This window comes from Grus americana, chromosome 12 (assembly GCF_028858705.1).
Source record: "Grus americana isolate bGruAme1 chromosome 12, bGruAme1.mat, whole genome shotgun sequence".
In the NCBI taxonomy this organism is placed as follows: domain Eukaryota; kingdom Metazoa; phylum Chordata; class Aves; order Gruiformes; family Gruidae; genus Grus; species Grus americana.
Window position 1 is genome coordinate 20,073,756 of NC_072863.1, and position 238,390 is coordinate 20,312,145.

Here is a 238,390-nt window from a genome sequence, read left to right on the forward strand (position 1 = left end):
CTTTCTTCAAATGCCTATTTTCTTCTGCTTCCCCCTCCCCAACTGGCTGCAGCAAAGAAAATCTCTCAGGTTTTTCTGGAGTTTTTCCCCGTTAATATTCAGTCTGCACAGTCTCCACATAAAAGATTACCAACCTTGGCTTTCGCTTATACAGTTAATACCGGCTTTATGTTGTAATCCCACTTCAGTTTGCTGATCAGCCTTGCACCATCCCCAGCTGTTATGATATGTAAACCAAAATATCACGATGTCATTGTTAAGATCAGTGGCCTAGCTTTAGCTATTCAAATGCATATTTAGTCCCTTGTAAGAGGCTGTATTTCCATATAGCAGTTTCCACAGAAACTGCTGGAGACTCAATGGTTCTGGAAATAAGGCCTCTCATTAGTGTGCGTACATATGGATAAAGGCACTTTATTAGAACTGAAAAATGAAAAAAGATAACATTAGAGTTATTACTAGTTATTTTTCTTCTTGCCCCTCTGGTTCATATCCCATGTTGTTGCATCCCTGTTACCCAGCCAGCTTGAGTGCCTGAGTGGCTTCCCCACTGAGCCAGGCCAGAAGTGATCTGTCCTGTGGCAGTGAATCACTGGTGGCATTTAGACAGAATTCAAGACTCTGGACTGCTCTCATCTCTGAGCTGAAAGTCATTCTGTCTCTGTGTTACTGAAGTGATGGACTCCAATACGGATTTGGAAATAGGGCAGTTTTACCTAGACATTGTGTAGATTCCATACAAGATTTCCCCCTGCATCTTTTTTTTTTTTTTTTTTTGACTGATTGTCCTTGCGCACATTCACCCTGTTGCACATTCATACATTCAACCATGGAAATGTATGGAAGACCAAAGATCTTTCAGCTCTGCTAGCATCTTGTCCTTTCAGTGTTGAATTCCCACCATGATTTTTCAATGGGGAAAAAGTGATGAGCTTTGTCACAGCTGAGTGCCTATTCCTGTGGGGCATTCCTGTTTGGCTCTACTGCTGTATTGGGTTTGTGTGGCAAGACTTTGGTAGCCGGGGGGGCTGCAGGGCCCGGAGGACCTTCAGTGGGCTGGGGTGCAGGCTTCAAATCTGTAGCTGCCTAGTGGCAGAGTGGTTCATTTCCACCTTTCGGGTGCCAAAAAGGACTGTGGTGGGCTGACCTTGGCTGGACACCAGGTGACCACCAACTGCTTGATCACTCCCTCAGCTGGACAGAGGAGAAAAATATGATGAAAGGCTTGTGGGTCAAGATAAGGGCAGGGAGAGATCACTCGCCAGTTACCGTCATGGGCAAAACAGACTCAACTTGAGGAAATTAATTTAATTTATTGCCAGTCAAATCAGAGTAGAATTATAGAATCACAGAATGGTTTACGTTGGAAGGGACCTCAAAGATCATCTACTTCCAACCCCCCTGCCATGGACAGGGACACCCTCCACTAGACCAGGTTGCTCAAAGCCCCATCCAACCTGGCCTTGAACACTTCCAGGGATGGAGCTTCTCTTCCAAGTAATCTACATTGGTGGAATGGGAAAGTTAGTGGACAGTAAGCATCCTAAGAGTTTAGGACTGCATATGGACAATCACTCAAGACAGAAAGGGAGATGGTTTACTAGAGTATATGTTGAGATATATAAATTCCCTACTTGCCCTCTTCTCTACATTCTAATCCCATTAAAGATTTAGAGTCTTAGAGCTGAGTGGAGCTGACAACACAAAGTGCGTTGCACCCATTTATACTGCATATGCAGCCCATATGACGAGGCAGGACATGAACGGTCCTCTGTGGATATTGAGAAGTGCCAAAAAATTGATCTCTCTGGAGTATTCAGGCATATACTTATACACAGGATGAACAAGCCTGTGGGCTTCTGTCTTAACACACTTCCTGGGCCTAAGTAAATAACCTCCATTTTATAGTGTTGTCAGGGAGCGGCTTGTAGGGTTTGGCTGCTGCCTGCAGATGTGAAGGGAGTCTGTAGCTCCTGGCTCGTCTGGCAGCACTGCTTCCTGTGCACTCCTCTGCTTCTGGACAAGGGAACCTCCACTTTCTACCTAGTGGACCATGGTAAAAATTAACAGACTAAATTGATGTTCATGATTTCCTCCTCTGCAGTATTTCTAGCAAACTGGGTACCTGAATTCCTAAAGGGCTGGGATATTCTAGATATAATTGTCAGTTTTGGGGAGGCTCACAGGATGTCCAGCATAATCAATGCCCAAGGGAAAGCCAGGAGAACAGCTGGAGTCTTGCTCATAGTGGGAGAGCTCTATTCTGTGAAAGGTAATGGAAAACTTTACTGTTCTGTTTTGGTGCTGAGTAACTTGATCTATGTGGTTATTTTTATTCTTTTCTGTTTACATTCTTAGTGCCCTTTTCTGATTTTTAGACATATATGTACTTTTTTCCTTCTATCTCCTATGAGCTCCTGGATATAATTCTGCTGAAACCCTTTCCCACTAAAAGCACAGACAAATGCAGATTAAAGGTATATGCTTTTGCAAGAGGTCTGTATTCACACTGTCACTCTCTGGATTAAGATTGCTGTGGTTTATGTATGTGCAGCTGTTTTCTAATTAAAGCCCACATCTGCCCTGGCTTTAACACCAGTCAACTGTAGTGAAGCCATTAGCCCTCTCTGTTTCTTCCGCCGTTTGTCCTATGGGCACATGGAAGGATAAGTGGATCAAGACATGAAAAACCAAAAGCACAGTTCTTGATCTTGCTAGGTTTATGCTCAGTAAATCTGAAGAGGGAAGAACATGGAAGCCAGGCCTCTTTCTGCTCCCTCAGTCTTAATAAGATTCTGGTTTTTAGTCTAATCTAGCACACATTCAAGACCAGGCTGCAGTCCTTCATTCTGCTGCTCAAAGACTTTTTACATTATCATAGAATCATATCATAGAATCGTATAATGGTTTGGGTTGGAAGGGACCTTAAAGATCATCTAGTTCCACCTCCCTGCCATGGGCAGGGACACCCTCCACTAGACCAGGTTGCCCAAAGCCCCATCCAATTTGGCCTTGCACGCCTCCAGGCATGGGGAGCATGTCTGCTCCAAATCATTTAGTTGCTTACAACTGCTGGCAGGCCCCTTCTGGGAAGGACATGCATTTGTTGTGTAAAGCGGGTTACCCTGTCATCCATCCACCCAAAGGATCCCCTGTGTCAAGGGAAGGAATCCTTAATAATTTCTCACTTGCTTTGTGTTGCTTCAGCTGTACGAAAGAAGGAGGAGAGCCCTGCGGTCTGGCTCTGGAAACTGTGCTCTTTGCTCATGTAAGACAGAGCCTCATGTCCAGCTTGTAGAATTCAGGAGGCCATGTCATCCAGAAGGGATTTTTTGTATGATTCCTCTAAATGATAGATGAGATAAATGAGTACAGGTGAAAGTTTTCTCTCATTTCCTTGGGACTGAGCAATAAAATAGGGAATCTGTAGTATGAATTAAAAAACCACCAAAAACAAAAACTAAGGAAAATTTAGCCTCTTTGACTCTTTGAGCACTGTTTAGACTTTCAAAACTGAATCAGCGCAAGTTTGTGGCTTATTATGCAGGCTGCTCTTGATAACTTCTGAAACTTCATCCAAATGAACTATTCAGATCCTGGGTGGAGTAACACTAATGGTGATGTAACAGACCTGAGGTCAATGCATCTCCTCCCAGTGTGTGGTCTGTGAATAATATGTGGGCCTGTGGGTCCCAGAAGCAGTGATCTCTTTGTGAAAGAATTTGAAAAAAAAGGGTAGCTGTATCACAGTTAATACTCCCATTTCCTCAAAGAATCCATTCACTGCAAAGGAGGAAGGAACATGCTCTTTTAAAGAGCACTCAAAAGTGAAGACACTCTGGCTGACTGAAGTTGGGCACACCTGAAGAAAGTATTTAAAATGAGTGCCTGCAAAATAAACTGAAGTCAATGTATGATGCAGTTTCTAAAGTCTGAACATTTTTGTTCTGATGCCTACAAATGGATTTAATTGTAATGTGTGAGCTGTGATAATCGCAGAGTCCAAGAGAGTGTATTGAACAATCTCTTCTCTCTAAACATGGCTTTGAGAGCATTGCTTTAAATGTTGGAAATTTTAAAACATTAGCTCTGGTCTTTTCTTCCCTCACTTTGCAAACATACAGTGTAGAAATGAATGGCTACATGGTAGTTTTAAGGGGAAACTAGTGGGATATTTTTTAACCAAATGAAAGTTTAACCTTCCTGTGTATGTTCTGTTCCCCCAAGTGCTGTTTAGATTTGAAATGTTAAGTACCAAAGTTTAATGGAGAAGTTCTAAATCTCTCTCTGTAATACTGTCTTTTCCTATGTATAGCAGAATGATTGGTATAATTATTTTATCCTGAACTTTCATTTATAGCCTGTAGTTTCAGGTTGTGAACTTAATACTGTAAAAATTATTCTTGATTCATGTGGTTGAGGTAAAGCTTGTGGATTGATTGAAAATAACAGTGGGCCTGATGGATGTATGTGTGTCTTTGTGGATTTTCAGATGGACGTTTTTCAAATGTCTTAAATGAAGAAGTTTTTTATTTGCATCAGCATGATCTCCCTTGCTTGTGCCATGGCCCATGGAGAAGTTCAGATGGGAACCAGGGCACCACTTTGACAAAACTTAATGAAAGACAGAAGCAGTGAAGCTAGTCTGCAGCACACCTCAAAGCCTCAGAGTAGCCACTTCCCATATACCTGGTATTATGTTGCAGTTTTGTTAGCAGAAAGATACCTTTACTAGAGGCTATTTCCATATGCTTTTACCTCAAGTATATCTCTGTGCATCTGTGTATGTGTTTGCTTGTCCTAGAATCCACTATATTTATTCAAGTTCTATCCAGTTCTTCAAATATGTATAGGAATTGAACATTAACTTATGTTGCTGCTTAGAAAATGAGACTTGTGTCTGTTTGCTGGGTTAGAATTTGTAAAAAGAGGGATTAAGCTCACTAAAAGTGTCTTTAGGGACAGTGTTTCTAGGCTATTGTCTCTAAGAAGAGATTGATAGAGGTGATATAGTCAAGAAAGAAAAGTAAGCTCTTCTGGGAAATGGTTCAGAAGAGGATCCTTGTGTGCTTTTTAATTATAATTTGTATGCTCAGTCCTGAAAATTCCTGTTTTTTCACCAGTTGCTATTGGACTATTAAATATCACAAGCAGGGTGGATTTCAATTAGAAATCCAGAGAAAATAAATAGCCTTTCAACTACCCCCTGAGGCTTGGGCAAGAAAACTCATGATTTTGAAAGCAAAACAGAAATTCTTGCCGTGGATGAAAACTGACAACCTTGTGGCTGATAGTTCTCAGGAGCAGTCTGTTTTCCTCACATTAGCTAATCATTTTTTGATCTATTCAATTGACATTTTCTGTTATCTGTTTTGGTTTGGAACCGAATTGGATAAGCATGTTTTCGGAGATGAAGAGCATACATTTTCGTATGATGCACATTAGACTACAATAATGAAAAACTAATAATCAAATGCAGGTTTTTTATCTTAGTTCTAATAATTCATAATATGGCCTCTGACTTAGGAATTTATACACGTAAGATGGCCTTGGCAAGCTACATCTCTGAGGAGATAATATGTCTGAATAAGCATGGCTTACATATCATAAAAATTTAAGGGTCTGTTCTATACATTGATATTTGACAGGGAATGAACTGAAAGCAAGAGTGCACATAATTTTTTACAGGTATGGATGGATTAGTCTGACTTGTTATTTTTTATTAAAATTATACAGTAATGCTTAGCCATACCTTTGATGCAGTTACTGGAACAAAGGTAGATTATGCCCTAGAGGTAAGAATCACCTTTATTCCATTGGTGCCTGTGAAATTAAAACCACATTGAAGGGATCATATCGCTTTAATTCATTGGTATAATCTTTGGACAAGGCCTTTCTCTTAAGTTAATGAACAAGCAGGCCTTACCTCCTGATGGCCAAGATTGTGTACCATTTTACTGTGGTAACTAAAACATACCTCTTTCAATTATATCCATTTTCTGAGTTTTACTCTGTTCAGTAACTACATTTCCAGCCACTGTTCCTTGTGAAACTGAAAAAGAGAAAACAATCTTCCTTTTCTCTAAGTAAAATGCAACTCCAAACCAGCAATTTTTACTGGTGCACATTTGAATTACAGAGTAAAAACAAAGTTTTGAGGAAGAGCCCCCAAAACACACCTGCCACCTCAGTGAAGGATCCCAGACTGGAACGAAATTATTTGTGGATAAATCCACAGGTCTTAGGAGAACAGTCACTTCTCTCCCATGGATAGGCAATCCTGCATGACCAGGTTTTATGAAAGTTTGATTGTATACTGGGAGAGTTTGCTAGTATTAGAGTGAAAACATGGAGCTGCCTCTTCCCTTAGTCCAAGCACTTAGAGGAATGTCAGTCAGTGATGAATAAGGAGATGAATAAAAAATATAGCAGCAAGCTGTTTCCTTTTCTTATTTTAGATAACAACCAGATCAGCACCTATACCATATAGTTACTCTATATCTGCACAAAGCTCTTTTTCATATTACAATAATTAAAACTGACCTTAAACAAGGAGTAAGTATAACTGGCAGTTTGGAAGACTTCTGACCTGCTACAGCGATAGCAACAGTCCGTGTGAAAGTGAGAATCTATCCCTTACCTCTTCCCTGTGAATTTTTTAATATTGAATACATACTTGTTTTTGAGACCCCATATCATTTTGGGTTGGTATTTGTTTTGGGGAAGAAAAGTTCCTAGAAATTTCTGATGCTTTAACTAACTAAATTCAGTGTTAGTGTAGCTAGTTTTGATTTTTTTGACAATTGAAAGTAATTTTGAAGACTTTCTCCAAGTCATGTTTTCAACTTTCAAAAGCTTATTGTTGCTCTTGCTTCAAGTCTTGCCTCTTTATTGCAGATTATCAAATTGTATATGAAATCTCCTGTCAAACGTTTATTCACAGACTGGCTTTGGACCAAAAATGACCCCTTTATTTGCTCGTGACACACCTTACTTATGCAAGAATAGTGTATTATTTTCCTAATGAACAGCTGCATTTTAATTGCACATTCTGGGAATAACCATCAACTGATGAAATACAGTGTGCTCAGCCTTCAGTGAATGAATGCAATCACCTCTTTTGTCATAGAAAACCAAATTTTCTTATATCTCTTTTGTCTGGAATGGTTGCAGCAGCATTCCTCAAAAGAACATTTCTGGAGGGAGTTAGGTCTCTAAACCAGCTAACCCAACAGCAGTCACCTTCTTATTCTCATTCATTATGAAAATAACCTGAGCAAAGCTGAATTAATATGGCCCTGTAGTCAAGGCATTTGTAAATACGAAATGAAACCTGAAGTATGAAATGCACACAACTGAATGATAAGCATTAAAAAAGAAGTTCCATGTTTCAGAAAACAGATTTTTCTTTTCTCTGGCCTTGAACTGACATGGAAGGTAATTCTAGATCTGTAGGACATACAGAAATAGCATGGTGAGGGCTTATAATTTTTTTATGAGTTTTAGTATTTTTTTCCTAAAGCCTCAGCTGCTAGAATAATTCGATTTTGCAAACATCTTAGATTTCAAAATAAGTTCTTCAGCCCCTTGTTGTGAAAAAAGCTCGGAAACACAAACCTTGAAGACATACATTCTAGTAAAAAAAGCCCAAGGTCGATTAAAAAGGGTATTTTGATTTAGGTTATTCTTTAGGGAAGGAGAAGTTGATTTATTTTTTATATGCTTGAGACTGGCAGTCCTTGATATCTCCCACACATTATTACTGCTTAATTATATCCCTTCTGAAATGGTAAGAGACACTCAAAGTGTAGCAGAATGTAACCAGTTCCTACTAATACTTGTTTTTGTTGGCTCCACAAAAAAATCTCTTTATAAATTGCCACCAGTAGTTGCTTTACCGAAACAGGGCTGACTCACAGAGCTGAGACACCTTCTTGCAGCTGCTGAATACAAAGGCCTATATTCCCATAACACAATGCTACTTCTTATGGGATTCTTCCAGTGCACTTAGTGCCAAGAGCAAAATAAGAGCTCTTTCCTCGTAGCCTTTAATTGAGCTAAGCTCTCTTTGATTCAAGAGTTAGTTTTGCCTGAGCAATGAGTGCAGAACTAGGCCATACAAATAGTTTCAGTACAGATCAAAAGATTATTGTATGTAGATATTAACAACTAACATTATTGATATTAATGAAGAGACGTACTGTGCTTACCATCTGCAGATGTTGGAGTGGGTGGATAAGATTTGGGTTTTAGGGAATTGGAAACAACCTGATTTTTTTTTTCCATTTGGTTAATTATGAAATGATTCTTAAAACAGATAACAGTGACTAATTTGGCCAATGAATTTAATGGGATGAAAGGCAAGTACAGAAACAAGGCAAACAAAGAAAGGAGAAAAAAACCCAAACAAAACAACACAGGAGCTTTAGCTTATATTTAATGATGCGTAATTGCTGTTGGTACCAGAAGGAAAATTTTTGCCATAACTAGTAAGGTAATTTTTCAGTTTTAGATGTTCGAATTTCAATCAGCATTTGAACACCTGATAAATATCAATGGCAGTTATTGTTGTTTCTGACTTGTACAAGGTTTAGAATACTTATGTATCCTGCGTCAGCCAATAAATCTATGGTTCAAAGGAGGAAATGTATGTATGGGTGTTGTTACCTATATTATTATATAACTAATTATTTAATATTTTCTGTTCATAGACTGTTATGTTTTAAATTTTTAATACAGAAAACAACTCTTCATATTATATTTTGTTTGGGGAGTTGCATAGTTTTTGCCAGTGTTTCTTTCTGCCTGCTGCTGCGACAAAAATCTTCAATATATTTTTCCCATGCTAACTGTGGCAGGGTTGCTTTCCTGACATTTTGCTTGCTTTAAAGAGCGAAACAGTCCCCAACCCAAGGAGCACGCCTGTCAGCCTTGACTGCTGCTAGACCAAAGGGCTGCTCCTAAAGGGAAAGCTGACTGAATTTTCTTGGCATTAGAGATCATGTACCATCAAACTTAAATGACAGCAGATTTGTTTAAACACAGATTAAAGAAGAATCATAGCTAATTAGTGGCAGTTTCTGGCCCACAGGGCAAATTTATCATTATGGTCCTTTAAGAGAGAATTTTTGTGAACACAGTCCTCTTGTCTTCTCTATGATTCCTCTTCTGCCATCAATCCCTCATCTTTTCTGGACAACTTCTTTTCAGCTCCTTTGTCTTTTCTTAGGTTAGTTATCTGTTGTTTTCTTTTTCCTCCTTCCTAGATCTCATTGTGACCATGTATCCTTGGGTAGGAAGGACACCACTTGTTGAATCCAAGTATTGCCATGCTGTGTTCCTCAGAGAACCTCTAAGCTGTAGGAAAGAACCAATGCTGTGGTAACAGGGTAGCATGTTGTGTCATGGTTCTGCAAGGAACCCTTCCTCTTCCAGAAATTCCAGTAGAACATAGTTTAGTTCAACTTTAGCTGGGTTTTTCATGTTCAATGAAACATGTGGGAGACTTGGGTGTAGGTGAGACACCTGTTTTCACCTCTTAAGCCTCACGTTGTATCCAGGGCTTTTCTCTCCTCATGTTCAAAGGTGAATTGCCACAGTACTTGCCATTGTCCAAGTAAACAGCTTGGTTTATTCAGGAGTGGAGATTAACAGACTCTGAAGAGGAACAGGCCTAGGCAGAAGAGCAAACATGGCACAGCTAATGCTGTAACTGCTGGTAGCAGTGTGACTCCATGGAAAAAGCTGCTCTGTTCATGTTTGGAGACAGCTGAGAGACCGAGGCTAAGAGCAAGGGCCAAACAAGCCTCAAACCAGTGGGACTATAACAAAGTTCTTTCCTTCTCAGCCTGCACAGCACAAAGGAGATGTCACAAAGATAAAGTGACTTGCTTGAGGCTCCACAGAAAATCAGTGGCAGCACTCAGCACTGAATGAGTGCTTATGCTTCGAACCACAGTGCTGCTCCGTAGGCCATCTATCAGCGCATTGCATAATGTTAGTCTTATTAATGATGACCGTTTTTATCTAACCAGAGCCAATGAACCTTAGACTGCTTCGGGGAGGAGGGATGCATTACATGATAATTACAGGATGCTAGAGCTGTCCAAGAACATTTTAAGTTGAATGTATTTGATATTATGCAGATATAAAAAGACTGCAGGTGGGTGCTCTCTTAACTTCACCTCTTGACTTTTGGACTGTGCCTCTACAGAGGATTTTCAAATACTTCTATGCCGGGACAACAGACAATGGAAGGCTGCCCAGATACAACTTGTGTCCTACTGGGAGGAGAAGAAATGACCATCTTCATGCTCAGCTTCTCTTTGCATGAGTATTTCATTCTGGCCAACAGACGTAGAAAAGAAATAAACAGAAGAACTGCACTTTCAGTAAAAGCTCCTACTTAAATAGCTTGTTAGAACAAAAGACTTCAAGCAATCTCAGTAATAAGCAATAAGCTACTTATTGACTGTAGAAAAAATTTAAAATTGTGAAAATATCTTACTGTATATAGAAGGATTTTTAGTTGACCTACCTAAAAAGGATGTATTATCCATTAGGTTTTATTTTCTGTTAGTACTGCTAGAAGGGTGGGACTGAGAAAAACTGGTTCGCATTGCCTTTTATTAAGTGCTGAATCTCATCAATTGTGTATGCTTTTATTGTACTTTATTGTAGGGATAATTTTAAGGTTTATAAGAAAACTTCTCACATTAGACTAATCCAGTCTAGACATTGATTTCAGTGGGCATTAGAACTTTCTTAAATATTTTCCAGAAAGGTTTCTTATATCACTAGTAAACTTGGACAGCAGACAAATGAAATGGATGAAAAATATAAATTAGGATCTTGGCATGTAAGAAAGGGATCTCAGTGCAATAGCCTGTCACCAAGATATTTTTCTTTTGAAGTAGCTATTTTTTTAGAAAATCCTTAACTTGCTGTAAAATGTATTATTAGTGAGAAGCTTCAAAGCAAAACATTCTTCCCTCCCACTTTTGATTATTTGATAAAGAAAGGATTCTTAACATAATCATATGGTTAAACTGATCATGTAAAATAGCTTTTTAGCAATTAATATTTGAGTGAAAGCCTGGTCTAAAGTGAAACCATAATGGATCTTTGTGACACAATCAGATTTCATAAAGAGGCTGTTTAACTAACTAAGCTTTTTCTGTACAAACAAAACAATAAAAAGCAAGTATGAAAAAAATCATCATTTTAGGACTTTTCTGCTATAGAGTATCAGTCTCTTTGCTGATACTGGGGCAGATTTCTCTATAATTCCAAATCTTTTATCTTGGAATATTTTAACATAATCAGTGCTTTTTCACTGTGATCATAAGGTTTCATTAATTTTTTTAAAGCTGTTAAAAGAGAGAGTGGTGCTTTGGCATGGATTTGCAACAAGCTTTGATGAGTTCCAGAAAAGTGACTGTTATACAAATACAAGGAATGAAAAGAACTTGTTATCTTTAACAAGAGCTTGATTGGATGTAATAAAAGTTCCTTGTTAATTTACTGAAGTTAGCAGCTATGCTGGTAATGAATTTATAATCAACAACATTTGATCTTCTGCGGAAGCTTTTGCCCCTTTCTTCCCCCAAAAATGTTTCTGGAGAGAGTCCAGATAATTTCCTTTAATAGGGATTAAAACTTTAAAGGAGTGTTGCTTTATAGTGACCCTTTTTGGCAGTTTATCAGAACACTTATGCAGCTGGTAAATGTAACTACAAAATTCTGTGGAGGGATGACTATTTTTCCTTAAACAATCTCTCCTTTCCCCTCCCTGCCACGGGCAGCACATTGTTTACAGCAACACTGACAAAATAAAGAATCACAAAAATGAGTTACGTGAACAGGAAAGCTTTGATTCTATGGGAACAGCTCCAAAAATGTCTTTTGTGTAATGCATGTTAAATGAAGTCATTATCCTAGAACTTTGAAATAATTCTACCCAAATAGACATAACTTGTTTATTTAAAGTAATCATGCTACATTTAGTTCTGAGAAATTGTCTGTGTTTTTAACTTGAATTAGGACCGACATTCACATGCGCACTCACACAAAGGCTGTTAAGTGTTGTGCTGCATTTGTGGAGAAGTTTTCCTATTGACTCATTTTGATTTTACAGTCCTTTTTACAAACTGGTATTGTTGGAATTCAGTGTTTTAGTGGGGAGGAGGCTGTACGTCGGTTGTTGTTTTGTTAATTTTTGAAAAGTCTCTCAATCACCTCTATATTCCCTTAAATTCCAACCCCTGCCAAGTACTATCCTGGTCTATGGGGGTAAACACCAATAGCATAGTGACAGATGGACAGGGTAGACAGACGGCCCATATAATCCATCCTATGCTGGTTTTATAAGTCTATAAAAATGCAATAAAGAACAGGGTCTCATTAGGTAGAGGCAGGGGGCTGATTGATTTGCAGGCCACACTCAGTTTATAGCTGCCTTCTGTGTGAAAGTCCACCTTACAGTGTGAGTTTACCCTGTTTTCCGTGGCTTGTTTAGTTAAATTTAATTTACTTCTGGTAACGTTGAGCATTATTCATGTTTTTGTGGTGACTTTTACCCCAATCTGGCACCTAAGTATGGACTCACTCTCATTTTACTCTGTAGAAACAAACCCCTTAAGCCAGAGGTCAGGAGAAAAGCTGAGTGAAAAGCTCCTACCAAGTGTGGGTTGTCTGAGAAGGCAGGAGCTGTTTAATTGAAAGGAAAACTTAATACTGTCAAAGCTCTCATTTCACTCACGTGTATTTTTCTGCTTTGCAACAATCACTACCTCCAAATATTGAAAGAGGCTAAAGGAAAAATACTTTGTACATAATCAGTCTCACTGATTCTCAAAACAATTCATTTTATCTTTTGTTGTGGGAGTCTTTCTAGGGAAGAGGGTTTTTTCTGTAAAAGAAATAAGACCATGTGATTTTAAAATTATAAAAAAGGCAGCAGGACTGAGCAACCTGCTGCATCAGTGATGTGGCTTTCTTCAAATTAGGCCCATCGTTCTCAATGTTGCCAAACAGCGCTGCAGGTGGATTCAGGGAGAGAGGTGAGTGTGCCTGGCCCCTGCGCCGCAGAGCACGAGAGAGGAGTGTTAGCACCCAGCAATGGGTCATCTGTTCTAGTACCTAGTCATGGACCTGGAGCTGGTAGTTCCCAACACATGGGGAGCAAGGACCAGTTCTTGACTCTGCTGCTGACCTTGGGCAAACTGCTTCATCTCCTTGAGCCTCAGTTTCCCAATCTGCAAAATGAGACCAAGGGCAATTGTCATCAGGAGGTTAAAAGTATCTCTGTTTCAGATAAGTGTGAAAGAAGTTTTTATCTTAGATAAGACTGGGAAAACAGAATGTATTGCCCATACACAATGTATTTTTTGGGGAATCCTACCTTAATAAATGATGACAAATTCCAAAAGATGAACTGTTCATCCAGTCTTAGGGAATTGTGGATATTTTTATTCACGTAAACATTTAGTATTTCAGTGAACCCAATTAAACTTTTCCTCAACTATCTCCTGTGGCTATGAGTTCTAGCAATTCTTGTTCTGCATTAAATATTTTCCTTTTATCAATTTTTAAGCTATTGCCTCTAAGTTTTATTAGATATTACCAATACTTAATAAGAACAGCAGTTCATAAACATTTGCAATAATTTAAGGAAAGGGCTAGTCTTAAATTAACAAAGCTTTTGAAGTCCAGTTGGTGGAAATTGTTTCAAAGTGTTCAGGATTGTTAATGTTCCAAAAAAAGGTCAACCTGAAGAAGGCTGTCATTTGGATAGTTGAATGTCCTCACCATTTACATTCATGACATTTTAATTCATTTTTTTCTTTTGTACTGGATATCTAAAAGCTTCTCTTTAACCTTAAGAGAATAAAATGAGAAAATTGGCAAACTTAAAAAAAATAACTGCGTTCCAGCCAATAATGATTTGCTAGATTGTATCATCATGCCAGAAAAGATCTGAGTCTTGAATTCAGTCAGAGAATTCCAGTTACCGTTATAAAACCTTCCACAGTGTTTAAAGTGTTTAAAGCCCATTGGGAAAATCTGTCTGGATATTTAGCTCAATCTCTGTTGTTGTTGTTGTTGTCGTTGTCGTCGTCGTTGTTGTTGTTGTTGTTACTACTACTGCTACTACTACTATCAATCTCTATTATTGTTGTTGTTGTTTCCCCCCCACACACACACTTCCTTTTTATTCAAAGAAAGAAACAAACACCCAAGTAACTCCCATGCGATGCAGTTAACCATACAACTCATCTCTACCCTTTGATACTACATATTACCCCCACGGAGTTGATTCTTCAAAGCCGTTGACTGGGTTTGAGGAGCCAGTTTCTGTTAATTTTAATGGGGATTAGACATCCATCCCCTAAGGCAGCTTTGAAAAATCTCCACCAGATTCTTTATGGCTCTTCTTGGAGGCAACAAAATGTTTACCCAGTTACGTAGTTGCGTTTCCCAAACCACTGCTGACATAGAGATCGTCTTACTTCAAGTTTAAAAAGAGCCCCATTTTTCTGTTCAGCCAAATTTTCTATTTCATTTCTATTGAGGCCTCTGTATGACAGTTTCAAAGAGGAATGACAGTTTTGGAAAGGAACTAGTAGATCATCCTTTTTGCATGCAAGGAAAATGATACCTTGTTTTTTGACACACACCCTGTAACAAAGCGTTATATCGTTCTCCTTTTCTGGATGTTACATTGACAGCCTTCTTCACAGAACTGTTTTCTTTCCATCCTGCTCTGAATGATGTACTTAAAACATGCTTCACCTTAAATATGCAGGCTTTCAAAACAAAATTACTGAACCAGACAAGGGGGAGGGAAGAGGAGAATTGCCTATTCCAACAGAACTAAAAAGCAGCAACCCAAGTACATTTTCCATTCATTGACACACGTACCCCAGCAGTAGTCTGGATTCCCTTTCTCATGCATTGCTGCCCTTCCATCTGAATAGACTCTGGGAAATAATAAGAGCAAACCTCAACTCTTACGTTAGGCCAACTTCCTTAGAGGTATCTGCTCTGCAAACATTTCCTTTGAAAAAAGTAAGAAGTTTGCCATGTATATAAACAGAAGTATCCCTAGTTATAGCAACATGGACAGCTGCTAAATTGCGTTTAAATTGTCCTTGTTTAATTTATGTTCTGTGCTGTCTTCCTTGTATATATCCCTTAGTTATGTTTTTGTCAGTTGTGTTTCTTTAAATGTATTATAAATCTGTATTTCCCTCATAAACCAGTCTGGAAAAGGGCATCTGTACTGGAAACTGGTTTTAGTGACTTGACACTTTGGCTCTTTTATGTTGTGAAACGAGTTTTAATTTTCTTAACATAGGCCAGGCATGGTACATAAACCTCTTCCCCCCCAGGGAGGCTTTTATGTTTGATTCCTTTAGTGGCAAAGCTTTGAATTTTTCCCCTTGATTGACTTGATTATGATCTTCCCAGTATATATCCTTCATGTTGATGAATTCCTGGTAGGGATCCTCAAAGGAGTTTACAAGCCTCAATGCTAGATGAAACAGAAGAATTAAATTATCCCTGCAAAAGCTGCTACTAGAGAAAATAGGAAGTCAAATATTAGTGCTGCAGATGTATTTATTCTTTGGGTGTCTAATTTGAGATACGGGGGAAAGATTCATTTTTAGAGAAGAGGTGCTCTGAGGTTTCTGCGGGGTGACTCTGAACCTGCACAAACTCAGAACCCAGTTTGGAAATGTAGGTCAAACCCCCTGTAAACATTGTCCTGGCTTACTCTGCTCTTGTCCTTTGTTAATGCTGGGATGGAGTGGATCTAACCATCCTTCATGAAGGTCTTCTACTCAGGAGAAAATGGTTGGTAGAATCTCACTGCTGCAGGGAGTAGCTAATCCAACAGTCCACAGGATAACTAAGCAGCGTGTAGCCACCATGGGGACATCTCACAGCCCTGAACACCCTTTTTGCTAGAAAGGATGCTGCTTGGAGTATATACATGGTAGGCAATGCTTCTGTTAGTTCTGTCTTCTGTTACTCAACATGTTGCATCAGAAAAGGATAGATTTTGCATTAGGAAATGTGTTCAAATCTTTGGAATATGGTTGGCTTCCTTAATAATTGGCTCTTGCAGGTCATTACTGTCCAGCTTCCATTCAGCTGTAAGCACTACATGCGAGAAGGCAGCTCAAGCCATCTTGAACCTCACTTTGTTCACTGGTGTGGATTCAGCCACACAGTATCAACACAGCTGTCCTACTCAGAGTCATTTTTAGGTGAAAGGCAGATTACCTGGGGATGGAAAATGCTGTTAGAACTGAGCACACTGACATAAGGGCGATAAATAACATACAGTGAATATGTACCATATCTATCCATTTACTTATACATTTGCTGATGATAGGTGTGCCCAGGGGTTCTCTGAGATGCTGTTCCTGGAGCTGAGACAACCATGGTGAACTCAGCAACTCTGGAATATACCTCAGCAACTCTGGAATATACATGCCAAGAAACAAAACCAGGGCAAGGTATTTTGATCCTCATATAGTTTTCATTGTTGGATTTCTAGTGTAAAGATTCATAATTTTTTATATTCAGGGAAGAGAATCTTTATTGACTCTGTCTAACAGTTAGTAAGCCATCCTGATCAAAGGATGAGTAATTCTTGGTACTCAGCTTTAGAGTCTTTATGGATGTATAACCTTTTGAAAATTAGCACTTTTGTAATTAAGTCAAGTTGAATGCCACATATAATCTAGCAGTGACTTAAGAAAATTTGGCAGATAGGTAGTGATGAGTCTGGGTGCTGCACCTTTAGCTGTAAGATGCCAGTTTTGCACAGGAAAGGGCTGAGAAGCATTTCCAGTAGGAGACTGGAGACAGATAGACCTGCTTCTTCGCCTTTTGTGCTTTCTCACCCATTCTTAGTTTTTTCTTTATGTAAAATAAATAGAGAACCGATGGAATGGAGGAGAGAATTGGAAGTGTAAAAGTGAGAAAACTTGTTTGTTGCGGTTAAAACAGTTGAATAAATAACAACAACAACAGTAAATAATTGTAGGGAAAAGGAAAAAAATAACAAGAGGGAAAAATAAAACCCCAGAAAGACAAGTGTTACAAATGAAAACAATTGCTCATCACCAGCCAAGTGATGCCCAGCCAGTCCCCGAGCAGCAGCCCCGCCACGAACGTCCCCCCCAGTTTTATTGCGGAGTGTGGTGTTGTATGGTATGCAATACCCCTTTGGTCAGCTGAGGTCAGCTGTCCCAGCTGTGTCCCCTCCCAACTCCTTGTGCACCCCCAAGCTACTCGCTGGTGGGGTGGTGTGAGCAGCAGCAAAGTCTTTAAATCTGTGTAAGCACTGGTCAGCAGTAATGAAAACATCCCTGTGTTATCAACATTGTTCCCAGCACAAATCCAAAACACAGCCCCATACCAGCTACTATGGAGAAAATTAACTCTATCTCAGCCAAAACCAGTACTTTTGGAAAAGGAAACTAAGTGGAGAAAGGCAGGACAAATGTAATATTTTTCACCATTTTTTTTTTACCTTATCAGAAAACTGTAGTTGGTGCTTTTTCACAAACTAACTCAGATAGACTGGAGTTAATAAGGAAGAACTGGAAGGGCAGGCAGGAGAGGCAGAGGTCTAACTTGCCTGAAAACAGGCATAAATTTAGGCCTGGACATCTATGTGTATAAATTCTTTTCTAAACACATAAAATAGAAATAATACAGAAATGAAATACAGGAAAGCACGAATCCCTCACAGTACGGAGCTCTCCCTCCCTCCTACATTGGCTTTAAGTCTCTCAGCTGTCATTTGTCATTGTTGTTAGTGCTGGCTGAAAATCATCCAAATTTTATGAAAACTGTCATGACCTTTTTTCTTGACTTGACAAATAAAAGGATGTTTTTTCAGGGTGGGGAGAAGTGTTATTATCTCTAGTGAAAGCAAGTTTATTTTTTTAAAACTGTTTTAATGGTTGTTGTTTCTATTTTGGTAGATCTGTGTGTATGGAAAATGATGCCAGAATGCTAACACTGCATGCTGCCAGAAATCAGTTCTGATTTGCTTCTTTCTTGCTGTCCCATTATAAAAATGAAATGATTACATTTTTAATTATTGATTATCTTATTCACATAAGTTTCTAATCTATTTTTAACACTCTGGACTCCTGTGTGTGGTCTCCTGCAGCAGTGTTTTCAAAGACTGCTGGCAGAAGAGGGGTTTTTTTACCAATTTTGAATCTTCTGCTATTCACTAGATCAGAGAAGTAGAAAAGCAAGGATTTATTAAGATCTTGGGGAGTAACTAGTTCCTGATGGGAATTTTTTGACCTTAACATGCTTATATCACATCCATACCTGTTTTTCTGGGGAACCTCTTGCTGACTTTTGCTGCATATTGAGGCAAATCCATGCTACAGAGAATTGGGGTTGTTTTTCCTCCAAATCAAAGGTTATTAATTCTATAAATGGTTCCAAATGAAGTTAAGAACGTATCTAATACAGAGCTATATTTTCAGATGGCAGGATTAAGAAACGAATGTGAATTGCATAAAAATAACTTCAGCAAGAAAACTCTTGAGTTAGCCACAGTTTTGGAATTTGCAGGCCAGAGAAATGTACAGTATGAGAAAATATTTCTCCATGCAGTTTCTGGTGAGGTTCTGATCTTTTCAGAGCTTTGTAGATATTTTCAGACCCCAAAAGATGATGATCCAGATAAAATTTGGGGTTTGCATTTTTGGAGTGAAACCACTATGAGGTTTGAGATGTCTGGTTTGTTGGTTTCAGCATCTGCTGGGGATGATCTGCTTCATGACACTGAAACTTGAGCTGTAAAAGCCGGGGTTTGGCCCAGTTTAGCTCTTACAGGTAGGACTGGTAGGTACCTGCTATGTCCCCTTTTCCCCAAGGGCATCATGCCATATATATTGACATTTGTGAACAATTTAAGGGAACAATTTTTGTGCTGTGACCAGGCGTGTGGCTGTACATATTTCCTAGTCCACTCTAATGGTTGTGGTGGAGGAAGTATGTCTGGAAATAAGGTTCACCCTACAGAGGAAGTATGCCAAACATGGGAGCCAAGACCACAGCAGAAAGGCTTGCATGCGAACAAACAATGAAGTGCTGCACAGGAAACTGCTCAAGCATTTGCAAAGTGAATCGACCATAGTGGTTCAGCAAGACACAAGACAAGGCTGGTGTGGTGGTTTCTTCACCCTTTCTTTTCCATTCTAGATCCATTCCTCATGTTTGCCATCTGCACAACTGTAAAAGTTCTGTTTCCCTCCTCCTTTGCTTCCTTCCTTTTTACCATTTTCTATCAGGAGTGAATGTCTATGTCTCAGAAAGGTAGATTTGAGGAAAACAGAATAACCACTGACAAATGTCCAGCTCTCTAAAACCACAGGTGCATTGTAGGATTTTCAGTCATTGTTTTGCCTCATTTTATTTCTTATTTTATTTTCTTTTTATTCTTCAGGCTAAGTTTTTAACAGCAGCTCTTGCCAATACGATGACAGAAAAACCTCACTGTTCTCCAGTACTCTTTAGCGTTTTCGAGTTGGTGGCCAAAACTAATTGAATTTGTGGGGAAAAAAAAAATAATGAGGAAAAATGCAGATGAGGTAAGGGAAAAGCTTCAGGGACTGGAGTAGAATGTAGAAGAGGGAAGTAAGATCCTGGGAATAGTCAGTTCTAGAATGGCTTTGACTTTATTAACGAGTGTGAATTGAAAATACATATTTATTATTGCCTTGTTTAATGATGTAGTGTGGTAACAATTTAATGTCACCTAAAGGCACTTTCCTGAGCAGCAGGATAGGCTAATGGGACTAGTGCTTCCCCACTGCACAGTGGGACGCTGCACTTTCTCCCTTTAGCTATGCTCTTTCTTTTTGGCAGAAGTTTAGTCAAAATGATCATCTGTCACCACTGCCTTTTCACTGATATGATCAACTGTATAAATAAGATGTTTGAAAAGGAATGTGCTTTGCAGGCTGAGGGGCAGAGGAACTGAAAGGCAAGGAGGACTGACAAGCCTAAGGAAAATGATACGGCCTGATAGCAGGAGTGATAGAGGCAGGGGAGAGAATTAGGGTGAATGGTACAGGACTGAGACAGCTGGGCAGAGCAAGAAGCAGAAAGCTGAGTGCAAAACAAGAGCACAGCTTCAGGAGTGAAGGCTGTACTGAACAGGAGGAATATCACATTGATATACGCTGGATGTGAGATTGAATTGGCTGTAGTGGTGATATGTGGATTATATGGTGCTACAGCTTCTGCTCAGTCACATAGATGAAACATATATTCCACTGGGCTGCCTGCAAGTACAGTAGACCTCTCTATTCCCCCTGCCCCAGTAATTCTGCCTCTTGTATAATAAATTAACAGGTTTTTAGAACTTCCTGAATTCTTTCTTGTTGGGTTTATCACCAACATTTTGGCATATTTTGTTAAGGAAGAAGTTAGTAAGGTTCCTTTTGCATTGAGAAAATGAATATTTGAGAAACAACTCAACATAGAAATTACGTAGATGCCCACCATGGTACTGGATGACTCCTGTAGTTCTCTTCCCCCCATCCGGGTTCTCCCTGGTGGGGCAGGTGAGCCATGTCTCTCAAGATGCAGCACGGGCAGGTGCTCCTGCAGTGTGTCATCTCTGTGAGAGTAGGTTGTGCATGATGGGAAATGTGATCTGATGAGGGAGACTTACAAAGGAAACCGGGATCATAAAGTACTTGGACTTTCCCAGAGTACCAGAGAGATCTTCCCTTGTTGTAATACGTTGGCTGTTGGGTTTCTTCCCAAGCTTGCAGATTTTACATGGCAAGCTTTTACGGTGACAGAATGTTTAGCTTTTTAATAAAGATACACACTCTGCACAACTTTCTAGAATTCTTGGACTCTCTTCTACGATATACATGGGTAGGTTTGGAGTGTTCACGTGGCTACTACTGATCTGATTCCCAGGGCCCACTAAAATGGAGTGTATTTCAAAACACTTGGCTTCTGTTGGGCAAAGGAGAGATTAATGGTAAATGCCTCCAAAATGTGAAAGCTTTAACCCTTTGGTCCTTTAAAACCCAGTTCCCATTGGTGCTAACTTCCCTTTCATTGCAAAATAATGAACCTTCACTTCTGTTATGTGTCCTCACCTTCAGCGTGGGTTCTCTGCATAGCTCCCGTCGTGGTCAATTATCTGGCAGGAGAGGCCCCCAACAGCAGAGACTATCGCTTAATTGTTATTGTGGGATCCTTGTGCAATGTGCAGTTGCTGGGGCTCATTTACAATTCTAACACGTCCAGTGCGCCCTGCATCAAGAGTCCTGTGAACTGGACAAAAGTTAGAAAGTGGCAGCGCTGTTCCTGGCCAAAAGCTCATTAAGATAGACATCTCCTGCTAGTGAACATCACACAGATGACACAGACAGCTCACTCCAAACGAGAAATGTTCTTTTGTTCTGCCTTACTAGGGCTTTCAGATAAAAGGAATTTGAGGCTACTCAAAGGGCCAGCTGTGATATGAAGGGAACAGGTTTAAAACAGCTCTCAGGGGCAGTAAATGCTTAATGATCAGATCTTTCATTGCTCTTGGAACATTTGGGGAAACTCAGCCAGCTAAAATTTTTGTTGATTACTTTAACAGAGGCCCTTTGTTCATATTATCATGCAGAATAATTAAGCCAATGCAAGCAAGTCTGCTTAGCTATATACATAATTAAACTGTTAGGCTGTGATTAAGCAGACTGTATTGGCACAGGGAGCACCTATTCAAAAGAGTTCCATCACTGCCTTAAGTTTGTTTTCACCCTATTTTATTTGTTATTATTTTGGAAAACTGAGTTTTATACAAGATAGGTAGTGGAAGATGATGTGTTTCCAGTGAGGAGTTAATGAGATTTTATAATGGAGAAAAGAGATACCAGCATATCCAACGTAGTTAGCTTATAGGGCAAAATTTAAGATGTAAAAAAGAGCACATAAGTCTATTTTAACTTACTTAAAAACTAATTTTGAAGGGGTTATGTCAAATTTTCTCATTTCCTCCTTGATTTTGGCATCTCCTATGCAGTAGTCAAACCTTCAAATTGAAAAGTTTATGATTATGTGGCACCTGAAGCTTTGTCAGAAAGGAAAACCATTTGATCTAGAAAATATTTTAATTAAATGCACTTTCAACTTGTTGGACTACTTGTTTTAAGTCAAAAACTTATTGCCAAACATTAGATCATTCAGAGGTCTCCCAAGCCTAATCGCCAACTTTCTTTTGGGATTCTCTCTCAGTTGGAAATTAGTGAAAATAACAGTTATGCTGTTGGCAGGGACAGACTGGCTTTTCACAAGTTTTTGCAGAAATAGGCCAGGATCTTTTTTGATTTCCAGAGCAGCAGAGCGGGAATTTTACAGAGTTTCTCCCAGCTTGGGCACCAAGAGTTCTTAGGAAGCAGGTATTTGTTCTCATGGGTTTTTTTGGTCACAAAATCTTGTTTTACCGGAATTTTTTCAGAGCAGAATAGGTACAAGAAAAAGGTCTCCTTAGCTCTAGTACTGGAAGGATGCTGACAGAGAGGAGATGCTTGATAAAAATCAAGTTATTTTTATTTTGATACAAGACAGAAGTATATACTTTTTGACTATTTTTTGTTAATATATGTTAGGTGACATAATATAGACCAGTAGCAGTGGCTTTAAGATACATTGGCTGATTGAGGCAGTCCCAGAAGAGATCCTGGTGTTCACCTTGACTACCTTTCATGTATTAGACCAGAGCAATCTTTATTTACAAGCAAGGTCTTTGGATATGCTTTCTGAGATGGAAATAAAAGCTAGTCTGCTGGGTTCATCCCATTGCCCTGAAGTAGAATTCAAAGTGACAACTACTCTACTCTCTTTACTAATCCTCAGGGCTAAGCAGTCCCCTGGGAACCTCTGTTTGGAAATCTATTAAGATTTCACAGGTTGTTCAGCAGGAGTAGCAATGAATGATTTGCAATGGCTCTGAAAACTGCAATTAAAAAAGAAAATGTGAAGAAGAGAAAAATCTTTCTCCTTACACTTATAACAGACAATGTCATATTTTTCCTAATTTTTTTCTTGTCCCTTCTGTCCAGATTGAAGTGCTCATTCCTCTATCGGGTCAGATGTCCCTCTAATGTGCAAATAGACTGATTTACACAGAATTTGATCTGATAATTGCCTTTGAAATCCTACTTGATGTATCTTTTTCCACTGAGCTTCACAAAAACCTTCAGAGTTTATCATGACTATTAGGTAGATTTACGGGGAAATGTATTTTAAGGGAACAGTGCCAGGCAGTGAATTTCTGGTATGTTTGAGCTGTGTAATCCAAGATCTGGAGAAGCCAATTTGCCTGTTACTGGATTCTTGGTTTCAAGAATCTTCCAGCAGATTGATTTTGCTGGAGCTTCATTCTAGAGGTACTGTTATAGCAAATACTCCTTTCGATATTTTAATCATAGACAAAAAGAGATAACGTCTCTTAAGAAATATACTACTTGGTGGATAGGCCAGGAAAAAGACCTCCAGTTTTCAACATTTAGTATTCAAATAGAGTGTTGCAGTTGTCAAGAGTTTCTCTGCTCCTCAATTTCTCTAGGGTTTGCTTAACTTCTTGCTTGAAAAGTAAATTAGTGACTACATTTTCTTAGGCACTCTATGTATTAATATGAGCCGTGATCATCACAAGCATGGTAATTATGATAGCTTTGTCTTAATAAGAGTGATCTCATCGTGGACATCATTTAGATGGGGTAAATAATTCCCAACACATGCTGACTATAAAGAAATTGGGAGCTTGTTATAAGCTGATGTCATGGGAAGAGCCCAGTCTCTTCAGCAGGGACTCATCAGTGCAAAGGTCTCTAAAAAACATCTGACTTTGAATTAAGAAGAAAAATCAGGGTGGGAAAAGCTGTTGTAAGTTCCTAAGTCTCTGTAGGCTTTGACCATAATTATCAATTTAATCTTTCAGTTATTTATGATTGCAAAATAAAAGAGACTCTAGGCTGAATGTTCTTTGAATTCTTAAAAAAATCTGCAGTTTTTTCCTCTCATTTGTGAAAACAATCCATAATTTATAAACCAAGTCTTTCAAACAAAATAGCAGCAGGGTTTTTATTTCCAGAAATTTAGCACATTTGCTGAAGCTCAAAATAACTTTTTTTTTTCTTATTTAGACTTGGTTATAGTAATTTACATAGTGTGAAGTGAGCATGAATGGCTACTGGTAGGATTTGGTTGCATGATTTTACAACTGGTTTGCATTAATATAAATGGCAAAGTTAAACTTAGTGGATGATCAGTTCTGATTGTAAACATCCTCAAATGTTTTTTAGTGCTGTCATTGGACCATTTTTGAAAGTATGCCACTGTCTGGCTAGATCTAAACCCAAAGATTTTGTGAGACTTAGCTTATATAAATATATGATGTGGCATTCAAAGCAAGGAAATATTTTCTAATAGCACAGAATTGAAAACATGATCTCCGATACCAAAATACAGTTTTCTGGAACATATCATCACTTGGAGCTGGACATGTGTCTCTAAGAATAATTTTTTGTTAACGAAATAACCATATTTACAATCAAATCTTCCTTTTTCTAGGAAGAACTTTGTGAAGATTGATTAGTTGGTGACTGCTGTCTATTAGTTTATGAGATCATCATGCAGCTGTAACTATAAATACTTCTACATAATGTCTTTTCATTTCACTAATGAAAAAACTGGCTCAAGAGCTCACTTTTCTTGTTTGATGCTTCTACAGCATTTCCCATTGCACCCTGAGTACACTATGAAAAGTTTATATAGGAACTGTTTCAGTCTCTATTGAACTGCAGCTACCTCAAACTGCATATTTAACAGCATACAACCTGGCCATGCTGCACAACACTTTAGTACAGGAAATGGAGATAAATACCATATTACTTTCAAGCTGATGTGTTAGCGGGAAAATCTGAATCTTCTCATTCAGAGATGTGGAACAAAAATACCCTGGTACATAAACCTTAAGAATCACTTGACTCCTATTTATGCCTCTAAAATTAGGGCTCAAATTCATTTGAGCCATCCTAGCTGTTGGCAGAGGGGAGAAGTGAGCGGGGGAAGAAGAGTCTAGAGCAAGAGCTGACTAAAGAACATTACATGGCTGGGAATCTGTTTGTGAAAAGTATAAAACATACCTTTGGCACACACTAAATACTAGAGCACACTAAAATGTGTTTAATGCCAGTACAGTATGTATCAGTATGAGTTCTTCAGGGACCCCTTCCAAACAGATAAGGCAGAAACAAAGTCAATCTATGGGAGATAGAATTGACCTTGGTGGAGAGATCAGCTAACTATGGGTGCTGTTTGAGCAGCAGTTAGCTATGCTTAAAGCTTAGCATGATGTACTATCTCTGTCTCTTGAGCTGAGGTCATTTGAGGACAGATTGGGAGATTTTACTTTGACTGATAGTGAAATCAGGCTCACTGCCTTTTCTGAACATGCTGAACTGTCATCTGGTGTGTCTACATGAAAAACTGTTTTACCGGGTTAAAATCAATTATTTGTTTTTGCTCTGGATGTTTTGCATTCTTGCTCACAGTTGGGTTGGTGTTATGTGAGAAGGGCAGGGTTGTGGGTTCACACTCATATATTCATGTAGCTGCAGACATACTTTACCCAAGAAGTAAAACAGTCCAAAACCTCAGATCAGAAGATGAAGACATTTTTCAAACCCCAAACAAAAGCAATAAATGGAAATAAGGATTAACTTTGTCAATTTTCACCCCTCCCACAATAAATCTCTGAAATCTTGGCTTTTATCTTAGATGGATAACACAATAGGCACCAGAGCACACCAATATTACGCAAATACTTCATGTGCTATCAATTATTTTGGAAGTATTCATCATCTGAATTGTGAAATGGTTTGACCTTTTTTTTAATGAAGAGTGTATGAAGATGAGAGTGTTAGGCTGACACATTCTTTCTCTTGTACTTATGTAGGTATATTTAAACATAATTTCAGGAGAACACAGCAGTGAATAGGGCTCTCCTCTTGCTACCCAGCCCCTCCTGGATGGAGGGAGTGGAGTCAGAAATGATGCGTTACATGACAGGGGAATAGGAGTGAAGTGAGAAAGAAGATTTAGTGTGCTGCTAAAAAGCATTTGGATGTTATGAAATCAAGAGAAGACAATCAATGGGGATGCAGCTGTTCAACCCTGACTATTAGAGACTTCTAGTCTGCAACTCGTAGGAAGGCTAACGGCCCTGAGATGGTGAGGTGGGAGAAGGGGGCTGGTGCAGGAGGAGATCAGGGCAGAGTAGGTATGTATGCCTGCAGTGTGTCCTCATGGAAAGGATTCTTGTAACAGGTGCCTTGCTAAAATAAAAGTTGGCTAAGATCAATATTCAGGTTGTGATGAAATAACTGAAATTAATTTCATGAAGAATTTCCAGAGACATCTTGAATTTCAGATCTGAGGTACTTATTGATTCAAAGTGATTTACTGTGGAACCACGGTGAACAATCACCTCTCCCAAGGCTGACACTCTCCATTTTACTTACACTGCTAGCCACGTGTGAGTTAATGTTGTACACTTTTTTTTGTGTTTCTTAAGATCATCTCTCTCTCATCTACCTTCCATAGCTCAGCACCTGATTCCACAGCAGGCAGCCATGCACTGCACCCAGCCGGGCTTTCTCTGAGGTGGCCACAGAAGGACTGCAAACAGGGAACTGACACCAACATCTTGACCAAACAGCATCATACACAAAGCGTCTTCTTTTATTATCAACTTCAGAGTTTATTAATTTATCAAACCAGGTCAAAGTGATACAACAAGCACATAAATAAGTACCGTAACAGACATACATCCCATGAAGAGAATGAAAAGCATGACACTGTGTATTTTGTTCTCTTTAAGTGACCAGAAACTGGAAAAAATGCAACACCGCATTTTACTAAATGATGCTTAGGACTTTTTTTTGCTTTTCTTAAAAAGTGTTTATTATAAAATAAATACACCATCTGGATTCCACCTGTCCTGTCACAAATACAAAAAGCAGGTTGCCTTCTTCTTAAAAAAAAAAATTACAAACACCGTACACTTTCCACTCAGTCTTTTTTCACCAGCTACTGCTACAAACAGAGGATGCCCATGAGGTGAGAAATCAACTGCTGGTCTTCCTACCAGATCACCACAGTTCCTCAGAACCTCTTCTTTACAATGTCTTCACCAAAGGAACAATAAGGTTAATTCATAACTTATTCGAAGATTTATAATAAAATTTTGCACTTCTGCAGCATATTTCAACCCAGTAGATGCCACGTGGGTGTTGCTGATGCCAAACTGCCTCTTCTACAGTTACACTGCAGTAATCTCTGGTGCGGCTAGTCTTAGGACCTCAGTTAGGATATGCTACACGCCTTTCAAACACCAGGACAGGGTTTATGGAGGCAGAGGCTACAGTCCCGTGGAAAGGTGGTGGGACAGTTCACTTAGCTCTCCTTCTAACGAACAGTGATCCAGGACTTCTAATGGCCAGGCGCTAGTTAAGACTGCGTGCTATAGCATGGTATCAGTGCTACCAGGTGCCTGTGGCCAGGCATTGGCCGCGGGGCTGCAGGGTCCCCTCTGAGGAGAGCTGAGGGGCTGCCCCGTGTTCCAGACAGTTCCAGCAGCCCCTCAGCCAGGCTGGCGGTGCCTCGGGGAAAAGGTATTTCAGGATGGGCAAAACGCTGCTGGTCAGTGAGGGGAAAAGTGTGAGAAACAGCCCCACCACAGCGAGGGCCAGGCAGGAGGAGGGAGGAGGCGCTCCTGGCCCCGAGCAGAGACTGCCCTGCACCTGTGGAGGGACCACGGAGGATTTCCCTGTAGCCTATGGAGGCCTGGAAAGAGACCCCTCATGGTTCTTACTGATACCAGGAGAGTATTTTGTTCTTGGAAATTCACACGGTTGCCGGAGGAGCTCCCTTTTAGTGTGTTTTCCGGTTACACAGTGGACCGTGTTGAGTGCTTGGTAGGGAGGGAAGTATTCCTAAATATTATCTGCTGTCTGTCCAGGCCTAGGGACAACAGGGTGGTTATATACAGGCAAGATCGCTAAGGACCTGAGCTCACCCTATATGTATTCTCCTAATTCCCTTCAGCCTTTCCTTCACCTTCCCGAATGTTCTCCTCACTTGCTCCTCTGTTAGAAACCCGGCATTACACTCCTCCCGTTGCTGCAGGCAGCAGAGGCAGGACTGGGCGGCAGGAAGAAGCCTGGCCCCAAGGCCCGCGCTGCAGAGGGAGCCTGCCAGGGTTTGCAGCTCAAGACAAGAGTCCCCTCAGGATGGTGAAGCTCTGCCTGAAACAGGCTTTTGGCATTCAGCACCGAGCTCTCCCACACCTTCATCCCTCTAGAAATGGGTACACCCTGGAGTGCTGTCACTGGCAGAATGACAAACCTCAAAATCCTTGCTGTCACTGTTGATTTCACTCCTTGTGAAGCCCCAGCCCTTGGCTCAGACCATTTCCATAAAGCTCTGTTTGAACAGCAGTATTCCGGTCTGCTTGTGGAATAGAAAATGGGAGCAAAAGCAGGCAGAGTCACTTGCTTCTTGGGATTTAATCCAACATCGCAGCCACGAGGCAGTACAGTATTTTGGTGTCTCTTCAGAGAAAACATTTTTTCAATTATATTTTTTCTGCAGATAAGAGCCACCATTCTTAAACACACTGTAGACATGCTATAGTAAATTCAACACAGTCTCTCAGATTTGGTTTTCACAAAGATAACAGTTTTCCCCGAGCTGCTGTGTTCTAAAGGCCTGCTGTAGCTGTTTGGTGTTTATAATGGGAGAGAGCTGTCCTTGAAGCATGAGAATTGAGAGGTCACCCTCAGAAAAATGCAGAAGATTAGGTTTGTAACAAATCACAACAAATAAATTAAGCACTGTCACAACTCTTCAGGAGTTATTAATCGGGAGGTTTAACCCTCTAGGTGTTTTGAAAGTACTGCGCGTACTTCAGCACCTTCTGCCACGTCACTTTAGAAGGCAGTTTATCAGCCAAGACCATGTGTTAATAGGGCCCAGAAGAATGAAGTTATTAGGGCTGTGATAGGGAGCTAACACTTCACGTTTTTTGAGAGAAGTGGGTGGAGGAAACAGTGAAAACCACTTAAAAGTGAACATTTGCTCAAATTGCTACAAAAATATAGTGATTGCCACTAACACCTGCTGTTCAGTTTATGGACTCAGTTTGCTCAACTACAAGACATCATCCCAAAGGCAGGCTGCTTAGGAGTTTGTTAGTTTAATCTATTTTTTATGTCTCCAACACAAGTATTGTATCGCTTGTATTTTTCCTCCACTAGTAAAAAAAAATCCACGAGTTATTTCAACACCAGAAATGGTATAAATTCAGCACAGGAAATAATGCTCTCCATAGGTCCTGCACATTTATTAGGTGTCCTTCTTTTCATTAGTTTGAATAACTTGCCAAATAATAATAATAAAAATGTTCTGTTTTCTCTTTTTAACTTGTAAAGAAATGCAACTCTGGGAAAGTACAGTCTCTCTTTCTCCTTCTCCCACCAGTAATACAGAGCCTCCTAGTCTTTTGGAGGAGATATTTGAATGGTTGACACAGACCACTACACATAAAGCAGCAAATTTGCTGTGCATAATGTGAATAATTACTGCATTATAGTTTTCGGTTTTAGGGCAACTGTTGACTTAAGCAAAATAAGCCTGCAGTCCAGCTGCAGATCCAAGTTTTCATAAGTTTTCTTCTATTTCTCCCTCCAGTGCTGTCTCCCTTAACAGTGACCCTTTTCAGACTTTTCAAGGTACAAAACCTTTACCAAATCCTCGAGCTCAGTCCTGCACACTCTGCTTTCACACATTTGGCTGATCTGAGCTTCTCCCTCGCTAAATATTTTCCACTGGCCTGAAAACAAAAATACAAAGGAGACAGATACTGACTTAGAAAAGGGCATAGGGAACTTCAAAGACATTTGCAAACACTCTCCAGACCAACTGATTCACAATGGTCAAAGAGAGAATGTCCAATCCTCCCGTGGAAAATATTCAAAAAGTATCTTACAATCGCATAACATATTCCATGCAAAATAACTTTGCTAAAAATAATAAACAAGGAGCAGAACATTATTCCTTTCTTTAAGTAGTAGTGTAAGTTGACCCTATTCAACCATTTATGACATTGAATACTCTGCTTTATGAGAGAGCGATGAGTAAATTTAACTCTGATGGTAAATGGAAGTATTTAAAAGTTGGGAAGCAACAAGTCTAAGTGTTTCATGCACTGTGAACTCAGACTACCTGTGTGTAATACAAACTGTGTTTGCTGGCTAATAAAATTTCTGTATATTTTTTATGATGTTAATAGAAATGCCCACTGTACTGGTAACTAGAATACTATATTACAGATGACAAGCTTATCAAAGGCTGAAAGCAAAAAATTAGGAAACTTTTTATATGAAAAGGTGTCTGCTTCTCACTAAGCCTGTATTATCAAGAACATGTTATTCCTGGGAAAAACACTTCCTTGCCTAATTAGAGACCTCAGAAAAAATGACAACTTGTAATGCAAAAGAACTGGGAACTAAAAATGTCTATACCTTAATTCAGCTATCAAATTAAGTGTGATATCCCAAGCTGGATGAAATAGAAAAAAGAAATTGAGTCAAGAGTGATAAAAGAATTACATGTCTTTTCAAAAGACAGATCAAAATAATATTGTTAGGAACATAGGAAAGGGTTCTTTCAAATGTAACATATATGTATGTGGGAGAACTCCTTGAATCATCTCTGAATTTTTCCCCTTCTAAATGACTTTCTAAAAAATGGGAGTAACTTGACATGTTATTTAAATAAATCCAAATTGTGCTGCTCTGCTGGCATCAGTCATATTTTAGACTTGGGGCAGTAGGGGCAGAAAACAGCCTATCTTGTATTTTATCAAAATACAGGAGACTAAGACAGCATGGACATGAACTACTGTTATATGTATCTATATTTTAAATTGCTGTATTTTGATTATTTAAAGCTAAACTTATAATATATTGGAGCCATGTACTAGAAGAAAAATTAGTACATCTGTTTGACTGTGTTGAGTAAAACAGAATGTTTTTCAAGGCTATGATTATATGGAGAATAGAAACCTGAAGAGGTCAGAATTTTACTTACTAAGGGTTGTCCTTGTTATCTGCTTGAAGTAAGGAAGTTCTTCAAATTCTCTCTTGGACATTTTTTCAATGTAGAAGTGACGCAGAATCCCTTCAGCAAAGAAATGAGAAGTGCGTGTTACTGGAAACGTGCCTGTTCTAAACCTCAGTCACTGTCCTGCCTTTATGTAGAATTACTGCCATGTCGAGTCACCTTGTGAAATAATCTTTACCAATTACATGGACTTTCAGCCTATTCTTTTTTATTCTGTTTGCCACCCCCTTGTTTTGTTGCTACTCCCCTGTAAATCCTTCTGTGGATTTATGACTGCGGAGAGTTTGAGGGGTGTGAGAATTAGCTCATTCTTTTCCAACATAGCTGAACCCTTCCTTAGCACGAGTAAATGTAAGATTACAACAGAAGCCAAAATCCCAGTGTCTTGGAGAAAACTAGTATAATTTTGCAGGCAGATCCCATTTTGCCTGTCATGAGCAAGCAGGCAACATCACTGTCAAATCACCACAAGGCTTTGTGGCTTCTTGAACACACAGTAGTTATTAACCATCCGACCCTCTGTGACTTCTTTTCTGCTCACACTTTGGGCTTTGGCTTTGGGCTTTAAAGTGCATTGTAGAGATGTATCGTTTCCGTGTAAAGGGCTGCACTATATGAGGGTTTCCTATGAGGATCACATGCTTTTTGCTTAAAGTAGATTAAGTAGATAGGATTTTTAGGAAGCTGGAGATAATTTTTATTATACTGAAAGTCTGGGATTTGCAGAAGAGCTTGGGTTTCTGAATGCTTTTCTGTTTTTTTTCTAATTTTACCAGTTACCGTAGTAAAAGATATTTTTTCCATTCTTAACAGCCTTTTGGCCCATAGTCTAGACCATCATGGGTGTAGCATCTCTAAGGCAGATAGGGCAGACTAATTTCAATGCAAATGTTTTTGGTCCGTCCTAAATAAGAACCCCCAGGCACTTGGTACAAACTCTACTACCCATTTCTCTGCAATAAATTAATTCCACAGGGTATTACTGACAACCTGTTTGTCATTGTGCTTTTGCTCACAACGAAGGGCAGGAGTTTGCAGAACTAGAGCTTTGTGTGTTATTAATGGGTTTTGTACAGCAAAACTTCAGTATGCTGGAAGTGGCTGTAACAGTGATATCCTAAATAGCCAGAAGAGCAGCAGGCTCAGGCTGCTTGGATTTGTAAATTGTCCTGGGATTTTAATGGAAGATGATACACTGTTTAAAGAAAGAACTTGCTCAACTCACCTTTTCTAATTGTCCACACATGTATTTCTATTTGAGGTGGCTTTTCAGTCTCTACTGCAATTTTTCTGATGGTTTCTCCTTCCTCTGTGAAAATGGATTCATAGACGGGAAATGTCTCTTTCCCACAGAAGTATTCTTTGTTGTCAAAGGTTTGACTTGGCACTTCTTCTGTTTAAAAAAAGCCCAAAACACATACTACAGCTGTAATCAAGTCCTCCAGAACTTACTTGGCACTGATAGCCAAGCAGGTTTAGTTTAAAAGCAGAATTTTCACTTGTATGGCCACTCAAATCCATCTCCAGCTAAGCCCCAGATATTTGATAGTGTTCTATTCTGCTATGTTCTGATGGCCAGTCTATGGTGGCAAGACAGTATTCATATTTATAACCCAGTTTCACAAGGAAATAAACTGTGCAAAACCATGTGGTCTGGGAGACTCCTCACAATTTTCAAACCTGTTGTCCACTTTTCAAGCATATTTGAAATAATGGTAGAAGTCTCAGAGGTAATGAAATAACTAAATAAAAATTGGTGGTTGGACAGAGTGAACAGACACAAATTAATGCTTTGCTGAGGAAAAGGGCAGGTAGAACCTACAAGGTTTGCATTTTGCTCGGCAGCAGCCAGCTGGCCAGTGCAAGCCTGGCCTAGCCACAGTGCACATTATCTCTTGCCCACCTGGTAAAGTCATAAAGCATACAAGTAGAAATTGTAATTATTCTGTTGGTAATTGGAAGTTGGACAAGAATGTAAAAGAGATGATGCAACTCAGAAACTCGGACTGCTGTTTGTGGAAAAACCTAATAATTAACACGTCTCCACACACACAAGACAGACTGCAGGAAGAGGTTCAGCTTTCTTAAAAATTGGCACATAGAATCTCAAAGAAAAAGACAGTGACTTTCTTTTTGCTATTACATTTTCTATTGAAGCCTGTTAACCAGGTTTTGCTCACTGTTCTCATCTCAAATGAGCCCAATAAAAGCTGTGGATCTCTGATTCACAAGCATCCAAAGGGATCTGGCTACACACCTCCTGCCTGCCTACTGCCACTGCATTGTGCTTTTTCCCAGCAAGCCAGGCTAGCAAGAGAAAATGGGAAGTGTGCATTCTATGAAGGATTTCAGTACATGACCAAACAACTCATTTCCTCAGAGCATTTCCACCCAATGCATCACCAAACAAACATAGAAATGGGCCATACAGATTAGAAAAGAAGTTTAAAGGCATGGAAGGGAAATGGACACTCCTTTACCCTTTATATCATATGCAACATGGCTGGTTGTTTGGCAGACCATCATCAGACTCATATTAGCCCATTTTTCACTAGTTGTAGGCATTGATTTTAGTAAGTAATGTCTACATAAGTTTAATCATTAGTGCAGCATAGAAACAATGCTAAATTTGTGATAAGTTAATATTTATTTTAAGGATTAAGTTACATAACTGACACCAATCAATTTATAATCAGGGGTTTTGAATCCTTCTGGTACATTTTAAGAAGCAGAAATGATATTATCCCCATGCAAATTTCACAAGCTAGAACATGATTTCGAGGTTCTGTGGGCAGTGCAGTGGGGGAAGGATGGGAGAGTCTTTTGACATTAATGAACTTTCTGTGTACATCTCTGTAATATTCTCTTTGGAAATGAGAGTCAGGAAGTCATGCTAACAGCAGAGAGAAAGGCAGTGACTGATCAGAACATGTATGCCCCCGCCAACAAGCCCCCCCCATTTGAGGAACAGCAGTGAACAGCAGGGCTGGCCAGGCAGCTCTGCCTGTCTCACACCGACACCTCCGCACACACATTGCGACAGTGGGCACAGCTATTGCTATTTTCATCAGATCTTATTGTGACTGGAAGGCTTGAGCCAAGCCCCTTAACATGCACGGCAAAAAGGTGGTCTGTGATCAACTCTGTTTTACCTGGACAGACTTTACAGCATTTTCCTTCTACTTTCTGAGGGTATTTGCAGGGATATTGTTCTGGACAATGAATTTTCTTACATTCTTGTTTGGTGATGTTGCAGGTGCACAACACACACTCTACGATTCCAAAGGCCCGGAGATTAGGATGCCAAGATTCACCATGTGAGTATGTTTTGCCATTTGAAACACAAACTACGAAAGAAGAGAAAAGGAAGAAAAAGTACAACTGGAAAAGGTATGTTCACTGAATGCCTCTCTATGAATATTCATTTGACTCATGCACATTTGCTTAAAGCAGTATCTCTGTACATAATTTGTTAGTGTCTCTGGCCCATTTCTCTGCTTGTTAACTTGGAGTTTTGCTACTTAAAATGAGTCTGAGCCTATGATCACCCTTTCCTGAGCAGTTTTGCCTTGATTCCAACTCTGCTGTCACTGGTGTCCATCACTATTTTGAGAAGAACAGTGAAGGTGGCCAAGTCAAGTATTTGACTAGCTCCTCTACAGTGCACACATTTCAGTTGTGCATCATTAACCAGCTTATAAAACTCACTCTTCCTTCCCCTCCTAGTCTCAGTCCACACACAGGACACAGAACTGAATCTGCAGATGACAGGATTGTGACATTTGCTGCTGAGTCATCTGCACAACTTTCCTTACCCATTAGCTAAGCGTGGCTTTTGCAGTGAGAGCCACGCTATCAGCAGGATGGGTTAGTGCCACCTGGGCCTTTTATTGCTTCTGCATGAAAGTTCCTGCTACACAACACACAGAATGAAGCAAGAGAAAGTTGCAAAATAAAGTTTAATGTCCTTTGTGGAAATATATATGTCTATAGGTATATAGAGACATTGGGCTTTTGGAATCACAAGAAAATATTAACATGAAAGGACACATATGGGACTGAAATTTCATTCCAATAACACCTCAGAATATTTATTCATCGGTGCCCTTGGGAGACAGAGGAATACAGCTGACACAAGGAGAGTGGAAAAATCCATGCCTAGTGGAAGCCAGTTTGGGTCACCCAGCAGTTAATGGGAATTATATCACTTTACACCATGTTTGCATTTGTCCTATAAACCTTACTCCTTTCTTTTTTAAATATTTTATAAACACAAAGAAAAATGCAAACTAATCCTAACAAGGTGAAAGAAAGGGCACCGCCTGATTTCTAAAAGCAACTAAAATGAAGCTGGGATATGTTGTAAATATTTCCAATTCTTCTAATATGCCATCATTTTTATTAATGCTTTTATTTGTAAAACATGTTCCTATTTCGCCTGTAACTTTCAAAAGCAATTTAATTTTTATCTGTAATCTGAAATTTACATCTAACTGGTAACAGATGTTGCCAACTGGCTTATACTTTACTGAGTTACTGAGATTTATGGGGAGTGTTCTTTGCAATGTATTGTCTTTCATGGGGTTATGCTATCATTTGGTTTATAATTTGCTACTTTTTAACTCTTTCTTAAGACACGTTTTTATTTTAGAGGTAGGAAACAGTTTTGTTTCTCAATAAAAGCAAATAAATTATTATCTGTATACTAAGAACATGCGAGAAAAAACTATAAATGAGAAAACTGGTAAGTACTCAGCTGCTCAGCAGGCTTCTTACATGCTTAAAATACTATATTATTAGTTATATTTATGCTTATATGGATTTTTTTTCCCACCTAGAGTTCTCCACATCCTTTATGGACATAAATATTTCATAATTTCTCCCTGACATTGTGTGGATACATATTCTCTCTGTTTTAAGGGTTTGTTTAGCACAGAACAGTTAAACAATTACTCTGAGGTAGCAGATGAAGCCTCCAGTAGAAGCCAAAATATGGCAAACAACTTCCAGTTCCCTCATGCCCTATTTTTAGTGCTTTTCATGTTTAGAATGATAAATCTGGATCCATGCAACTGCACAGTATTTGCGTGTCAGGAGAATTGTTATGTGTTTATTTTTTAACTTGTTGAAATGTGTCTCAAGGGGCATGTGCATTAATTAATAAAACACTTGTTAACTGCACAAGAACAAGAGAAAATACATGGTCAGCGTTCCTCTTTCCATCGTGGGGATCTCTCAGACACTCTCCAGGCAGTGAGTGTCTGAAGTTGTGGCAGTTACTATATACTGCATCCAGAAATATGCTATTCATCTGTATGCTCTTTATTTGCTGAAACAAATCAGTTAGAAATTGCTTTGATGATGTCTCCATGTGTGAATTACATGTCAAAGATATTGCACTGCATGGAGATTCCTGCTCCTAGATTCAGCATAAAACACTGGCATGATCTGAATGTTTTTTCATGCTTGTTCAGGTGGATAATAAAGATCCTATGGCCAACATTCCTTCTGTTAGTTAATACCTTAAAAGATTAGTTGGCCCTAATACAAGGACTTTTAACTCTTTGTGGGTAGTTTCTAAGTGCATACTGACTGGTATTTGTGTATAGATGCTGTTCTGAACATGCATTTTTACAGCTATTTCTTTTATGGCTTTTCAGGCCTGTTCCTGCAGACCTCTCTTCACTGAGGTACACCCACTGTGGGAACTGAGCATCTCACCATTTTTATTGTGCAAAACCTGCTGTCCCACTAACTGGAGAATTGATGTTTTTCCTCTATTTTTGTCCTTCCTGTAATGAAGCAGGAATATGGCTTAGTCATGTTTGGAAAAGGTTTGCCTTGGTTTGGATCAAAGTTCTGCTGTCCCCATAATGTAATATGCCCTATATTACATTATCAGAAGGCACTGAAAGATTCTTAGAGTAAGATTTATTACCTTGGTTAACTTTGCCTCTTTATAGCTCAGGCATCCAGTACAGCCTAATTGCCTACTCTGCCTCTAGTATTAGTCATGGAGGAGGAAAAGCACCCCTTGCATCCCACTGTCTACCGTAAGGTGGGGGATATGATATTGTCTTTCTTGAGAATAATTTGCTATGCCTCGGAGGCAGAAAACCTCTTGATACTATGGCAACGCTTCATGGTCTGAGATTTGTGAGGCAGTTTAAACATATGCTGCTTACAGCTAGTAAAGTTACAAAATAGGAGACAGTGTAAAGAAAATAACCACGAACGATTTCCTACTGGACAAGTCACTGTGTGAACAAGTTAGCAATCTAAAGGCATCATGGTGTCCTGTATGGCACAAAGCACTCACTTCCCTGGTAACTGCTCCATGTGTTCTCAGAATTGTGTAGCACAATCCCACAAAGTAATTCAGAAAGCAACCCGATAGTGTGGTGCCTTTGCAGAATGAAATGCACTGCTGTATGTGTAGGCACAACTGATCTTAGTCAAGAGCTAATTTCATATCCTTAACAGTTTATTGCTTTTTGCCTCCCTGATTTGCACTGGATCTCTTGATACCAGCGTGTATTTCCAAGATTCTGCTGTATATTTTGAGGTGATTGATTCCTGACCCAGAGTAATAGTATAAGAAGTACTTGTCTTTACCTCGTCCGTGCTTATGCTTATTGTTGATGACGATTTGTACTATTGTTCCTGAAGCTTGCTGGGGATCTGGTAGGACTCCACGGTTACTCCTGGCATTGGGAAATCGTGGTATGTTGACTACCTGCCTCGCAGAGCTGGGTGACAGGTCATAGTGGGAGCGATGGTATGAGTGTCTCTGTGTGGAGACAGGAAGAGAGCAGGAAAGTAAATGTCTCATTCCAATGAACATGGGGAAAGAGGTTGTACTAGAAGCTTAACAAAGGTAACAAGAGTGTTGCCACTATCATCAAACATCATTAAATGTAATGAATGGCACCATACCAAATAAAGGCCATTCAGGTTTTGCAGACAGTTAACATGGTAATGAAGTCATCTACACATACACAATTGTAACTCATCTCACCAGACTGTATATGTCAGTGTAGGTGTCTTTATCTGAGTTGGTCATCTGAAGTCCCTTATCAAGTCAATGGACAGAGAGACAATTTCAGAACCTGACCTGTTGTGGATCTCTATATGAGATGAATCACACCCAGAAGTGCCTGTTTCGCTCCAGGTATGAAAAATGGTATTCAGAGCTAGATATCTACTTTACTGATGTCTACTCTACTTTAAGATTAGATGAGAAGAACTATAAGCCTATCTAGTTTTCCTCAACAAAATTGCTTTCTCCTAGGGCTCCAGTGGCAGAGCATGTTCAGAATGACTGTCCGGCTTCTTGTCTGCAGCTTTAAACTCTCATGCACAGCCAGGGTTAGCCTTGCACAGACTGAGCAGAACCTTACTAGAATCTGTCTTACAGACTGGGAAGTCTCATCTTATTTGCAAAGGAAAGTAGTAGTAGTAGTAGTAGTAGTAGTAGTAGTAGTAGTTTGCAGTGTGTTTTCTAGAGCAAAAACACTGGTTGTTTTCAGAGAATTATTTTCCAAAATATGAAGGAATAGTGTATATTACAGCAGTTATTTTATAAGGCATGATTCTTCTCACTAATCCAAAGACCTGTTGGTTCATGTATTTAGGTAGCGCTCCTAATCCTTAAAAGCTTTTCATATTCTCTCCAAATGCTGTTATAAAAATCATCTCTGGAGTTGTCAATGGATACTCTTACCCCTAGGGGTAGTGAAGCCCCTAAAGTAATACGTGTCTATATGTCAACTGGGAAGTGTTTGCAATTATGATTTAAAATTGAAGCTTGCATAGCAAACAAAACACTGTAGAATTTTGTTCTTATAGAGCATATACAACAAAGACCAAATCCAGAACCTGCAGGAGCTCATGGGAGTTTATAATTCAGTGTTATTCATGAATTTGGGTTGAGTTTATTAAGAGGTTTGCAGAAGTGGAAGATACCTATTTTGGGCTAGATTCACAGAACCCAGGATGAAGCAGTATTCAGACCTATTATCAATGTACTGGCATGGACAGTACAGCAGGAAAATATATCTTTAAATTGTAGGTCACACTTACGGCTTCCCTGTTGGCTGGCTGCCGGAAGATATCTCCGTCGGAATGTTCCCATGATAATTCTCCATCTCCTGGACGTGAAGCAGAGCAGTATCAGTTAGGGGAGTAAGTGGGCAACACCTTGGGAGATACTTAGGGGAAAGGTCTCATCCAGCTTTATAGCTAAATTTAGGGTGGAGGTTGCATCAGTATGTAGAAGTGTCAGTCTGTAGTCTGACTTTATTGTACTAGATTCTGTAGAGACCAAAAGGTAGATCTCTTCCCAAATGTTATGCAAACCCAGGATGAAGATTTACTATCAGATTTATGTGGCTTAACAAGATGCTATGGGCAAGGTAATTTCCACCATTTGCTATGTGATCTCAGGCAAAGGTGGGAAGACATGACTTCGCTTAGCTCACAAAGGCTAAATTGTGTGACCTTCCATCTACTGTGGGCTGAGGGAGCCCACAGGCACAGTTTCTGTTGCTCAACTGACATGTAACCTGACTGAGAATTGAATCCTCAATTACATTTTTGTAGTCAGCTCTGAAGTGTAGCCATTAATAAATAACACTGTATTATACATATCAAGAGACAGTAAGCCATATTTTGTCCTGCAAACTTCCTGTCCTCATATCTAAATGGTTGTTTTTCCTCTCATATTTATGCTTCATTTAATAAAAATTGATAAGTCACGATTCACCCCCAGGTATGATTATGAACCAGGGAGGTGCTCTCATCTGTTTGTCAAAGAGAGACTGTGCGTGACTCATCAGACACAAACCAAAAACTCTTCCAGGAAGCCAGGCACGTGCAATGAGTTACAGCAGGATGTATGAGAAGCTGGCCCACTAACACCAGATCCCATCTAAGCTCACAGGATCCTATATTTGCACGTAGAGAATAGGAAATGTTCAGCACTGCTTTTTTGAATCAGGCCAATGACAATACTACAGAATAAGGCTTATAGCACTATGGACACTCATAACAAAGTAAGGACATTCTAACTTGTCTTGTAAAAAAGAAAAAGTTTTGCTAGAGCACTTGCAGTTTGTGCATGTGATGCAGAAGTAATGAATGCTTTTGAGAATCGACGCAAGGGACTTGCGGAGCCAGGCTCTGGTTCCTCACAGCCAAACATGTGATTCATGGAAAGGAAAGTTGGAAAGAAGAAGAAACCCTCAGTTTCTACTCAGGAGTAGTGTCCAGCTGTTTTCTTTGTAAAGGCAACTTCATAAATACAAACATAACTAAGCGTAAGCTATGGCAGTAATTATAGCAGGGAAAAATCAGTGCAGGCTAGAGAGAGAATGTGGCTTTAAGAAGTTTTTAGAGATCTATTTAGAGGTGTTCCTTGATAAGACAAGCCATGGAACTTGAACTGATATCTGATTCTTGGAAAACTTGTACAAGAACAAGAGAAATCATTTAGTGTGGAGCTGAGCTTGGAATTTATCCCAGCCTTGGCATTCAGATACAAGTACAGATAAGACTGCTTTGCTAGTGGGTCAAAGCCTAGCTCTAGATGTGCCGAGCACTGCACTGAATGCAGAGCAGGACCACCACGTCAGGTGCCTTACATTAATGGCTTGGGTCCTCGAAGCAGGGTAGCTGCTGCAGCAGCAGTAGTGTGTGATACTGGCTTGGGAGAGCCATGGTGTTGATGTGGGTACGCCTCCAGTTCTGGAGTTAACTCGTCCAGATTTAACTTGATCAGATTCATCACGGATCCACAATCCTAGTGCATACTATGTGTTAGCATTTTACTCACTATGCAGTTTATGAGAACTTTCCCCTGAACCTAAGGGGAAGTTGGATCCTGACATAAATCAGCATCTGAACCATAGTTCTTGGAACCTTCTCTAGTCAGCAGCAGAGGAATGAACAGGGAAATCAGCAAATTTTAATATATTATGTTAATATATTTGGCCATGCAGGGAGCAGAAACTGACTCACAGTTTCCTCCCCATGAGCTGTGCTACATCTTGATGCAAACATTTTGTTTAGGTTTGCATTTCATAAGAATCACAGAGGGCAGATAAAACAGCTTATGCCATATTGAAAAGGACAAAGCTGATTACGAGATAAATGATCATTTCAACATTTTAAAATAAGAGTAACAGACAGTGGAATACATTAAAAAAACCCTGCATCAGTGGAGACACTGGGTCGTCTCTACTGCGTAATCCAATTTAATCTCACCTCTCATATGGAAATTCTAATGAATTTGTTTCTCATTAGTGACTCTCTCTTTGCCTGAAGTGACTGATTTCTCCAGCATGAGGCTAGTTTACAGCATAGCTATGTCTGATAGCTCGTACTTTGAAAGTCAGTTTGATTTTTGTAACTGAAAGAGGCGGGTTTCAAATATAGCTCAAATAACTACCAGGAAACAGATATGAGGAATCAGATGATTAGCAAGGATTTACTTTAATTAGCTGCCAATATATTACATTTAAAACAGTATATTACTAAATTTCATCCTGGGAAGCCAGGACTACCACCTTGCCTGCTTCAGATCACAAAGCTTTATAAGCAGTTTGCCTGGCAAAACGCTTTAAGATTTGTAAAGATACTGTGGAGTAACATGATAAAGGAGCAAAGAACAAGGAACAATCTCCATGCAAAGGAGTACTGCATAGAGATCCTCATCCCTGCTCTGACTGAGCTGATGTATTTATGCAGCACGCAGCATTGCCCTGCTGAGAGATTAGTTCAGGTCCTACGTGGTGCGACACTGAAGTTAATTACCACTGCATCTCCGTGGGTTAAGTAGCTTAAGACAGCTTGCTGCGCTGACATGACTGCACAGCTTCTATCCAGGAACTTGTTCCTTCAAAGCGTGCTGTACTATCTCTGCATCATGCTGCATTATTAAGCACTGATGCACACTGAAGTACCCTCTTTTTGGCTCAGCCCCTTCACTGCTCAGAGCTTTTGGTCCAGCGTGCATACTCAGGACTCCTCAGGACAGGGACTGTGGGACTACGCTAGTTTGTGTTTCACAACTCTAGCACCATCGGCAAAAATACACAACTGACAATACTCATTTTTACCATGGAATAGTACTGAGTTCAAACAAGCAGAATCTCAGAAGGATATAGCTGCACAAAGGTGCAAGCAGGACAGTTTTTCAAAGCAGCCTGGCATCACTGATATCAATAGAGTGGCACTTCTGAAAACCATAGGTACCTTTAGGTGCTTATCTGCATCTTTGAGAACTGGCCATAGGTGCTTAGATACCTTAGAAGTGGTGATTCAAATGCCACAATACTAATAGTGAGATAAAAAACATTTAGAAATTCTCAGACTTTTAGACGGGCTTTTAGACAGACATTTAGGTTTAGACATTCAGAAAGGCTGGGAAGGCCCCTAGAATCAAGTTCCCTGTGTGTACAAGACCTAAAATGCAATTGCTAGTAAAATACTGAAGTCACCTGTATATAGATTGACACCTAATTTAAACTGGAGTACTTGGCTTTACCCTCTGAATTGAAATTCTTGTGTCTTGCATAACTTGAGCAGGTCTGGTAACCTGTCAGATGATAGAAGCTCGTCTTCCATTGCAAAGCTTTCCTACCCAGAGCAATGGCAGCTATTTCAATACATCATTTGAAGCCTTGATTTACTTTGTTACGGGGATGCAACCTTATCATCACTGCATTCTCTCCTTGTTTCAATTTAGGAAAACAAAGGTAGCAATGTTACCCTGCTGGAATTCAAGGTTTAATTTCCCAACATGCATTGGATTCTAAGTACGTGGGAAACTTGCAGAGAGTGTCCTGGGTGACAGTGCTGGTGCAAAGACAGGGCTTTCACAGGGGAAGGAGTAAATTCAGAGCCTGTCCTTCTGTGGTTGTACTTGAACTTACCTCTGCAAACTGGACAGCAGGACTCCGGAACAGAAACTGGGAAAGAGCAAGTTAATTTGGGACAAGTCTTCAACCCACAGTACACATTTCCTTCCTGCCAGTAAAACACACGGAGAATTTAGGAGGAGTCATCGATTCGTCTGGTACTGTATATGCATTTTTTATGAACGTGTTTAAATCTAATACGTGTGTTACATAAATGCCACTTTAGCATGCGAAAGTAGAATATTAGACCAATGAAAAGTCTGAACAGCTTTTAAAAAATTTGTTGTTGCACAGAGGAAGGTCCCTTTCTTTAAAAAAACAGGGGGAAAAGGGAAGAGGTGAAAGTGTGTAGGGAAAAGAACTGCAGGCTGAAAATGTACCTGACATTGTTGGTACTAAAATCACCCAGCGTAAATTCTCCCCCCTGCTCTCCCTCTGTTGTGTCTTACCATTGAACTGGAGGAATAGCTTAGCAGTTACAAAAAGTCATTAAGTTTGTTCAGTACTTGGCCTGTTAAATGTGTAGTTAATGTAGAATATGATGCTGATTTGATCAGAGGAGGTGCAGAGTTGCCAGTGCTTGATACTGAAGAGCTGGCTGGATTGAGAATGATGTTTTGTTTCAGATACTGGCTCTGAAGAGTCACTGGGTGACTGCTCAGATGAACTGGATTTGAATTGGTGACATCTGAGGAATGGCTCTGTGGCCCAGTGCCAGTTTACAGAGCTGTCCGCTCCCTGTGGGAGTCTGTGGGGCTCTTTACTTATCGGCTCCGTCCAAATGAATTCAGTTTCAGCCAGTGGCTTAGTGCTGTATTTTCCAGTCAGGTCGAAGTGAAATATTCTACATATGCCAAGTAGCAATATTTTACCTGATGCCTCTGCACTGTAAGGTCACTTACAGCAGATGTTTGACAGGGTAAGCTTTGTCCACTGTGTTTGAGTAAGAGGTAGCCTGGCATTTACCAGGTGCTGCAGATGGGCTCTGAGCACTCTCATGAGTTTCAGCCTTAATTCTTAATTCACAGCCTTTGCTTTGTATTGCTTATATTTCAGTGTGAGGTCTTCTAGAAAGGTGAAACAAAGTATAGACAGAGGAGGGCTCCATCAAATCATGTTACTTACTGAGCAGCTGCACTGGGCACACTGGTTTGCTTGCCTGTTTTGGAAAAGCCCCTCTGCCACAAACATTTCACCATGATGGTAGGTGGTGCCATTGTATTCACAGGATTTTCCGGTGATTTTGCTGCTTACTGAGAACAGGGAGTCTTCTGGAAGCAAGGGGAAAAGAACACTTCATGCAAACGTTCTTGACAACTCGCAATATCACAAATACAGAGGAGAAAAGCTTCCCTTCTCCCTTATTTCTCTTTATTATAAAAAAGTCAAGTTTTGGCATGCTACAAACTATAAGTGATATTCTCATGCTGCTATTTTGCTGAACTTTAATAATTCACGCTTTGAGTTGACTGTCCCAGTTAATCTTAGGACGCTGATGATCTACTGCAATGCCAGCACTGATGGCTGTCTCATGCCACTGTATTTTCTTTTGCTGTGTCTGCTGTAGCATTTGGTATTAGAACAGTCAGGTGCAGTTATGAGCCCACTAGTTATATTTACATGACTTTTTCATGCTTTAATGTAGAAGGCATTAGGTCCTGTAAACACACAGAATCCCACTATCAATAGCACTGTTCTACCATGGTTTCCCTGTTCTTAGTCCTGGTATCATTTCATTAATGGTTTGTAGTGTTGTAGCCCATAGAAGACTTACTTGCAGGTTAGCATTGTGCCACAGGGCATGCATGATTCCATGCCACCCACAGGCACAAACCTTCTGGTAGAGGAGCAGCGATGCTGACGATGGAACTGTGTCAGCAGAAAACTATGTACTATGCAAGTGTTTGTTCCTAGTGGCCTTCACAATTCGTTGCTGCTGTTGTTTTCAAAATAGGCAAAACTTGTCAAAGGCAGACTTCAAAAGCCACCTAAAAGCTGATTTTTCTCTGAACATGCATTTTAATACCAGATGTGCAAATGAGTGCATTTTCTTTGCACAACTCAGTGCATATGACAAAGTGCACAAGATGGCAGTGTCAATTCAAACATAAAACCTCCTGTTTCAACTCAAGATCGTATCGAGTTTTGCACCACATGGCTAAATTTTCTTCTAAGACATACAGCTATCCATACCTTATGTTAAAACATCCCCTAGACTGTTTAACTATTAGCAGTTGACAAACTGTGCAAAGGGATTATACTTTACCTAAGAAATGTAAGTCACTTGATACCTATTGGGCAGCGAATGTGGCACTATACATTTACATTCACATGAATTTAGCATCTCAGCATGGGAAAAGACATTTCAAACAAGAGCTCTATGGAAGTAACAGTGGAGTGTTTGTTCTCTGGAGCCTGAATCACTGCAAATTTCTAGGAATGCAGCTGAAATTTCATTCAGTGGGTTTGGGCTTTAATGTAAAAGAAACCTGACCTGAAAATTCAGGTTTTGCTGTAGCCCCTTTCATTATCTATCAGATAAACCTGAGGAGATTTTCTTATGAAGCTGTGCCACCACAGAACACCCATTTTTCAGCTGGGAGCTCAAGTGAAAGAGCAGTTTTCTGCTGGCATGCACTGGCATTAAACACTGACATTTAGAGTTTTCCATAAAAGCATGTATTTATATTGGTCCATCAAATATGAATAATATTTTGAATAGTAAATGTCAAATCTGGCTGTGGAACATACATGTCCTGTTGTACTACAGTAGTTGAGAGTCTAGTGGGTCAGCAGAGAACATTCTGCAGGAGAATGGCAGGAGAAGTTAGCCGTTTAGGGTTCCTTGCCTGACATTTCATTTCTCTTCAAGAGACAGACATGGTATTTGCACTTCTTCCTTTGAAGCACCAAATATATCATTATTTCAGTGCAATCAAGGGTATATAATGATACCTTTCCAAAATCTTATAAATAGTACAGAGCTTTGACAACACCTGGGCTCAGCATAGAAATGCAATGCTTTCGGCACTTTCTGTATGGTTTGCTAGTACTACACATTCTGGAAAGGCAAGATGTATATTCTAATTAGGACACATTAAAGTCATCAACAAAAGATTCAAGTGACAAATTCAGCTACAGTCCCATTAGGCACAAATACTGGACAACATGAAGAGGCACTTCTCAGGTCTGTGCTACCTCTCAAAACTTATGTCACCATAGTTTCTTGGGCTTTCAGAGTCATCTCATGGAAAGCAGAAGGAGAGATTGCCAAACCTTTAGTTATCCCCTTGCCCCTTGGGCAACTGGAAGAGCAGTAGAACTGGAAAGAAATGAAAATGAAAGGAGAATACAGATGGTTCTTGTCTGGCTATGAGGCCCTGTTCACACAGGCTCTGCAGGACATCGCTGTGCCCATGTGGGATGCCTGTCCCAAAGTAGGGTTTGGCTTGCGGTCTGACATTTGCAAAGACCAATACTTGAGTGACTCATCGTGACTCCTCAGAGTATTGGATGAAGAGAGGAAGTTTTACTGCAGATTTACCTTGGTATATGCCACATCGCTTAGATCACTATGAAATCACCAAATGCCTTTAAACTGTGGCTTCTAAGTAAGGGAAGGAAGATGGTGACATTTTTATTGCTTGGAAAATGACAGTGGAGAGTTGCAGTAGGTAATTGTTTTCATCTGTATTTCTTTTAAGTTGATCACAGAAGTTAGGCCTATAACAGCTGAATCATCACATGCAGCCCCAAACACATGTACATCTGCCTATCTTTGGAATATGGGATGAAATTCTATTGCTATTTTGAAGTCTTATTTGATGAAATAATTGTAAGAAAAGCCGGTTTTAATTACAGGGAATAAGACCATGGTTTAGGTCCTACGCTGCACATACCTGTGCATATGATTGTCTTTTAGCACATTAAGTGAATGGGGCTATTTCATTGCATAAAATAAGGCTTACAAGAAGTTTTCAGGTGAAGACTACATTACTGTTATTGCAAAAAAATATATACAGTCATATATCGGAGACAGCATATTGGAGAGCACGACTGATCCTCTCTAAACACAGCATCTGTCTAAAACTGCAAGGAAGCTTTGTTTATATTGCATGTCTAAATATAACTTCTGTCTGGTGCAGCTTCTCTCTCTCTGTCTTTGCTAGTGTGCGACTGACTTTATACAACTAGGACTTTCCTTGGTTTCTTTTCTAGTGCTCTTTAAATCATGGCTAATTAGAGGAGTTCAGACTCCCTCATGGTATCATATTCTCCTGTAGAATGTGAAATTAGAGTCATTGTGGATTGTTTTAATAAATGCCAGGTTTGAATTTCGAAAAATCTTGGCATTAACATTGATATCAGCATGCATTATTCTGTGCCTTAGTTAAGATATGCTAGAATTAGATTAATTAACTGCAAATATACTGCATTGCTCAAAGCTCTATTTGTAAACCTCGCTTCCTAATCAGGATTGTTCCTAAAGCATTATCTGGCATTTTAATGGTGCTGACTAACATCGCTTTAATTAGCTGCCTCTGTAAAGTACCAGGCAAACCATCTGTGTGAATCCTTTTAATTAACTGGGTTTAATCTGAGCTTTTCTTTCTGGCATTCATAGCATGTCAGTGGAAGCAATATAAAATGTATAGGGTAAAGATGTTATAGCATCAATCGAAATGGAAGTATCTTCATTTCTGTGGTTGGCATTTATTCTCTAAGGGCTCAGAATTCAATACAGAAGTTGACAGGCCATGCATACATTTGCCTGCAATTTTGGTGGGATCAAGGTAAGACCATAAGATAGCAATATGGATCACTGATTTATCACCAACATCAGCATTAGGTAATTGCAGGAGACTAAGATGTGCAACGTGGGCTTCATGTGACTTGCTATGGATTTGAACTTATCCTCTAAGGACCTTTAAAGGTTGAACCTGGCTGAAGAAATCTGTCAGGTTTTACAAGCAGGCAGCAGAATACAACTGTATCAAAAATGGATTAGCTTCAAAACAATTATTTTTTTAAAAGCAATTGGAGACTATGGTGGCTATGCTTGAATTCTTATATCCAAGCATTCCTCTCTTCCCAGCATGGGATTCTGTCCAGCTTCTGTTGTCAACCTGGCTGTTTTTCACTGGCGTACCATACACACAAGGTAAATACTGGCCTCAATGAAGCCAACAGAAAGGTTTCCTTCAGGATTCAGCCTAGGCGCTTGCTTGAACGCTGCTTTCTAAGATTATGTTTGAGATGGGTGTTTGTACTAGGAGGAGTTGTTGTTCTATACAAACAAGATTTATATCAATTCAGATCTGTAGTACAGCCTGATAGAAAAGTTCACTATGAACTAGAACTGGGTGTAGGTATAGTTTGCGTATTCCATGAGCTATAGTCCATTTGACAGGGCGTGTGAAGAAACAGTATGGCAAAAAGTTTACCATGAAGGGATGCTAACTTAGTGCGAAGTACAGCATTAATGCTTTCCTGACAGTCTGACAAAGCAGAGTCAGATATGAATTTGATAAACCACAGACATTTTATGGAAATTTTCTGGTTCAGTGGAATGTACTGCAATCACAGATTTCTCATGGAAACCTGCCTGATGATCTGCCCATGACTTGAGGTTTCCAAGGGCCCAGGTTTGAGGGCGGTCAGACTACGCACACAGACCAGGGCTTCCTGGCTTCCGGAGCTTTCCAGTCTCCTGGGAGAAACAGATGCTGTATCACATGGATCACAGTCAGTTTTGGAAACACCATCTTTTAGCTTTTTCTGTTTATAACTCTATTCCTTCCTGGATTGTTATAAAAGTTGGTCCTGAGATGCTTTACCCTTGCTTGGATATGGAGCAGAAGAGCATCGGTTATCTGCAACTAATCCCTTGGATAGCTTAGACAAATTCCATGAGCAGTTCCTGGTGTTTGAAACAGTGGTAACTTCTGTAAAAGTATTTATGTGCAAAGAGTGAAAAGCAGTAACTGGCTATGAGCAAACTACCCTTTTGGGAAATGTGGGGTGACTTACTGGAGGAAGGGCTTTAGGATCCAGGCCTTACTACAATCAATTTTTAAACTGGGAACCTTCTGGATGAAATCAGGAGGTACAGGTACAATTGCTAACAAACAATTTTAGGATACTAACTAGCAAACTAGCAAAACCAGAATCAGGACAGTCATGGCATGATAATGAGTAAAGTATTTATGATGCGACATCTGACCTTCAGGACAAGAAAATCAGTTGCTCTCGGGTGGTCTTTGCCATTGTGGACGATCAGACCAAGCATCTTGGCTCTCTGAAAGTCATTGTATTGAGTTTTACCGACCTGCAACCAGAAACAGGCTGAGGTGGTAACCAAGATTGTACAGATTAGACAAGGAAGGTGTGTAGGCAAAGTTCATACTGCTGCATACCTCTCAGCGGGGTCTGTTAGGACCCTGCACAGCACTTCAGGAAGGGTCTCTGAGTTTTTATTGCATCTCTATGAGGTACTTCCTTGTACAATATTCTGGCCATTCTTGTTAGTACTTAACTTAGCACTCTCACTATTGCTTATTTTAGTATCAGAACATCTGGCAAAGATAATTTTTTAAAAGTCCTACAGACTCTTGGCTTGCTGACTTGAAACTATTTTTAAACTGCAACATTCAGAATCACCTAGTGTCATTTACTGAAAAAGATGGGCTTTTAACATCAAGCAGAAACGCTAGGCGCTCAGCCTGGCTTGGTTTTTGCAGTTTGTCTGTTTTATTAACCACCCTTATAAAAACAATCAAGTGCTAAACAATATGAAATTAATCATGAGGTCTAATGCCTTAAGAAACATACCATACTGGGAACTGTTCTGCAGATAGTCTCTCTGGTCTTTTGTAAGTAGACAGATGATAGATTATAAATTTGAATCCAGAGAGGGTTTTATGAAACATGTTTTCTGAATCAACACGGAGCATAAACATGTACAGATGAAGAGACCAAGGATTTGTTTTGGAACCCTATTCACTAGACAAGCAATTGAATTCTACTGTAATTCTGGGACAACTGTTTGCACTGACATCTCTCCTGCATGTTCACTTGTATTCCCAGTGAGGTTTGCTATTCACTGACTGGGCACCTCAGATGCTGCTTCTGTACAGAAATCAGGTCACCCCAAGTTGTAAGATAACATCATGTGAGGCCATATTACTTGCCTTGACATTTAAAATTGGCATAAGAATTGCAGGTTAACTATTCGGAAGCAACACATAAAGAGCAATTATGAAGGTCAAAATAAAACACAATTCTTGGAAATGTGCAGACCACGAGCATTTCTAACCCCGAAGGGGAACATGACTAGAGTATGAGAGTACTTCTTCCTGTTTTGCTTATTGAAAATTTTATGAAACCTGAATCAGCATAGGTACACACACTGCCCAACACAAGTGGGCAGCACTTTGATGACCTGACATCTGTTTTTGGAAAACTGTTTGCCTGGGTAGGACTTGCACATGCCCCTAGGTCTCCTTGTTAAAAAAATATTGTTAATTCTCCTCCTTCATGGAGTCCAGGTCTTTTCCCTACAAGGAAAATCATTCTCTAGGGTAACTTACACATAAGTCAGTAGAGAGATATAGGGATGATTCGTGCTTATTGAGTCTTTTTACTGGTGTTTTTCATAGCAGTGTTAAAGGCCAACAGAATGGGCTTCAGGTTCCACTGTGAAGGATTAATTCTAGGAGGCCCCAAAATACTAACTGAAGAAGTCTGGAATAACAGTAATGGGATAACTTACTTATGTGCAGAAAATTACATTTCTGGATAAAAACCTGCAGGTGGAGTTGCAATTTACAAAGTGGGTTGAAAAAAATCCAGGCAGCAATGTAGAATAAAATGCTAACTTGCACTGACTGCAATTCATGCTAGAAGCTGGAAGCATAAAATGCAGGGAGGAGAGATGCAGGTAAGGTGTTGGAAGCTTCCTTTATGTTATGCACCTTGTTACCGCTCTAGCTTTCTTCAACTGCTCCCAGAATGCAGGTTGCAGCTGCCAAAGGCCAACCACAACGTAAAAAACGCTGCATTTTCCTCTGCCACTGAACTATGGTTTTAACATGAAAAAGGCTGTCACCCAGAGGAGCTGCGCATCTGTCTTAGAGTGGAATTCACTTTGTGTATGGGACAAGACTTCCCCAAATTAGCTAGTCTGAGTACTATCACTCATAGCAAAAGCTCGATCATGAGCCAGACACATGCAGAGTAGGAACTGTGTTTCCCACTCCAACTTTCAGCTTTTATCTGAAAGTGGAGCTGGGACTAGCAGCAGCAAAAACAGTTCTTGTCTTTTTTTGCCAAACACCCATGACAATGGGCTGACTCATGGATCTTTTTTTTTTTTTTAATTCTTGGTGCAGAATCTTTAAAACTTTAAGGGTAACAATATATTCTAAGGTCCCGCCTTGCATGTGGTGAACGGTGTCCTTTACACCACAGTATAGATTAGCCCCTTTCAGATGGATCCCAGTGAAGCCAGGGAATTACTTCTGGAAGGAAGTATTCCTCAGTGAATAACTCTGGAGACTAGGAAACGTATGTAAACAAGGTGTAACATTTTAATTTCAGTTTCGGGGCAGCAATATTGAAAATTAATGCAAAGCACATGAGCTGCGCTTTGGTTCAAAACATTTCCCTTTGGCAGGTAATGCTTATGCACCTCATGCAGGGGAAACTAAGCTAAAAGGAAGGTCCTGAGAAATAGTGTACTTCATTCTCGATGGTGTGTGCTAGTAACACCCTGTGTCATTGGTGCAGGGGAAAGCAACAGCAAGTGATGCATTAATATCACATTGGATGGCAGCAGGTTTGGACTCTCCTTTGTGGTTGTGCATGTTTGCTGCCTACTAACTCACATTACTTATCTGTCTGTGCACCAAGGACATGTGTACAATACTTGAGAATCTGAAGCTCCTTTGCAACTCCTACTGACTGCAAGATACAGACTTCAATCTGGCTTCTTACCGAAGCAGGCCCAGAGTGAGTGACTGCAATTTACTCTTATAGTTACTAGTGACTGCACAGCCAGTTGGAACGTGTTTGAATCCTCGGTCATCCTGATGTACAGGAGAGAAACACAAAGCAAGTAAATCTAATCACTTTAAATTTGCTTTGTGAGAGGACCGGGGCTAAACTCCTCTCTCCAGCTTTAAAATGCTATGTGCTTCTTCCTGTTGCTGGAACAGGCATTTTGACAGCTAGATAAGCATGTATAGAAGTCAGCAGTCATGGAGCTGCCCTGGTTAACAATATCTGAACTAGCCTCCTTTCACCTAAGGAATCAGAGCTCTGAAAAAGTAGTAATGAGTTCTTTGACCCCTGCTGCCTTGGTGTCTATGTTCCAAGGGTTCAGCCAAAGCTCTTCCCAGTCCTGGAAAAATCTAACTGCTAGTAACATTCCAAGTGAAAGATAAAGAAGCCTGCCTCCAGGCAGAAATCCTCTACGTTAGGCTCTTCCTTCTACTACATATAAGCCGATGGAATATGGTTATTATATATAAGAAACAGCTATTCAGTATGAGACACATGTTTGGAATGGAGGAATAAATATGTGTTGATAATCTGATCCTTACAAATTCAAAACAGAGCAGCCTAAGACGTAAAGAGGTGAGGGAAGCATCCTGCAGAAAGAGATTATGCAGCCTGCTAGGAGAGTGACAGTCAGCAAGATTTTGATCATAGTTATGCTGAATAAATCTGGAATAACTCTGTTGATTGAACTAACCCTGATGCTATGTGTTCAAACCAAACTGTATTTTTTAAAATATTCTTTAAAAAAAGATCCTCATGTTTATATGGGAAAAAGATCACATAAATAATATTCTGCTGTGTTTATGCAGTGCATTTCATGCACAAATAGCAGTGCTTTTATATAACACAGAGCACTTGCCTATTTTCCAGCAGTTCCAGTGAAGCTAAGGTACAGTGATAGCAGTAGGTTTGCTTTGTACCCAGAGATCCAATTAATGCTTGTCCTCTAATCCTTTTGTAACAGAAGGGCTGGTGCAAAGAAGTATATAGCTGGGAATCTGGATTTCCTCCTTCTGCCACCGTGGTTCACTTCCCCACAAAGGCCTTCAGTGCAGGAGACATTCTGTGATCATTTTTTGGCCACCTTAGTATGAGTGTGCTATGCTGGGGCTAAGAGATGAGAGAGTCCAAATGCAGAGAGGATAAAGAAAACAGAGAAGACAGGGAATCTATATTATAGGCAGCAAAGGACATTGTGGCACACAAGTGTCATGGTGACCTGAGATAACATGTGGTCTGTTTTTTCCAAAAATCTGCCAAAATTTCCTCAGTATCTATGGGGGCCTCTTGCATACATTTGCCTCAGAAAGGCAAGAAACCGGTCAGCACCATCGACTCAGTTACTACATATTCCTGACTCGCTCCTAGTGCAGCTTCAGGGCTGGACAACTAAACTGAGCCCAGAGTGCCATCAGCACGTGGTGGGACGAACTGCTATTGCAAACTGGCTGTTGCAAGGTCAAAGCCACTAGCTGCTGAAAAGATAAATGTTTTTACCACTATCATGTCAAGAAGGGTAAACCACAAATATTCCAGAGCTACTTCACCACCAGAACTAAATCCTGATTCATCATCTCATGAGAATACAGGAACCTCAGACAGAGAAAACCTATTACACTATTTCAGTGCAAGGTTATCTTCAAGGGATCACTGAGTATTATTTTAAATAACCTTTGGTGCTGGAGGTCCTTGGGGGATTATAGCGCAGCATAAGAGAGCAAATGGATTTCTTTCCTATTAAAAATTCCTTTGCTTAATTTCTTCCCTTTACTTTTGTTTCCACTCTATATGAATGTGTCACCTTAAGGTCTGATCTGAAGTCCATTGAGCTAAATAGATTTGGAACCTGGCCCAAACACCTACTCTGTGTGGTATAGCATAGAGGCAGTTTCCTCTTTCATCTTCTGTCTCATATTTCTGCCATACTCCTTAGCATTTCTAGAGAGGGGACTGTATCACAGTCAATAACTGCATCTGTTTTCATAGAAGGCTTAGTCCAAAAACTATCAAAGCTAATAGAAATCTGTTGATTGACTACAGTAGACTGTGGATCAACCCTCAGTCCATCTGCATTTAGCCTTTTCCCTCAGTCATGCATCACAATCCAACTTATTATAAATCTATGATTTAAAAGACATAGATGATGTGTGATGGTCCCTTTAAAAAACAACAAAAACAGCGCAACAATGTTGTTTTTAAAGCAGTGGCTGAGGCTGACAATAAATTTGGATTGAAAAGTTGTGCACTATCCAAAAACTGCAAACACAAGCTCTAAACAAAATCCATATGTGCCTCTCAGAGGTGCAGGTGTCAAAGATATTAAGCCACAAAATGCTTTACATTAAAATAACTTCAAGGACCAGGTTAAGCTCTAAAAACTCCAAGGTAATTCAGAGTTAATCACAACAGCTAGTCTTTAATATGGTCAGACGATAGAAAGTGTATGAAACTCATTGCTTGAAGGAACTAGTAGCACCTTATCTAGACAGAATGAACTTTCATACAGATTCAAGGCAAAGATGTAGTTTCAGTTTAAACATTCAAAAGGCCGTTGGTTGTTTTTTAGCTTTCTAGCTAAAGTCAAGCTCTTTACATTATTTTAATATATTTTCTGCAGCTTAATTTCCTGTGTTTTCTTTTATAGTGGCATAAAAAATTGCCCAGCAAAACTCTGAAGGAGTCATAAAACACTTTCTAGGTTGCTCCATTTTAATTCCTGCTCTAAGGTTGAACTATTATATGAATCTACCAATCACTCTGCCAGTCGAGGAAACAAATTGAGTGAAGCTTTGCTGCATTTTGAATCCTCTCGGAAGCATCTTTGAAGCTCTTGGAAGTTATCTTGGAAAAATTCTGAGAAGCCTATCCTATCCTATCATGTCAGTCCAAGGAATGGGAGTTCTAATTCTGTCATCCATGTGGGAAGTTATTTTTTCAGTGTGTTCTGGATGCTGATTTACAGATACATTGTTTGAATTTTTATAGTCAAAAAAGCAGAATGGAAACAAGTGATAACCTCAATCTGGCTGTGATAGCAAACATTCCTTATGAAGCTAGTAACAAAGGCAGATCACAAAACAAACTGAATTATCTGAGCGCACGTCAATAGGAAAAAATTAGACATCTCCCAACAATGCCTGTGTAGTTATATTTCCAAATCAAATCTACTTCCAAATAAACAATTTATTTGAACTGACAGCTACCCGTTGTTGGGACTATACAAAAACCAGAGCATCTCACTAATCTCTGGTGCTGTATAACATTCTGTGAGTCTTTCATATTCCAGGTATGAATATCCACCTTGTATGTATATATAAACAAGCACAGCTCTGTAATTCTATGGTACCTCCACAGGAACCAAATGTGGACTGGAAAAATATGAAATTTGCTTTTATCAATAGGTAATAGTAAACAGTTCTCCAGTTATTACTATCAGTTGCTATGTATGTTGGCATACCTATTCCACAGTCTCCTGTACCATGACTGCCAAGAGCTTGGGTCACAAGTTATTTTTAATTTCTTTTTCATTACCTGAAAAGTGCAGAGGTGGGCAGTGAAGGCATAGCTACTGGGCCTGCAGGCAGTGCAACAGTATGGATTAAAGGTCTCAAGAGATTCAGATGCTGAGGTAAACAAAACAAAAGAAGGCAGAGGTGAACAATGAAGGGGAGCTGAGGATGCAGAATTTCTTCCATGAACAGAGGTTCCTGTCAGACATGTGACAAAGTGGGCAGGATGCTGAGACTGTGGCCAGTTTTTCTAAAATCTGAGATGTGCCTATAGCTCCAAAATCACATTTCTATCAATGGACTGTTATTTAAGCACCGTCTATTCCTTGGTGTCAGGAAGATGATCCTTGTAGGACTCATTACTAAGTGGTTATAAACTTGTTATACACCATGCATCAGCTACAGAATATATAGATTTTATTCTTCGGATGAACAGTTCAGACAAGCATGGATAATGGTTTCAAATGGTCCAGGTTTTCAGGAGTCTAACTTTTTACATTATCTCTCAGACAATTCAGCTGCTTCCAGAAGTGTGGATAATGTTGTATGAGCTAAGAATTAAACCAGTGGGACTTTCAAGCTTTGTAGTTCATTCATTAAAGTTGATTATTCCTGAAGTTTCCCCACTCTGGTATTCCAAAAGTAATTGTACAGAAATCTCTTTCTGCATAGTAAGTTTTCTTTTTCCTCACTTCTTCAGCACTGTGTTTTGTATGAAGACACTGCCAGGGACTTTCAGTTGTACACATGGTACGCTGTGCTGTCACTGATAGATTAGATTTTGTAGGTGACATGTAGATCAGATGTTTGAACTCCTCCAATGCTAATTGTTGATGGCTACAAAGGAGGTGTGTGAAGGGAACCCCAAGCTATTATACACTAGATTACATTAGATTTTTTTTTCATCTGAACGTTTCTGCCAAGATTTAACCATTTTCAACCAATGACTTACACAGAGATTGTCCTCTACTGTTCCTTAATCCCTGCCAGCCCAAGTGCCCTTCATATATCAAGCACAGTGTTCCCATCAGCTGCATGTAGAAGACTAAGAATTCAGTATCAAAATCACTTACAGGCTGTTGTTGTTTTCCCCAAGTGATGGATTTTATGAGACTTCTACATAATATGTCAAGTCTTTCATAAAATTACAGCTGTTACTGCTCTGTTGTTTTCATCTCACAGAGTACATTTAGGCCTTTAGGAGGCACCTTTGTAAGATGCCTTTTTTTATTTGTCTCAAAATACAGCATGTATCAACTTTCAATAGCTATAATATTTGCTGCTGTCATATTCAAATTTCAGAAAAAGCATCATGAAAGAAAGAAATGCTATCTGCATATCATTCTTCTCATGAGAATCTCCCTGTGGCCTTCTTCCTTAATCCTTTCACCATTATGTAAGAGAAAGGAAATCACAAGCTCAAGAGATTGTTCATACTGCTCCAGGACCAATGGTCTCAAATCTTTTTATGGGGTAAGATGGAAAATGGATGTATTGGCAGCCTAGTTCATGAATAAATTCTGCTGTCTGGGGACTTAGAGGGACAGATTTAACATACAGACAGGAAAAGGGTTTCTGTGTTTGCAACTTGTCAGGGTTGAGAACCTTGAAGATCTTTCATGGTAGGGCAGAGACCTGATCTTTTGGACAGTGGAGAGTTCTAAAGTTTCATAAGTCATACGTGAAGTCTGGATCCATCTCCACATTCTCATGAAATACTTAGGTGTTTGAACCACGCGTATTGGTTCAGGCACAACTTTTAGAAGGATGATACATCCTTTGCCAGGTTACTGACAAAAATTCTTGATCTTGAGAATTTCTATAATAGTCTGTTTTCAGTCCAGAATTCAGGATATGAAGTGTTTCTGACTTTAATTTCAGAGGTGTAGCATCAGTCAACAGAGATCCATTTTATATGGGAAGTAACAACTGTTCCTTTACTACAGCATGGAAAACAGTATCTGCTCAGTAAGAGACCACCTGAACAACTTTTAGTATTATCACATTTGAATGGTTTTTTTTTTCTCTTTCCTACTCTGGGCCATCAGTTTCTCACTTAGTGATCTGAGAAGTGTAGATGGTAGCAACAAGAATTATATAGAGAATGGAAGAGTTGGGCACAATGGGCCTTCCTCCATCCCACGAACATTTGTGAAATAGATGGGTTTTTTCTGAATGGAAGGATGAGAAGACTAGAACTGAGAGCCTGGGAACTCTGGTGCGTGAGCTGGGAAGAACCCAACACCTCTTCACCAAATGGTTTGTTGTATGTGCATTCTGCAGTGAAAAATCATTCCACCAGAGCATTCCAACTGCCCAGGTTGAAGATTTTGGTTGTAATTCAGTGCAAGATGCATTGTATTATACACACACTTCTGTGTTTAGATATACAATGTGTATCAAGTCAACAGGAGTGGTGTACATACTCAGCATCTTGCAAGGCTGAGTCTTTAAGAACATCTACACTACAGAGTGCAATGTGTTACTTGGACTAGCTCACTTACTGAAGGAATTGAGAAAAGTAGCACTGAGTTCATCACAGGCGCATTTTTCCTGCTTCTTAAGCAAGTTTTGCAGTGCCAGGAGTCCTGTACTGTCCTAACTAGGCTGTTTCCAGGATCTAAAATAGCTCGTTCAAAGATACAGGTACTCCTAAGTCATGCTGCAGACTACTGTGCAGACACAGCCTCATTTATTTTTAGGTGATGTTCTCAGACCACTATTATGAGATACCTGATCTGGTCCATCTTTGTATTTAGTCCAGCTATGTATATAGGTACCACCTGACATTTTGTTGTTATTTCAATATCTGAAGAACAACGAAAAGTACATCAGAAGTGTGGTTTGAATTTGATACAGAAAAATCATAGTACCAAAGGAGCTTAAACTTAAATGTGTTACTAATCATGAACGTTCTTGGAAGCCAGTGTGTTTAGTCAGGGCAGCAAGCTTAAAAAACACTAGAGCCAGATGGGCTGATTCATACTCCAGCATGCAGCCTTATCTGCTGAGAAATCAAACCAGCAAGTGGAATACGAAAACCCTTTCTAAATCCTGCAGTTGTGCATTTTTGCTTCTGCTGTAAGCTTTCCCGTCTTAGATTTACATATTCCAGAGTGTACTCAAAAATTGTAGATCTTTAACTAGACTCTATATGCTTTGATTCACAATTGTTCCACGTAGAAATGATCTACAATAAATGTTCCATTTATTAAGGCACTGTCCATAGTAGTGCCATAAGAGACAGCAGCAGCAGCTAAATGCTTGAAGAACTTGTACATTAAGTTTATTTTCATGACAGGAGGCAGGAGGTCTGAAGTCCACTCTGGCTCAAGAGCCGATCCAGCTCTGAGAATGATGGTGAATTCTCTCCCTAACTCTATAAATCACCTCTCCTCTGACAATGCCTGGAGCATCCTGAGATGAAGGAAGGAGTTCCAGCTTGGAAGCACGTGATGTCCTTTTGAGTGTCGCTAATGTTAAAAAGAGTCCCAATGAATGTGAACGTAGTATTTTTGGTTACATATGTGTGATGATAAGAATACAGTTCAGATAGTATACTTTTCAGAGCTGCAAAAGGGAGGAATACCTAGTTCTGATAAGACGCAAGGTCTGGATTTTGCCAATGCTAGATAGAATAGGTTTCACCAAAAAAAAAAAAAGTTAGCAGTGAATCTGGTAGAAGCTGGTAGGATTGAACCACTGGTAAAAAGTAGAAGATGCTTCATAACATATGTCTGACAACTACTTAAGATTCGTGGTGGCTGGTGCCAGGGAGACAGGATACAAACACTGCATCTCTTTGTGTCAGCAAGTCCAGTGTCACTATGGATGCAGGAGACCTTAATTCCAAAGGGAGAGCAGTGCCAACTTTTCTTAAAGGAATCCCTTCAACAGCTCCTCCACTTAGGTAGTTATGAAGTTCAGTTTCCAATGAAAGTTGCTGCCTCCTGGCATTACCTCTGCTTCATTAAATAAGGAGGCAGTTATTTGGGCAGTTACTCTCTACAAGGCCTGCAGAAAATCAGGAGGAAGAGCCCAAAGTCACTGTGACTAGCACTACTCATTTCTGAAATGCAGCTTGAGGAACTGAGGGGAAACATACGTGACAGAATATAATGAGTATTTATGAGAGTAATGCGAAGGGATGGCTAATGGCCAGAGCTCTGGCATGTTCCATTAAAAATTAACCAGGGAAACCAGAGAAATGAATTTCCTGCAGATCATGGGATGCTGCACAAAAGACATTGTATGCCAGACACAGAGGAATGGAAAGCTGGCATAAGATGTGCAAGAATGCTTGAGATTCCTATTCAGATCAGGCATGAACATTACCACTGAAGACAGAGCACCAAATATGATATGCATAATCACGGTGGAAAGCAGAATGCAAATAACCCCTGAAATCACAGGAGATTCCAGGTCCTCTTTTTTTCAGATCTATCTGAATTACAGATTCAATTAGGGAAAAAATAAACCTTAGCGGGACTCTCATTTTTAATGAGATGCTGCCCACCTAACAATTTAATGGCCCACCATATGTTGCAGATAGACTATAGATAGACTCTAGGAGCAGTTAAGAGAAGATAATGGATCACAATTCAGGAAGGGCTCATTCTGAAAATTTTCTGAATTTATCAGTTTAAACACACAGTACGAAACTCTAGCTGAAGAGTCTGAATAGCAAGAACCTAATTTGATAAGATAGACTTGAGAGTGTACAGGGGCCCTTACTCTTCCTCACTAGGTCACTGTAGAATGTTTTAAAATCTTCATAGGTATCACGACATTTACAGCTTCACAAACAGAAAAAAGCCAAACAATTCACTGCCAAAGAGCACTTGAAGCAAAAACAGTCAATCCAGAAGCATTTATGTTTCTATACTAAATACTGTACAGAGATATTAAAAAAAAAAAGGAAAAAGTTCCTGACCCCAAATGCCAATTACATACTGAGAGTGGAATTTCTGTGATTTAACTTAAGCTGTCAAAAAAGTAAGCATCTAGTGTAAGCTATTCGCCTGCGCTCCCTCAATAATCAGTGGAGAGAGACAGGCATCTCCAGGGAAAAATTCTTCTCATTCTGGGTAACAGGATGAATCACCCTCTGGGGACAGCATGTTTCCAACAGCTATAAAGGGTATCTAGATGATTCCCTTGCCAACTGAAGTTTAGATTAGCTGGAAAAACAGACCAGATTTTGGGCACACCGGCCCACCAGTCCTTCTTTTGATCTGAAAACGGAAAAGGGGTTCGTGTTCCCAGCATCTTACCACTTAATCTAACAGTACTAGTTGGTCAAATAAAGCATACTACCTTACAAACTTTCTTTCCTATGCATTAGACCATCATAGAGAAAACTCTACCATCAACTAGATGCTGAAGTGCTAACTCTAAAGTTGAATGGGATGAGTCTCATCCCAGGACACAAGAAGGGTGGCGTCATGGCATCAGATGAGTTATGTGCTTGAAATGCTTCTTCCTCATCACTGATTAAAAAAGGATTCTAGATCCCTAGATCAGGTATTACTATACACATCTGATAGACAGATGTACATCATCATCAGGACAGATGAATCCTACCAAAAATTGACAGCTGGATGCCATTTATTCTCCAGTAAAAGCAATGAACACACTCCAATCCCAGCTGAACAGCAAACTGACTTGTGCACTCATGTTCCTCCAGCATTGCGTACTGCTTCCTGCTCACAGGTTTTGGTCAGGGAACAGCTGTTTTCCTCAGACAATGAAACTCTCTGGAGTAAGTCAAATAAAACCCCTTTCTATGATGCTGCATGAATACTCTTTTATAAGTGGAAATGAGGGGTGCCACTAAGACAGACATTTAGGGAAAAGCTCCAGTCAAATCTACCAGCCATTAGGCCATGTCGGGAATGTTGTAACAGCCTCGTGAAAGATCCTGCTTAGTCTCTTTCATACAGTGGCTCTTAATAATGAGCATATAATAAATGTACAGTCTGGAGGAATTTACTATACAGTATCCAATTGGATTTATATAGTCATAAACTTGTACAGCACTGCTTCTGTGATTTACAACAGTCTCTACTAATTATGAAGCTATGCCTGGATTTGAGATGTAAAAGGCAAATGTTACCAGACTGGTTGTACAGTGATGCTATACAAATGCACGTTTGCCACAGCAATCTTGAACTGCTTGTTAACAGAGAACCATTGCAAATAACCATGTGTTGCTGTTATGAAAAGCACCAAAAGCAGAAACCTAGGACATTTGGGGATGGGGTTTTATTGTGATGGAGTTTAGAGATAAGGGAAGGAGTGGGGAGTGGATAGTCCATGGACCCCACCAGTGAAACTTTTGCTACATTCTGCCTGGATTGTAGGGGACTGGACTTGGCAGCTTACCTGATCCCTTCCCCAATTTCTACTTCTGATTTCCTGAAAAGAAACCACCATAGGAAATACTATAACTTACTGTAGGACAAGCCTCTCATGACCTAAATGGATATAGAAGGATGTTTACTTCCGAGTTTTCCAGCACAGACATTTAATTTTGCTGTTACTCAATATATTAAATAACTATTTCAGAATGGACTGTATGTTATTAATAGGAATTACCTGGGCATCGTGGGCAGCACAGCTGTGGTACATGCACAGGGGAAGGACAGTGTAGACTTGGGCATCTTATTCTGCTGCACAGTACATTTCCATTCTGCAGATGAACATAATATAATACTTTAATGAAATGGGCTATCTTACTGATTTCCGTGTTCTCTATTCTGCATCTAGATATTTAAAAAAAAAACAACGCCTTTTTACAACATTCTGATTTCACTCACACCAGGGTAAGCCCAGACTACTTTCACTGCCTCTGAATTTATGCTAGAGGTCAGAATGTAGCAGAAATCCATACAAACCTTAAAATCAGAGGAAGTGCCTAAAAATGGATTGCAACAATGTTCATTGGTGTTTTTCTTCTGAGCAGATTATGCTTAGGAATTGCATTTCCCAAACTAAGACACAGATAATGAATGGTAGGTCTCTGAGATATCCCCTACTGAGGGTTAGTTCAAGACCGCAAGAGACAATAGTGTCTGTAGTTGTTCCTGAAAACTGTGGAGAGTCTTTTGTTTTCATTTTATGGGTTCCCCAGTAGACAAAAACCACCAATTCATAAGTAGCCATTTTTCTAAGAAATACAAGCAAGTCTTGGGAATAGTGTTCATTATTCATATCATCAACATAATATTCTATTTGACCACATCTAAGTTTGATTTATAATTAAAACACAGGGAATTTTCATTCTCCAGTGTCTGTAACCAGAAAAGACTATCCATTTCAAATTCCCATTTCCTATCTATAATTCATCCTCCTAATTTGGCTCTGAGTCACTCATGTTTATAGCAAGAAAGATCTTTCGGTATGAACACTGACACTATGGTATGACTGTAGTTTTCGGTGGTGTCAGGAATAAACCCTCTTCGTTTTCATATGCCTTCTGGAGCAATGAAATGTTTCCAGTGGAGGTGCTATCTATTCCTTAGATAGCGTATCTGTAGGCTTCTCTAGCCATCTCTTTCAAATTAATCCATTGACTCCTAAATATCTGCAGACCACAGGCTGGAATCATACTGTTAGATCATTACTACCCACAAACTACATTTGTGCATCTGCTTTGGAAAGACACTAAAAATGATATCACCATCTGTTTCCAATCATGATGGAAATTAAATATACTGATTTTATAGAGAAGGAGCAAATTTTAGGCTGTAAGCTCTTTGCAGGATAGGGACTATCACTGGTCTGCACAGCTCCTTGCCCAGCAGAGCATCACCTGAGAGCCTGTAAAGCACGACCGTAGAAGAAAGGCCGGCACTGCCTGCTGGCCTGGCTCCATGTTGCTTACTTGACCTGTTCCATGGCCTCGCTCCCTTCTTAATTATTAGTCCTGTGAAATCTCCTGGGTGAATGTTTACTTTCTGTGCATGATCAGCTGTGATAAAAATTCTGCAGACCTACTTTGCTCGTCAGTGCCGTCTGCAGTACTCCCCTGTTTGCAGCAGGACAGAACTATTTTAACTGATCTTGCGCTTGGTAAGACTGATCTTATGCTTAGATTCACAGCTCCTGTAGCCCTCTGTGAGTCAGGGCCATGGTTAGCACTTCTGCATCGGATACCCAAAGAGTAACAACACATCTCTCTTCCCAAGCTGTATTATCAGTGCTAAGTGTGGAGAACATTCATTTTAGCCTCTGCAGATCTGACTATGACCACAAGCAAAAAGCTGCTGTAGAGAGTAAAATAATGATCTGACAAACTGTGAGTGCTCCAATTTACCTGACAGTAACAGTCAACAGTCTCCACTGTGTATTGTGGGGGAGGAGGGGTTGTAAAAGAAAGGGGGAACAGGGTGAGAACACTGAATTATGTTTAGTTTTACTCTGGTTTAAGTATGTAAACTATAACTTGTAAAAATACAATACTACATACATGCAAAAACAGGATGGCTTTTTTTTTTTTTAAATCCCAGGCTGAATAATTTGGCCTCTGTTTAGTTAGTTAACTTGTCTCGCCTTCTTCTTAAACATCAGAAGTCTGTGTGTTGGGGGGGATGGATGGACAGACTGTTGTTTAGAGATGGAGCAGAGATCTCGGTTTGTGAGACTTGTTTTGTGCAGAGATCCTATGGATCATGATGTTTGAGGCCAGCAAAGACATTTTGGTCACACTGGTGAAGAAGACCTCTGGGCATTTTTTTAGCTTTTCTCTGCAGCGTGAGGGAGAAGGTTGCTGTTTCAGCCTCTGTACATATCCTTTGCCTAACCGATTTACTGCCAGGGAATCAGCAGTGGTTTATACTTAGGTCTCTCTTATTTGCTCTCTGTGCAACACTTTAGTTTCATTTTTTATGCTGTAATATTTGGTTTAAGGTCTGTGCTTGTGCTATATCATGGCATGTTTTCTAATGCTTTATCTAGCCTTAATTTTGTTAAAATTATAAATTATTGAGAGTTTCTGGATGGTCTGGAGCTGAAGACATTTCTTTTGGTCAGGACAAAACTCAAATGAATGGCTGGATGCTGCACTTGTTACTTGGAGTCTTCCTTCCAGGCTGCAGGAGTCACATCCCAGAGATCCCTCAGCATATTCACGGCTGAAATAACCCCAAGTTACATTTTGCACCCTCACAGTACAACAAAGGTAAAACAGAGCAAACAAGGAAGCAGAGTCCAGAACCACTTCTGAGCTGCATGTTCTGATAATTACCACAAGCAGTTTCCTTTTTTACTAACCTTGTTGCCCTGAACTGTCACTCTGATGTTCCATGCCCGTGTGCGAAGGAAAGAAATAAAATATACTCCATTTGTCAGAGCCTCACAGTGCGTGCGTATGCCTGGATTACAGCAGAGCTGTTCTCTAGAGCAGAATAGCATGCACTTTCCCATCCCTTCAGACTAACATCTTCCTAAAAATCGTTGAGCAAAGACTTGTATCCAGATCTCTAGGGTTTCCATTGAATTTCATCCCTACCCAAGACACAGCCTTCCAGCAAGTCTTTTACCATGCATAGACTCTGAGGGAGTTTTCAACTTTGCACATAGATAGCAAAAGTGAGTGAAAACTCCTTTTTGCTGTAACCAAGGCCTTTTCCTTTTCTTGCTACTATGTTGCTTTTTCTCTTACAGATGCATTCTGCTGCACAGCTCTGAGATGCAGCCAAGCTTGTGGGACTACCGTTTGTGCATCTCTGCATTAAATTGTAGTAGCAGATCCCTCAGAGCAAATGCTGCACAGGGGCCCAATATTTTACACTTTCAGGAGGGAATTAGCCAAGAAAACTTTATTCTGCGTTAAATACAGCATCTGGAGTGTCTCATGTGTTAGTGATTAAGATCCCTTGTTGTTTAGTCATTTTAAAGTACTCCAAGGGACATATTCGGCCTTCATTTTCCTGCCCCCCCAGCTGTATATGACATACTTAGGGGATCTATGACTGCTGTGTGTCCCTATCAGGCATCACCTGATGGCAGCCAAGGACCTGTCCTTTCACATCCTACCCAATTCTCTCTGCTCCCCACACCCTTTTCTCATTTTTCATCTTCTCATTCTTTCATAGATTTTTACAAACGGTGATATCCCACGCCTGCTCCTTCAGCACTTTAGGGCAGCAGATGCTTTGACTGTGGAAATGCCTGTGAAGATGTGGGCATTGTACATAGATCAAAACACTACCGAGTTCAGGTTCAGCATAATCATCCATATTGATGGAACTGCAAGGATTATATTTAGGTCATGGGGTCCAATTATTCAAGACGCAATGTTCAGCATGGACAAAGCTTCTGGCTAGTTGAGGAGCTGTTTTGTCTACCCCATGCAAGTATTTTTTGCCGGTATTGGCCTTCTCTGTTAATGTTTTCGCTTCACTAGGATCACCTGCCTCTATTTCCTGCAGCATGATCAGGACCCGCTGGTGAAAACAGGTTTGGGCTTTGTCAAATTGTAGATACAACAGAAAGGGTTCTAGTCAAATAAGCAAGTAGAATAAGTTGTAGGATCAATAACTCAGCAGTCCTACCTCTGAGCAAAGACAATTAACGCAGTAAACAAGGCCGTAGGGTTCTAGGTAAGGATGCCATCTTTCTCCGACACGATACTTCTTATCTTGAAACACACAGTATGTATCTGAATCTGTAAAACAGTAAAGAATTGAAAGAGCTATGAAAGAATGTTCCCATTCCATGCTTACAAAGTGTTTTTAGGTGTGCAGTGTTTTCTCTAAACTATTTTTTTCTTTTACTGGAGAATCACACAACAGAAATGCCCTTAACTTCATGTGCTGTTGTTTCTAACCTCTCAAACCAAAATAAATGACATGGCCCCTCATCTTTCCAAAACTGCGGTTCCTGAAATAGCTGCTTTCATAAATAAAATGGCTTTCATACAGGATGAGTTTATCCTTTCACCTGCAAAAACACAGGCTAAGATCTCGTTTAGGTAACAAAATTAAAATGCTTGATTGCTCAGACAGGTTTATAGGAAACAAAACCTTTTCACTGCAAAACCAAAGCAATTGGCTCGACTCAGGAAAATCCCAGGTTGTACAGCACAGAGATTTTCAACAAGGGGACTGCAAAAGGAACATAAATGCACTGTATTTACACTGCATGTTCAGTATCTCCACATTTTAACAATGTAATAAAAATGTTTGTCCTACTATTTCAGACTTACATATGCATCAGCATTCAAAATATTTTAAGATCTTTCTGTTCATTAAGCACTTCTAATCTTGCAGGTGCAGTTTTGCAGATGTCCATCTGCCTATCAGACATTACTGCCCTGTCCCTGTGACATGGTTTAACATTGAAAACCCAAATCTCTTCCATAAAAGGGTGTTTCTCATGTGTTTCCATGAGAGAATTCCCTCCTGTTATCTTAATGATGTCCAAATTCAGCTTAATTCTCCAGTATAGATGATACCTCAGGGTATCAAACAAAATACCTGTCTTCCAAGTGATAATCCAAGCAAGGGACATTCTTCCCATTTACTGGGCTAGAAGAAGGTCGCAAGAGGTAGGGATTAGCAGTAGCAACTGTGAAGTGATCTGCTTTCACTTCACGCAGAGGCATGACAAATGAAATGCAGGGTCTGAAAAAGCAGACGGCTGAAGTGAAGTTTGATAATTTCTCACACTGCACTTTCTTTGAACAGAGGTACCTGCACATTGTTTTCTTGGGAGTAAGTTCAGCAGAGAAGGCGGCCTTTTTTCAACTCACCTTTTTTCCTTCTTTTTTTTTTTTAATCTACCTCCTTAGAAGCAGAAGCTGCTGATACTGAGGCTGAAAAATACAACTACTTCTCAAGGGCAAACAATGTCCTTTGTAAGAAGAAGGCTAAACCCCAGCGTATGCAGGTGGGGAGAGCATTCCAGAGAGCTAGTGAGAAGGCTGAAGCAGTCAATAACTCCCAGGCTTATTTGGGCAGTTACTCCTCCTTGCCATGCTTTCTGAAATGTGTTAACATCTCCCACAGATGACAGGCTTTGTAGAAATATTCCCTTTGTTTTGTTTGTATTCTTTTCAATACTTCTCATCAAGTTTCTGACAGTGCTTAGGCTCTTAATTTTCTCAAAGGATGTATCTAATCCAGTTCATATGAGGTTGTTTTTGGAACACAACGGAACAGTCTTGGACGAGCTTTACACAAGCTGAAAACTTCAGCACAATAGTCTAACACATGGGACAAAATCCAGATAATCTGTCAGATGTTTACAGAGGTCACTAAAATGGAATTAAGCACTCTCTTGATTCAGGATATTTGAAATAAAACAGATTCTCCAATTGATGTATTATGTTCTTTATGACACAATGAAACCTGTATAGCTTTAGGAAACCGTGCCCCAAACGTGGGTGTGACCTGATTCTACTAAATGTAGGATTAGAAGGAGGAAGAATGTTAGAAGGTTTTGAACACAGTTCCACAGTTTAGGACGTTCTTGTTTGAAGATCTTTTCTGAACCATATCTGTTAAATAGAAGGAAACTGTCAAATTTGGGTGAATGTGACAGCTTTGTCTGAAGTCTACTTACGTTTTACTTGTTCTAGTTTACCTCCATCTATGAAAAGGAGACAGAGCACACCAAAAAAGATAAAATGAAAATCTTCCAATATCCACTTTTTTCTCATCTTTATCGACAAAAGGAAAAGAAAGAGCATCCAAAGTAGAGAATGTTGAGCTGTTGGGAAGAAAAGATTAAGTGAATTAAACTAAAATCCCATAAAATACTTAAATTCTCTGACATTATTTCATCCAGCACACAGAAATCCTAAACTGCCAGAACCAAAAAATCTGCCTGTATCATGGATCTTCATTTCATGGAAACAGCTTTGGCTTCAGGTCATTTCATTTTTGGAAAAGGGGCCACATTCTCATTCATGAAAGCTGAAAACTTTATTACTTCTAATAAAGTCCTTATTTTATTCCAAAGCAGAGAACTCTGGCAGGTAAGCAATCTGAATTCTTAAAAGTTCTCTTTCACAAGAAACTACTTCAGGAGATTTTCTTGTAGAGCGGCCCTTTTAGATGTTACTTAGGAAATACAGGTGTCAACTGCAACATAAAATTAACCTTGAGTATACCTGGGGTATTGACCCTGCACTGTGGAAATCGCTGCTTCGAGTGAAGTACTGCCATGCTGCAGTCAGCGGGAGTTTTCCTCGCTGCACCTAACAGGGTCTAATTCCCCCCTCCTCCCCTCTCCCAACTACTATTGTTCTGGGATTGTGTATCATTAATTTTTCTAGAGTTAACCCTTCCATTGCCTTGATATCTTAAAGTACAATCGGGGCATGAGACGTCATCTTCATTCTTGTAGATTTTTAATGTCAAAATCTTGCATATGGAGCAAAGCTTAATGTATTCTCTGTGTGGTGCAGAGATGGTATCATACTTGCTGCACGCACCGTTCTGTTTGTCTTGTTCTGCTTTTTAAAAGGTGAATTATTTTATAATGGAAAAACCAAGGGAGAAAATAATCAACTAAAGTAGAATTTTTTTTTTTTGATAGCCAACCTAAGATTCTAAATTGACAAGTATGTTGATGCTTTACAGTTTATCAGAATTCATTGAAAAATATTATCTTCCCGGAGTACACTTGTCCATAATTTACAATGTTGGAGAGACTTGGGTTTGATTTTAAGAGTCTTGATGTGGATTCACAATTAGTTTTACAAAAGTTAAAAAAAAAAAAGATTCACTATTGGAAAAATAAACAATCCGCTTTGTAAACTATTTCAACCTCTTCAGATTTCATGTAAATAATAGAACTGTACATGAATATGTTTCAGCTTACAGATAACCACAACAGAAATAATAATTTATATATGTATATTCAAAATTAAGTGGTGGATAGCTTAGAGAAGTTAACTAAAGAGTAAGTTAACAAGCACTTGAAAAGAAAAATCTTCCTATTAAGAGATGTAGGATACTATAACAAAGGGTGGCTGATCTGATTTTATCAGAGTGGTTTTATTGCCTTTACTGTTTAAGGGCTCTCCACTCTATATTCCCAAACCACAACCAAAATGGACATCTTCCTTAACTCATCACATCTATGCAACTACTCTGTCTAGACTCAGTAAGCTCATTCAAAATAATGTAAAGTGCATCTGAAAACATTCAAAAAAAATAACGCTATTTTAAAAGCACACTCCCTATGCAGTAACAAAATAAAACTTTCCATTTATTTTGGAAGCTGAGAATAATATTCCAATTTCAGAAGAAAGGTTTAAGTCATTTTTTCCTTTCAACATGTTCAAATCACATAGGACATTTTTAAGCCAAATAACTTTTTAAAAACTTGTTTAAAATTAAAACCTCGTAATTTAGTCCCAGGACATCATGTATGCATTGAGAACAACAGTAGAACATCACTGGGTCTAGCAGAAACGTGAATGTTTCAATATTTTGGCCTTCTTGGAGGTTGCTTAAGCAAACAATATTTATAAATGGAGCACAATTACCCTTTGTGCAGTACTTTACCTGTTAGCTAGATTGGGTAGTTCGAATAGAAGGGCTCAGAAATCCATTTTAAATGTCAGGTCTTCAAAAGGAAGAACATTTTAAAACTTGGACTGCACAGTAATGTGAAATGGAGGAGTTAATAACAGAAATGGGATGGGGACTTTTTGATGTCTTTCTTAATTCTCTTTAATTTCTGTATTGTTGTTACTCCAAATATAAACACATACTTTTCACTATTAGCACACTCCCTTTATTTCCCCAAAGGGCAATGTCCTAAAAATATTCCTGGATTTAAATAATCTCAGTTAGGATTAACCTGTTAAGTATTGGTGTGTTTTCTGCTTAGCAGAAACAATGAAAAGCGATCCACTTCTTACATGAATTACTCACAGAAATAAGGCATGTGGGTCTATTTTGAACGCCTCGCCCTCCAAAGAGCCCAGTGTAGTAACTACAAGTGGCAGAGTCCGGCCTCGCCACGTTTTACGATTAATGAAAAAAAAAAAAAAAAAAAAAAAAGGCAAGCAAGCAGGGCTGAGAGTGGCTGGAAGAGGCTGTGAGAGGAGCGGTGGTAGCAGAGGCAGCCGGCTATCCCCGAGCGGGGACAGGCGTTCTGCCCGCAGGGCTGCTCAGCCCCAGACGGGCGGGCTTTCCCCTCCATCCCAGGGATCCCATCTCCCTCCGCTCTCCCCAAGGCTTTTATCCCTGCAAGCCTTGCGCTTTTGCCGTCGGGGGGGTGTGTGTGTGTGTTGGTTTTAAGCAGGCGAGTCTCCAAGTGAACCGCGGCCAGAGGCTCCTGGCTCTCGCTGTTTTAACAGAATAGTCGTCCCTTGGGCGCCGAGCCCGGGGAGCGCCCTGCAGCCCCGCCCGGGGCCGAGAGGGAAGTTTTAGGTCGAGAGCTGCCGTCGGCGGAGTCCCCGTCCGAGCCGCGGCGCTTGCCCGGGGCCCCAGGAGCGGAGCCGCAGCGCGCACGCCGGGACTCGGCCAGGTGCCGGCGGTGCCACCGAGGAGGCGGCAGCACGTCGGCCGGCCTCTACCATGGTCAGGACGAAATAAGCCGGGCTGAAAGCACGGGGGGCGTCGGGTGTATCCCCGCGGGGCTGCATCCCCGCGGGGCTGCCTGTGCCGCGTCCCCAGCCCCCGGGGCAGTGCCCGCGCCAACGGGCGCAGCTCCGACAGCGGGACTGCGCCTTCCCCGGGGTCTTGCCTAGGAAAGAAAAGCTCACAAACCTGGGGCAGCGCTGGAGGCCGCTCCGCTCAGCCGCGGGCCCCGGAGACTGCCTGCGAATAGCGGCTTCGGCTGGGGGAGCCGCACGGCTCCGTTCTCTCCGCTCGGCCGGGGTACGGGAGGGCTCCGGCCAGGCGGCTCCGCTTCCCAGTCACGTTGCCATAATCTTCTCCCGCGGCTCCCCCGGGCTTTTAGGTCTCTCCTTCGCTCCGGCGGTGGCGGCGGTGAGGGGGCAAGCAGGGGACCGACGGGTCCTGCGGCAGCCGCCACCGGCAGCCCCCGACCCCCGAGTGATGGACGGGAGCGGGCAGGGAGGAATCCCGTAAGCCCGAGCTCCGGGAACGCTGCAGGGCGAACGCTCCGGAAGGTCCCGGGCTGCCCGGCCTGGGACACCTGCCACCGCCTCCTGCCCCAGCGGGGAGCGCAGCGAGGCCCCGCGGCCGGAGGATGCTCGGCGGCGGGTCCTGCCCCGCAGCCCCGCCAGCACTGGAGCGGCGGCGGGAGGAGGAGTGGAGCAGCCCGCGCCCCGGCGGTCCGCCTCCCGCCCCGGCCCCCTCCTCTCCTGCGCCCCGCTCCTGCCGCCCGGCACACCAGCGTGACTGACACGGCCTGGGGTGGAGTTTGCTCCGCTGTGGGGGGCCGTGGGGAGAGCGGCGCTCTCCGGGGCAGGGGGCTCGGCGCCCGCCCTCCGGTCTCCCCTCCCGCCGTGCGGGAACCACCTGCGGGCCGGCAGGACCTTGCTCCGGTGCCTTCAAACGGAGCTGCGGGCTGGGTGAACGTAACCCGCTCCGGCCATAGCTCCCTCCTCGGTTACGGAGCCCCAGGGGCGGTTTTCTTAGAGAGAGGACTCTACACCGAGATGGCTCTTTAATGGGCTTTTCACACGCGAGGTGCCCTCCAGAGCAGCCCCGATGGAGTTAGCGTCCACTGGGATTTGTCAGACACCCTCCGCTGGTACTCTCTGGTCTGATTTATTGTGTTAGAAGGTTTCAAGGTCACATTGAGATTCTGGTGGAACTGAATTAAACTCATGACTCATGACATTATATGCTTGGTCAAACATTCTTTTTCTGTCTTGTTGTAGCCCCTGTAACTAATAAGAAGAGATCAGTGAACCCTTGACAAATGATCTGAGAAAAAGGGTGAGGTATGAAAAGACATCATGTGGAGAAACAAATTACAACCTATTTCCCCTAGTTTGGGACCAGGGTGTTTGGGGAGCACTGCTGGGAGGTCATACACCTCCCAGCCTTGGTAGATATTTTCAGAAGGCTGAAAATTGAGCAGAAATTTCATTTCTTTCATTGTAACTCTGCTGGATGAAGTATTGAAAATAGACTGTATGGTGAAGCCTTGTATTAGTGTGAGGAAAGAATAGTTGGCTTACTAAGGGTTTTGTAGTGTGACTTCATGAGTAAGCAGGGCTGTGTGTTAGTAAAATGTGACTTTGTAACTCTTAATATTAAAAAAGGAAAAAAGAAAGAAACTGTATTCTGAAGCTAAGCATTTTGAAAGCACTGCTCCATGCCTACTTCTGTGTCACCCTGCCTCTCTTTGCCTTGCTATGCACAGGCAGTAATCCATGTTCCTAAGGAAAATCATCACTTAAAGCTCTTAGTCCTGAATGCAGTGGCTACCGCTCAGGCTGATACTTTTGGAAGAGCCACTGTGTGAAATAGGGATGGGCAAATGGAAAAACAAATGGTAACTCTGAATCAGAAATATGATAGTAATTTGCACTTGGAGGCAGAGATTCCGAGCTGGACAAGCGCCGGTCTTGCAGAGGTATATCCATGCTCATGGAGAGAAGAAGTAAGCATGTACACACCTGCTTCTAAATTGTGGGGCCGTAGTCATGTTGTTCCTTTAAATGTTGTGCTGGGTTAGACTGTGGGGGCTCAGCCTGTGAGAGAAATTGCATATGAATAACATATACTCTCAGATCTATGACTGAACCGACCCTGTTGCATTCTGCAAAGAGCTAGATGCAAAGCCAGTCAGCGTCTTCCCACTGACATCGACATAGAGTGGGGGGACTTTCCTAGGAGCTGCCTTTGGTTACCTGGGTGTAGGAGTAGCGGTAAATCTTACCCTAGTACCACTTCACCAGTGCCACTGATCTTGTTTCGGAAACTGAGTTCAGACACCACAAGGAAAGGTAGAAATGAAGGGTGTAACACCGAAGGTAAATGAAGTCAAATGAAATAAAGATCGTACTGTGACAGGAAAGGAGTTTGTTACTGGAGCAGTCTAGCAAGATTCAGTAGATTGTGTACATCCCTTGATAGCTCTAAATTTAAATTAGATTGTATCATCAGGGATGTTTCTTGGATTGCAAGAAATTTCAAGTGAAGCTCTGCACTTTTGTCCCGCTGTCCTTACAGAAGGCTGAAGTTGTGCTGGTGACTCCGCATGTGGTAGTTTTTCTTCCAAATCAACAATCAATCTATTCCCTACAGTGTTAGAGCTAAATTGATATGGCATCAGATTTCAGAGGGGTTAACGAGACATTAAAATTCCCTTAGTAACATCATTAAAATGACATTTCTTTATAGAAAAGGGGCATCGCATAGGCTGTCCAAATTCCAGTAGAATGTTTTGATTTTCTAAATTCCTGTGTTACTACAGTTGGATGAAGGCTGGGTTCTCCATGGTGGGTCTCTGAGCTGTGAGGTTTTTGTTCTGTTGTTGATGTTGTTGATTAGAAGCTGTATTCTCTTTATGGATATCAGTGGCCAAAGCAAACATACGTATGGTGTCATTTTCAGAAGACTTTAAGCATCCTGGGGAATGTGAGTATCTATTTCCTTCAGTGTTACTCAAAACCAAATACACAATTTGTAATTCTGTCTAGAAAAGAAAAGAGATTGCAAATCTTCGTGAGTAGGGATCTGCAGGTTCTTGTAGGTAGGCTTGAGAGTTTGATTTTATAGCATCTACATGACTCTGGTGGAACAGCTTTGGGCCTGGGCAGAGCTCAGTTTTACTGTGTAGATATCCTCCAGAATGGCTTACCCAACACAGCTACTCAGCTCCGTCAAACTTCCTCTAGACAGCATTCATCACATGTATTGCCTTCTCTGTGCTGATACAAAGTCCAGTGTGTGTAGATAAAGACAACAGTAATCGTTCCAGTACTCTTTACTCATGGTGTAGTAGTAATGAGAAATGAAATATTTTCTGTTGACTCTGTGACCTGAATTCTTTTGTAGAGAGATTCTTTGAAAAGAAATTCCTTATTTGGCCTGAAGAGTGCCTTGGGAACGTTGCTATAGATGCCAGCACTTTCCACTGCATTCTGTAAGACTGTTTCAGAAGATGATGGTGTCTGACGGTCTCTGGAGATACTAATTCAGGTGTAAGACCTTTGCTGAACATTGCAATATACAAAATGCAGCCCTTTTCCTACTCTTTGGCAGATTTAGATTGTAGAGAATTGGCTGAAAGAGCCTTTCTCTCAGGTGAGGGCTTGGGACTCACTGAACGAGCAACATGGTGGAAACCCAGGCTTCCAAGGGCAGGATGCCCTAGTCCTGGTCCTGCTGCTGAGGCCATGCTGTTCATCAGTTGCTGGAATGTCCCCAAGGGCTTTTGAGCGATGATGAAGTTTAAAATTGTCAGGGTCTGCTTCTTTCTCGGTCATGTACAAAGGCTGCCTCTGTTTCTTCTCATACATCTTTGCATGACATATTGTCGCAGCAAGTGTTACGGTTGTTAGGTCAAAGGATAATGTGGCACATGCTGGACATTGTGCATGAATGAAATGTTCACAGTTGGCCTCTTGGTGAGTGACCCTTGCTGAGCTTGCGGGGTTTGCCTGCGCCCTTGCATGCTGGTAGTGCTGCACCCATGCCCGAGCGTTCCTCTTCTCCCAGCTCTACCTGAGTATCACTGAGGAGTAAGTACGATTACAAGCTAGTACTCTTTGCGTCTTGCCACAATATGCTCTGTGTCCTGGTGTCTGGAAAGGAAAGAATTGCTCCTCACAGTGGGCATTAGAGATTCAAGGATGCTCCAAGTTTTTAAGACATTTAACCATGTAATTCTCCTTAAAGATAATGGAAGTTAAGCAGCTAATAAACTGTGACCCTGACAGTAGAAGTCCATCTCCTTGTGCTGTGCCTCACAGTGACTGAGCAGTACGTAGGTATCCTGCTATTGTTTCTCAGTTCTTGTGAGGGAAAAAAAAACAGGATAAAGGGTTTGCGCCAATGCTAACATGTTTATACACCATGTAGAGTTTTCTTAATTGGAACAGACATTGAGCTTTGAGAGATGTTAGACACATGACACAACTTTCATTTACCTCCCTGTCTTTTTTTTTTCTTTTTTTCCAAGAAAAAATTATTATTTATGGTCAAATTTTCACTTCTGAAAAAGTATGAAAGGAAGTTCTTAAACTAATGAATTCCTTTGGTTTTTGCATTCCTATAAATTCAGTGGAGCCCTTTGGAAAATGTATCTTAAAATGCTAAATATTATTCCCAGGATTTTATAAAAATCTCTAAATTACTTTTTGTGGTTTGGATCGGCCCTCCAACTATCATATTGGGAATACAATCTGGATGTTCATCAAGCAGTCTTCACATATACTGTTAAACAAAAAGGGCTTCAGATGTGCATGATTTTGTTATTATGGCATAGGATGGTCATGAGCATTCTCCACCCTCCTGTTCATTCTGTAGCACTGACTTCATCCGCAGTGTAGTTTCAGTCTTCTAGTACTAGAAATTAATTTACTTATTTAGCAGTGAGACAGATGGATGTAGTGAATCTGAGATTTCAATACAGTTTGCTAAACAACAACAACAACAACATTACATAAAATGTCAAAATGCAGCCCAATTCTTCATGACCTCGATGTGGACATATTCAGCTGAGACTGAAGAGTAGCTGAAAATCTTCCATTGTTCCATCAAAAAATCTAAATAAAATATATGTTGCTAAATCTCACTTCCAAATACACAGGTAAGAAGAGTCACATGAGCTGCCAGCAAACATGAAAATGCACGAGAAGGGAACCACATAATTTTTCATTCTATCCTAGAGCAAATGACGCTTTGCTAGGTGGGGTGTCAAGAATACTCATGTATAGGTATAGAATAGATATACCAATGTATAGGTATAGAATAGATATACATGCATGGAGAGGTGAGGCCCTCCTGAATTTTGCATTGATTTCAAAGTGCTCTTCTGCAGCTGTTTCTAATCTAATCTAACATAATCTAATCCATTCCAGTTATTTATAGAATACCCATCACCGCCATAGTGTGTGCAGCTGTAATTATGATCCTATAATTCTCTGTCATACCTGTAATGTCAAAGAAAGTCTGCGAGACAATTGGTAGGAATACAGAATTTTTTGTATGTTCATGAGCCGCATGAACTTCATCATGGTGCGTCAAAATACCAGTACTCAGTGGTTGAGTGAGAGTGCAACAGTAGTGAAGGGTCATAATTTTTTACTCAAACTTTCCAAAGAGCCGAAGGAATCTACACAAACTACAATGAAATTGTGAAAGAACTGATCTTCATGACATTCCCAGAAAGCTTTCCTGTCTGTCCTGTCTTTTCTTGTACCTTCTTATCCAGGTAGTTGAATTTCCAATTCGGAAACGAAATTCTTGACCAGGTACATCTTACTGTCACTGGTGCTTTGTAATCTTTGACAGAAACCACTGATTTCTAATTGATCCTTTTTGTATGTTTATCCACCTAATTTACCTTTTTTAAAATACCAAAATTATTTAACCATGCCAGATTTGGTTTTTTGTCTTTTTCTAGTATTAATAGTAGTAATGAATTTCTTTTGTATTATTTAATCTTGCATTGAAATGTAATGGGTGTTGGAGGCATAACATCAATAAAGTAGTTGAAAACGGAGTTCTAAATCCCTATTTGTGCCACATATTTGAGGAAGCTGAAAGGGGCATTTTTTTTCTCGAAATATCAAGTCCAAATCTTCAGTCCAAACTCTCATCTATAACTCTTGTATGGACAGCATTTTGTGGGCGGGAAGCCTGCACGACGTACAATTACTGCTTCTACCAAAGTGTGCTGCTATAGAGCATGCAGTAGCATCTCGACGACTATTTTCAGCAAGTGAAAAGCAGCATCAAACAATCCTTACATATGATTCTTTCAGAGTTCTGGGAGGAGCGTCATTTTCATTGTTTTTTTCAGTACCACACTTTCCTGAAAACAGCAGAAGGTGGTATAGTTCACATGAAAACAACAGACGTTCTTCCCTGCCATTGGAATTGTTGACTAGAATCACGTTTGGTAGAAATTTGCAGGAGTTTAAAAGAATGCCAGTGATTTGCACTTGCTGAGGATATCGCTATGCATGAGAAAAGCAGTAACAAATCTTATAGATTGATCAGACTGTGATAAAGATCCACTTGCTGAGGCATTTCTTTACAGCTGAGATCCACCAGATAAACCCAGTCAGTCCTGTCTTCCAAGGCGTGACAGAAGGAGTCAAGGCAGACTGAATGAGGCTCCGATTGCAATTCAAATATACTTTTATAAAACCGTGATTAGTGCTGCTAATCTCGCCTTGGTGAGCCAAAGACAATAACAACGAGGTTACCGAACACCTCGGGTATTATGTAATTCTTTTGCTCAGAAACTTGCTGGTGTGAGAGTGCTTTTGAAACCCATTAGTACAACTGAACTTGCCAAATGAGCCTTCTCTAGGGAGAACAAAGTCAAATGTGTGCCAGCACGGAGCCAGAGCCTGCCAGGGCCTGAGCGCTCGCAAATCCCATTGCTACCAGCGACAGCTGAGGGCGCAAAGTCCTTCGTGTAACCGAGCCCAGTTGTAAAATGAACTAATAGCTGTGGAACTGTCTTTCATATTGATAACAACATTGTATATTTATTCTTAACAGACCTTAATGCGTTGACTTGCACTAAACCGTGATGCTGGTCTGCGTGATTCTGACTGTGCAGTGAGGAAGAGCCACGGTGTCCTGTCTTGCGGCGTCCGACAGATCATGAGGGGCACCCACCAGCACTGAGTTAGGCCAGACTGTGGGACCACTTGTCTGTCTTGTCTAGTTCATAAAGCCAGTCTTGAACTTTTCTTCACCAGAAGATGGTGATCCTTTCACATGAACAAAATTGTAGAGAAAGGGAAAAAATAGCTGAGCTGCCTCAAAAAGCCACAATGAATTTTCAGCAGAGAATGGGAACAGTGGAAATTTCCAGGAGGATACTGGTGAAATTAGAAATGGCTTTTTAACAATAACTATCTACAGAAAAAAAAGTTTAAAATAAGGAAGGGGGGAGAATTCCTTTAATTATTAAAAACATCAGTATAAAACATGTGGAGACAAACAGTGAAGACACTGTTGCTAGTGGGCTGGCTTTTTAAGTATTAATGGAACCTCACAGAACAAGAGTTTCTTTTATTCTTTTTATCCCAGCTCCCTGCTTGCAAGGTTCTTGTGTGAACATGCAGCAGTTTCCAAGGCTGTGAAATTATCAGACCTGGACCAATGCCAGTACAAACCAATTTATTGGGGTCCAGCAATTAACTAAAACCTAGAAAGCTTGATTAATTGTGGCACTGCTCAGCAGGGAACATTGAGGAAAAAAAATCAGACTAAACTCCATGCAGTGTCTCTGTTCCATATACTAATTTACACTACATGTAAAGAAAAGTTTCCTCTCTGTAAATACCCTTAGTATATTATTTTGCACCATGTACAAAGAATAATTACAATGCCATTTGAGAAAATGCTACTTGATGGGTCTCTGAATGATCATTTCATAATAGCTCTTACCCTGTTATAATTTTTTGCTGTTGAATTCGTATCTTATTGTAACCCAAACAATGGGATATATTATTTTAAAAGACTGTTTTGTTAAGCTTCTCTCTGGAGGGACATCTTGAGAATCCAGCACTGCTCTGTTTCTTTGTATTTCCTCAAACATTGATGTGTGCAAGAAAGGTGAGGGTTTGGTAGCTGTTCAGAATTATTTAGACTGAAAAAAAGCAAACAGAAAAGTTGAGCTAAGAACCAGTTTACTAGGGCAGAATATGTTGACTGAAACGAAATCTTGTAGTCTGAGGAGACAGACAGGAACTTATACAATTGGCAGGTTTAAAAGCTGAATTAGAAATGTCTTATACATTAAGAGAAGCAATTACAAGGTGTAATTAAGGTGTTAGATGATTTCATTATGATAGTGTTAACAAATAGCATCCACATTGGCTGTTTTATTGTAGGGCTTGTCATAAAACCCTATGCATAAACCAGAATTTTAGAATCTCATTTCTAGTTGCCTTAGTAGTACATTAATCACTTTTAGTATAGATGACAGAGAAGAAAGTAAATATTCCAACTCAGTGTAATGCACTGCTGCAGTGTATCATAATGGGTAGTACAAAACACTGGATCTAGCAATTCATCTTAGTTCCTCTTACATCAAAATAATTCAATGGCTAGTAATGGAAAAAAAGCTGTCTGAGGATAAAAAAGTAGTAGTAAAAGAATAGTCACCCCTGCCCAATGAAAAGGAAACGAAAGACACATGCAAATGTTTTTACCTTTTCAACATCATTTTGTATCCTAATCTGCATCCAACTGTGACACTGTCACATTCGCAGATTTAAAGAGTGCAATCCGCAGACAGTGCTAAATCACATTAGGCAGTGGTGATAACAGAGCCCGTGCATGCATAACATGCAGGCAAGACATCTAGCTGGGGCTGGAGGGTGATTTGGGACATTCAATGAGGTAGGAAGGGCTGTCTCCTCCAATTTCACTGTATTTATTGGAGATTTAATGTATTTTTTTAAAGATATTTGCAGTGGAAATCAGTTTGTCGGAGGTCATCTAATTGAATCTACAGCCCTGGCAACCCTTCACAAAGGCTGCCAGAAATGACCGAGTTGCTAATGTTTAACTGTGAATACCCAGCAGGGGTCCTCCACAGGGCTGAATACAGTCAATTATGTTATTTTTCTAAATATTAGTGACTCAGCTGTCTCTGCTTGTGAGGAGTTGCCAGGGTCACAGATACAATCAGACAGATCCTCCCCCCCCTTCACTTCTAAGAGATGGGGAGAATCTTTTAAATATCACATTGAATAATCCTGAAGCAGAGGGAAGGGTTCTTGCAAGGCTGTAGTTCTCCAGAGTCGTCATGGTTTTGTGGGGTTCGAGTGGGCCAGAGAGGGCAACGTGCAATTGTTGGGGGGAGCCCTGTCCTGTATAAGCAGCCTCACTGAGGTCTGTGAGATAAATACAAATGTTGCAGTTTAGCTCAAGAGGCACTAGGGCTGAGATCTGACATAGGTGTCAATGGCTTCTGTCTCCCCTTTAATACCTTTTTGTTCTTTCTGTCTCCTCCTTTTCCCCCCAGCCCCTCATCGTGCTCCAAATGTCTCTCTGGAAGGAACGTTTTAACCTACCATAACAATTCAGTTTCTCATTTTCCTCTGTAGATTTGGCAGTGAGGAATACAGGGCAGTGGGTAAGGAGAGCTCAGCAGAAGCAGATTCTGAGCAACATCCACTGTCCGGAGTGCTCTTCAGCTGAGATTTGCAGATGCCCCAGCAGCCCTGTACACAGAGCTCTGCAAGTATTTTAGTTTTTGCTTGCAGCTTCCTTAGTTTTTGCCACAAAGGCTCTTTTCCAAAGCCCAGCCTTCTCCAGCAACAGTATCCCTATCCCCGTGGTCCACAGCCCAGCTCTTCTTATCTGATCAACAGCCTTTGGCAGAAGGGAAAAATCCTTCCAGAGCGTTTGAGTGCCAGTGCATCGTTTTGGCCCAAGTTTGAGGTAGTGCTTGGAGTTGGCAAAGTTTCCTAATTTACTGCTGTTAAATTTTACCCAACTTTAGGAATATTATGTGGATGTGGCCAGTCTCCAGCTATTCTGAATCCATTGCAAATACTTTGCCAGCATGTGTCCAAGTATAATCCAATTTTGATGTTTTTAATGCTGATACAATTTCCCTATAAGTACCTGCAGGCATGGCATCTGAACTGCAGTGGACTGGAGTTCAGCAACCAGCTGTCAGGAGCCAAACTCCTAGGAGGTGAGACCTTAATTCCTTTGGGTCTCTGTCTCTCCTGGAGTTGGAAAGCCCACACCGGGTCTCTAGTGACCACTGATGTTGCATCTCTGACTTATTGAACATATACAGTATTTCATTTTTGAGTGAGGATCTTGACATTTCCTTGGAATGAGGAGAGAATCAAGAGTTGTGAAACGTCTTTTGCTATTTCACATGAATACACTTCAGATCGGGGTCCCAGGTATGTTAGAAATACAGTAGCTAGATAAAGCTGCAGTGAAAGCAGAACTGAAGTTTCAAATGCTTCAGTGCTGCAGAGAACTTGACTGAAGACCTGGACATTATCGAAAGGGTGCCTTTGTAGCTTGTTCTTGCTATAAAAACAGGGAGGAAACCAAGCTACCTTCTGTTAAAGCTGGAGTTTCCCCTGGCTGGAGCTCCCCTAGGGAGAAGGAAAATAACCCAGCAAAGGAGAGGAGGCTCGCTGTGTTTAGACAGCCTGTCCTCTTCTGATCTGCGTGTGCCTCTCAGGAGGAGGAATTCCCTAGGAAGGTTTTGATGTCTGGCTAATTACCAAGGCCAATGTCTCCCTCCTGTAGGAGGATATGGTTTGGGGCAGCAGCTGTGGTACTCTAAACTGAAGAGGAGATGGTTTCCTCGATGTTTTTATTTTTTAATTCTTTGCCTTCCCCCCAGATTGTTGTCATGATGGGCAAATACATAGTGTAAAACTCTGTCCTCGGGCAGTACATGAGATCTCCATTGTGGAAAACTGCAATCTGGGTGTTACTAATGTTGCAAAGTTATGTGTGACCTATTTTGGTCACAGAAACAATCAGGTCAACAGCGTCCTATCTTGCACTCCAGCTCATCCAAATATTCATCAGTGAGAACTGAGTCCATTGCTATAAGCAGCTGACAAACACATACCAAAGAGAGAAAGGAAGATATTTCTAACTTCTGTCTCAGCAAATACACCATATTTTTCTGTTGACACTGGCACCTGTTACTGTTCACAAGACTTCCTGGTTTTCTGTTCATTATTTGTTAACTTAAACTGTTAGCAGAATTATATCAATAGCAAAAGTGATTTATCAGTCAGTGTGTTCATCTTGCTTTGTGAGGGGAGAATTCCCTGCTGATTCTATCACCACAGAGCTCCACCCTCTTCTGTGCATTCACAAATACAAATATTATACCAGTGATTGGTCATGAGATGTTTTGCAGGTTGAATCCATGGCTAGTGGAAGCGGGCAAGAAAATTTCACTTCAGATTACTTAAACTCACTAATGCCAGCAATTGATTGCTTTTTGGGTCTTCTGTGCCATGGTTTTTGACTAGCTGACAGTACTGGTTTAAGGAATGTTTAGCAATATCTGATTGCATGATTTAAGTACAAGAAAATTACCATCTGGCAGTGCAGTGAGAGCAAAATTATTACTGTTGTAGCATCCTTAAAAATCCTTTCCATTTGAATCCAGCCACATTATGAAGAGGGAGAAGGGAGCGGGAGTTCCAGCAGCTCAGTGTTATATGTTGCACTGCCAAAATGTACATGCCCCATGTGATGACGGGGCTCTGCTGACAAGGGCGGGTATCATGGTGATTTCATGGCTGGCACTGTCTTATCTGAAGGAACTTTAAAACTTGTGTACATTTCAGGTTATCTTTTTTAGAAATGGAGAAACTGAGACACAGTAAGACGAAATGCTTTGTGTGGAGGTACCCATCAGGCTCGGAGTAGAATTACAATAGAGCCTGTCTCCTGAGTTTCAGCTTGGTGTACTACCAATTAAGTGATACTGCTACTCAGTAAGTATGCTTTTTCATGTATTTATGCATTCCTTCAGGTATTTCAGGTCTCAGGAGGATCCAAATCTCCTTTTCCTCAGTTAAGAAATGGGAGAACCACATATGAGGTCACAGCCCTATTTATTCTTCTACCATGACCCTTTAAAAGAGAAAGGAGAAGCTGATATTAAAAAAAAAAAAAAACACCCAAACAAAAAACCCCAAAAGCTGGCTAAAAGTTTTAAAAAGAGCCAATCCTCTGTTTGCTTTTCCTTTTACAGGCCACCTTCCAAATTTACACAAGGCTAACTGTATTACAAGGAATGGATTAACACAGAAAGGTTCTCTAAAGCAGACTTGTTGGAGTTATCTTTAATATTAAAAGCAGAGTGTTTGTTTTCTTTAATATGGAGGGCAGCACCAATAAAAACACCAGTGAAAGAGGCCAGTATTACTAGATCACATGTCTACTTTTATCTCACAGTGGAGTTATAGTAGAATGATTTTTGCTTGAAAACTTTAAAGCTGGACTGCATCCTTTCATGCTGAAATCATATCTCCTGCAAGGATTATTGGAGGATATAATGTTTCCTTCAACTTCTTATTTTCTCCACTCCTGAACTTGGACTCCTGACCTCAACTTTTCTCTGGTTATGACCGAACGTTGGCCTTCAATTGAATAGCCGAGCTTTTTACAATCAGATCAGCTCCTGCTCTTGTAATTTCAGACTCATTTTGTGACATTGATATTGTAGATCTTAATTAAAAGTCAAACATTTTATATCTTGGGTAATGACCATACAGGAACTGCCAGGTTTTGCTCCCATGTGTGTAACCATCCAAAACATTCAATACATTCAATATGTGTGACTGAAGTCGGAGGAGTCCTGCACGGCTTGGACGTGGGCCCCCTTTTCCTCTTTGTGTCCCTTCTGCGGCGCAGTTCTGCACCTGTGATTTGCTCTGTGCGGTCACAAAGACTAGTCCATGAATGGCAGGTAATTCAGGCTTCACGTTAGCTGAGTCTAGAGCCTCTCATTAGTTGAAACAGCTAATCAGGCAGAAATCTGTGGGGCTCTGCAGTTAATTATAGGGCAGGGTTAGATGGTGGGTAGTAAAAATATCTGTTGCTTGGCTATGCCACTGTCTCTTGCTAGCACCAGTGGGGGCTAATTGCACCGGATTATCTGTGCAGATAAGGTTAGATGTACTATTCAGCAGAGTACTGAATCTGGACAGCCTTCTGTTCATGGGACTCATGGGTTTTTTTGGACTTTTTAATTGTTCTTTATTAATTGGGTATGATGTGCCTTGTGCTTTCTCTCACTGAAGAGACGCCAGGGAGATTGGATTTTGGTTCTGCAGCTACAGTATCAGCTTGATTGTACAGCTGCTGATCTTGCAGCCAACAGATTTGAATGTCTGAACGTTTGAGACACCAAACAAAATGTTGGAATATGGTCTTGAAATCATACAGCACTCAGCTTGATACAGTCACATGTTATCACTGTAACAACTACTTCATGGACATTTCTTAGTTGCATGAATGTAAAAGTAAGGATAACCAGCTACCTCTGCTATATCGTCCTACAAAAGCTTCGTCTGTTGTAAATAAGCCACAGCCTCATAGTATATGAACTACTTTCTGGTGAGAGTGGGACTTTCAGAGTATTTTTCAGAAACTCAGATTCAGAGCAGGTTACTTAGTGGAGTCTTTCAAGTTGATTAAACTATTTTCTAGAACACAAAATATGCCTGAAGAAATGGGACTGCTAATGAAGTTTTGCCTCTGAATATAACAGACATTATCTTCATTCTGAGTGAAGTCAATGGCAGAAGTGTCTCTGGTATAAATGGAAACAGAATCAGTACCTATCAAAGAGCATCAGGATGCAGATTTACCAATAGTTGAATTGCCAGCACAGATGAGGACAGTTTATGAGGTTTTCACAGATATAAATTATGTATTTTGAAAAAAATTAATATGCAAAAAGTGATGTGTTTTGCAAAGACATTTATGGCTTTTGATTGAAATCGGACTGTAAACCAGTTATTTTAGACTACTCATCCTCTTAGGCTTATAAGTTCATAGGAGGAATTACCTTCACTAATACGCTTGTTTGATTTATTAGCATAGCCTGCTGGTGGTAGTGAAAGTACAATAAATGGGCCTGTAATTCACTATGTCACGAAGAAGTAACTTATTAAACAAATATAACATAGAATACAAACCACTTCAAGCATTAAAAGGAGGCACTAACCGTAGCTAATTAAAATTGAACTTGCAGATGTCATTCTGATTAGTAGAACTGTAGGAAGCACTGCCCCTTGGTGGTGCTAAGGAAGTATTGCCTAGGAAAGGGTTGCACAGTCATTTGTTCATCTTGCTGCGTATGTTGTAGTGAATGTCTTTGTTGCTAGCAATTACTAGCAGCACAGAGTGTGCAAAGCCTTGAGTGTTGTCCTGCCATGGGACAGTAACTAATGGAGTCTGAAAAAAGCAAGCCAGCAGTAGTCAGGGGTGGTTTATTTTCAGAACACGCTGAAAGGTACAGAACTTGATCCTGACATCATTTGTAGCCCAGTGAGTTCCTCACTGTTACACCAAGTGCTGCTGAACTCACAGCGTGAAACCCCCATAGTGTAAGAAAATAATTAACACCTTCAGTTCCCATTGCAGCTGAAAACAAGCTGGAGTGCATTTGTGCAGGTGTCACAAGCAGACAAGAACGTACAATTTTTCCCAATGTCTTGGCACCCAGGCTTCCTCACTGCCTTTGGGAGAAGGCATTCCTGGGTTTCAGGCACTGTTCTGGAGATACTTCATTCTTTTTCTCTGTGCTGCCATGGTCTATGGACTCTCTGAAGATTCAGTCTCCAGGGCTGTGTAGTTTGCCTGCAAGAAGCTCATTATCATTTAAAAAATGAGGCGTCATCGTTTTCTACTCCTCAGCCTAACAGATCTAATTGCCTTGTGAGGATAGTAGGACTATTTACACATGTATTTGTGTGGCTTCTTTTAGATCTTTTAAAAATCATTATTCTGCCAATATGCTATTTTTTGCAAGTAGTATTTTTTTGTCTCAACTCTGGTGTGTGACAATTGGTTGTCAACAATACAAAAGGAAGGGCCTTTGGTGGGAATGCTGCTAGAGTCTGGCTACCTAGTGATGCCTTTTTGTACCTGCTCCTGGAGGGTCCCACAGTCCCACACTTCTCCATTACACTGGCACAGCATGTAGAGATGCTGTAAGCCAAGGACCTGGGAGACTTGCTAACGATTGTCTGGATGGTATCTGCTTGGACAGCAGGGTCTTTGGGGATTTGTCTCTTAAATCCTGGCTATACAGGATTCCATCTGTTGGGATATATTTGGGGAAGCTGGGTTGCCTCCTAAGAATTTTTCCAGTATAGATATGGGTCAACATGTTAGCAGGAACAGGCTATATAATAATCATGATTAGTTTTCCTCTGCCACTCTCTAAAGATAGAAGGGAAGGGAACGGATCCTTTGACTAGTGAACTATCTGCTACCTCACTGTTGCTTTTAGCCTCATTTCCTGCACTCACAGCTTTCTTCAGTCACAGCAGCATGTTCAGTGTGAAGCTTGCGCTCTGAGCTTCGGAATGCCTTCAGCGAAAACTTGTCCCAAATCCTCCATTGGGGCTTTCTAGGAGAAGAGCCCAACCTGTCCGAACATTCACATGGATGCTTTGTCTGGACCTGTTTCTTCATAGTCTTCTCCCCTCCTAAGTGCATCCTGACAAAGCTTTAGAGAGCGTCTTCCTTTGGAAATATCTGTGGAGATCTTCTTTGGAAACTCGTGAGTTACTAACCATCAATTTACTCTGTTAACTTAACAAGCAGATGTTTGGCTACGGCATTGGCCAAAGATGTGGCAGTGAATAAAAGCACCATTTTTCATTAAGAATATCAGTAGCATGATATAAAAATTGCCAAGTTTTGAGGAGAAACAATCATTGTCATTTTTCTCTTGTAATTACTTCAAATGCGGCAGAGTGTTTTTTTACTTCAAGTTTGTGGTTTTTAAGAGCATTCATTTCCTTTGGGAATTTGTCTCTTATTAACAGCAGATTGTCTTCTCATATTGTAGCATTTATGGGGAGAAATATGTAATTTTTATACACACTGATGGTATATTATTAATAAAATACTGATAATAACAGTGAGACATCAGTTACCAAGTTCTAGAAGAAAAACTCAAACAAAAAAAGGAAAATAGAAGAGCATGTTAGAATAGCAACCCAGACATGATCTCCAGAAGTGACCAGCTGTTGCCAACTCCCTCTTTCATTACATCGTATATGATGCCCATAGCCTCTAGGTAGCCTTGTACTGAGCGCATAATGCACATACAGGACTTTGTGTTATGGGCTGTGGGACTGACTGTTGCATAGTTTCACTTCTCTTCCAGGAGGAGAGTAACTGAACACAGTGAGTAGTACAGCTGGTGCCTTTTTAATGGACAGTGTTGTTGGATGTGTATTTTGGAAGCTCCCTGAGGCCTGTGGGTATCTCTGTACTTTACCTGAGGAAATTTTTCAGGACTCAGCCTGTCAGATCTCCTGTGCTGCCTGTTCCTCAGACTCATGCCCTCTGCTTGCATTCTGGGCATAGAGGTTTACCCAGAGAAAGATCATAGCAAGACTGTACCATAAATCACACCGAGATGGAGTGTGTGCGTGTATTGAGGAGAGGGAAGGGAGGAACCTGACTGCTTGCACATTTAATGGGAAACACTTCCAAGGGTATGACACTGGCCTAGTACGGCTCCCTGGCTAACCCACATTTGTCTTCTGACTTCCCAGACCAGCCGGCTTTGCTGGAAGGTCTCAGGGCACACACCAACCTGCCTGCAAGATGGTGGCTGGTACACGGGGTGCTTATGTCGTGACTCGCTTGCTGTATGTTTTGTAGGATCCCCTGATGTATGGAAACCTTTGGCTGTTTCCTATACCTGGCTGTACCAAAATATAAACATTTGAAACCAACAAAAGCTGGTGTGAATTCACAGTATATTAATGAGTCCTGTTCCATAGGTGCCACATGGCTCTTCAGACACAGAGCTGAGAAAAGGCATCACCCATTGGGATGAAGCAAAACACTATTTCTTTGCTCTTCTCTGCCTGTAAAGCTGTCAGTGGGTTGCTCAGTGCAGTCTTTAAAAGAACAACTTTCTCTAATTACAAGCAGACTTGTACTGGAAGTGCTATCTAGTAGTAAGAGCAAGGCATATGTGCAGAGAGGATACCTACGTCTTTCCGGACATTTCAATACTTCCTGTTAGATGATAGGCAAATCTCTGTGCCTCTCAGTTTTCCCTGTGGAGAAGTATAATGGAGGTGTTGTAAGGCTTCACTTCAGCACCATCTGTGAGGTGCTTTGAGATCCCTGGGATGGGAGAAAGGTAGTGGTGGATGTGTGTGCTGACATATCATAGAAATCAGAAATGTGTTTTGGGGTGCGAGGAGGGATTTGTAATAGTTTGTGTTAGATCGTTAATGGCGATTTGCTTTAATTACATTGTGGATTTGTTTGCATCAGCGTCACGCACAGTCTTGTTCCTTTTCTATTCATTTCAGGAATACAACAGGGGATAGTTGATTTCCTACATTCATACACATTGGAGAAGAATTTTAAAAACTTGAAAGTATCAATAGCACTTTAGTGGTTTCATGAAACTGTCAATTTTTTTCATTGGTTTTATGAAACTGCTAGATTACAACAGATGGATTCATTTATCTCACCATGTCTTTATATATATTTAGATGGCTCCCATCTCTGTGGGACTTGTGTGCCTCCCAAGTATTTTAAAATAGAAAAAAGCTGTTTCCTTCTCTGCCTTGCTTTCTATCTAGCCCCTAAGAGGAATAGCTTGATTAGTTTATAGGGCTTGGATTTGTTGGGCTGGGTACTCGCATTCTCTGCATGTTTCTGTGCGAAGAAATGAAGCTGAGGAGAGAAGTTCTGCCTTTACTTCTGAATGCATTGAGATCTGGGTTATTTGTATCTCCACGAGGCAAAATAAGTTCCATAGGGCCTGGGAAAGATGAAACTCCCACAGTCTTGTCTTACCCCCTTGTCAATGGCTGCAGCACTCCATCAGGAGCTGGCCACGGAAGAATATTATGAAGGGCTTTGAATATCAGAAAAGACAACCAAAGTCTGTACTTAGTAAGAAACCAGGGTGAGCAAAGCACTGGGCTGCTCTCCATTGCTAAGCAGACATCTGCTGTGTTTTACACCAGCTGTGGTTTATTTCAAAGCATAGGGAGTTGCAGTAATTAAGCTGCAAGGCACAAATTCATGCATCAGTGTGTCCAGGCGTGCACTCCTTAGGATGAGGTGCAATCTTCTGGCCAGTACCACCTGGAAGAGGGCATTTCTGCTGACGTGGCTGTTTGGCTGTCCGCTAGCAATGCGGAGGCTGCAGACACCCTGAGGCTGCGGGATAGATGCAGCCAGCTGACAAAGCAGCTCTGTTGCTGTTGGAATGTGAGGGAAATGTTTAACACAAAACTGAGCACAGAGATGAATCTGCGGAGTCCAGAATGGCAGGTCCTAAACGTGCCTCTAGACAAAATAGATGTCAGCATCACTGACCACAAGAAGGAAGGGGCAGTGCCAGAATTTTACAGAGATTAAGTTCCACCATGATGCTGTGAGTAGGTGGCTTCTGGGGAGGACAGAGACCTCAGTAAAGTGTCCCAGTCATCTCTTGTGAACATCTGTATCATCTGCTGTGAGTTACTCCTGTAGTAGAGTTTAGAAGAGCCTTTTCCAGCCCATCTACCGCCAGCACCCACGTGCCTCCAAACAATTATCAGGAGTTTCAGTTGCTGTGTGTTCAGGCCTGCCCAGGCTAGCCTTAATCTTTCTGATCTGGGATCTGTGAGCATTGTAAACATGGTGGCATGGATCTTACCAAGCTTGCCAGGGGCTGTGGAGACAATTTTAGGTTGATGCCACCAAATCCTCATTACTAGTGGCATGAACCCAGTTAGCTCAGCTATGCCGTTAAGTGCTGACTTTATGCTTTCCTCCTGCCTATGGCTGTGGTCTTTAGGTCCATGTGCTCTGCTCTTTTTCACTGGCTTTTCTCTTCTTGCCTTTTCAGCCACAGGTCATCAGAGCACCCCAGTGTGCTGCATGACAGCGGAGGTGGATAGGGGAGCTCTCTAGGGTAGCTAAGACTTAGGGAGGGACAGGGTTTCACTGCCTCATCTCGACTCCTGTGTGTCTTGGCTGGGGGAGATGTTCCGCAAGTCTGCTTCAACATGATGACACATGCTGAATTAAGGAATTAACATTTGCCTTAGTTAGCGGGATGTTCATTTGGTGTCTCTCTCACTTTCTGCTCCTCAGTCTAGGCATGAGGCCAGCTGCAGTATTTAGATCTGAGCCCTCTCTGTTCTATAGTGTACTGTGGAAGATGCTACACATTTATAAAGCACAAATCCCCACAGTGCCTGAGACCCAGCTACCTTTTAGAAACAGAGCAGCTCTGCAGCACCAGAGGGCAGAAGACTGATTTAAAACAAAACCACTGACAGTGCTTTAGGTCCCTGAACAAACGCCCTGGCACTGCACCGTGCCGGGCACGCAGCTGCTCCTGCCGAAGCCAGTGGACGGCGCGTAACTTGCACCAGTGCCTTGTCGGGTCCTCGGTAAAAATCAGAGCTCAGCTGGCCATTAGCAGTAGTGCCCCCGTACCACAGGATGTCACTAAGGAGCTGGGAGATGCTGTTGTATTTAATTGCATTTTGTAGCTTTTCCTCTTGTGCCGCCAGCCGTAACTGCCTGTCGCTGAAGTAACCGCGGCCACCTCTGCACCTCCCGCCTTCAGAGGGCTCTGCCCAGGCATGCGGGGCCGCCCAGCTCACCGGGCCCCCCCGCCAGCGCTTCTGCAGGTGCCCGACCGCTCTCCTGCACCCCCGCAACGCGGGTCCCGCTCCCGCGCACCCTCCGCACGCCGCATCCCCGCGCAGGCAGCGCGGCCGCTCCGCTGCCCTGCCAAGCCCTTCGCCTGAAGGCTCCATCAGCCGAGCGCGGGCAGATTTCCCCCTCAGTGGGGTGAAGAAAATTATTTTTTCCCCCTATTTTGCCTCCAAAACAACCTCTACCGTTCGGAAACGGCACCGCCTCCCTATCCCGCCTGGGGGCCAAGGGACCGGGAGCGGGGCAGCCCGGGATGCCGCTGCCGCCCGGGGGGCAAACGGGGCCCGGGCTGTGGGGGCCGCGGCCGCATCCCGCCGGCTCCGGACCACCCGGCCGCCGCCAGGCTGCATCCAGCCCCGGAGCATCGCGGAAGGAGGAGGGGGGCGAAAACGGGTTTCACTTCCGCCTGCTTGCAGGAACCACAAGCCCCCAGAATATATTAGAATAATAATAATAGAAAGGTGTCACCCCCCTTTTTTGTCCCCCCTGAAAAGAGGGGGTGGAGGGAGGAGGGGGAGAAAAAATAAGAGAGGCTCCCGGCAGGCAGATCCATGCGGAGCTGTTAAGGCACCGCGACCGGCCCGCCAGCATCCCGCCGGCAGCCGCGGCCGCGGCCGGGAGGACGAGCGCACCCTCCCCAGCGCGGAAGAGGCCAGAGAGAAGGTCTGTCCTTTGCTTTTTTACCTTGCGTGCCCAGGCACAGCTCTGTCCTGGGTGGAAAGGGGAAGGCAGGCTCCTTGCAGCCTGCTTCCCCAGCCTACAGCCGGCCAGCCGCAGCAACAAAGCCCAGCCACGGGGTCCGTGTAGGGCTGCAGGTTGGGAGGGACCGGGGAGAGCCCCTGAGCCATTTGTCACTTCCCCAGTTCTCCGTGATAGTTTCCAAATCTGTGCCTTCAAACCACCCCAAACCCTCTCTTCTTCTTCTGGGGGATCTGGCTTGTGTGAGGCTCCAGGGAGTATTGTCTACATGGAAAACGTTCCTGCATGTGCCTGGTGGTGCTGGTCGGGCCTGGCTGCTGTGGGGAGGAGCAGGGTGCCGTGCTGTCTCTGGCTGGAAGGCACAGGGAGCCGGCCTGGCAGGGTGCAGGAACAGAGGGTGCGAGGCCAAGAAGGGGTCTGCAGGCTCCTTGCGGTGAGCCACTGGGGAGCTGGGCTCCTTGCCCTCTAGGCCAAGCTGAGTTCATTCCCATGCCGGATATACCTTAAGTGATTTCCCCTTCCAATATCTTAAGATCAGTTGCTTTTCACAGATTAAACATTTCCCAACTTTTGCCTTGTCGTTATTTTTAATCTGAAGGCTCAGTGGGATGGTCTTGACTGTCATTGCATGAGTCACTTCCAGACTCGCAGGAAGAGAATAATTGGAATGGGCTCCCTTTGCAGCCAATTGCTGCCTAAAACTCCTTGTGTTGCCAGTGACATAACCCATCTGTCTGTCTATCCATGCCTGGGTTAGAGCTGATGCCCTAGTTTAAGGGAACACCATCAAGCTGGCTGAGCAGTTTAAGAGATTGGTAATGGTGGACAGAATATTAGAAATGGAGATGAGTGCTGTGAACTTCTGCTGAATCAAGATGGAAGGTTAAATTAACCCCCATCCGCTTGGATGAGGTGCAAAGCTCCCCTGTGCCCTTGTTACTGTCACTTCAGTGCAGCTTTAGGTTTTCTTCTTCGGCAAACTCTGGGCACACTGTCCAACAGAGAGAGTGAGTGCTGAGATCATGTAAAAATTGTTGCAGCAAAGTCATTAACTCTAGGAGGGATCCCGGCAGGGATGACTTACTGGCTGCTGGAACACATACCATCTTCTTCACTTATTTTTAAGAAGTAACTGCTCTAAGAACCTATGGTACCCTCACTTGTAAACAGTTTTCTTCACAAAGGTGAAACTTGTGGTCTGTATGTTTTCAAGTAATTCTCATTTGAGTGGGAATTGTCAGGATCATACAAAAACTCAGCTTAGGATAAGTATATCTTAACTGAGAGAATAAATGTATTGACTGCTGTGATCTCCGTCATGTTTTAAAAGATAGGGAGGCTGATGAGCTGAACGGGTATGGCTGTTCCAATGGCTCTTACACTGGCGGTAGCTTCTTAAGTAGGGATCACACATGCTGATTCTGTTTATATTTATCTTCATTTGCCTTTTTAAATTTATGTTTGATGTCTAAAAGAGCTGAACACCGTGAATTCCAGAGTGCTTTGATGCCTCAAATCTATATACTGGTAGCTGAGCCCTGTACTTTGGAAGTCTTGCCAGAAGCCTGCTTAATTTAATATTACTTAGATGTAAAGCAATGTATAAGCAAAGGGATTTGCTTAAGGCCACTGAAAGATAGTGGAAAAGACCCTGGCCTATCACTGCCATGTGGCTGCACTTCCTCTTCCCATTCCTTTCCTTTTGCCCCTTTTTGGCCAGCCACAAGTGTGATACTTAGAGTTGTTCAGGAGTCACTGCCCTCCTTTCTTAACCTTTTACAGAAACTGCGGTCACAAGAGAAAGTGCAAGTTGTTCAGTCTACACAGACTTACAGAAATGAAGGTATGGCACAGAAGAAATAAGAAGCAGTGAGATAATGCAGACTGAGAGCTGTTTTGTGAAAAAAGAAAAAAACAACTTTATCTGTCATCTTGCTCATTTCCTTCCATGAAGTCTGAAGGTGTGTTGAAAACAATTTAAAAATTCGTGTTCATGAACGATTTAAAAGTTCATGTGAATTAGGCTTCTGCCTTACATCTGAGAGAGTGAAGTGACTTATCAGCGGACCCACGGTTTCAGCTTTGGCTAGTATCCAGCTGGTGTGCGAGAGGCTGGTGGCGTGGTTAGTTGCAAAGAGCTTTAATAATGGGCTGTAGACCACAGTTATCCTTTTGCTTATGAATGTGCAGAGCAAGGGAAATAATCGCTATATATCGTTTGTGTAAACTGAGTCTTGCGAAGGTAATCACAGGATCGGTTACGCTCAACTGTGAGCCTGGGGTTTATACCACATAAACATTTGCCTTAGGACAGAGAAGGCCGCACAGTAGGTAGGAGTAACAGTAGTAAAATCTTAGCTTTGGATTTTATTATTCATTGCAAAGATGTCAAAATAAGTGAGAGGTGCTTTACCTGGTAATGAAGTACAGCCCTGTAGCTAAAAGCACAGCATAGTGCTGAACGGTACGGTACAGGTAGACCCATCCCTCTGCCATGAGGCAGCAGTGATCCAGAGTCCATTGGGAAGTGTGAATCCTTCTGCATCTGCTTGCTGATGTAGATGTTTGAATTACACAGATTTCATCTTGGTCTTTAAAAATGACGGTAACAACCCTGTTCCACCTCCCCCAAAACCCCTACCAGCAGCGGCAATGCTACTTGGATGGTATTGTTTGGATTTCTCTTTTAAACGGAGTTTAGTCTTCAGAAGCCAAGAAAATCTGAATATTTATCTGCGTTAGCAGAATGGCATTAAATCCAAAATCCTTAGCTGCCATGAATATTTATTCATATCTTAGCTGGCTTCAAACTGCATCTCTGGCCGATTGCCATTCCTGAAGGTTATTTTCACAGAGGTTTTGGAGTGGACGCTCACACACTGATACACCTCCAGATTTCATGTTCCCTGATATTTCTAAACAGCTTGTCAGTAGTTGGCAAAACAACCACATGAAAACAAACAGTCAGTGAAGAAAGTATAGGCCCAAAAATACCTTTGGGCATCAATAGATATCACTTTAAATCATCAGATCATAACTATTCTAGTATATGTAAGTACTCCCAGTCTCTCACAGTGCTCTCTAAGATTAAATAAGTGCTTTAAAATTGTCTTCCTAGTTGAAGCCTTAGCCCTTCAGATAGAATGAGATGCATTCTGAGATCCTATAGGATTTTTTCTTCCCAGCAATGTTTCTCCCCAGTAATCTTTCTTCCAGTGCATCACATTCTAGAAGGATTCACTATGGAACCAGTTGTTTGTAGGCACAGGGTCCTGGTCTGTTGAGCACCGCAGGATACGTGTAGTATCTCCCCGAACACGTTGAGACCATGGTGGATGAAGTGTTTGTAGAGCACACTGGGGAAGGTTTCTGAGTGTAAAGCTCTCCAGCGCGGATGCTGACCACTGTGGGTATGTTGTGAGTAGTGCTATTACTCATCTTAGCTGAGCACTGACATTCTGCCTCCATTCTTGAGGGAGGGTCAGCTTAAGTGTTACAAACATATATTAATATTTACTAAGGCCCTATGGTATGGTCCCAAACATACCCAGGAAAAATCATAGAAGAATTTAGGATGGAAGTGACCTGTGGAGGTTATCTAGTCCAACCTGCTGCTCAAAGCAGGGCCAATTTATAGCAGGTTACTCAGGACTTGGTTCAGTTAAATTAACAATATCTTCAAAAATGGAGGTCTCACAGCCCCTCTGATGCTATTTCATTGTTTGGCCATCCTCCTGAAAATAAGTAATATCTAATCAGAATTCCCCATGTTTTGGTTTGTGCCTGTTCCCTTTCACTGTACACCTCTCGGAAGAGTCTAGCTCCATCTTTTCTACACTTTCTTGTTAGATACAGATATATACATACATATATAGATAGATAGAGAGAGTGAGGCTAGAAGAGATGTGAAAGGGGCCTTTTTATAGATGCTGCTGGTTGCAGGCAGCCTTACGGTTTTTTCTATATTCTGATTTTTTTCTCTAACTAGACCTTGTTGAGACAGGGTTTTGGAGCCAGTGGTAGTAGTGCAAGAGCATATGCAGTGCACTAAGCTCTTCATGTGGTTTGCTCTGATGTGAAGTTAAGCTTGGCACAGCTATAGCCTTGTAATGAACCTATCTAGTGATAGCACAGAGTCTCCTAAATCCTGCCTTCGAATCCAGCATTATGTGACAGACTGTGGACTGCGTTACAGCGCTGGATTAAGTGCTGAATTAACGTGTCTCCTTCCATCTGTGGGGTTTTCTGTGAGCCTCTTGCAGTTTCAAGTGCTTGAAACCCGTTTGTTGGCATGTTTTTTCCCCTAAGGGATTAATTTCATTTTGGAGTGGATCCATCCGGTAATATTTGTATGGCGTAAGACATTCCTTCCCTGATACTGCACTGTCCGAGTGTGCCCCAAGCAAAGTCACAGACCGGTGTGTCAGCAGTTTCCCAGACTTCAAACCTTGGATTCTACCACCTGGCAGCATTTTCTGCAAGGCGGCTTGTGACCGTGAGCATCAAACACTGCAGAAGTGATGTGTTTCTGTGGGAAAGGGAAAGGTACGGATCACCTGCTCTCACCTCACATGTCACTAGTGCCTCACGAACAAGAGTTTTGGAACATGTGTCAGCCAAAGCAGAGATGAAACCATGTAGAAAATAAAACCTTCTTTGTAGGTGGAATAATAGATAATGTCCCCGCCTAAATACAGTATTTGTGAGTGCTGAAGTTGAGAAGTTTAGACTTAATTTTCCCCATCCCTCCCATCTCCTAGACCACTGCTCCTTTTCTGTAATGTTGTTGTTAGGTTGTACAGAGTTCGTTAATGAAATCTTTTCCAATAGGCTCAGGCAGGTTAATGCACTTTGACCTACACATGATGATGTATTAAAAATCAGTTACACACTGATTGAATTTTCAGTAATAATTTCTGTTCTAGTCCTTAATAGCTAATTTATGCAGAGGTTAGCAGAGAGCAATAATCAAACAGTGTATCTTACATAATAAGACAGAGGATCAGCTGGAAAAACTGACCCGCTGTCTGGCAATTGGTGTGAACTTGTTAGTTTTGTGGAAGCATAAGAATTGCCACATTAGAGTAGGTCTGAAGGTCACCTGCTCTGCTGTTCTAGCCTGCTATGACTCGTCCTGGGTGGCCCAGGGGACAGCGTAAAGTCCGTACCACAGGAACTTGTGGGCTAGTCCATGTCCCCACATTATAGCTCATTTTTTGCCTTCAGAGATCAGCACGTAGTTTAATATGTTTTTCAGAAGTTTATAAATTTAAGAACACTTTTCAGCAGCTTAATATGTTTTTCCCAAGTTTATAACTATAAATTTAAGAATGCTTTCCAGCAGCAGTGATATGAAATCCTAGAACAGGCTGCCTAGGGAGGCTGCAGCATCTCCACAGGTGAAAATTTTTGGGAGTAAGAAAGCAAGTATTGCTGAGGACGTAAATATTCACGTGGGGGACTCAGGTCTGCACTGTCAGCTGAGAGCTTCCATTTCCCACACACATGGTACCTTCTGCATGCCTGCAGGACTCCCTCGCTTCCTTGCTCATCTCCCAGCTCTTGCTGTGAACCCCATCACTTTCACCCCATCTGTGGGGGCATGTACAACACAGGGCAGATCGGGCAGAGCGGAGACTCTGGCACTGCAGCCTTTCTGTCAGGCTAAGCAGATCTGAGCAGCACTGGTACAGGAAGGGTTAGCATGGAGATGTCCTGGGCGCCAACTTGCATGGATTCTTTAGTGGACAGTACTTGTATGCATTTCTAATCCCATTTTGAATTTTGTTAGGTTCTTGGTCTCCATGACTCTGTGGTTGATGAGTTCTAGGTTTTAGTTATCTATGGTGTAGGCAGAAAACATGTCTTAATTGTTTTAATCTGCCCACTTCGTAGAGGAAGCTACGGTTCGGTTCTGTAGCCTGATGAAACACCGATGTAAAGGTGCACTGCAGTGAGCCAGGGAAATGTTTCTTTCTTGGTGATACTGGCAAACAAAGAGAAGCTAAGCAAGGGATGGGAGAGGTTACCGTTTCCCTCTTCCGTACTGAGGCAGTGACACAACTACATTAAAATATGAGATAGAGCAGAGGCAAGAGATACGCATAGAAAAGCCAATCATAATTCCATTGAACTCAATAGGAGTTTTTGCCCCTATCTTCAGTTTTGCTCCACGCCTAACCGTTAACGTATCATCAATCTCTCCATTGCACAAGGGCCTCATCAAAGTTGATTAGCTCTTTTAAGGAAAACACTTTATTGCTGAGAAACAAGGAATCAAATCCTTCCGGTTAAATTAAAAGTCAGAAAGGGCCCAAAACCGAACAAGGCAGTAAGATCGCTGACCTCTGGAAGAAGCCCTGGAAACACTGGTACTGAAACAACCCCAAGCTCCTGCAGCAAGGGCTTCCAGGCAGGTTTGGTACACATTGGCAGGACAAACTTCTCCAAGAAAGAGCATTGTAAATACAGGAAGATATCAATTTAGTGCAGAGATCACCGGACTATAATCAGCTGATTTGGATTCTGTCCATGACTCTCCCATTGCCTTGCTGTGAGAGGCTGGATTGTTCAATTAACCTCCCTGCACTCTGCCTGTTCCAGATAGAAAATTATTTTTATTTATCTCTTTGAGATCTTTGTAAAAAGGATGCTAAGTATCATCCTCTCTCTTTGCAAAGACAGCTAGAGGCAAATAATATAAAAGCTCCGTTAAGTGCAGCACATTTTGGCCTGACAGATCTTTAACTACCATTTCACGGGAACTCCTTAATAGTTGCAAGAACTGAAATCGAATATCCTCCTCTTTTGTATTCAGAAAGGCACATCAGGCAAGTGCCTGCCTGGCCGGTTGTCCACCACAGAGTGCCCTGGGAGAGTACATGCCCACGACAGATGACATGAGGTTTCGTCACAGTGTGGGATTTCATTTCTGCCATACCACCCGCAAATCACAGGAACCGTGTGACAAATGGGACAGAAGCCTTATGCCCGTATGTGCAGGTTTTCCCACAGGGTCAAAGACACTGTCCATTTTCAGGTTATTGCTTGTATTATTAATTAATGAAGGGGGGGAGATAAAGAGGTCACTTGGTTTTGCCCCTCCTAAATTTTTATCGGGGGAAAAATCATACCTTTAAGAACTGTTTACTTTAAGATTTTTCCTCTGCTAACGGCTAACGATGTTTACCACTGATCTCCTCAGCTGCGGCTGGAGTATCTTTGGCTCTGAGCCTGCACAGGAAGAATCGGGGAATAATAAGCTGAAAGGCTGGTTTTAGGGGATTTTTGCCTATTGTTTGTTTTCTTCATGATGTGTTTGGTGCTTGTTTCCATGAGAAAACTCTAGGTAACCACAGAACTGAGGAAATTCTAGTATCTTGGGAACTGAGGAGTGAAAGATGAGAAAGCTGAGGGAGAGGAGCTTTGCAGGCAAGAAACTGTTTATGTTTTTACAGAACATTCAGCACTTGCCTGCAGTGCTTTCGCTACAGTGTATTTTTTTTTCTGTAGACCACCCCAACTTGGCTGCTTAGCAGAATCTGAGAAGAATAAATTAGATATTAGAGATCATTTTAAAATAACACTTTTATGGATATCATCCCAACTCTATGGCTATAAATATCCAGCATAAATGCAGCGTAATATCTTTACACAGTGTTTTACCATAATGTTTGTGTTCGTCTTCTTCCTTTCTCTCATTCTGACTCTGTGATGAGTGTGAGAAGTCTTAGCACTGACAGCAGGGGATGACACTTCCCCTCCAGCAAGCGTTACCACGTCTCTGCATCTGCTCGCCTTCTGGAACCACTTACAAGGAGACACCTGCAACAGTGGAAAGTTCTTTCCCCAAAGGTAGTGTCAAGAAATGCTGCGAGAGTTACAGTTTCTGTTAAACAATGCTGAGTATTGAGCTGTGGGTCTTCTCAGTGGGCTACGTTCCAGTGGCAAGGTTGCAAATTCTCATTTGGTGTAATTTTTAGAACTTCCATTCCCAGAAGTATCTGATTGGAAGGAACTTGAGTGAAAATTGAAATTCTTGAAGCTCAACAGTTCTGAAAAATAAGCCCTAAAGCAACTCTGCTTGAGATTACATATGGAACCAGCTTTCAGTCCCTGTCCCTTGTGTTTTTTCATGTTTCATCTGTCAATCACAAAATCCTCAGCCTTCCTCTGAACTCCTCATCCAAGAAAGGACACCCACAATTCAGTGGAGTCCAGTGATCTTGTGACCCCAAACATCCTGCAGCTTATCCAAAAGCTTTCCCCAATTCCGAAATGTTTCTCGAGAACTCATCATTTTCAAGCAGTTCATTTAGAAGGAAAGGAAGGAATGAGCAAGATACAGAACTGATTATTTGCTTTCACTGCCCAGATATGGCTTCTTGAATTTTCCAGTCAAGCTCAAGAACTATTGGTATTTATTCAAGTACGATGATGAGATGACTTATTTTCAGTTGGCAATTAGTACATTGGCTTTAGGGAATGAAAACTGTGTTACATGAGAAACAAGAACAGCAACATCAACAAAAGATTTTCGTCTGTTCCTTGTGCCAGTTTGTGTTGTGTGTAAATCTGTAATTCTCAGCTGCCTCACCATCACCCATGTCTGGAATCTGGGGTGTGCCTGTGGTGCGGAGTGACTTGCCTTTGCTAGCTCTTTCTCAGGCTTGTTTCAGAGAACAGCTTAGGAAACTACGGGCTTGGTCAGCCTGCCGAGATCCATTCTAGTGAATCCACGGCACTGCTATCCCTAGATTTTTGCACTCTTGACTTGGAATGAGGTTAACCATCTATTTGAAACCCTGCAGATACCAAACACTCATTGTGTGAAACAAACACCTTATTTAAGGTGGAACTTACCTGTGTTTACTAGAAAGCGCAAAATATTTCACAAGAGATTGTGTATGATATCCTAAGTCTCGATCTGAACTTCTCTCTGGAGAGTCCGGGCCTTGGCTGCTTTTTACTTAACTCAGAGGCTGAAATTAGGAATGGGGTGAAGTTTTGTGTCTTTTGAGATCAGGACAGTTTTATTTTTGAATCCAGGTAAGCATGTGGATTTCATGCTATTTTTAAAGAATTTGAGGCACAGCTTCCAATTTTCTATTTGGAATTCGTTCTGGTTCTCAATGAGAGAGTCAAGTTGGATATCAGTGGATATATCATTTGCGCTTACAAGAAATTACAGCTGCCATTGATTGCACACAAAATTAGAAGCAATTTAAGAAAAAAAGGTCTAATTTTAAGAACTGTAAGTCATTTGTCCTGAAGTGTTTTAATGCATATGAACAAGGACCATTCATTTCCTTTTGTAGTGTGTCCGGAGTTTGAATAAGGTGCTTATGGAGTGCAAGTTATTACAAAGGAGATGGGTTTCTTTATTACTTGACTTGCTTGTGAAATACATTTTATGTAACGAAGCACTGATTACCTAAATTAGAAAGCCAAAACAATGCTGTTGTCTCATTTGGTGGGTGGCAGAGATTGTGTGGACAACTGAAAGCTTGCTTAAAGGCAATCTGTGACCCACTCCGTACTATTCTTATGCTAATGTGAGAATGGGTATCCTGGGCACCATCTGCTCTCCCTGAGGTCCCGGCCTTGGGCATTCAAAATTGGTTTGCTTTATTAATGCTAGGCCATCCAGAACAGCAGTGGTGCATTTGTTATAGTCGATGAAATCAGAAGTTCCAGTTGTAAGCTTCCAGAGATAATTGTCACTTTTAATAATACACTCAAACATGATAGCTACCACTTTTTCCAACCTCTTAGGCGAAGATGCCATCTTTCAAGCTGTAGTTACCTTCAGCAAATCCAACAAAGGCCTCTCTGGCTTTTCAGGGAGATGGGTTTTACATCCTTGGAAGGTCATTTCATTATATACAGGATGGATGTACTGGCTTTTTGTGGTGTCTTATGAAAGAGCATTTAATGGCGGAATGGGAAAGGAACAGGTTGCCCAAGGCTGTTGGGTTTGTGAGTCTGACTCTCACGATCTCTCCATTTCAATGTGATGCTTGTGCAGAATTTATTTATGGTGACCTCTGTGATGAAAAAAATTAGCCGATGAACCAATCATCTCCAGCTACCTAAGCAAGCAACATACAGCCAACAGGGAGAACAATTTTCAGTGGCTGCTTTTGTCCCCTCCCTTGCCTCCAGAGCTTTCTGTTGTTTCTTTCAGTTGTGGGTGAAGGAGACAAGCACTTCAGGGCCAGGGAAAACGAGCGTTCATTACGCTGTGGAAGGAGATTGTTGCACAACGCTAGTTCTTTCCCATCCCTGTCTCAAGTGCTTGAGGGTACGAGCGAACAGAGGTGTTCTTCAGTACCATCCTTTGCTTATTCTGGAAGCGTTGGAAATACAAAGCTGGACCTCTTTCCCTTAAATGAAGACAATGAGGAGAAGGCTTCTCTTTTCTTTCAGCATTTATGCAAGTTGTGCCAAGGGCAAGTGAAATCCAGCAGAGGTGGATCTAATATTACATATATATATTGGAAAAAAGACTAATATTTTAACAGCGTGTGTATGCACTCCTTAAAGTTCTGGGTGAATCTGTATTTCAAAAAAAAATCTAAAAACCAGTAGTCTTTGCTTTGGTCTCCTTGCTGTAAAATCTACAAGGGAGTCCCTGAGACATGCATAGAGGAGAAAATATTTGTATCTGGAGGACCAAGTTGAACCGTGGGATATGAAGGATGGTTCTAGAAATCACTCAGTTAATATTCACCCTTGGCTCCATCTCCCTCACTTTCTGGGATTACTTAGGTGTCACTCCTGCATTTGGCACATGGAAAAGAGTCCTTGTTTAAGAAACTCTGTCTTAATGGAGTGCTGGTGTAAAACAGAGGTGAAGAAAGGGGAGATACGGCATTCTACAAAATGACAAGGGGGAAGCTGACAAGAATGGCTCCTTTGCCCCTTCTCAACTGAGGTGCTGAACTTATACTGAGATCTGTGGACATAAGACACGCTTACAGATTGCCAATTACTCTTTAATGATCAACTTGTAAAGTAGGGCACTTATTGACAGGAGATACATTGTCAGGCTGTTAGCAGGGGCTGCCGTTCCTCTGTTGTATCGTCAGCTGCCCAAATTGAAGTTGCTCAGCATGTAGGTGTACCTGCTTACGAATGTGGCCCTGTAGAATCATATGGAGAACTAGTGCAAGCACTGAACCAGGTATTAGAGGTTCAAGGTCCCTCATCTGTCAGGGCAATTTCATCTTACATCGAGGACTAGTATTTGAATCTGTCACATCTCAGCTCGGTACAATAGTCATCGGGTTTGCATGTCCTGATTGGAAAGACTGCCATTTAAATGTGGATGATGCTTCAGAATGATTCTGCTGCATTAAAATGCTGGAATAGGTTTGTTTTCAACTCATTGTAGAAGGCACTGAAATACTGAAACCTCAAAAAGCGCCGTGAAGCGAACCAGTTGTCTTCTTATCAGATCTGGTATGCACTACCTTCAGCTCACACACAGCTGGGACTGGAGAGTGTCTGCAGGGGGTGTTTATACAAGTGCACGGCAGAGAGGACCTAAAGAAATGCTTATTATCATCTGGGATGCAGATCTTCAGTACTTGACCAAAAAATTCTGCTCTGCCTGTACCTTGCTGATGCCTGTACCCACAGATAATTATAACGGTACATGGTATGAAATAGTAAACCATTCAAGTTAAGTTCTAGTGTTCCTAATTTGTTCTTCTCTTGCCAGATATTATACTGACAGGGTTGATTGAGCCCTTTTGAAATAAGTTTTTAGTTTCTTCCCTTGAAATAACATATGCCACTCCATTGGAAGACAATTGACAGTAACAACTAGGTTCTGATGAGTGAGGGAAATCAGAAACAGCCAGAAGCGACTATTGTTAGAAATAAAGAGTTGGTGCCTGCACATGTCAGTGCTGTGTTCCTTATGTTTTTCATTGTTGGCTGGATAGGAAAAATAGTCCTGTTAGCATGCTGGTGCTTACATGAGGCATAGGGATATCTGTCAAAATCCATTGAGGTGCTTTGAAAAGTTGTGAAGTAACATTTCTGCAAAGGACGCACAACCTCTTGGAGAGACTGCAGGGGTGCCAGACAGCCTTTCAAGCCTTTATCACAGCCTGACAGTCTCCGTCTTCAAGAAGGCCACGCTCATACACATACACAAACAACAGCAAGGGAAAGTTTGCGTCCAAAGAAGTTAAAAGAAATTGAGAAGGGAGATGTGTTCAGAGATGGCAGGACTGCAATGGGCAAGTCTTGGTTCTTCTGTGCAAGACTCTCTAGAGTGACAGCTTTAGTTAGGGCTAGTGTAATTATTTGCTTTTGGAATGCCTAATATTGTTTCCTTCAAGCTGAGTTAACTTAACTTACTGCCACAGCGTATTTCCTTTGTTCCCTTGTCAGCAGCTACTGGATGTCTTCTGTTCTCCTTGTTATGGGAAGGACAGTTGGGAAGGCCAGAGGACAAGGATGGCTCTCAGAGACACTGGATGCTGACAGTGACTCAGCTTTGGTCTTGATTATCTTTGTGCCTCTGACTTGATCTAAACTGAGCCAGGTTCTTGGTTCCTAAGTAGGTATTTTAAGATGCTGAGATATCAGTGCTACACCAGTGTTTTGGAAAACAGACCTCTCCTTCTCCCTAAATATGGTCACTTATGCTGCCACTTGGTGTGATGACCCAGCTGGGGATCAAAACCTCATGGTTAACCAGGGACTGGCACTAGGAAGTTAGAACTTGTTCTTGCACCCATTTTCAGACTTAACATACAGTTAGATATGGTGGATGGAAGCTATTAATTATACCAGCAGTGGGAGTACCTCTCCCCCTACCTTGCAAAACCAGAAGAAGGCTGAGCAAAAGTGCTTCTAATAGAGTACCTGAGCTGAGCGTACCTGGTGTGCTGGGATGCCTGTTGGCTGGAAAACGAGCTACAGTATGTTCTCCCCAGTCAGCAGCTTCTCCTTTCCCAGAATTCTTGTGAGTACTCACTTTCTACCTGCAGATTAAAACATCTTTAAACCTTAAAAAACATCTTGTGACATGATTTACGTCCTTCCATGCATGCACAGTCATGGATCTTTTCTAAGCAGAAAAAGTTTTAGCAGAAGACGGGAGAGGAAGAAAGCTGAATAAAACAATAATAGCAAAGGAGACGGGAAGAGCAAGACTGCTGTTCTCCTCCTGCTGGTTCTGTTCATCTCCCGGTGCTGCTGGGACACTTTGCACTTACAGACCCATGCTACACGCGCTCAGCAAGAACTGTTTCACAGCTCTGTGTGTGTACGAGGCAACTGATTGCAAGGCCTAATTTAAACTGGTAGATCAAAATGCTTGCAGTTCTGCATACGCTTCTCAGGAGAAAGGAATGTTTTCTCATTCCTGTCTTACTTCATATTTCACAGCTGCAGTTTGTCTTGTTTTCCCCCTGCCTAAGGCCCAGCAAGTGCTGCAATGCACAAGGGTTTAAAGGATTATTTATTTTAGGGCACTGATGCCTTCTTTGAAAAGCTATGTACATTTAGTTTGTTTTACCAGGGACTCTTATTAGAGCAGCATAGGGAACTTGCAGGGAGAAAAGGGAGGCAGTAAGTATGCGTATCTCTTCCAAAAATGTGTTATATAAAGATAGACCTCTGAAATTATCTTAAGCAGAACATACTGTGATGATCTTTGCTCCTGCATTCATTTTGCTTTCACTGTGACTGTACACCCCACTTTCCCCACCTTACTGTAACTCCACCTCTCATTGCACTGCTAGCTGACTGTCCTTAAGTAATCCAACACAGGTGAAAGTGGTAGGCAAATTAACTGCCATTAGCTTCAGTAGGAATATAATTAGTCCTCAGCTGCACCATCTCCAGCTAAAACTGATTCTTGTTATAATGTAGGAGGCAAAGCATTGATTAACAACTACCAAGTCCTGATCCCTGGTCTGTGGTCCTCTGTGTCATTATGGCAATGGTATGTTGCTGCTCTACTTGTAAGAAAACTTCTTGGAAAAGGAGGCAGACTTCTGTCTTGAAAGAACAACTTGGAAACAGCCATGATGACTCTTGAAAGCTTTCAGCCTGGTAACTTGTTGAGAGTCTCAGATATCTTGTATTCCAGGGTGATCTAGCAGAACTGAATGTTACGGTTTGGTCAGGCTACTGCTGAGTGGTGCCGTCTTACAGCCGTTGGTACGTTGCCAGCAATAGAGTGCAAGGATGTGGCTTGCCTTGTTAAATGGGAGGTGTTGCCCTTGAATCATGAGAGAGGAGATGGAAGTGTGACCTTCCTGCCAGCTTGAGATCCCAAGAGGGTGAACTCTTGTTTCATGCTAAGCTTTTATTTGATTATTTCCACTAATAGGCGTATCACCTTGTCATCCTCCTTCTCCCAGAAAAGAATGCAACAGTGGAACTCAAAGAATGTGGCAAGGCTGAAATGTATAAATATATGTTTAAAAACTCCCTCTTTCTAGAATCATTTGCATTTTTTAATTCAAGGAGGAACTTGAAACTCTGTCCATAGTGTGCCACTTATTGGCCTCTCTGCTGTCTGGTAGGCTATCAGCTTAGGGCTAGTTTGTCCTGCTGCGTATGGGCGTGCTGGAGGAGCAGGTTGGTTTAGATATGCTGGTGTAATGTGATATATACAATTAATGTTTTGCTCCCTCACCTCCCACCCTCAACATGAGTAAGATACAAAGCTAAGTCTTGCCTTAAGCCTTCCTCAGAGCTTTTGAAATGTTTGGATCAAGGCCTCCTGAAAAGCCAGACTTCAGGCTACTTGGTTATCGCATCCCGAACCTGGGGAGACATTGCCGGGTTTAATAGAGCCGTGATGTTTCTCTCATGCAGCCAAAGGGCACAGTCTCCTGCAGTATCTCAGGCTGCGTGAAGTGAGTGTGACAATTCCAGCAATGTAAGAGGTTTCTTCTGAAATACATTTTTGTACAGATCTGTAAGTCCAAGTGCAAATGTGCTTGATTTTTGAATGTAAGTGTCCCCTTTGTGATAACTAGGAGAGACTGGGTAACAGACTAAATCAGTCCCAACAGCATCCAGGAGGGGAGAAAGCATTTCCAATACTGTTGTTACCTGAAAGAAACCTGTACAAGAAAACGTGCTTCTGATGGGGATATGCACTGTTATTCACTTCTATGAATTATCATCAATCTGATGAGGTTACATATTTTTCCTAAAATCCCAGCTCCATAGGCAAATAAAACGTATAATATCTAAAACCATCTTGTTTTCTAAGCCAATCTCATTATTTTTTAGGATCTGAGTAATGATTTTTGAATGCCCAGGTTAGCTTTGGAGACTAGAGACCTGATTTTCACAAATGCTAAGTACTTTACTCCAGCTGTCACACCTATAAAAATCACCCATTAAAATCATGCCTGGGGTCCAGTAGCCAGACGTACAGGGTTGGAGGGTGGAGAGAAGAAATGCAGGTAGCGTGGCGTATACAGAGCTCTGCTGCGCCTGTGATACACCGTGGTGAATGTGACTATGTTAAGCAAGGTTGTCCTCTCTGAGGCAGAAACAAGAAATAACAGTAGGGGCTTCTTCATACAGTCTTTTTGGTCTTTTATAATGTAAAATATGAATGTAAAAATATTATGAACTAGTTATGAAATCGGCATAGCTGAGTTTTTTACATCTGAAGGAACAAATTAGGTTAAAGGGAGGGGGAAGTAGAGAAAAACACACGATAGCAAAGGGAAGCCAGAAGGGATCTTTCTCTAAGGAATATCCTAAAGTAAAACTGTGCAAATTGGGAATTTTGTCTTCGTTTGGAAAAAGGGGCATGTGGATACTGGTGCAAAGTCCTAATGGAGATAAAGCACATCTCACAGTGTTATTTTATTACAGATTTTGCTGTTTTGAGGTTTTCCTTAAGGCCTCAGCTCTTAGATTCAGGGGATACTCTCAGCATCCCTTAAGGAAGTAATTTCCTATGTTCCCCATCCGTGGAAGAGTGAGTAGAAATCTGAGCCAGCTGCATGTTAAAGAGGAGAAACCTTCCCAGTCCCCAACCCTGAGACTGCTGTTTGTTTGTGTGTGTTTATTTTGAGGCCTGACTCTTGATTTTTCAGGTGCTGGGGGTTAGTGATATTCCAGCTCTTACCCCAAGGGCTCTGGCTGAACCTGGTTGTACACTTCCCGGTGGAGTTTACCTCATTTACCAATCTCAAGGTCAGGACCGCCGTGCTGCATCTCTGCTAGACTTTAATCTAAGGGTAACAATTTCCCTGTAAACACACTTTTTGGTCATTTCGCAGTGAAGGCAGGCTTTTTTGAAAGTTCAGGTTCAAGGCCAGCAAATTACCAGGAATAATAGAAGCACTCAGAGCTTTGAATGTTTTGTAGTTTAAGAATAACCTAAAATTTTATAACAGCAATGAAAGGGGAGAAATTGACAACACTTTGGGAATCAGTTTGTTTCTTTGTTTGGGTTTGGGTTTTTTTGCAAGTAAGTCTGGCATGAAGCATATGAGTCTGTGTTTGAGTTATTGGCAACAAATTAGTAAGTCACATGCTCACTCTTTACTTTGAGATGCTTTTTATATTTAAAAGATGCTAGAAAAAATGTTTTTTTCCAGCAGTTTCTCTAGGCTTTGCAGGTCTTCTGATGGGGAAGGAAGATGACTTGGCTTTTGAGTGAGATGATAAAAAGTTGTGTGTCTGAATAGCCATAAAGAAAGGCAAATCCTTAACATGAGTGCATGATATATATTCTACCTGCTCATTTTTCCAATAAACACATAAGCATCAAAGACAAAAGTCCCTCTGAGAACAGTGCTGAGCCCAACCTTCCTAACAGAGTGCTCTGAATGTGCTTCTTTCATTCCACAATTCTATTTGTGCTTTTCAGTGAAATAAGCTGATATTTCCACCTACGCGTTCTCCTGTTATCGGAGGCCTTTCTCTGTCTACTGGGGATCTTTCTGAATGTGGAGGGTACACCAAATCCCTCTCCCTGCAAGTGAAAAAAAAAGAGAGAGCTCAGTTTTGCACAATGTAGTGGTAGCTGGCAGATGAAGCTGTGTGTTCACAGAAAAAGTATTCTTTTTTTCTCTATAAAGGGGCTTTAAATGGGGTCAGTGTTAATTAACCCACTTTAAGGGATGGCTTATGTGCCTGCTTGAGGGAGGGGAAGTTACTCACATGTGTTGGTGGAAATCTTGCTTTCAGTGTATTTGCAGCCCGGTGCTGGGCTGAACAGGCAATGAAGCCTGACAAATCAAGCAGCTGTTTGCCCCACAATAAGCCAGCTGGTTTGAAATCCAGGCTGTGTCACTGAGTCCCTTGCATATTCAAAACCGGGGCATATTTGCTCCTTTAATTAGTGTTCCCCCTGGTCCTTGGTATATGGGTTTGTGACGGGGGGCTTGTTAACAGAAGATCAAGAAAGATTTCCTGCTTTCCCAGCCTCTTGGAGGGGGAGAGGAGGAGGAGGAGGAGGACAGCTGGGGAACCACTCACTGCATGGGAGGGTTGCTGTGCGGCTAAAGCTGAGTTTTGGGGATGGAAGAGGCGATGGAGGGAGGGAAGCTGCTCCTGCTCATTGCAGGCAGGGTTTGTGTCAAACCACTACTGTGCATTTTGAGCTGAACTACAGCAATGTTTAAATTTGCGGGAGGATTCTAGCATGGTTGCAGTTTGGAGATGTGGTCTTTAGGACTTGAAACTTTTCCTTGGGCTCATCTCTCATCAGGTGCGTGGAGAAAAAATCCGACTGTCTTGGTGGTTATGTCTGTAGTGTGAGGGTCCAGCCTGTGTGATCCCAGCGTGCAGATGTGCCTCCCACCAGCTCCAGGAGCCAGAGGGAAACCTCCTGTGTGACTAAAGTAGTGCAATTAAGTAGGCTCCTGTTAATTCACTTACTTAGCCAAAATCTGATGATTCAGTTGTCTTTTGCCTCTGCAGGTCCGAGTCTTTTCCTGACAAGGTAACACAGTCCTCATAGCCTTGCTGATAAGCCCTGGGCACTTAAAAGGGCAGTGAAAGAATTTACCTGATGCTCCCAATCTCCACAGGGGATATTGCCTCTTGGTGTCCTTTATCAGTGACTTCTTCTGGTGATAAAATCAGGGAGCTGCTCCCATGGAAGTATTATTAGTAACACTGAGAGCTGTCAGATCACTTTGGGTGGATTTGCCCTCTCTCTTCTCTCTTATTGTGTGGGAGAGGCAAGGCAAGCCCTGCATTTCCAGGGAAACAAAAGGTATTAAACTTCCAATAAAGCTTCTTTTTTTAAATGAACGATGATAAATTAGCAAACTGCTGAGTGGGGTCATTTGTTCCATGGAAGCAAAGCATTGATTCCCCCAAGATTCACCTCCCCCCCACACCCCATTTCAGCAGTATAATTGGGAATGGATTAAACTGTGACTCAGTTTAACCCTTTCTTTGTAGGAATGGTGTTAGGAAAAATCCAAATAAGGAGAAAATGGAAATTGGTATTTAGTGTCTCAGAAAAGTGTGACAAATTAACAGCAGTCTGCTAATTTTTCATGTTATTATTGCCTGCTTTTAAAGCTTGCAGAGAATTAGAGAAGCAGGTCTGAAGAATCTCATTAGAAAACCTGATCAATCCTTTCCATCTCTGTTTTACCTCGAGAGAGAAAGGGGAAATTCAAACTGAAAAATGGGCCATGGATAACAGCCGAAAGACCTTACTGCATACAAAGCAATGGGCTGGACTGTAAGAATTACCTATCAAGAGGTGTCTTCAAGGAAGACTGCACGGTAGGATTTGAAGAACTAGAAAAATTTTACCAGTGCTAACAGCTTTGGCAGCTCTGAGGCAAAGACAATGTGGAGGGGAGTGAGTTGTGAGGCTTTTAGGCTGCAGCACCTGCTCTTTGAGAAGATCCCCTTTTGTACAGAATCATTCTGTGTGATCAAACAACGTGTAGTAGTGGGGCAAGACGGAGCTGTTTGGCTGCCCAGAAACTTAAGAGCTTCTTGGAAGTGGCACTGAAGTAAGCAAGAGCATGGCAGATCATCTTCCTCTGTGCTGCATTTGCTGCTGAAAAGAAATTGTACATGTTTAAGTTTCCAAGCTGTCTAATAGCATGTTTTCTGGAGAGATACTTTAATGGCACCACACACTGTCCTTGGGCAAATTAAAAAGACATTACTTTGAAAGGTAACTGCCCTGAGCCACACAGGAACTTTTGGGAAATGCCTGGGATGTCTCCGACAGAAAGACACGTCTTTGTTATCAGGAGGATAGTCCTTGCTCCTAGGCATCTGCTGAGACAGGGAAAGATCTGCCTTTCCCAGGAGAACCTTATAATGTGGCCTTTGCTGGGGAATTCTGCCCCCAGCCCTCCAGAGGGAAAATGGGTGAAGTCCACAAGGCTCAGCCGCTCCCAGATCTGGCAGCAATCCTGCCCACACCCTTGGGGAAACCCATATTCGTACTGCCTTGTGGGCCTGAACCCAGCAAACCCAGTGAGATGATTCCCACTGCTCTTGGTAGCTTTGGAGTAGGCCCGTAGATGCTTTCTTGCCATATTTAGGGCTTTTAGGGACAGCAGACTGGGGTGGACACTATAAAATGTCAGTCATGCATCCCGTGGTTCCCTTCTTCCCATCTTTCTATGTTTTCTTCCCATTTGATTTTCATTTCCCTTTGTCCAGGGCCTTATTTTCTGGCCAGTTGACCTCCTGGAAACCCACTGCAGTTAGTGGTGTGAGGGGAACTTCCCAGACTGTCTCCTCAGGGTTGTGGACTCTCTTCGCTCGTGGCAGCAGAGAACTGTCAAGGCAGCCCGAGCCCACACAACTCCTCTCACACCTAGATGCTGGCCACACTAGCACAGTGTTTTGGGCCTGAATTTGGATGTTAATTTGGATCTGAATTTGCCTGTGTAGAAAAGCAGTTGGATCAGACCTTTGGTTCAAGACTCCTTGAGGATGGAAAGCATAGCCTGCTCCCAGAGCCAGGAGTTTGGCTGAGGCACTTGGTGCTTTGGATCAGCCCAGGGGTGGGTGTGAAGCTCCAGGACATGGTGACACTTGGTGCTGGGGCAAGCTAAAGCTCATTTCTTTCTGCTTGGCCCACTGCTGGCTTTCTGGAGGCTGTTGTCCTGTAGCAGAAGCAGGAAAAGCAGAGGTGTCTTCACCCTTCACTCCCCTTCCAGGAAAGAGAGGCGTGGGGAGAGGTGAGACATGTGAATGGAGAACGAGGTTGCATTGGGCTTGCTACCTGACAAACAAATGCTCATTGGAAACCTTGTTTCTGGTGTGCATTTCCATCTGTCCCTGTTGGATGCTTCACTTGATCAAGCTTTTGATTTTGTACCTTCTCCTCTGTGGTGCTGGAGGGAGGTTTCCCGCACGAGGCTGCTTTGCTGAGATGCATCTGGGACGTGCTGGGTGTGCCCTGCCCTGCGCTGCTGGGGGCAAATGGGACAGGACCTGTGCGTGGGGGGTGAGTGTGAAAATTGAATGCGTGCCCTGATATGGCACGATTCACAGGATGTCTCCATGCTGAATTTTGTTTTGTTGCTGTGATTTCCTCCTCGTGTGCTCTGCCAGGTGAATTCCCATTCCCAGTTGTCCTTTGCAGGTGTGGTTCTGTCCTCCCACTGCTTCCTCACTGACGGAGAGGCAGTCGCAGGACCTGCACCTCCTGGGGAGTGCCCGTTTATTGCTGAAGTGTTTAGGGGTTTAGAAATTACTTTCTGATTCTGTAGCTCACAAATCCCCCTAGTATCAACACCTCTCCCCCTCCTGCCCTGCCTGCTAAATTTTCCTTTGATGGAAGCAAGCAACACATGCGTTCAGAGTGTTGGTGAAAGGGAATTTCCTAAGTCAAGGTGAACTGTTAGGGCATGTGTGGTCTCCCTTTAGGAAAGTGAGTATGTTTGTAATAAAATTGTTCCTGTGTAGATCAAGACTTTTTGATCTAAAAGTTCAAGCTGCTTTTTGGCTTCTGTAATGGCTCCCTGGAATGTTTGAAAATCTTGACTTGGTTACAGGGTCTGGTGTAACATGTATGCACAGCGGTCCAGAGCAGAACTTACTGGTTATTTAACTGTAATTCAGGCACTCAGGGGAAAGCCGTTAACGCACTTGCAATATTTTCACTGTATGTGGGCGATCTCACCGATGGGTTCTGTACATACAAAGACAGGGATGCTTTGCAGTTGAGCCCCATGATTTTCACAAGGTATGGGAAAGCTGGAACCGTTCTCTGGAGAGGAGTGCGCTGGACAGACATGCAGCGTATGATACAGTGGACTGGCGTGGCAATAGCACACCAGGCACCTTTCATGGTGCATGTCAAAGTGCTGTGCTTAAAAAAAAAGCAGAATTAAAATTATTTTTTATTACCCTGTCAAAGGGTTTTGGTAGAAAATTGTGCATAATTGAAATAAAATACTTTCATATTCTTTGATAGAGAGGTGGAAAGGAATCAGAACTCTACTTTTATTTCAGAAACAAATAAATCCTTTTGTGTTTGATTTTTTTTTTCCCCCCCCTTTGGATTTTCTTGAATGCTCCTTTCCACCACCTCCTGCATTTTTAAACTCCTGATTTAGTTGCATGAATAAAGCTTGGGGGGTTTTAGGGATATTTTCTTTTACGTTTTCCTTCATCCACTCTTTGGGGAAAAAAACAAAACAAACTTCTCTGTAAAATTTCCAAAGCAAAGTGAAGGAGAAAAAGGCATCAGTGGAATTTTGCTACTCTGTAACTTTGCCAAAATTGGAGAGGCTTGGAAAGGTAGAAGATAAAAAGGGGGACAATAAAGAGGGAGAAAATCAATCTCCTTACTCCTATTTTTCAATTTATGAGTAGAAAAGAGAAGAAGCTTTGAAAAAATTTCATTGTAGAAATTCTCACTTCCCCTCCCTCTCCTGTCTCCCACGTGCTTTTCATATGTTTTGTATTCAGGATGCTTTCGGGGAGGAAAGCTGGAAGACAAGAGCAGGGTGTGAGTTTCTGCACGCTCTAGTGAGAAGCACCTTGGGTGGTTTTGTCTCCTGGTGGAGCAGCTTTGCTGCGCACTTTTGCATTGGCTCCTCTTGCGTCTGGCACCGCCAAGAGGAAGCAGAGCATCCGGGCCGGTGACGTCATCGGGGAACATGCCGTTTGGATTTAATCTGTATGCTGGACCTGACTGACAAACAGTGGTTAACCAGAGCTAAAGAGAGGATTGCAGGCATAGTTGAGTTAAAGGAGAAACAATGTGAAACTAATTTGACTGGATTGCTAATCACAAGGAATATTTTTCAAACTCTTTCTGAATCATTACGGGGTGGAGGGGTGTGAAAGTTGGATGCAGATTTTCTATAAGAAGAAAAGTCCCTGCTGCTCAGGGCTTGTTGTTCACTGCTGCAAGGAGATGTGGGGTGGGTTCAAGATCCAACTGGGTTGTTGGATGCCAAAGAGATGGCCTAAATGTTCAACTTTGCAAAAGATCAGTGCAAATGAATTTTTGTTTCTTAATGCTGTGGTGAGACAACCACCATTTGGAGTCTGAAAGCACTCCTCCTACAAGGTCTTACTTTATTTCATGATATGATCTACACCCCAGACTGTTAAGGATTTCCTTATAATAACATAGGTGAGTGAGAAGAGATTTATCCTCTCTTTTGAGCCTCTCCTAGGCTTTTACAAATAACAGCAGGAAAAGCACTAGCAGGAATAGGGGCTCCCTGTTGAGCTCCCTGCACGGTATTTTTCAATTTGTGAATTGAAATTTTCAATTGTGAATTTTACATTGTGAAAACTAAATTTACCCTAAACAGGCAGAAGAAGAAATAGGTTGATCTAGGTTCTGTCCCATCTCTTATCTGTAAGATTTGCCTGACACATGCTAAGCTGTGACTGGAGCAAGCTGAACAACTCTTAAGGAACTCTTATTTAAGAAATGGGTTCTCCATTCTCTTTTTTCATTTGTTTTTCCTGTGTCTGTAGGAAGAGTGATTTTCCTCAGTTTTATTTTGTTTTGGAAATGTGGTCGAGTTATACCTTGTGACAAATCCTTAAGAATTTGAAACCTGAACTATATTGCATCCAGCAAAACTCACTTTTTTTCTTGAAGCAGGTTTAGTTTCATGATCTGGTTGACTGTATCTGTCCAGTTGTTTTGATGCTGTGTAAGTTGGATGGTAACGGTTGCCATCATGGCAGTTTTGATCCATGGGAGTTTATTTCTTGTTTGATCCTACTGATTTCAGGAAAGAGAACTCAAGTTGCCAGCTTCTTGTAATGAAAGCTGCGGAAGCAATGTCCAAATAGATTGGCTAAGCAAATTCCTTAAACCTAGCAACAGTTTGTTTCACTGCGCTAATTGGATGACAACTGCTTCTGGAATTAGTTCTGCAGGGAAATGCTCATCTTTGCAGATGCAACACTTACTCTCTGATACTCTTGCAATATAAACATTCTAGTTTTCTAGTTTCAGCAACCCTTTGTTGGTTTGGTTGGGTGGTGGGTTTTTGTGGTGGTGGGTTTTTTTGGCAAGGGATATCATTCACCAGGAGATGTAAGCAAGGGGAAGGTGAAAGAAACATCAGCGTGGGCCGAGCGACCGTATTGGTGCAGACATCTGTGTGCAGTGTTTGAGCCTGGTGTAGACACTGAAACCGGGGCCTGGATTCAGCACTGCTCTCGTGATACCAGTTCTGCTGGCGTCTGCTATGGTTTGTGGTGATTTACTATGTGGTGCATTTGTACGCAGGATATGCCAAAATTAGAACCATTTATCTTGCCTGCCTTTTCCATCCCTCAAATGTATGGCTTTCAGCTACAACAGGGCCTTGATCAAAACCAGTTCTGACTTTTGTCCTTTTCTGGTAAGAAGGGTAGAAGAACAGGGTGAATCTTTGCTCTTTCCCATCCTTTATCTCTCTCTGGTTGTGTTTTTTATGGGATGGCTTTGTTTTGCAGATTGGAATTTGAAAGGCAGAGTTGCTTTTTCAGTCCCAGGAACTGGCAGGACAGCCCCAGGGAGATGTGACCTTGTGGTGGCCATGGCTGCAGAAAGCTGTTCCGTTGTTACATTGCTGAATTGGGTGCAGGCACAGGGGGTGTGGGTGATGAACAAAGAGTTGGAGTTATTTTGTTCTTCTGAACAGGTAGGGTGTTGTGGTAACTTGTCATCCTCTGTGGTTGTACTGCATGTGACTGCACCATGGCAGCCAGCCTTGTCGGGGACTAAATGCGCGCCTCACTGACTCACACTATATTCAGACTGACAGGGTTTTCCCAGTTTGTTAGGCTCATTTGAACAGGAAGCTGGATGTGTTTCGCTAGCACAGCATTTTGGACATCTGTGATCCTCAGCCATGCTCTTAAACCTTAAAGTAAATTCTCATTTAATATAGGCCTTACTTTTCCTTTCCCAAGTGAGTAAGCACAGAGCTGATGGGAGAGGACATCCAGCCATCTTGGACGCTGAGGCTGGCTTGTCATTTCCCACAGATGGAAGGGTTGCACAGCGCACTCTTCCCTCAAGCCCCAGTAGCAGCTTCGCGCTTCTCCTGACCTTCTGGTCACCTGCGAGCCACCTACCAGCCAGTTCATCGGGGAGAAGATCTCCATAAACTGAGGAGATGAGATCTAACAGCTGTGTTTTCAGATGAGTCCCGCTAGAAGGCACCCGTGCCCAGCCAGGAACAAGCCCCAACAGCTCCAACAAGGGGCTAAAGATGGTGAGCTCCTCAGAAAAGGTTATGTTATGGCATGTAGAAGAATAGGGTAGCGGGTCAAATTTCTGCTCTTGGACACTGCTGCTGGACAGATGGTAAAATGTTCTATTTTTGCTTCTCGTGCTTAGAAGAAAAGGAGATAAATAACTGCTGCTTTGGAGGGGCATTGTGGGTGGTGGTAGAGTGGAAGAGAAGGCTCCTGCACCTTTACCCAATCTAAAGTCTACATGACAGCAACAATAATTTGACCCTAAATTCTGGGAGTAAAATTCCCAAAGACTCAAGGTAGGTTATTTGGACTGCCTACTGGCTCTGTCTGCAGAGGAGATGATCTAAATAGATCTGTCCAGACATTTCTAGAGTTTCTCTTTCCCTGGCTATGCCATGCACAGTACTTAGCTTGGCTGTTCACAGCTGACTAAATCCTTTTAAGAATGAGTCACTCCTAAATGAGAGGTGACAATGGATATGCAGACAGCAAGAAGTCAAGAGTGATATAATGAACATTAGAGAAAGGCTAAACTAAGTAGGGAATGAGCAGCACAAAAAAAAAACCCCTTGCAGCCCTTATAAATGACACTGCACTGAAAGGATGGGTTTTATTTAGAAATGTAGTTCCCAGGGAGAATTTAGATTTCCTGACCCATAAGTTTGTCTGTGAACTTGTCCTGCCTTGCCTGCTCTTAAAGGAGAAACAGGTTAGCGCAGGTTAGTATTCAGCGGGGAGATTCCCAAGGCGACATCGCCCTCCATATTGATTTAAGATGTGGCGGTAGTGACTGATGGATGAAATGATGCTCCTCCCTCTTGGTCAACCTTGCTGGACTGTGGAGCAGAAGAAAACGGATGGGATGGGGCTCCTTGTCCCAAGCTCTCGGCATTACATCTTGCGTGGTGAAATCCCCTGTTGGCTTCTGGCTAAATAGAGCACTCCTGCTTTGTGTTCTAGCCACTGTAACAGGTCAGCGGTGGCTCTTTTTCATTACAGAGGTGACTATACTTCAGTGGACGCATAAGTCACCCTGGAGTTTGTTCTACACGTTGGTTTGGGGTGGACGTTGTCACAAGGTTATTGCCTAAGGCAGAGATTTGCAAAGAGCTGAAGGGAGTTAATTGTCCAAATCCCATTAAAATGCAATATAATTCTAAAATCCCATTAAAATGCCATATAATTATATAGCTTTATTTTATTTTAGTTATTTATACTTTGTGCAATGCACAGTGATTTTTTTTTTGCATGCATCTCTGTTAGAAGCACTTAGCAAGACTAATGTCCCTCCTAGTGCTGAAAATTAACCATTTACTTTTTCTAATTAAACAGTATAAAAACCAAATGTTTGACTATTTAAGAAATACGGTATCTCAAAACTTCATTTACCTCTACCTACATCCAAAAATCTTTGATGTGACTATAAAGACAAATTACTGCTTTTGTCTTAAGCAAGTTGGACTGTGATGCACTCAGGAATCTTGAAGTAAAATGAGAAAAGGACCTTATGGATGAAATCGTGGCAGATAAGTGGAAGATTATCCCGTGGAGTTGTCATATTGGCTTCCTGTGGTTTTCACTCATAATTGAATTAAATGAAATTTAGCTGTACATGGGTAACACAAGCAGAAGGGCATCTGAACGTTGTCTAGTAGCTATGGGAAAAGCAGTGAAGGAACTGAGAGACTTTTGCCCATTAATAAATAAAATGGCCCGTGGGGATTGAGTTTATTAATTTCTTCTCTGTGGAAATCTGAAGCCAGAAGCAGAAGGGTGGTGGGAGGGAAAGAGGTTGCTTGAGTGTGTAAAAGCCATTGGGACCTCAACTGATAATTTGGGTTAAAGGTTATCCTGGGGCATTTTTTTGGATCTTTGGTGAAATGTTATTTCCAAATTGGTCCCAAACAGGACTTCATAACACGGTGAACCATCAGCATCCCAGAACAGCTTCCCTTTGGGGAGTGATTCATTGTGACAGATTGTCAGGGGGACGCTAGCAGTGCAAACAATTGCAAGAGTTGGGTTTATCTTCTTTTTTTTTTCTTTTTGGTAGTGGTATTTTTACCTCTGCTTTCACTCAGTTTAGAAAAAAAGGTGCTGCTGGTAAGGAAGAAGGGGGTTGGGCTGAACTGATGAAAGGGCAGTAGAGAAGGTGTTTGTCCCCATTACAAAAAAAACCCCAGTGGTTTGTGGCATGATGATTTATTCATTTAGGAAAATAAATGGTATTAAAATGAGGTAGCAGAACTTGGTTTCTTCACATGTTCTGATCTCACTGACCTCAGAGCAAATAGCTTTTATTTTCTTTGCTAATAATGGTGCTTTGTCTCAGTGAATGTAGGGCTTTGGAGTTACCTGAATCATTGATACTGGCTTCGACTAAATTATGATCTGTGCTTGGGTTATCTTCAGACTTTTTTTTTTTTAGTTTGATGTTTTCGTCAAGTGCATCCAGAGCATATGGAGACGCTGCTGCTGGTTTTGTTTCTGTGGTTTTTTTTTTTTTTTTTAAGCCTATGTACAAATTAAGTTCTTCCATCCAGGTCTCCTCTGTCTTCTGTCTCAGCTCGCTGCGTCATCCTTCTCGGAGAGCAATGAAAGTTGTCAAATCTCATTTTACCTCACTTCTCTTGGTACTGCAAAGGTCACCTCTCCAAACTGATGGCTGCATTTCCTCCTCTCTGAAGATCTCTGTGCTGCCCTTCACCTTCTCCCTCCTGTCAGACACAAACTGCTCCTCTTCCTTTCCCTGATTCCTACCTGCGTGCTCTCCTGAAGCTGCTGCCAGCCAGCCTGCCCCACACTGGGCACTAGCTCAGCCCCTCTGGAAGTCGGATCGCCTCAAAGATCCTCAGTGAAACTTTGGTGGTTTTCCTTCTTATCTTGCCTAAAAATTCCATCTTCTGCAGCAGTACTTATTAAAGATTATTCTTCAGCTTTTTGACAGTGGACAGCACTATTCCCGTGGTTGACCTAAATCCTCCTCTTACTTCCTTATGCATCCGTAGCTGTACCCACATGTTACTTCATGCTCTATATTCTGTTTATCAGCTCACCGAGGAAGGCTGCTTGTGCTCATTTGGTCCTCTGGGGTCCTGGCCTGGGAGATAGGTCTTGCAGGCCCCACTGCAATAGTGATGATGTTTATTTTAGAGTTGACTAACAACTCAGCAAACTCTTCAATTATTAAGGACACTCAGATAAACACTGGTTCTTTCTGTGCAGCAGCATCTTAGCTCTTTTGGTATAGGTACTTGCTTCTGTTGGATCATGCTTGCATGTTCTGCACTATTAATTTCCCCTTGCTACAATCAACCTTTTAATATTAAGAAACATTAAATATCGACCCATATTTCATATCACCTCTGTAAAATTACTGAGCAAATGTGAGCTGCAGGGTAGATCTTTAAATGGTATAAATGGGCAGAAGTACCCTACATCCCTTTATAATCAGTTGACAGTTGGGACTGGAGGACAGCTCCTGGGGCTTCTCACTGATGCAAAAGGGACCTGAGAAATGGAGGCAGAGGGAACTTCTTACTGTATTGAACATGCACCACTGGTGCTGTTATCCCTCCCAGGTCTTGCTGAATCATGCAACAAGGAAACATGGGGTAGGGGAGAAGAGGTGGGTCCCCATGCAGAAGGTAAAGCATATGGCAGGGTTTCTGTAAATTTCTGTAAATTTTAGTGCCAGCTGCTTCTGCTATGTGTTTCAGTTCCTTCAGGAGAGCGGCAGCAGCACTGGGGAGAGGACAGAGACACCTGCGTAAGACCATACTAGCCCTTTCACCCTCTTTTCCCTGTTTTGTACCTAAGCAGTCGGACACATGTAAAACACACGTGGTGGAGTCAGGTGAGCCCGCAGTGTCGCTGTGCATACGAGTGAGTGACTGCTCTGGTTCTTTGTCGCTGCGCCCATTTGGGCATCACAGGACTCATTCTGCACTGCACCGGTCTGTGGTGATTTTAAATCCCTCAGCCATGTGTGGGAGGTGAACGTATGTGTGTTGTACTACGTACCTTGTGGGACAGGGAATAGGTGTGAGTTGTGGTTACATAGTACAGAGGTCTTGAGGTGGAACTTCTCTACTATGTCTTTGGCCTTCATCCATGTCTCTGTTTTTTACCTGATTGAAGCAGTCCCTCAAGCAAACCAAGAAGTCACCCACCTTTGGTTCACTGATGTAGAATATTCTTTTTTAACACAACCACCAATACCCATTTTATACAAGGCTGCAGTTCATCTGGTGCACGATAACAACGCAATCCCAGTCCTGGCAGTGTTCAGATCATCAAGTCCGTGTCTTGAGCCAACTGCTGACATAAGGTGCTTTCCACCCCTTTCATTGCCTTTTGTAAAATGTTCTTGAACTTCTTCAGAAACTTGATAAAATAAATATCCTCTGCTCTGTGCCTGGAAGGTCCCTGGAGCCAGGCTGTTTTGAACAGGAGCCAGCCGTGAGCACATGATGACCCTAAATGTGTGTGCATCCTATCTGAACTGGCCAGGTACAAACCAGATAATCTGTATGTATGCTACATATGCTTTACAATAAGGTTGATCCAACTTGAACAGTTCTGCTAACCATGGAGTGGCATTGACATAGCAGGGACCAAGATGTCTACCATGTGAACGCTTTTGTTTTCTCACCACTTCTTTGTTGCTCATCTTTAAAACCTTACTATTAGTGTTTTCCTTTGGTAAGAGGCAGCCTTTTCTAAAATAGCAAACCATGATAAGCTGTTGAAAATACTTAGTTGTGCATCTCTTAATCTAGATTTGTACGTTTTTCTTGGTGCTTACGTGATAGGGAATTCAAATTTTAGAATATTTGTGCTTAGACAGCAGTCAGTATTGTATCTAAGTCCTGATTTATCTTCCCCACATGGTGAAGAGCAAAATCCCAGAGCTGTGCTGACCAGTGGCATAAGAAAGGTCCTGTCCTGCTTGGAAATGATTAGAGAGTCCCGCTGTTGTCAGCGTTTGGAGAGAGCTGTTGCCAGGCTACTTGGCCAGTCAATAATGAATGCTCATTAATCTATTTTCCACTTCTTGATGACAGTTGTTTGATAGCGTGATCAATTTTATGATCGTCATTTGTGTGATGGCGTCCTGCTGCTTTACTCTGACTTTTTGTTTTAAGGAAGAGGAGAGCAAAAATTGGAGAGTCTCTGTTTCCCCCAGCTTTGGGGATGAGGTGGAAATGCCACAGGTATTTATTTTTAATTTACATCAGTTTTCAAGATCAAAATCTCTTGCAGTATTTTCTGTGACAACCCTGAAACTATAAATATAGAAACCACAGACAGTTCCCTGGAGACTGAAGGCCTAATATGTGAATAGTCTCACCTCCTACTTCATAACAATATCATGGGGGGGGGGGAAAGGTGTATTATGCATCCCCACAGCTCTGCTTCAACAGTGTCTAGTCTGGTGTCTGAAGTGTGTGTGTAAATATTTGAAGGGCAGATCTCAAGTCACTGTTGTGGGAGAGACCACACAAATAAGGTGATGTAGCTCTGGGCTAGCACTTGGTAAGGTTTGGATCATGCCCTGTGCCCAGAACCTAAAGCACACTGGGGCTCAGCTTACAGCTCAGGCAGTTAATGCAAGGGACGGGTCTTACCAGAGCTCAGAAGCATTATGGTGTTTTATGTGCCAGTAATCATGCAGTATACTTAAAACCACAAATTATTTAATCACTTAACATTTAAAAAAAAAAAAAAAGGCACTTTAGTTCTGCTTTGTCCTCAACAAGCATCTCTGGACCGTGAAATCATTCCAAAAGTGGCAAAATCCAGCTAGATTGCCAAATTGTTAAAATAATTATGGGATTGAAGGGGACTGTTCCAGACTACAGAGGCTGAGACTTTGGGAGTAAGGTTCTTCGATTTTCTTTTGCTTGGATATACCTGTAACATAAAATAAGGCTAACGTTAGTCTATGTGCAGACGTGGGCAACTGGGGCAACACCAGCACGCCCTGCTCTCTCACTGTTCCTGGTGGGCAGAAAAGTCATTCTAGCAGAATTTTGTGCTTTTAGTGTTCACAGACACCTCATCAAAATAATCTGTACTGTTAAAAGCACGGTCTGGTCAAGATAATGTTTTCTCTGCTGGCACAGCTGGACCAGTGAGGGAAGGAACAACCGGGTGCTCTGGGCTTGGGAAGTCTCAAACTAAAGAAAGTGCTTGATGCTGTGTCCTAACCTCTTTCAGTTCACACCACTGTATCCAGCATATATGTGTATATATACACATATGTGTATGAACAAAATGCACACATATATGTGTATTTTTGTGTGTGTGTTTTTGTGTAGTACAACAGTCAGCACTGTTGAATGGAAGTTGTATTCTAGTCTTGCTCTGGGCAGGGTGAAGAAGGGAAGAGGGGTGCTTTTGTGAGGGCAGCAAATGGGGTGGATGTCCCCTCGTCACTGCCCGGTGTGCGACATGACCTCTGGGTCGATCTGGCATGGAGGGAAACGTCCCGCTCGGCTTGTAGGATGCAGCTGCATCCAGCTTTGGGAGAGGCCTGTTGTTGCTGTGTCGTACCTGTTCTATGGTGGCCGGGGCATTCCCCTCTCTGGAGCGGTTCCCTCTGATGTCTCCTGCTAGCACAAATCTCTCCCTTGTGTGCTTAAGGTAAAGGGAATAAAAAAACCCGACCAAATGCCTCTTAGAATCAGTCCTAATTTTCTGGTGCTGCTTGTCCATCCAGTACAGACAGGACTTTGTGAATGGCTTCCTGAATAGCACTGGATGTGTTGCTTTGTATAGGAATTATATAAGAACTATTTGCATCAGTGTAATGGCATTTCAGAAAGTATCTCCTTTAGATCAATTCAAATGAGTGTTGCTGCTGAATTAAATGGATGCAAAGGTCAGACAGTGATTCATGTACAGCGCTAATCAACTTCTTGTCTGCTGAACTGCAGATTACTCTAGTATTGCTTCCTCAGCACCATGCTACAACATGAAAGCTGAAGCAGAAGGTTAGTCAAACAGGACAATAGTTTTTCATGTGAAAAGCAGTAGCTGCCAAGGCCTAACTGTTGAGAAAGGAATTTATTTTTTTTGGTAGGTGGAAACCTAGAGAGGTGCACCTGACTCGTATTTTGGATTCTGACTAACTTGGGATGCTTTTGTGATGGAGAAGTTATCAACTTTGCACAAGAAACCAAATTTGTTGGTTTCTGGGAGGAGGAAGTAGAGAATTTATAAAGTCTGTGAGATGTAATAGAGACAGAGCATAAGTGCTTTACTTCTAAGTCTTAAGCTATCTGGATACATTGAAAGACTGAGCAACTACTGAGATCAGAAGTTGTGCTTGAAGAACAAATCACTCCTCTAGAGCACTTGTCATCAGCACATCTCAAAGTGCTTTACAAATGAGTCCACTTTCCTAGTTTTCCCTTCACAGTTGAGGAAACAGGCACTGATGACGACATGGGGAACAGACAGACGAGGGTGGAGCCAGGAGCAGAAGTTGTCCATCCTGAGATGCAGGAGGAAAGTTGTCCTTGGGGCCTCCCTGCCCTCAAGGGCTCTGTTCTGGAGCTATGGAAATGGGTCAATAAAGATGCTGGAGAAGTAGCTGTGGTGTGTACCTGTGTGCTGTCTCTGTGCAGCCCCTCTGCCGCGCAGTCCTCCAAAATTGTACCGGTGGCATCAAAGGCTGAATTGGCTTTGATTCCCTTATTAGCAGCTTTATAGAATAGAATATTTTAGTTGGAAGGGACCCCTAAGGATCAGACTTGAGGTATCGACCACACCTCCCTAGGAAGCCTGTTCTGGTGTTTGACCATCCTCTTGGTAAAGAAATGCTTCCTAATGTCCAGCCTAAACCTCTCCTGGTGCAGCTTTGAACCATTCCCATATGTCCTGTCACTGGATAGCAGGGAGAAGAGCTCAGCACCTCCCCCTCAGTTCCCCCTCCTCAGGAAGCTGCAGAGAGCCGTGAGGTCACCCCTCAGCCGCCTCTTCTCCAAACAGGACAAACTCAGAGTCCTTAGCTGCTCCTCAGAGGACATTCCCTCCTGCCATCTCTTCTGTGTTGTTTCTATGGCTGGTGTTACGAAGGTGATCAAGCAGGATGGTTACAGCAGTCTTTTAGGAAACTGTGTGTCCTGGGGGGCAGGCAGTGGGTTTTTCTGCACATTGTCTTCCTCATTGTGAAAATTATGCTCATGATCTTTGCACAGCTCAGCTCGTGCTCCTCATAGAAATGCTCCCGAGTCTATGCTCTTCCAGGTCACCATGTCTTACATCTGTCCCTACGATCTATAAGTGATCACTCTGTCACCTTGAGGGAGACCTCAGCTTCTTCTCATGGCTCTCTGGGGTGGCCAGGATCCCTGACTGCCTGGCAGTGTAGCCGCCTTAGTGTTTAACACCCTTTGCTCTTCTGAAGGTGTTTTTCCTCATGATCCAACTCTCAGGGGGACACGCTCTGGTCTCACTTTCATGCATGGGACTGAGGAATTGTAAAACAAGATGGGAGAGTGGATCTTGGGCAAAGTTTGGCCTCCAAATTGCATAAGGAGTCCCAGAGCAGGGGACTGAATCCAGGTGCCTTGTAACCCAGCCCAACCAAACCATCACTCTGCACCATAAGCCCACTTGGTTTTGCCCCTGAGACTTGAGTTATGGCCCTGCCCCTCTTGTCTGGGATTTAGTGATGTAATTTCAAAAAGTTTTGATTGATGGAAAACCAGAAAGAGATTAGAAGATCCTGTAACATGTGGACAAATCACTCTGTTGATTTATCTGCAATGTAAATCACCCTAAATGAAATGCTCTGATTTATCCATCTTTACTTCATACTTGTAGCGGGAGGGACTGATTTAGTGATGCTGAGCCCAGCCATTAATGTACCACAACCATAAATCGTGGTGCACATGTGTTAAACTGGGATTTATAAACCCCTGTCAGTCTTTCTGATTTCACCCCATAGCTGTGATAATGGGCACCTTGAAAGTTTCCTCAGCTACACGAAGCATTGCCAGACAGAGGACACTATTAACACGACCTTACCAGGGATTTCCTCTCTTGGAGCCTGGGGATGCTCTGCACTTTGAATTTGGAGATCGGATCAATAATCTTTGCTTTCCCTTTCTCATTCACAAGTCAGCAGAAAGAAGGATGGATGCGGAGAGTCATTTCTGATGGGCGCATGGGGGAGAAGGGAGGGAGTGGGGCTTTATGTAGATGTCTGTAGTAATGGCTGGTTCTTTTATTGCCTGCTGCTTTATGTTTAGTGGAGTCACAAGAGATCGGTATATGGAAAAGGGAGACAGAATTTAAAGTGGGAAGGCATTGCTACTGTCCTTCAATCTGACTTCCTGAATTATTCAAGATGTGGTGTTTTGCCTTGTAATTCTCACAATGAAGCTAATAACTTTGTAACTGAACCAGGCAACTGCGAAGAGATTTAAGCATCCTCCCCTAGCCCCACCCCAAAAATTTACTTCCAAGTCTGTGCTGCGCAGAATAAGTTTTGTGAGATAGGACATGCAGCTGTGCCTTTGCCATGCATAGCTGTGAGCTTTCCACTTTTGTAATTTTTTATTTTGCGTCAGTACTGGGCTGTAAGGAGCTGGAATTGGCAAGTTCTGTGTTAGAGATGTGTAATTCATGTTTTTCCATGAGGACACCCAAGGTGCAGCTGTTTATTGTATGTAGCAGTCGCTTTTAAATGAAATTACTTAATTCAGAATTGCAGGTACGCATTGTTATGCTTTTAAAATGGAAGGTGGCTTTGGCTGCTGGAGCAAAATATAATTTTAATTAGATTAGGAATTAAACAAAACTATTCCCCACTACACTCTTCCCAATGCTAGGTTATGCCAGATGAGGCTTGATTATAATTATGTTGTCATGAGTGTTAAAGCTTTCGAATGCACATACCGATGCTTTAAAAATGACCTCCTGCATACTGAGATTTACCAAGTTATTATCATTTCTGTATGTCTAGATTAATCGATCATAAACAGACCTTCAGGAGGATTGAGGATACTATCTAAATTGACTGTTCTCCTGAGACTCATATCTGGACAGGTTGACTGAATTTCTGTGACTTAACGACCCACTTTCTCCCTTGCCTGCGGTCTGATCCTGTGTATGTGATATACAGCAGGAGGGGTAGCTGGACAAACCGCTCGGTGTATGTGAATACAAATGAACTTTTCATTCCCCTCAACAGGAGTGTTCATGCCAAAAGGATCACTAAATATTTGCCTGTTTCTCAGACTCGGTGCTTGCTCACCCACCAGCCAGGCAGAGCAGCCCTGTGATGGAGAAGGGTTCGCTGGCATCTCCGAAGCAGCAGGTTTCGGCAGACAGCAAGGAACTTTCCCAGGTGTTGGGGTTTAGCGGCTCAAGCTCTCTGCTGCACTGTGGCTGGCTGTTCAGCTTCCAGATTGCACAGGACCAGAGCAAACCCAGGCAGAAGTCTTTAAAATATAGTCTAAAGAGGTAAAAAAAAAAGGCGATTATGAGAAGGCCTTCTGTGAACAATATGCTGTGTCTGTCACTGAACACTGTTGCCATTTCTAGCATTTGCTAGGAACAGCCAGTGCTGCAGAGAAATATTAATTCTCTTTCTTTTTCTCCAATTATCATCATCACTGCAAGTAGCACAATTTACAGTCCTGCTTTTGTCTTCAGAACTGATAACTCTCTTGTTTAACAACAGTAGGGAAATCTGGGACAGTCACACTTTTACTTTGCAGAGCATTAAATGTTGCAATGAAATCAGTAGCGCAAAATTTTTGCTGACATCAGAAGAAGCAGTGTGCGTCTATGGATGCTTTCTGTTTTTTCCTAAAAAAGCCAGACTTCAGGCTAGTCTGATCTCTGATGTCATTTAAATTAAGTAATTATCGTACATAGATCCCAGAGCAGATAAGATCATCGCGTAGAGGGCTGGACAAGGCGGTATTGAGCAGCAGACTCTGCTTCACAGGCATTATGATCTGAAGTCACAAGTCAGGAAGGTGCTTAATGCGTGTCTAACTTCTGAGCCCACGAATAGCTCCCGTGACTTCAGTGAGAGGACTTGCACGCCTAACCTTAAGTAAGTGTTGAAATACCCAAGCCGCTTCTAAATTAAGACCTAATACACAGTCTTTCTTGAATTTTAGGTTTCCCTGCCTGGCTGCCCTGACCTTCTGCAAGCCTGCGGAGGGCTGATAACTGTGTTTTTGTAGTCAGACTGAGCCAGTGTAGTTTTAATCTAGCAATGACGATGGCCTCAAAATTCAAAACAGAACATCCTTAAACTCCATGGATTGTGCTTCCCTACTCTTAGGATTTCAAGAGGGACAATGCTGTTGAGAAGAGCACTATGTATGACTAAAATGTAACTATAGCACAGTAAACCTTGGTTGCTTATTAACATATCTAGCAAAGATAGAGCAGAATGGAGGATGTGGTAGAGCGTTACAGAAGTGCCCAAGGCACGTCGGGGTGCGTGGGCTGTTCTCTGCGTTGTACCTCACCAGGCAGAGGTGAAGCAGTGTGTGGAGGGAAGATGGATGAATACTGCACTCAGCCAGAGAGCCTTTTTCAGTTTTTCTTTGATTTCTTCTTGGTTTGTTGCTTAGATCAGTTTTGAGGCCAAAGTCGTTCTGATGGGACTGACAAGCGCCTTCTTTTTTGTGGGAAAGAAGAAAAATAAGTCCAATAAGTTATTTTGCACAACTTTCTACTGTACCATCCCTCTTAATTGAGTTTGCTCCTATGATTAAACTAAAGGAGCTGTTGATCATATTTTTGAACAGGCTTTTGGCTTCTACCCTTTGAAAAATGGAAGGAACTGCCTCCTTAAAGTGAGAGCTTGGTCTTTAGGGCTCTTCAGCAGGCAGCATCTCCAGAGCAGTCTCACCTGTGACTGGATCAAGATGTTGACCATTATTTTTGCTCTGTCAGTCCCGAGAGATCCACTTGGTGATTTTCTAGTCATGTCCCTATGCCTCTGGAAAACTCATCGAATCTGAGGTAGCCAGCATTTTACTGTGTTTTTTTGATACTTCCTTGAAACCTCTCTCTGTGGAGAGGCCTATGCATTGCTTTTACCTGGCATCAGGCAGGCAGGAGCAGGACTGAAGCTTGTTTTCTGTGCTGTCCATTGCTTCAGGTCCCTGTCCTCTCATCTCCTTTACTGCTGTGCTGCCAGTAACAGGGGTTGTCAGTGGTGAAGGACAGGGACAGGCATCCTTCCTGCTTGTCCATGCAGAATGGAGGGCTGATCCCTCAGCAAGTGCCTGGAAACTAATATATTGATTAATTCCTTCTCAGGGTGGTAGTAGGAATGAGTTACAGGTACCAGTGACTCCTTCAGAGGATCTGATCCTGTTGGTATTTCTTTCCCTGTACGTTTGACAGAAAGGCTTCCATTTATTTTTGAAGTGTTTGCAAAATAGGAAGGTGATATTTGAGAGACATGGATATGATTTGGAGACAGTGGCAGTGGAGGTGTACAGGAAGGGAGGTATTTGTTTCCCCCACTGAGTTTTACTGTTGTGTCCCTCCTCACATATTTTTTCCCCATTTTCTTGACTTCCCTCTCTCCTTTCATTTTCCTTTTATATTTTTACCTCATGGGGTGAGTGAAGGATATCATTGCAAGCTCTATGCATGCACGGAGACAAGAATGAACTCACTAGTGTTTTGGTCATGATAAAGTCATTCAGTGGCGCTGCCAGGCTTTCAGAGGAGGATAAATCTACAGGCAGAGATATCACTGCTTCCTTAATGAGAACGTCTGCATAAAGCATCATATAATCCAGCATATAATCCTTCCATGTCAAACCTGGAACACTGTATCCTTACTTTAGGTATTGAATGAGTGAGGGTATTGTGTCCTTTTTTTCTTTTTTTTTTTTTAAAAAAATATGCTGTGCTAGAACTCTCTCAGCTTAGAAAATAAACCCTTAAAACGAGTTTTGCCTATTTCAGGCCAACTGAGTTTCCTTCCTTCTTTCTCTGCACTGCATGTTGTAAAATGTTAAAAAAAGATTTTAAGTAGACATTCTGCTTTCTTTTATGTGTTTGCCTACTTTCTGCATTCCATGTCTCTTGGGCCATAAATTGCAAATGTTGATGTCGAGAGTGTTGGGGAAAAAACTGAGCACAATTCCTTTGAAAAGCTATAACTAGAGATGGAAGCGTTTCTCTTCCTTTCTGATTCCTGCAAATTCTAGTTACACAGTCTAAATAAGAGTCCGGAAAAACTTGACCATGTTTCCTCTTAACAGTTTGTTTCACTGCAAGAGAGCTTTTGGGTAGAGTTATTCCAATAGCTTTTACAGAGACTTTCCTGATGCCTCACTGTAGATGTGCTACAGAAAAATCCCAACTGGCAATTCTTCCTGGAGAGGAAGCGTGGGGCAAGTGTCTGTGTTTGTGCTGGAGAGGCACAAATGATCAGGGAGCCTGAATTCACCGAGATGCCTTTTTTTCTCCTCTGGGCATTCCTCCTTGCAGAGCCTGCTGCACTTGTGGCCTAGTTTTAATGAGAGATTTTTGACAGCGGTGGTGAATGTTGACATTTTCCTAGATTTTTTTTTTTCTTCCTTCTTTGGGTTTGAGCTGAGCACTCAGTCTGGCGAGGAAGCTCGAGGGTGCCTGATTCAGCCACTCTGACTGCAGGTACCATGTCCTAGAGTCTGCTTTATAAACTCCTGAAGATGGTTAATGGTTTCTTTCCACCATTATTTCTATTGAAAAGTAGCTTCTACCTCATCCTTCTGTTAATACAAACATTATAATTTCCAGTCCAAATTTACCTAGGACCTTTTTATTCTTCTTTGTTCACTTCTAGTCACTGCCTTGACTAGCTATTTTTCTTCCTTGGTGTTTGCCTTTGAGTTATTTCTGGATTGCCGTGATGACCCCTCTCTGTCTCTGGTCAAGCTAAAAAAAGCCGGCTACTCTGGTCTCCCATTGAGGACTCTCCCTTATTCTGATTATCCTACCAGTCTTCATCAGTCTCTGGCTTTTTTGGAGTTCAGTATCTGTGCGTTGAAGAGGGGTCCACACAACGCCCTCTGTGTTCTGGCTGGTTCCCCCAGGTTCTGGACTGCTTAAAATGGCTTTTGCTGATCGCAAGACTCATGTGATTTTCAGTAAATACATGGTTTTGCTTTTTAAACCAAAACCCCAACCACCATTCACTGAATGCAAAAGCAAATTCTTGTCTGTGCAGAGTAAGGAATGCTGTGTAATTATTTGGGGAGTTGAAGGATGGAATATTTGTTGGGACAGTTTGGGTGCTGAAAGTATTCAAACAGTCTGCTTCCCTTGCTCCATGAAAGTGGGACAGTTACTGCCACCAGTCCTTTATACTTGTCAGCTCTACTTTGAGTTTAGGACTCTGCTTCTTTAGGCAGGATGCTGTTTTGCAGTAATGAGCAGGACATTTAAGTATAGTATTTATGGGTTGTGTCTGAACTATCTGATTACTTGCAAATCACAGCAAAAGCTCCCAAACCTGGTGTCATCTACTCTGTATGGGAGCAGGATTTACCAGGCAGCCTGGGTGCTGCACAGGGTGGCTGCAGTGAACCTAATGCAATGGGGGATTTGTGCTGTGCTGTTGTGGCACTTCCAGAAAGCGTCTGACACTTTACTTAAAACTGTTCAGCGCAGCCTGTGTGTGTAAAAGAACAGGGTGAGGAGGTAGAAGGCCAAGCCTGGTAGGGGTATCCGGCTGGCAGGAAAACCAGAACCAAATTGCAAGGTGTAAAGAGACAAAAAGAAAAAAAAAAAAAGTGAGGTCTGGGAAAATCTGTCCCTGGTCTGCAAAAAAATGATGAGTGGAGTTAGTGTGCCATTTGAAGGTATGGGAGGCGCAGGTAGCGAGTAAGAGTTTTGATGCAATAGGTCAAAATTGCAGTCCAGGTAACAGAGAAATTGATGGCATTGCGTGGTGTTCTGCTAGCTGAAGATGGGGCCTAATATTTGTTTTCCCAAGTAAAAGGGTTCAGTCAATCTTGCAGCCTGCCTGGAGAACAAAGGAGCGAGACGGATTTAATGCTCGTTCTGTTAATTGCCCAATGGCTATTCTTTCAGCACAGATCTGTGTTTATGTGCCAGAATAATTTGGGTTTGTGTCTGACACAGGAGATCTGACTTGTGGAGGGACTTCAGTCTGGGCTGTTACTCGTGGAGGACTGGGGAAATGAGGGCATATCCTCCCTGCCCTTGTAGTCTGCAGCTGAAGACACCTTTCAGGTAGGAGTTGTTTCCTATTGATGGCCAGAGAGGTGAGTGACATGTAAGCCCTCTTTTAAAGCAAATTGAGAGGGGAAGAAAGAGAGAGAAGGGACAGAAAGGTCCTGAAGGGTTTTCTTCAGCCTGGCTTAATTTGGAGGTGACACTTCATATGTCAATTTAAATTAAGCCATTTCCGAGAGCACCCATCCCAGAGCCTCTGATCCACTCTTAAGATGGCAACTGTGGGGCACATGGGGTGACTGACACAGCTGAGGACAGAGGGAGGGAGCTGCAGGAGGAGCTGAGCTGAGGTGCTTCATGGCAGGGCTGCTTTGTCCTGACATGTATGATCCCATGTAATGACCAGGATGTAGTTCACCCCTGTTTTCTTTTTTCACATGTTTGGGCCTAGTGTTCTGGTGTGTTAAGTCCAGGTTTCTTGTACTTATGTTATGGTTTTCTGCAACTGTCCTGATCTGAGTAAGGTTTAAATAGGAATTTTGTCTGGGTGTTGAATGGTTAATGTAATAGAAAGCTAACACCTGCATCTGCAGCCTTGTCCCCTCCAATGCAGCTGAATAGCATTTCATGATGGCAGGGAAATAATTCAGTAAAACCAGCCCCTGCTCTGTGGGCGATGAATGAAGCTCAAGTGAAGTAGAGGTCACTCGTGTTAATCTGAAGCAAATAGGATTGTGGGACTGGGGGAAGAGGGCGAACCTCCTTTTATGTACAAATTCTATAGCTCAGAGGCTTAGGAAATACTTCATAGTAAACATTTGCAAAGTATCCATGCCATTAACCTTTTCCGAGAGGAGAGACAAATGCTTTTCCTGCTTCATTTTGTGCAGGTCTCGCATTTTGGTACGTATGCAAATTGTGCTGGGTGGCAGTGTCTCATACAAATAAGCTTGAAATGCAGAGGCAGCCATGCAAGCAAAATGGCTTGCCTTTCCCTGCAGCTGCAACGAGAGTTTCAGCACAGGAGGACCAGGCAGGGAGAGCCTGATTTGTAAGGAAGCGTCAGGAAGAGAGAGGAAAACCAGGAGTCCTCCTGAAATGCTGGCACAATAGCAGAGTGCGCTGCATCCATGCTACAGTGCTACCCTGTATTTTTGATGATGTGAGGAGCATCCAGTACTGTTTTATTTTTCTTTGGGTTTTGGAGCATCCTTATCCTAATATCTCAAGGCATGGAAATATATGAGCAGCTCATGGCTGTGCAGAACTGGGGAGGTGACATTTGGGAAGAAGAGATGAACAGTGCCTTTTTGAGATCAGGACCAAAATGAGTGGGGAAGGTAATACAGATATGAAACGCAAGTGGGCAACTTTGCAGGGATATTGACTGCCTGCTGTAAAGACAGCATGCGAAGGCTGGGCATTACATTGTGCTGCTTATGTTCTCTGTCCCAGATCCTTTGTGGGGCTGTGAATCAAGTTTTTCCACGCTGTTTAACATCAGTTATTGATATGCCTGTATAGGGTTATCCCAATTATAAGTCTTCTGTGTCTCTAACCCCTCTGCAATGTTTATTTTATGACTTGAGTAGGCATCAGGCGCTTACATTTCTATGGGATGAGTCCTCTGTTCTCTCTATCTTGGGCTGTGCTTTCCCGTCAAGTGTACCAGGAGTGAGTATCCAGAGGTTGGACTGAGTTTGACTTTCTGAGTCTGCAGTGTCTCTTGATTAACACAGTGATAAGACCAAATGTTATTTAATCTTAGTGATAGGTGACAGCAGAACAGAAGAGAAAAGGGACTGGAAGCTGACAGAAGTTCCTGAAGACGTGAGCTTCCCTGGCTTGTTTCCAACCAGACCTTTCTGGAGTTGTGGCTTATTTGACCCTTCTGTGCTGGAGTAAACCAGCAGTGCTACCTGCCCACTGAATGTGAGAGGGACTCTACGAAAGTGTGTCGTGCAGCCAAAAAGCAGAGGAATGGGGCTACTTGGCATTACTGGTTTCTTCTCTGTGTAGGTGCAGACAGCCACAGCTTGGACAGACTCCTTGCTTTCAGCTAGGTGAGCTGTGAGAAGGAGAGAACAGTGCAGCTGCAGATTGACACCGTGCCTGGCTGGATCCATTCCCTCTTGCTCTTTGATCTTTTCTTTTTTTTTTTTTTTTACATTGAGTAACAGGCAGCATGACTGCAATGTGATGCTCTGGCTGTAGACTGCACTGTCATGTTGGAAAATGAATTGCCTCAGAGCCTTCAGTCTATCTCCTGGGCTATTTCCTGTTAAAACCAGGAAAGCTGGGATTTCCACGTGATTTTGAAGCTCAGAGCTCTGATGTGCAGACAAATCCTGTCTCTCTCTGTTCATTCATCACTGCTTCTGATCCCTCCCCTTCTCTTCCATTATCTCAAATGCTTTTGGAGACTTCATTTTCAAAGCGCTATACTGTCTCATGGGCCACCGCTCACTTGAGTTTCCTTGTGTGGGCATCACGGTTTAGCAGGAAATGCAACGCTGCTTTGAAATGTTTGGCAGACAAGATAGGGGAAAAATACATCTGTGAGTTATTAAGGGCGAGAGTAATGTCTTTTACCTTCAGAGTTTACAGATATTTTTTTCCCTTCTCATCTGCCAAACACTTATGCTTTTCAGCATTGTCTGTGTCTGCAGGGTGTCTGTCTTGGCGGGGAATTATCTTGGACGTGCAGCCTGTGTGAAGCTGCCTTGGGCACCTCCTGAACGCACTCTGGCTCTGTGGCTCAGTCCTTCTGCGCGCACTAGCTTGTATCGGTTTTAGCATTTCACCTCCGGTCACTCATGAACTGATTCTGTAGTGGGAGACTTTGGCATTTCATTTTGTAACTCTTCATCCTCATGTGAACTGCAGGTTTCAGTAAGAACCTGGGCTGCACTCTTCCCTTGGTAAGTGAAAACCTCCTTTCCCCAGAGGTGATGGCCAGCATGCCGCCTCCGCTCGTGACACCTCTGCCCATGCGGAATGGGCAAGTGATGACAACAGTGGGGTTTTTATAGTGAGTTCCCAATCAGACCCTTAAAACTCACTGAACATTAAGCAAGTTAAACTCAGCTTTTTCCCTGACCAGAGCATTGCCCTGTAAAAACAATTTGTAGACAGAAAAGCTCTTTTATTGTGGTAGCGTTTTCTCAGTTGTTAGTTTTTGTGTGTGGAGGTCAAATTGTTGGTTACAGTTTCATTTTTGTGGCCCGTTTTAAGTTGTTTCCCTTCCATTCCTACCGCGTTCCTGGCAAAAAGAGAGGAGCGATATCCTAACACAAGTAATGCCCTCGTTTCCCCAGCTTCACTGAGAGGCAGAGGTATGCGATTGCCACTTGGTTTTGCAGTTGTTGGCAGAAGTAGTCTTAAACTCCAGCCATTAAAAGCATATTGGGCTCGTGTGTCCGTTGTAATTGCTAAGGTGCGGGACCTGCTTTCTAGAGGTGCCAAACGCCCGGGAACTTCATTTGAAATGGCGAGTGGGTGGTGCTTCTAAAACTAGGTTTATTGTGGAAGGGAGCACTGGGAGGAGTCTTTTGTATCTTCATTTCTCTCCCTTTGCTGTTGCAGACAATTCTATCCAGCGATGCTTTCCGTGAGCATACAGGGTGCCATATTAAAATCACTGGGTTTCTCGCCCCCATCGTAGGGCTGTTCCATTCTCTCCAAGGTTAGAAGCCATCTCCTTGCTTACAGTTTAAACTTATGGGCAACCTAAACCTGTTGCCCACGTCACTGTGAAAGAAAGGCAAGATGCAAAGGCTGTATTTTAATTAGGTCACAGTCTAATTAACTCACCTGTGAACACAGCCAGACTGCACACTGTGATTTTTCTTGCTCATTCCCACTTCTTTGGGGATTTGTTACCAACCTTTCTCCCTCTGTGGGAGGAACCTGCAAGCCAGGAGTTTTGAGCTCTGTTTCTGGGAGTGCTATTGATTCACTTGTGACCTCGTGCAAGTCACATTGCGTTTTGCTTGTAGGGCTTTACAAACATAGGAGAGAGATGAACACACTTCCTTTACTTCTCAGCATTTATTGTGAGCCCCAATTAACACTTAGAAAGCAAAGGGCTTTAGGCTACAGGGTGCTGCAGAAGTATATTGCTATGGGAATACAATTAATAAATAATAACAGATATGGTACAGGAGTTCCCAAACTGCATATTGCAATGGTTTATTTTATTTTTTGGTTACTGCATACGGTCTATATGAGTCGTACTATACATCTCCTTAATTTTCATTACTGCTGGAGAAACCCTGGGTAGGCAATATTAATATTCTACCTCCAAAGTTCTGACCTAATGGTACTGTGATCCCAGGTAATGGGAAGCTCTTACTACTGTGTCCTACTGTGTCCTACTGTTCTTCTGCTGTCAGTTCTCAGACTCCAGCTCTCCCATCATGGCCCTGTTCACAAGAGGATGGGATAGTTCTAACCAGCTAGTCTGACCTTCCACGGAAAACAGATCACAAACTTTCATCCAAAGATTTCTAGTTCAAGCTCAATAACTTCTGCTTAGGTTAGAGCGTGTCATTTAGACAGACATCCAGTGGGGATGCAGAAACTGTAAGAGAATATCCACTGCTTCGCTTAGTCAGTTATTTCAGTGGTACATTGCTTTGGTCTAAAAATGCTCCCCTTATTTATTTCCAGCCTCCAGTCTTTGTTGTGCTTTTCATTATGCTTTTGTTTAAAATTAAAAAAGTCTAAATACCCACTAATCAGGATTTTTTCACTGCACAGGTACATACAGACTGTGGTTGAGATGCATCTTAACCTTCTCATTACTAAATTACAGACTCTGAGCTCATTTCAGCTCTCTGCAAGATGGATTATCTGGACTTTAAATTCTGTTTTTCTATCTCTTTTACTAAACTCTATGCCATCAGATATAGTCCTTTTTAGAGTGAGCACCAGAACTGACACTACAGCAACCTGGTAACGATAGTTAATCACTTTTAGCATCAGGAACATGCATAACTCTTCCTGGCAGAGTTTAAGATCTAAGCGTCCTGCTTTGAGGTGGCTCTTTGCAGGATGAGTATCTGTTTCTGGCTCCAGTAATAAGATTGTTTCCTGTGTGCAGGTGTAAAAGCAAACAGGAGGGGGTGACCGAACAGGGAGAGGACAGAAGGAAAGGAAAGGGAAGGGAGAGGGGCACTGGGTGCTGTGTTCTCAGGGAAGGCTAATGCCTGTGTCTGTACAAGGCAGTAAGAAGAGCTTGCCCTATGGGGCATTAATTGTGAGCCTAAAAGGATGAGTTTGGCTCCATGTCCAGGACAGCCAGGGAAGGAGAACACAAATCCTAAGCCTGTGTGGCTCAGACATGAAGTGGCTGTCCTCTTCCCACAGCTTGTGTTGAGGAGACTTTATCCGAGTGTGATTTTGTGGCACTTGCGGATGTGTGTCATCCTCTGTACTCCAGTCCTTTGCTCTTCATCTCTCAGCAGCCTTCGTATTACTTGTCAGTCAGATTGGCATGTTCCCCCTCATTGCCAGTTTCTCTAATTTTGCCAGACTTTTTCCGTAAAGCTCCCATAAGTGTAATTATTGCCCTGACGAGGGTAGGTGCTGCATGCCTGTCCTTCAGTGGGCAGAGCTCACACAGCACAGTGCCTCTGCTAAGTCTCCTTGACATTTTGGGAGAGCAAAATAAGTGATGGTGTCCAGCAAATGCTTTTGACGTGGGCTCCTTTAATGAATTATTCCTTTGTACAAAGTGTGCAGGTTTGGGATCCCCTTGCTTCTCTCTCCCAAGGAAACTGGATAAATGACGCATGCTCGTCCCCCAATGGCTATCACCACAAGTGTGCAATGAGATCACTCGTGGTAGAGCCATTCTTTCTGGCTCTCAGCACACTCTGCAAGATACCTGGGCATCTGAGTATTGAGATTTTCTTTGCAGCTGTGATCCTTAGAAACTGAGGTCCCAGGGGGCTGGAGAGTCTTTTGAGGAAAAAGCCAGTATATGTGTATGTTGGACGGATTTTTTTTTTTTGCATTGATGTCTCCTTATCCAGCCAGCAGAAGCATCACAAAGAATCTCTTGGGATCTCAAATGTTTCCTTAACTGTTATCCTATCCCTACCAGGAAAACCTGTTCATTTTACTTAATTCTTGTAGCAGATTATGGAATGAATCCACCTGATTTATTTCCTGCAGCTGATGAGAACTGAGAGGTTGGGATATTGGAGAAGGCACAGATATTTTCCCCTGCTAGGGAGGGGACAGGAGCCAGTGGTACCTTTGTGCTCTGGGGCTGAAGCCCCACAAAGTGGCTTTGTACAGGTTAATTAAGGGAGAAGGTGCCAGTAGATGGCACTCATGAATACACAACATTGTCTCGGGGTTTTGCAGGGCCACAATCATTTCTTTCGGGCATGTGTAGCAAAAAGTGCAAAATAGCGCAGCATTCACATGCTGAATTCAGACACGGCTCCAAGGCAGGTGGCCAGTGCTGCGGTAAGCAGATAGCCTTCGGGTTGGCGAGCCCAGGAGGTGCGGAGGAGCAATTGCTGTCTGTTAGAAAGAAAACTGATGATGCCCCTGGATTTGATGGCTATCCTCATCCCCCCCACATCCGCTGCCTTGTTGCCATTCGGAGTAGCTCACGTTTCCAGGCCTTGTCAGTACAAGGACATTGGAGGGAGGTGCAGTGACGCAGGCCTGCCAGTTTGGTGGTGGCAGTTCTGGACAGACACTTTACTGCAGGGTCAAAATGATTTTTGCTAGGAAAATTACAAAGTAGAGCACTTAATATAGGAAGTGGAGTCCAAAGTACAGTGGGTTATTCTGCAATGTTAATGTGTATATGGGACTGGCTGTGCTTCTCCATTCCCTTACGTAGGATAAGATTTCTGTTTCTCTTTCTCTTTGTCTTATTCGCATGAGGTTTGGGTAGCTCATGGAGTGGACTTACTACGGATTGGACACAACCTGTGGGCCAGCACCTCAAAAGAAAGTAGAAGAGGGGACAGGGCAGATGCAGATGTCACCCTGCATCGTGCTCCCTACAGGGCTGCAGCCCACCTGAGGTAGAATTTGGTTGCACATTTTTGGAGACCATAGAGGGAGGACAACTCCTACGTTATATCTGAGCTCTCTTGGTTTGGGGTTTGCCTTTTTGAGCCACAACCAAAAGAGCTCAAAGACCATGCAGCTTGAGCTGCTTTCAGTCCCAGTGCTTTCTGACATCAAACTGCTAACCAGCAGATAAGATCTTTCTCCTCCTGTTTCCTGAATTCATCCAGCTGATCCTGAGCAGATCACTTGGGTGCAAATGAAACACAGTTTCTTAGTCCCCTTCCAAAGGGTAGCATGGTGATGGCATCATGACTTCCCATGTCTCCAAGAGGTGCTGAGGGTGGCAGTGACAGGAGACGTGAGCTGGGGTGTGCAAGGTTGCTTTTCTGTGCCCGCTCTAGCTCAGTGGGCTCTGGCAGGCACCGGCACTGCCCGCCCTGGGGCTCAGAGCAGTTAGGCTTCCAGTCGTGCCTGCCCCCCTGCTTGGACAGAGCTGTTCAGCTGCTGTCTGGTGCAACAAGTGGCCAGAACTGGGGCTACAGTCTGCCAGCTTTCATTCCTGATGGGGAAAGCAGTGACATTCAGCCTCCATTAGAAGACAAAAATGGCATCACAGGCCATCTGAGGGCACGTTTTCAGCAGTCAGAGTGAAGGCAAGGTATGGGCTCTATTTCTGAGCCAGAAGAGCAGCCTGTTCCCGGTCCATGGGACTTGTCAGCCCAGCAATGATTAGTGAGGCAAAGGCTGCAAAGCTCCTCCTGCCCAGTGCTGGTGAGAGAAGGTGATAAGGGATTCATTGTGCAACCAGGAGATAATTGGCAGCAGTAGCATGAAGCAATGCCAGTCCCTTTTGCCATAGCAATTGTCCAGACATTCTGTTCGCAGCTGCAATTCACCTTGCTGCACAGTTGATCTGTTCTGGACCGTGCACCCTCTTGAAAGGAACATGACTGCCACGTAAAATCAAGTGGAATGGCACAAAGGCTGTGCATGGGATTAAGTGTGAGAATACATTTTGCTGGTGCAGGGCTTGGGGGAGGCAGGTGGTGAAGGGACCGGACCTCTAAAGGGCCAGTCAGCCTCCTCTGCCTTCTCTCTTCCCTCACTGCAGACATGGGTAAATGTAGTGTAAGACTCTACAATCACTTAACTCCTTGTGAGGAGGAGGAGGAGCTGGGCTCTACATGCCTCAGCCTGTACTGACAGATCAGATCTCTTATGGGAGGCAGAGCCCACGTCTTGTGTGATGACAAGCTTGAAGGAGCAGGGACTGGGTTTCTCTGATGATGTCTGTGTGGAAAAGCGAACAGGAAGCTTTTGGCTTACTTGCCTTCTGTGTTGCATACTGCAGCCCAGGCTTGATGTGACTACCCTGTGCACAGGGAGAGTGGGATGAGGCTGTTTGCTGATGGCCTTGGCTGTAGCTTGACCTGCAGGTTTCAGCTCCAAGGAGACAGTGTGGTTAGGGTGACTGGGCTTGGCTAAGGTGGTCCCTTGGGACCTTCAGTCCAAGTTAATGGGAGCTGAAATGTTGGCGATGGGCAAGCCTGTCCCGCTCAGCAACATAGGTCTCTACTCACCAGCTTTGAGTCTGTGGCCATGTGTCATGTTGTCCTGTAAAGAGTGGGTGTGCTCTGGAGCTGCCCAGCCCTGCATCAGTCCCGGAGCTGTGCCCTGAGGAGTTGCTGTCTCCAGAAATGGCTCCTTACCTGCCGTCTACAGGGCTGTGCGCAGCCTCTGGGATGCAACAAAGACAGCACTTGCCAGAAGGATGGTGCTTCTCTTCCTCTGATGGTGAGGAATTTCTCTGGCATTTCCTCCCCTGCTTTGCTGAGACTTTCTGAACTTCTGGGATTTCCTCCCCTCACCATGGGACAGCAGTTATTTCTGCCGGGGCAAGCACCCATTGCCTCCTGAAGCAGTAGCTCTCCCTTGGGCTGTGCAAGATAATTGGCCTGGTTCCCTCGTGTAGAACCAACGGCAGTGCAAGACAGCTAACAAGGAGAAGCCAGGGTAGCAACAAGATTAAAAATATGTATGAACAAACATCTTGTTTCGACTGCAAGGATGCACTGAAGCGTAAGAGTCTGAGTCCCGCAGTAAGCCAGAGGCGGACTGGGTTGGCATTCAGACTGGCAGTTGCACAGTAAAGCAACACTGATAGCATGGAAAAAGTGAGGGCGGGAGCTCAGTCTTATTTACACTGGTGTAAACTGGAGTAATGTCATGGAATCTCAATACAGGATGGTACCTCTCATTGTAAAGATTGTTTGTATTGAGCCGTTATCTGCTTACCAGATCCCAAGAGCAGGGAGATGGATACTGAGTGTGGTGACCCCATCCTGGTAGGCTCAGTGGAGCACTGGCAGAAGCTAAGCGTGATTATCAATGAAGGTGTCGGAGTGACACAGAGCTGGAGTGGGTGCTCTAATGAAACATGGGGCTTTTTCTTTCTTGAAAAAATAAAGGTATTTAATTTTAATTTCTATTTTAAGGGTGATTGTTCTTGGCTGGGTTGGGTCCCCGTAACACTTCACAAAGTGATTTCAGATAGTTGAAGGCTGTCAACACACCCCAGTTATTTTCCTCTCATGCAGTGAAGGATTTTTTGGGAGGAAGGTTAATGACATATCCTTCCATTGAAGCAGCTCAGACCAGCAGGGAAACTTCTCAGCTTACTGCAAAGGCACTTTCCTGACAAGGAAGGCTACCTTGGTACATTGGCTACAGGTTGCATGCTTGCAACCTGAAGAGATGAAGGCCTGCTGTGAGATCTCTTCACAGAGAGAAATTCATGTGCTCACAGAAAGAGATGGTTTCTCTGTTTATATGTTAGGTTCACCAGGGGCCATAAATCCCTGAGCTTTGGATTTCATGAGCACCAAAAGAAGGAAATACCTCATGAAAGATGGGGATTAGTGGAATAGTTGGGCAACGATGCAGGTTTATAGCCTTTGTGATGCATGAGAGCACCGAGGCACTGTTGCTGTGCCAGGGATGGGATTCCCTGACCCCATGGGAGCTTCTTGACTGCCCAGATGTCAGCAGGCCTGGGCTGGAAGGGGAGTCTGACCCTGCACAGCAGCAGCACAGAACAGGTCGAAAGCTTCAGTCAGTCCCTGTCTCCAGTGGCATTGATGTCACGTGTTTATCTTGGAAATCAGACCCTCCAGCCCCATCCCATATATTAGCAATTCCAATAAAAATAATAATTGGATTCAGTCCATTGCATTTAACGTTTTAATGTCAGCTGGGGATTTCTTCCTGATCCTAGCTCTTGATTAGGTGACATCTTTAAGCACCAGATTAATAAGCCTGACTGTATTCTCTGAACATGCAGCGTTCACAGCTGGAGATGCGGCTGAAATGTAGTGCTTTCTGCGCTGTCATGCTTTATGTACTTCACTGAAACCGGTCAAAAGGTCATGCTCATGATTCTTGAAATACTTTTTCTTTTTACATTTGGTTTTGGTCTGAACTGGATGGAGAACAAAACTTTCCAAAATTTGCCATGAATTAAGTGTTCTCCCATCATGTGGGTGCATGCTAAAATTGATACTTGAGGGTTTTTTTAAAGAAGCTGGTCACCAAAGGTGATATGAAAAGGTCTCCACATCTGAGACAGGTCTCACCCTCTCTTTATGGACTGTATTGGGTTCAGAGTCTCATGAACATATCTTTCTTTAATCTTGGGGTTCTAAACTCTTCTACTCTTCAGATAAGACTTGTCAAACATGGGTTGTTTTGTACTCTGAAAAACATAATTTTAGAAGAAAACCCCCCTGTTTTGCCAGAAAAGTTAGGCTCCACTGCCTTCTGGACTCTGAACTTACGATAAAGAGATTTTTTTTTTTCTTTCTGTGATTGTGGCCTTCTGTCTTCAAACCAATGCTTGGTCCTGTCTATGCTATGTCAAAACAGACCTTAACTTTCTCAGTGACATGAAAGATAAATCTATGGAACAAACTTCTTGGTGTTTGAACCTGCACACATGCTTAGCTGGGTGGCTCAGCCTTCGCTATTTCTTCTGGAGCTCTCTTTGTGGCCAAACAAATCCAAGAGTTTGGGAACAAATAGTAGTGAAATACTGCTTGGCATGAGCAAATCTATAAGCTCTCTCATTTTACTGGCTGTGCTCTGATGCATAGGGAGCTACAAGTGTGTGCAGAGTTACAGGGGAGGAAGGGAAGGAACGTGCTGGAAGGGTTCACCGAGCGATGAGGAGGAGAAGGGGGTATTCTCCTCTCAAGAAATAACTGCACTGAGGATGTGTTGGAGGAAAGGTGGTGTTTTAGGCTCTAGTAGCTCCTCTTGGTACATGTAAGTTCGTTTCTGGCATATTCTCCCTTTACTATCATGATGTGGTCAGTCTTGCAAAGGAACAAGTTCCTGATATCTTGAAGTGTCCCACTAAATCGGGTTTCAGAGAACTCTTTTTCTTCAGCTGTTGCAAATTGTTTATATCACAAAGGCAGTGTCGGTCCTGCTGCTCTAGCTGGTATTAGGCACGCCAAAAAAAAAGAGGGACGCTTCAGCTCGTGCGGTTGATGCGTGTCTGCTTTAGCTGAGAGCCATTGATTCTGTAACCCAATATCAAATACTTTGCCTGGTCAGCAGCCAGAGAGTTTCTTGCATTTTAACTTTCCAGGTCACAACCCCAGTAAGCTTGGGAAGGGTATTCTGTAAGTCAAGACATGCATTCTCTATCATGCTGTTTCTAATTGTATGGCTTCAGCCCAGCAGGCTGGTGTGGAAGTGCTGTAAGACGACAGACAACCCTTGTCTCTAGTCCTTCCAGCTGCTGGGAGGACAGTGCCCTGAGCTGGCATGGTAGTAAATTCTAACTGTCATGGGATATTCTCTAGGCAATGAAGTCTTCATTTGTGGAATGGGAACCACATAAAGACCTTTTTCTTCTCCAGGGCCTCTGGGCTGATGTTATCCTGATGCCTGTAGTACCTTTGTGTTGCAACACATCGGTAACCGGGCACTCTTCAGTACTCACAAGCTGTCATGCAGTGCTGTGTGTTTGCTGTCCATAGCACTGTTGTTCACATTCACCCATGACATCAGTGGAGTTGCTGTAGCTGTGAAATCAAGGTTCATTCTGATCTAGCATGAGGTTAGTTCTCAGATTCATAACATTTGTTGTGGGAAAAGTGGATCTTCAAGAGAGACCTGAACAAGCAGGAGGAGCCGTATGGAACTAGATCTGCTTTCTTTTTTGGGGACAGGGGAAGGAACCAGCAAAGATGAAAGCAGCCTCAGCTGTGCCATCTGCTTTGAAGAAATAATTCAGCCCCTCCCCTGTGATACCATAGCTGAGGTCTAGGATGTCTAAGGGGTGCAAACCATTGAGTTTGTCTGTGCTACAGGCCAGCCAGAGGTAAGTCAACCCAGGCTTGGAGGCTGTGACGAGGTTAGCATGGGAGGATGTCCGAGCTGCAAGAATTGTTTGCATGGACAAAAACTTGCAGAGCCCCTGGTAGCTTTGCTGTTCTTACACCCTTGGGTGATGCTTTCATCATAGGCAAAGTTTTCCTGGCAGCTGCTCAGCACTGCTTCTCTTCCACAGCAAACAGCGCTCCAGTCTCCTGTATCTTCAGTCCAGAATCATCCCCCGTGTGTAATCTTCTGGTGATGGAGTGCAAAAAAGAGATCTGAATCCCTGCCTAAGCCCTTTCTGTTCCTGAAGCACAACTGCATTGAGTGGGAAAGAGCCAGGGAGGATGATTTTTTTTATTGCAAACATGTCTGACCAATCAACAGGCATTAAAAAAATTCAATAGTGGCTTCAGTGTAAAAGCTCTTAATGCCATTTCATTTTCTAACAGCCTTATTGACTTTAATCAGTTAATTTTCATAAATCAGATCACCTCCATACCTTCCCTTTGGATGTTATCTTCATGTGGTTTGATCTAGGATGCTGAGATGCTTTGGACAGTCACAGATTGTACATTGGCTTCCATATTCAGCATCTCTAAAACCCCAAAATGTCAGGTACCACCAACAGTTTACCCTTGCAAATATGTACATCGAGGTAGGAGCTCAGCAGGTCTCCCCGCTGTGTTCCTAGCACAGGGCTGAGCTCAGGTGTCAAAAGCAGAGGGCGGTGCAGGCACAGCTGCTTCACACTTACTCCGCCTCAGAGCTGCAGTAATTAATCTTAATGATTACATCGAGGTGAATGTAAATTAAAACCCCAGATCCAGGCACTGTCACAGTGTGGCTGAGCCTGAACGTAGCCTGTATAATGGTGACATTTCACCTCTTGAGCCTCTCTGGTTTGGTGTCTCCCAGCAGGCACAAGAATCGTATCGTTCCTGTTCACAAGTAGTTGGGGAAAAAAAATGGAGAATGACTTGTGTAAAAATTCAGTATGTCAGCAAATGCTTTTCAGATTAAAACAAAGATGAACAGCTTGGGGAATAGTTTTTGTATGTCTCACACAGCTCTAGATATTTTACAGGTTGAAAACTGAGGCATGTGTGGCTGTTCTGATGAATCAATGTTGAATGACAACTATTTTTCGAGGAGAAGATAAATTTGCTGCATTTGCCCATCTCGCTGTGGTGGTTTTATACGGCAGCATAGTTACATATATCTATTCCTAAATGAGAAGTAAGCTCTCACCTCTGCTGAGACATTGTAGTGCACGGGGTAGTGCGTGGTCACGTATTAGTAAATCTGGTGCCTGGGCTGAGCCCCGGCAGCTCGGCCACACTCCCCCGGGCCTGGGGTAACGCTCTGCCTCTCCGAATCTTGTTCTCTGACACCGGGAGGTACTGGAAACTGTTGTGCGCTGTTTAGACAGGTAGGAGGAATCTTGGTTTTCTCAGGCGTGAGAGCAGATCCAGTTCAACATCTTTAGCAGATAAAATCCAGTAGGCAGGTGGGTTGTCTTCACTTGTGTTCAGTCAAATGTGATGTTCCCTGTGAAGGAGGATGGGAGACGTTTAAGTGCAAACCAGGCAGGACTGGACTGTACAGGGGTCTCCTGAAAAATTCCGAGTCCTGTTCCTGCTGGAAGCTGTGATGTGTCCTGTTCACAAGCTGTGGTAAGGTAGGGCTTGATAAGTTTCAGTTGTTCGTCCTGCTACTCCTGTTGGAAGGTGACTTAAATTGCAGTTTGCAAAAAAAATAAAAAAAGGGCCTGGTAGTGACACTGGGGGATCCGAGGGAGGCAATGCCACTGGGGCGGGTTAGTGCACAACTGCCCCTGGGCTGCTGCCCAGTCCCGAGCTGCTGTGGCAGCTCTTTGCCTCAGTTTTCCCTCTGCTAAAACTGGAGGAGCAATGCTCTGATGGGGAAGAATCACTAATTACAGCTCGGGCAGTATATCAGAGCACAGCTTTACCCAGTATTGGCTCATATTGTTTCCCTCTTGCAAAACCCTTTTCCAGGATGGGGATCTCCTTGCAGAAATTCCCATCCCTTTGTTCCTTTCTGAGAGAGGCAGGTGCCAGAATATTAATCTGAGAGTATTTCTGCTACGTGTAATCAACTCTATCTTGGTCTTAGCTTTGAATTTTATATCACGCACATCCCCACAATAGGAGAGCAGTGCATTCAGCTTTACTAGCTCCTGGAGGTGGATTATATCCCACTTGATTGTTTACAACAGTTGTGAAGATTCAACAACATTTTAATAAGGTGTAGCAATTGTATATTAGGAAATGTATCTATTAAATGCAGTCTTTAGTGGTTGATTGGTATTTAATTGGCATGTCTTAATGTTCTTATTACATCTCAGTTAAATCCACAGCTGAAGTATGAATTTTGAGTAGGAAAATTATGATTTGAGGTAAAAATATAAACTAAAAGTACAGCTGCTTTTAATATGAAGACTTTATTAATAAAGTCTTATACTGACTTAAGCAAGTGTTTACAGTAGGTATTTTTAAAACAGATGAAGATGACATAAAAGAAACATTCTGCTAATTATTGCTGTAAGATTCATAAAGAGTTACCTATGGAGGTAATTTCCATCTCCTCTTAGGAAAGATTCAGATGTCATTGTTTTCTGTGGAAGTTTTTTCAACAGTGTGTTCCTTAACATGACTGTGGGCATCCTTCTCCAGGGACCTGGTCTCGAGTATCAGTAGTTTGGCAACTGAGCTTCTCCACGCTGTGGTGTGATCACCATGCACGGAGGTTTCAGACCGCAGCACCCTAATCCACCATTATTGCAGCTGGTGATAGATATCTTGCCGGTTTGTTGACAACAGGGTGAAACCCCATGTTTCACAAAGACAAAAAGTTTCCTGGGGCAAGAAGACATTGCGTGAGTAGATCCCGGGAGAAGATGATGTGTTTGATGCCTTGCGTGATCCCCAGGCTCAGTCTCCAGTAATGACAAGGGGACATCTCTGTCCTGCCTTGTTATTCTTGTGCCTGAGCTGAGAAGATCCTCAGGACAGCAGAGTCATGCATGAATTCTCTTTGAATGAGCTGCATTTGCTGCCAGTCCCTGCCCTGCCTCACGTGGGGTTTGCCATACATGGACTTCCCAGCGCTCCGTGGCACGGTGCTGGGAAGGTATTCTAAACATTCACAGAATTTACCTGCAAATGGGGTAAACCAAGGCACAGAGTGCCTTACTGTGTCACTTGTCCCAGGCTGTGTTACTGCCCTGTGCTGAGAGAGTCCCAGCCACCTTCACCGCTCAGGGACTCGAGTCGTTCCTAAGCAGCGCTCGTGTGTCCTCCTTGCTCCATCTTTGCCTGGATCTCGGCAGATACCAGATCCCGCAGCTGAGCAGTTGAGACCCCCTCGCTGCTGGCAGGCAGCCTGCCTGGTTCCCATCGCTACGTGTCGGTAGGTGGTTCCTGTCTAACGAAGCTCCTTTCCAAGGCAGGCTGTTGACGTGCTCCAGCATCGCCAGATGGTCCCCTTACCTCTTCTGCTCTCACGCTCCCTGGGAAACATTAATGATCCCTAAACCTCTCTGATGGAGGGGCTCCTTTTTGTGACAACCTCATTACGTGGTTATCAGGAGCTGCCACTATCCAGGTTGTCACGACAACCAGCCTGATTCAGAGCCGCTGGGAAAGGTCTGAACCTCAGGCAAATAACCAGCCCCAGCTCCCAGCAGATGCTCACCCGCAGCCAATCGGCGGGGCGCTGGGAAACCATGACATCATGGGCCAAGCAGGCCCCCAAATTTAATTGTTAGCTTTCAGCGTCCCTCCGTGTCCCTTTCCACCCTGCTGCTCCCCAGATCAGCCCCCGGTGCAGCTAAGCCGGTCCCGCTGCAGTACCGCTTCAAGCCGCTCCGTAGCTGCCTCGGCTCAGCAGGGCTGGCGGAGGGGCCCCCTGAGCCCCCCATGCAATGCAGCCTTGGGCTGGAGCGGGAGCTGTGGTGGCCGAGCGCTTGTGCCTCGGCAGTCTGGCACAGGCAGAAAGCTGCAGGGTAGTATAATACCCGCAGCTAGTAGGAGCCAGAATAGGTTGCTGCTTATTGGGGTTTTGTTAATGGGGATGGGAGTTAGTTGTCAGAGTTAATTTTATCTGCGGGACAAGCTCTCTGGCAGCTACCGCTACGTTTGGGAGATTAATGGGATCCTCATTCCCCCCTTCCCATGAAAACCTACTGACACCCAATTACCAGTCATGCTGTACTGCTCAGATTGCGTCGTGTTTGCCAGCAAGGTGTGATAAATGCGGCAGAACCAGTTCTATCGCGGATGGAGAACATGTCCACCTTCCTGCCCTGCGGAAGCAGAGAGGGGTTTGTTCAGGGGCCTTTTGCCTTCACCAGGGAGTATCTGAGGCACCCCTGTGTACCCCATTAAGGTTACATCCTACCTAGTACTGGCCAAGGCATCCTGCAGATGTGGGACTGCAGAGCTTTCCCGAATTCCTGCCCCGCCTGAACACATTCCCCGTGAAAGCAGGATCAGGCAGTTCTTCGAAGGGATTCCTCTCTTTGCTCAAGAAAGACTTCCCTTTTTAACTTCCTGGCCACCCTGGCTAAGTGTACGTTGGGTTTCTGAAAATGCTGGTGCTTGGCCTCTCTTACTGAGACGTTCAGCCTCTTTCCCCTCACGCAGGGAAGGGTGCTGGTGGTTTCAGGCAGCGCGAGTCTGCCACACTGCAATCATTGGGGAGTGCCGATCTGATTAGATCTAAAAGGCGAGGTTATATGGCTTTCGGCTTCTGAAGTCCTCAGGCATCTTTCGGAAGAACAAAGGATACGAGATGGCTATTTGTTGCTCAGAGCTAGTATTTCTTTCTCTTTCTCTTGCTTTGCTACCTGGCCCTGTATTTCTGTGGGGCTGCACCTTCAGGGAGGAGTTGTCCCTGGGCCACTCTTGGCTGGGAGTGCCCCACGGAGGGGCTGGGGAGCTTGTGCACAGCCCAGCACAGGGACACTCCAGCACAACGCTCCCCATACAGCCAGTCCTGCCCTTTTTCGCACACAAGTGAGGAGCTGTTGGGGCTGGTGATGGACCTGGTCCAGCCAGGTCCCTCCTCCTGCTTCTCAGACTCCTAAAGCATTGGGGCTCAAACTAGGGCAGCTTCTGAGGTTACTTTTGCAGGATGAGGCCCTTGCTCAGAGACCTAGCTGGCTCCTGAAAAAACAGGATTCAGGCAGGCCCTGTGGGTCTGGAGGCCAGGCCTCGTGGCGTGCAGACTCTCAAAGTGTTTCCAAGTAGCTTTGACACCCGTGTGACAGTCACACAGATTGACACCTAGCAGGGATGCTGTCCCATGCCCTGTGAGGACAAAGCCAGCACCTTGTCCATGTCTGGGCCAGATCAGGCTCAGCGAGACTGCAGGTCTGGCCCGTCCCAGTGTCGGACCCGTGGAGCAAGTCCAGCTCGCACTGCTGAGCCCCGTGCCCCGGGGCTGTGTGTGTGCCCTGGCCGTGCAGTCACTTGGCTTTTTCCCTCTCCTAGCAGCGTGCCTCAAGCAACGTGCCTTGGCTGCTCCCAGTGTGCAGAGGAGCCCTCCAGCTCCAACGGCGTCAGCCTCACGTACGGCTGGGGTGAGAGAGCTTTGCTGTTTGGGCATTTCCCCTTTCTAGCCTTTGCTTTTGCTTCCTCTCTTTGTCTCCTTTCCCAGAAAGGCATGGGACAAGCATGGGGCATCAGCTTCCTATCAGGCATGGGACAGTCGGCTTCCATCCAGCAGCTTAAAGATAGCTGGAGAACCCAGGGAGGCTGAAGTAGCGTGGGTTCGAGGGCTCTGTGGTCAACCCCAAAGGCACAGACTTTTAAAACCCCTTTATGATTTTCGGGAAAAACTCCACCATGCACAGTCAATGCTTGTGAGGTTTCCTTGGCTCTGAAGAGAGTCATAACTTTGGAGCAGGCTGAAAGTAAGGGATCTGATATTTTTCACTGCGTGCAGTCACGGAGTCAAGTTTCTGCTCTTTCATGGGGAAAGGAACTGAAACTCTGCCTTCATCCGCTCTCACCCAGCCTTCGGCAAAGTCAGACAGAAGCCAAGGCACTGGGCTTGGTGTGTCAGGGAGGCTGCAATTTTCTTATAGTAATAGTTTTGCTAGTAGTTTATGCTAAAACTGTGTTTTGGTTGGACTTTTAAAAATGACTGAAAGTGATTCACCCACAGATTCAGTCCTAAGATCTGTAATTGCCTGACTCGGTGCTCTGTCTGCAGCTTTTCCTTGAGCTGCCTCCCTCCTTCGGAAGCGCGTGAGCGGGGCACACACCTCATGCTGCGTGTGGTGCGCTGGGACATGGGGCTGGCAAATAACCCCCCGTTCTGCATCCGAAGCAATTGGGAATAATTTCTACCCTGGAGGTGGCTGGGTAGTGCTTGTCCACCACCTGCTCGGTCCTTTCCAACTCTGCGGGCTGTTTTGCAGCACACAGCGTGGTTTGCAGGGTATGGCCCCGCAGCCAGGAGGGGCTAGGGGAGCCTGCGGGGACCCCCGACAGCTACGGTCCCTCCATCACTGCAGTCGGGGGACATTTGCACAGACTTTGAAGGGGGAAAAGCTGGGCCAAAGCCTAAGCCCTTCTGCAAACTACCCCATCTCAGCTCAACGAGGGAGAGTGCGTCCTCTGCAGGGGTTACCCTGTCTGCTTGTCCCGAGCCCCCTTGGCTGCACACCGTGCTGTCACTGGGGCGGACACTACTTGCAGCAGAAAGTGGAAGGCGCCTCTTTTTCCACTCTCGAGGGACAGCGGCCTTGCAGGGTCGCTGCTGACCTCAGAGGATCTCGAGAGGCATCTATCCACAGGGATGTTCCTCTGCAGGGATGGAGGCAGCACTGACAACTTGCTCCACAGCTTGACTGTGATCACTGCAGAGCCAGCCGGCTAAGGGATAGATTTGACTCATACTGGGGAAGAAAACCTGGGTGAGAGCTCGGCGTACGGCAGGAAGGGACGGCAGTGATTCAGTAGGGGCTGCTTGTCACGTCAGCTGAGTGACTCAGTGTGCTTTTGCTTCTGGAGAACCTGTCCTTCGAACCAGCTGTAAGGCGACAGGATGACCACTCCCGGTCGGAGAAGATCACATGCCTGGTGGTGGGGCGGGGAGGGTTTGTTATCTCCTCTTGGGTAATTACCTGTGGCCTGCCTTACCTTTGGAGGTTGTAAAATTGGTCATGTTTGTCTGTAGATTTTTTTTTTTTATTCTGGAAATACTGTGAACGTGAGGTCATCCTCATCAAAACAAGGCCTGTTCCTACTTTGTAGACCTTTCACAGAGTTGAACTCAGGGGTTCAGGGGAGGCAGGAGCGGGACCACGCTCTGCCCGGGTAAGTGAGATTCTGAATGCAGGAAGGAGAAGGGGAGAACGCGCCCCGCCGAGGAGGAGATTTTCCTCCTGGTGCGTTTGGGGACCTGTGCAGGGAAGTGCCCTCTTTGTTGCAGGGGCGGCCGGGGCTGGTTACTCAAGCCTTGTGCCGGGTGGGTTTCTCCCACGTTTGGATGCTGACAGGAAAAGCCCACAGGCTGTCACATGGCAAACGTCATGCGAGGGGAACCCGAAATGTCACGGTGCGTTTCCTATTCCCTGCAGACGAGGACCGAGGAGCATTATGACGCCTTTCAGGACACCTTTCGGTACCAGACGGGTGCTGGTCCCTCCTCCCAGGTGCCCGCACACCTCTGCCGCGACCGACCCACGCAGTAGGGGGACCCGGGGGTGGGGACAACACCCCCCCCCCCGCGCCGCGCTTTCCCCACGCAGCTGCCTTGAAACACAAGATTTGCCCCCCGCGCGCCCGCCCGCCCCGCGCGTCGAGGGGCCGCCGCAGCCGGGCGGGCTCAACCAATGGGCGCGGCGGGCGGCGGGTGACGACACGAGCTGGGGCGCGGCGGCGCGTCCCGGCGGCGCGCGCGGCGATTGGCGCGCGGCGGCGGCGGCGCGGGGGGACGGGCGCGCGGCAGATGGGCTGCGCCCGGGGGGGGCCCTCGGCGGCGGCGCGAGGCCGCGGCGGGGGACGGCCGGTGCAGCATGACAGCGGCAGCTCCGGGTAAGGCCGCCGGCGGCGCGGGGGGCCGGGGCGGGCCGGGAGCGGCCTGCGGAGCTTCGGCCGGGGCCGCCCGCGGAATGCGGTGGCCGTGTGTGCGGCGCCCCGTCTCCTCCCGGCGCCGCGGCGGGAGAGTGTGTGAGTGTGTGTGTGTCGGGGGGGGAGAGAGATCCCGCCGGGCCGGGAGTGCCGCGCGGGGTGTGCGGCCGCGGGGAGGGCCCGGCTGCTCCGGTCCTGGGGTTATCCGCGTCTCTGGGGTTGCTCTCCCGTCAGTGACACCTGTGTTGCCGGGCAGCCTCCGCGTCGTCTGTAAGTGGAGACCGGTGTCCTGCGGGAGGAACTCCCGGCGTGGCTGCGAGCCGCAGAGCCTCTCTCGGCTCTGAAGTTATGTCAGCGCCGACACCGGCCATAAAGGCTGCCGTGGTGTGTGTGTTCCCCGTCTTCCAACAATGCGGTCTTCTGGGCTGTGCTTCTGCAGAGGAGCGAGAAATTCTGGGCTATAAATAACTCTGCCTTTTTCTTCCTTTTTTTTTTTTTTTTAAATACTCTTTATCGGCAACACGCGTCTGATTGACCCCTTTAAAAACGCCTGCTAAGTTTTTCCTGAAATCCTTTCGGGGAGGGGTGGACTCTCCCCTGCACATGCATGGTGGTGCCTGATGCCACAGTGAAGCTGGTCCCTGTGCTGGGTTGTCCCTTTGTCCCAGACTTGTACACCAGCTAGCCGAGGAAGTGCTCCAGCGTGATGTCTGGCTGCTTCAGGCTTCCCTCCTCCCGTGGGGGATGCACTCGGTGTGAGTGCCCCCTTTTTGGTCATTCAGACAGTTTTCAGATCCAGTTTTCACTGGTGCCAGAAATAAACCCTGTTTTAAATAGAGTGATGTATTTAATGGAGAGGGTTGAGGGAATTCAGACAGGAAAAGCCACGGTTTCAGAGTGAGCAACATCTGAAAGAGATGGTGGGCCTGAGCTGGAGAGAGCAGGGCTATTTCTGGACTTGCAACCCCAAAGGGTAGTGGGGGGGTTGGACTTTGTCTCTCCCCGTGTGGCTCCGTTTGCTGGGGTGGGCACAAAATGCATTAGGAGTGCCCAGCCTGGTTATCTGCGTGGGGAGTTTGGCAGATGCCCCTAAAGGTTTCGTTCCCCTCCTCTCCCCCATGCCCCACCTGCCCGAATTTGACGCCATGCAAAGATTGCGAGAGAGGAGAGTCTGCTTTTTGTTTTCCTTCTGTGATGACGTTCAGCACAACCAGGAGGCCGGAGATCAAAGTGGGCTTTGCTGAGCGACTTTCGAGCTGACATGAATCACCCCAGAGTGAGGAGGAGGAGGATGACGGGCTGTCAGGAGGGCCGGGGGAGGCTGCAGGGCCGGAGCCAGGCTGCTACCTGCCTGCCTGAGGAGGAGAGGGAAGGCAACGCTGCGACCGGAGGGGATGATGAGATGAGATGAGATCTTCTCCCCTGGCTCCTCCTCTTGTGTGAATCCACCTTCTCCGTGGCTGTCAGGCGGGGAGGAGGGGGCCCGGGCACAGCTATGAGGGGGCAGGAGCAGCCCAGGAGGAGGCTACTGTGCCGAGGGCCCTGTAGGGCCACAGGGCCGGCCGGCACCCCGGAGGGAAAGTGGCTGGGAAGAGGGAGCACAGCAGGAGAATGGGGCTGAGAACATAGGGGGGCAGCTTGCAGCAGGGAGGGCATGCCAGAGGAGACTGGGGTGTCCCCTCCCCTGCTGACAGGGAGCAGGCCACCCGTGGAGAAGTGGCACTGGGGATTTTCAAGCACCTTTGCCCCATCTCTTGTGGAAGTGGGGCATGTGGCTGCAGAGGAGCCTTGTGCTTCCAGGAAAGGTGTTTGGCCACAGGTTACCCAACGATGTGAGCAGAAAACAATCAGGAATTGGGGAGAATTGGTTTTAGGCCTGGCATGTGGGCCCGTGGGTTGTTGAAGGCCGGGGAGTGGAGGTTGCCATGACAGGTTATGTGCATGGAGGGGAAGGATTGCCCTGAACCTGGGTTTTCTGCGGTGAGCACAGGGCTGGCGAGGGATGGTGATGCTTGTGGCTGCGTCGGTTGGAGCCTTGAGCGTGGGACTGCACAGAGGAGCTGGTGGCAGGCACGGTGCGGGGGGTCTGGCTTCATGGGTGGGGGGCTGCAGGCAGCTGCCTTGGGGCTGCAGAGGAGTTTGTGCTCTGAACCGAGACCTGCATGGATGGCATTTCTTCACTGAGTGACTCTGGATAACTAAAACTAAGTCTCAGTAGCTCCTGCGAGCCCTGAGCTCCTGTTACAGGATTAAGTTTCCAGCCTCACAGGCCACTGCTTGCAGCAGCAACAGTTCAGGAGGCAGCTGTGGCAGCAGTGCTGCAGGAGGCAATACCCAGGGTGAGCTGCTTTGGTTGTCACAGGCCCTCTGCTCGGGCCTTGTTCACCTTAGGGCTTCAGCACAAGCATGCCAGCTTCTTGCAGGGAACGTCTGACGGGGGATTTGTGCTGTCTAAACTACCAAGCCCAGAGACTGCGTAGGGTGGTCCCGCAGGAGTTGGTGGGCATTTTGCTGTTGGCTACAGTGAGGAAGACTTTACCTCTCTAAGCAGACCATTCACTGGGCAATTTCTCTGTAAGGATCTGACCAAAATTCAGTATTTAAAAGAGTGTGGAAGTTGGAGTCCAAATTATCCTGTGTGGCCTAAGCCAGCTCACAAGGTCTGGGAAAACAAAAGGTTGTCTTCATCCACCTCCCATATTTCTTTGCAACTTTTGTGCATACAGTTACAGGGATAGGTGAGACAAATTCAGCTCTGCAGCATATTGTTTGCCATAACAAACCAAGCTCCTGTGTTAGCCATCTCCTGGCCTGGCAGCATTTGTTCCTGGAGGAGAGCTGGTTTGTGGTGATAGTCCCATTTCAGTCCCTGCCTAGAAGCTTTCTTCTTTTTTTCTTTTAATACATTAATTGCGACTGTGGATCCAAGTGTTCCTGGAGCTGCCAGTGTTCTGGGATCAAAAACAGCCTGGAAGCTGGAGGTCTTTCAGATCTGCCTTCAACTCCTCCTTCATTTTAGCCATGTCTGCACAGAACTGGTCACAGGGGAGATGTTACCAGATTTGGCTTCCGCTTCTGCTCTGGTTGGACTCTGTGACTTCAGGACATTAACACTGCTGTCAGTTTGTGCCTAGCCGGTTTGAGTACTGATTTCTGTTCCTTGCTGTGTACACAGTGGGCAGGCAGGAGCCCGCTGTGATCTTCTCTTTCATTACCTGCCTTAGCTCCTGCAAAAGGTGTCGGAAGCTTTTCTCCCAGGAACTTCATGGGCAGGAGGAACAGAGTGAGTGGGTGGGGAGGGCAGCAGCAGGAAGGGGAGAGAGAAACATGAATTAACTTTCACCTGCAGAAATAAACCTCTCTACTCACCAATAATATTTGTGTTTAGCTAGCATTCCCCCCCTGCAGCTCTGTTTAGCTTTTTACCTTTCAGACGTAAACAGTTGAGCTTAGGTATCTTCTCCTGCTTCCATGTTTACTTTGATTTGCCTGATACTTGAAGAATGGCATTAGGCCGAGTGGTAATTGGTAGGTCTGGGTCAGCACAGGTGGAGATGCTGATGTGAACATCTTGTCTCAGACCTGCTGTCGCTGGTGTGTCTCCTGTTCCTAGCAGTAATTCTATAATGGAAAAATATGACAAAACTGTCTGTGGTTTGCTAGCAGCTTGTCTCAGTGCTTTGAGTTTTGGAGATCTTTTCCAGGTGAACGTCAGCAGCTGTGGCTTGTGTGCAGCTGACAGCAAACACAGGGTGTGCTCCATTGAGGATAGCAAAGGCACTTTTCATTTTGCACGTTTAATTGGACAGGTGCAACGTAGCTCTGGCAGTGCCCTGTTTATGAGTTGGCCTGCTGGGTTTCCCAAGATAGGGCTGCAAGGTGGCCCTCACCTCCTCACCCAAACGGTGTGAGACATGGCAGGTGGGTACCCCTTGCTCTGGGCCAGCAGCGTGGCATCCCCTCGAGTCAGTCCCACTGACGGTCATCCAGGAAGCCTATGATCTTGTTGATGCGGTCTCGTGTCCCCAGCTACTGGAGCTCTTGCCCCTAGGAAGACCTGGGTGTGGGACAGGCGGGCCTAGAAGTGCTCCAGGTCTTCTGGCTCCTGGCTTGGGAGGATCTTCTTGTCAGCATATGCCACCAGCCCTACCTGCAAGTCTGGCTCTTGGAGCACTGGGCTAGGTGCACCTCTGGGCACACAGATGTCCAGTCTATCTTCCCTTCTAGAGCCAGACTCAGAAATCATGTCTGTCTTAAAACAGGGGCGTCCTGCTCCATTGAGAAAGTGCTGCCATGAATGTTGCTTAGCCTGAGCAGATGTTATCTGTTGGTTTGTCTTACTCTAATTACTTATCATCATGACTATGTACGTTAAGTATTCAAGGGTAAAATAGTGTTGTTATACATTCAGTAGGCTCATTTCCCAACATTATTTTTTATTGTCAATTGCTTATCTAGTAGCGTATTGACAGATGCAACTGACTCTTGACTGATCCAGAGCAAAGCACTTCTCTGCCCTGGAGTCTTTGCTGTCGGTTACACAGTTGGAATAGTTTGCGCTGCTTCCATGTGACAACGTGGGTTTGGGGGCTCTCTGTGTAGTACAGGTGCAGAACGCTCCAACACAGCACCATGTAAGGCTTGCAAAGATGGGAAATGGCAAAGTTAAGGTTGGATACGCCTTCTTCACCCTGGTTGTGTGTACTTTTTTTTACTGCCATCAGAAGTAAATTAAGGCAACTTGGATCCCAAAACTTGTGTTCAAGGAATCCTTGGGAAAGTTTTACATGTTTCTTCATAATCCTCAGGGCAAAAGTGTGCTTTCTCAGTGAAACAAAGCTTCTGATATGACCCCTTGATTTCTGAAAGTGATACCTTGTACATGGACCACTGATAGCTGTGCTTTGATCCAGCTTGCTGCGCACGCATGTGCTTGGCTTTCCCACAGGACAGTGTACTGCAGTGTCATTTCTGTCCAGCCTTAGATCCCCCATAAGCCTGAAACAAACTGCCATTTCAACATTGCAGTACAGCACAGACTCCAGACCGGACCATTCTCATTTTCTTAATAATTCTCAAGGGTTGAAAATGCTCTGGCAGGCTCACCATTGTTTTGCAGGGTGCATGCACAGTTGGCTGCATGTAACTAAGGGGAGTACTGAAACATTTTCTTGCCGTGTCACCTGAGCATGGGCTCGTTTCTCCAGACAGTGCTGTTGAAGGGGCAGCAGCTTTGTGCCCCCAGTCCCTGTCCCTTTCCTGGCATGAATAAATTGCTGTTTGCTTTATTTGGGAAGGGCACTGGAAAGTACTTCTGTGTGTGTCTCTCGATGGGAGTGAAAGGCCTAATGTTTTCCATTTTCTGTCTCCTTCTGTATTCCCTGTTGTGAAGGAGAAAATCCTCCAGATCAGAAATTTTCCAGGCACTTCCCTGCAGAGAATTTTGATTTAACCTGCAGTGCCCAGATGCCAGCTCGTATTTATCAGGTGCACCCAGCCACTCCCCAGATGAAACATGGGGCTGCTGGTGCATGGTAAACCTGAGAGACAAGAATGGAAGTCACACAATTAAAATCCTGGGCATTTGCTAAAACTGTTTTTAATGTCTCCTACCCTCACAGGCAGAAGATTGTGGACTTGGATTTGGGATGCTCTTGAAGTGTCACCAGAAAAGCTGTCAAATGTGTGCCTGCAGAAATGGAGGCTTGGAAAATGCCTTTAATTGTGATTCCACTCTGCACAACACAGATTGTCATGCTTTGAGCTCAGGTTTGTTTGTATTGGGGCAGACATTGATACCACAGCTCCTATCAGGGCATGAATATTTCAACAACTGAAACGATGCCTGCCTGCTCCAGAAAAGAGCTGCTTACATCCTCGTTTGATCTTTTTAGCAAGCCTAGCCAGCTCAGGTTGGCATCCTGGTTATTTATTCCTACAGATATGGCCTCTGTTAGCTGTGCTCTGCTATGACTCTCCTCTCTTCATTCCAGAGGCTCTGGGAACTCAAATTGGGAAGAGATGAGATTTCTAGCAAGAAAAAAGACTAAAGCAGCCAGAATTTGCTCCCTGTTTTGTGTCTTTCTGAGGAGGCACCTTGCACTTCATAGGATGCGTGGTCCATGAAGAGGTGAGGTAATATTTGGAAGTGTCTAGAGTGGCAATCTGTGGGGACAGTCTTCTCCTTTCATTTCTGCCCCACATCCTGCACCACATCTTCTCTCCATGCTCTTGTTCTCTCTCCACTTCTCCTTGCGCTAGGGGAACGCAGAATCCTCCTCTCTAGTGGCATTGATGAATAACATTAAGCACTTCAGAAGGAATAAGCTGAGAGTGGAGCCTTATTCTTTTCTGCAGTATATTGACAGTTCATGCACGGAGGTTGTGTCCCGGCCTCTTCTTTTTGAAAGCTATAGTGATATTGAAACACTGGAACTTCTGGTACCATGTGTATTTCTCAATTAAAATGTCTCCAAAGCATCTAATTGGGGGATATTTCCTACAGCCACAATCTGTAATGCAGACAGTGAGAGCTTTTGAGCAACTTGGTCTTCAGGGCATGCCCTGTCTTTTCCTATGGTCTGTAGAGCACTTTGGACACTCAGGGTGAATGCCAGGCTTCTTCATGTAATAATGAAAAACAACAGGAATCTGGGTATGAGGTAGTTTTCCAGTTCTAAGTCCTTGGTGTGGTAAGATCTCTCTCCTCTTACTTAGTGAGCAACATCATGTGGATGAAGTTTCTTGGCCCACAGATAATGCAAGAGGTCAGTTACCTGATTCTTGAGTATTTTTTTCTGAGCTGTGTTTCGTGGTGTTCGCATTGCTGATCCCAGCAGAATGGCAGAACTTGGCCTCAGGGGTACAGCTGAGTGTGTGTGATCCTCTGTTTGAAAAATACATCTATTGCAGTGGTTATCCTGAGCATAATTGCTTGCGTATCAGAACAGAAATTATACAGTGAGAGGTGTAGCTGTGTATGTGTCCCAGGAAGCAGTCTGGTAAACATAATCCCAAAGTCAATCCACAGTAGGACTTACTTTTGGACAAGGAGAAGTAAAAATTGTGCTCTTGCATATTCCAAACAGCCTCTAAAGCGTAAGTTCTCATTAGAGTGATGGCTTTTGTTGGTGGGGTCATTAGGCAAAAGATGCTTTGCACTGGTCTGTCCTGCTGTGTTAGTGAGACACTACGTTGTGATCCATGGAGCTGGCCATGTCTGACCACAGTAGGTGCATGCTTCAAACATTTTTCTGCGCCCTGAGGATCTCTAAGCATATTATCTGTGAAAACTATTTTAAAGGTTTACAATAAATGGCTAAAAATCAGGTCTGGAGAAAAAGCAGAGATGTGTTAAGGCAGGGTCTGACTGCTCCAGGGGGCTGGGTGCCAAGTTGACTTGTGTCAGACACACTGGAAACACAAGGATGAAGTCAAATATCCAAGGTCGTCAGTAGGGTGCTGGCAGAGCAATGGAAGATGCCAGTTAGAAGCAAACATGATTGAATTTTTGTGTCTTGAACTCACTGTGGGGAACAGTGGTGTTGGTGTGGCCAGGGACCTTGCAAACCTAGGCCAGTAGGTGCCTACATGATAGAATTTGGGTCCACGAGGACAATTTACAGTGGAACATTTACTTCACGTGTCCTTTTTCAAAGCAGACCTGTGGTACTTCCATCCAGCAGTGCTTGAGAGAGGAGAGCTCTGGCATCGTGAGGCTGCAAGGCTCGTTTGAAATATATGCACCAAAGGAGGGATGTGTTGGGTGAAGAATTGCCACTTGTGACATACTAGGTGTTAAATGCATCCGATACAAGCAGCTTGTGAAAAGGTCTGGATTCAAGATGTGTTTTACACAGCAGAAATGTCCTGTTTTGTGACTGTTTTAAGTGAAAAGACAAGCTCCCTCCATCCCCTGCTCAGCCACCATTGCAGGCCGGTTGCTGAACCAAGTGTTGTAAGGTAGCCATTACTCGTTACACAGGTAGCCAGGTAATGCAGCGGGATTTGTAACGGAAAATGTAGGGGCTCTCCGGGCACTGGGGATTTAAAGGCTTTTTAGACACTTTGCATTGCACTTCACTTGTACGTGTTTGGGAGGGCTGTCCTTGTATGCGTATATATCATACGCAAACGTATTTTGAGTTGCTGTGTGTTTTGTCTGAATTTAGAAAAGGAGTGATTCGGAGAAAGAATCCTCCAGGAAATGTTTTTTTGCAAGCACGGGCTTCTTGACTTGATTTGGGGGGGAGGAAGGGGTGGGAATGAGGGGGAGGTTCACTGAGGTTTTCTTCTTTTCTTGTAGCGTTTTGGGAAAACTCCAGCCAAGGCCCACATACAGTCAAATGAATCAGCCTCCCTTTTTGCCATAAGTAGTTGGCAGCTCTAGCTGCAATGCAGTTTTGATGTATGGCTAATACACTTTTTCTTGGTTAATTGAGAAGAAACGCTGCAGTAGACGCCTGATGTTGAGTTGGCCTTTGTATGGAGTCTTTGAGCTAGGAGGGGGATATTGTAGGCTACTTCTTGAGAAGTTGGAATTTGCTGCAAATTCTATTCCATACTCTACTCTGAAGGCTGTCATTGCTGTTCATCTGCTATAGAAAATACATTTCTTGTTGCATACAAGTGTAGAGGGCACTAAGCTGGCTCATGGCACTGTTGTTCAGTGCAGGGTTTCCTTGGAAGAGTCTCATTTTATAACAACTTCAACAGAATATTCATGTTCTTAGATGAGCGACTGTTCCTGTGCTGACAAATAAAGCATTTTGGCCTTCTCATATTCCTGTAGCAAAATGAAATTCACTTGTTTTCTAAAGCATCTGGTGCCAATTCAGACTCAGAGCTTTCTGTGTCTGCTGCAGGATTTCCACTGGGCTCGGAAAACTTACCAGACAAGCTCAGCATTCAGCACTGGAACTATCTGGAGTAACTGGAGGGCTTTCTTGTCCTGGAAACAGGACATGTAGCAGTTGCCCTTGGCAGTCCAAGACTTACCAAATGCCTTTTATTTCCTGTTGGAAGCCTAGTTTTATATGGAAGGACTATATTACTCTCAGAATTGTAGTATCTGTTGGTAAATATTGGCTTTAATAACATATGCTTCACTTTTAGCAGAATAACAAGAGTGAGGGATGAATGTCGAGCACTGAAATAGCGTGCTGTACTGGGGCAGTAACATCAGTGTTCTCTTACAATGTTTTAAATGGTCCATACCATACCTATTATTTTCATAGCATTTGAAATTCATTAGAAACAAGTCCCTTTGAGGAACCTGTAGTCACAAATGTGATTAACTCAGCCTTGGAGTTTTAGTTATGGCCAAGGCTTCACTAAATGCTGTCTGAACAGAGAAAACAAGCCTGGCCTCGAATTACTCTTTCATGGGATTGCTTCCTATCCAGGCAGCATGTGGCCTTCTTCCTGCCAGTTGTTCTGTGGGGGAAGAAAACATTGAAAGAAGGTACAAATGTAAAGTGTTGGGGGGGAGCAGATAAAAGGGTTGTCTCTGTAGCGTTTTGCACTTTTCTGAAAAGAAACACAAAAGTGGCTATTTTTGCCCTGCACCTCTGTAGGGGGTGAAGGGGACGCTTGGATTTTTGAAGATGCAAACACATAGAAAGCAGAATGGCATCTCCTTTCCATGCGTACTTAGCTGAACTGTACTCCTGCTCGTGTGGCTCACTGTGTTATGTGTATCTGGAGATTATATCCAGGCCAGCTGGGCTGAAGTTTGCTCTTTCTCCAGTTCACTGGACAAGTGTTTTACGTTTTCTTCAGCATAACTTTAAATGGACATTGTTTTACCCTGTTCTGGAAGGGAGCTGGTATTTCTACAACTCATGCCATCATCACATAAGTAACCTTTTCTTTTCTGAACAAGGTCATTACATCACAATGCAGTAATCCTCTGCCTGTGGGATAAACCATCCTCTCTGTCTCCATGTCTCTGTCTACTGCTCTTATCTGTGTTTGTTCTTTCTTAAAGTGTGCACAGGGGGAGGAGAGATGAGGGGAGAGCAAAAGTTTTGATTCTGGCCTGTTAAACTATGTTTAGAGAGAATAATGCATGGGTTGTGAGAGGCAAAGGTCTGTTGTCTCACAGAGCTGTTGCTTTGATACTTTATCCACAAAGAGAAGCTCCGGAGTCTCAAGTCAGAAGAGCCTAGGGATGAAATTACACCTTTGCCAGGCTCTGACAGGTTAAACTTTACGGAGGTGCAGGTAGCAAATTATCCACAGACTGAATTGCAAAGGAGGGCTTTAAAATGGGCTTTAAAAACCTGCTGGGGAGATTGAGTGGATAAAAATAGTTAGTTCTTGTATCCTTCTTTTTGTCTGTAGAGCTAAAAGCAATCTCCAAAGGAAGGACAACATCATTATCTTGGTCTCAGCCCAGAGGAACATGAGGGATGGAGCGATGCCACGGTGGGTGGAAGGGGTGAGCACGGAGCAGGCAGCAGGACACAGCCATCTTGCTGCCTGTCCCATCGCCTGGCCATTACACGGAGTTACCTCCCTGTTTATTGCAGTTTCTAATTTGTCTTGGATGCATCTGTGTACTTTTTTCTGAGTCAGTTTACACCACAATATATCATTCATGGCCAGCCTGGGGTGTGCCTGATGAAGTATGGTTCATAACTATTTTTGATTCATTTGTAAAAGGATTAGGTGACGTGGTTGCCCGGACAGCAGGGACTGTACTTGGTGACCCTGCGGGTCTCTCCCAGTCCTGTGTTACTGTGTAACCTGAGGTGATGCCGTCTAAGCCGCATCAAGATGCCAGTGATGTAATTTCAAACTGTCTGGCCTGAGCGCCAGTGAAGTCAGGGAGGCTGCACACGCGTAAGATAGTATTGGCTTTGATCCTGCTAATTTTGCCTAAATAATAAGTAGAAGATAGGCAGGGTTTGATTCCAAATGAAACTGAGCAGAGGAAGTAGAGCAGATGTATTAGTGGTTGATTCCATCTTTCACCTGCTCTGAGGGGAAATAGCCCGTCGTATTTTACTGTGCAGCTCCGAGGTCTGTTGCAGATTAAGACAAATAACTAAGTTGAGTCATCAGGTTGTGTCTCAACAAACTACTTAAAAAGATGTCAGGCCCTCACTGTGGGTGGATGTTAAAGTGTCAGAGCTATCAAAGAAACACATCTAGAATCACATGAAGGCTTCGCTGTTACCATCGTGCCATACCTTATAGCTGCTCAGAGCATTGCAGTGATAGAGCACGTGCCCTGCAAGCTGGAAGTGATAGACTCCTGTAGCTGTCAGCAGGACAGGACTACGATGGACACCTTGCAGGGCATGCTGCTGTGGGTACAGTTCTGCGCTCACGTGCCTTTACAGCTATCAAAACAGGCACGTGCATCAAGTTGCTCGGAGTGCAAGCAGAGGAGCTCAGACTGGGCTGTGGAGTCCTAGCCGTGGCTGAAAAGTCCCTGTTCCAGTTGAAAGGGATACCAGTAACAGCCACTATATCCTCATGATAATGTTTTTATGCTTTGTACTTGTCCCTAATTTATTATATGCCCAAATCCAAGAGTCTTCTCATAGAGATTGCATTGCTGACAGCATCTTCATGTTTCAGCTGTGCTGCCACTGTTGATGAGAGTAGGCTCTATGTAGTTTGGTTCAATGTCAGTGTGTTTTAATGAAGGGGGGGAGATTTCAAAATTAGATTAATTCATTATGCTCTTTTATCATTGCCTGTCAGTAGAAAAATTCTAGCAAATGAGTTTGTACTACTTTGTTTGCATTATTGGTTTGCTTCTGTTCAATTCCGGCAGAATCTTTGGACCCGGATTCCAAGGGGATGACCGTGTTGTAGGAAAAACATGGTCACAGCAGAACTTCCCAGCCATTAGTTATGATAGCTTTGACTTTTCTACCAGGCTAAATTTCAGAGCAGCATTGATTTTTATTTCTTTGCATAACTTGTGTTTTGCTGAGTTATAGCTGACAGCAGCTTTTCCCCATCCTTAAGGGGTCATTCTACGTGTGTGTGTGTGTGTGTGTGTGTGTGTTTGAAAACTGCAGAATCACATCCTAAAAAGAAAGTCCTCTAAACATGCTTAGCTGACTGTAATACCTTTCCCTTTGCACTTAGTTTTAAAGCCAAATGTCATAAAAACAACTTTCAGTGCTTTGATGTGGGCTCATAATTTTCTCATTGATGCTATTAATATTGCATGCCCACTTGCTCCATGGTGGGTGTCAGCGCTTGCTAACAACAGCCATCTGTGAGAAAGGAGCTGCTTCCTGGCATGGAGTAAAATTTAGGCCAGCTGTGGATGCTGGAACCACATCTTAGAGACTGTCCCTCCGGGCTCTCCCTGTGCTTTGCCAGAGACTGCACTGAGCAGAATTTCTGGTACCCAGGATCCTACAGCCTATGGAGCTGCATTTCTGTATTAACGTCTCTGCCTCGCACTTTGAAGGTAGAAGGTAGGGCCTGAATTATTATCGCATTGGGCTCGTGCTGTTGTTGATCCAGAAAGCTGATAGCCCTCAACGCAAGGGACTCACCTATTTCAATCCATTTAACTGCAAAGTAGTTACCAACAAATGCTGCTTTTGTTCAATTTGGGTAATACTTGGAACTCAATGTCTTCCCGTTCAGCACAAGTGGTGTTTTATGGGTCTAGTGAAAAAAGTGAAAATGCAATTGCAACTCTGACCTGATAGTTTGGGGGAGGCCAATTTTCCTGTATTTTTTCCTGTGATGTTGGAAAAATCTTAGCACTCTGCCCTTTAGCTTTAATTCCTGGAAATGTAAACAGGTTAGAATTGAGAGAGCGGGGGAAAGCAAACTCCAAGCAGCATCCCAGGTAAGTCATACATATAGAGGGTTTGCCACATGTTGAATTGTTTTGCAGTCACGCTTCTGGGATCTGAATGGATTTTCAAACCTGTGTCAGAGCTCAGTGGTGAGATTACTTTCAGCAGTAAATAATCTGTCAGTACTGTTCTCAGTCTGTGTTAACTATCTCACTAGGGGTTTCGTGACACACCTGCCATCCCAGGGGTCAGTCTTTATGAAAAATAATGGCCTTTGGCCAAATCCTGCCTCCAGTTATGGGGTCTGACCTCAAGTTTTCGTTTAATTTACAGAATTGAGGTTTATAAAATAAACTGTGTTTAATAACAACATCAATTCTCCTCTTCATGTGACACCTAAATAGCATTTGCAATAGGAACATGATCTCAAGATTTCTGCTGTTTTCTAGCACCCGTTCATCCTTTCTATAGCTCCCTTTCAAAGTCCTTTCCCTCTCACAAGATTTCCTTTCTCAAACAGAGTGCTGGGCACAGGCATTTTGCAGATGGCTGCAGGCATAGGCAAGTCACTCAGAAAAGGGCTTCTACCCTGGAGGTGCTTCCTTACAGACAGGGAAAAGAATGCACGGTTCTGCTGTCCAAGCAGCCTTTAGAAGAATGGAAACTTGTTTCTTTGAGGGCAAACAAACCTTCTGCAAAGACTTAGGAAGTGATTCATCTCCATTTACACAGTCTGCAGTATCAGCTTGTCAGACTGGGATCATATGTTCACTTTATGATATAATGCCCCTGAATGTGAATCAGATCAAGGCGCTCTTACAGTTTGCAGCAGCCAAAGTTATATTAGTGCTGATGATAATTGCTAAAAGAGTATAATGATCTACCTGGATAATCATGACTGAGTTCTGTCAGTAACACTGAACACTCACCTTCTGGTAAAGGCCCCAGCTTTCAACTGGTGTGAAACTTTGCTAAGCTGGGAATGGTACAAGCCCAGAAAACTGGCACAGAATCTGCCTTAGTGGCTGGCCACATACTGGCCACATGTAAATGTTGTGTGGGATCAGAAGACTGATTAGGTTAGAACTCAGTTTATGCTTTTCTTCCTCAAATTTCTCTGTCGTAGAAATCAGTGGAACTAGTCAAAGGCAAAGGGGCAGAGAAACTTCCCTCTTCAGCTCACAAGTCATCACAGATTTGTATTATCTGATAGGAATGCTGTTTTAGACTTAAAGGAATGCAGGCCCAGATCCTTCAGCAGCTCCCAGTTTTTCCATTGCCAATACCAGAACCACTGTTTAACCCCCACTGTGGGGATCTCTGGGCAGAGGCCAGGACCTGAATGGGCTGTAGAAGCACCAGTAGCTATCTCAGTCACATAGGTGGGTGCTTGATATTGAAGGTGTTAACTTTGGCCAGGCCCCGAAGGTAATGTGCAGGAATATGTGCTCAATAAGTCTGGGTAACTCCTGCTCGGCAGGTGAGTAGAAGTATTTGCTTTCCACATGGATGGTGAGACACATGCAACCGGAGCTGGATTCTCCTGGGAGCTGAGCTGAGCACTGCCGTCTGTGTGCACCTGAAACAGGCGGTCATTTGTCTGCCGCAGAACTGAATCCCATCATGTTCTTTGATGTTTTAGTCATGGTTGGCAAGAAATTTATGGGTAAGGTGTTCAGCACAGGAATTTTGTTTCAAGGAAGTCCAGGGAGTAAATGCAGGAATGGTATGGATTCAGGTGGAGACCTTGCATGAGGAGCAAAGGGGCTGTGCAGTGAGGTCTGGTAGTGTTTTCTGCTCGGGCTGGCATTTCTTTCTGAATGAAGATTTAGATGGGCTTTTTTGCCAAAGAGAACGTGGAGGCTCTCCACTTCATTGGTAGCTGCTGTTTGTTGTCTCCTTTGTAAAATTCTTGACAGAAGAAAAAATTCTTTATGGTGAAAAGTGCTCATGCCAAGTAAAACAACAAGAAGTGGTGGCTTGAAATAGAGTTGAATATTTCTAAGAGAAACACAAAATGTATTCTGTTTTCAGTGTATGCCTTAATGCCACATCTTAGATTATCCTTGACGGCATTTCTGATCAGCCGGCCCTTATCCATTCTCTACCAGTATTAGTTGCAGCTTAATAACGTATAATTATATCAGTTCTTTATCACTCAACTTGCCAAGTCGTTTATCTCTTGGAAGGAAGGATGGAAAGGAGAATTTATTGCCTCTCTGTCTCTTGATGTTCTGCAACGCAAATGCATGTTTTGCCAAAGCCTTGGGGAAGGTGCATTATCTGAAATTGCAGGCGATTGCACAGCTAGAAATGGAGGTGGTGCGTGCTGCCTGCACTGGTAATCTAGCCAAGTCCTTTTATTATCACGTTACCCTATATCCACAGAGTTTGGTAAAATGATTAGTGAGATAGCTGGATGATAAACAGTAATTTCTGACATACACACATACATTGGATTTTTGACAGCTGTTGCCAGCAAGTTATCAAAGCGTATTATTTTTTTTACTGAGGATAGATAGGTAAAGAGTACAGGTGTGTAATTCCTGGTGCACAAGGACAAGTGAAGTGTTCCCTTCCAGGGCATAGGGCGACACTGCAGATAGAGAGGTAACAGAGGGGAGATACACTCCCCTCTCGCTTCTCCGTGGAAGCCAGCGTGGGCCAGCCACTCGCCGAGACACTTGCTCCTGGGAGGGGGCTGCATCCTCTGCTGATGTGCCTGCTGGAAAAACAAACTTGGGTGCATCTTTAAGAACTGCAAGTGCAGCTTTGGCTGCCGAGTAGACGTTTCTTTGGTCTTTTGACTGACAAAGAGATGAAGGTAATCCGTCCTGTCAGCCTGGGAGGAGGGAGTTCTGGGTTTGTCAGAAAGCTGGCAGCAGCTTAACTGATTCATTTATAAATCACCTGCTTCGAGTGGTGTGGACACCCAGTGTCACATGCTTGTGCAAACTCCAGCCTTTGCTTCGATCCATTTTGTGCAGTTGGGATTGTCAAATTAAGTAATGTTTAAATTACTGAAAGAGTTAGGCCCGCTTTAAACGTGTTGGCATTAAAGTTTAGATTGTAATAAATAATTTTCTAGGGAGAGTCTGGCCAGTGTCTTCCATGTTGTCAGTTTGGATGAAGATGAAGGGAGGGCTGATGAGCTCCAGTAGATCGGAGTCCTGGTGGTCCTCTCTTCCTCTCTGGTGGGAGTTACCATTCTTAGAGCCACGTTGCAGGAATGTCTGCCTCAGCCTTTGTCAGTGTGGAGTTGGAAAGTTAGCCCAAATCCCTTTGGTGGCAATTTAGGCTAAGTCAGCAGATGCAACATACAAATGGTTTAGTACAGACATGTCTTCCTTCCTGCCAGCTTTTCTGGATGAACAGTAGCTTTTGGCAGAAGGATATCTTCAAATAGTCTCACGGGGCGCATGTCACGTGGCTATGTTTGCAGGTTGGGAGCGTGTGGCCCTCTGCCCATCTCCAGAGCTCTCTTAAAAGGTTCTAGGCCAAGATTCGCTTGTTGTAAGTCACATGCTGTGCTTGGAAGAACTGGTTCGTGTTGAGACCAGCATCACAGATTCATAGGAAGGGACAGATCCAAGTTGCCTGTGTGTCAGAGAGCCATGATAATAATGGGAAATGACAGCAATACCTCACCTTCTACCTTTTCTAAGCACTCTCCAGCCATTAACTAATTAATAATCTGTACAGAATCCCTGAGAGGTGACCAGCAGGCTGGTTCTTTGTTGGAGGGAGGTTCAGTGGAGATTCCAACATCCATGGACTCTTGAGAGCTCAGCTCGTAGTACCCTGGTCACTGTTGTCTGCACAGCAGCACTTACCTGTAAGTGGAACCTGAGCTCCTTCCCTGTCGTAGGGCCAGGTAGGAAATGTTTTTCTCTTCCACATCTTCCTGGCACTAAGACCTTTTCAAGCTTTCCAGAAAAGAGTGGGCATGGAAGAAGTGTTATTAAGAAGTTTTCACAAAGGAGAGGGGAAAACTGTGTCCTGGCAGGGGATCCAGATTCCCCAGGAAGTACCTGCATTGAACCTGGGTTTCCCACTCCTGTTAACAGCCCCAAGTCTGCGCTTTCTTCATCTGCTCTCTAAGGGAACAAAAATGGTGTTTCCTCTCTGCTTCATCCAGAGACATGTCCTTCTGATGAAGCCTTCCAGAACAGTGGCATATTCCCATGAAAAGATTCTCTTTCAAGCCACTGACATGTAACTTGCTGAAAAATTCATGGCCAGCTCCAGTCGGAGACCTTGGCTCTCCCAGGAGCACGGCCTGTGCCTGCCGGATTGCGATGTGCCTGCAGGGAGGCAGAATCCTAAGTACAGGATCAGTCCCAGGTGACCAGGGATTTGTTACAGCATAATTGTAGCCACTGAGAAATGAGGGAATTGAGGCACATTGTAATTATGCAATTGGCCGGAGTCCCCGTGATAAGTCAGAGAGCAGAAGAGAACATCAGATTCCTGGCACTTCCTCCTGTGCTCCTGCATGGGGAGGCAGGACGGGAAAAGCCCTTCTGATTTTTTGATTTGATTCGGATATTAAAGGCTGTATTTTTAAAAGACTTTAGTTCCCCTTGAGAACAGCAGAAATTACAGGGATGTCAATAGCAGAATTAATCAGTTTTTTGAAAGAAATCAGCCACTAAGCGATGTTGCTGAAGGGGATCAGAAGCTGCAAAGACACAGAGGGGATGCGGTCAGTGCATCTAGCAGAAGAGTATTCAGTAGGCGATGTGACCAGGTACACCTGCCCCTGTAGCTGTAGGCAAGTGTTTGAATGTCAAAATATCAAGGTGAACATAGCAGAGGGTATGCACCTTTACAAGGACAAGGCAACTGTGTGCAGGTAAGACTTAGTGCTGCAAACCACCTGATGTGATTGCTGTCCTCTGGAGTACAGGAGATGCTTTGTACAATTTAATTCGGAATATAGATTTGATATATTAGATGTTGTGTACAGGGGGCAGAACCTAGGAACTCTGGTTGTATTTCTTGGCTGGAGAGCTTACAACTGGTAGTGGTGAATGCTAGGCAGCAAGAGGAGGAGTTTGGGCTCTTGGAGCGTATATTGGGGACAGATAGTGGCATGTTTGTTAATTTATCTCATTTTTACATCCATAGATTTATTATGGCAATTTGGAGTGGTAATTTAATCTCTGTGCATTGATTTCCTAGTTTGTAAGCTCTCTGCGGACTGGTGCCTGTGTTCTGGCTAGTTCAGGTAAGCTCTGTTCAGCTTCTGATGCGGAGGGTGAGCTTTGTCTGGCACAGGCTGTGGTGTGCAGTCTGCAGTGTCTGCCTTCAGTGCTTTTTCTCATTTCGGCTGAAAGGCTGAGACTTCTGGCAGTGGAAAGCCCAGGATTCTGGCCCTGGCTCTGCAGACAAGCGTGTGTGATTTGTCTAATAAGAATTCACTGATCAGTCCAGAAGTGCTTTGAGATTATCGGAGTTAGGAACGGGTGTTACTGAAGTTCACCTATATGGTGTCAAGGGCTTTGTTTAGTTGGTGCTGGTGAAGGGCTTTGTAAACCTCAGATAAATGACTCTTCAGATGCACAAAATGTTACTGTTCTGTATAAATATTTTCTACATAATGGAAGAAAAATATTTTGAAACACAGAAAGTAATACAATAACAAGATCTGTAAAGTGTTGCATTTATTTAGGAGCTGTTGCAGGCTGAATTGAATCTGATGATAATGAAATAGTAATAAACCGTGATATGATGGCCCACATTTTCCAGTGGAGGCTTATTCAAGTGTGCACACCATTCTGTGTTGGCCTGAATTAGACTCGCAGGTCCCAGGATGAAAGGGAGAAGCATGCCCACTGGTACAGCAGGACTTTCGTGTGCCTGGCACGCACAGAAAATGATACAGGGCTGCCCGTTCTGAGCCATGGGCTTTGCCTTCGCACTTTCTTTCTTCCCAGGGTTTGTGCATTTACTAGCTGGCGTCTTGGCATTTGGCCCCGGTGTGGCAGGCAGCCTGGTTTTCGGCATGCTGAGCCTTAGAGATGCCCTTGACTTCAGTGGGAGCAGAGGGATTGGGCCAAGTGTGTCCGCGTCCAGAGAAAGGGCAAGCAGCCAGGGCCCTTCCTTCACAAAGGCAAGGAAGCTGAATTCATTTAGTTCTTAAAGGAGTGTTTAGCTCTTCAGATTGGAAGGGCCCATAGAAACCCGATACAGCATTACTGGAGTCTGTTCGGTGCCTTCAGTGGGAATTGAATGAGACTCTAAATGTGTTAAAGTCTTTGCACTTTTAGCTGTAATGATGATGCTGATAAGCAGAATTGAATTAAAGATAATAGAGGAAAGAGCTGTCTTCCCTATAGTGTTATCTGGTTTCTCTTGATAGAAATGTCTGCATCTAGATTATTTTAGGTTTTGTTTTGTTTCCCCATGGTATCATACTCTCTTTAATAAATAATTTGTGGTTCTTTGTGACAATTTTCTTTACTCCTGAAGAGAGGAGATCCTGTTTCGTATCCCTTCTGGCTTTGAGGTGTGTAGTTGCAAACAACTTCTACCCTATCTTTTCTTCTTAACATTTCTTCCTGTTTACAGTTGTGCCTGCACCTTGGGAGAAGTTTACTTAATGCAAGGTAAATATTTCCTCTTCTCTGGTACACAAAGATTTTATTGTCTTATTTTGATTCTGATAGCAAATAGCTGTTTGAGCTGGAAGAAATGATTAATTTTGCAAAAGAACCTTCAACTCTTAAAAGTGGGAGGATGCTTTTGTTCAGGTATAGAGACTAAACAAACAAGATGGATGGTCACTGCCTTTTCCTAGAGGTTGCTCTTAGGTTTCCCTCTGAAGTTTACCACGGGGGGGGGGGGGGGGGGGGGGGGGGAGGTGGGGCAGAACTTGAAGATTTACACTATTAGATATTTGGCTAGTTTTCCACTGTAGCTTTCTCCAGCACTGCCTGTCACTGCGGTGTGTGCTGGTGGCCTCAGATGTTCCCAGACTTCACAGTGGTGGTACAGAGTCTGCAGAGCTTCTCCAGCTCAGTATGCTGCAAGGTGCTCATTGCATCTTTTGCTCTAAGAATTCCTTTAAGGCCTTGGGTAAATGCAGGGCCAGGAATTAACCTCACTAGGAACAGGCTCACTCAGTGATGGTTCTTAGAGCACAGTTAGTCTTTGTGACCTGTTAGTTAGTGTGGCTTCTAATTGGTTTAGTGTGCTCTGTGGTCTTTTTTTTTTTTTCTGTTCTAGTTTCTTAATCAAAGCCTCTTGTCTTCTAAGGCCTTTTAGGGACATCAGTTTCTATGGAAATGGTAATATTTCATCAATTATGTTTATTATTTCATGTTTGCATGGCCCTGCTGCCAACCAGTGGATGGTTCTGTCTGTCAGCTTCTGTCAAGCTAAAGTGATAATGCCTCTGGTTTTGTGAGGTTTTTCTTATCAACAGCTTGTATTTGCCCGGTGACCTCACAACATTTTTTTTATTCTACGTTTTCAATGTTTGGTGGCATTTCTCCAGTCTAAGATTGCCTCTTATCATTGCAGCTGGCTCTACAATCCAGCTGGAATCAAATTGGTCTTTGATTTAATGGCACAGCAGCAAACATAGCTGTAGAATGGCTGGCAGCTTCTTTTGCAGAGCCTAACTATTGGGAGTCTGTTCATCTGCTGAGGTTGTACTGCAGAGATCCTTCTTTTCACAGGAGCATCCTCAGTCACTGCATTCACCCTGTTGTTTACTTTCTGGAGAAACTGTATCCTAAAAGTATTTTGTTTCCTATATGTGTTTACCCCATTGCTCAGAGCTGAGCATTTTTCTTTTTGCATATCTTCCTGTACTGTGCTCTGGACCACAAAGCCTGTATTTTCAGGCAGTCTGTCTCTCCATGCTTCCTGGGTTCCTTTAACCGCATTCTCACTCGGTGCAAATGCTCTCGCTCTTTGGGACTGTTGCGCTCTCCCACGCTGGCTGGGTAGTTCAGATGGCCGTGCTGTTTGGAGGCATTTCGCTAGAGCTAGATCGGGAACCTCGCAGGCTCCCCTGTAATCGGTGCATGTCTCGGGCCATTACCTATTTCACTAGGGGAACCTCTAGTATCTCTAGTTACACGTAGACATGGTGACGCACAGCATTTATTCTTTTCTCTGCTTCAGGATTTTGCCTAAACAATAGTGCCTTTAGACAGGTTCATTTTGTCTGAGATCAGACAATATATCAGCTGTTGTGAGTTGTTTGGGTTTTTTTAGACACTGTCCCTGGCTACAGTGTCTTGCTCATTTCTCGTAGTTTTCTGCCACTTAGTGAAATCATTTCACCTCCATTTTTCTTGTCTTTTCCTCCTCAAGGACAGATCAGTGTAAAGGCTCAGGTCTTGCTTCTGTTGCTTTTTTTCCCTAGCAATCCAGCATTTCCAGAGGTTTGATATCCCCCCCCAGTACTTCCTGGTTTTTTTCAGTTCCTGCGGTGGTATTTTGTGGGCCTTTTAATCCTTCTCTTCTTCACTTGCTATCCAGGTTGTCGACAGTGTATTGCATGTACTGTGTGCTGGCTAGCAACATGATTTCTGTCAGGTTTCTGACACTAAACTGCTCTTTATTAGGTTCTTTAAAGTCTGATAGATCTGGCAAAACAGAAGCCACCTCCCATCTACATTAACAGCAGGGGAGAGAGCTGAGTTCCTCACAGAGCAAGAACAGACACACAGAGACAGTGAGTAACTTGTCTGAGGTCATTTGTGAAGTGTGTGGCAGGTGTCCTGCTCTTGTACCCTCAGCCCGTGACTCTGCCTGTCAGTACGTCCTGCAAGGAAACAACACACCAGGCAGAGCCCGGCTCCTGTCCCCTGGTGAAGACCAGCTCCAGGCACTGGTTTGCACCGAGGCAGAGCTGGGGGTACTTTGGGCCTGGAGGCTGGCGGTGTGGTGCCAGCTCCCTTGTATCCCACCATCTTCCCATAGCTTCCACTGTTCCTCCTGGGATGGGGCCTGGGAAGCTGACTACGGACATGGGCATCTTGTAGCCAGGTACCCACCTGAGGCGGCAGTTGCTGGCGGCTGAGCCGAGGAGCAGCAGTTTGCTGCTGTCTGTGTACACATGGAAATGCTCTTTACAGTTTCAAAAGACAGCCAGAGTTTGTCAGTACGGGAGTGGACATACCATCTTCTGTCTGCTCTTCAAGCTGGCTGGTCATGAGCCATCTCTTATCGGTGCTGTGTCTGTATCAGGTGCGTTTGCTCAGGGACAGCGCGCTGTGAGTGCAGCTGGACCTGCCTCCTCGCTGGCATCTTGGTGCCCCCGCACAGGCTGTCCAGGCTGTGTGCCCACCTGTGGATGTACGGCTGGGGAGAGCAGTGCGCCTCCGAACCCTCGGCCCTCGTTTGTAATGACAGGAGGATAAAGACAGGTGGAGGAGCTGTTAAGATTTTCTTGGACATTTTCTGTCCTTGCATACTGCTGCTCTGTTGTCCTCCCCAGTTCTCAGCCTGCTTTGCATCTTGTAGAATATATAACAATGCAGCTGTCACTTGGTGCCTCAAAATCCTCAATTAATATACTTCAGTTTTCTTTTAAGGCCTGAAGTTGTTGTAAATAGAAAGTAGGGGGTGTCAAACAGTAGTAGGCTTCAGCCAGCAGCAGGGTAAATGTTGATGAGCTGTTTTAAGAACAAGTTTCTTTGCAAAGCTTTTATGCCATAAACCTGATGTGTGCCTGGCACAAGGAATCTATTTTGGGTCCTGTTGTTGTCCTCTTTCCTCTTCCCTTGCTTTTTTTGTTTGTTTACTTGTTTCTGTGCTTTATGATGGTTCCTTATTTTTGGTACTTTCTTTGACCTGATACAAGATTGCATTAGTGTCAACTGCTGCTCTTGGAGTTTGTACGTTTGTAGAGATTTCTGCATTAGGACCCCAGGCTGCTTTAGAAGCCCCTACTGAGCAATGGATGGTTCTGTGCAGTCTGGACAGAGAGATGGCAGCACCCTGATGTGTTGGGAACAGACGTGGTTTGCCTCTTGTCTGCTTGTATCAAGAGATTTGCGTCCTTTTGCATCAGTGACTTGCAAATGTGCTCCCAGGTTCTTCACACAAGGCATCTGTGGTTGTGTGGAGAAGCTAAGTGGTTTGCCCTAGTGAGAATTTGCAGGAAACAGGAATGAAACCCAGAAGTGTGAAATACTTACCAGCTGTTTTAACTAGGATTTGCAGCATGGACACAGTGCCATTTCCAAAACTAGAATGATCCCTGCTGGCTCAAGCACTCTCCCTTACAGGAGGCTGGGATGTCCCTACTCCTGGATGCCACCACCTTTTGGGGGGGGTTGTTTCATCCTGCGCTGGGCCCAGTAGCCATGGTGGTTGCCGACGCAATGCAGGAGGCTATGGACAAGTGCAGAGGAATGTGAGTAGTTTCCACAACCAACCCCTTTATTTTTTCATTTAGGTGGTAAGAGGATGGTGAACTGTTTTCCTGTTGTAATGTGGAGTCAGGCAAGAAGGAGTAGTAGAGCAGTACTCTGGAGCAGATGATTATCTTTTTTTTTTTTTTTTTTAACAATGAGGTGTTAATTGCTGAATCCCTGTTTTAACAGTTTAAAAATACCAGACCCTTGTGGTAGCTGAGAAAACAACAGAATAAGTGTGTGGATCTTGTTTTGCTTTCTGCATATAGGTGTCATTTCTCCCCTGACCTATTTAAGAATAGCATTTTTACGTTTCCTCTCCTAGTCTTCCCATCCTGCTGCTCTGAAGCCAGGGTCTAGCTGGCAACTGGAAATAAGTGCACACAGCAACTGCTCCATTTCCCCCTGTGACTGCTCCAGATCCATAATACCCCCAAGGTAGATATGCCATTACGCACGATAAGATCACTAACGTAGCAGGTGAATATTAGATATATGAAGCTAGTCAGCTGTAAATAAAAGGCCTGGCAAAGAATAAAAGGCAAAACGTTGTCCCTGAGGAAGTAAATGGGGATATGAATGCCTTCCTGCCCTTGTGCCCTGAAGAGATGATGCAGAATCTGGAACGCATCCACCTCCCAGGTGAAAGGCATGTGGCAGTCTGGGCTTTGTTCTTTCCTTACCTGGAGGCAGGAGCTCTGTCCTTCCAAACATAGCATAATATCCTGGGAAGATCAGTACAGCAAATCTTTTCATGTGGTGTTGGTATCCGTCTCTGCTTGTGGCATTTGGAGGTCTGAAGTCCATCCCATGCTCTCCTGATTAGAGGTCTTTGTCTTCAGCCCCAGTAGCAGAGCTGGAGATATCCAGAGGACTCCCTGGTCTTTATTTTTACTTCTTGGAGTGGGGCTCACCTCCCAGCTCTGCCTGGCAATCTTGGGGTGGCCTTGAGTTGTCTTTTAAGTGTCAGATTCATCCTTCTCCTCTTTCACAGGGGTTTAACGTTGTTTCCTACAGCAAGTTTCTCAGCTTGCAGACTAAGAATTGCAAAGGCAAAATGAGTTAAAGGTGACTGCAAGGTGCTAGAAAATGGCAACCGTCTATAATTTTGAATTACTGGCAGTATTATTTTGAATTACTGGCAGTTCTTCAGTTGTGTGGTGGTTGTTGGCTTGGCCTGAGTGTGTCTAGTGGGACATGGGCTGGTGCTTCAGCAGAGTGGAGTTGTAGTCAGCATGGTACACCCTCCCTCTTGCTTCCCGGAGAGCTGCACGTGTGTCTCGAGGCAAAACCAGCTCTTGGTCTGCCCGTGGGGACTGTTGCAGGGGAAGGGACCAATGCCATTTCTTCGGTGAACGTTGTTAGCATGGGTTGGAATGGCGCTAGGCTGGGGGGGTTCAGCTGATCGTGTTTGTCATGGCACATCTTCTGTGAGTATGTCAACCAGAGAATAAACTGTGGAAGAGCAGAGAAAGAACCAACACCTGCAGAGAATATAAGGAGCAGGGGAAAATGGTCCTTTTTTCTTTTTTCCCTGTCTTCTAAACCTTGTTTGATTCTTTTTTTTAACATAAACAAAATGAAAAACATAATAGACAAGATGCCAAGTGGTTTTTTAAAAGCAGTCTTAATGCACCAGCTAGAGTTCAGTAGGAGTTTAGGTGCCCGAAAAATATGAACTCAAGGACTTTTTTATATATAGAATTTTTATTATGGAAGCCCAAGCACAAAGAGGCTTCCTTTGGTATTGTTTATGCGGTAAGAGAGAGACCAGTGATGAGAGCAAGCTTAACATCTGCCAAACGCTGTGACTGGTGACTGCTCTGCCCCGTATCACTGGTTTTTAGCCTGGGGATCAAAACTGTGCTTGAGAGTGGCCAAATCCAAGCTCCTGTGCTGGTGGTTCGTAGTGCTGTCAGCCTTCCCCCTGCTGCCACAGAGCAGACTGTGTCAAACAGACCTCAGGTCTCTGCCTCCAGATGCTCCAGGGCCATTTTAAGGTGGTGCAAACGGTGGAGTTGGTGGGTGAACGTGCATTGCTGTGCTGAAAGTGTAGACACAGACCACTCTGCGGTGCTGCGCCAGTAAGTTGGAGACAAACCCTGCACCCGAAGGCACGCACACTAGAGGCACAAGAAGTGAGGAAGAGAGGATAAAGGTAGGAGAACGTGGTAAAGAGACTCCCAAACTGTCCAAGGCTGGTGGAAGAACTGGCAGTTCAACCAGCACATCCTGAAGCTGTGTCGACAGAATAAAGCAGTGTCTTCCTGCCAGTATGAAGTGATGACTTTGCCCTTATATGGTTCCAGATATATTGGTGTAAGGGAGCTTTGTATCTTTTTCTGCAGAAAGGGACGTGCGTGATGTGTAAAATAAGACACCTTTGCATTGATGCAATTCCACAGCATGATTTTTCCTGGGGTATTTCTCAGGTATAGGTGAAGCATGCGTGATAGTCTGGTATCTTACTAGGCTAGTGTAGATTCACCTTTAACACCTCTTCACCAGAGAAGGTGAGAGAAGGTGTGAAATTCTTGTGCTCAGTTGCAACAGTTGTGATCTTTTGAACGCAACCGTAGTGTGCTCCCCACCATAGAAATATGGGTGTTGTGCAAACACTGTCAGATTAATGTTTCAAGTGTCCGGGTGCTGTTGCACTCTAACCATTGCTGTAAGGACCAAGCTCAGATTTGGGTTCTCTGGATCGCTTTGGGGCCTTGCCTTTCTCCAGCAGAACTAATATAATCACAGCGCTGTGGTCCAGCCACTGCAGAGACATTGCTGTAAGGCTTCCCAGTGGGAATGCTGTTTTGTACCAGAAACAGACGATGTCTGAAGAGCATAGATCCTTTTACTCTGTACTCAGGTTGACTGGGAACCTACAAAAAATCCAGCAACATGTGTTACAGAGCCTTACTGTGCCCGAAGGATTACTGCCCGTCGGTTGAGTTGGGGTCAGTGACTGGTCCATTTTAATTGTCAGTTAGAAAGCATTTAAATCACTTCCAGGATGCAAGTGCGAAAGGGCATGGGCAGGCTTTGTTGCCACGCTCAAAGGACTCGTTAAGCCACAGCAAGCGGATTGCTTGTAACTGTGCCTCCATATGTAGCTTGCAGCAGGGGCTGCCTTCTCATACCTGATCTTGGACACTGCTTCAGCATTGACTTCAAGTTGCTAACTCAAATTAGAACTCAATTTGTCTTGGCTATTAAGGTCATGAAATTTTTTTATTGCTGCAGTTGCAATGTTGGTGTCTCCAATAAGTAGCTTTTCTTGGTTTACATTTGACTCCTCCTAGAGAGCAAAAGTGAACCTGAGGCTTAAGCTCTTAGCTAGGAATAATAAAGTCCATATGGAGAATTATTTCAGTCTACCTAAAATGGTTTAAGTCTGCACTTTATTTTACACAGATGCTTTCATGTGTAGAAAAAGGCAAGGGATGCAGTCCTGTGGAATGTGGGATATTTGATAGGCACAGTTGATTTTGAGACATCCTTTTCTGCTTTGTGGAACCTTTCAGTTGTATAAATAAAAAGCAAAAGAGGGAGTGGTAAGATTTTTCGGGTTTCCTCTTGGATATGAATGCCTTTTCTAGGTATTTTTTCATTATTTCCTATCAGAAAAGTGTTTCCCATTACATTAAAAGAAAAAAAAAAAAAGAACAAAAAAGGGGAAAAAATGCTGCGGCCCCATGGAGATAGTTCTGGGAGCTTCCACCTCATTTTGGTGTCCTTCATTTTTTCCTTTTTCAGCTCCTTCTGGAGTGTCCATTGCTCTGGCAGTCTAAGCATGTCTCCAGATTCAATGGCTTAGAGCACAATCTTTTTGTTTCAAACCATGATTCAAAAAACCATGACAAAAATATGTGTGTAGCTGTATGGGATTGGGTACGAACGGGTAGAGGTGCTGGTGGCTCTTCCCAAGGCAGCCAGAGGGGTGGAAGCTCTCCGCTTGCTCTCTCTGAGTGGCAGAAGTGTCCTAGTGACCCAGCTAGCTTTGCTGCATCATCAGGGTATGATGTGTCCATACCTTTGCCCTACAAAGTTAAGTCACTTTTCCTATCAAAAATAGTTACCTAAAAGTGTGTTTCTGAATGATTTTAAAATCCATGTACCATTTGAGTTTTTAAAATAATAATGACCGAGAGGCTGCCTGGCATGGGGTCACCACAGGGGCTTTCCTGGCAGCCGAGCCTTGAACGTACACTTACTGCTCCTTTCCACATTTCATTTGCTTGTTTCTGTTATGTGACTGCATGCGTTCAGTGGTTTGGCAACCACTTTGCAGGCCATCTTTTGATGCTGTGATGCTGCAAGGTGCTCCCTTAATGTAACCCATAGGAGTATACTTCCTTTGCTCGCTGTGCTGCTATGAGGTTTAATTACTGAATGCCTGGACAAGGTTTCATGTGGAAAGCTGCCCCACACCCTCTGTACACAGACTTCTTCCCCTCCCAGGTCATGTAACCATCCCAAAGCTCAAGCAGTTTAGTGAGCAGCCAGGATCCCGGCGTGAGCGCAGTTTGAACGGATTGCTTTTGTTTTGATGTGATTAAAAAACACCCACAAAGAAAATAAGTTGGGCTAGGGGTGTGCTCTAGGGCTCAGCCCCGTCCCGGCGGGGTGGAGAAGGACTCCTGCTCTCTCCGGTTTTTCTTTCATGGTGTCTCATAGCCATGCTGAAGCCTCAGTGTCCTTGTTCATGTTATCTCATACGTTAAGCACTGATTAAGCACAGCCCTTAAATATGCACCTAACTTTAAACATCACTGGCTTTAGTGGTGCAAAAGTAATCCCGTGTTTTGCTTCTTGGGACCACAGCCTGAAGAGCCGTGGCTTTGTGCAGAGAGGAAAAGGGAGAGGTTCTCTCTTAAAACCTGGGCAAGTCCCAATACTTGTTGCACTTAGAAAAGTGAAACTATGTGAGGAGCCGTGAAGATTTTGTAGTGGGAGCAGGTACTGGGTATTGGGAGTCTGCAGCGAGTTTCCACCATGTGCTTAAAGAGGGTGGGCTGGAGGGTGTTTTGAGATGACGGTCAGATGCATTTTGCGAAGTGTTGCCTGTGGCTGCATTGGCAGTTTGCAGAGAAGGAATCGTGGAAAGAAATGTAGTTATATAGGCAAACTGAGCATTTGAAGAGGAGGGATCCTTGAAGGCTGTTTACTGAGAAATGCTATCAAATGTAAATGGGGGGGGGCAAAAATGTTTGCAGGTTACTTTCATCGGTTGTGACAAGCTCCACTGCTTCAGTCCATTCCCAGCTCTTGGCAATTTAACTGGGTGACTCTTGAGGTCCAGACAAAGGACATAATAATTTAAATTTGAAGAAATATTTAGTCAAGATCATTAAATCCACAGCTACTGCATTCACATCCTTTCTGTATTCTTTTTTTGACACTATCACTGCAAGTGCACTGTCAAGAGTGACTTTTAAACCATTATTGAAGTTCAGCAGGGCCAAGTGCAAGGTCCTGCATGTGGGTTGGTGCAATCCGAAGCACAACTACAGGCTGGGCAGAGAATGGATTGGGAGCAGCCCTGAGGAGAAGGACTTGGGGGTGTTGGTGGACAAGAAGCTCAGCGTGAGCTGGCAATGTGCGCTGGCAGCCCAGAAAGCCAACCGTGTCCTGGGCCGTATCACCAGCAGCGTGACCAGCAGGTCGAGGGAGGGGATTCTGCCCCTGTACTCCACTCTGGTGAGACCCCACCTGCAGTACTGCGTCCAGCTCGGGGGTCCCCAGGACAAGACAGACATGGAGCTGTTGGAGCGAGTCCAGAGGAGGCCACGAAGATGCTCAGAGGGCTGGAGCACCTCTGCTATGGAGACAGGCTGAGAGAGTTGGGGTTGTTCAGCCTGGAGAAGAGAAGGCTCCGGGGAGACCTTATTGCGGCCTTCCAGTCCCTAAAGGGGCCTGCGGGAAAGCTGGAGAGGGACTGGTTAGAAGGGCAGGGAGTGACAGGACAAGGGGGAATGGCCTTAAGCTGAAGGAGGGGAGATTTAGATCAGATGTTAGAAAGAAATTCTTCCCTGTGAGGGTGCTGAGGCCCTGGCCCAGGTTGCCCAGAGAAGCTGTGGCTGCCCCTGGCTCCCTGGCAGTGTTCAAGGCCAGGCTGGATGGGGCTTTGGGCAACCTGGGCTGGTGGAGGGTGTCCCTGCCCATGGCAGGGGATGGAACTGGATGGGCTGGGAGGTCCCTTCCAACCCAAACCAGTTTATGAGTCTATGATTAGTAAGTCACTTAGTAAAACTCTTAATGCTGCAGTTCCTAACAGAAGCTTGTTTATCCCATCTCAGAAAACAAACAGTTGCAAGTCCTTGTGACCTGGGTAGTTTTCCTTGGATACAACCTGAATTCAAAATATCCCCTCCACATAGGGAGCTGCTTATGAACAACTAGTTCAGAGGCCAGAAGTTATTTTTAGCAAGTTTCAGACGATAACTTCTGAATAAATTAATATATTGGAGGAACTCATAAGCTGCTGACAGGGTGTTTGCAAACAGAAACAGAGAGTACATTCATCAAAGAAATTACTCAGTTTGAATAATTTGTTCAGCTCAGAGTGTGTTTACCTGCCTGTGAGGGGAATGGGGAGGCTTAATTGGCGAATGTTTGTATTGTGCTTTGAGACAGTTGTAGGAAAGGCAGTATGAAAGCGAAGCGTTAGTGTTATGGTTTCTAGGGTTCTAATTCCTTCTGCAGTTTGTGTGAATGCTGCCTTTTTTTCAGGGTTGTATGAAGAAGGGAGGCAGCGGTTGTTTTGCAGCGTATGGGTGTGAGGGAGGTCCCAGAAAGATGCCTTTGCTGCCAAAGGCACGGAGGCACCCTGGCTGCGTCTGCCCTGCCTGCAGAGCTGGCCCCAGTCTGCAGCCCCAGGGGTGGAAGCAGCGGAGCACAGGCTGCCCTGGGGCATTCCTGGACCCTGAGTGCCCAGGCAGAGGTGTGTCTGCTTCAGCTGATGCCGAATATGGCCCTTTTTTTATCAAAAAGGCATCCGTTTTATATTTTAACTTAACCAAGTTTGGCAGAGAAGAGAGTAAAGATCCTTCACATAATCATGACTGCATCCATTCTCTACAAATAACCGGCTGCTCTTTCAAATGAACTTTGAGGAAACTGGGAGTAAACATGCAGATGTAGAAAAGCAGATAGAGTTCTTTGGCAACTGGGCTGGCAAGTACTGTATAAATACCTTCAGATAGTACTTAACAGAGTGTCTCAGTACTCAATATCTAGAGAAAATCCGTCTCAGTTACATCACCATTGATTTCTGGGAAATGGATGAGTATCACTGGGAGCAGGATTTGGCCCATATAACTAAGTAATAAAATACCTTTTTGCAGGAGGTATATTTATGAACAAAGAGTGAGCATTGCATCTTCAAGTTACGTTTGCAAAGCTGCTGCTTGAAAATTGGCATGGCTCCTTCCAGTCAAGGGATCTTAGAAACAGTTTTGCTGCATCACAAGCTGCAATAGTATCTCTGAGGCTTTGAAAATGAACACCAGTGTCTCTGCAAACAGGATACTCTTTGTGAGGTTTAATTGGAACCAGTCATGTTTGAATGCCGCAGACTTTGAAATAACGTGACTAACCTAAGAAAGCTATCCAAGCTCTATCTACAAACAGTATTCCCCAGATACACAGGGGTGAAGAGCTTACTGGGATAAAGGCCTAGCATGAGATTCTGCTCTAAACTTGAACTGAATTGAACTAATTTTTTTCTCTGTGTGTTGTTTTGAAGACATTTGGGTGCTTCAGATATCTTCCTTCCTCTCCTCTCCCTAGCTTGGCAGGAACTAGATGCAAAAATATTGTAAGACAGGCTTTTGCAAAGGGGGAGTTGAGTCATGGAGAAGCTGAATGCTGTATATTTAAAGTCAATGTTTGTCTTTACACTTAACAAAACTGGTGACTGGGGGAGCGGGGAAGGGACGTTGGATCGTCTTCTATAACCCTGTAATAGTTGTGTAGAAGCAACTGACCTGGCGGAGAATTTAATTTCAGCTTTTGTCACTTGGCAGTGAAGCCCTAGCTAACATACTCGAATACACTTTTGTATTTTGGTACAACAGTCTGTTTCTTTAAATGCTTCCTTAAAGCCAATGGGCATTGAGAGGCATTTTCTCTGAAACTAAGTAGTTATTTGGTATCTATCCTCTTTGTTGCACATATGCTATTATCTTAGAATTTCTTTTAGAAGGGTTACCAGCACTGCCTTGTTTGCACTAATGGGGTCTTTGAGGACTGCAATGAGGAAAATCCTGTTGATTGTGCACTCCATCCTCTTGGCGAGCGCAGGCTGGCCTCTTCCAAAAGCTGTCCCTGCTGACAACCTGGGTGGCTCTCAGCTCTGCTGTGGTATGGTAAAGTGCTCTGGTAGCTGTGTCGTAGCAGCACGCAGAAGCAGGGCACAGCGTTTCACAGGTCTGCGTGCAGGGTTTACGAGGATCTCGTCTATGCTGCAGAATTATTCTGCAATCTCAGTTCTGCTTTTTTAAAATTTGCTGTCTAGCGCTCAGGGCTGCAGGAAGACTCTAAAAAATGTGACAGGAGTGTAAACCAATGCTATGGTGTCTCCCTGAGCTCATGAGGACTGTGGAATATTAACTCGGAGACCCTAGAACTGCTCCCTTCCCTTCAGTCAGGGTCCTGTGGATTTTGCGATCCTTTGGGCATGAAGCATGTTACTTCAACATTGTTCTACTAGAATTTGTAATTCTGATACAGGTGGGAATTGGAGGGTTTGTTTTGTCTTGTCTTGTTGAGGGGTTTGCTTTCAACAGTTTCTTTGGGAGAAGGTCTTCAGTGGATTATGTGCTTCTTGAAATGCTGCATAGAAACTTAGTCAGCATGAAGTCAGAGACTTGGGAATTCATCTTGCGCTGAAGAAATGGAAGTTTTGTGACCATTTCTCTCCAGGGAAGAATGCAACCATCGACACCTTGCATGTCAAGTTGAGACAGCGTTACAGGGAGCAAGGTAGCCTGGGAGCAAAAACTCATGAAAGCAATGTGTGTTTTGAGTGGAGAGACTTGTGTCTGTATGAACAAGAGGTGTATGAAGGGGATGAGGTAGCAGAGATTATTTCTGGGAGGCAGGAACTGGTACTGCTGCAACACTTAAGAATTCTTAATGAGGTTATCATTTCTGGGCATGGTAAAAAGGGTACGAACACCATCTTATAATCAGGCCAAATGCACTGTTTTGCTAAGAGTTTTCTAGGAGGCTTCATTGTATGCTTGCTGGTTTGTCAGATGATGACAGCAGTGAAAGCATTTTGTTTTGAAAGGTAATCTCCAAAGAATGGAATTCTTGGTGGTCCTCATATTTGTAAGAAAGATAATTAGCTTTTAGAATAGAATAGAATAGAATATCTCAGTTGGAAGGGACCCCCAAGGATCATCTAGTCCAACTGCCTGACCAATTCAGGGCTGACCAAAAGTTAAAGCATGTTGTTAAGGGCATTGCCCAAATGACAGGCTTGGGGCATTGAACGCCTCTCTAGGAAGCCTGTTCTGGTGTTTGACCATCCTCTCAGTAAAGAAATGCTTCCCAATGTCAAGTCTTTTGACCTTCCAATCTTATCAATATCCTTTTATTAAAAAAACAAAACAAAACAAAAAAACCCCACAAAACAACGAAGTCCTAACAACAAAAAAAGAAAGACTGCCAGGATTTGACTGTTTGAATATGTGAATATGGCATAATTATTTCTAATAGACAGAAGGTGGTTTTGGATGGGGTCTTCCTATGCAGAACAAGACTAGCAGGACCAAGGACTTGTTATTATGACAGGAAAAACTGGCCACAGGATAGAGTTTGACTCGGGCTATCAATCCTGCTGACACTTCTCTGCAATGGAAACCTGAAAAGTTTCTGAGCTGAATATGTCTTGTTCGCCCTCCATTCCTTTGAGGTTTTCTCTAAGTTAAGGCTGGAGTGAATCAGTGCAAAACACTTAAAATTTGAAGTCTTAAGCAATAGTGAATGTACTTTTGTTGTGATGCAGTGGTACGTGGAAATTCCCAAAATTAGAATGAGTGGAGGAGCAGATGGGCTCTGATCAGGAGAACCATAAATTGTAAGTCTCTTGGTGTGTATTGCCTTGTGGTTTGCTTTAGTTTTTATTTAGACCGGCTTTAGAAAGTTAATATCAACCGTTGAACCTTTTAGGCTATCTTCCTCCCTCTTTTTTTCTTTCCTTTTTTTTCTGGTTTAGAAGTGAATAAAAGAGCTTTGTACAGTTCTTGAAACCAAGCCTGAAACAGCTCTGAACAAAATATAGTGTTCCTTTCAAAATCTTGGAAATAATTACATCATAGGCGAATTGGGCCAGAAACCGTTAATAGTATTCTTTGTGGAATGAAATCCCATGGGAGGACCTATTTCAGCAAACTGGCATTGTTTACAAATAGATACAGTGACAGATACAGTTGTCCCATTCTGAGGGACAGCTGAAACTTTGTGCCCTATAATGGACTTCACAGAATAACCGTCTTGCTTTTGATAACAAGCTGAAAACGTGCCTCGGTGCTTCTGTGGTCAGCCTCACGCCAGCGATCTCCGGGAGTGCAGGCTGTCTTTGGCACTGGAAAAGTATCTGTAGGTGGGTTAAAGAGAAAATAAATGCCTGTGTGGCCGAAAGCTCAAATTGCCAGAGGGACAGGAGCCGTGTCCAGATGTCTCTGTTGGGTTTCGTAACCTGGGAACTCCCTCGCGCTTCCTTGTGCAGAAATACCTGGGCACCGTGCGGTTACACCCACGGCACGTGTAGTGCTCCCTGTTACCTTACAGTAGTTTTTGTCACTGGCCCTTTTTTTTTTTTTCCTTTTTTTCTCATTACTGGAAAACTTTCTGCATTTCAGGATAGAAATCACAAAGATTACTGATGTTAACTGTTTGACCTAAATCTACAAAAGCATTTGGTTCTCTAGGTAAATAGGCTAGTCTGTACTTGAAAGTTAGATCAGCATAAGCCCTAGCCTGGGCACAATTACAGCTATTCCTTGGTGATATAAAGCATGTTATTGCTTATGTATGTGCTTCCATAGGAGGGTGGGCCATGTTCCTCCATCACCAGAGCAGGTCACCCAGTAGATCTCTACCCAGGCAGCTTGGATCTGTCAGCAGAGCCCTCCGGTGGGGATCGGGCCCATGCCGGGGACCGCTGGTCTCTGTGAAGGATCACTCCTGTGCTTCCCCAGGTGGTGTGTTCCAAGTGACAAAACATCTTTGTGTCTGACAGCTGCTTCCAATATATGACTTCATCAGCTAAGAGCGCGTGATCTTTTCCACGCTCCTAGGCCTGAAGGCTAAGCTATAGGGAACAGCACCTGGTCGGTGGCTGCCTGTGGTTCAGTATTACCTGTGCGGAATACAGATGGAGGTGAGCAACTCCATGGTGTAGGGAAGGTCTGGCAGTTCACAAAGGGCTTGAGCCTATGAGTAGACATCCTCTTTGGCTGGTGAACACCATATTCATCTACCAGTGGAGTAATTGTTTGAGCTCTTCCCAATTTGCTGCAGGCAAAATATGCCGGAATACCTCAGATCACTAATTTAACACAAACCAGTTGAAGTCATGAGCTGGGAAGGATGCTCCTACAAACTGTTCCCCAATGGAGGTGACCAGCTGGGGTCAGGAACATCTTCTAAGTTCATGTTTGTGAATCAAGATCTCCAGGGTCACCGCTTCATGCTGTAGGTACCAGGGAGAGGGCTGGGGCCAGCTGTTGATAGGGTTTTCAACTGAGTGACCCTGGGACGGGTCCCTGGGGTCCCTTGGGATCCACATGTTCAGGGACTCTACTTTGTGGACCCAAGGACCAGTGCAAAACAGACACGTGATGGTATATTTCATTTATTGTTCTTGTCACTGGGCAGATACTTTGAATGTCAGATCTGGCTTTTTGGGATCTCATTTAGCTGAAATTAAAAGTGTAAGTCAAGTAATCAAAAAAGTGATTGTTTTATGTGTGGTAACTTGAAAATAGTAACAAAGGCTAAAATGCCCATGTCAGGAAAAACAGTATCTCTAAAGGTTTCAGTTGGTCATTTAGTTTTTACGTGGAAGGTATTGTCAGTTAAGGCGATGTGAATTTGATTAACCCCTATTAATATATCAGCTGGAAATCCTGGCAAAATTCCAGCTATATCAGAATAAATGCAATTGTTAAAAACACTAACTTTGGCTCTTGGGGAAAAAAAAAAAAAAAAAACAAAACCCAAACCAAAAAAACCCCCAAAACCACAACCAAACAACCCCAAAAACTCTCAACGGTGACAGTTTTATGTGACCGCAGTGAGAGCAGCAATGCTGTTACCCGTTGAGCTTCAAGACCTCTTTGTGTGACAGTCATCTGAAAAATCCCTACGACTTCCACAGCTGAAAAACATAAGTTGCTTCATTTTAAATTGAAGAGAGTAGCTGATGACTGCAGTAACTTGTGTTATCTGTGAATCGGCACGAGGAGAGATCCGTAACACGTGCACAGTGGTCTACATGTGCCTTCCGTAAAAGGGGCTACATTGATTTTAGAGGGGTTGGAAGGCAAGGTGCTTGTAGAATTGTAACCTTTAAAAATATGCAGCATAGCCCACATCACATCTGATCTGTCTGAAATCATACTCTATTTTCAGGTCTTAAAACAGTTCATTTTACCAAGAATTGGGTGTTTATTAAACCAGCTGCTTAATCCAGATTTGAATTTTAATATTTAAGATACACTAGAAAGATGAGAAATTTGAAAAGCCTTACCTGCCCTGTGTTTTCCCAACTTCTGAAAGTTTTGTAACAATTTCTGGATATTTTTTTCCATACATCAGTACCTCTGTTCTTAGCGGTCAACAAAAGACCGTACGTGTCTGCTCCTTGCTGATGTACCGTACTTGGGACTTCATGGTGCTGTTATTCAAAGCTGTGCCACAAACAACCCTCTGGTAACAGGCCTCTGTGGTAGCAGGACAGAAAGAGAAAGACTTTAATTGTTTTCAGGATGTGATCATTTTCCTGCTTAGGTTTTAATTGGTTTTAAACCAAACATATTGCTCATTTTTATGTGCAGGTAAGTTTTTAATTTGTACTTCTGGATGAATTTCCTTTGGGAAGATCATGTCTTTTGAAGCCCCCCACTCCCAGGACTAAACGCTCTCCAAACACAGGGAGGAAACAGAGATCTTAACGCTTGCTATCCATATCCTCCTGACATGCACTTTGTTTCTTACATCATAAAAAATGGTTCACTACGATACCAGGTAGTTTCAGTAAATCATTTAAATTCTGTGTGGAAGTCTGGTTTTGGAGGAAAATTTGGATTGTAAACAACTACAGGAAAAATGTTGTAAATAAAAAATTAACAGGGATAAAAAAAGCTTGATTTTAACGGTAATACAGTGATTTTTAGGAATTTGCCACTGCATTTATTTATAGCAACCAGCAGTAACCTTATTCAGAGGAAAATTCTAATAGAGAAGCTTCCTTATTCCATCAGAAGGCTTTTCTTGCCCTCTTTGCTCCTCAGGACACCAGCCTTGGCATCCTTACTTGACAGGCATGCTTTCTGTTCTGCTTTTGCAGGAGGCTGTGAGGGCTGCTGAAGATGTCCGATAGTCTGGATATTGAAGAGAAACCTCCAGCCCCACCGTTGAGAATGAACAGCAACAATCGCGATTCTTCAGCACTAAACCACAGTTCAAAACCGCTCCCCATGGCCCCAGAGGAGAAGAACAAGAAAGCCAGGCTTCGCTCCATCTTCCCGGGAGGAGGGGATAAAAGTAAAGTATCAGCAGTGCGAATGGGTGGCTACACCGCTGTTTGCTTTCTGTTGGTTGTTGGTTGCCCTGTTTACTTTCTGCCACTGTTTTCTTTCTGTTTCAGTTGCAGAACGTGGTAAAGTCCTTCCAAAGCCTTCTGTTCCAATTACTCTAGTAACATGTTTCAAAAGAGGAGGAGGAGGAGGTGTTCAGTCAGTTACTTTCTGTCTCTGAAAAGCCAGTAAAATGTGCACGTGTTGTGCTGCTTGCCTTTTAAAAATAACTATAGTTAAGCTGTGGAATCCTTTCCTTTGGATTTTGCTGTGAATTTGCAGTAAAAACAAAGGTGAAGTTGCGTACTTTTGAAAATATGTTTGCAGAAGTGAGCTGGCAATATGCCTGACATTTTTGGGGGTCTTTTTAATGCACTTACATTCAAGGAACAGGAGCAAGGCTCTTGCTTGTTGCTTTTGCAGTGAGAGTGGATGCAGAATGGTTTGGTTTAAACTCTGCTAGGTGTGGTTACAGCAAGAGAGTCTTTTAAATGTGCAGGAAACAGCATTTCAGTTGCATTCTTTGAAATGCATTTGCAGAAAGGAGTGTGGTTTGAGTTAGTGTATTTACAGAATTAAGGGAAGGGATCTTCTTTTTTTGTAATGCCATGGGAACTGATGGGCTGCGCCCACAAGTGCTGAGAGAGCTGGCCAATGTCACTACAAGGCCTCTCCGTTATCTTTGAGAGGTTACGGTGACGGGGATGTTCCTGATGACTGTAAAAAAGCAAATGTCACTTCTGTCTTTAAGAAGGAGAATCTGGGGAACTACAGGCCAGTCAGCCTCACCTTGGTCCCTGGGAAGCTAGTGGAGCAAATCCTCCTGGAAACCCTTTCCACACAAACGAAGGAAAAGAATGTGATCAGGAAGAGTCAGCACAGATTTGCAAAAGGGAATTCATGCTGAACCATACTGACAGCCTTCTACCATGAGACAACAGGCTTGATGGTGAAGGGAGAGCAGTGGGTGTTATTTCTGCTTTAGTAAGGTGTTCAACACAGCCTCCTGTGGCATCCTCACAGACAAACTGATGAAGTACAGTCTAGATAAGTGGACAGCAAGTGGACTGAAAACTGGCTGAAATGCTGGGCTCAAAGGGTTGTGATCAGCAGCATGAAATCCAGCTGGATTTCATGAGGGATTCCGCCTTTGATGTGTTCTTCCAAGGGCAGCTCAGAACTGTGGAACTGCGGTCATTCCCTTGGAGCTCCACTGCCCCATTCACAAGTCTCTTCCACAGCTCATGTGGAGCAGCTGGAGGTAGTCGGGCGTTCAAAACTCCTCACAGGCGGTAGAAGGCACGATGTCAGCCCCATTCCTCCCCTCAGTCAGGAGCAGACCTGATGGCTCCTCTCGTGTGAAGGCTGTGACTGAGGCAGAACTGGCCGGTTCGCTCCTGCAGAGTGCTTCCCAAAATGTCCCCTTCTGGGAGCAAAATTAATTTTTAATTGATTCTTTTTAAAGGCCAAAAATTAAAATCTCTCCCGGCTTGTTTAATTCCTGGAAGGACTTGGGTGACTTCTTCCCCTGACTGCCAGCAGGACGGTATTCTCCCTCTCCGAGGGAGGATTTCTGAAGTAGGAGTTGCTGCGTGAAATGCATGCAGGAACGGGGAGATCCAGGAACAACCCCTCCTGGAAATGATCAGTGACATTAAAGATAGATATAATTAACTACCAGTCACAGCAGTCTTAGGAAACATACGAGTATCGTGATTTTAAATGTGACTGTGAGGGAACGTAAGCTAAGATTTATAGCTTAATTTTGTTGGGTGAAATAATAAATGGAGGAAGTTTAGCTTGGGTGGCCAAGCCCCTTGAGGTGGTTTCATCTCGGGGTTGGTTTGTGGGTCAGGGTATCAGCTGGCCTGTGTTTGCTTCACGGACTCAGTGACACATTTTTGAGAGTCCTGCTTATAAAACAGAAGGTGATTGATACGGCTGCTCTCATCTAGTGCAGTGCTTTGCAGCATCACAACTTTATATTCATAGTCCACCACTGGTACTGGCAAACAGAATGTGAATAAAACAGCATGTCAGGGCGTTCCTGCCTGAACCTGCAGGAATTTTTTTCTTTCATTTGCTCATCAGACAGGAGGGATGCAAGGATGGGTATACTACGGTGCGTTTTCTCTAAGGCAATGGTGTGTGTCGGTACTGCTGTGCTTGGGGACCAGGAATCTTTCGCAGTCACTCTCCTGTTAGAGTGTAGGGGTTTCAGTTAGGGTTTGAGCACTTCTGTGTTTAAAACCTTGTTTTGGCAAGCCACTGATGGCTCTGTGGGCCCCACTGTGCTTCTACAGTTGAAACAAGCCACTTGGGCATTAGTGTCCTGCACCTTCCCATAGCTCCTGACCACCTTATGTTCCTTATAGCTCCTCTCACCCCTGTCTCTGGGGTACGGTACCCCATTTTGTGGGGCAGGGAGCCAAGGCAGACAACTGAAATACATTTCCAGTGTGACATGGGCAATCTGTGTAGAAGAGGGAGCTGAACCTGTTCCCCGTGCCGAAGCTGTGAAATCAGCCTTCCTTCCTCGGAGGTAATGAGGTGATGGGAGCCGCGGCGGAGTTCATAGCATTAGTGTTTCCTTTCAGCAGAGTGCTGTTACCTCAGGAGAATTGAGAGCAGAAAGACAGACTTGTGTTCTTCCGGTTGTTTGATACAGCCTTGTTCTGCTTTCATTAAACCACCTGTAACTGCTGTGCTAGCATTCAACCTAATGAAATGAAAGGGGAGCGGGCCCACCACGGCTCAGATGCCCCTTTCAGCTGAAGAAGTACATCCGTGTTAAGATTACTGGGTCAATAATATCACTTCCCTCGAAGCTGCTTTAGCTTAGCTGGAGATGGGAGCAGAGCCTGACCTTTAGTCATCTGGTTGCCTCCTGTACAGAAAAACAAGGAAAGAGGGAAGGTGAAAAACCCAGCGGGGTCAGGATTAATGGTGGAGAAAGAAAAGGACAAGGCTGCCGGGGTAGGACAGGAGGAGCAGAGCAGGAAGGAGGGTGGGAGGACAGCGTGAGTGACAGTGGAAGGGAAGAACAGAATGAGATGAAGAGGAGGTGCGTAAGTGTGAGGTCAAACCCTTCCTCCCTCTGGAGAAAAGCTGCCACTTAGCTGAGTCACGTTTTTCTGCCAATCAACTGCTCTTTTAACATATTAATGATGGTGGTGAAGCACACAGAAAACTCTTTCCTTGTTCTCTTTTAATCTGTAATAGTTGCTGAGGTGGTGTGGGTGGCCCTCATGGCTAACCGCTGTGCAGCAGGAGTGTATTGTGAGGGGAATTTATACGAAAATCAAATCGGAATGTTCGGTATAAAACCCCGAATCCAGTCAGTCATTGCTTCAAAGAAGTCAGGCCTTTTCATATCGTTTTGCCGGCTTATATAAAACAGAAGTGATTTGATTTGCAGGGCACAGACAGAAGTGTTAAAGTTTTTAGACTGGAGAGGAGTGAGGGTGTTGCAAGGAGATGGTTAATTCTGTATTTAATTTATAGTTTATCAGCATTTGGACCATAGGGTTCTATCCATGGTCTGGTAGGCAGAGGTCTGTCAAGCAGATGAGCCAAATCTTGGGGAATGAGCTGGAACACTTGCCCCTGCAGGAGAGGCCTAGAATGGACAAGTGCTGCTTTTGATGGAATGTTTTCTGTAATGCCTTATTTCGCTTCTGGATTTGACTGTTGCATTGAACTGAATTTGATGATCCTTTAAATCTAATTTTCACTGCATTTGCTTGCAAATGATGAGGTAGGAGAAGCCAGTTTTGTTATCTACAATAAAAAGTTATATATGCCGAACGGAGATGACATCTTGTAACTGGCAACATCTATCCTGAAAATTAAACTGTATCATCTTGAAGATAAAGGGGAAAAGCCTTTGCATTTGTATTTGACATATTGCTGCCATCTTTACTGAAGGCTAAATGAAAATAATTCATCGATTAATATTGTGTAGGGGTGTACAGACAAAAGGTGACAGTTAATTATTTAATGAGGATAAATGCAGCAATGCAGAGAAAGGATTAGAAACATCCAAAATACTCTAGACTGTAATTATGAAGAGCAGACCATCTTCCAAGTAAAGGAGGCTGTAAGATAGAGTAAGAAAGATGTGCAAAGAGAGGCCTCATGGAGCTACTATCTGTGAGCAAAGGCAGAGCCAGGCTGGGAGCAGTGCTGACACATGGTGAGCTCAGCCTTTGGATGAGACCCCTAGGTAAACTTAGGAAGCTGGCAAACATCATACTAAAGCACCAGAGGAAAATATTATTTAAAAGTCCGTGAGCATAGTAGTGCTTTATGTTAGAAGATTGATTCGCCAGAAAATAGATTTCACAAAGCTCCGTTCTGGTTGATATTGGTAGAAGGGGACACTTGCTTTTGAAATAACACACACATAATTGTCGTCATCCGGCTGTTTTTGATGTGCATAGCATGGCTGTCACAGGTGCTGCACTGAGGGAATATGGAACGCAAAGACGGGACCTGAACAACCACTCCTTTCTCTCCTGCTGATGTGTAACTGGCACGTGTCTTCATTTTCATATTATCATTAATAAATGGTGATACACTGGACTTGAGAGATCCTGATATAGAGTCCCGCTGTGATAGGCACAGTATAAACCTCTCCTATATCTCTGGGTTTCTCACAACTGTTAGCGTGAAGTCACGTCACATCAGATCTATAGAGCAAGCCTGCTCAGGACCACAATACGTAAACCAGGCATGCATTAAACTGGTGAGAAGGGCAGCAGAGGAGAGGTGGGATCCTGGGCTGCAGAGTGCTTTCTTTAAAGACGTGAGATGATGTGACTCTTGTATTCTACATGAGCGCTTTATGCATGTCTTGTTTCCTGAGTTTGTGTTAATAGCTCTCGCATACTCGCAATACTAATATTTGTTCTGTTCCAATCATTAGCGTGTCATTTTTCCACTGAAATGACAAATGTATTTGGTAGAATGGCAGTTCCCCTCGGATGGCACCAGAGAAGATCCTACAGATAGCTCTGTTCTGTATTATTCAACCACATGGTAGTTAGTCTTGGAGCACACTGGTTCTCCAGGAAAGCCAAATATTTCAAGTACCTGCCAGCAGGATAGACATTTGCACGTGGGTTTGTGCTACATGTTTGGGAGTCGTCCAGAACTGTCATTATTGTCAACATTTTTCAGAGAAACCTCTGTTGAACATGGATTCTTGATGCATCAGAGTGAAGGTAGCTTCTCTCAGCCTTTATTCCACTCATTCTTTGTCAGGATCAATAAAAGTGGGCTGAAGTGAGATTTGTCAGTAGTAAAAAGCACAGGAGATGGATGACCACAAGGGATGTTACTTTCAAAGGTGTTAAAATAGGAGGGAGATGAGAAACATATGCAGATTGACTGACTTCCAAGTCTGTCTCCTTCAATAAGATACTCCACACACTGTGAATACTGGTGGAGTGATTTAAAAACAAGGAATTCCTGGAGACTAATAAAGCCTAGGCTTTATGGTTATATGTCTGAGTTAATTGAGAGCTCAAATAAAGCTTTTCCAATGGCATTTATGGGATCTTGTTGCTATGCAGATTCTGTGGTTTCTGATACAGAGCTGCTGCTTCAGCCTTTTACTTGGAGAGGAGGCAGGAATAGGATAGGATCTTTGCCTTCTCCTGAGCTGCCTGTTTTCACAGAACTTGTAGGAACCTGGTTGTCTTAAAGGACCTCTCCTCTCTCGTTTGGCTGAGTTTGACAACAGGTTCAAAGCATGTTGGTGAAAAGACACACATGCAAACAGGCATGCACATGCATGTCCAGAAGCAAAGCACCCAGCGGGAACCCACAGAGCAAAGTCAAACAGGAGTTAGTTGCTAGATATGAAAACTTGAAAAAAAGAACCGATAATAGAAATCATACTGGTTAGAGATAGCCTAAGAAGGCTACTTCATGAACAGCTTGCTTTGACAGCTGAGTGGAAGAAAACCAAAATGAAATAACATTTTCTAGACCTTCCCAAACTGGGCTTGACAGTTAGGCTGGTGGTGTGTTAGCTTGGGTCTATTTGTTGATGTCGTGGGTTTGCCCCAGCCGGCAGCTAAGCACCATGCAGCCGCTCCCCAAAGGGATGGGGAGGAGAATGGTAAAAAAAAAAACCTCGTGGGTTAAGATAAAGACATCTTAATAACCCAACACAGTTAGCAAAGGAAGAGAATAATAATAGTAATAACAATAATGATAATAAAACAAGTGATGCACAAACGCATCTGCTTACCACATGTGGAAGGAAAAAACCCCAACAACCTGATGCCCAGTCTGTTTCTGAGCAGCAATCCCACCTCCTGCCTGGCTTCCTCAATTATATACAGAGCATGACGTTCTATGGCAGGGAATATCCGTTTGGCCAGTCTGGGCGAGGTGTCCTGGCTGTGCTCTCCAGCTTCTTGGGTACCTGGCAGGGTGTGAGAAGCTGAAAAGTCCTTGACTTGTGTAGACACTACAACTACCCAGCAACAACTAAAACCAGCAATGTGTTATTAACAGTATTCTCTTACTAAACCACAGCACTATACCGGCTACTAGAAAAAAAATTATCTCACCCAAAACCAGGACAGTGAAGGAAGATGGATGTTAATTGACTTGTTTTCCACTTTTAAAATACTATTTTGAGCACACTTGATTGCGAAAATTTTTGAATGAAAAGCTGTGCAGAAAATAAGTGCGTGTTAATATTTTGCCTCTAGCCAACAAGAAGAAAGAGAAAGAACGTCCTGAGATCTCTCTTCCTTCAGACTTTGAACATACCATTCATGTGGGATTTGATGCCGTCACTGGAGAATTCACAGTAAGTAACCACTGTATTGCGTGCTTACCAGAGCTTCTAGTTTCTTGATGGTAAAATAACCTCCTGTCGCCAGAAACATCAGATGACAGCAGCCAGGCTGTGAAGAAAGAGACTTTTATTTGTTGGGCTTAGGATTTGGAGTGTTTTACTTCTTACTCAGGCTGCTTTTTTTTTCTCCAAGGATTGTCAGCAGAGTGTCTGTGGAAAATGAAAACTAGGAAGAACGTAGGTGTATGCTTTTATCAGTCCCACAAGCTGCTACAGGGGTTGGTTATTCAGTGTCTTTGGAAAAGCACAGAAAACCCCCGCACGTGTGCATAGTGTATGTCTTGCTGTAGATAGCCCCAAAGTGCAAAGTCCAGCTGCTCTACAGACAGCCCTTGGACATGCCCAGAAAGGACAGCATTGTGGAAGTCCATTCATTTTAATTTAATATCCTTCAAAGTATGTCCATAGACCGGGTGATCAGACACGTTTCTAGCCTTTACATATTAATAAAATAGCAGTCAGCTTTTTCTACTTAATGTCACAACAAAGTATATGAAGTGTTAGGAAAAATGAGTCTGATAGGAGTTCCTTGAAGTCTACAGGGGGCTTCAAAACATTTTCTTTCAGACTCTTAGTTAGGTCCTGAAACCATTAATCCTTAAAGCTAAGATGGCAGTAAGCTTACATTTGGTTGAACTGCGGAGGTGAGAGGAAGCATTAGCAACTCTCCGTACCATCGGTAGTACCCTGTGAGCTAAGTGGTCAGACTGTGTTATCACCGTGCATCCAATTGTAGTGTGTTAGTGCTGACTGGCTGCATACACCAAACAGGATGGGACAAATCATTTGCCTGGACAAAGGATGGTTAGTTTTCGGAGTTTGAGCCCTAAATGTGAATTATTTTTTTTCATCATTTTTTACTTTGATTGCTACTTTTGTTTCTCAAAAACGTTTCAGAAAGCTGGAAACTTTGTGTGCTGCAGTAGCAATAGTAATAATAACTAACAATAGAAGAAAAAAAGACACATTTAATGACAGCATGTCTTCAAAGGAGTAGTGAAATTGAATTATCCTCAGTAATTAGGAAATACAGCTACATTTAAAATATGTGGACTAGTTAATTAGCCTTTTTAAAATAGATGTCAGTTACAAAATCTTACTTTAGAATTTATTCTGTGCCAAACCCTAGGGCTTGATTAAATGCTCATTTAAAAAGCCCAGATGTGGTCATTGTTGATCAGAAACTTAGCATAAAGCTCTTAAAATTGTGTTTTCCCTGCTATCTATCCTCATGTTCCTCTTTTTTTTTTTTTTTTTTCTTTCATTTTTTTTCTCCTCTCTGTCTCTCCCTGTAGCCACTTTATTGTTCAGGTTAATTTCAGTGTCATTCTCTTTATCTTGGTATCATATTATATATTCTGTTACTTTCTGCTTTTGTTTTTTCCCTTTTGTGTTTGCATCCCTTCTTCCTGCCTGTCTTGTCTTTTCTTTCTTTCCTTCCTTCCTCATTTCACTGCTTTCCTTACTGAATGTTCAGCTGTTCTTATTCTATATTTGTTCTTCCTTTCAGCCTTCTGCCTTTATTTCTGCCCTGTGCTTCAGATTTTTTCCTTCTGGCTCTATACGAACACGATGGGTCACAATCGTGTTCTCTCGTAGGCTGACTGGTGGTGAGGATCCCAGTTAGTTTCACGTCCCTGCCAGCTGGAACAAAAAGGAGGGACGTCGAGGTTAACACACTTCAGTTCTAAGCACAAGCACTCTCTATCAGTACTTCAGAGTTCACGGTTTGGAGCAGTTTAAACGTTGTTGTTATCATCCAGTGTGTCAAAACAGTCTCTAGTAGCAGAGATTTTTGATTGGGTTTTTGGGGGTTTTTTTTTTTTGGTGTCAGATGCCACCAGCACAGGTCCTGGCCTTTTATAGAACAAAGCGATTCTACATGGCTAAATACATCCAGCTGCATTGCTGTAGCACAAATTCATTTTAATATCTTTTTCCCTGTCAAAACAGTGGACATTAGATGGCTGCTGTTTTACAACACCACAGTATTTCTACAATAATACTTTTTCCTAAAGCGTGGAAGGACAGCGCTGCAGTTGGAGAAGGCTCTAACCAATTCAAAACAAACCAGAGAGACAGGTGACTTTCCCCATGTAGCTTGCCAGCACAGGACTTAACGCTGCAGTCCTCAGTGGAGTAAAATGTTAGTCAAATCAAGGGGATTTTTGCACCATTGAGAACTAGCTATCAGCTCCCAACTAGTCCCAGCTGCAAGCGTTGTGTTACACATTACATTAGGCATGTTTGATTTGTCCCAACCTGGATACAACCCGTGTATCAGCTGGGTAGTCATGTGGTAAGTACGTCCTGCTGAAGGGACTGCCACTAGCCATATCATGTAAAGATATTCCCACTGTCTAGTGATCACACTGTCTGTCTCTCAAGTTTGGAAGTGCCATGGGAATGTCCAATAAATGTGCAATATACGGGGGGGTTTTGTTTCGAATTATTACAGTTGTCATGCTGATAGTGTCTGCTGTACTGGTTATGTGCAATGCATTGGGCCATTTTCCGACACCTCCCAGTCACCCCCAGCTGCATTACCTGGTTGCTGTTAGTTGCATCTCAAATCAAAGTTGCATGGGCTCCTGAGTTTCGGCTTTCAGGCTTGAGCACCAAGCTGCATTGTTGCTCATGAACGTATGTTATATCTCCATTTCACCGTGCTTGGAGCAACCACATGTGCTAAGAAGTAGGGCTTTTAAAGCTCAAAATAGAATTGGTTGGAAACTGTTGGGCGGGAGCATGCTGCTAGAGATTTATGTTGATTTATTTTGAAGAAACAGATGCATTTTCTGAATGGAGGAAGAAGCGTGGTTTGCAGGGCTTTGGGGAGTGCGTTTTGTAAGGCATGCATTTTTGAAACAGTTTCCTGATCCCCAATCTAGAATAAAATGTGGTCACCCACCAAAGTTTTACAGTTTCAAGATTATGACATTAGCAAGTGGGAGAAAGTTGTGGCTATAGATCCAAAGAAGTTCCACGTTATTAATCTAATCAAGCATTTCTTTAGAATTGTCCTGATTTTCTGTCTGACATGCATAGATTATTTGCGTTATGACAACGCACAACCTCCCAGTGTGAAATCTGAGTTTGACCAGCTGCTTTCTCCACTGCACTTTGTTGACTCGTGCACTGGCCAATTGTGATCTTGGGGCTGGAGAACCCTTGGAAAAAACTTGTCTAGAGCCATTCAAAAATGCTAACCTGGCTTTCAAAACTAGACAAACAGCAAAAGCCCAGATCTTTCTCTTACTATTTTTATTTTTTAACTAAAAAAAGAAATAACAGGTAATTTTTCCAGTCACTTGCCGTTAATCCTCAGTAATGTATTCTTACGACCGAGAGAAAAACTGGTTTAAAAAAGAGAGAAGGGGGAATGATGCTTCCAAACTTTGGAACAGTTGTGATTTTTCTGTTTTCCTAAACCCGCCTTCCTGTAGCCTGTCCACCACCTAATCTGTTTGGTATCTACCTCGTAACTCCCATTTTAGATGGGACTTCCCCATTTTGGCCCATTGGTTTCCTCCTACCACCTTCTAAGTTGTCCCACATTCTGTTTTAACTTTCTTTTCTTTCTTTATTTACGTCCATTACAGCCAGATCTCTATGGCTCACAGATGTGCACAGGGAAGCTCCCAGAGGTGCGTCACAGGCCCAAAAGAATCTTGCATCAAAATGCTTCTTTGAGATGTCATAGCACTGCAGCAGCAGGTTGATGTGTGTGCAGTAGATTTGTTGCTTGGCTTATCCCACTTTTTTTTCATTAATCCTAAACTTTGGAGGCCCATGTCACACATTGTTTTGTGGAGAACTTCTTAGGAAGAAGCTATATTAAAGTGTTTACCTAGGTTGGGGTGGCACCAAGGCTAAGTTTAAATGTACTTCAGGTGTAGTTTTTCATTCAGTAAGCCCTACAATTCGCTGGTAGATGTTGGCTGTGCAGTAAGTACAGGCTTTCAAATTTAGGAAATTATACTGGATATTTAAAGCAATTTTTCATCAATATAATTTCAATGAAGAGCTGCGGCTTTCAGCAATTGGATCGATTTTCAAATGCCACCCTCGTAAGATGTCTGAGAATTCATGCAAGGCTTTGGCACTCTCAGCCTGTTTTCTGAGTCCCTGGTTTCTGTATATTTACAGTAGAGAACCTACCTACGGAGCTACAGGAGCTCCCAAAAGAGATGTCCTTAGCAGCAGTGGTACAACTAGTGTTACGATTTTGAGAATTTAAATGCAGATTCTTAATCCCGCAGTGTTCCCTGGTATGCTGAAAATTAATTGTATCAGGGTGGGGTTTACCTTTCAATCAGGCAGCAGTGATCATTTCAGCAAAATGTGTTTGCATTATTAAGCATTAAAAATCCAGTGTAAAGCTCCTAAAATAAACTGTGTTGTCCACAAATATAGAATAGTCTTGTTATGTCTGCACTGAATCACGAGGAAAACAAGCTAAGCCTTAAATCATTATTCCATGGAAGAGCAAAGTTGATTTAAAGATGAGTTTCATGCACTTTTTTTCCTATCACAGTCATAACTTTCTTTTCTTTTTAAAGTTGGATCCTGGTTTTAGCTCTATATTTTGATAGAGAAGAGAATGATTGCATCTAATATATAAGCTACTAATTTTAATTGTAAGGTGTCAATCAAAATTTCTGAAAGTAATCTTACAGGTAGCATGGGATCTTGGTAAAGATCTGTGAGGCTGCAGCTGTCAAATATTCTAAATGCACATTCTTTCCCCTTGACACCTACAGGGCATTCCAGAGCAGTGGGCCAGACTACTACAGACCTCCAACATAACAAAACTGGAGCAGAAGAAGAACCCACAAGCTGTTCTAGATGTTCTCAAATTTTATGATTCCAAAGAAACAGTTAACAACCAGAAATATATGAGCTTTACGTCAGGAGGTAAGTTGACATCTCACTGCGAAAAAGGGAGTGTCGGGCCCCAAAATGAGTCAGACCGAAGTTCAACATTCAAGTGGTTAAGAAGCAACCTTAAAAAAAATTCCACTGTGTGGAATACTCCTGAAATAAATTGTATTTCTCCTTTTGTCCCCTAAATGCCATTGAAACCGTGTCTTTTCTTTGTCGCTTGTTTTTAGAACTAAATAAGATACTACATGGAACAATCATTACCTTTTTTAGTCAGAAGCATTAGTGGCCAAAAGTCATGTTTACTTTTGTTTGCATCCTTGTTCCTTCACAGCATTCAGATTGGGGTACAGGGTATACTCATTTTGTGCATTTTATGAGTTACTCTTGGATCCCTTGAATAATAGGTTACGGACTATGAGGATTTTTCGTGAGACATTGCGATAGAGGAGAATTTTCAAGGATTTTTTTGCATTAGCTGTAGAGGAGATTAGGTTGCTATGTGTAAATTCACAAACAAACCTAGAGCGGCTGCTATTGAGATGTAAAAGTAATGTTGCCACAGAAGATGAGACGGAAGGCATCGGTGTCCGGAGCAATCTCCGTAGCACGCTCATTCCAGGAAGATCCTCATGACTTAAGCATTACCATCAAAAAGCCTGCAAATGTGATGGGGGTGTCATTTTTCCCTTGGTTGTGTACAGTCTGCAAAATTGTAGTGTAGCATTGCAAAAATGAGCAAGCCTGTGCTGCAGTTTGCTTTTTTTTTCTTTGGCCCATTCTTTTTTGCTAAACAAACTGGCTAATGATACATCTAGGAAGTAAGCGGAGGTTTTTACTAGGTGCAGCACATCTAGTTTTTGTATGGATGTGTTCTTTTGCTATTCCTTAATATTAGAGTTGATTTTTAAACAAAAATACCATTAAGATACCATTACTCTGGTAAAGCTCATGTCAACAGCTTCAGCTAATAAGGGGGTGTCTCTCTCCAACAGGGTGTGGACAGCATTTGTAATTTAACCTGCTGTGGTTCAGTTCCCTACACATGATAGTCTGTGGCAGCAGAGTCTGTAATTTCCTTAATTTGCTGGTTCAACCAATACAACTTCCAAAATGCAGACTGGGAGAGCTTCTCAGAAGTCTTTCTAAAAACTGTGCAGTTATCTCTAGCATTTACTAACATTTCTCGTCTTTTGAGGGAAAGCATCTTTTTTTCTATATTCCATAATTAAAAGTTTTGACTGTCTAACTTGACACTTAGTGTTTGCTAAATTAGCAATTACTTCTGTGATGAAATGCAAAATTCAAAACAGTGTATGCTCCTGAACTCAGGAGCTGTTGCTGTGCTATGTCAGAATGGAACTGCTGTGGTTAAGGGGGGTTTTGGGGAAGGTTTTATGGGGAAACGTTTTCATCAAGCTAAAGAGAATAAATGCATGCAATTTATTTTTAAAAAAAAAAAAGTGGGGGAAAAAAACCTGCTTTAGTTCTTGGGTGGAACCAGAAGCATTGGCTGTTACAGAACAATTTGCATTTTCTTGACCAAGTTTCTATTTATTTTATTTACTGGCAAAACATGGCAAAAAATAGACACAAGAAACTGTAGAAAAAGAATAACCTAGTATATTGTCCTGTTATCTTGCTTGCTATGTAAAATAACTGTTGTTACTGGAGGGATGTTGTGAAAGAAAAATGCTATCTAGTTGGATTTCCTTATTCTGTGGGATTCCCCACAACAGGCAGTTTTATAACAGCACCTGGATAATTTTCCCTTGCACATTGCAGATAAAAGTGCCCATGGATACATAGAAGCCCATCCTTCGGTGAGTGTGAACGGAACCTTTCACTTTCATAGCGTTTAAGAATTGTGGAGCAAGCAGTGAGCTTTGCCTTTTGTGAGAGAGCGCCAGCCTTGTAGGCTGAAAGAAAGTATGTTTTAGTGTCTTTGCAGAGCACAAAAGGGATCACTGGCTGTTTTCTAATTTTCTGTTTAAGAACTTTTAAAGAGATGAAAATCTGGTTTTGCAGAGAGAAGATTGCTTGCTGTTCTTAACCATAGAGGAATATATAATTCGCAACAATATGCAGTACTGTCTAATTAGCCCATTTTAATTTAGCTTTAACAACTTAGAATCCATTTCTATTAAATTTTATGATTTATCCTTAGTACAGCTGGATATGTAGCTGAATATAAATAAGGTTATAATTGATATGTAACTCACTGGAACCATTGAAAGAAAGTTTTAAATAATCATCCACTCTAATTAATACTGGATTGCCATAGAAATCCCAGAGATGTAGTCATGACATCCACGTTAATATTGACCAGATTTATTGGTGTTAATGTTAGCGCATTAAATAGCAAATGACTGAATGGGGATTTGGCCTTTATTTTCAAGTGTTAAGCAACTTAATTTTAGGTTTGTGATGACACAGGAGAGAGTGTGTACAATGAAATGAAAACCATCTTTGCATATTCACACTTCAGGTTTTCCATTGATGCCGCTTTCGTTATCTTTAATAAAACACACTTCTGAAAGGAAGTTTGGGGTTCACCAGCACATAGTAAGCCTTCCCAATAGTTTTTCCAGTGGCTATGGACACGCTGGCAGATGCTGTGGTATTTTGTTTTAGCAGACACAGACGGTGGTGAGACAGTCAAGATGTTAACTTTCAGAAGTTACTGACTCGGAGGATGCTGGTTGAATGTTACAGTACAAGGAAAACAACTCTCTGACAGGATCGAGCAGTCATTGGAATTACTTTAATTTCATTTTACTCCTTAATGGGAGTCTGGCATTAAATAATATGACATTGTATATGTTCTAGCTGCACAATTTAGTGCTGTCAGACCAAGCATGGAGCCCAGTCAAAAAAATAGTCCTAAGAATTTGACATAACAGAAATGTGATTATTCCCTTCTTTATTTTTCCCTTAATCAGCTTCTGTCCCCTTGTAAGCAAGGCGCTAATGATGCGTAGAAAGCTATACGCTGATCTAATGTATGGCAAAGTAACATTCGCCTTCCCATTAGGGCACCCCTTGCTCGACAGAGTTGGCCCTTAAACTGGTGTTTAGAATGTCTGGTGTATCGTTCCCTATTTTGGCCAGATTAGTAGCTTGTTCCACCGTTTACCTTTAAAAGTTGGGTAACGGAACTGACTCTCACAGAAAACACAATGCTCTGTGTGTGTATCTATGTGACAGCGTGTTCAAGTACAGGTGACTTAAGGCAGCGATGCAGTCATCTATTCAGTAAAGCACAGGCGGGAAGATTAGGTCTCCCCGTTTCCTGCGGGCTGTCCCTTACTGGACCAAATTGATGCTGTTTTCAAGATAACACAAACAAGATGTGAATGTTTGGAATAGCACCTCTGATTTGCTTCAGTTCTCTAAGTGGCCTGTCGTAGCCAGCTTTAAAGCAGGTGGTAAATGCTTAACAAGGCACCTTCTCAGTTTTTTTGTTGTTTCACCAGCAAATTTGTGACAGCATGATCGAACCTCCTGTCTCTGAGTAGCAGCTGGGACTGGTGTGGAGGGGTCTCAACTCGCCTAACTTTAAATATCTGCACTGTAGGCTTCGATTCACGTGTAGACAACTGATCAGCCAGACTTCCCTTGCCTGCCCCGTGCTTGGAGTCTGCCTGAAGGTCGACTGCACCCTGGCAGTGGCTTTTATTATATTTATTTTATGTAAGGGGAGCCCGGGTGAGCCTGGCAGCCCTGGGCAGGTCGGCAGGATGCACCTTGCTACATTCGCTCTGGGTTAGCGTTGTGATAAGAAACAGGCAAACAGTGGAAAGATCAAGGTGTTAACTTATGATAAGGTAAAGAGGAGGATGGTGCTAAAAAAGGAGCTAGTAAACAGGGAAATTCAGCACTGTGGAAACAGGCAATGTGATTATCCTGTGGGTAAACTGGTAAAGAAACAAATAGCCTTTCTCTCCAAAACCAAATTCTCAGGAAGATGACGACGGAGGCTTTGCACTTTGAAGTGTGTTAATTAACCCAGCCAGTAGACACCTGTTAGCTTAATCAACTGTTACTATTTCTGTAGACACAATGGCAAAGCAATTAACCAGCAACTAGATGTGATTTCCAATGATAGATTCAAGCATTACATTTTGTGAAATTAGAATTTGACTAAGCGTGGGAATGATTTACTTGTTTTTAGCAAAAGTGAAAACCACCAAGCCGAATTAACAAAATAGCAGGGTAATTTGTAACCTTTAAATTGTATTGTGCCATGCGTAACTTAGAACTGAGGCCTGTAGGGCTATAGGCGTGTCTAGGTTGGCTTCTGATGTCTAAGCAAACTAAAGTTGTGTGTAATTATCAAACCTCCCAAGTTCCAAAATGGTGACTGTCACCCATGCTATCATCTGTCCACAGAGCACAAAAACAGCATCAGAACCCCCGCTAGCTCCCTCTGTTTCTGAAGAAGAGGATGAAGATGATGAAGAAGAGGAAGATGACAATGAACCTCCACCTGTTATCGCACCACGGCCTGAACATACAAAATCTGTAAGTCCCAGCTTTGGTTAGCACTGTATTAGGTGTAGTTCAGAGCTGTGTTTCTGATCAGACAACACTTGCAGATGAAGAATCTGAGAGCTGGAGTCCTACCATGACATAGTCCTTCACCCAAGCCACTGAGACCAGGCAAATCTGGTTTGAACTTTCACATTGTCATGAGTTTCCCATGATTCTGACAGGGACTGTGAATTTATGTTAGTATCAGATAAGGGGTAGCATTGCGTCTTTTAGTGCTACCCGTGTAAAAGTGAGCAACTTTGAAGTATCTGTGTAGGCTCTCTGTCATCAGTGGCGAGAGCAGTCATCAGGCGCGGTTCACACCCTTGCAGGATACGTAGGAGAAACTTTTCCCCGGAGGTACCTGTCCCTCTCCACAGACTATGTAAGGAGCTAAACGAACAGCTTAGACTACACCCTTAAATTTTACATGATTGAAGTTTGGTGAGAAGAATCCTACGCAGCTACGTGTTGTAAAGAGAAGGTGGGTCTCTGGAGGACTGGAGAGCAGTTCCTAATGGCCACTCCCTAAAGCCTAAAATACTGATGAGAAGCCAGTTCAACAGTTGTAATCAGAAAAGGGAAACGCTTCCTGCGTCCATTCAGACACCTACGTACCAACTAAAGAGACATTTTGTTACCCATGAAAACACATAAGCATCAAGGAACAAGGCTCTGGGGCCCAGAACAGATCTATTTCTGTATCCTTGCAACACAGTAAATTCATTGTTTCAGTCATCTTTCAGAAAATCAATGAAAATTGAAAACGAAGCTGGCCATGAACTTGCGTAAAACTAGCCTTTCATTTTTACTCATTCAGTTTGAGAAGTGGACAGCGAAAACAAACATTTTAAGAGCCCTGGGTGTGGCAGGCAGCATCTTCCTAAGGGTTTTGCATTTGAAATATGATCTCGGGGGCATCTCCGCGAGCTGCCTTTCTGACACAAGATAATTTCTTGTCACAGATCTACACACGCTCTGTAATTGAACCTGCCGCTGCACCAGCACCAGCTAAAGAAGCCACCACTCCCCAACCCGAAAACTCAAACACAAACACTTTGTACAGAAACACAGACCGGCAGCGAAAAAAATCCAAGATGACAGATGAGGAGATCCTAGAGAAACTGAGTACGTATTTTGTATTTCTCATCTGATAAAGCAGTGTACTGTATGCATGTCTCAGGATTGTATGTACAAATGCTCATCCTCAGTTTAGTGTCACAAAGTCACTTACGACTCCCTACACAAACTGTTACTGTGCTTGGAGGAACCGAGAGAGCACCCTGGGTATTCCTTCTGCCTCTGAGGGCACCTGTGACTGCGTTGAGTTTGCCTGAGCTTCCTTCTATGCTAAAGGCAAAAGCAGAGATTGTTTCTGGTTGAGCAGAAGGCTGTGCCCTAGTGAGTGACCTAGTGAACTCCTGTGTGCTGGTGGCCAAATTGAACAGAATATTTGGGTTCCTAAATTCTTTTTAGACTCCTGACTTCTCACTAGTCATCAGAGCCAAAACACTTTGCAAAAATCTGTTGGGGTATTTTTGGGGCTGTTTGTTTGTTTTACCAGTAGACAACTACAGCACTAAGCTGATTCCTTCAGCCTCAAGGAGCTCTCCTGCCCCAGATATTCTGTTGGTGTCGTTTTTATGATTGTTCATGATACTCATATTTCAGAGTTCATTTTTATAAGAATTCTATGTTTTTGTCAGAGAGAACTCCTTTGAAAGAACATCAGTTGACAACATGGATAGAGAGGAAGAGGTGTTTTCAGTGTGCCCCAAAAGCGAAAAAAAACCCCCACACTTTTATAACAATCCTTATTTCTTAGCTTGATGCTTATAAAGATGTATCAGACACATCTATGTGAGGTGATCAGGTAAAACTGCACTGCAAGCATTTCTCAGAAGCCAGCCTCCAGCACATCCACTGCGTATTCCTCAGATACGTGGCACTTTGTCATAGCTAATTCCCAGCCAGTTAATGCTATTAGAATCCTAACCATTGGCCCCAAACCCCTGTGCAGATCATACTCTAAGAAAACACATCAAGCCCTTTGTGATTCTGCAGTACAACCAATTTAGTCTGCTTCTTGCACGTAATAGCTGTCAGTGCCGTGTTCTCAGATAATAAATTGTTGGCTTTGTAACATAGCCCAGTTTACTCTGTGTATACCATTAACTATTAGGAGAAAAAGTAGATTTATCTACACCTCCTTGTGGTTGAGCTCAAAGCCAATAATGTTCTGTCTTTAAGGGGAGCAACTGCTTGTAAAGGGGTGCAGCCTGGGTGTGGCTTCTTCACGGTGGTTGTCAATGCTCATTCTCGTGCTATACTAACCTTTTTGTCATACCTGCCCTGCCGCTGGTGGCTGGTGTGACTGCAGGGGCACAAACCTTCCTTAGCTGTGAGATTTCAGCTGCTTGCGTAGAGCTTTCTGCACCCTTAGCAGGCTGACAGGACTATAAAGAACTGAATCTCAGTGCCATTAGGGAGTATCCAAGGGATAAGTTCAATAGCTTTAGCTGAGGACACAATGAAATAAATTACTTGCAGGTATGTTAGCTTATAAAGGGAGGAAGTATGGTGTCTTCAACGGAGGCTAAATGTTTTAGGCAGGCTTCCACCATGAGATCTGCAGGTACCCAATGTAAGTATGCGTATAGTTTAGTCAAGCTTCTGTGTATGCCAGATTAGGACTGAGCCCTTGAGTTATTGTGGGTTATATCTTTGAAATGGTACATGCTTTCATGCTTTTTCTTTCTTAAGAATTTGATACCAAGTGAGCAAGGTGTGAAGGTCTGCCTTGGGCAAATCGTGATGTGGACGATGAAGATCTTTTTGTGCTTTCATGAAGCTCTCTGAAAACAGGGGTGATGCTTTTTTTGTTACAGTCCTGAGCTAATTATATTTAATTATGCATGGTGGTTGGTTTTTTCTGTTTTGTTTTGTTTCAACTCATGTGACTTCTCCATCTTGCCTACTTCCCCCACAACTGATTTTATGCTACTTTTAGGAAGATGTCCCCTGCCCTCTTTTATCTTAAATTGCTTTCATAATTCTTTTCTGCTTGAAATAACTTGGGGTTTTTTTAGAGCCACTTTCATTACAAGTTTTACTAGGGAGTAAAGCCTGTAATATTGAGATAAGATCAAACAAAATTCTGTCTGTAATGAAATCACGAATAAGTTCCACTGTAATTATAAAACAGAAGTGGCCCAGTTCTGCTTTCTTATCCACTTAATTTAGGACTTGATAAGCGAAAGTGCTTAAAGACATCAAAATAGCTGATGTGTTTATCTTTTGTCCAGAGTTGGGAGTGCTTCTCTGAACTGGAGCCACGTACCAGTCACTTTGTTGATTTTAGTGCTGTCATATTTGATGTGCGTTGGCTTAAGCACAGGAAACCAGCCACAAACAACGAACTTGCAAAAGCTACTCAAGTTTTGAGGAAAAACTCCAGAAATCTGAACTGCAAAATCAGCGGCAAATTGGGAAAATTCTTTTTCAAAGTATTTGTTCTGCAGTCTTTTTCTTTATTCTTTTCTAATGTGAACTTCCATGAACTCCTGATACCTGTTCCGATAGATCACAGTTCCATTAGCTAGCTGAAGATAGCACCTAGCCAGACACTGACCACGCAGTGTTTTTCCTGTTGTCCAGCCCAGCACAGGATTATGGCAGAGTTTGGTTTAGTACTGCAGAGTCTTCTGGGGATCCCTATCTGGATCCTGCTGCAGTGCGAGCAGGAGTGTATGCTTTCTTATCTCACACCCCTTCTTCCAGCCGGTTAACAGGGAGTCCCACAGTCCTCTGGTCACGCTCTTCTTGACTGAAGAGTTATTTTGTAGTGGAGACCACTATAGAGAAGCAGAATGAAAGCTTCCTCTTACATTACACGTTTCACTGAGATGAAACTATGAAAAGTTAACCAGGTCCTGAAAGCGTTACGTCCTTGGCTGGGACTCCAGACAATGCAGTTACTCTAACTCTCGCAGGCTGGTGCAGCACTGCTGTCGGCATCCTTGGCCTGCAGGCAGGGGCCCACACTGCCATCGGCGGTGAGCGCTGCCCGGCGTTCCTGGAGCACTGGGCGAGGGGGGCGAGTGCCGCAGGGCAAAGGAAACCTCTTCTCCTGCAGCTCCCATTAGCAATCTTGTCAAGGCCAGCAAAATTGTTTTAGCAGGGAGCGTACCAGATGGTGTTGATGCCCCATCTTCTTGCCATGCTGGCAGGCAGGATTCCTGGCGAGGCATCCAGTCAGATGCCCGTTTGGATGCTACAGCCCTCTGCTCCAGAGAAATGGCCTCGACAGGGGGGAGAGGTGTTTGTTACTACTTACAGTGAACGGCACATCAGCTTGTTTTGTTTTGGATGCACAGGTGAACAAATAAGTATGTGTTTGTATTTGTGATACAGGAATACTGCCAGATCAGTCAAACAAAATATGCTGCGAAACATTGGAAGTCTTTCCTCCTGAACTAATCTTCTTAAAGTATTCCAGTAACGTACATTCCAAGTTAAATCTTTAGAAGTCATTTACATTGAGCCATCACCTTAGGCTTCATTGTTTGTATTTTATCTAGGAAAGTACCAGACGAGAAAAAACAATATATTCCTTCAGATTTGTTTGAGTTTATCAGATTTTAGCACTGTCATTTGACACAAACACAGTATCCTAATTACTGCTTGCTTTCCTTCCCATTCAGACTGCCCACACCTCCGAGTGGGCACGAAGCTGTCAAGCAGTGCATGCTTTAATTTAACTTGCAGTGGTGCATGAGCTCCACAGCGGCTGATGTACCTGGACTGTCCCATGCCCTGTGCTGGATGGGCCAGTCTTCCCTTCCCTTCCCTTCCCTTCCCTTCCCTTCCCTTCCCTTCCCTTCCCTTCCCTTCCCTTCCCTTCCCGCTGCTGCAGCGCAGAGCTGCCGGGAGGCGGCAGCACCCCATCTGGCCTGGCTTCTGAATCGCATCACCTGAACTCATGAAATTATCAGCATCTCATTTGTGCAGCTGTCTGTGTAACGCTAGCGCCTGAGGAATATTGCTGTGCTTGTTAAATCCATCACGGCTGTGCTTCTTTGTGAAGATCAGCATGTGTGCGGCATGGAGAGTGCAAGTCAAACCCTAGTTACTGATCTGAGTCAGGTTGAAGACAAGCAGTGCGGTTCTTAAAATGGCACAAGCAAGGTCGTCTTCAGAACTTAGCCTGGTAATGAATTACGAGGGTCGTAGTTCTTAAAGCCCCATAATTATTGATTGTAACATGAGATGCTGTGCTTTAAAAACATAAAGGCATTCTTTTGGCAAACTGCTGAAAGGTTGAGAAGATCCCCTCCTGGAAACACTTTGCATTATTCTTCCTGTTCTGAAAATGGCACCTGTTCATAAAAATTGATTCCAGAACCCAAGGTGCATTTAATCTTCAGGAGCATTAAACCTTCTGTTGAATCACACAGAGTATTTATTCCTAAGAAAATAAAGGCTCTGTTGTTCCAGCTCTCGTTAATGTTAATGGACAACAATCACTTGCATTGGTACTTGTTCTTTTCTGATATCTGTCTCCTGTGAATGTTTCTCCATGTTCTTAGTTTCCTGTCCAGGTAACTCTCCAAAGGACTATAGAAAATCCGTGCTATGGAGCTGCCTGTATTGTTGTCGTGTTACCCAGCTGACTACAAACGGTTCACAACCCCAGACAGTGGGGCTGCGTTTCTGATCTGCCGCAAGGTGGTATCTCTGTTTTTAAGTAAGCATCTTTAATTTTGTTTCTTTCAGGGAGCATTGTGAGTGTGGGAGATCCTAAGAAGAAATACACTCGATTTGAAAAAATTGGCCAAGGGTAAGTCCAGTCACAGTTACTTATACAAAAACATGGGCCGGGTATTTTGCTGGTGTAATATCAAATATGCAATCGAGCAAGCTCCAAACATGTTCAGATCATGGGTTTAGATTCTCCTGTCTCTCAGTACTGATGAGAATTTATAACTCTGGTCTGAAGGCATAGTCGAAGACAACTCGATGCTGGCAATGGCTTGTTTGCAGCAAGGAGCAGGACCTGGGACATCTACCGTCCCTCAAGTGTGTGGCACCTATCTGCTTATTTTCTTAGGAGAAATCATTTTTGTATGTCTCAAAATAATATGGCCATGCTAAAGAAAGGAGAAAAAACTTTATTGCCTAAAAGAGCAACTTACCACCTGGTAGCTGTCAGATAAATAACAGTTCTCAATAACATTTCTTTCAAATGTTTTGCTTAAAAGAATATTCAATGACCAGGATTATAACCACATAGTTTAGAGATTGAAACCAGAGATTAAATAATAAGCTTTTCTAGCAGAGGTAGCAAAAAAATAAAAATTCAGTAATAAACACAATGTCAGTGTGCTAAGTATTTTATGACAAAATGCATCATCTGCCTGATGGTAGACCACTCGTGGATCCTGCAGGTTTTAGGAGTTTACTGAAAATAATCAACCAAGCTATTTCCTTTTGAAACTCAACTTTGCTTACTGTAAATATTTCCTATGTGAGGAGGCAAGAACAAACAAAATTACATCAAAATTAGGTATCTAACTTGCATTTTAAATACGGACAGACTCCCTGCTTGGTCAGAGTTTCCTTGGCTGCGCTGTAATTCCAGGAGGGCTAGTGCCATTTGTGTAACGCCAGGATCCCGCTGCTGTCAGCGTATGACAGAAGCTGTTTAGACATCAGGAGATAGTTTTCTGCCTTAACTGTTTGTGAGGTTTGAACTCAGGGTAGCATGTTGCTGACCTAGAACTGATAAGGTACTGCAGAAAGCCAGACACACTTGTGCTCTTTCTCTGGCAGGCTGTATCGTAGAGGTATCTTGTTTGGTAGGGTACTTGTGGGAAGGTGTTTCTGCTCCATTCATTCTATAAAAACCTTTTCTCAGATTCCAGCTTGCTTTCTACCCAAAGCTTTGGTTCTTATTGTAATTTGTAAAATGTCAGGGGACACTTAGAGCTGTGCCAGTGTCTCAAAAGATGTGTCAGCTGAAGAAGTGAGAGTCAGAATAAACGTGCGTGTGAAGCAGATTATTGCTGTCACCGTGAGAATATGACCATCACCCTCATAATCTTTTATTTTGACAGTCCTAGGAGTGAGCTTGTACAAAGGTGCCTCAACAACTGGTGGAAAGACAAGTGGCTAATATCTGGCCCAAAAGGGTATCTTAAATTGATTTCCTCCAGCTCTTAGTACAGCCTGAAGATTGCATGCCCTTCTTACAGAGGAGCGTGCTGCCGTAACCAGCTCATGACTGTAATGCCGCAGGTCAATTTACAGTGATGGGGAAAGATCCTAAAGAAAAAAAAATCATCACAAAGGTAATAAAACAGGATGATCAGGAGGGACTGGACTGCTGCATGGCTGGGGTTAACGTGTCTGTCTGCAGCAGGGCTGGGCTGAGATGCACTGCCTCAGATGGTGCTGATGTGCTTAGTTGATGCAGGTGCCAGTTCCTGAGCTGCCCGCCTTTGCAATGAGTTGGGTACAGTTATGCCAAAGGCACTAGTAGTGTTGGAAGTGAGTAGTGTTTTTGTAGCTGCTCATGAGAGCACTGCAAGGCAGCAAGAGAACTGCAGGTAGAGAGTGACTTCTTATGCAAGGAAAAGCAACTTGACTGGCTCGTAGTGCTTCATGGCTTCATACAGCTGGTAAGTTTAATAAACGGTGTGATGGTTTTACAGCCCCTTTGCAGTGAATGGTCGTCAGCAGCCCTGTGCTGAAGAACAGGTCAGCTTCAGTGCTGAGCCTCTGGTTTGTCATCTGTCTCCAGCTGAGGACTGAAGATGCTGCTGACACCGGAGGAAACTTAGTTAACTAGTGCTTGATAAAGAAGCTGTGTTTGCTCAAGCAGTGTTAGCTCTTGCTAGAAAGACAAATTAGTATGGAGCCATGAGCAGCCTGGGTTCAGGTTGTTTTTTTTAACTTGTACTGCACTGCATCACAATGACACAGATCTAATTGTGAGCCCTGGTACTTGCCTAACTGCATTAAACCCAAGATATTACAGAAGTGTTTAAAAGTTAGATACAGATCAGAAATTATAGTTGCTTAGAAGTAAAAGTTGGTAATGCAGAATCACAGAGCCCTTGCAATTAATTCACAGCTTTACTTAAATTACTCACCTTTATCTAAACTCCTCACAGATGGCCTGGGGCATACGAAAAGCATCCTAATTTAAATAGCTGTTTTTAAATAAACCCTGACAGGACTTTGCTCAGGAGGTACATCACAGTGTTAGCAAGTCTGAATAAATGGTGTTGGCTTTTTATGAAAACAAATTGGATTAATCTCGACAATTAGTCATAGGAAAAGGCATTTGCATTTATATTAAAAGAATACATGGCGTGCCCAATGAGAACATTGTTCTCAACGCAGACACACAGTCTCTGGTGCCTGTTGAATTAAAATGCTTCAGAAATATTTCAGCCTGCAGGTAAACAAACAAGCCGGAGGATCACGAATAAACTGATTTTTAGCATTTTCAGTGAGTGGGACCCTTGCCGGATGTGTGTTCCCGCTTCTCAGGATTCCTGCCCATGCAGACATGGACTTCTTAAATGACGGCAGTGTAAACCTGTGGTTTAGCTCAGAAGGAAGCCCCATTAGGGTTTACAAGCCTGCAGTTGCTTTTAAACCCAAAGGATTTCCTCTGATGGTGGCCTTTCTGGCCCTTCACATCATTACAGGGGAAGAACCTCTTTTAATGAGAGAGGCCGATGGCAAACAAAACCCCACGCTGTCTAGTCTGCAGGTGAGCACGCCATTTATTTCTGGTGGCTCTACAACACAACCGACGTCTGCCATGGAGGCAAGACATATAGACACCATGAAGAGTCCTTCACATGTCTGGTGCATCTAACAGAAGCAGCTGCTGATGGCTCTTGACACACAAAGCAGCTGTCTAAGGATCCTCTGTTTTGAGTAGTTCTCCATTTGCGTGTGAAACAATATGTGCCTTAACCTGCTCTAGCAGTGACCTCGCAGGATGGCTGGAGAATAGTTTCCTTGCATGCTGGAGAAAGCCATGTCTATATCCTTTCCTCAAATGGCTGCCACATGTCTTCAGGGTTCTCAGAATGACTGCATGGTGTTTCCTGAATTTTGCAGATAGATTCAAATCAGAGGGCTGAGAAGGCATAACTAGACTGTGTATGTTACATTCCCTGGAAAAAACCCACACACATACATGCACAAAAAGGGGGGAAAAAATAACAAAGCAAAACTCAAGAAAATGGAAAAATAATTAAATATATTATTTTCCATTTTTTGTAGACCCCCCCTTAAGTTTTGAACTAAAATAATTTAGTGTGTATGATTGAGATTTGCACCAGGCCTTTTTCTTCATGTTGGACATAAGTTTTATCTTGGATGCCCTGCATGGCAGAGGGCTGGTGGGCTGCTGGCTGAAGGACTGGGTGAACAGAGGTGATTTATAAACACTACAGGCAGCAGAGATCTCCTGTCTGGGCTTGCTTTCACTCATAGGGACTAAACAGCTTCTCTTTTTTTTTTTTTTCTGTTTCTAGGGCATCGGGAACTGTTTATACGGCAATCGACATTGCCACAGGACAAGAGGTAAGCGTCAATGGTCCCAGCAGGTTTTGCAGGTATTCAGTGCTTTCCCCTCTGGTGCAAACTGTGGATGGGAGTTTTGGGTCACCAGTAGATCTTTACTGCAAAGGCTGTTCCTCCAAAGCACGGACTAGTGTCAGCTGGGAAAATACATCTTCTGCTGTCCTCGGTTTTTCAGTGAAAGCTCTTTAAGGGCGATGTGGTTCTGTGCCTCAGTAACTGAACAGCCATCCACTTTCCAGCAACCGTTACATTGAGGTGTTGATTAATGCCTGAAAAAGGTGCCTGCGAATTCCTGGGGGGAGGTCCTGGTCCCCCTGGAATCAGTAAGAGCCTTGGTGCTCTCTGTGGTTGGGTTGCTGCTTCGCCCATAGCTTTTAAGGCTGATTGTAAGAGATTTGTTTACTTACTCTGTCATTGGAACAGGTCAGTGCTCTCCACAGTCCAGCCTGGTACCACGTTACATCATCCCTGAATGGGTATTTAATGGAAAGAAATCTGTAAAGAAATGCCAGCAAGCTTTTTGGGTCTGATAAAAAAATATGTAATTTTTATTGCCAGTGTAAATGTATTGGCTTAGAAATTGTTATATCTCTGTTCCCCAGTGTGCATGAAGTTGTGCTATTACAGAGAATGTTGGTCTATATATACAATTTAACTCTGTACATTTACAGCATAAAATCTGCCTGTGGACCTGGCCATAGATCGGTTAGCAATACAAATTGTAAAATTTAAAGATCTGTCATAATGAGACGCCTCAGGAGAACCCTGGAGGTGGTCACAGATTCCCCTGTTGCTGTGAAGAATACATAGCTTCATCACGTCGCCTAGTTTCGGGCAGACTTTGTCCTTATTAACTACCAGAAAGAATGCAAGGAGGGAAGCGGTATCTTTCACAGAAGGACACGCTAGCTGTGTCTTAATTACTAAATATATTAATGCATCAACTAGCTGATGGAGGCTGCTGTCATTCAGTCCCAATTTATCTTAATCACAGGTTCAGACAGTAATACTACTTAGCATTTTCTCCATCATGTGTTTCATCTTCAAAGTATAGTGCAAGACCTAATTAACGAGAGATCGTGTTTAGGATGGAATTTTGTGGTTTAGGCATACTGAAGCTGGTTGACACACACACTGACAAATGAGATGATGTATACCAGGAGCAAAGATCTCTCCTAAATAATACAGTTGTGTTTAGGTCCAGTGTCAGTGACAGCCTGTGACAGCCCATTACAGCCCATGAACTGCTCGCAGGGAAGTGGGGGGCCAGGGGGGTGAGAAACAAATCTTGAAGGACAGCAGTGTTAGCGCTGACAGTCCCTGCTCCAGCACGGGCTCCCCACGGGGTGACAGTCTCCTTCGGGCACCCCCCTGCTCTGGCGTGGGGTCCTCCACGGGCTGCAGGTGGATATCTGCTCCACCATGGACCTCCACGGGCTGCAGGTGGATATCTGCTCCACCATGGACCTCCACGGGCTGCAGGGAGACAGCCTGCCTCACCATGGTCTTCTCCACAGGCTGCAGGGGGATCTCTGCTCTGGTGCCTGGAGCACCTCCTCCCTGCCTTCTTCACTGACTTCGGTGCCTGCAGAGTTGTTCCACTCACATATTCTCACTCCTCTCTCTTGGATGCTGTTGTGGAGCAGGTTTTTTCCCCCCCTTCTTAACTATGTTATCTCAGAGGAGCTACCTCCATTGCTGATGGGCTCGGCCTTGGCCAGCAGCAGGTCCATCTTGGAGCTGGCTGGTGCTGGCTTTATCAGATATGGGGGAAGCTTCTGGCAGCTTCTCACAGCAGCCACCCCTGCAGCCCCCTGCTACCAAAACCTGGCCATGCAAACCCAAAACACTGCTTGCAAAACATGCATGAATAATAATAGTGGTGATAAACTAAGGACATTTGAGAAGATTGTAGGTCCAGAGAGTGTTGTTAGAGATTTGTGTTTGATAGTTTAAAGATCATTTTTAAAGATTTTACAAGGCAAAATGTATATGGCCATGTGTTCTGTAACGAGCACTCAAGCTAGCAGAGAAATAGGGTGTTGTAAGCTACTGAGCTCTTACGTCTAATAACAGGACAGTTTGGCACAGCTCTGCTCCATCATTCCAAAAACACTCACTCCACGTTCATTCTGATCTCGTGCAACAGACTACTTAAGTTAATGGTTTTTGCTGTCATTTTAGGTGGCCATAAAGCAAATGAATCTCCAACAACAGCCCAAAAAGGAACTAATTATTAATGAAATCCTAGTCATGAGGGAAAATAAGAACCCCAATATTGTTAACTATTTAGACAGGTAAGTAGTTCTGGTATTGTCACATGAATATTCATTTACATACTGCAAGCCAAAGATTTAAAACAAATAAACAAAAAAAAATCCCCACCCAACCAACCTTTGGTCACTGGCAGAAAATTGACCTCTATTATTTATCTACTCATATACAATGTATGGGAGGAGATTGTGTTTTTTCTACATTAATAATTTCTGGTATATATTGGTTGAAGACTGTTTTCAAAAACCTGGATCAGTCATATCTTACTAAACAGCCTGTAAGTTCACTATCTCCATGTTGTTTTGTTGTTGTTGGGTTTTTTTAGTTGATCATATTTTCTGTGTTTTATGGTAAGTGCTGATAAATCATCATAGAAATTATTTCCTTTGGGCTGTTCCCACTATTTTCCATTGCTGTGGATGCCCGGAAGACTAGGTTCTTGTTTCCAGAAACACGTAATTTGCCAGTTTTAAATTGTTTTTCCTGTTTCTGAATGTATTTTATGTAAGGTTTTCCAAACTGTTGACCAATTTCTGTCCTCAGTGGTACACACCCTCCTACCATGGACAGCTATGAAAGTTCTGTTGCCTTGTTCCTGGAGTTAATCATGGAATTTATGCATTGAGATGATGAACCAGATGATGTGATATGTCCTGGTTCAAGATTTATCTTCACTGTTACTAAACAGCATTTTTCACTTGCTTGCCATCTAAGACATCTAATTTTTCACTTACTTGCCTTTCTCATTTAGACCACACAGATTCTGAGTACTGTATAGCCTAGAAGGAATGTCTATTCGTTTTATTCTCTCTTCATTTAAAACTACCTGGGAACAAAAATCAACTGTAGTCTTTTTCATAAGGTAATTTAGCTATACACATTCATCTCAATGCCATTGTTTTCTTCTTTCAGCTACCTAGTCGGTGATGAACTCTGGGTGGTTATGGAGTACTTGGCTGGAGGCTCTTTAACCGATGTTGTCACAGAGACGTGTATGGATGAGGGACAGATAGCAGCCGTCTGTAGGGAGGTAAGGGATCCTGCACGTGCTTCCGATTACTTGGGCAGGGTGGTACTTCTAAACAGGTGGTAAGTACACGAGTGGTTTCATGTTCAGAGCTTTGTTTCTGTGTTGCTTTTATAATATGGAGAAGAAAGAGCATCTTAAGTGAACTGCCTGCCATTATCACTGCAATTATTATACTCTGTTATCATACTCTTACATACTGTTATTGTACTATCTCTTTTTTTCCTTTTTTTCCTTTTTTCTTTTTTTTTCTTTTTTTTCTTTTTTTTTTTTTTTCTTTTTTTTTCTTTTAGTTTTACTGTTCTCAACTTTGCCTCCTTAAACACTTGCCTGGAGTATGTCTGTGCTGCATTCCTTGTCTGTAAAAGCAAACGTGATGGTGGCAGAGTTTTAAAATAACAGCAAAGAAAAATAGAAATTCATTTATCAGAGTCCTCGGCTTAAAAGGATAGCATTCCACCCAAAATGGTGTTTGCTTCTGAAAAATGACTAACGTGCTATTTCTAAATCTGCTGTAGAGCCTAACAATAAAATCATGGTCATGTAACCTCCCACCCAAAAGTGATCCACTTCATACTGAAGGAAGGGACTTTTTTCTTTTTTCTTTTTTGGCAAACAATAGTTTGTCATATGGATGGAGAAAGCACATCCATTGCAGCAGCAGTCATTCTGTTCGTGCTTTTAGGGTATAGTCTGTAACAATAATTGGCATTTCTCTTTCAAAAGCTAATATGCCTTCATTTAGAAAGTTATTACTCTAATAGTGTGGAAGCAGCAAGCTATTCCTCTTGACAGCACAATATTCTGCCATTACTCACAATTCATCTAGAAATTAAATCTTTTAGAGCCATTTCCTTTCTTGGGTGATGAAATCAGGTCATTAATTTTTACCCTGGTGTTTCTTTTTTATCTATCAGTGCCTGCAAGCACTGGATTTCCTTCATTCAAACCAAGTGATTCACAGAGACATCAAAAGCGACAATATTCTTCTCGGAATGGATGGATCTGTCAAATTGAGTAGGTATTCTTGGTCAGGCACAGCGTTCCCAGGATGTGGTGCAGAGCTGCTTTTGACTGTCTGCCAGTTACCCAAAAGTGATGTCTGCGGTAGTGCGCTGACCACTGCTGCAAGCTAAGAGCATGATTCCAACCTGCAGAGAGGTCTAGAGAGGGAAGAGGTATCAAGAGTGGCTTTGGTTTGTGTACGTCCCTTCCAGAGGGAGAGAGTTACGATCTAAGGCTTCAAGTGAATAAAAGCCACCGCATGAAACTTGAGGGGTTTTTAAGTGGCCAATTCAGTATTTCCTTGGCTACAGCACTGAGTAAACAGAGCACGGCCGCTTTTCCAGCTAGATTCTCAGGCATATAGCAGGGATTTCTTTTGCTTGGTTTCATAATTCAAGCTGGCTTTAACAATACTTGTTTTTCTCCTCAGCTGATTTTGGCTTCTGTGCTCAGATCACCCCTGAGCAGAGTAAACGGAGCACAATGGTCGGGACTCCTTACTGGATGGCACCAGAAGTGGTGACAAGAAAAGCATACGGCCCCAAAGTGGACATCTGGTCACTTGGGATCATGGCAATAGAAATGGTGGAAGGAGAACCTCCTTATCTTAATGAAAATCCTCTCAGGGTAAGGTGCAAATAAGGTCACATACCAGGGTAAGGTGCAAATAAAGTCAGATACCACTGTGCTTTTAATCTCTCCCGTGTTTTGTCTCCCGTGAGACAAAATCCCAGTCACATCAGCTTGAACTGGTTCCAGCAAGGCCAGCTTCAAAAGCTATCACTGGAGCACATCAGCATATACTGTAGCACAGATACTTGTAGTAAACTAATGTGTTGTTAATGCTCTGAAGTTTTCAGTTTTATCCTAATTCCTTAAAATGAAATGACCAGTTCTTATACCAAATGAGCGTGCAATAGTGGAGGAATGTATACCAAGATAAAACCTCATGACTGATAGCTGAAACAAAGTTAAATCCTGCACAGTTAACTCCTGATAGGATGCAGGAATTTATGAGGAAATTAATTTTGACCTATGTGTCATACATAAAATTACATACATAATTTTTGCTAAGGCTAGAAATAAAATAGAGCATGACCTGTAGCTTTTCTTGTAGCAGTAAGGCTGTGCTCTCTCTGGTCTGTGGCACCCAGACTTTGTACTGTGGACTGAAAGCAGAAACAGAAGGGTCAGGAAATATCCCCAGCCATGCTGCCTGAGAAAGGAATACAACAATTATCCAAATGTCAGTCTTCCACCCTTTTTGAAAAAGGGTTCCTGAGTTTTCTTCGAAGGCTTCTCTTGGTTTGGTAGGTGCCCTGGGGTTTTTGTTCCAGCACACACGTGTGGAGCGATGTGCGCTGTGCTACCTCGTGAGCGGGGATAAGAAACAAACAGGTTTGGATTCAGACTGGTGCTGAATGAGCAGAGTGCACCATAGCTGGCAGGGTGGCAGCAGGCCTGAGCCACTGCAGCCGAGTTTTACCAGCAGAGACTTTTGCACATCACCAGTTTTGCTTCAGTTTCCTGCAAAGACAGGACCCCGTATTCCACTTGCTTCCATGGAAGACCCTTGCAAAAATTGCATTTGTCTTGTATAAAGCAGCAAAAACAGATGAAGAGAATTAGCGTTACTGGTCTGGATGCTGAAAATTCCCTGCTTCCTTAACCTCAAATGTTGATGAGGGCTCCTCGAGAAGTCTCAGGTCAACCGTTAGATCACTGGATTCCTTGTCTTGGACCAAATTCACATTCAGTTATTCCTGCCCTTACCCAGATTATTTGAAATGCTCTTTTTCTCCATACACGCCTCATCTCCTGCTGGAGTTAAGATCAACTTGAACGCTTAGAGCTTGAAGGCATCTTCAGGTGTCTGAATAAAATTGCAGCAGATTAAAATCAGGCAGCTGAAGTTGGTACCATCTGTATTAGCTTCCCGAACTCTTTTGCAGAGGTTCTTGCCCCTGAGCTAGGAACAGTGAACAGCTTGCGATGGACCGCCTGAAGTTCCCCAGTTATCAGCCAGTTTTATTAAGGTAAATCAACCCCAACAGGACAGGATCCATCTGCTGTTGTATGTGGAATCAGAGACCTGAGTGAGAGGTCTCAGCTGCATCCAAACAGGAGAGCTTATAAGCAAGACCTGTTTTTACAGCTAAGTGGGTTTTGGATGATCTTTAATTTTTATGAATGATTGTTTTAATAATGGAAGGCACGCAGGAGCTTCAGTTACTGACACTAATTTAAATACATAAATAAATTATAAGGACATCAAAGGATCATTAATCATAGAATTAACAGCAGTCTTAATGTAGATGCATTTGTTGTTTTCCACATGTAGAGCAAAAAAATCCCATGTTGCTCAGGTTCTTTGCAGCCTACGCAGAACTTGCAGGAATGAACCATTTTCCAGCCATGAGCGTCCTGGATATTTCTGTGATGGTATTTGTTTTCTATCACTGTGATTTCCTTCCATCGGGCATATGCCTAGGGCCTGCAGGACAAACATGGGTGCAATAGATATCCTTTGAAATGCAGGCTGGACCTCCTCAGTTTCAATTTAAAAAAAACCAACAAAAACAAAAGCCAAACCCTAAGCATTTCTGTTTGCTTTTTCATTTATTAACCACAGCACATCAATTTTCCTCAAAACTGTAGCATATTTTCCAAATGCTGTGGATCTTCTGCAGTTTCAGACTTCTAAATCATCTGTATATTGTTCTGTCATGTATCTGGGTGGCCTGGATAACTTCAAGGTATCATTTTCACAGACTGCAGCTACAATTGTATGCCGAATCCTTTCTCGTTTCTTGGTATGTTAAACAAATTGATGAGCTTATTGCCCCTTTGCAGCTACTGCAAACACTCATTTCCTTCATACTGTACTTGTTTGCCAGCTGTATCATAGGACAGCAAAAGATACCTGAGAAGAAGGAACTTCAGCTTCTCATAGATCTTTTTCTGTTGTAGAAATATTTAAAAGGTGCAGCGCCTAGCTGAAGATGACTCTTCCTCATGATTCTTATTCTGTGAAAAAACAAGTAACTAAGAGCTCCATTTGTCCTGGCACTCCTGTTTCACAGTCCGGTGAATGTAACTGGAATAAAATTTCCAAGGTTGACATCAGTGCTGGATTCCTTTACCGCAGGAGAAGTAACATCCCTTGTGTAGCACGATTTAAACTGTGTCCGGTGGCTGAGATCAGCTGCAGATGGACAGAATAAGACTGACGCTGTGACATCGATGTTGTGGGAAAAGTAAAGAAACTTTTATTGTTTTTTACTCTAGGATAGCTCATTTGCCTTTTTAGGCTTGGAAATCTTCCTCTGTATTTAAGAAGATAATAACAAAGTCAATTTGGTCACGGTCTATTTAAATGCCAGTAGCGCAGAGCTGTTATTATCATGGCAGACATTTTTATGGAAGACTCCTAGGCCTATTTCTGTTATTATTACTGTATATTTTAGACAAATTCTGCAAGTTTAAGTTTGCATAGTTGAAAATGTTTGTCTTATGTTTCTAAATAACATCTTGCAAAAGCAAAATGAACTCATCTCTCTAGCTTCTCAGCGTGTTAGACCTTGGTTACAAGTGAACCGCATTGGATAATGCTCACCCTATGTTTTGCAAAATTACATTTTAATTCCTTGGCCTGAGGAATACCGGGAAGACTTGATAAGCTGCATGGAGGTGGCTTTGCTTAAGTAACTTCAGCTTAGCTTAGGCTAGATGCTGTTAAGGAGGAGAAAGGCTGGAATTTTCAAGTGTTTGGACAGGCCTGTGTGCACAGCATGACGGTGCATTCGGTTGAGTTTATGCACGTCATGGAAGGGAACTCACAGAGGACTCAACCCTTAACACAGACAAATACTCCCAATTCTCAGGTAACACTTTGCTTTGGGTTTTGAGTTGTTTCAGCTCTTCTGTCTGTGAAGATGACCCTGAAAACATGAAACAAGTGTAATAGATTTGATGTTATCTTTCCTAAAAAAAAAATAAAAAACAACTTTTCTAGAACAGTGGTTTTGAGAGATGAACTGCCCCCAATTCTTCTCACTGGGAAGCTTGCCTGAAACATGAAGATTATAGTTTAAAGGCAACATAGTTTATTTTGCTGCTTGTCCATTTTTGCTGAAATACTCAGTGACCGTATTGCTTTCGTAGTCCAAGCCACCTTCTCCATGTCACCAAGCCTGAGCTTTCAATAACCCAACTTACAAAACCTCCCATTTCTTCCCTGGCACTTTCTGGGATGGGGACATCATTACTGTATTTGCTCAAGTATCAAAATTAGCACAGGGTTACCACAGAGATGAAATTATTCATTTTTCTGATTAGACCATTAAAAGTTTTTCTTTTATCACGTAAGTGAAGCTGATCTGGAATTTGGAGACTGCTGAAGGACATAGTTGCAGGTGGCTCCTGTCTGCCCAATTACGTGTTTTCTTCTTAATATATTTATGTATGGAACTTACGCGTCTGCGTTGAAAATGAGGTTCCAAATTTTTCAGTTTCTTTATCCAAGGAATAAGCTGATGGATTTACTTTTTTTCATCCGGTTACTATTTTTATCAAGAACAGAGCAAAAAAAATTGACTACCGTTGTTTTATGGAAGCTGTACTTTAGGGACCAGTGAGCACTGCAAAGATGCATTTTATGTAATAATCCTTTGAAATAATACAGTTTAGACCAAATTCACTCTTTAAAATAGCCTGTAAAGCTAGTGTCAATACTTGGAGCAACAAAATGTGCTTTTGCTGATGTAGTTCATATTAACTAGGTCAGCCAACGAAATCAGCTGTCAAGGCAAGATCATTTTGATGTTGGAATAGCTGTGGCTGCATAAAGGTTTTGGGGTTTTTTTGTTGGTATAGAAAAATCATCTCTAACCCTCTGCCAGGGAAGAAACTGCCACTGGAGACTGGACCTCAACAAAAATGGGGTCTATATGAGCAGTTACGGATATGAAAGAAACAGATGGAGTCTCGCGTTTGTTTTTTCTCTAGGCGCTGTATCTGATAGCTACGAACGGGACACCAGAGCTGCAGAACCCCGAGCGACTGTCCGCTGTGTTTCGCGACTTTCTGAACTGCTGCCTAGAGATGGACGTGGACAGGCGAGGGTCTGCCAAGGAGCTTCTGCAGGTAAAATGCGAAGCGGCTGCAAGTGAAACAGCTGTACTGTGTAATGGTTTTCTCATCAGCTAAACTTGAAGGTAGCAGATGGAACCCCCTCATGTTAGTCTCCAGTCTTGGTGATTTTCAAATGAAAAATAAGTAGAATTGTAGAATGGTTTGGGTTGGAAGGGACCTTTAAGGGTCACCTAGTCCAACCCCCCTGCAATGAGCAGAGACATCTTCAACTAGATCAGGTTGCTTAGAGCCCCATCCAACCTGACCTTGAATGTTTCCAGGGATGAGGCATCTACCACCTCTCTGGGCAACCTGTGCCAGTGTTTCACCACCCTCATCGTAAAGAATTTCTTCCTTATATCTGGCCTGAATCTTCCCTCTTTTAGTTTAAAACCATTACCCCTTGTCCTATTGTTACAGGCCCTACTAAAAAGTTTGTGCTCATCTTTCTTGTAAGCCCCCTTTAAGTATTGAAAGGCCACAATAAGTTCTCCTTGGAGCCTTCTCTTGTCCAGGCTGAACAACCGCAACTTCATCAGCCTGTCTTCACAGGAGAGGTGCTCCAGCCCTCTGAGCATTTTGTGGCCCTATTTTGGTAGTATATTGTGGCAAAATAACTGAAGTGGAACGAGGTACAGAGGCCTGAAATGGCATTGGTGACTGCTGTACACAGAGATAAGACCAGGGAGGAACCCAATGAAATCGTCACAGCCAAGCCATCAGAGATTTGGCTGTGGGGTGCTCACTGTGAGCATCCGAGGGGCCCCGGCTTGTCTACCTTGCCCCACTCTTAGAGGTTTCTGCCACCGAAACAGGGACAGTTGAGCAGTACTTGTCACAGCTCCATTTGCTGCCTGGCACGGTCGAGTAGATGAGCACTGCTACAGGTTTACTGCCAGGTTTTGTGGCAGAGAAGGAGTTGCAGCACGTGCCACTTGGCTGTCCCTGCTGTGAAGGTGCCAGCCAGCACAGGAGGGGCAGGGGATGGGATGGCGGGCACTGCTCTCGCTGCAACCCAGAGCCGCGTCCAGCTCTGCCACTTGTCTCTCTGCTTTTGTCTTGGTGTTGAAAACCTGTGCCTCGGTGGTCTTCAGAACCACACATGGGCCTAAATACTACTGGGATAAACATTTCCTAGCAGTATTGGAGTTCCCCGAGGAATGGCTTATGCCCCTCATCTTTTTTGTCAACTAAAATAGCCTGTGTCTTTAGAAAACAGGAACCTAAGTAAGTATTTTGAGTTTCCTGAAGGCCCAAGGCCCTAGGAGAGCAAGCAGCATTCCCAAAGTACTGGCAATGGCAAAGCAAAAATCCCAGCAAGGTGAAGACACCTTGATAAATGGATTAATAGAATTATGGGCCATGTTTGCCTGTGACAGCAAGGTACTGGCCATGAAGACATGGGTGCAGATGGTTCCCTCAGTCCCATTTCTGTGTATTCTAGTAACCAGAGGAATACTGCTTGAGCCTGTGAGTAACTGACTTTGGAAAGTAATGGTTCTTTTTTTTTTTTTTTTTTTTTCCTTTGGGCAGCATCCATTTTTAAAATTAGCCAAGCCTCTCTCCAGCCTGACTCCTCTGATCATTGCAGCAAAGGAAGCGATTAAGAACAGCAGCCGCTAGCGCTTCAGGCCGGCTTTCTCCCATGCCAGCTCAGAGCAGGACTGAGAACAAAAACTCTATAAAAACCTCAACTCTCGTGCTGCAGGACAGATGGATGGATGGATGAACAAACCAACGGTCACAGTCATGGTGGTAGGAGGGAGAACAACCCAGTCCCTCAAGGAGTAAAAAAAAAATTATCATTTGTCTTCTTTCCTGTTTTCTGGCTCCTTAATTTATTTTTAAGATGAAACAGGGCTTAAGACAGAGAGGTAATGACCGAAAATGCTTTGCTGCCTCAGCCATTTCCAAGGTAAAGCAAATTCAGTTGGAAGATTCCCTTCCTTCTCACCCTGTGAATAAGCTGTACATTCACTTTTAAATTGTCAGTTGTTTCTTAAAGACGGAAAGTCCCTTTTTTGTTTTTTTGGTATGGTTTGGAATTGGAGAAGGGTCTCCTTCATTCATAAACTCCAGACTGCACTGCCTTTTGAATATAGCCCACTCGCTGGTATTTGCCCAGTCATGGTACTTCTAGATGAGGAAGAAAGTGAAATTGCATTTCCAACCAAAAATAAATCAAGAGTGGGGCAGACAGAACATCCTGTTGAGATACAGGCTTTCAACTGTGAATATATAGTGTTGCGGTTCTTGACAATTTGATTTGTATAATTAATTGTAATCTGTTTGCCTGGATGAGAGTCTTACTAAAATGAAAAAGCAGAAAGATGAGTCAGTGTGCTCAGAAAGGACTCATCTGATGCAAAGCTGTAAGAGAAATGTGAGGTGAGAGCGGGCCCAGTCTCGCCTGGCGCTGAGCCCCAGCAGAGCCCTTGCAGGGCACAGCGCAGCCTCAGCATCCACAGGCCCGGGCTGGAAGAAGGCACTTGCAGCGGCCGGCAGCAGCAGATGGGCACTGGGTGCTTGCCTCTTCCTGGGACCGGACTAACCATCCCGTATCAGAGTCAAACTGGCAGCGGGCTGCTCCCAAGGTGAAATGCTGTGAAATGCACGGACTGGTGGGATTAGCCATCTTCAGTGTGTGCAGGAGTAGAGAAGGGCAGAACAGAGCTGAGTGGTGTTGGCGCTTCTGAGAATGCCTACTCTCCCGGTCGTCTGGTAGCTCCTGGGAAAGGTTAGTAGCGTCCGCGCCACTCTCAGCAGAGGGGGAGGGAGCCAGGCTGCTCCGCAGGCTCGTGCGCAGGTGGGTGTCCTTCAGGCACGTGGAAACTGAGGCTGACGCAAGTGAGCAACAACTTCCACAGTTTAAAGCTGCATGAGCCAGTGCAGCAGGCAGCTCTGGAAGAAAGCGCACTAAAACCTGGAGTTCTGCACTGGGCGAGAGCAAATGTGTGAAATGCAGAGTGGATTGCAGAAATATTTAGAGGCATCAAGCCAGCCTGCTTTCTGCTGTCCTGCGTACAGCAAGCACTGCTGAATGCGGCTCTGCTGGGAGGGAGGGAATCCCGGATGTGACTGAGGATTGTGCTTGACTAGTCAACTGATTTGTAAGGGAGCAGAATAGTTTAAGTATGCAATTTGTGTTTTATTTATTAATTTCTGAAAGACACAATGTGGCTTCACTCGGAAAAAGCATTTGCATGGAGTATTTGTTGCTGTATTTTAGTAGTACAATTAATCAAAGACCTTCAGAGCAGCAATTAAAGCAACACCCACCCAGTGAGCAAAAAAACCCCCAAACAAAGCAAACCAGCTTTCTGCTGTAGATCTTCATGTTTAGGCATGGTCCTGCAAAGGGCTACGTAGCCTGTAAGGTACTACCCACCTTCCTGTTTTGCCAGTAGGAATGAGGGATGCTTGGGCTGTTCTTGAATTAGGCCCTTAGCTTGTTTGGCTTTGGCTTCTTACTTAGTTACAGTCCTTGTGTTGCAACTGTCATTAGTACTGCCTAACATACCCTCGCTCGCTCTGTCCGTCCCAGTGTCTTGGCCGAGGCAACAGAGAGGCGATGCTCAGTGAGTTACCACAGCTAAGTGTGAATTAACCTTTCTTGATTTCCTGGGGAGCACAACAGGTCTGATTTTCAGATGCTCAAATAACATGCCGAGGCGAGCAGCTCCGGTGCCGGCACGATCCGCGGTGCACGGGGTGATTCCTGAATTGGGCACGGCAGTTTGCACGGAAGGGCGTGCAGGAAGGGTGCTGAAGCTCTGCCAGCTGGACCAGGGAGCAATGGTTTCCACCCGGCAGAAAGCCATGGCCTCTCTAAACTCTGCGCCTGCCACGACTGATGCAGCTTCCCAGGCTGAGCGCCGGTGGGAACAGGCAGCCACCCAGGTGCCAGGCTGCAGGCTCTGCCCTGCTCTCACACCGGGATGGACGGCAGCAGTGAGCGCACCCGAGGGAGCTGCTCCCAGGTGGAGGAACTCCTCCGCTCCGTGGCAGAGTTCCGTGAGGAGGCGAGTAGATTGAGGAGTATCAGGGAGTGTAAGAGACAGACAAACTACTGGAATTGCACCCTCCCTTTCCTGGGACAGGCCTGGCAGGACGCAGGACACGGAGGATTCCCTATCCTCTCTCCACCTGGCTGAACACAGTGACTGAAGGGATAAGGGGTGTGTACAGGACAGCCAGGTGATCAGGCCTGGTCAGCGTGCATTTATGAAAGGCAGGTCCTGCTTGACCAACCTGATCATCTTCTATGACAAGGTGACCTGCTTAGTGGATGAGGGAAAGGCTGTGGATGTCGTCTACCTGGACTTTAGTAAAGCCTTTGACACTGTCTCCCACATTGTTCTCCTGGAGAAACTGGCTGCTCACAGCTTGGATGGGCGTCCTCTTTGCTGGGTGAAAACCTGGCTGGATGGCCAGGCCCAAAGACTTGTGGTGAATAGAGTTAAATCCAGCTGGCGGCCGGTCACAAGTGATGTTCCCCAGGGCTCAGTTCTCTTTAATCTCTTTATCAGTGATCTGGACGAGGGGATCGAGTGCACCCTCAGTAAGTTTGCAGATGACACCAAGCTGGGCAGGAGTGTTGATCTGCCTGAGGGCAGGAAGGCTCCTCAGAGGGATCTGGACAGGCCGGATCGATGGGCTGAGGCCAACTGTATGAGGTTCAACAGGGCTCAGTGCCGGGTCCTGCCCTTGGGTCACAACAACCCCAGGCAACGCTACAGCTTGGGGAAGAGTGGCTGGAAAGCTGCCTGGCAGAAAAGGATCTGGGGGTGTTGCTCAACAGCGGCTGAATGTCAGGTATTTAAAAGACGTGTAGCTGTGGTGCTTAGGGACATGGTTTAGTGGTGGGCTTGGCAGGTTAATGGTTGGACTCGGTGATCTTAAAGGTCCTTTCCGACCTAAATGATTCTATTCTAGTCAAAAGGTTCTGTTTCTTTTGTGAGGTCCCATTTTTCTCTGCCAGCTCAAGCTCTCTATCTGGGGGAGAGACTTTCTTGCAAAAGAGAGTAATTCAGGATTGAGATGGGCTGCCCTTATCTCGTAAAGCATTCATCTGAATGAATCATGTTTGCATTCCGTGTGAGAAGTGAAGAAACAAGTGACAGTTTCTGTTTCCAGTATAGCTTTTATTTTTTCCTACCCACAAAGGAACAGAGAGCCATCCTTTGAAAGGAAAGCACTTTTTTATGGCACGTTTGCTGGACATACAATATAAATACTTACGTTGACAGACTACACTATTTGATTGGGTCTTTTCCTATTTATTTTCTTTACCTATAAGTGTTTCAACATCTCTGTTTCACAAAAAAAACCCCAAGCACCACCACAGCTTCCCGGAAGATAACAGGTATGAAAGATAGGAAAATCAAATGGTAGCATCATTTTATTTTTTTTTACCAGTGTATGCCCCAGCATACAGAATATTGTTGGCACTGGCTTTTTAAAGACAACTGCTGTAATAAGAGGCCTTACTTTTTATTTCATTAAATACTATATTTATTTTTCTTTGCATCAGCAAATGTAGAGATTTTTCTTATATAAAGAATTCCTGGGAGGCAGTCAGGATTCATCAGGAATAATCTCTGCCAGTGGCTGTTTTCAACATGGACTGTAATTGCCCAGCCGAGACCGACCTGCAGGGAAACACACCTCTCGCATCCCTGTGGCTCGTGCTTGAGACAGTGTCTGGTGCCGAATTCCGTCACAGATACAGAAAGGTGGCAACTGCATTTACATCCTCCCGACTCTGATAGGAAATGTGGAAGAGGCATATTAATATATTAAAAACCAGACAACCCCAGTCCTGAGAGGGGCAAGTCTTGTACATTATTTACAGGCTCACATAGCGTGTTAGGATTGACAATAGCGTTGACCTTGCAGAAGGGAAAGAGACGGATACTATAAAATCTCTGGAACCATCTCGGGTTTTCTGACTGCCATCCTCAGATTAAGCAATTAGTTATATATATTTTTGGAAGTATTAGAAATAGGCAGTTTCTGTTGTGAAATGCATAGGTAAATAGGTTTTAAACACTTTCATTCCAAGGTTTTAAAAGATTGGTTAATTATCTTCACTTTTAAATTCATTAAGCGGTAAAAAACCCTATCCAGAACTTGACTATGATTCCCATCCCTGCAGTGAAGATGTGTGAAAATGACCTGACAGCTCGCTGTGGTTTTAGTGCGTTTTGGGATGGAAGCATGACAGCAGTAAAGTCAGGGAAGTTTGAGAAGCACAGAAAAGTTTATTTATTTAAGAAAAAAAGAAAAAAAAAAGGAAAAAAATAACCATACCTACGTAAAATTCCATAGAGCCCCTGCATGGGGGCATCTTACAGCGCGCTCAGGGTTTGATCACAGACTTGGGCCGGGCTTGCATTCTCACTTCTAGTGTCCAGTGCTTTTGTAAATATGTGTGAGTTTATTCTCCATCTTCGGCTACTGGTTGGCCACCTGGCACTACACGCACATGAACTCCAATATTTTTATTTTAGCTCTTTGTGCTGAGTTTCTTTGAGGCCAATGGCTGCACCTCGGAGAGGTGCCAGTCTCTCCCCGTGTCCTGCCACCAAAAATGAAGCACATTCCAGTCACAAGAAGGGAAGTAAGCACTTGTCTCCTGTCCTCTAGTTGTAGGAAATGTCACCATACCCTAATGTCTGGATGGCAGTTATTCCCAGTAGATAGTTATTGGTGTGGCTACTGACTGTTCTTTGCGCGGAGCATGGACATACATGTATTTCTTAGTCCAGTCATGAGCAAATCCAGTGAGCAAAGAGCCAGAGAGAACTCTGCAACACCTTCCGTTAAAGACAGCAGCCGGTGTGGCTTTGCTTGGCAGCCAGGGCGTGCGCACTCGTGCCAGCTGCCTTGCAAACCTTATCAGTTAGTGCTCCACACACCTTCCTGCCGAACTGTTGTTCATTCATCTGCAGATGTGCAGTTACAGGTGATGGGCTGAGCCGATGAAGACCCATAAATATGTGTTCAATCCTGCCCCCCCCTGCCAAGGTAAATATCTTTAATTTTAGCCCCCAGTTCCTAGGAAGCAGGCATGGGTCAGCCTTTGTGTTTCAACAGAAACCATCCAAGGTTCCTTTGAGTGTGATTTGCAATTCAGGGATCTTTAAAACCTCTCTTTGCTCATGTCCATCCTTGAGCTGAAAGGGTAATTTCTTTTTCTGGCTGAAGCTTGCAGAATCTTGCTTATACAAGGATGCTGCCTTGTGGGTAAGAGCCTGCAAACTTTGTTCTCGCTGCTTAGCAATTCTCCCAAGCAAGCACTTGCTTTCTCCTAGAATCTGACCCTGACTGAGGAAGCTGGGAGCAATATCATTATTGAAGTTGATAATACGGAAAATTGCTAATTGTTTAAACCTGTGAACACGGTGGCTTGGCACTGGACACTTTCCCAGCAGACCACACATCAGCTTCACCTGTACCACCCATCACCTGACCCCCAAGTCCAGTCCCTTAATTCTGGTCAGTGGTCTCTCGATTTCCTACTGGTTTTCGCTGCCGCTGGGCTGGCCTTCTGAAGTCACTTCATTCTCCTGGAATTGTCTCCTTGGTCCTTCTTCATTCCGCTCACATCTGGTGGAAAAGGACCTGGGGGTGTTGCTCAACAGCCGGCTGAATATGAGCCGGCAGTGTGCCCAGGTGACCAAGGCGGCCAACACATCCTGGCTTGTATCAGAAATGGTGTGGCCAGCAGGACCAGGGCAGTGATCGTCCCCCTGTACTCGGCACTGGTGAGGCTGCACCTCGAGTGCTGGGTTCAGTTTTGGGCCCCTCACTATAAGAAGGACATTGAGGTGCTGGATGTGTCCAGAGAAGGGCAAGGAAGCTGATGAAGGCTCTGGAGCACAAGTCTGATGAGGAGCGGCTGAGGGAACTGGGGATGTTTAGCCTGGAGAAGAGGAGGCTGAGGGGAGACCTCTCTATCACTCTCTACAGCTGCCTGAAAGGAGGTTGTAGCCAGGTGGGTGTTGGTCTCTTCTCCCAAGTAACAAGTGATAGGACAAGAGGAAATGGCCTTAAGTTGCACCAGGGGAGGTTTAGATTGGCTGTTGGGAAAAATTTCTTCACTGAAAGGGTTATCAAGCCCTGGAACAGGCTGCCCAGGGAAGTGGTGGAGTCCCCATCCTTGGAGGTATTTAAAAGACCTGTAGAAGTGGCGCTTAGGGACGTGATTTAGTGGTGGACTTGGCAGTGCTAGGGTAATGGTTGGACTCTTAAAGGTCTTTTCCAACCTAAATGATACTGTAATTCTATCTGCTGGATTCAGCTGGTTCTGTGTTGACACCATTAGTTTTATCAAAAAGTTTACTCTCAGTCAGCTCTTGCAGCCTAAGGCTACAACTACTTTAGCTACTAGTGCTAAGCTGCTAATGCTAAACGAGACTACTCAGAAGAATACAGCTAATCAAATCTCTTCTATAACACTGAGGGAGGAAGTGAATGAACTGAGTATTGCTTGTGTGTCACCTCCTCTCTGTCCTTCAGTCCTTTCAGGGACTTGAGACAGAGAACTTTTTTTTTTTTTTTTTTTTTTTTTTAAAGAGAGAAATGAAGTGTTACCTCTCACAGGTCTTGCTCTTTCCAACCACCATGCTTGACTGATTTTTGTCCCTCTTCGTGCCCTCTGTTCTTCCTGTGCTCGGTGGCTGCTAACCCAAGACCGTGTAACTGGCTCAGATGAAGTGCTTGAGCTCCTCCTTTCTCTGCTCTTTGAACCGCCTGTTCACAGCAGCCTTGTGAATCTGTAAGCTTGGTCTAGGGAGGGAGTGACCACCTCCATTTTGTGCATAACCTCCACCAGCCCAGGGCCCACCAGCTGAAGCCCATGCTGGCATTGAGGGCTCCCAGATGCCTCAGGCTGGTGTGACACTATTGCAAACATGAGGGAATAGTGGCCAGTGGCTGTTTTTTAAAGTCAGGTCCTTTTGCTGGTGCATGTTGTCTGTGTCTTTTGTCCAGCCCAGCCGTAGACTTAGGGCTCAGATACTGGCACTGCTGCTACTCCCACTGCAGTCGCTGAGAATTTGGCTGTTGGCTTTGGTGACAGCGGCGCTGGTTGCTTAATCAGCAGGTGCTTATTAAGGCCCTGGGTACTGAGGTGTCCCTCAGGTGAGTGGGTGGGAGCTGCCCATTGTTCTTACTCTCCATCATGCAAAGCTGTCCAGGTCTGAAGTGGGTCAACATAGCAAATAAGAAGCATGCAAGTCTCTTACATCCATGTCTGCTGAGATTTCTGAGCTTAAGGTGCACAAAGGCAATTGCTTTTTGTCACACTCTTTGTATTAGTGTTAAGCAATGCTGCTAAATCTGTCTGTAGCTCAGCAACAGGGAAAAAAAGCCTCTCAGCTTTTCGGGTGCGACTCTCACAAGCTGCTGGTGTCTGCCTTAGCAGGTAGGGAAGGGGAGCTGCTCTAGATGGGAACTAAGAGCAAAGGGCTGCACGCCCCGTAGCCCCCGGTGACGAGAACACCTCTTTGGGCAGAGCCCCGGTTCAGTGGCCACGCTGGGAGTTACTCTGGTGCGCTGGTGCTGCGTCTGCACCGCAGGTGCAGTGCGTACAGACATATGTTTGGGGAAGATCTGCAAAAGAATTCTGCAACTCTTGACTGGATCAGGATGTAACTGATGCTAAACTCCAGTTTAGTCCAAAGCAACCAGTTTACACCTACACTGGTGTCTGCTAGAAATTTTTTTTTTTTTCCTTCAGGGTATCCAGACAAAAGTAAACAGAGGAGGAGCCTACATTTTCATTGTTTAATCAGAAATGTATCTCATTTTGCTGTACATTCCTTTTTTAGGACGTGTTATCTGTTTAAAAAAAAAAAGAAAAAACAGAAAAAAAGAAAAAGATAAAATATAAAAACAAAAAACAAATGTGTAGTGAAAAAATCTTCTGTAACTTTGGATTAAGAGGTAACTGATCTTTTTAAAAAGAGAACTAAGTTATTTACTTTGTAAATGTGCTGATGGCATGGATCCATCTTACTGACCTCAGCATCTTTTTTTTTAAGATTTTGGGTTTTGTTTCCAATATTAAGTTATTTTAAATTGTGGTTGAAGCAATAGAAAATTGAAATATGGATTGTGCATGACTGTGTCTTGAGTGTAAAAATATTGCAGTTTGAAACTTGGACCTAAAGTATTGCAAATAAAAGTTATAAATACCAACAGATGGTGTGACTGCAGCTTTTCCTGAAGGGTTTGCTGAGGCTGTTTGACAAAACAGTGTCATGGCTGGCTGAAGACACACCAGCCTCGATCGCCTGCAGCCAGAAAGAGTTCATCTGTATGTGTGCTTGTAGCGTTGTCCTATGCCACTAGTCATGATGTCATGAAAGGGGACTTAGCTGCCGTGATCCCATATTTAGCCTCTGCTGCTGGAGCTCCTTGTATCTTGTGTCGGCAGAAGCAGCCAGCCTGCCTTTCTGATGCCCCCACTTTGCACAGATCCAGAGTGCACTGTGGTTCTTCTGATGCGTTGTGTCGCCATTGTTCCAAGACAGAACCAATACGGTGAGTTACACAGATGGCGATTTGCCAGGTTTCCTGCCCAGAAACCTTTACAACTGTCACTTCAGCTCTTGTTCTGTGCACACAAAGCCATGAAAAAAAAAATCACCTGGCCGCCTGCTCAGAAGTGAAGCGATGCTGGTGTTAGCAGAGTTAGTCCGTCCTCACCTGCCATACTGCCTGCATGGCCACGGTCTTTGCTCGTTGCTGGTCCATCGCTGAGGGCTTCGCTCGCGGGTGCTGAGGGTGGAAGGAGGTGGGGAAGTGGGCGCTCGGCAGTTCCTCCTGCACTGCTGGGGTGATGCGGTAACCTGAGCGGAGGTGGGAAAGGCTGGGCATGCGGGGTCACCTGTCCCACCGGTGGGACCTGCCCCCCCCGCCCCCCCAGCACTATGGCCCATGTGCCAGCGAAGGGCTGGGCCTGGGCTGCAGGAGACACAAATAAAACAGGCGTGTGCACACAGGAAAGCTCCTCACGTAAATGTATAACCCAGAGTCTCCCTAGCTAGCTTTATGTATGCTACTCACCTATATATGTACGTGTACCCCCCCCGACAGTTATGTTACTAGCAATTATATATGGGCATCTTTGAATACACACACGAGAGAGAGAGAGAGAGAGAGAGACCCTTCTCTATGTACAAAGAGAGCAGAAAAGATAAACTCTCTAGTTAGCTATATATACTATAGTAGACTGTATGTATTTTATAACTGCATAAAAATATGTATACACACCTACACCTATATATAAAAAAAAAATATTTCTTTTTTTTAAAAATAGCAAGAGAGTGGTATCACTACGTACTGGTAGCTATACTGCCCATGTGTATAAAATTGATTTAATATGCCTATAATACTAATAGAAGTACACAGTGAGAGAAAGCGCATTATATGGTTATAAAAGGGTCCCACAGAGAGACTCTTATGTAACTAACATGCTAGTCCTTTACATATACTATATATAAAATATAAGTAAGTCTGTCTATGTATTTATAGAGAGAGTACGCCTTATGTGACTACATAACTCCAGCCCTATACATCTCTATATATGATACATATACAGTGAGACCTTTATATAAGTGAACAAACCAGTCTCACACTCTAGCTATCTAGATATGGTATAGCATATATAAAATTTTATAACAAGACCTATATACAGGCATATATATGAGACTCTTCTCTCCCCCTAGTGATCTATTTATATATGCATTTTATATGTATACACACAAACAGTGAGACCCTTAGAACTCTATAACACTCTCTTGCTATTTGTATGTATGATAGTCTATACCATAATTTTATCAGTATGTATAATATAGCTATGTATTTCTATATGCACATATGTACAGCTATATACATATAGCTATACAAACATATATTAATAGATGCACCTACCTACATACAAATAAAATATACAGTATAGTATATAGACAGGCAGTGTTATGTGCTCTGTGTGTATATATATATAGAGAGAGAGAGAGTGTATATTTTTATTTGTAGAATATCTATATATACGGAGATCCTTATATAACTATATAACTCTCTCTCTCTTTCCATTGATGTATTTTTATGTATTACATGTATATACACAGAGGCACATATATAACTACATAACACACTACATATTATACATATATATAAATACAGTTATAAAATATGTATATAATATATAGAGTGCATTATAGAGGGGTGTATGCAAATTTATAAAATTATATATACACACACTAGACTATTATAGATAATGAGTATGTAATAGCACTATAGATGTACATTTATGCTAAACTGTAGGTAGCCATTGAGAGAGACAGCTGGGGCAGGTGTGCAAGTGCACACACATGAGCGTACATGCATATATATATATATATACACACACACACACACACACACTCTCTCTCTCTCTCTCTCTCTCTCTCTCTCTCTCTTTTTCTCTCTCTTTTAAGATAAGCAGGTAGCAAGAGTGAAAGTGTTCTGTCGTTACAGAAAGGTCTTTATCTATAGATGTGTGCAGACAGTAGGTGGGGTGTGGGTGTGTGTCCATCCATCCTCCATCCCTGCTATAACCATGGAGCACTGTGTCTCTCACTAGCCATATACATTATAGTACGTATATGAATGCATATGCCCAGTATACACAGGACAGACATATAGTAGCTAACACACGCTCTCTCCCCGGCTATATATAGTGCTAATGACATAGGTCATATATTTTACATATGCATGTGTGTATGTGAGCATGTGCATATGCATCCATATGCAACCATGGACATGCACAATCTCCCATGTAACTCTCTCAAGCCACAGCCCCTTATATAATGCTTCCTTCTTAGTCAACTATATATTATACAGTATATATATTTTTATATATACACAGAAGCCCTTCTATAAACATTATACACTATATAGTATAATGTACAGTATCTTCTATAAACTATATATTATGTACATTTCATACACCCACCCTTGTGTGCACATATAAAAATATGTATAAAATATACAAATAAACTATGTATTAAAAATAAAAATATTTTAATATATAAAAAATATTTTATACACACTATATATGGGGAGGACGGGGAGAAAGCAATACTCTTCTATAACTATGTAACTCTCTCCATTTTATACATCGATAGATAGGTTTAGATATGAAAATATTTGAATACAGATACATAGATATACACAGCTAGACAGCCCCTCATACAAATACTTAACTCTCTATAGTCTAGGTATAGATAGAGGCCCTCAAAAAACAATCTCTATCCATCCATGTATTTTTAATATATCTATATGTATGTGTGTGCATGCGCGCATATATACACGTTATGTAGTTTTCATCTATGTATAGCAGAGTGTCTGAGCAACTTATATAACTCTCTCTCTCTAGCCATACATGTTATATTTATGCATAGACAAAGACATAGACAAGAGCTTGACCCTTATATAAAGAGACACACACTCCCCCCCCCAAATGATGTACTACCTACCCGAGGGTGTGAAGAGAGCTGGCTGATGGTGGTGCAAGGCTGCTCTGCATACTCTTTGAACCTCATGGAGCTGGAGGAGGTCCCAGAAGACTGGAAGAAGGCTAATGTCACACCCCACCCCCACCCCCAGCTACAAGCAGAGCTTAAAGGAGGCTCCAGAAAATTCCAGTCCCGTCAGTCCCCAGGAAAGTCATGGAAGGCATGCTCCTGGGGGCTACCACAAGTCAAATGA

At 43.3% G+C, this 238,390-nt stretch overlaps 2 protein-coding genes and 1 non-coding gene across 10 annotated transcripts; 2 read left to right on the plus strand and 1 right to left on the minus strand.

Moving 5' to 3' along the window:
* The first annotated feature begins 1,035 nt into the window (after positions 1-1,035).
* Positions 1,036-1,122, plus strand: TRNASTOP-UCA (transfer RNA opal suppressor (anticodon UCA)). The gene has a single exon. It is a non-coding gene; the product is annotated as a tRNA-Sec (tRNA).
* A 25,690-nt stretch (positions 1,123-26,812) lies between these two features.
* CHRDL1 (chordin like 1) lies at positions 26,813-71,987 on the minus strand. 5 transcript variants are annotated; one of them, XM_054840019.1, is made up of 12 exons: positions 71,470-71,987; positions 68,306-68,452; positions 66,295-66,407; positions 62,336-62,429; positions 44,295-44,437; positions 43,185-43,278; positions 39,334-39,401; positions 37,867-38,041; positions 34,404-34,598; positions 32,477-32,644; positions 31,219-31,308; positions 26,813-29,959 (listed from the first exon to the last, which is right to left on the minus strand). In XM_054840019.1, exons 2-12 carry the CDS (start codon positions 68,430-68,432, stop codon positions 29,829-29,831), a joined length of 1,398 nt encoding a protein of 465 aa, XP_054695994.1. In that variant the 5' UTR covers positions 68,433-68,452; positions 71,470-71,987; the 3' UTR covers positions 26,813-29,828. The 5 variants fall into 5 exon arrangements, with proteins under 5 accessions (XP_054695994.1, XP_054695996.1, XP_054695993.1 ...); XM_054840021.1 differs by having other exon boundaries at positions 26,813-27,254; positions 44,295-44,440; XM_054840018.1 differs by having other exon boundaries at positions 44,295-44,440.
* A 19,802-nt stretch (positions 71,988-91,789) lies between these two features.
* On the plus strand, positions 91,790-228,329 carry PAK3 (p21 (RAC1) activated kinase 3). 4 transcript variants are annotated; one of them, XM_054839343.1, is made up of 17 exons: positions 152,258-152,288; positions 162,669-162,765; positions 189,062-189,258; positions 196,019-196,119; positions 199,770-199,814; positions 200,931-201,084; positions 202,837-202,874; positions 205,444-205,575; positions 206,550-206,712; positions 211,360-211,423; positions 215,142-215,190; positions 217,375-217,487; positions 218,377-218,494; positions 219,409-219,508; positions 219,927-220,123; positions 224,504-224,641; positions 226,163-228,329. In XM_054839343.1, exons 3-17 carry the CDS (start codon positions 189,084-189,086, stop codon positions 226,250-226,252), a joined length of 1,677 nt encoding a protein of 558 aa, XP_054695318.1. In that variant the 5' UTR covers positions 152,258-152,288; positions 162,669-162,765; positions 189,062-189,083; the 3' UTR covers positions 226,253-228,329. The 4 variants fall into 4 exon arrangements, with proteins under 4 accessions (XP_054695320.1, XP_054695319.1, XP_054695318.1 ...); XM_054839345.1 differs by lacking the exons at positions 152,258-152,288; positions 162,669-162,765 and adding an exon at positions 91,790-91,914; XM_054839344.1 differs by lacking the exon at positions 162,669-162,765 and having other exon boundaries at positions 152,171-152,288.
* The last annotated feature ends 10,061 nt before the right edge of the window (positions 228,330-238,390 follow it).

Coding starts and splice junctions, on each gene's coding strand:
- CHRDL1 (XM_054840018.1), bottom strand. CDS start 68,432: ATGCTCTTTCTTTTCCTTTTGTCGATAAAGATGAGAAAAAAGTGGATA. Junction 32,645..34,403: donor ATGCTGTAAAGTCTGTCCAG/GTAAAACAGAGT, acceptor TTTTTTAAACAG/AAGAAGTGCCAAGTCAAACC. Junction 29,960..31,218: donor GATAACAAGGACAACCCTTA/GTAAGTAAAATT, acceptor TTTTGTTTTCAG/GCCAGTGGAAAATATTTAGC.
- PAK3 (XM_054839345.1), top strand. CDS start 189,084: ATGTCCGATAGTCTGGATATTGAAGAGAAACCTCCAGCCCCACCGTTG. Junction 199,815..200,930: donor GCACAGGGAAGCTCCCAGAG/GTGCGTCACAGG, acceptor TGACACCTACAG/GGCATTCCAGAGCAGTGGGC. Junction 218,495..219,408: donor TAGCAGCCGTCTGTAGGGAG/GTAAGGGATCCT, acceptor TTTATCTATCAG/TGCCTGCAAGCACTGGATTT.